A 211,710-nucleotide genomic window follows, 5' to 3' on the forward strand; every position below is an offset into this window, starting at 1 on the left:
ACTCACTGGTTCCTAAGATCCTAATCGTAAACCCAATCTAGACATTAATTTATGAAAAAGTAGATGACTGTGAAAAACAAACAACTTGTGCCTCTTGGAAGCAACCTTCACCTGACTGGAATTGTAGTCAGTGGAAATGATTGGATAGTTTGTTTCCATTTTTTAATTATACCATTATTATTCTAGAACAGTGCTGTTCAACTTCAGGTTACCATATCATTGAGTTGCCATTTCCAAGACAACACACGACGCCATGACTATCTACCAGGCCATGTGTTATGTACATTTTTAACTTATGAATATTATAATAGTAACCCAAACTTTCACAATAAGCACAACAGTTTAATTTTCGGTGAGATCACTCCCCCATTTTGCAAAAACTACACTATTTTTATCACACTTTTTATTTAAAAACAAACAAATTAGCATCATGTAACAACAATTAGAGTTTTATTCCAGAATGCAAAGCATTATACAATGGTAATGTACCTAGTTAGAATGTAAGTATCACACACACCCAAGAAACCATTATTGTATAATCAGATAAATACATTGGATTTAATACAAGGTAAAACACACAAATACAGTAAACTACACTTGAGTACTGTGTTGTAACTATTCAGCTGGAGTCTGTGGGAATGAGGCTTTCCATAGTGCATATAATGTCCAGCCAACCCCAAAGACGGTGCCACCCATTGTAAGACGATAAAGGAGTACATCCATACTGCCCCCTCGCAGATGAACTGGTATGTCTTTATTTGCCTACAAGTGTACACAAACATTAAAATATATTACTATCACATATAATGACCAATTTCTAAAGTCTGGTAAGGTATACTGTATGCTGAAAACACAAACACACTGGGTAATTGAAGCAGTTTAACACTACTGACCAGTGACAGTATGCCACCTGTTCTTGGCAATAGGTTATCAGGGATCTCGCCAGCCCAATGGGAGTGCCGGGCGCTCATGAATATTTATGATCTATGTCATATATGAATATTAATTAATATTCAACATTAATTAAGTCAACACATTATGTTTCACAATTTAGAAACGCAAATGCTGCAGACTAAAAACAGAAACAAACAAATTATTGTTGCAATATTAATGTCTATTGTAAAAGGTTAAAATGAGATGCTTTTGAAACGTTTCGGCCAGGAATATGTTCATCAATTTCATGATCTTATTAATTGACCATATAATAATTTGGCGTATTGCTGTAATTTATTATTTGTACCATCAACCGTTAAGTTGCTGTGACATTTTAGATAAATAAATTTGAATTTAATTACAGACTGTAATATGTAAATACAGTGTTCTCCCCAGAATGTAAACAGCGTGGCGGTCCCGCCACAGTGCTTCGATTTGCCGCCACACCGGTCTGACACCGCCACGGTGATTAGCAAGACCGCCACAGTGCTTTTTTCATTGGGGATCTCGTCACGCTGGTCGGCCCGACCGGCACTCAAAATTAGCGACCACCACGGAAACGCATCCGACTATTGTAATATTGTTATTATACTTGCGTACCGACCGACAAGCATCCTGCCAGTCGTGGATAATAATTTGTAAACAATAGACATAGTCGTGCGATGTGGTATCGGCTTTAAACAATACAAGTCAACTTTGTAAAATTAGCACCTTTTTGTTTGTAAGTAAATATTTTCTGACGATAGATGCAGTCTTTAGATTGATAGCTAAAATTCATTCAAAATCAATTCCACCCCGATGTAACATGGGCAAAGCGGAGTTCACGATCAGTTTACGCTACTCAAGAAAAAACAATGTGTTTATTGCGTGATTGGGTAAAATACATTTGAACTGTTATCATCGTGAATTATGTAAAAATTCTTCTTTCAAGACTTCTTTTATCTTTCAAAAATTGCTAATCACCTCTTTCAAAAACCATCATGCAGTTTTCATCTGAAATCCATACCAACACATCGTGCTACGACATCGCTTTACTTCCGCAATGTAATTTTTATGATCACGATCATTCAGAAAACTTCGGGTTCTACCGGCATTACCATGCGGCATTCTGATTGGTTAATGGCGTTTTTGACCCACATGGTCAAAGGACACATGCGGTCAACTAACGCGTCACAACTATCATGGCAGGTCTGTGTTTTTCACGAAGTGATCGAGTGATCAAAAATAATTTCTCCCGATAAAACTAGTTCAAATTTTACGTTTTTTTCATATAAAAAAAAGAAGTATTTAATTTTTGCATGGCATCATGACTGAGTAAGAGAAATTATTGGTATAACCGGTGTATAACATCGCGAAGTAAGTTATGTCACGTCGTAATTTTGATGATTGTTTGGAAGTGTTATTTGTTCGTTCATTTACTGTAAATGTAAACGTTGTAGAAACTGATGGTCGGAATAATAACCAGCAATCCGCCAAATAATTACGTGGTCGATTTTTTGGAGGAGAATTTTGTAGTAAATAAGATCATGAAAGTCTTGAACATAATCCTGGCTGGAACGTTTCAGATGAGTTTCATTTAACCTTTTTACAATTTATTTGTTTCTTTTTAGTCTGCTGCATTTGCATTTCGAGAATGTTTCATTTTTAAATTCAAACTCTTCTATGTTGTAAAACGTAATTTTTTGACTCCAAAAAAAAATATTTGCACTGTGACGGAGCTCATTAATCTTACAAAAGTGCCCAAAATAAAAGTGTTTATAACACTGTGTAAAGCAAACAAATATCTGCCACTTTGTTTTTGAAAATATATGTTGTTTATTGTGTGGGTGTAAATGTGCGTTGGTCAATTTCTATTATTATGTAAATTATATGCAAATGATATGCAAATTAGGCCGCCACAGTGGTTTAAATTCCTGGGGAGAACACTGAAATATATATTTGATGATTTTGATTTATTTTAAGTGATTTCTGACATTGAATTTACTCTTATCTGGTGGCAATTGTTGATTAGGGAAGAGTAGGAAATCAAACGGGCGGTGCACCGCGGTCATTACCGCGGTGGTGGTGGGTGCTCGCCGGTCGACCGCATTTTATGCAAATTTATGCATAGATTCCATGTCGCCGGCTGACCGCGGTCTTCCGCGGTGGGCTCGCACAGCAATTCACACTTATTGTCAAGACCATTAATGAACACAAAGAACTGGGAAATTAAAAGGATCACAAAGTTCCAATGAAAAATTAAACCAATTTGGCTGAGCCAAAAGCTAGGAAACTAGTCTATAATAGTTCACATTATTTTTTATATTTGCCTGAGCTTTGGAATAAAATCACAAAACGATCCAGAAAGACGTAGAGATCAACATAATATAAAATAAGATCGCATTATTTTGTGAATATATATCATGCATGGTCTCAGAAAATGTTTAAAAAGATTAATGTTTCGCGTAGACCAAATATAATCACGCATAAGTATAAATTCAAAGTGTTTTAATACATTGGTGAGAGGTCGCATTTACGTGAACAAGAACATGCACTAAGAAGAAAAAGCAAGCCAAAGTCGAAACGGGGTGTATCATGGACTTGGTACAACATGCGTTGCGACAATTGAGTGATCGTCGACATCATTTTGGGGCACAATTGAACTTCAAGTACGTTGCGAAACTTGCTACGCGGCGATGCTGAGATCAAGTGTGTGTTGACCGAAGTTTGACCCCCAAGTCACGCGCTGAACTGGCGCGTTACCTTAGCAACCCTTTTCTTTCTTGGTCCGCGCTTCGATCTCGTAAATTTGTTATCATATCCAGCGGTACTGTAATAACACAACTTGTATCCAACTCTGTATTGGCTTTGAATATTTCAACATCGTTTACTTAGTGTGCTGCTTTTCTAATAACGCAAATATGTTTACAGTATTGGACGGGCTCTAAATATTTCAACTTTGCAATGTATTACTTTTATAATAATTACGCAAACTAAGTTATTTTTATTATTGTTGGGACACTAACCCGGGCTATTGGGTCTGTGAATATTTCAATATTACCGACTTGATAATGCGTTGCATTCGTAATTATTACGCAAATATAAACATGGGCGCATTTACTAGTAAATCATTGAAATAGATAGTCAGGTCCCGGAGTCAGGTGTCTAACGAAAGTCGAGAAAATATTTTAAATACTTGCGACTCATCGGTGAATTATTTTATTCGAAATAGAGTGAATATGTAATATTAACCATACAATAACATACAATATCATGCGTAATGTTAATTTTTTCTATAATAAACTCGCAGCGCACTTCGATCGCATTATTCACGTACATTTCGACTGAACTCTAATAACCACGTGTTTGAATTACGTGCGGCAATGGGCAATGACCTCAATGAGTTCACGCACTGACATTTAAATTCGGGCCACCCAGTTTGACGCAAACGATATAGTTACTTAACATTTGTTCAAAAAATCGGTAAACTCTCGCGAAGAGTTAACTGAAAGCCTCAAAGGCAACGTCGTTTTTGACCAAAAAACAAAAACACGTCAATACAAGATTATGTGTGCAAGGTTAGATTTATAGAACGTACATGACCGCTTAACTCTGTTTTTTTTTTAATAATCATGTCGCACGTGAAACGCTAGAGACATTTTAGTTCGTCCATTTCTTGTTTACCGATCTTGAACTTTTTGTCTGGAATGCGATACAGGCAAAGAATAAACATTAATGATAACCCACTTCGTAAATAACATTCTTTTCATGTGGTAGACTTTATTCAAGTGTAACCACAGGGAGCCCAGGAACGATAATCAACTGTAATACGCAGTCTCTATGAGCGGGGGGGGGGGGGGGGGTTGTGATTGGTTGTTGACAAATGCTGAACAGGCCACGCCTCCAACGGTGTCGTGCGTTCGGACTAACCGTTAGGAATTCCTAAATGGAGTCAATTTGTGTAGTTTTCTTGATTTATTCTGCAGATATCGGCAAAATGTAGGTAAGGCTTTGGCGAAATTCGAAGGAGCAACTAATATTCTTCAATCTGGTATTTTTTTTAGATTTTATTTTTTATTTTTTTCGTCTGTTTTTTCGAGTTTAAAAAATGTGAGCTGGCTGGAGCCTTCATCCCTTGTCTATTTCTTACACTAGATACCAGCTGATACCCCCCCCCCCCCCCCACCGCTCATAGAGACTGCGTATTACAGTTGATTATAGTTCCTGGGCTCCCTGTGGTGTAACAAACGTAAGTGAAATGTATGGACGAGTCATAATACTCGTACCTTCGAAAGTTACGACTTTTACTCTTGGAATTGGTGATAAATACATGCATAAAATACAACATTGTTTCACGCAACAACAATTCGTATACAGCATTGGACTTATGGATTTTTATATTAATAAAATACGTGGGCCGATAATATTACTATATGCTTAGTATTTCCATGCCAGCGATGCTCGTAACCTGCTCGATTTAAAAACAGCTATTTGAAACAAAGACTCATGGAATCACAAAGGAAACTGTTAAGTACGTATTTCACACCTTTCCTACGACCGCGGTTGCAACCGGTATCGGTGGCCACCGCGGTAGAGACCCCTAATTATAAGCAGTCCGCGGCTCTCCCCGGTGTACCGCGGAGAGCCGCGGTGATTACCGCGGTGAACCGCCCGTTTGATTTCCTACTCTTCCCTTAATTTGTATTACAAGCCCCGCATTTGAGTTCCTGTAATGATATAAGGTGCCAATACATTCCTGCTACATAGCGTGACACTACTGTGATCGTTTAACACTGGGCAATATCCCTGTGTTTGTTTTTATTTGAAACTTGCACTTCACTTGTCATTACCAACAAAATTGAAGCCAATGGACATTGCATTACATTTTTGTTATGTTTTGTTTGTTGGGACTGTAAAATGTTAGTGGCATGTATAGAATCAAATCAAGGGCTTTCACCCTAGCTTACGCCTAAAATGAGAATGACACCTACAATGCTCCAAGATTTATCAATGACAGAAAAAGGACCAGGTTATAATTTATGCACATTTTGAAATCAGTGCGTTATGCAGAGATGTGGTTAAAAATGGTAATTCTAAATTATACACCGTATAGTAAATATCTTACCTGGAAATGTTTCTGTTGGTTATAAACACGATTTGTAGCCTTAGTCCTCACTGATGTGGAGAACCGTCTAGTCAAGCTGCAAATAACCTATGTTGTAAAAGAAAATATTGGAGTTACATTTGAAAGAATAACTATTACAATGTCCGGTGAAGAACAAAATAAATGATCACAGGTGTTAATTAAAGCTGCAAGCAGCATCACAGGGGCTATCAGACAAAATCCGTATTTAAAGTGGTCACTGGATTGCCATTAAGGTACTTTGAATAATTTGTACAATGAGGTTGACGTGCCGCTGGTTCCTTCTATTTATCTGGTTTGGTTATCAAGATATAGTTTTTAAAATATATAAGGAGCTATGTGCTTATGCATATTAATAATGTTACAATGTCATATATGGAATTCTTTTATGTCAGTTACATCTTTCGTTTGATGCCTTCATTATGACACTGGTCGCATGTAACGTTCTGCAACAGTGTTTCCGATATGACCAGTTATGCATATTAATAAGTTCATGTGACCATATATGGTCATCTGTTATTTTAGTGTGAGCTCTTGTTTAGCGTCATCTTAATAATGTAGGTTTTATCTTCCTAATTGCAACAGTGTTTGAGATGTAAAGGTTATGCATACATGTATTAATGGGGTGAGAGAAACCCCCACCCTATGGGCACCCAGTCACATGACCTAGCCATGTGTCTTTCTGGTGAAATAATGTATCTCAGGAGTATCAAAGCACATACAAATTTTCACCCCAATCAGACCAATACCACACATGTAACTGCCCATTTACTGTTCTCACAAAATCCAAGATGGCGGCCAATTCACATGACTGATCGAAAATATATTTTGGTAATTTTTGGTAATACCTAATACAAAATGGCGGCCAAATCATGCGAGTGAACGATTTTATTGTATTTTTCTTGTATTGAGCTATAGTTAAGCATGTTATATGCAAAATATGAAGGTAATTAGTTGCAGCATTCAAGAGAAACAAATGCCAATACGTTTGGTCAATTTTGCCTAAAATCCAAGATGGCGGCCAAACCATGTGACTTATCGAAAATATATTATTTTTCTCATGTCCAGACATGTTATATTCAAAATCATCAGTTAATTGGTTAAATCACCTCTGAGAAGCAAATGCCCAAACTTTTGGCCAATTTTGTCTAAAATCCAAGATGGCGGCCAAACCATGTGACTGATCTGTAATCTTTTTTTGGGTTTGGCATGAGTAAAAAACTACTTCGTGTTTAGAACAAATCTAAAATGGTGGCCAAACCATGTGACCAATCATAATAAATTTTTCAAACTTAAATCTGCTTCATATGTCGAAGCTAAGTACTAAATATAAGAGCATTTTACTCGGCGGTTCTGAAGAAGAAGATTTTTAAGTGTTTTTTGCCGCTTTTAGAAAAAACAAAATGGCGGGGAAAAGTACGTGACTGCTAAAGTTTTTATTGCTGATATCTATTACACACATGAGTTGTTTAAACGCCTGGACCTTCAGAAAGTGGTCAAACAGTCACTTCCAGTTTTATTTCAATCTAATATGGCTACCAAACTAATTGACCAATCAAAATTCTGGAAGCATGTTGCACCAGATCACATTAGGACTATCAGTATAGAGCATTTTCAGATTATCCGGTTCAGCAGTTTTCTCAAATGGCTTGACGAAAAAAGTTACGGAAGAATGATAGAAAGAACAAGCAGCCTATCGGCTGAGATAGCTCCGCTGTTAGCAATGCACATTTCAATTAAAGAACTGAAGACATCATTAGAAAATGAACAATATGAATAGTATCAAAGCAATCGGACTTACAGTTTTTAACAAGAAGTCGAAAATATCACTTTTTACCAAAAATTACAAAAATATTCACCAAAATAAATTAATTAGAGAATTGAAGATATCACAAAATGAACAAATCTGAGAGAGGTCCACATGTAGTACCTATATATGTAATATCAAAGCAATCGGACTTACAGTTTTCAACAAGAAGTCGAAAATATCACTTTTTACCAAAAATGGCAAAAATATTCACCAAAATTAGAGAACTGAAGATATCATCACAAAATGAACAAATCTGAGAAAGGTCTACATGTCGTATCTATATATGTAATATCAAAGCAATTGAACTATTGATTTTTAACAAGAAGTCGAAAATATCACTTTTTACCAATAATTACAAAAATTTTCATCAAAATTAGAGAATTGAAGATATCATTACAAAATGAACAAATCTGAGAGAGGTCCACATGTAGTACCTATATATGTAATATCAAAGTAATTGCACTTGCGGTTTTTAACAAGAAGTCGAAAACATCACTTTTTACCAAAAATGACAAAAATATTCACCAAAATTAGAGAATTGAAGATATCAACATGAAATGAACAAACCTAAGAGAGGTCTACCCAAGGTACATATACACCAAGTATCAAAACATTCAGGCTTGTTGTTTTCAAGAAGAAGTCGAAAAAGTAAAACATTGACACGGACGACGACGGACAATCACTCATATGATAAGCTCCGCTCGTCAAAGTCGACAGCGGAGCTAAAAAAACGGACGATAAGAATATGGGCCTCGCCCTTCGGGCTTGGGCCCTTAAAAAACCGAACGGTAATAATAGGGGCCTAGCCCTACGGGCTTGGGCCCCTAATTAAAGCTGCAAGCGATATCAGCAGAGGCTAAGCTGACAGGATTCTGTTTCATAATTAATGAGGTCACATGATAAACAATCAGGTCGTTTGAATGATCAGTAACATGAGGCTGAAATTCAGTTGGTTCCATGTATTTTCCTGGTCTAGTTATCAAGACATAGTTTTCAAAATATATAATGTGCCATGTGCATCCAATATGGTTGCCGAACCAATTGACCAATCACATTGTGAAAGTCAGGTGCACCAGTTCACATTAGGAACTATTAGTATAGAGGATTTTAGACCATTCCATTCAGCTGTTTTCTCAAACAGCTCGACGAAAAAGTTACGGAAGAAAGAAGAAAGAAAGAAATTAAAGCCGCAAGCGGCGTCACCGGGGCCCAAGCTGACAAGATTCTGTTTTATAATTAATGAGGTCACATGTTAGACAATCAGGTAGCTTCAATTATCAGTAACATGAGGTCAAAATGAAGTTGGTACCATGTATTTACCTGGTTTGGTTATCGAAATATGGTTTACAGGATATATAATGAGCCATGTTCTTATGCATAATAATGAGATTACATAATCATATATAGTCATTTCTAATGTTAGTTACATCTTTCATTTAATGTCTTCATAATGACACCAGTTACATGTTCTGCTCTGCGACAATGTTTTAGATATGACTGCTATGCATATTAATGAGTTCACATGACCATATATGGTCATCTGTTATTTTAATCAAAGCTCTTGTTCACTGTTGTCATAATAACACAGGATTCATCTTCCTAACTGCAACAGTGTTTGAGATATAATGGTTATGCATATTAATGAGTTCACATGACTATATATGGTAATCTGTTATTTTAATGAAACAAGACATGAAATGTCAGTCCCCGTTTTTTGATTATAAAGTTGTACAAGGAACATCTGCAAACAGGTGAATAAATGTGTACTCTTTGTGGTTACAACTCATCATAAAGTGATTTCCGATGATCTAGTTTTGTACTGACAACTAAAAACTTCCACTGACCCATGTTCAGAATCTCAGAGTACACAAGTGCAACAAAACTATTTGTCATACATGTATACTTGCTCAAGAAACTGCATTCATAAATCTGAGTGAACCTTGATGTACATGACTTCTTTGTTAATCAGGTCTTAGTATATTACCAAGACCTGGGTTTGTTTCAACATCACCACTGGGCATCAGAATCATTCTCATGTTGTCAAATACAATTTGTTATTAACACAGTAAGGTTTATTATTTAAAATGTATTCATTGTACATAGAACAACATCTGTTAATTTAAACAATTGTAAAAGCTATGTTTTCAGAGTAAGTACATGTAATAATTAAGAAAGCCAGTTGTGATAAAGGTTGGTCTGCTCATTCCCTTCAATGGAGAAGTAACAATAATTGTTTGAAGTCTTCTTAGTGCAGTGATATTATTGCATTTCAATCATTATTAATGGGTATAAAATACTGTAAACCATTTAATTTTCACTTCTAGATATATTTGTGTACAACATTTCAATAAAGTCCGACACTCCATGTTGTAGGAACCCAGAAAAAATTACCTTGCGAAATTGAAGCAATTCACAGCACCACTGTAAAAAAAAAAAAAAAAAAAAAAAAAAAAATAGGTTAAAATAAGTATAGTCAAAGACATACACATGTGGGTTCATAAGACATATGTCCCAATCTGAGTGGTTCTAGGGATTAGTATCACCAGATTTTACTCTCCGTGATTCAATATCAGTCCTATGTATAACGCTGTGTTGATCAGGCGAACTAATTGACAATGGCCCTACATGTATCGCTATGACATCACAGTAGTTTTGTATTCTTCTAGCATTTCGACTATGGAAAAACATTTGTTTTTGAAAGTGGACGAATTATTAGAAGAAAAACAGAAACTATTTTTTTAGTATGAATTCTAGTAACTGAAATGCAGGATTGAAAAAGAACAAGACAATACGCAGGATTGATAAACCTTCAGCGAGCACTCCTGAAATTTCAGATCATTGGTACCATGTTTTTGGATACATTCAATGACCTAATACATAAAATCACATTTGTTATTGCTCAATCACTTGACCCTGTATGGCACAAGATTGCAAGCTTCTATCATAAAATTGGGTTATTTATTTGATGCAATGAAACATGCATTCACAGCAGACAGAAATTCGTTTGAGATATTACTGGATTTTTGTATTCAGTTTTCCATTTCAACCACAATCATCACTTAGTAAGCTGTGATCGCGCATTGGGATACTGACTGTGCATAAATGCGCAGTGTAGTGTCATCATCAGTTTGAGAATATTTTGCACCATTACACCATTTCAAATATTATATTAATTCACAGACAACAAAATAAAGATTTTCAATAACATACAAGTTTTCCCACAGTTGATGATTGTATGGCAATTACAAGGCTTCGCCAGTTTTACTTTGGAAGAAGTTGAAAACAGGTAACAGAAAGGGGCTACATGACTACATCTTTTTTTTTTGAATTTTAATCAAGCATGATTTTTGTAATTTTTTTTTTTTTTTACAAATGTCTATTTCAGGGCAACAGAAACAAAAACAATAAATGTGTAGGTAGGCATTTTAACAATTGCACAATTAATATTGGATGAAAACGTCATTAGCGATATCAATCATAATCATAATTAAAAATCAAAGAAAGCTTAGAAAGAACTCCCATGTGCTGAGAGTATTGGAGACACATTAAAAATTAATTCAAAATTACTTGAACTTGAGATGTTGATGGAAACGCAGAAAACTAATTATGCAAATTAGGTAACTAATATGAACAGATTTAAGTGTAAAACTAACAAGGTCTGCACAATGTACCAAGTTTCATTGAAATGTGATTAGAACCAAAATATTAATTATTATGCTAATTAGAGAATTAATATGAACAGATTTTAACCCAAAATTAATCAGGCTGTCTATTGTCCTAGAGCACTTATGTACCAAGTTTTATTCAAATGTGATGATCAATACTTGAGATATCAGTATTAATTAATTATATTAATTAAGTGATTAAGAAGCATAAATATTTACCAAAAACTAATGTGGTGTATAGTCCTAGGTTCATTGAAATGTGATGGGTACTCTTTAAAAGTTTCATTGAAATCCAATGAGTGGCTTTTAGACATCAGTGCAACAGCCATAGAACAGCAAAAAATTAACTAATTATGCAAATTAGGTAATTAATAGGCACAATTATTTATCCCAAAATTAATCAGGTCTCTGCACAGTCCTAGAATATCTATGTCGCAAGTATCATTGAAATGTGATGATTAGTACTTGAGATATCAGGTGAAAAGCAGAAAAATAACTAATTATGCTAATAAGGTGATTAATATGCACAAATATTTACCCAAAAACTAATTAGGTCTCTGCACAGTCCTCAAGTAACTATGTACCAAGTTTCATTGAAACATGATCATTACTACTTGAAATATCAAAAGCTGAAAATTAATTAATTATGCAAATTGGGTAATTAATATGTACTGATATTACCCTAAAAACTATCAGGTCTGTGCAGTGTCATATGACATATATGTACCAAGTTTTATTGACATGTTATGATTAGTACTTGAGATATCAGTGGAAAAGCCGAAAATTGATTAATCATTATGTAAATTAGGTAATTAATAATATTAACAGATTTTTACCCAAAAATAATCAAATCTGCGCATTAGTTCAGAGCATCCATGTGCCAAGTTTCATTGAAATCCAATGAGTGGTTCTTCAAAAATCAGTGAAACAGTCATAGAACAGCTTAAAATCAGTTAATTATCATGCAAATTAGGTAATTAATATTCATAGATTTTTACCCAAAACTAATCAAATCTGCATATTGGTTCAGAGCATCCATGTGCCAAGTTTCATCAAAATCCAATGAGTGGTTCTTCAAAGATCAGTGGAACAGTCATGGAACAGCTTGAAATCAGTTAATTATCATTCAAATTAGGTAATTAATATTCATAGATTTTTACCCAAAACTAATCAAATCTACGCACTAGTTCAGAGCATCCATGTGCCAAGTTTCATCAAAATCCAATGAGTGGTTCTTCAGATATCAGTGGAACAGTCTTGGAACAGCTAAAAAATCAGCTAATTATCATGCAAATTAGGTAATTAATATTCATAGATTTTTACCAAAACCTAATCAACTCTGCGCATCATCCCAGAGCATCTATGTACCAAGTTTCACCAAAATTTGATTAGTGGTTCTTGAGATAACGGTGGAACAAAAAAAGTGACATACATACATACATACATACAGACAGACATACAGACAGGGCAACTGCAAAGACTATCTTTTGTGCTTTGCACACGGGAGTCAATAAGATCATATTTAATTTAGTTAGTTTTCATAATGAAATGCATAATAACATGTACTTATAAATTTGAATAAGGTTTAACAGCCTTTTCATTTAGTGCCAGTTTATACACCATAAAACCTCTGGTTTAGGTGTCACACTCAGAGAAGAGTGAAAGGCCTTTGGTTCATAGGCATCGCAAAATGTTGGAATTGAATCCCCCCAAAAAATTCACATACTGTAACATCCATTATTTTTTTATAATCTTGTTGATAACGAAAAGTAAAGTATGTTCTAAAAGAAGTTTCGAATAAATACAAACACGAATACATTGCTTAGTGGTTAGTACCGGTAGCGAATTATCACGGTAGCACAATCTGGTCATTCTGTGTTTCGCAAGTGAATAACTTATTTGTTTTCGAAGTATTGCAATTGTTGATTATTATTCAGTAATGATTATAATAACGCACAAAAATTTAATTCGTTGAATTTTTATAAATTGAAAGTAATAATCAACTTAGTTTCATCGTAAACGAATGATTTCGGTCGAATGTAAATGCGCGAACCGATACGACATCCGCCATGTTCTCATGCATTTACACGTGGCTCATTTAAATACGTTAATGACGGTTCAGTGACCTCGTGGTGAACGCAACGCGGTAGTAGACTTACCGATGTTCTGGCAAGATCTTTATGCTTTGATTTTGACAGGGAAAATGGCATGATTTTTTTTTAATCAAAAATTTAGTTGTTTTCAAAATATAAACTGAGCATTCAAAGAATAATTTAACATTGTTCGCAGAAATAACAGCTCATTGTCGAAACAAAGCTTACCCATTCGAGCTGTTCACAATAGGTGTCAATGACTACGGTAAAATATAAAGTAGACTCTTTTAGGAGCCAGGAGTGAATGAAATATCTAAAATATTTTTAAAAAAACTAAAAAAAAATGCCGAAAAAACGCCGGGCGATTTCATGGTCCGTTGCAGACTACTCGGCCGAACGTCCATACACGTGTTGTCACTGCACATCGGCCATGTTGAATCGTACGAGATCGGCAAAATCTTCATTACAACTAACAGTTTAATGCTCACAACATAAAAATACAAATATCATATGCAACCTACTATTATATAATGAATAAGTTGATCGACACAGGGACATCCCCCCCCCCCGAGTTGTGAATATTTCGGAAATCGCGACACAAGCAAAAGACCGGATAACGATTTACTAACTTGAAACTATGTCCCCATGAATTAATCGTCCGTGTACAATAATTTGACAGGGTATACAATTTACAAACTAGTTTCGTAGATTGGAGACAATTGTTTGCTTTTTTGGCTTTTCACAAGAATATCAAGCTGGCAATCATCATAATATTCACGTCCGTACGTACGTCACAGAATGTACACCAATCGTACCCCAAAATACATTCAATTTTGTAGAAACTGGAGAACTTACCTTTGCAAACACGTCTCTTATGCCGCCTTCTTGAAGTTCTTGAAATCAAATAAGGTTACTAGTTCTTCTAGTAACTAGTGAATGAGACCACTGAGCCGAACAGAATACATGTATAAACAGTACTATAATAAATTGCCCGCAATGGAGAAATCACGTGCTGTAGCGTTACTCACAGATCTAATCTACTGTAAAATATTTTATTTCAGCTGGAATTATCATTCGCTGAAAAGACTTTTTCTGGCTGTTTTTTGTATTGAATTCATTTTCATTGATTTTTGACAAGTTTGACTGTAAAATATAGGAAAAAGGGAATATTCGCTGGATTTTATTTTAACTGAAACATTCCTTCCGGGAAAATAGCAAAAAAATGTTGCAAGCAAAAATAAAGTATTTTACAGTAATTAATTTATTCTGAGCATGCGCAGACATTCTGTCAATGTTGCCGGGAGAGGTAATTTTTGATAAAAATCGTGAAAAAGACCCACTTGGGATTTTCAGATCTGGAAAAAAAATTACGTGCATACTCGGAAGACACTTGTTCATCAACCTGCCAAGTTTCACTGATACCTGCTGTAGAATTTCTGAGAAAATGTTGGAGACGGAAAAAGGACAAAACCTGAATTATAAAGTCTCCTTTTCAGGCTGCGCCTGAACGGGGACTAATCAATTGTTTAATGTTGTCATAATAACACAGGTTTCATCTTCCTAACTCCAACAGTGCTTGAGATTTTTCAGTTATGCATATTAATGAGGTTAGAAGCCCCCACCCCTTAGGCGCCCAGTGACAAAACCCAGCCACGTGCTATTCGGTTGAAAGAATGCATCTCAAGAGTAGAATGCACATATACAATTTTAGCCAAATCGGACCAATACAACACATGTAAATGCACAAGATTTGTTTTCATAAAATCCAAGATGGCGGTCAAACCATGTGACTGATCAAAATAATATTTTTCTCATATGGAGCTAAGGCCAGGCATGGCAAATATAAAAACATCTAGTAGATTGGTTGAATCACCTCTGAGAAACAAATGCCCAAACTTTTGGTCAATTTTGCTTAAAATCCAAGATGGCGGCCAAACCATGTGACTGATCTGAAATCTTTTTTAGGTTTCTGAAAGAGATTGATATAGAGATGCCATACAGTAATATTGAAAATAATCCCTCAAGTGTAGCATGAGTAAAAAAACTACTTCCTGTTTAGAAGAAATCCAAAATGGCGGCCAAACCACGTGGCCAATCACAATAAATTTTTCAAACATAAATGGGATTCATATATAGAAGCTAAATACTGCATATGAGAGCATTCTGCGTGGTGGTTCTGAGGAAGAAGGTTTTTAAGTGTTTTTTGCCGTTTTTAGGAAAAACAAAATGGCGGGAAAAGTCACATGAAGTCACATAAAGTTTTTATTGCTGATATTTATTACACATGAGTTGTACTATATACCATAAAAAAATCTACAGCTTATTTTTTGGCAACTTAGAAAAGAAGTATGCATGGAAAACATAACTCGGAGCTGCCCGGAAAATTTGAAATCTCTGTGCATGATTGATCCATTTTATGCCAAAATAACCAATAAATCAAAGAAAGCTTAGAAAGAACTCCCATGTGCTGAGAGAATTGGAGACACATTAAATATAATTCGAAATTACTTAGCTGAAAACTAATTATGCAAATCAGAAAATTAATATGACCAGATTTGAGTGTAAAACTAATGAGGTCTGCGCAATTGTAACAGAAAATCTATGTCTCCAAGTTTAATTGAAATGTGATTAGAACCAAAAAATTATGAAATTATTATGCTTATTAGGGAATTAATATGAACAGATTTTTACCCCAAACTAATTAGGTTTGTACATTGTCCTAGAGCATCTTTGTACTAAGTTTCATTGAAATGGAATAATTAGTACCATGAAAACTCCAAAATTTCGACCCCTCTAAAAATTCGTCCGCCTGTTTATTTGCCCGGTTTCGGTGTTTTATTTACCTCCAAATTTTCGACTCCACTAAAACTTGCCGATTCATTCTTATTCGAAAATTGCGACCAGTTTTAGTTTTCCCCCAAACGAAAAAAAACCCGATGTGAGCGTTCAAATGGGACCTTCCTCGAAGGCATGAATCCGGGTTTCTGATTGACTGAGAGATTTTTATTTTATTAGTAACGAAAATATATTCTAAATAAACGAAGTTTCAAATAAAAACGAACACAAAAATCTCGGCATGCTGCGTTTCTGAATTGTTGATTATTACTGTACTCAGTAGTGATTATAATAATGTACACAAAATAAATTTGTTGAATGGTTATGAAATACAAATAAAAGTCAACTTAGTTTCATTGTAAGCGAATGATTCCGGTCTCGTATAAACGTTTGATGCTGTAGGATATCCGCCAAGTTCTTTTAGGTCAAATAGGTCAAATCGCTAATTACAATCGTTTTCACTAAACATTGGACAATCAGATTGTGGTAAATGTTGATACATCAGAGCAAGTACCTAATGAAATTGCCACTGAATTTATTCCTACTAATCAAAACATCATAACTGTAGCATAAACATGTCTGATACAATGTATAACTGTCTGTACTCAACTCATTACATAAAATGTTACGTTTGTGTGTGTCCCAGTAGTGTGTCCAGACACCCAGAGCATATAACGCGGGAAAGTCGGGAGTACATGTAATTTGTTGACAAAATGCAGTCTCATAATTCGACACACAATTTAGTGTACGACAGAAAATTGTTGAACTTTACTTAAATTGGCTGTCGTGTAGTCAATTTGCACAACAAACTAGGGTGTCAAAAAGTACTGCGAATAATATATGCACTAAACTTATTACTAGCGGTGATGTTTCAGCTGGGAAGCACGGACGAAAACATGGTAACAGAACATGCTTGACTGGCAATATTTTACAGCATATTGAATTTTATAAACGGCGACAGCCTAGTATTTATCGGCGTGAAATTCAGTCAAAGTTACGCCAAGATAATGTGTGCCACGATGTCCCCAGTTCATCCACGGTTTACTCGTTCACCACCTAAACATGACGAGGAAAAAGTTAAAACCTATAATTCAAGGCCGTGGGAACCGTACTGGCCATACCGGCTATGGCCGGACCACTTCTGCACGCCCCCTAGCAGACGTGGTCCTTAGGCCCACGTCAACATACGCCTCGGACCTACGGCCTTCGATGGATGGCCGGACCAAATACTAGTATTTTTTGCTTCCTACGACCTTGTAATTGCTGCAAAGTCAACGACTGACATTAACGGACAACGAATGCTTGAATTTATTGATAACATTTCTGATTTTAGACCAGAAAAGCTGCACTGGTTTGACGAGGCGTCTGTCATTCGTACTTAGTCTACTGGAAACCGGCGTTACGGGCATACAGAAATTGGTACACCGGCGACAGAAATACAGCGGTTTGCGTCTAATATTAATTACACAATAAACCTGCTCACAAGTATATTTGGTGTCGAACAATCTGATTTAGGCGAGGGTTCTTCGAACCCGCCTATTCACATAGTTCATACCCACCATAGACAAATGACTATTTTGAACTGTAGGCATTAATCAGCGATTCTGCCGGTGACGGAGAGATAGAATCCAGGTCAGGGGAAGCCCCATGACCTCAAGATTCTTTTACCCCTTACGTCACGAACCCACGTGACCGAGGCCACCTGGCAACGCCACAGGTAGCCGTCCATCACTCTGGTTCCTTTCTCTCCGCCTCGAGGACTTAGACCAACGCGACGGAAAGAGTGGGGAGGTTGGGGGGGACCCGGAGTCTATGGTGGGTATGAACTATGTGAATAGGCGGGTTCGAAGAACCCTCGCCTAAATTCACTACGTTCAATTACCCACCATAGACTCCGGTCAGTCAAAATGACTATTTTGAACTGTAGGCAGAGTCAGACACCGATAGGTGGCGGGTTTTTCCGAGCAAACAGAAAAAAAGGAGAATGATGAAAGACTTTCCCCCAGTCCGGGATGAAAAACAAACCCAAAGACCTAAGTTAAGACCCAAGAAGGGTGGTGTCTTACCTTGCCTGTGCTGTCCCAGAAGCAAGAATCCAATGCTGCTGTGGTGACAGGGTTCGGTGTGCCCGAGAAAGCTAGACCCAAGCCGAACTCGGGGGTGATAAGCTTGAAGTAGGACCGAAACAGTTCGCATGAGGGCGTACGACGGGGCCTAACCTGAAGAGACCCTGCTCAATAGATTGGGTGTCTCCTAGGTAGTAGTTGATGAAGACGTTCTGCGTTCTCCAGAAGCCTGCCCTCAGAATGTGTCTGAGGGGGGCACCTGACGCTAGCGCTAGTGAGTTAGCAATCGCACAGACCTCATGTACTTGGTGTCTCTGCAAGGTCTGTGTTGAGGAGGATAGTGTATTATAGACCTTCAGTACAGTCGCAGTAATCCACCTGGGGATGGAAGTCGGGGAAACCGGCTTATCCCGCTTGTCAGGGCCGTAACACAAAAACATGTGTTTGGTTCCCTGTCTAGAAAACCTGGTACGGTTCTCGTAGCAACTCAGCGCTCAGACCGGGCAGAGAAGCAACTCCTCCTGATCTTCCGGACTGACAATATTTGCCAGCCGGGGGAGAACCCGATTCGTGTCTTAGTACAACTTGATCGCCCATAAAAGCGGCACAACCGTCCGCAAAGGATAGTGCGCGCCTAGCTTTGACCGGCGCCTACCTGAGGCGAGGGCCAGTAGGAAGACTATTTTCCACCTCAAAAAATTGAGTGGTGCTGATTGGAGAGGCTCAAAAGGCGGTCTGCTTAGAGCGGACAACACAGCCGACAAGTCCCAGTTGGGCAGTTCCCTTGCATGGGGTTTCGGCGTCTGGAAAGCAGTAAATAGTCTCCTAATAGTAGGACAATCGGTTAGTCTTGTTCCCATACGTTTGAATGGTGGGGCACAAGGCCGACCTGTAGCCAACGATCGCTGCGTAGGACAAACCCACTTCATCAAACAGGTGGACGAAGGAGCCTGCTACCTGGCCAATAGAGGGATGGTATCGATCAATCTCCCTTCCGCTACACTAACCAGTGTATGCTCGCAGCCTAGAAATGTAGGCTACATTGGTGGAATCCCAGTTTGCCCTGGCTAGGACGTTGGCAGCCCGCGCAGATAAAGCTTTCGTATGGGCGGGTCTAATGAGAGCCTCTATGCGGGTAAGTGATACCCGCTGGGCTCGTGGTAGTGCGCCGTCTGGTGGGGACGGCATGTCCGGTAAGTCCGGAAGCACTGCTGGTGTTTCGACTATCGTTTCCGACAGAAGTGGAAACTAGGCCCTGTTCGGCCAATTGGGTGCAACCAATGATAATATGCAGGTGTGCACCTGTCGAAGTCTTCTCCGGTGCCCGGTGGACTAGCGGGAAGGGAGGAAAAGCGTACACAACTAAGTGGATCCGGGGGGTAGCAAAGCGACCCTGGCCCAGGCTCCTGGAGTCAGCAGGAGTGTTACGTACACCGGGAGCTTGGTGTTCCGGGGTGCGGCAAACGGTCTAACCTTGGACCGTCCACAGCCGAAACAGCCTGGAGGCTACTCACTGGGGTATCAGCCACTCTGTGTTCTGGAGACGGAGTCGCCCTAAAAGGGCGTCGCCAGACTGTTCCTCACCCCTGGAAGGTGGTGTGCGGTTAGCTCCCCATTGTATTCCAGGCACCAAAGGAGGATTTTGCTCCGCTAGGACTGACAACGATAGGGAATGCGTCCCCCCTCCTTCTTGAAGGAGACCACCGCTGCGTTGTCTGTGCGGAGCAGGACTCTGTGGTCTCGAACTACGGGTAGAAAGCGTGGTAGTGCTAATTGTACACTGCTCACAGTTCGAGCCGGTTGATATGGTGGTCCCAAAACTATGCGGGAGCCATATCTTTGGGCTTGTTCGTCCAATAGATGCGCTCCCCAACCCTGGGGGGGGCATTTGTTACCAGAGTCATGCCTGCGGCGAGCGGGTCCAAGGGGGACGACCACCAGGGCAGGGCTTCCTTCATTTGGTCCGAGATCGAAACCCGCCTATCTAGTTCCCATAGAAGAGCTCGGCGATATAACAAGTGTTATACCGGGCGGCTGCGTAGTGCGGCCTGGGGAACGACCCTTCGAACCGAGGTCATCATTCCGATGATCCGCATTAGTTCACGGAGGGACACCGAGGGAACGCTGACTAGGCATTCGGCTAGGCTGCTTAGCGCTAAGCAATATGCTTGAAATAGCTAAGCCAAGCTTACCTCTGTGTCAAAACTCCATGCCCAGGGACACCAACTGCGCGTTGGCTCGAGGTGGGACTTGTCGATTTACTAACGAGCCCAGCTGGTGAAGTAAATCCTGTGTTAGCCTGATGCGTTTGGCTATTACCCCTTGCCCGGGTTGTTGGTAACCAGTAGTCTGGGTACGGATTGAGGTGTACCGACATCTGGTGAAGCAGCAGCACTACCTGTTTCATCCCTCTGGTGAACACGTAGGGCACTGTGCCTAACCCGAACGGAGGGGGGGCACCGAAGTTCGAATACTTGGCCCAGCTGGGAGATTCGAAGGAGATGGCAACTCGCTAGGTGCATCGGTACGTGTAGGTAGGCCCCGCTTAAATCTAGCGGGGCTAGCCAGTCAAAACGGTGGATGGAGAGAAGAACCCTGAATGGTGTCTCCATGTGGAACCGATCGAGGGGCACGTACTGATTCAGTCTGTCTAGGTCCAAAACTGGACGCCTGCCACTTGTAAATTTGGTACTACGAACACATTTGGGTAGAAGCCTGGACTTAGTTCCGGCTGATGTACCCTGTGTATGGCGTCTTTCCCCAGCAAACTGCTACTTCCTGTCTGATTGCTTCCGCCTTGCGGGAGTCCCCTGGCAGTGCCCAACAGGGGAGACACTGACGGGGGGGGGGGGGGGTGGGGGGAAGTGGAGATTTCAGCGGTATGCCGTAAATGGATGTCACCACCTGGGAAGGTCCAGGGGTCGTTCACCCGCCGTCTCCAAACCGGACTACACCGGCGCAATCTGTGTACGACAGGGATGTGTGGCCATGTGTTCAGCAGTTGCAAGGGGGGAGGGTGCTCCCTTCCCCCATGAGGCGAGTTCCCCAAGGCCTGAAGTAGTCACTAAGTTGTGACCTGGCCACTCACCGAACACGTGCCTGTCTACCCCGGTTGCAGAGGTGAGCGTCAAACATGCTTCCCCTGCTGCCAGGTAGACATCCGCCCAGAGAGGGTGAGGAGCCACCACCTGGCTCTTACCTCCCTGGGGGCACGCCACTACCCTTCCCTCCCATGGAAGGGTATAAGCGCTTGCCTCCTGGCTGACTCTGGCTAGCAGGCAACGCCCTAGAGCCTTGTGTTTTCTGTGCTTGGGGTGCCCTCCGCTTGCCCATGGCAGGACCAACTGGCTAGCGGATTCAATCTGAACCCTCTGATTCATTGCACTCCGAAGCTCCGAGACTGTACCCACCATTCCCTGAACAAAGAGGGTGGAGGGTATCCAGTCTGCGTCACTGAGGTGGGGACGTACCCCGGCTCAGCTTGTCGGCGAAAACACATGCGTCTAAGGCCGCGTCTCGTAGCACAGTAGTGGCCCTGGCCAAGCGAGCCAGGCAACACTAGGGGGTGTCGCACGTAGATGCACGGTGGCCCACCAGTAAAAATGTCGCCTGGTCGAGGAGGCTGGTGCGTTCTGCCTCCAAGGTCACCAGAGTGCTGGGCACACATAATAATGCGCTCAAGCAACTCTGCCCTCAGGGCTAGATGGGTCGTCCTCAATTGGCAAAGACACCCATGGAACGCGGCTATCCCTCTTTGCCCGGTTTGCCAAATTCATGGTACCGGGGTCTGGGGAAGGAGCCTTGGAATCCGGTTGGGGGTGTTTTGGTCTCATCCCACGCTATGGGGTCTGATCCCGAAATACACCGACCGGGTAGCGTTTGGTCCAGTGGGAAATGTTGCCTAACGTTATCCTCACCCGGGGGCCTTAAGCATTACATCCTCCGCGGCTGACCAACGCTGCCCATCAACACCGTTTGCGTGCTCTGCGCCCCACTCCGCACTCAGACGGACAGGGGAGAGATGTGCCGACGGGGTTGCTTTGGATCCCGACGCCTGTGATCCCATAAGCGTTGAAGCAACCTTAGGTGGTCGCTTTAGGATCAAGGGTGGGGTATATACATCGTATCAATGGGATCGATGATACTCCGCCTCACCCCAAAAGCGTGGCTCACCGAGTCATATAGATGGAAGACTCTGAGGGACCGCCCGGAGTACCGGCTGTATCCAACGCGAGTGAACTGCGTCTCCTCTAACTTAAAATATGTGAGAGGGAGCGTGTTCGACTGTGCGTCTCATGACAGGGTCGGTTCCCTCTGGGGACGCCCGTGGGCCGGTAAGAAAGGAGTCAAAACCCACAGCGGGGACCGGACACAAGGATAAATTCGTTACCGTTGTACCGTTACCGCGTGACGAACCCTAGCTGGCTGAAAGTGGGGGGGGTCAACGCGTGCCCTGCCCTGAAAGCCCTGCCCCGAGATCGGAGACTTGGCTGCCAGCACCCCGTTGGCATTCAGTGCTCGCGGATCCAGAGAAGGACCGGGGCAATTAGCCTGAGCCTCGGCCACCCCCCAAAATAGTGGGAGAGCCGTGACTGGGAACGGGGGTTCCCCGGAAGAGACGTGTTTGAATGCAAACATGCTTTCGTGTCTCTTCCTGCTTGCCCACTGAGGGGACGCAGTGGAGACAGCTCGCTCCGACTGCGTCTGATCTACCCGGCCTGCCAGGGACGCAATTGCCCCGACAGTCCTTCGACCAAAGCCCTCAACTCGGAGGCAAACCCGGTGCCGTGCGAGGAAGGGTCCACAAAGAGACCCGCAACGGGCCCCATAGGAGGAAAGCCTCCAGGGGCACAGCCTCACTGCAGCCGGTAAAATCGGGTAAACTACCGCCTGAAAAAAACAGACTGTTAGGATGCCCTCCGATCAGCGGAGGAGACCGTGAAAAATATCGGTACCTCCACCGTCGGGCCTCTTATTCGACGTCCCGGTACATGAAGTACCGGTAGCCGAGCGTGAGGACTTTCCACTCATGCAAAACACGCAACTCACTTTAACCGATTTGTTTACTGGACGCGCGACCTTGCTGTGACGCGGTCATGCAGTCTCAGCGATCTTGATGGCTCTGAAAGAAAATCTCAGGCCTCAGAACTCCAGTGAAAAAAACACGCTTTCACGCAAAAACCCCGAAACCCGCACGTAGCTACGACAAAGTATCTCGGATGCGGTTTCTATGCTGGTAAATTCTGAATATAACCACTGCACGGTCGACTCGAAACACGAGGGGACTGGAAAGAAAAAACGGCAGCGAGCCCTGGTGCTGTCATTACACCTATATATTGCTAAATACATTAAAAAAAAAGACGACATGCATGAGGGAAACGAATTACAGTTGTAAAAGGTGCCGCCATGAAATCAACATGTGACTACGTCGTGGCGCCGGATTTTGATTTCTTTGCTGTGAAAAATACTACACACAAAGGGGAAAACGACACAAGGGTAAAAAAAGACAAGGAAAACTTATCCTACCAGCTACCATGTCGGATGCCGAGCAGCGGCAACAACCCAAGCTATAAATCCGGACAGGAGAAAAAAAGCAGGCGATCCAGCAGAGCTCGCTAGATTTCATCTCCACTCGAGACGAAGAGAAATTAAGAGTGATGGACGGCTACCTGTGGCGTTGCCAGGTGGCCTCGGTCACGTGGGTTCGTGACGTAAGGGGTAAAAGAATCTTGAGGTCATGGGGCTTCCCCTGACCTGGATTCTATCTCTCCGTCACCGGCAGAATCGCTGATTAATGCCTACAGTTCAAAATAGTCATTTTGCCTGACCGGAGTCTATGGTGGGTAATTGAACGTAGTGAATATCATTATTGGACCTTCCAATGCTATAGAAATGATGAATTTTTTCTTTGAAGCAGTCAATGTAGAAGACCACGTTGGAAATCGTTGTTTGGCACCAGGAGATTGTGTAATCAAGGATAATTGTGGTTTTCATCACGCCAGGATTGTCGAACCTAATTTGAAACATTTATTACAACAGCAAGGAGTGCACCTAATTTTTCAACCGTCATACAGTCCCCAGTATAATCTGTGAACAATGTTTTCGGTCTATAAAATCGTATTTGGGGGGAAACCAGGAATTTTCCTATAGATTTACTGAGTTTGCTACAGCAGACGCCATTGGTCACATCACGCCCGGGGCATGTCAAATTTTTGATAGAGAAAGTGTGATTTGCTTTCCGCCAAAAATAGGTCAATACGAACTGAAATGGAAGGCAACCTGTACTAGTATTAAAACAATATATGTTCACTTGTATTTCCTTGATGATTTGCAGACGAATAGCCTGCATTCGCCTTAAAAAAGCAATCTGTTCGCATAGATAGTCAACAAAATTTTGATATGACATGCACATAAACTCGTCTTCTTTAACATAGATGGGAACAATTGTGTCCTCCGTGTAATAAGTAAAATGTAGCTTGAAAACATATTCAGCCATTGTCCAAAGAGCATTGTAAATCAGCAATGCTGGTCAGAATTCACACTGTTCACGCTAAAAAAACGAAATGTCTTGCGCAAACAATAAAAGAGAAAATGGCGCCTTGGACTCAGACAGGTATACATTGTATCAAAAATGTTTATGCTACAGTTATGTTTTGATTAGTAGGAATAAATTCAGTGGCAATTTTATTAGGTACTTGCTCTGATGTATCAACATTTACCACAATCTGATTGTCCAATGTTTAGTGAAAACGATTGTAACCAATCAAAAAGCTGGATGATGCCAACGTGTTCAAATTACCATAGCTTATTTAAATATGTTAATGTTATTGAACGCAATGCGGAAGAGATTGATGTTGTAGTACGATATTTTGGCTTGGATTTTGATGCGAAAACGGCATCATTTTTTTTAAATAAAAAAAATAGTTGTTTTTAAAAAATAAACTGGTCATCTGAAGAATAATTTAACATTGTTCACAGTGATAACAGCTCATTCTCGAAAGGAAGCTTACCCGCTCACGCTAGTCACGATAAAAATCATACACGTGTACTCTTGAATAGACAGACGTCAATGACTACGGTAAAACTTAGACTCTATTTTAGCCGGCAGGATTGATTGAAATGTCCGAAAAATGACGCCAAAATACACCTTAAAAGTCCCATTTTATTTTCTTAAATCCCATTTTATTTTTTAATCCAAGGGCGAATTTACGGCAGAATTTGGTCCCTCAAATAAGGGACACGTGAGCTTTGATTCTAACCGGATACATTGCACTGGGTCGGGGAGATAGTTTGCTAAACTTCCATGTATCTTTTGTCCAATGGGTACCTGTACTTCGAACATTCGCAAGTTTTCCTAGGTAGTGCGAGACAGCTTTGTCTTTTGACCTATTAGTTTTGTGCTGACCTCTCCTCCGCGTCTTGATGTTTTGTTTTGCTTGTCATAATACTCACTGATTGATGACTTTGTTTAGATTTTGAGTTACAACTCGGCCACGACCTTTGCTTTTACCGTGAAACATGAGGAAGTTTACATCAATTGACAGACATTGCATTTTTTAAAAACTAATGAAGCACACTGTCTATCATCCCCATTTTTTCATTTGCTGATTTCTATTCTGAAAAATTTGACCGTCCGAAAATGCACCTTAATTTTGACTCTAAAAACATGTCACATTTCTAACACCCACAATTATTCAGGTCTGTCTATTGTCCTACAGCATCCATGTACATTCATTGATATGTGATGTATAGTACCTGAGATATCAGTGTGAAAGTTGGTTAATTATGCAAATTAGGTGATTAATATGCACAAATATTTACCGGAAACTAATTGGGTCTGCATAATTCTAGATTCATTGAAATGTGATGATTAGTACTTTAGATATCAGTAGAAAAGCTGAAAATTAATTATGCAAATTAGGTAATTAATATGCACAATTATTTACCCTAAAACTAATCAGGTCTCTGCATAGTCCTAAAGGATCTATGTACCAAGTTTCATTGAAATGCGATGATTAGTACTTGAGATACCCGTGGAAAAGCTGAAAATTAACTAATTATGCAAACTAGGTGATTAATATGCACAAATATTTATCGAAAACAATCAATCTCTGCATAGTCCTTGAGTATGTAAGTACCAAGTTTCATTGAAATGTAATGCTAACTACTTATATCAAATGCTGAAAATTAATTAATTATGCAAATTAGGTAATTATTATGTACTGATATTACCATAATCAAAGAAAGCTTAGAAAGAACTCCCATGTGCTGAGAGTATTGGAGACACATTAAATATAATTCGAAATTACTTAGCTGAAAACTAATTATGCAAATCAGAAAATTAATATGACCAGATTTGAGTGTAAAACTAATGAGGTCTGCGCAATGTAACAGAAAATCTATGTCTCCAAGTTTAATTGAAATGTGATTAGAACCAAAAAATTATGAATTATTATGCTTATTAGGGAATTAATATGAACAGATTTTTACCCCAAACTAATCAGGTTTGTACATTGTCCTAGAGCATCTTTGTGCTAAGTTTCATTGAAATGGAATAATTAGTACCGTGAAAACTCCAAAATTTCGACACCTCTAAAAATTCGACCGCCTATTTATTTGCCAGGTTTCGGTGTTTTATTTACCTCCAAATTTTCGACTCCACTAAAAATTGCCGACTCATTCTTATTCGAAAATTGCGACCAGTTTTAGTTTTCCCCCAAACGAAAAAAAAACCGATGTGAGCGTTCAAACGGGACCTTCCTCAAAGGCATGAATCCGGGTTTCTGATTGACTGAGAGATTTTTATTTTATTGGTAACGAAAATATATTCTAAATAAACGAAGTTTCAAATAAAAACGAACACAAAAATCTCGGCATGCTGCGTTTCTGAATTGTTGATTATTACTGTACTCAGTAGTGATTATAATAATGTACACAAAATAAATTTGTTGAATGGTTATGAAATACAAATAAAAGTCAACTTAGTTTCATCGTAAGCGAATGATTCCGGTCTCGCATAAACGTTTGATGCTGTAGGATATCCGCCATGTTCTCTTAGGTCAAATAGGTCAAATCGCTAATTAACCAATCAAAAAGCTGGATGATGCCAACGTGTTCAAATTACCATAGCTTATTTAAATATGTTAATGTTATTGAACGCAATGCGGAAGAGATTGATGTTGTAGTACGATATTTTGGCTTGGATTTTGATGCGAAAACGGCATCATTTTTTTTAAATAAAAAAATTTGTTGTTTTTAAAAAATAAACTGGTCATCTGAAGAATAATTTAACATTGTTCACAGTGATAACAGCTCATTCTCGAAAGGAAGCTTACCCGCTCACGCTAGTCACGATAAAAATCATACACGTGTACTCTTGAATAGACAGACGTCAATGACTACGGTAAAACTTAGACTCTATTTTAGCCGGCAGGATTGATTGAAATGTCCGAAAAATGACGCCAAAATACACCTTAAAAGTCCCATTTTATTTTCTTAAATCCCATTTTATTTTTTAATCCAAGGGCGAATTTACGGCAGAATTTGGTCCCTCAAATAAGGGACACGTGAGCTTTGATTCTAACCGGATACATTGCACTGGGTCGGGGAGATCGTTTGCTATTAAAACTTCCATGTATCTTTTGTCCAATGGGTACCTGTACTTCGAACATTCGCAAGTTTTCCTAGGTAGTGCGAGACAGCTTTGTCTTTTGACCTGTTAGTTTTGTGCTGACCTCTTCTCCGCGTCTTGATGTTTTGTTTTGCTTGTCATAATACTCACTGATTGATGACTTTGTTTAGATTATGAGTTACAACTCGGCCACGACCTTTGCTTTTACCGTGAAACATGAGGAAGTTTACGTCAATTGACGGACATTGCATTTTTTAAAAACTAATGAAGCACACTGTCTATCATCCCCATTTTTTTTTGCTGATTTCTATTCTGAAAAATTCGACCGTCCGAAAATGCACCTTAATTTTGACTCTAAAAACACGTCACATTTCTAATACCAATTATTTAAAACCGGTCGAAATTTTGGAGTTTTTACGGTACTTTAGATATCAGTGTGAAAGCTTAAAATTGGTTAATTATGCAAATTAGGTAATTAATATGTACAGATTTTAACCCACAATTATTCAGGTCTGTCTATTGTCCTACAGCATCCATGTACATTCATTGATATGTGATGTATAGTACCTGAGATATCAGTGTGAAAGTTGGTTAATTATGCAAATTAGGTGATTAATATGCACAAATATTTACCGGAAACTAATTGGGTCTGCATAATTCTAGATTCATTGAAATGTGATGATTAGTACTTTAGATATCAGTAGAAAAGCTGAAAATTAATTATGCAAATTAGGTAATTAATATGCACAATTATTTACCCTAAAACTAATCAGGTCTCTGCATAGTCCTAAAGGATCTATGTACCAAGTTTCATTGAAATGCGATGATTAGTACTTGAGATACCCGTGGAAAAGCTGAAAATTAACTAATTATGCAAATTAGGTGATTAATATGCACAAATATTTATCGAAAACAATCAATCTCTGCATAGTCCTTGAGTATGTAAGTACCAAGTTTCATTGAAATGTAATGCTAACTACTTATATCAAATGCTGAAAATTAATTAATTATGCAAATTAGGTAATTAATATGTACTGATATTACCATAAAAACTATCAGGTCTGTGCAGTGTCGTATGACATCTATGTACCAAGTTTCATTGAAATGTGATGATTAGTACTTGAGATATCAGTGGAAAAACCCGAAAATTGACTAATCATTATGCAAATTAGGTAATTAGTATCCACGGATTATTACCAAAAACTAATCAAAACCTAGCATTAGTTCAGAGCATCTATGTACCAAGTTTCATCAAAATCCAATGAGTGGTTGTTTAGATATCAGTGGAACAGTCATGGAACCACTAAAAAATAGCTAATTATCATGCAAATTAGGTAATTAATATGCACGGATTTTTACCAAAAATTAATCAAATCTGCGCATATGTTCAGAGCATCTATGTACCAAGTTTCATTAAAATCCAATGAGTGGTTCTTTAGATATCAGTGGAACAGTCATAGAACAGCTAAAAATTAGCTAATTATCATGCAAATTAGGTAATTAACGAGCATGGATTTTTACCAAAACCTAATCAAATCTGCGCATTGGCCCAGAGCATCTATGCACCAAGTTTCATCAAAAACCGATGTATGGTTCTTGAGATAGCAGTGGAACAGTCGGACACACATACACACATACATACACACATACACACATACAGACACACTAACTGCAAAGACTCCCATTTTGTGCTTCGCACATGGGAGTCAAACATGTACAATTCGTTTTACTTTGCATTCACGCTTTTTCGACATGCTAAAAACAAAATAAACGTATCTTGCCGTATATGAAAGTGAATGAGTGAAAAATTCTCTTCGTACATGAAAATGGCGTCCATGTAAACAAAGTACCGGGATGGAGCTGAGGCTACGGAGGTACCACTTTTAGAATGGGCTTGTTGCACTCTCGAAATTGATGTCACACTCACAAAACCTAGATTTTTGTCTATTAAAATATATATTTTTTTCAAATTATGAGCGATAGATATGCCAGAAAGATGTAAGCCATTAAACTTTTGTTTTCATTGCCATTTCGCAAATTTTCGGCCGATTATCACCTCTCATTCTATAGCTGTCATCCCCTACTTGATTTCTGTGGCATTTTCAAAATTGTACGGTCTATTCTAACGTGGGAAAAACCCAGCAACCTTCTCTAGATTTAGAACACTGGGTCAAATTTCGACTTGGGGTCAAACACACCAGCATCGCCACGCAGCAAGTTTCGCAAAGTACTTGAAGTTCAATTGCACCCCAAAATGATGTCGTCGATTACTCAATTGCCACAGCGCATGTTGTACCAAGTCCATGATGCACCCCCTTTCGACTCCAGCTTGGTTTTCCTTCTTAGTGTATGTTCTTGTTCATGTAAAATGCAACCTCTCACTAATGTTTTTGAATTTATATTTATGCAGGATTATATTTGATCATTTTAGCATGGCCCTGAAGAATTTTACCCTGGCAACGCGATATTTAGCCTGGCGGCGTATGATTTTACCATGGCAGCCCGCCCTACCAAATCAACACGTGGAAAACACTGATATATGGTAGTGATGAACTCTCAACCTTTCAACAACATAACACCAAAATCATTCAAGCTGTCAGAGCAATGCTTTCAATTTTTATCTGCGTTGACTGAGCAAATGTTCCAATTTATACACATTTCTTTGAAGCTGGAAGATTGTTAATGACACGCTATGGCCATATGCCACATGCGGAGGTGACAACACTTTTTTTGCAACATGATTTTAGTTATGAGTCAATAGTATAAAAAAATCGCTTAACAAGAAGTATGAATTATAGAATATGTTTACAGACAGTAATATTTTTTTTTACTTGAATAGGTGCTCAAATTAGTAGAGTTTGCAAATTAATAGTTTTTAGAGTGTCAACGCCAGGCTTGGACATGATTGTTATATACCCTATATATAAAATATGTTTTTGAAATGCAGTCCCTCATCCCCTTGGCTATTTTCGCCGATTTGTCGTCGCCGGAGCGATTCACGTCCCAAATTTTCATTCTCTTGGCGTCTCTAATAAATACCTTATCTAACCGCTGGACTCAATTAGTTAAATTATGAAAAATTCATAGAAGATTGGGGGAAAATCGGTCGTTTTTGGCCTCAACATTTTTTTGCTCCAAAACGCAAGGGCGATAATACTTGATTTTCAAGAACGCAGGTCACTCGGATAAGACGGTTTCTATTGTTTTAAGTCTGTTCTGTGTCTAGAAACATAACTTTGTTTTTTGGTAAATATAGAACATGCTCTGTTCCAATATATGATTTTGATATGCAAATTGAACAATTCTAATAGTTCCTTATTGTAACGTCTCCTATATAAATAGTCCTATACTCCCCAGAATTTGACAATGGTACTAGCCCAGAATGAACTTTCTGTTCAGCATGTCTTTGATTGTAGCAATGTTTACACCACTGTACGAAAATACACACACTAGCGAATTTGACAACATTCACTTGAGCGTTTTAGGATAGTGGGAATAGAAGTAAATATATGGAAATGCCAGTTACATCACTCATGAAGATTGATGATTCGATTGCTGGCCGGGATAGATGTATTTAGTGTTCATTTTTATGCATTATGTCTACATCTGCGATTCTCAATTTCGATGTGTAAAATCATATCGCTGCTGTGGACGGCGACAACTGACAGATTGCTTTGGTTCTGCGGCTCTTTTGGCATAGGCAACTGATTTTTAGGTTTCTGTTTTATCAATATTCTGACGTTTACTTGGTCGTATTTTGTGTATACCACTCAGACACTGACAACAAGTAAGTAAACGGGCCGGGACATAGTCAACATGGGACACTGAACGCCTGGAGAAAGCGTCATCGTACAACATTGATGAACAAAATTTACATTACAATCTCATGCTTCCAAACAGTACGATATTTATGCTGGATAACAAAGTATACAAGTACTGTCTACGATATACTGCAAAATGGAAATAACATACCTATTTAACTGTTGCAGTTTTTTGTACAAAATTCCAAGAACACAAAACAAACAACTGACAACAATCGACAAAACAAAAACACTACACAGTCACTATGGTCACACCAGTAAGAAAAAGATACTGTGGAACTAATTGCAAATGTAAATACAAAATAAATGTCAGTGAATACAATATTTATTAAAGCCTCCGTAGACAAATTCACAGCCTCTAATATTGTTGTGAACTGAACTTTAGTTACTTGTGAACTGAACTTTAAATCTCATCAGGATTTCCACATGAAGTGACACAGATAGAAAAAAAATGCAATATTAAAACAAGGAAATTATGCTTTTTTGTCAAGACCATATGCTAATTTCTCTTATTTTGGTGGTATTTTTGTGAGTGTACATGTATGCATTAAAATTATCAAAACTATAAATGTAATTATTATATTACAAATGTAAACAAAGTTATTGAATGATTGACTCCCGTGTGCAAAGCACACAATGGGAGTCTTTGCAGTTAGTTTGTCTGTCTGTGTGTGTGTGTGTGTGTGTGTGTGTATATATGTGTGTATGTGTGTCCATCTGTTCCACTAATATCTCAAGAACCATACATTGATTTTTGATGAAACTTGGTGCATAAATGCTCTGGGCCAATGCGCAAATTTGATTAGGTTTGGGTAAAAAGCCATGCATATTAATTACCTAATTTGCATGATAATTAGCTGATTTTTAGCTGTTCCATGACTGTTCCACCGATATCTAAAGAACCACTCATTAGATTTTGATGAAACTTGGTACATAGATGCTCCAAACTAATGCGCAGATTTGATTAGTTTTGGGTAAAAATCTGTGCAATATTAATTACCTAATTTGCATAATGATTAATCAATTTTCGGCTTTTCCGCTGATATCTCAAGTACTAATCATCACATTTCAATAAAACTTTGTACATACATGTAGATGTCATAGGACACTGCACAAACCTGATAGTTTTTTGGTTAATATCAGTACATATTACCTAATTTGCATAATTAATTAATTTTCAGCTTTTGATATTTCAAGTAGTAATCATCACATTTCAATGAAACTTGGTACATAGATGTCATAGGACACTGCACAGACCTGATAGTTTTCAGGGTAATATCAGTAGATATTAATTACCTAATTTGCATAATTAACTAATTTTCAGCTTTTGATATTTCAAGTAGTAATCATCACATTTCACTGACACATGGTACATAGTTACTAAAGGACTGATTAGTTTTTGGGTAAATATTTGTGCATATTAATCACCTTATTAGCATAATTAGTTAATTTTCAGCTTTTTGCCTGATATCTCAAGTACTAATCATATTTCAATGAGACTTGCTACATAGATCTTCTAATACTATGCAGAGACCTGATTAGTTTTAGGGTAAATAATTGTGGATATTAATTATCTAATTTGCATAATTAGTTAATTTGTTCCATGAATGTTCCACTGATGTATAAAGAACCACGAATTGGATTTTAATGACACTTTTAAAGAGTACTCATCCTCACATTTCAATGAATCTAGAACTATGCAGAGACCCAATTAGTTTTTGGTAAATATTTATGCTTATTAATCACCTAATTAACATAATTAATTAACACTGATATCTCAATTACTGATCATCACATTTGAATAAAATTTGGTACATTTATGTCAGGCCTGTCTATTGTCCTAGACCATGTATGGTCTAGGACAATAGACAGGCCTGATTAATTTTGGGTTAAAATTTGTCCATATTAATTCTCCAGTTAGCATAACAATTCATAATTTTTTTGTTCTGTTCTGTTCATATTAGTTACCTGCTTTACATAATTAGTTTTCAGCTTTTCCATCAATATCTCATGTACAAGTAATTTTTAATTATTTTTTAATGTGTCTTCAATACTCTCAGCACACAGGAGTTCTTTCTAAGCTTTTTTTAATTTTGGATTTGTTGAGAAAGTAGCCGAAATGATGTGACATTGTCTAATTGGTGATGGGAATTGCAAAGCCAGTTTATAAAATAGCAAACAAAAACTTTTCGTAAATATTACTGACCGCCAAAGACGTCCATCGCGAAGTGTCTTGTTAATGTATAAAAACATCAGCCAAGGCCAAGGTGATCTTACAGATACAATGTAAATACAATAGTAGAATAGAATAGGCAATAAATGCATTAGAGGAACTATTGGGGAGGGGGATAGGAGGTGGATGTTAATATGTTAGAGGAAGAAAAAGATCGTAAAAATAATGAAAGTAAACTGGGCTATTGCATACCCTAATCTTATAAATCCTCGCCAAAACCTATTTATGACTCTCTTGTCTTTCAAGGTCCTGGCTCATATATTGTACACTCAATTTTCCTAGTAATTTATAACTCTGCATGTTTTTTTCCTAGCAATTTTCGCTGTATTTTTTTTTCTATTCACTAAATTAACCCAACCCCCCCTCTCCAAGTTACTATTGGTCAATCTTTTAGTAGTATAGTATATTTTATTTGGCACGAAATAATGCATTGAATTACATTATCAATTGTCAATAAACATACAACAAGTAACAAACATCAATAACAAATAAAACAATAAGTAAGCAAAGAAATATAAAATATTAGTAGTACATGTAATAAGAAACAAAAGTAAAGTTTAGATATTGTTAGACATTATAATTTGATGGACAAATTTTCCGAGACTGTTAACAATGAAACTATCATTTGAGGTAAATAATTTTTTAAGTAAGTTATCCTTGAATAATTCTTCAATTTTTTCATCATAAACCGAAACCATATTTAAAAATTCTAAACGACTATTCTTAATTTCAATATTTTCACAGTCCATGAATGCATGAGTTTCACTGCCAACAGCCCCTAGATCACATAGTGTACAAATTCTTTCTTCTGGAAGTATTCCTTGATATCTCAACTTTTCAATTGGAAGTGAATGAGCTGAAATTCTAAATCTAGTTAAACTGGTTCGATGTTTTATATTATTCATAAGATCCAGGTATGGCTCAAATTTGAATGGGGGGGGGGGGGGGGGGGGTTACTTGCAAAAAATATTGACAGGGGTGTGTAGCTGGTTGTTTAAAACCCCTACCCCTTATCAGACAGAAATAAACTCAAATTGCCTACCCATTATCAGACAAACTGAATATTTTACACCCCTTTCTAGACAGTAAGCATAAATGGTACCAAGGGAAAGTTGTAATTGATACCATCTGTTTCAATTGAGTAAGTGATCAGATGCTAGGCAGACTCCAATGAACTAACATTCTGTAACAGCACTAACGTTTTTTTGGGAAAGTCCAGGATTATTGAAGGAACCCGTTTTTGACTGAGCTGCTTTCGTGTTTTGACGCCTGATTGACACCTGCATCACATATTCATTCTATTTTTTTTTCCAAGTTTCATTTTTTAAATTTTGTTCCATTTTGATGTTAGTCATTTGTGAACTAAACGGTTTGCTATTAGCATTCAACAATTTTTAAAATAACTTTTCATCAGTGTTGTGAAGTAGAGCTTTGAGTGCCGATCACTATGTCAAAAAATAACAGTTCAGTTTAAACATACTTGGACACAGTTTTTAATGGGACAAGCTGGAACTGGCAAGACTAAAACTCTAACTGAACCTAGTCTGAGATTGAACTAATCAGGAATTTGCATGGCTGCAAGCATGGAGCATTTAGCTCCATGCTGCAAGTCAGTATATTGTTATTATCCAAGAAACATATCGGACGATTTCTTTTGTTTCCCATTCGTTGTACGCCTAGAAACATCATGGCAACGTTGTTTTTGGTGAATATATAACATGTTCTGTTCCAATAAAGGATTTTGATATGCATAAACATTTCTTACTGAAACATTTCCTGTACTCTCTAAAAATTGATAATGCCACTTGTTGTTGAATGTTTGCGTCACTGTACATAAAAACACACTCTCGAACTTGACAATTTTAAAGTTCAGACCATTGAGCAAATAGATGGAAATACCAGTTGCATAAATCATGAAGATTGATGATTTGATTGCTGATCGGGATAGCTGCATTTAGTGTTCTTTTCTATGCAATATAAAATCATATCGATGCTGTGGACGGCGAAGGCTGACAAATTGTTTTAGTTCAACGGCTCTCAAGGCACGGGCAACCGATTCAGTCAATTCGTCCCAAAAGCCAATTCGTCCCACGAGTCGATTCGTCCCAATTCACATTCATCCCATTTCACATTAACTTGTGGGACGAATCGACTTGTGGGACGAAACGACCTGGGACGAATGTGATTTGGGACGAATCGACCGTCCCCCAGGGCAACTGACATTTACTGACTTTTTTTTTTACTATTCTGACGTGTTCTGGGCTGTATATAACAGTCAGACACTGACAAGTAAGTAAGTACTAGTACCGGTAAATTCTTTCTTCTGGAAGTATTCCTTGATATCTCAACTTTTCAATTGGAAGTGAATGAGCTGAAATTCTAAATCTAGTTAAACTGGTTCGATGTTTTATATTATTCATAAGATCCAGGTATGGCTCAAATTTGAATGCTAATTTTATTTTGTTGTATGTTCGTAATTTGTTATTTTCTGTTTTTTGTAGACTTTGCAACCACATTTGCAATCTTTTAGTATGCGAAAGAGTCGTAGTTTTGAATACATTTTACGACAGTTTTTTTATGTTTTATTAGTCTAAGTAATCAAATTAGCTATTGCAGCTACGACTCACAGAAACATATAACATCCAAATCGTCTTTGTCTTGTAATCTCTTCTTTTAACGAATACGTAATCACGTTTTGCAGTGACCGCCACGAACAAACCAGAACCATAGTTGAGGGACTGTGCCAGAACCAACGACATAACTATCACCTTCATTCTAATGAACTGTTTTGAATATCTAGTTGTTAACACATTTATAAGTATGCTAAGAAAAGACTTACCAGAGCCCTGTTCATGATTATATCAAAATTGTGAGGAATAATTCAAATACTCCTGTTTAGTTTACTGCCAAGTATCGTGCGAGTTCTAATAATCAAAATGGCGACACAGGTACTAAAGTTCATTGCACAATGAAAACAAAAGAGGGCGCTATGTAAAAGACGAAATATACTACATTGTATTAGGGGATGGACCATTAGAAACTCTAAGTGGGGTGGTGGCAGAAAAAATGCTCAAAATATTTTTTCCTTTAGTTTCGTGCTATATTTTACATACAAAATTTGTTCCTGTGCAAATTTTTGTTTTCATATTTTGCCACCCCGGAGTTACTAGTTACTATTGGTTAAATGGTTATTGAAATTTATTTTTCTATTTTAAAAGAAAAACATAGTTAAGGGTTATTCTTGTTCTGCAAAATTGTCTAAATGGGGTATCCATTTTCGCAGTCTGGGACTCAGAAAAGGTTTGGTTTGGTATTTTGTTGACATCATATGCTTTTCATGTGAACAAAGGTAATCCCTCATGAGTGAACTGCCCCATGGGACAATGAACAGTGCCGTATTTATAGATCTAACAATATTAATAATAATAATATAATCATTAATATTTTTTACGTTATTACATGTAACTGTATTGTAGTAGATTTTAGATATCTAACTTGTTATGTTTATTTTAACACCTTTATTACATTTATAAACCAAAATAGATATGTAATTCATTCTATAAGGTTGTAATAAAGAATTATCTTATCTTATCTCATTAATTATAGGAGTGGATGCCGGGGGGGGTTACTTGCAAAAAATATTGACAGGGGTGTGTAGCTGGTTGTTTAAAACCCCTACCCCTTATCAGACAGAAATAAACTCAAATTGCCTACCCATTATCAGACAAACTGAATATTTTACACCCCTTTCTAGACAGTAAGCATAAATGGTACCAAGGGAAAGTTGTAATTGATACCATCTGTTTCAATTGAGTAAGTGATCAGATGCTAGGCAGACTCCAATGAACTAACATTCTGTAACAGCACTAACGTTTTTTTGGGAAAGTCCAGGATTATTGAAGGAACCCGTTTTTGACTGAGCTGCTTTCGTGTTTTGACGCCTGATTGACACCTGCATCACATATTCATTCTATTTTTTTTTCCAAGTTTCATTTTTTAAATTTTGTTCCATTTTGATGTTAGTCATTTGTGAACTAAACGGTTTGCTATTAGCATTCAACAATTTTTAAAATAACTTTTCATCAGTGTTGTGAAGTAGAGCTTAGAGTGCCGATCACTATGTCAAAAAATAACAGTTCAGTTTAAACATACTTGGACACAGTTTTTAATGGGACAAGCTGGAACTGGCAAGACTAAAACTCTAATTGAACCTAGTCTGAGATTGAACTAATCAGGAATTTGCATGGCTGCAAGCATGGAGCATTTAGCTCCATGCTGCAAGTCAGTATTTTGTTATTATCCAAGAAACATATCGGACGATTTCTTTTGTTTCCCATTCGTTGTACGCCTAGAAACATCATGGCAACGTTGTTTTTGGTGAATATATAACATGTTCTGTTCCAATAAAGGATTTTGATATGCATAAAAATTCCTTACTGAAACATTTCCTGTACTCTCTAAAAATTGATAATGCCACTTGTTGTTGAATGTTTGCGTCACTGTACATAAAAACACACTCTCGAACTTGACAATTTTAAAGTTCAGACCATTGAGCAAATAGATGGAAATACCAGTTGCATAAATCACGAAGATTGATAATTTGATTGCTGATCGGGATAGCTGCATTTAGTGTTCTTTTCTATGCAATATAAAATCATATCGATGCTGTGGGCGGCGAAGGCTGACAAATTGTTTTAGTTCAACGGCTCTCAAGGCACGGGCAACCGATTCAGTCAATTCGTCCCAAAAGTCGATTCGTCCCACGAGTCGATTCGTCCCAATTCACATTCGTCCCATTTCACATTAACTTGTGGGACGAATCGACTTGTGGGACGAATGTGATTTGGGACGAATCGACCGTCCCCCATGGCAACTGACATTTACTGACATTTTTTGTACTATTCTGACGTGTTCTGGGCTGTATATAACAGTCAGACACTGACAAGTAAGTAAGTACTAGTACCGGTAAACCATTCAGTCTTTAGAAGTCACTTAGTTTATTACTAGGACGTATTCTGCTGTTACATTTATTATTTCCAACCGTTTTGCGATAGTATTTTCTAGAATGAAGGCAGCATTTACAGTTCATTCAAAGTTCGAAGTTGAGTTTGGATTACGTTGATATAACAACGTCGTGTAACAACGTCGGCGTCGGTGATCTCTTACCAGTGCGCAACGTAGCCAAAATAAAAAGCATGATCATCTAAACACTGCCATTACAAAACTGGTAGGAGGTAATACATTTGGGGCGAAAGTATTCAAAAATCATCTGTTTTTGGCTGTTGCAATGGCAGTGGTACGTAGGCCAGGATTTTTATGTATGAACAAAATCAGCCAAGCTAAAAAAATCACAGAGGAGTTAAAAGCCGTTGCTGGTGAAAAGTTACTCCAACTTTGGGGTCAAATTTCTTGGTAATGAAAAAAGATATCAAAAATTCAAATAGTAACTTTGTGCCCACACTCAAGCCCAGTAGAATGAGCTATGTCTGAGGTGTTTTATCCCAAATTTGTAGGAGGAGATACATTTGGCGCGAAGCTATCTAAAGCTGTTGCTATGGCAATGGTGGGCCGATTTTTTTCAGATTTTTCCTAGTAACTAGGGTGAAGGTGTGACCTACTTGCCAAGTTTGGGCAAAATTGACCAAGCCAAAAAAATCACAGAAGAAATAATACGTAAAATCACAGGAAATCACACATACACACACAAACACACACACACACACAAACAGACACACACACATACAGGTGTCCCATGAATTGTGGAGCCACCATTGAATTAACTTTTAATATAGTTGCGATATGAACTCGATTAAAACACGTTCCTATATAGGGTTGCGTTTTAATTGGAGTTTAATTAAACTCAATTACAATGCAATACAATGGAGAATTGCACTTTAATTAAGTTTAGTTAAACTAGAGTTGAATATCCCATGACTGAACATAGAAATGTTTGCGAAGCTTAGGTTTAGTATCGGGGTAAGGTATGGTATAATTATATTAATATTAATATAACGTGAACCATACCTTCCCCGATACTAAACCTAAGCTTTGCAAACCTGACTTAAATTCGATTAAATATTAATATAAATTATGAAACATTGTGGAGCCACCAATTTCGGGCTCCACTTGTACAAAGGGCTCCACTTTGTTTGTGCATGTCTGGTCTACTGGCTCTACTTCTACGTCTACACTTTGTTTTAAACAGCAATGTGGAGCTCGAGTGCAAGGCTCCACTTTCAGGAGGGGCTTCACATCGTTGGTGTGTAAACAGGCCAATGGCTCCACATTTCATGGTTTACCAACGCACACAGACACACCCCCCCCCCACACACACAGACACACAGACACACAGACAGACAGACAGACAGCCCCACCTCCATCTTCATTATTATTAAAATATGTACACATTATATCTAATTGCGATGGAAATTGCCAAGCCAATTCTTAAAATTATAAACAAATATTTTCGTAAATAATACTGACCTTGAAATACGCCCTTGCGAAGTGTTACTGACGGAATATTTTATATTGCAATTTCTTTCAATTTCTTTAGTTGTATTGCAATGCATTAGTAATAATGTAAATATATATATATACATTTCTTTATTTCATTGTTGACACTGAGTTATATATTTCTTGCGTACTATAATTTATCTACATTTGAAAAAGGGTATGGGGATTATTAATTTTAATAAACAATATTCAACTATCCTTTGCAACACCAATAAGATCATAATGATAATGTTTCTTGGATTTTGAAACTATGGGCATTATCAGAGGATGGGTCTTATTTCGGAACTCCTGCCAGAGCAACTGCACAAATCATAAGGGCAAATTAATAGCTTCTAATTATGGTATTCCCAGAATAGTGCAAGTTGGTGAAGAAACATAAAACTTTAATTCTCAACAACGATGAATGGACCAGTTACTGCGACAAAGCCCTACTCCCCGCGAGACCCACCCATAAATTTTCAGCTACACACGTTTTTATTCATAGAATAACACACCTGTCACTTGATTCTTGTCAGTTGTAATAATTAGACACTAATATATTTTTTCATATTTTAATCCTTTAGTATAGTGATAACAAATGTATATTATTATTTTCTACACTCAATCACCGTCACAAGGTCCATTTACGTACCATATATACATGAATAACATGTATAGTTTTTGTTTCACTGCAAGTCTAGATATTCGACATCTCTGAAAAACTGTAGACAGTGTGCTGCTTTTATCTCACGAACAGCACGAAAAATGGAAAACTCTAAATTGTCACGCGCAATGCACCTAGAGCACATAGGTGTTAACTTCTAACTAACAGCGGTCACATCTGCACCAGTGAATGCAACTCATAACCAGACGCCCATCGGTACACCAAGTCACTAGTATACTCCATACTCGGGACTTCCTGCTAACCAGACATGGAGTAACATTCAGTCTTACAATCCATATTATTGAATGTATTCACCTTATGCCCATGTATCGCAGCCATACTGCAATCCATGGAGGATTACTCCACAGCTTGCAAAGCAACGTCCATACCACCACAGAAACCAACAGCCGTATCCATGGCAGGGTCTACCATCGCCAACGTCTCGCCCTCCCATAGAATAATTGTATTAGTTTTACGCTAGACACTGTACGTTACTGACTACATGTATGGTTGTTTAACACTACTTTATCATTTCACAAACAGTATTTGCTTCAATGTTTTTCTCCATAGTTCATTTGTTGCGAAACTGCTAAGATGTATACTGACCATGCTCAGGTCGAATAAAACGTGTTTTGTTTTGTATAATTGGATGTGTTCATTACAGTCACTGCCCGGTGTTGATAAACATGTGCTACAGGTTTTACAACAGATACTTGGTGCTACAATCTTATCGGCACCACCTTTGATATGATTCCATTCATTGATTCAGTAAAGCAACAAAATAAACAAGAAGTTGAGCACGCCTCGTGTCAAACTGTCGAGCTGGGTCGATTTTCGCTGTATGGCATATATTTAGTAATCAATTTTAATTTTTGGCTAAGAAGCATAATATGCATAATATCCAGTGAATTTAAAACAAGTCTCACATTTGACTAAATGCAACAAAATACAAACTCAAATCAAATTGTATTTATTAAATTTTCATATAAGACATTTTCATATAAGACTTCTTGTCAATAGCAAACATATGAACAGTTCAAGTAGCGGTCTCAGCTGTAAGGAATAACATGTGGAAAGCTTGCAGCATTCTACAACAGGTTTTAGTTCTTTAATCATTTGATTTGGGAAATGATGCTTTGGCAAGTTCATAGATTGTCCAAAAAGTTCCAAACACACAGCCTATCAAGGTAATTCTATATAATATAACATCAACATTTCCACCTCTCAGATGAACAGGAATCTCCTTATTTCTCTGAAATATAAAAATAAACATAATTAACACATTTTCCACCATCATATATGCATATGCTCTAAACTAGTGAACTGACTATTCAAATGTCATCACACAGATAGATGTTATTATTAAGGTAATCTGTTTTAGTGATACAAAGATACACATTGACAAATATGATATTGCACAATTAATTAAGATAATTGGCGTTTTAATGTCCATCGTTCTTTAAAATGATTTCCAGTTATTTAATAAAGCTAAGAACATACATTGGGTAAAATACCTGAAACTGTTTTTGCCTTTCATAAACTTGATTTTTGACACCTTCAGCATCCTGACTAGTTGTTGGTTTCTGTGCCCATACAATTGGTGCCCGAATCACAGGGCTTGCCTTCAATCCCTGGAAGTAAATAAATAAATCATAAGTCATTTTAAACACTGAGCCTTTCAATTTAGTTGGATAGCCGAGTAAAAAGATATACACACTACTTTCTATCTAAGTGTTTTCTTTGAAAGCAACTAGTGAGTACGGTAACTGGCAGCGGTTTGAAAAAAAAACATAATTGAAAAGAAGTCTCTTATGAATGAGTAGGTTATCTCAAAAAAACTGGACTAGATTTAACATATTTTTCATGACAAACATTCAACACTGATGGCCTTACTCACAGTCAGCTGACATACAAGTGATAACAAAATAATGTGATTAATATTAATATTTACTACATAGAGCAGCCAGTCTGAATACAGCTTGAAACAAAATAAAGTGAAATTAAAGCTATAAGCAGCGTCACAAGCATATATTCCATAAATAATGAGGTCAAATGATACACATGATACACAATTGGTTAGTTTGAATGATTGGTACCATGAAGTCGAAATGCAGTTGGTTCCATATTTATTTGAGATATAAAGGTTATGAATATTAATGAGTTCACATGACCATATATGGTCATCTGTTATTTTAATCAAATCTCTTGTCCAACGTTGTCATAATAACACAGGATTCATCTTCCTAACTGCAACAGTGCTTGAGTTATGACAGTTATGCATATTAATGAGCTCACATGACCATATATGGTCATCTGTTATTTTAATCAAATGTCCTGTTCAATGTTGTCATAATAACACAGGATTCATCTTCCTAACTGCAGCAGTGTTTAAGATATGACAGTTATGCATATTAATGAGCTCACATGACCATATATGGTCATCTGTTATTTTAATCAAATCTCTTGTTCAATGTTGTCATAATAACACAGGATTCATCTTCCTAACTGCAACAGTGTTTAAGATATGACAGTTATGCATATTAATGAGCTCACATGACCATATATGGTCATCTGTTATTTTAATCAAATCTCTTGTTCAATGTTGTCATAATAACAAAGGATTCATCTTCCTAACTGCAACAGTGTTTGAGATATGACAGTTATGCATAATAATGAGCTCACATGACCATATATGGTCATTTGTAATTTTAATCAAATCTCTTGTTCAACGTTGTCATCACAGGATTCATCATTCTAACTACAACAGTGCTTGAGTTATAACAGTTATGCATATTAATGAGGTTAGAAGCCCCCACCCCATGGGTGCCCAGCCACGTGGCCTAGCAGTGTGCTAATGGGGCAAAATAATGCATCTGATGACACAAATGCACATACAAAATTTGAAAGAAATCAGACTAATACAAAATATGTAGTAACATAATTTCTATTTTCACAAACTTCAAGATGGCGGCCAAACCATGTGACTGATCAAAATAATATTATTTTTCTCATATGGAGCTAAAGCCAGGCAAGGTAAATATAAAAACATCTAGTAGATTGGTTGAATCACCTCTGAGAAACAAATGCCCAAAGTTTTGGTCTATTTTGCTTAAAATCCAAGATGGCGGCAAAACCATGTGACTGATCTAAAATCTTTTTTAGGTTTCTGAAAGAGATTGATATAGAGATGCCATACAGTAATATTGAAGATAATCCCTCAAGTGTGGCATGAGTAAAAACTACTTTCTGTTTAGAGGAAACCCAAAATGGCGGCCAAACCACGTGACCAATCATAATGAATTTCTCAAATCTAAATCTGCTCTATATGTCGAAGTTAAGTACTGAATACGAGTACATTTTACTTGGCGGTTCTGAAGAAGAAGATTTTTAAGTGTTTTTTGCCGTTTTTAGGAAAAACAAAATGGCGGGAAAAGATATGTGCCCGCTAAAGTTTTTATTCCTGATATTTATTACACATGAGTTGTACTATATACCATAAAAAAATCTAGAAGTCTAGACCCTCAGAAAGTGGTCAAACAGCCACTTCCGGTTTTATTTTAATCCAATATGGCTGCCAAACTAATTGGCCAATCAAAATTCTGAAAGCATGTTGCACCAGTTCACATTAGGGACTATCAGTATAGAGCATGATCAGACCATTCTGTTCAGTGGTTTTCTCAAACGGCTTGACGAAAAAAGAAGAAATTAAAGCCGCAAGCGGCGTCACCGGGGCCCAAGCTGACAAGATTATGTTTCATAATTAATAAGGTCACATGCTAGACAATCAGGTAGCTTGAATTATCAGTAACATGAGGTTGAAATGAAGTTGGTACCATGTATTCACCTGGTCTGGTTATTGAGATATGGTTTTCAAAATATATAATGAGCCATGTGTTTATGGATAATAATGAGGTTACATGATCATATATGGCCAATTCTTATGTCAGTTACATCTTTCGTTTGATGCCTTCATTATGGTACAAGTTACATATCCCGTTCTGTAACAGTGTTACAGATATGACTGCTATGTATATTAATGAGTTCACATGACCATATATGATCATCTGTTATTTTAATCAAATCTCTTGTTCACTGTTGTCATAACACAAGATTCATCTTCCTAACTGCAACAGTGTTTAAGATATAATGGTTATGCATATTAATGAGTTCACATGACCATATATGGTCATCTTTTATTTTAATCACATCACTTATTCACTGTTGTCATGATAACACAGGAATCATCTTCCTAACTACAACAGTGCTTGAGATATAGCAGTTATGCATATTAATGAGGTTAGAAGCCCCCCCACCCCATGGGTGCGTAGCCACATGACCTAGCCATATGCCATTCAGGGGAAAGAATGTATCTAAAGAGTAGAATACACGTACAAAATTTTATTCCAATCGGACCAATACAACAAATGTAATTGAACAATTTCTGTTTGCACAATATCCAAGATGGCGGCCAAATCATGTGACTGATCAAAATTATATTATTTTTCTCATATGGAGCTATGGCCAGACATTATTAATGAAAACATCTAGTAGATCGGTTGAAGCAGCTTTAAGAAACAAATGCCCAAACTTTTGGTCATTTTTATTTGAAATCCAAGATGGCGGCCAAACCATGTGACTGATCAAAATTATATCATTTGTTTCAAATGGAGCAATGGCCAAACATGATATATACAACATATCTAGTTGATAGATTGAAGCACCTTTGAAAAACAAATGGCCAAACTTTTGGTCATTTTTATCTAAAATCCAAGATGGCGGCCAAACCACGTGACTGATCGAAAATATATTATTTTTTTAAAATGGAGCTATGGCCATACATCTGATATACAACGTATCTAGTTGATCGGTTGAAGCACCTCTGAGAAACAAATGTCCAAAATTTTGGTCAATTTTGCCTAAAATCCAAGATGGCGGCCAAACCATGTGAATTATCTGAATTTTTTCTTTGATATCTGAAAGAGGTCACTATAAAGCTGCAATTTAGCTGATTAGAAAATGATCACATAATTGTGGCTTGATAAAAAAAACTACTTCCTGTCTAGAAGAAATCCAAAATGGCGACCAAACAATGTGACCAATCATAACAATTTTTTCAAACTTAAATGTGCTTCGTATATTGAAGCTAAATTTCATATATGGAAGCATTTTGTTTGGTGGTTCTGAAGAAGAAGATTTTCAAGCGTTTTTCCCCGTTTTTGGGAGAAAAAACATAGCGCAAAAAGTTGAGGTTTACGTTTAGAATTTTTTTTCAAATATCTGTTACACATGAGTTGTACTATATGCCATAAAAAAACCTGATCTCTTAGACCCTCAGAAAGTGGTTAAATAGCCACTTCCTGTTTAACTTCAATCCAATATGGCTGCCGAACTAATTGACCAATCAAAATCTTATCAAAGTCTTATGCACAATAGGGACTACAAAGTATTCTTAGTTTCAGACCATTTCGTTCAGCGGTTTTCTCAAACAACTTGACGAAAGAAAATTACGGAAGAAAAAAAGAAGAAAGGAAAAACTGAACAATAACAATAGGGGTTTAGCCCTTCGGGCTTGGGCCCCTAAAAAACGAAAAATAAGAATAGGGGCCACGCCCTACAGGCTTGGGCCCCTAAAAATAAGAAACAGGTTATTCAGATTTGAAACCAAAATAACTGATCAACTGTAAGAATGTCACTGATTGGCTCCTTACGTTGAACGATATTTTTGGTTTTAAATACTAGTACCCAGAGAAAGTGTTTAGGTTCTACGTGTAATGAGGTGTTCATTTATTTTCACTGACATTTAATTTTACTAATTTGAAGTTTTAAGCAATGTGTTTTAATTTCACAAATTTGTCAAGGAAACAACAAGTTTTATTGATATTTTACATATTCATGTATTAAAGATTTTACTTATCCACAAAAATAGCGAAATAATAATACCCAGTGAACAATTAATACATTTACAGTATTACAGTATGACTGCCCCATATAGTATTAGTAAATACCAATTTATTTTATTATCATGTCATGACTGTTGCCTTACTAAATTGCATTGAATTCAAGTTATCCCATTATGCTCTTTTCTCCACTTCATGCTTTGATGTTTGGAAAAAAAGTAGAAAGAGAAAAGAACAAATAATCAGAGAACCAGCATCAGAAATCATATTGTGTGGAGTGAGTCTAGAGCATTTGAAATCATGTGACAAAGGGTATTTTACTGGAAGCTCAGACAACTAATAAACAGACTGACAACGCTATTGTTTAGAGGTGTCAATCAGCCTAATCCACGACGAATGTGCGTCTCGGCAACACTGGTAGCTAACGCTTTGCCGAAACATGTTCTCATTCCATTCAAGTACTATAGGCCAAAATGTTCACCATGTGCGAGTATGTGCTTTCGAGCAAACAGAAAAATGATGAAAGTAGTTTCCCAGTCCGGGATGAAACACTCTACAGTAATCACTCAACACCTTAGTTAAGACCCGAAAAGGGTGGTGTCTTACCTTGCCTGGGGGCTGACGCTAGCACTAGTGAGTTATAAATCTCGCAGAACTCATGCGCTCATACTTGGGTGTCTCTGCAAGCTCTGTGTCGAGGCAGTTAAAGTATTATAGACCTCTAATACAGTCGTAGTAGTGAGTGGTGCTCATCGGAGATGCTCAAAGGGCGGTTTGCTTAGAGTGGACAACACAACCGACAAGTCCCAGTTGGGCGGTTCTGGAAAGCAGTAAATAGTCTCTTAATAATAGGACAATCGGCTAGTCTTGTTCCCGTATGTTCTCAATGGTGGGGGACAAGGCCGACCTGTAGCCAACGATCGCTGCGTAGGACAAACCCACTTTGTCAAACAGGTCGACGAAGGAGCCTGCTACCTGGCCAATAGAGGGATGGTATCATATTGCAATTGGCGAGACCGTACTAGCCAGACGTAAAGGATACATTCCGAAATAAGTTTCGCCATACGCTACAAAACCATATAAAGTCTCCGCCAAGGCAGCATGATTACTGCAACTAGAAGTGACCATAAGATAACGAGAAATTCATCATTCTTCAAGACCCTCAAATGCCAACCTCCAACACAAATTGATGAGCAAGAAAATGATATTCCAGCTGATTTCGGGACACTACTAATGATCCAGAGACCACACCTAGCCCTCCTGCACCACGTTATCCGACTCGTGAACGCAAGCCGCCATCCTACCTGCAAGAGTACATCACTTAGCAGAGGGTGAATGTGCTAGAAACGTCTCCCCTTAAGTTAGGTTTGAACTTTTAATAGTTTAATGTGTTTTGATAATGTAGTGTATAATTTATATTTCATTGTATTTACTCAAGCTTACAAATTCATGATTTCACTCGTAATTTACTTGAACTTACAAATCCATGATTTTACTTGTAATTTACTTGAACTTACAAATTCATGATTTTGAATTGCTGTCCAGTTAAGTAATTGAAATACTGAGAACTCGCTCATTGATGACATTTGACAACATCTAATGCCTGATTTACCAATATACTCGTTTTATTCAAGGTGCAAAGAGATGTAATGTTTACTCAGCATAATGTCATGATGACATAGCACCCTCTATAGTTCAAATGTACTTTAATTTGAATATCATGTATCAGGGTCAGAGGTGAAATAAAGTAGTTCTACACGGGTAATCAGTGTCGTCTGGTTGCATTTCTTTCGTACTCAAATCCTACAGACGCGCGACCTTGCTGTGAAAATACGAGCGACGCAGTCAGACTCAGCGATTTTGATGGCTCTGAAAAAAAATCTCAGGCCTCAGAACTCCAGCAACAAACACACGCCTTCAAGGCAAGGACCCAGAACCTCGCACACAGCCACGGCAAAAAGAATATCGAATGCAGGTTCTATGCTGGCAAATTCTGAATATAACCACTGTACAGTCAACTCGAAAACGAGGAGACAAAAAAAAAACGGCAGCGAGTCATGGAGCTGTCATTACATCTATTCATTTCTAAATACGTAGATCATGGAGGTAAAAAGAGACTATTTACCTCCATGCGTAGATCAAGCATAAAATAAAGACGACATGCATGAGGGAAGCGAATTACAGTAGTAAAAGGTGACATAACGCAATCAACAAGTGATTAAGCTACGATGCCCAGGTTTTTTCTTGGGGTCATGGGGCTTCCCCTGACCTAGATTCTATCTCTCTGTCATTGGCAGAATCGCTGATTATTGCCTACAGTTCAAAATAGTCATTTTGACTGACCGGAGTCTATGGTGGATAATTGAACCACAGTCAGCTGGCATCGATGTCGCTGGTAGCATATGATATAGGGAAATTGTGCAACCAAATTTGGCGAGTTCGCAGTTTTTCGTTGATAAAAAAATAACCAAGGCAAAAACTCGCGGTTTTTCAGCATTTTTGTTTTGTTGTGGAGGGACTGTGAGTGAATGTAGTGAATTGACATAGTGACCATGGGAACTGGAATCAAAAGTTGTGATACAACCGTACCGTAGGGTAAACAATCACGCCAATCCCACAACCACGAATCAGAAGTTGTGATAGGGTAACTGCTCGAGTGACTGTGTTGGGAATTACGCATTATTTGTCAAAAGTTGCAACATTTTACTGCATAAAACTAGAAGATACCTGACTTTGGCAACAGAATCGCGAAACTCTCTCCAACGCCCAGGGCTCGATCAGAAAAGATAGCCGCTGTAATTTGCAACTCTGTTTTTTTTATAAACTAATTTTATACATTTTATTCTTATTGGTGATAATAGTGGGTCCAAACGTTTGTGACAGTTCTACTGTGAAGGGGTCGAAACGTCGAGGGGTCGCCGTAATTCGCGATTCTATCGCTAAATTTAGGTATCTTCTCGTTTTACCCAATAAAATAATGCTAGGATCAAATGTTGAGGATTGTGGCGTCGAGGGATCACGCAGTTTTCGTCGTGAAAACGACCAATTTCGGACAATCGCCCTCAAAATAATTGATGAAATAGTTTCGGGACCCATCGACAGTAGAAAAGTAGAAACTTGAGGCGAAAATAATGAAAAAAAAACGGCTGTTACGGCCCGACCTGATTTCAGGTCGGTAAAATATGGTAACTCGCATAGGATGGAACTGTAGCTCCCTGGTTTCGCGTTAACACCACGACGAACAAAATAACCGACAGCGAAACCAAGCGAGCGAGCTACAGAACTGCAGCTAGGGGTCCAAACGACCTGTAAGATACACATATCATCATACTAATACGTCCATGATCTGACCGACTCACCGGCTTCGTTTAGGTCAAGTCGTCGCTCAGACTGACAATTGCTCTTTGTCATTCAAATCATATACTATTACGCTCACCTGGGGAATGTAAGCCGCAAAGGCGCTTGACTTGGTTAACCTTCCTGCTAAGGAATTAAACTTATAAGACATTGCTTTTTCTTAGATATGGTGAGCGATTCATACATTTACTCCGGCAACGGAAGTAGTTGTAAAGAACTATGGGAAAAAGCTTAGCGCCCTCTATACATTATTTGCATATGAAAAGGTTTTAAATAATTATGATAATTAGGATGAAAACGAGACCGTGTGTTGTTTTATTTTGCTGTGTTTATTTCGCGTTGCCCAGGCCGACCACGCGATATACACATTGTACTTCACTACAGTCTCACTCCCGTTTGAAACTCCAATACACCATAACCTAAGCCAAACATTGGTCCGTTTTTACGTTTTATGAGATCGCAAATATAGTCATGTCTTCGTATTTTAGAGACGGTCACCTTGATGGTTTACCAAGACTGCCTCCTCGCCATGGTTTGGTTGATTCACATTACCGAGGGAGTAAGCTAACCCGATTTGACGAATCGTCCTTCCACGATAGTAGCGCGGATAGATGGATTCATAATCGGTCGGCACCTTCGTCTTTGCACCTACGATCAGCAAGCCCTGTACTTGGGGGACCTCACACACCAGCTCCCCCACCGACAGCACATCGAATGGTACAAGAGGTATGTATTTCACGAAGATCGGCGTTGTTTGACAAACAAAATGAACAATGGGTTTCTCGACCAGTAGTTTAAATCAAGTTAATCGTCGTATTTCTACGTTTTTTTTTTTGTTTTTTTTTTTTTTTTGTAGCTTCACGACCAAGTTTCGTTTCTAAGGTCTGAGTTGGAGAAGAAAGACCGTCTAGTTTCTGAATTAACAAGGTAATGCTTTAGTTTCTCTTCTAACATTATTAACATGATAATGGAACAATATCCAAACACAACGCATCACTTTGGAATGGTCGCTTTGCATCATTACTACCAGTATGCTGACAGTTACATAGTATTATTAGTCAGATATGACAAAAACAGCGATTTTGATAATAATAATTCGTGCAGCTAAAATTTTAGATGCCATAATATTATAATTAATAATAAATTATTAGAATATTGTTTGTAATTGTATCATTTAAATTAAATGTTAGAATGTTGTTTATAATTAATTTTAGAGCTCCGGAATCCCCCAGATTACGACGACGCAGTGTAGATGATTCTAATGTAAGTACCACATGCAATTAATCTAAACATTACACAAATTAATCTCATACTTGGGTCGTTTTTCTGGTTAAATATATGGCCTCAGTCTGCAGGTCATTTATATATAACTGTTGTCTGTCCTCACAATACATTCCTATTCATGTCCACTGGAAACCATTGTCATGAGATAAATAGCGTTGCTATTTACATGGAACCACTATTACTTGTGTTAGGGTGTGCCTTCGGCATCAAACTCTACTTTTACCAAATATATCATTGATTTAACATATGTTTTATTTCTAGATTGAAGCCTTGTATTCTGCTGAACTGTCTCGCAGTAGATCACCTTCACAGCAAAGATTTGTGGCTGAATCTACAAGATCTGAATTTACGGCATTGCAGGTGAAGCATGACAGACTTATGTCAGAGGTAACGTCACTTACTTCTATTTGTATAATTACTGAAAGGTAGTTACAGAATTCACTGGTTACTTAGCTACTGTATGTATATGCAAGTTGCTTGCAAAGGCCAAATAGGTCATATATCATTTGTTCTTACATCACTGATTGTTTTATTTTACTGGTAATTATTATTTCAATAAATAATAAATTTCTTGCACTGACCTATTGGATAGAAGTCATTTGCATAATTTTTGCATAATACCACATGGATTTGCTTGGCTTCAGCAGACTCTTCACCAATGGCAAATTTTATTCTGATTTGCCTTCAATAATTTGAGTAATTTTCAAACTATGAATTATTCTGCAAAAACTTGTCATTATTTAAAAGTGTGTTCTTACCCACAGAAATATAAATTAAACATCAGGAAAACATGTTCTTTGACAGTAGCACATTGAATTTTCAATTTTCTTGTTTTTTCATTTCTTCCATTTTTGTAAAGTGATGGATCAATTGAAAATGACACTATTGGGCTTGTTTTTATGTCCAAAACCAGAGTAAGGCTTAGTATATAATAACTTATCCCAACTTTTGCATTGTGCATACCTATTTCAATTCAAGTCAAACAATTTTCTGTTTCTTTCACAGATTCGAGATGTTGAATCAAAACTCACAGCCAAAGAACTGCAGCTGCAAGATATGCGGTTAGAAATTGGAACATATAAAGAGAATGAGAGTCGTCAGGCTGCTCTCATTGAGTCTTTGAGAGAGCGATTACGTATTATTGAAAATGAAACTGGTTCCTTGGAAACAACTCATACCAGAGGAGAGATCACTATTGCTGCTCTTCAGAGAGAAAATAGACAACATCAAGATCGTATTTTGGAAATGGAAAGCAGAATTCGTAGCATGACAATAGAGAAAGAAGAGTCTGTACAGAAAGCACTTGATGCTGAAAGGAGGTTCTCTGAGCTGAGTTTGGAAATGAGTCGTGCTTTGGCTATTGATGGGAGTAGTCAACTCACTGGTGGTTTTGAAAGGATCTCTAGTCGGGTAAATAAAAATATTGAATATATGTAAATATGGAGGGAAATAAACTGTTTAGATGATACCCATTTGATATTATGGGGGTGGCTGGAAGATTTATTTGAAAACAAAATTTGCAGGCTTGGCACCAGGAGAAAAAAATTGCATGCAAGGGAAAAAAATGTTGGCATATGCATGAAAAATAAAAATGTATAAATAAGCCACTGCAAACAATATTGCTCAGGTCTGGTCACACTCTTCTAGCCACCCCTTAATTACCAGTCAAGCAAGCCTTGATAGTTAGGTGTTTTCCATGACAAATATGTTTGCAGTGTTGGAAAACATGTTTTCATAACAGATAATCATCTTGTGATATTACTGTATGCATTTCATAATGAAATGAGACAGTCATGTTAAAACACATGTTTATATAATGTGTCTTTTATTTGTCAACTAAAAGGTAAATGAACTGGTTCAAGAAAACTTACTTCTGAGAGGCAGACTGAATACTTTGACAGAGCATCTGAATAGTGCTGAATTAGAATCCAAGGCCAGCAGAGAAACCATTATGAGACTTGTTTCTGAAATATCACGTGAACAGAAGAGTGTATCCAGTACCGTATCTACAGTAGAGAATATGAGAGTTGTAAGTACAATGTTTTATTGTTATGAAGTGAATTAATTGAAGTGAATTAAAATCACTGTATTACTTTGCAATGTGCTATTATCCTTTCTTGTGTGTGTGTTATTAAATGTTGAATCGTAATTATGGTAACTATTACAGGAAAGAGATTCAGCTATGATGAGGAAAAATGAATTAGAACGTGAAGTAAAATTACTGAAAGAACGCATGGAAGCTAACAGAAGAGCCTGGGAATCCACTCGTATGGAACTAGAACATCGAGATACACGAGTCTCTGCATTGGATCACGATTTGAAGACACATCAGTATAATGCTCAGGTTGCTGAAGCTTCTTTGAGATCCTTGAAAGAGTCGCTTGCAGCTCTGTTAGGTGATTCGTTTATGTCATACGATGAAGAATCTATTAAAGAGAAAGTAAGACAACTCCACCTCTCGGTTCGGGAAAAAGATGCAGTAAGTATCAATGTTTTGTATTTAACCCATCCTGTAACATACTCTAGTAAACATGGTATACCCATTCACTGATGCATTTGTGAGAGAAATATATTATTTAATTTACAGTTGACTACAGATGGTGCTGTGTCTATTTCACATATTTCCTTTTACTATTGAATGCAAGCAATTATGTGACCATGTCATATGACCCAACAAGTTTAATATAAGTGCTTTTTTAAAATTTAAATTGTGTTTTTTTATTAATTGTAGCGTGTAGAGTTATTGGAAAACAAACTGAAGACTTTGACTGATCAGCTGGAAAGCCAAGTTAATTTACATCAATGTGCAATTCGTCGTGCAAAAGAAGCAGAGTTTGAACTTGATTCACACAGAGGAAGAATGCATAGTCTTGAAGGAGAACTTGCCACTAGAGAAGTCCTCAGAGATGGTCTTCTTTCAGATAAAGAAAAGGTTAGTTAACATTGTTTACTGTAAAGATAATAAATATTCACTTAACAATTTGATGTTGCTTATTACACTAACCAACATCAAGACACTGTAAACCACTTTTTGCTGCTTTGAAATTTCAATTATTTCAGGATTTTACGTAATTCATGAAGACAACATTTTGATAAAGTCACTGACACTTAAAAGTTTAGCACTATAAAATTTTGCTTTGCAAAATTGATGAAATTTTTTCTCGCAAGAAATTAAAGCGATTTACAGTTGTAACAATTGCATTGTGGGTATTATACTAGCACAGTTATGTGCATATCACATATTGATATACATCTACTTCTAAAAACAAAATGGCCATCAGTAAAACCCTGTATTTGACGTTTGACCTTTATTTTTTACAGCATCTAAAACTCTACATGTCTAATAATCCATAAGAATAATAATTTGTTGAGAAACTCAGATTTGAGATGTATAATATTATGCAGTGTCTGTACTGTTGTGTACAATTATGATCATCATGCCTTATGAATATTTTGTTTGTTATATTCTCACAAGCACCTTTGCATGTACAGTTATAGATAATAAATGATCCTTCCCTTTTATATATAAGTCAATTTGTGTATAAAGAAAATGGATGTTAATAGAATAAATGGCATGAACAATTAATTAAAAAGTTTGTTTTGTCACATAATATTTTTGTAAATATTCAACGCTTGCACTACATGTATTCTTGTAGTCACTACTGTTACTATCACACTCCTCTTCCTACTAGAGGTTATCTGTGCTGTTTTTTCTTTGCTTTGAACAGTATATGACATTTTTGCAGAAGATGGCATCCATCTTGAAGGTTGATCAAATGGCTTCAGATGTTGGTTTTGATATGTATGAAGATGCTCTGATGTCCCGCACAAGTCAGTTGGTACGAATGGAGAGTGATGCTGTAGCTAACAAGACGACTGCTGTATATACTCTGCAACGTAAAGTGAAGAATCTGAGAGAACAGTTAGACAGCAAAGACTTACATCTTGACCTGCTCAGGAAGAAGATCAGCAACTTAGAAGAAGGTTTGCATGGCCGATCAGGATTGCAAAAAGACCGAGATGATTTGGAATTCAGTTACAAAAAGTTGAGAAAAGAGAATGAGAGATTGAGAGGATTACTGGGAACTGCCAGAGAAACCATAAAAGATCTCAAAGTCGAGCTCTTAAATTCCAGCAATCTGAAGGTAACCATATACATGCACCTATAATTGACACTCATTCAAGTAATTATATAATATTCTATTGATTAGGTGATTACTATGATGCAGTTTGAAAACTTGGATCTCATCATCTTTAATTGCTGTAGATTCCTAAACGCAACATATTGGTCAAAAGATTTATTGAATAATAATTGTATGAAATATATGTGTGACTGCATCACTGCAATATCACTTTGTTGAATTCACAATGGTGTACATTGATAAACTCTAATATACATGTACACATCTAAATTCACTTTCAGATACAGACTTTGGATCAACAAGAAAAAATTGAACAACTTTTGAGCAGTATTGATCATCTGGAGAGAACCAAAGAAAAACAGTCACGTAAACTTACCGGCATCAAACAAGAATTGGAATTTACTGAACATGAAGTTACTGAAGAGAGAACACGTGTCGAAACAGCTCTGGTCCAAGTAGAGAACGAGCTGAGAGCAACGAAACGGCTACTTGAAGAAACGGCAAGACGTGAACGCCAACTTGTTGATTTCCGTCAAGTGATGGCACGTATGCTTGGTTTAGATGTTGGTACCTTGGCGGTTCCCGACTACGAAATCATTGCACGTCTTGAGAAGCTGATTCAAGCTCACCATTCTCATTCCTTCACTACGCACACCCTGGAGCACAGTCTCACAGATATGGAGCGTGGTTTGAAAGATGGTTTCTCGGATGCGCGAGGAATTCTTGGAACTAGTCCACGTCGATCAAGAGCAAGGTCTTTATCTCCAAGTAGAAGACGCCATATCCACACGACAAAATATTAAAATACATAAGAAATGTCTGCGACATATTTTGCTCAGGATATCATTAAAATCTTTCAGTATCTTTTAAATACACAACACAAAATCTTATTTTTAATGAGAATTTTTAAGAAAATTAAAACTTTTAATTTTTAAGTGCAAGGATAAAAATGTATTGTGGTCTACTTGTTGTCAACTGACTCTGAATTATAGCATAGTTTTCAATAATTAGGTGTTCAGAATACCAAATAAAATTGTTACTAGGCATTAGTTTAGTTTGAGGGTGCTCTAACAGTAAAATAGTCATGTAGGTCTAGTGGGCATTAATTACTAGAATGTTCATTTGTAAAAAAAATATTTAATTTTATATAATCATGACAAACATTTGAAATGTTTCATGCCAAATACTAGTTAATAAATCAGATACAGAACTCCACGATTGAAAGATCATAGTCAAAATTGTTAAATAATCAGACACTTAGAACTTGAGTAATAATAATAGGAATAAAAGATTACGTCCTGAAAAGAAATAATAATATGATGAATAATTAAATGTAATCGGGTGAAACTTTGACATTTGTTTCTTTTCTGTAAATAATGTAATGTATTTATCAGTTTGGAATTGCCCACCTGACAATAAACACATTTTTAGATAATAATAAGTCAATATCTAAAGTAATAAAATGTAGTATTTATCACAATCACCATACTTTTATAAAAAAAAAAAAAAAACATTTTGATATTATATACATATTCTTATAGATATCAATTAAATTTTTATTACACACAACTACTGTAGTGTTTTGTGCAGAATACTGTCTCAATCTCTGTGTGCCCTGCATAGCATGTATTGCTGTCAAATTAGATTGCAAGTTGATTTCATGAATGCCTGCCTCCCATTGTGGTCTGTCATTTGAGTGATATTTGTCTTGTTAACTGTACGCTATAGACAAGTGCAATCATACTATAAATCTATGATGTAATGCTTGAAATGGAGGTAATTTATGGAAGTGCACATTGTGTAACTTTCATTACAAGCATGTAAAAAATACCTTCTTGATTGTTATGATCCAAGCTGGCTGCCAACTATTTTTATTTGTCAGGTGATATGCAAATTAGGCCAGGGGGTCAAAGTTTCATAACAGTGCATGTGATCAATCAATACAGATAGCTTTCAATATAGTCCTATTCTATCCAAACAATAATTTACGGTGTGATAATATTCTAATATTGTCGCAATATTTGTGCGTCCTCTATGACGAAATTGGACATATAAGTAGATTATGATGATGTTTTGGGATTATTTCTGTCTAGAGCGATTGCAAAGCTTTGTGATGTTAGCTCAATTGTTAGTTTCATCACGGTTACTAAAAGAGACTGTTAGGAAACGCTATTGTTAAAAGGTGTGAATCTGCCTAATCCCTCAAGGATGCGTGTCGCGCTGTGGGGCTCATACCACTAATTGAATTTCCATAGACGACAATGTTAACATATGACGAGATTGCTATATGAAAATGACGAAGAAAGTTGAAAATATGGCTCAAAAATGGGAAATCAACATGCCAGTAATCAACCATATGAAAAAAACTAACATGTTGGCCAGCTCAAACTCTTGCAAATCTCAGGTAAACAAGACACACCTACTGTATTTGGATTGCACCAAGAGAAATCACTGGAAAAACACCAAGATTAGAACATCCATTAACACACAGAATAAACCCACAGGTACACAGCCGCTAAGTAGTAAACAAAAGACCACATGTTGGTCTCACCTCTGACCCAGGTGATTACGCCCTCAAACATGGAGCACCTGAGAAAAATAATATTTAAAAAATTTCATTGGTTCTTGCTGGGCATTTAAATTGGTTAATTAGTGGCATGAGACCTTCAGAGAAATAAGAAGGTTTAATAAAGTTCTTGTTGATCTTATATATGATGGAATATCATTAGACGAGTAATTTCCCATGCAAAAAAAATCCCCAAAATTTAAACCCTGGGAGTTATTTATCAAAATCTACCACTTGGTGGCGCCCTATACCCAGACAATTAGTTGTAGAAAGTGGCAACATACACACTCAGCATAACACCAAAATAGATGGTAGGCAATGAATATAAGCCTGATTATTAGATGCAGTACTGTAAAATATAATGTTCTCATTCACCACAAACAAGTACAGACCAACGTTTGGCATGATTAGTAATTTTAATTAATTTCTAGAAATAATACATAGAATAATGACAATTAAAAGTAGTTTATCACTATAATTTAAAAAAAAAAAAAAATTCTACTGAATCAAAAGTCTCAATTCATCAGCTCATTATTTCTCCAATTAATTAAAAACAAAAAAACAATTCCACGGTATCTGCATTTAGGCCGGAGACCTGTGACGGGCAACCTTGGATATACCAAAACACAACAGTGGTTTGATTTACCATGGCCACACATAGAATTTGCTCAACATAAAATACTTAATCAAATCTTATGTGAAAAAAAGTAGTTCAACGAAACAATTTTATGATTTAAAAAGAAATAAAAATATACAAACAAGAAAAGGATCTAAATATAAAATACTTGTATTACACATCCCTGATCAAATTAAATTCAAATCAACAGGATTTCTGATTAATTGGGGGGGGGTACATGCACTGTTCAATAATAAACTCAAGATGGGATTAATTAGCTAACTATTCACAAAAATTCTGAGAAAAGAGCAATAATTGTGAAATTGAAAGAGTTGTACTACTTGGCTAATATACTGACAGTATGCAAATCTCTTGTCAGTGACAAGATACACAACACAATTTTGAGAATTTATTTAAATATTTGGGATTTTGACCTCATTAAACTTTGAATACGGTACATTAGAAATGACCGCACTACAAATTGTTAAGTTTGTCTGCCATAATGTGAAAATAAGACAAAAAACCCATAAAATGGGGTTAAGCATTTTTCTCAGAATTCCTAGAGCCATTGAAATTAGTGGTGACATGAATAATTCATTGATGAATGAATAAAATTTTTGGACCAGTTTAATAAAAACATTTATATTTACAGACCACAGCCCAACCACAGCCAATTAATAAGATTAGGGCAAAAAATATACCGAATTACAAATTTTCAAAATCTTCAACCAAGATATAAGAGATTGACAGAAATGGGTGAAACGCATAGCAAAATATAACATTTCTGGATAAAAAATTACTCCATTGTGTCTAAATAGTTGAATACAAAGCAAGAAAAGTGGTAAAATAAAAATAAAAAAGATTCCCAGTTACTTTGCACTATACCTGCCAAATCAATGGAGCTGATCTCATGAAATGTGTGCTTGAACACACAACCTCATAATTATCAGATCTATGCAAGGTCAGGAGAGGTCAAAAATTATAATAATTAGATCAAAGTAAACTTTGGTTATGTAAGATGAGATCTGCCAAAAATGACTAAATTCCAGTGAATAGAGCCATAATTATGGTTAAAACAACAACCTCAGGTGGTCCTAGGCAAACTGTTACTTCAGGGCTCATACCACTAATTGAATTTCCATAGACGACAATGTTAACATATGACGAGATTGCTATATGAAAATGACGAAGAAAGTTGAAAATATGGCTCAAAAATGGGAAATCAACATGCCAGTAATCAACCATATGAAAAAAACTAACATGTTGGCCAGCTCAAACTCTTGCAAATCTCAGGTAAACAAGACACACCTACTGTATTTGTGCATGCCCTCTATTGCTTGAGATTTCAAGGCCCACCATTTTGTTTCATTTTTGTGTCGATCACTTGATGTTTAGCGAATTTGAAATTTTAAGCTCGTTTTCGATAGAATATCCACGTTTAGTGAACAAGCTCTACGAAGAACCACACGTACATTTCGGATGAGTACTCTTTGTGACTGTGAAAACATTCAGAATCGAGAATCGTCATTTATCGTTTTCACTGTTGTCATGAGAGTAAGCTTGGGTCCCGGTAGAAAAAGTGACAAAAATTCTAACCCCTAAGTCACTATTTTAAAATACATTATATTATAAAAAATACTACCAAATGAATTTTTAGTATACTACTGTGCGTACTTATGAAGGTTGTGTGCGATTTGGGGGCTTATTAGAGTAAATTTTATCGTTTTTCTTTCGCGTCACTGTATCAGCCATTTTGTTTAAAGTCGTAACACTTTTTTTGTAGACGCCGTAGAAATTGTTGAAAATGTATTCAACATTTTCCGCCAGTTTCATAAAATGCCTGTTTAATTGTTCTTGTCTGTCCTTGTTTCAGTTTTTTGGAAAATTTTTCATGTTGCAATATTCAGCGTGCCGTTAAATGTGGTTTTAGTCAACGCTACAATTTTTTAACACATTAAACTGTCGGTACAACTTTCTAACAGTCTCTTCGCCAAATCAATTTTTCGAACCCTTTTTAACCGTTCTTAATTTCATTGGAACTGCCTGTTGTTGCATATTTGGTCTGCTTACATGCATTTTGTAGAGCATGGGCGGGTCATTTCAGTTATCTTATCGCATATTTTGTTTATTTCCAACAAAATGTACGTGGTATCATGGCTCCTCATTAAAACTTTCGCCTGGCTGAAATATAAACACTTGTATGGTTTCTTTGACGTCTTTTTTTCTGATCATGTTTTGTTGTTTTTTTTATTTCAGTTTTCTGCCGATCTTGTTATTTAGAAACGAAAATGCCACACAAGACAGGCAAATTTGTATTGAGTTTAAACCGAGCGACAGGTTTCTTCAGGATTCACTGTAACAACTTACACTTTAGTATTACTGAAAGTATCGACAGAGACACAATAAAATGGCGTGCAGTTGTTGATTGTAATGAACTCTGGGGAAAATGACGTCATAATTGCGTGATTTCCTGTCTACATTTTATGTTAATGATTTATCACAGATTAGTACGTCTTTTGTTTCAAATGTTTACCCGCGACACGCATCCAATGAAAAGAACATGGTTCGTTTCCTAATCGTCTCTTTTAGTAACCGTGGTTTCATGGCTCTGCAGTGGTATCAAATTTGAGCTTGAATTGTGTTAAGAAGTGTGAACAAATAATGTCATAAAGTATGTGTTATAGATTAGTCTACACGTGTATACAGCTGACTACATTCTGCTTGATTCTGAAACGTTTCATTTTTGCAGTCAGTGACTGTGGTCATTTGCTGGTCAAACACGATAGACCATGGTCGACAATAAGATACCTTCATATTATGTCCATCATAAAAGCATGGTAGTATCATTAATTTATTTTCATCCATTGTAATACAATATACACCATAAGGATTATGGGTATTGTGCCGTAATATATTCAATTACATGACTTGAGGTTAGACCGGGGAAATGACATCTGTGTGAACTTGTCCTGCGACCATCAAACCATTAGCAAAAACAACACGTGAGTCATTTATCATTACGCTGACTTTGGTATAGAAGCGGGCATGCATGGTTTGTTTAGAGATGAATTCTGCTATGCGAGTAAACAATTGTGTGCACATTGTCACTCAAAGATTGCCTACAGTGATTAATAGCAATGTTGACTTTGATAAATTGAAACATTCTCAACTTTGTAATAAGTGCTGGTATTAGTTTAAACATGGACCTCCATGGTTTAAAGTATAGAGACGCAAGAGTAATATGATTGGCGTAATCAATACCCAGAATTCCTTGCGTATCTAAATGTTACTTAGTGTATCGTCAATCTGAAATAAAAAAAAAAAGTCACAGTGGAATTTGAGAGTGGCGCTTGTGTGAGAGACCGTGGGGCGACTCTACCTGGCAGAGAGTGGAACTTATAACTGAATCTTTCCGGTGCGTGTTATTGTGTGAAAGGACGAACGATCCCGATTATTCATGAAATAATAATGTTCATGATGTGTGGATAGCGAACAACACGATTTCTTGTATCCGTACAATGTAGCGACCATCATAGTTGCACTACTTGACATACTGCGTTTTTTTTTTAATTTCTTCAATTCATGTTCAGCAATTTATATATTTAAACAGCTTGAAATAAAGTCTGAAGTTGTTGTTACCACTATACACACACGATTGATTGTTTAGTCACGGTCAGGAACAGTTCCGGGTATAATGGTAGTTTTGAAATAATCAGAAATATGAGAGAACAAGTTAAGTGTCACAAATATGAGTACTAACACTGTCACTTACCTGACAAGATGTTATTTCCTATATGATTATTATTATTATTATTATTATTATTATTATTATTATTATTATTATTATTATTATTATTATTATTATTATTATTATTATTACTATTATGTGTTTATTTCAGATCATAAAAAATCCATAGCAAAAAAAAAAAAAAAATCCTCTTCTCCCATAATTTCCATATTAAACTCTGGGAATGAATTGAAATGTACAATGTTGTTGTTACAATGGGGTTAGATGAAAGGTGCAGTCTACCCATAAAGCTAAATGTCTTTTTCCGAAGAATTTCATCAAAAGATCTAATATAAAGATTAACAAACAATGCCCTATTACTCTGTACAACAGAATGTGAATACTCAGATAATTTACGAAACACAAGTGAGTGTGCTCTCCTAATAGAGTTAAAACTACAAAGTGTAAAATTAGACCACACAAATGCACAATATGGAATATCACAAAATACAGAAAATAAATGACATTGAATGTCAACATTGTCATTAAAGGGGCACCTTCCAGTTAAGATTAATTTTACAACAAATTTACTTTCTGGATTAAAATAACAATGGATAACAAAAGATAGATTAACATTGTAAACAACATAAACAATAGTGTCCCATAATTCTTTGGTGCAATCCATGGGATTGAGCGGTTCCCCTTTAAGGCCACTCGTGATCAAGTGTCCCAGATATTTATATACAGTGACGCAATCAAGTAGTCTACCACTTAAATAAATTGACACATTCCTTAACCTTCGAAAACGAGGCTGAATTAACATACATACGGTTTTTTTCTCATTAAAAAAGATACCATACCGTCCGCAAGTATCAACTAGTAATTGTTGACCATACGCTCCTGTACTGAATACTACAATATCGTCAGCGTAAAATTAATGATTAATTCTCTGACTCCCTATTAAACAACCAAATGGAAGGGAGGATAGTTCATTACTGAGGTTATCAACTTGATAAACTGTAAAAAAAATATAGGTGAAGAGATCCCACCCTGTTTCACACCGTTTGTCGAATGAAAAACATTTATTCCATCTAACAACAAATGTTTGATGCTTGTACCAAAAAAATTAAAATTTTCATTAAATAAGTCTGAACACCCCTAAGTAATAACTTTTCAAAAAGAATATCATGACGAACATAATCGAATGCTTTTGAGGCATCCATAAACGTAACAAAAACAGGTGTATTCAATCTCTTATAATATGACAAAAGTTCTTTTAAAACGAAAATAGACATGTCAGTACTATGATCTGGCTTAAACCCAAACTGATAATTACTAGTAGAAAGGCAATCAATACATCTATTGAGCCAAACTTTCTCTAACAGTTTTGATGACACAGTTGCAACAGCAACCGGACGATAATTAGACTGGTCACAGATATCGCCCCCGGGATCTTTTAGAATGGGGACTAAAACAGTACACATAAGCTGATTAGGTACAAAGCCATGGATCAAAATTGCAGAAAAACAAATGGATAGCAAAACATAAACTCTAGGGGGTGCATATTTAAAAAACTCGGTACTAATACCATCAATACCTGGAAAAGCTCCTGATTTTAACTCTTTTATCATATTCGAAATTTCTTCCGGGGAAACTAACATATCTGTAGTAAAATCAGAAGTGGGAATTTCAATATTAAAATCCGCACCTGTCTTAGTAAGTATAGACTTGTAATGACGTTGCCACATATCTGACACAGCATCGTCACCAGTACAACCACCGACAGTAGTAGGTGGTGTCAATTTTGTTTTTCGTAAGGAAATTCTTTTCCAATAATCGACAGGGTCATTTTTAAGACTCTCCGCCAAAGCATTGGCTCTAAGCTCATTTTCCGTTTTTTTTACATCTGACAAGTTGCCTTTTAAATTGGGCTCTAGACTTACGCATATTTTCAAAAAATAGGCCCGACTTAGGGAATCCTTGCTCCTTCCAAATTAGAAAATCAGAACGTGCTTTCGCATGGTAATCTTTCACAATGGTATTCCAGCCTGGGACGGCCGGCTTGTTGAGTTTCTTTGTGTGCGGATTACTCTTATTGGCAGCAGCCCGTAAAGCAGAAGTTATATTACAATAAAAGTTATCTATGCTGTCTTTATGAATAGAACAACTAGGATTCTTGCAAACGAGGGCTCCAGTTGGAAATTATGCAGATCGTATGCATACGGATCCGCCCCGCTCAAAAGACAACATGTTTTCGACCGTTGCCATGGTGGAACATGAACGTGAAGCTAACGTCGGTTTATAACTAGAACCGTATACTAAGTTAGCAAAGTCTTCATAAGCCATTTCTCTTTATTACTAGTATTTTGCTGTTATAATTATTATTTCCGACCCTTTTGTGATTGTATTTCCTAGATTCCTTTGATTGAACACAGCATTCAAAGTTCAAACTTACATTGGGACTTATGCCGTCGATGCGCAACTCAGCCAAAATAAAAAGCATGATCATTTGAACACTGCTATTACAAGATTGGTAGGAGGTAATACATTTGGGCGAAAGTATTCAAAAATCAGTTTTTTTTGGCGGTTGCCAATAGAGTGATTGTATGACCTGCCTGCCGTTACTGGTAAAAAGTTACCCAAACTTTGAGGTCAATTTTCTCGGTAATGAATAAAGTTATCAATAAAATTGTACCCAATAGTAAAATGAGCTGTCTCCAAGATTTTTAGTTCTAGAATTGTAGTGTCAGCGAAGGATTGAGACTGTAAACGGGGAATGGTGTGAACCGGAGATCTTTATTCGGAGTCGTGACATCAGAATAGTTCAAAAGTTGTATCTGGGCGTTGGCCCAACGGCCAAGCCCAGAGAGCAAACAAGAGGACCAGGTCCGGTGTGTCTCCCTGCTGAGTCTATATCTGTGTCTCCCTAAGTCTCAAGTAACATGTCTTTTTATAAGCTAAATCACGTGATCCAAATTGAACACCTTTTATGATAGGAAAGTGATTCAATACACCCGCATTAGTTTCCGAAATACATTGAATAAAATACATTGAATACAAATTACAAAAGTGATTTTAGCACCTTCACATCGTGGGTAAATTTGTCGCAGGTAATAATGTTTTATGAATTATATTGTTACAAGTGGTGTCATATACTGTCAGCTGCCCATATAACACATACTTGCTAAAATCGACACGGATATTGTTTTATAAACCACGCTTGTAGATAGCAATGTGAAGATACGCTTGATATTGTTTCAATACAAGCGTCATCCGTGGGAATCCTGACAAAGTCCATGACGGGTGTCCGTACGAGCGATATGACAGTAGGATGAGATGCATTCAGTTTGGCGCAAAGCTATTCAAAACATTTGTTTGGCTGTTGCCATGACAACGGTGGGCCAGGATTTTTTTCTTCAGATTTTACCACCTATCTACAGTGAAGGTTTGACCTGCCTGCCAAGTTTGAGCGAAACCGCCCCAGCCCAAAATGATGGGGATCCTAGAGAAGCGGACCGCCAACTGAATAACGCGAAAAGCGTTCAAGCAACACACACAGATTAGCTTTGGAAAATACAGGCCATAAATGGGAACAATACCGTACATTGTTGTACAAAATGTTTTAAATTGAGTCAACTTAACCGAACCAGTGCACTTACATTACGTACCAAATACTTGGCCTTTGTATAAACAAATTTCATTTGACGCGTTATGTCACAACTATCATTGGTTAATGTGTTCACAGTAACTCCTAGATATAAATAATTACTAACGAAATCCAGCTTTGAATCATTTAGATACACGCAGTGGAAACGTATAATACTACTACGCGGAGGCAGTATATACATACACTTCGTTTTATCGGTATTCAATTTGATATTATGATCGTCACTTAGCAAAATAATTACACGTAGTCAGTAAACGATTCAAGTAGTTCACAGACGTACATATTAAAACTATGTAGTTAAATGTCCAGATAAATCACTGAGTTCATCTATGTAAACAGTAAACAGGTGTGCTGATAGAATACCGCCTTGCCTAACACCATTATACTGTTGATTACGATACATTATAATTCTCACAATAAAAAATGGAACACATCTATGCAAAAACTTCGAAACAAGCAGCGGTAGTTAACACGGTCGAAAGCTTTTGAAGCATCTAAAACACATAAAAATACAGGGCTATTACTACGTTTATAAAAATCGATCATTTCTTTGAGTAAAAATACATACATATCGGTGGAATGTTCTTTTTCGAAACCAAATTGATGGTCACTCGTACGAAGATACTGAGCACAGCGCAACAAATTCAGATTATCATACAGCTTTGAGATAGCAATAGCCAGCAATCATGATGAGACGATAATTTCCAGAGCTAGTAAAATCACCATTTTTATTTTTCACAATCGGCACCAACGTAGTTTCTAACACATGCAGCGGTAAATAGCCGTGAAAATGCGCCGCAGTAAATAAGAATGAGAACAAAATGAGAACACGGTCATCATTGCAGAAATGCCATCAGGGCCAGCCGATTTTCCAACAGCAAGTTCTTGAATGCTCCATTTAATCTCCGCTCCAATCATGTTCTGCGATGAGTTGACATTCAGAAGTTTGCTTCTTACACATTGTTCGTCCTTGTTGTCCGAAACACAGGATAGAAGATTTGCGTAATGATTTCCCCACATATTACATCCATCAATTGATAATGAATGCTGTGATGACTTCTTGGGCTTGCCAATGTTTTTCCAATTTGAAAACATGTTATTTTTTTTATCAAGGTGACTACTAGCAAGAGCACCTCTTCTCGTATTACTGTGTACCACGAATTCAAAAAAAAAAACTTAATAAAACACATTCTGTCTCTTATTGCGCCCTCTATAGTCTATATAGTAATGGAATTTGTGGAGTCTGCAATCAGGGCAAAGAAGACATTTACCACTTTCTTTATCTTCGTACGTCATCTAATCACATTAGGAAGGAATTATATTTAGCATTAGAAACCTCACTGAGAAACAATGTTGTATCTTCATCACTAATGAATAGTTTTCTTTCAGGGGGGTTGAATTATAGGTTCAATTTCCTTTTTGGTGATACACTATGGAACATAAATGAAAATGTGGGAAATACCTCATCAGCTTTAATTAGGAAATATGTAACTGATTTATGGCAATATAGAAAAGAAATGATGAATGTAATTTAAAGATTTGTATTACTGTTTTCATGCTGTTGAATAAACATTATTATTATTATTATTGTTATTATTATTATTATTATTATTATTATTATTATTATTATTATTATTATTATTATTATTATTATTATTATTATTATTATTATTATTATTATTATTATTATTATCATTATTATTATTATTATTATTATTAGTCAATAAATTATTATTTTTTATTTTATTTATTAAACATATTCACGTATTTTCCCTTGCTTGATAGTTACCAAAAATTTGAAGACCTATAAATTAATTTCTGATTTTAGTTTACTTACGTATGTCAAAACGAATTAATGTACCTCTGTTTATATTCATTTCTGCAATGTTTATGTGTTTTGATTTTTACTAAATAAAGTCGCCCAAACTTATTCTTGCAGACACATATTGTTGAACTTTCATCCTTAAAATTTACTGTAGATTCATTTTGAGACTACTCTCTCTCTCTCTCTATCAAATCAAAGGGAAATCTCCGTATTCTTTTACGCATGCGCTATGACCTCAGACGCCGGGTCAGTAAAATAAATTGTTGTTCTTGAAGATTGCTGGCACTATGTAACAATGGGTAAAACAGCTATTTTTGTGTTGGTTGTGGCCATTTTAAGCTTCCCTGCAGGTTTGTCACTTTGCAATTATTCACTATATAACTTCATCTAAACAGGTGTCCGTCGCATGTACCCCATATTATGTGAAAACGTTTTCCCCGGAAGTGAACTTTACGGCGCCTCTTGTAGACGCGTCATTGGCAACGGCAAAAAGATGGCAATAATCATTTAACGGCTGTTTTTTTTTTTTTTTGGTGTTGGTGATTTTTATTTGTATATACTCTTCTTCCTGTCACTCACTGCAACGTTGTAGATTTGTAAAGGAATGTAAGACGACGCGTGGACCACAATCGTTAACAATTAACATTAACGATGGTTCATGGTTGGGGAATTTTGGAAATGATTTCAACCACCGTCCCTCAACGGGACGGTGTTTCAACCCTCTTGGAATCTCCGTCCCCAAATTTTTCAGTGGAAATTGTCTTTGATGACTTGACACTGATCTATGTTTGAAGCTAATCGGCAGATGATGTAATAATATCGGTTCCACAACACACATATTTCGCCTCCATTTTGAAAGCAAATTGGCTGTTAATTCGGATTCTGACAACGCCTAGCAACTATTAGCAAGCATGGAAAATGGTTGTATTCTCCCTAAATAGTTATGTAAAGTTGTTTATCACACCCTGACTAAATATGGAAGAAGTAAAAAGAGTGAGGAAAGAGCTACGCGATCCAATGTTCGTATAGGACAGTTACGCTATTGAAGACAAGACAGAACAAAGAACTTCAAGAAAGACAAAGAACGGTAAAAATAGTAAGTTTTATGTTGTAAAGAAAGGAAGATCGACTGGTATCTTTACGTCTTGAGAAGAATGCCATGCAAGCGCTGATAAATACCCAAGTCATCTCTTCAAAAGATTTGATAATTTGTCAGACGCAGAAGCTTTCTTTGGTAACTCCAACCACGACGGTAAATCCCTGTACTCTGACGCTAGACTCAGTGACGAACACCGTTCACCAGCGGACGTTATAAATACTTGCACTTGTGACGAAGACTATATCGACGATGTAACAGAAACAAAGTTACACGAGCTGTACACACCTCCAGGCAAAAAAGAATCCAAGGGTCACGTGCCTGAAAAAGATACTTTTGGCCAGTCCCTACTGACAGCTTTGAACTCTACTCCCACACGTCAAAACCCAGCTACCTCAATAATCATGGACCATATAAAGCATGCAAATGAAAATACACAGAAACTTGAAACAAGTATCACACTACTAGAAGATAAATATACCGAGATTGTAGATGTTAACAACTAAGAAAAACGCACTTTTGCCAATAAATTACATGAGTTGGAATCAACAGTAATCAGCAAACACTTCAGCGGAAATCGACAAGCTGAAAGACGCTAACAAAGAAATACACAACGTAATCTGTTCAAAATCAATGTCCACCCAAGCGGCAGTCCACACTGAGTTAGATAACAGTCTAGCAAAAATTGAAATCTTTGTGCAAAACCAAATTGATGAAGTCAGAAAAGAAATGCATGAACAGTACCGCGAAAAGTTATTAATCATCGAAGCCGACTTCCACTCAACAATAACGAAAATGCAAATTAGCCACAACCCACAAATTAAAGCTAGTTTACTAGCTATGCAACAACCAACCACTCCCATAATGAAGCACACAGTAGACCAGCAAACAGAGACAACCTTCATAGATACATTGTATATCAAGTAATTCTCGAAGTCCAGTCAAGAATGGTTCAATCTCAATCCCGGAAATTGATTTTCGTAAATCAGAAGCTACTGAAAATAAACAACACAAACACAAAGACACTGTCGTCTATCACGTCGGTACAAACAACCTGAAGGATAATATATCCCCACCAGAATGTGTCAACAACTTTTCTCGCCTCATTGATATCACAACTGCCAACATGCAGAATTCACACATCTTTATTTTCGAAGTGCTCGAACGTCATAACAATGATACAATCACAAATAAAAAGACTTTAACACACTGTTATCAGACAAGACAGAAAAGTACAAGAATGTAACCATCGTTAAACATGACAAGTAGCGACTTGTTTGAAAGTGACGGTATACATATCAACTATAAAGGCGTGGCTCGGCTAGTACAAGACGTAAAGCAGGAAACTCAAAAACATTGTAATGTCATTACTTCTACACCAGGCAATACCTCTGAAAACCAGCATCGTGAGCATAATTACCACTATAAGGAGAGGAATGGAAGAAATAATAGCTGGCGACTACCTCATCGCTCCAAACAAATTCACTACGTTCAATTACCCACCATAGACTCCGGTCAGTCAAAATGACTATTTTGAACTGTAGGCATTAATCAGCAATTCTGCCGGTGACGGAGAGATAGAATCCAGGTCAGGGGAAGCCCCATGACCTCAAGATTCTTTTACCCCTTACGTCACGAACCCACGTGACCGAGGCCACCTGGCAGCGCCACAGGTAGCCGTCCTTCACTCTTAATTTCTCTTCGCCTCGAGTGGAGATGAAATCTAGCGAGCTCTGCTGGATCGCCTGCTTTTTTTCCTGTCCGGATTTATAGCTTGGGTTGTTGCCGCTGCTCGGCATCTGACATGGTAGCTGGTAGGATAAGTTTTCCTTGTCTTTTTTTACCCTCGTGTCGTTTTCCCCTTTGCGTGTAGTAATTTTCACAGCAAAGAAATCAAAATCCGGCGCCACTACGTAATCACATGTTGATTTCATGGCGGCACCTTTTACAACTGTAATTCGTCTCCCTCATGCATGTCGTCTTTTATTTTTAATGTATTTAGCAATATATCGATGCAATGACAGCTCCAAGGCTCGCTGCCTTTTTCTTCCGGTCTCCTCGTCTTTCGAGCCGAAAGGTTTATTCAGAATCTACCAGCATAGAACCCGCATCCGAGATGCTGTCGTGGCTACGTGTGGGTTCCGGGTTTTTTTTGCGTGAAAGCGTGTTTTTTTCACTGGAGTTCTGAGGCCTGAGATTTTCTTTCAGAGCCATCAAAATCGCTGACACTGACCGCGTCACAGCAAGGTCGCGCGTCCAGTAAACAAATCGGTTAAAGTGAGTTGCGTGTTTTGCATGAGTGGAAAGTCCTCACGCTCGGCTACCGGTACTTCATGTACCGGGACGTCGAGTAAGAGGCCCGACGGCGGAGGTATCGATATTTTCTCGGTCTCCCCCGCTGATCGGAGGGCATCCTCACAGTCTGTTTTTTCAGGCGGTGTTTTTTACCCAATTTTACCGGCTGCAGCGAGGCTGTGCCCCTGGAGGCTTTCCTCCTATGGGGCCCATTGCAGGTCTCTTCGTGGACCCTTCCTCGCACGGCGCCGAGTTTGCCTCCGAGTTGAGGGCTTTGGTCGAAGGACTGTCGGGGCAATTGCGTCCCTGGCAGGCCGGCTAGATCAGACGCAGTCGGAGCGAGCTGTCTCCACTGTGTCCCCTCGGTGGGCAAGCAGGAAGAGACACGAAAGCATGTTTGCATTCAAACACGTCTCTTCCGGGGAACCCCCGTTCCCAGTCACGGCTCTCCCACTATTTTGGGGGGTGGTCGAGGCTCAGGCTAATTGCACCGGTCCTTCTCTGGATCCGCTGGCACTGAATGCCAACGGGGTGCTGGCAGCCAAGTCTCCGATCTCGGGGCAGGGCTTTCAGGGCAGGGCACGCGTTGACCCCCCCACTTTCAGCCAGCTAGGGTTCGTCACGCGGTAACGGTACAACGGTAACGAATTTATCCTTGTGTCCGGTCCCCGCTGTGGGTTTTGACTACTTTCTTACCGACTCATGGGCGTCCCCAGAGGGAACCGACCCTGTCATGAGACGCACAGTCGAACACGCTCCCTCTCACATATTTTAAGTTAAAGGAGACGCAGTTCGCTCGCGTTGGATAAAGCCGGTACTCCGGGCGGTCCCTCAGAGTCTTCCATCTGTATGACTCGGTGAGCCACGCTTTTGGGGTGAGGCGGAGTATCATCGATCCCAGTGATACGATGTATATACCCCCACCCTTGATCCTAAAGTGACCACCTAAGGTGGCTTCAACACTTATGGGATCACAGGCGTCGGGATCCAAAGCAACCCCGTCGACACATCTCTCCCCTGTCCGTCTGAGTGCGGAGTGGGGCGCAGGGCACGCAAACGGTGTTGATGGGCGGCATTGGTCAGCCGCGGAGGATGTAATGCTTAAGGCCCCCGGGTGGGGATAACGTTAGGCAACACTTCCCACTGGACCAAACGCTACCTGGTCGGTGTGTCTCGGGATCAGACCCCATAGCATGGGATGAGACCAAAACGCCCCCAACCGGATTCCAAGGCTCCTTCCCCAGACCCCGGTACCACGAATTTGGCAAACCGGGCAAAGGGGGATAGCCGCGTTCCATGGGTGTCTGCCAATTGAGGACGACCCATCTAGCCCTGAGGGCAGAGTTGCTTGAGCGCATTATTATGCGTGCCCAGCACTCTGGTGACCTTGGAGGCAGAACGCACCAGCCTCCTAGACCAGGCGACATTTTTACTGGTGGGCCACCGCACATCTACGTGCGACACCCCCTAGTGTTGCCTGGCTCGCTTGGCCAGGGCCACTACTGTGCTACGAGACGCGGCCTTAGACGCACGTGTTTTCGCCGACAAGCTGAGCTGGGGTATGTCCCCCACCTCAGTAACGCAGACTGGAAACTCTCCACCCTCTTTGTTCAGGGAATGGTGGGTACAGTCTCGAAGCTTTGGAGTGCAATGAATCAGAGGGTTCAGATCGAATCCGCTAGCCAGTTGGTCCTGCCATGGGCAAACGGAGGGCACCCCAAGCACAGAAAACAAAATGCCCTAGGGCGTTGTCCGCTAGCCAGAGTCAGCCAGGAGGCAAGCGCTTATACCCTTCCATGGGAGGGAAGGGTAGTGGCGCGCCCCCAGGGAGGTAAGAGCCAGGTGGTGGCTCCTCACCCTCTGGGCAGACGTCTACCCGGCAGCAGGGGAAGCATGTTTGACGCTCACCTCTGCAACCGGGGCACGTGTTCGGTGAGTGGCCAGATCACAACTTAGTGACTACTTCAGGCCTTGGGGAACTCTCCTCATGGGTGAAGGGAGCACCCCCCCTTGCAACTGCCGAACACATGGCCACACATCCCTGTCGTACACAGATTGCGCCGGTGTAGTCCGGTTTGGAGACGGTGGGTGACCGATACCTGAACCTTTCCAGGTGGTGACATCCGTTTACGGCATACCGCTGAAATCTCCATTTCCCCCCGTCAGTGTCTCCCCTGTTGTGCACTGCCAGGGGACTCCCACAAGGCGGAAGCAATCAGACAGGAGTAGCAGTTTTCTGGGGAAAGACGCCATACACAGGGTACATCAGCCGGAACTAAGTCCAGGCTTCTACCCAAATGTGTTCGTAGTACCAAATCTACAAGTGGCAGGCGTCCAGTTTTGGACCTAGACAGACTGAATCAGTACGTGCCCCTCGATCGGTTCCACAAGGAGACACCATTCAGGGTTCTTCTCTCCATCCACCGTTTTGCCTGGCTAGCCCCGCTAGACTTAAGCGGGGCCTACCTGCACGTACCGATGCACCTAGCGAGTTGCCATCTCCTTCGAATCGCCCAGCTGGGCCAAATATTCGAACTTTGGTGCCCCCCCGTTCGGGTTAGGCACAACGCCCTACGTGTTCACCAGAGGGATGAAACAGGGTAGTGCTGCTGCTTCACCAGATGTCGGTACACCTCCACCCGTACCCAGACTACTGGTTACCAACAACCCGGGCAAGGGGTAATAGCCAAACGCATCAGGCTAACACAGGATTTACTTCACTAGTTGGGCTCGTTAGTAAATCGACAAGTCCCACCTCGAGCCAACGCGCAGTTGGTGTCCCTGGGCATGGAGTTTTGACACAGAGGTAAGCTTGGCTTAGCTATTTCAAGCATATTGCTTAGCGCTAAGCAGCCTAGCCGAATGCCTAGTCAGCGTTCCCTCGGTGTCCCTCCGTGAACTAATGCGGATCATCGGAATGATGACCTCGGTTCGAAGGGTCGTTCCCCAGGCCGCACTATGCAGCCGCCCGGTATAACGCTTGTTATAACGCCGAGCTCCCCTATGGGAACTAGATAGGCGGGTTTCGATCTCGGACCAAGTGAAGGAAGCCCTGCCCTGGTGGTCGTCACTGACCAACCTCGGGCAGAGGGGCCCCCTTGGACCCGCTCGCCGCAGGTATGACTCTGGTAACAGATGCCTCCCCCCAGGGTTGGGGAGCGCATCTATTGGACGAACAAGCCCAAGGATATGGCTCCCGCATAGTTTCGGGACCACCATATCAACCGGCTCGAACTGTGAGCAGTGTACTTAGCACTACCACGCTTTCTACCCGTAGTTCGAGACCACAGAGTCCTGCTCCGCACAGACAACGCAGCGGTGGTCTCCTTCAAGAAGGAGGGGGGACGCATTCCCCATCGTTGTCAGTCCTAGCGGAGCAAAATCCTCCTTTGGTGCCTGGAATACAATGTGGAGCTAACCGCACACCACCTTCCAGGGGTGAGGAACAGTCTGGTGACGCCCTTTCAGGGCGACTCCGTCTCCAGAACACGGAGTGGCTGATACCCCGGTGGGTTTCGGCTGTGGACGGTCCAAGGTTAGACCGTTTGCCGCACCCCGGAACACCAAGCTCCCGACGTACGTAACACTCCTGCTGACTCCAGGAGCCTGGGCCAGGGTCGCTTTGCTACCCCGCAGACCCACTTAGTTGTGTACGCTTTTCCTCCCTTCCCGCTAGTCCACCGGGCACCGGAGAAGACTTCGACAGGTGCACACCTGCATATTATCATTGGTCGCACCCAATTGGCCAAACAGGGCCTAGTTTCCACTTCTGTCGGAAACGATAGTCGAAACACCAGCAGTGCTTCCGGACTTACCGGACATGCCGTCCCAACCAGACGGCGCACTACCACGAGCCCAGCGGGTATCACTTACCCGCATAGAGGCTCTCATTAGACCCGCACATACGAAAGCTTTATCTGAGCGGGCTGCCAACGTCCTAGCCAGGGCGAACAGGGATTCCACCAATGCAGCCTACATTTCTAGGCTGCGAGCATACACTGGTTAGTGTAGCGGAAGGGAGATTGATCGATACCATCCCTCTATTGGCCAGGTAGCAGGCTCCTTCGTCCACCTGTTTGACGAAGTGGGTTTGTCCTACGCAGCGATCGTTGGCTACAGGTCGGCCTTGTGCCCCACCATTCAAACGTACGGGAACAAGACTAACCGATTGTCCTACTATTAGGAGACTATTTACTGCTTTCCAGACGCTGAGACCCCATGCAAGGGAACTGCCCAACTGGGACTTGTCGGCTGTGTTGTCCGCTCTAAGCAGACCGCCTTTTGAGCCTCTCTGATCAAGCACCACTCAAATTTTTGACGTGGAAAATAGTCTTCCTACTGGTCCTCGCCTCAGGTAGGTGTCGGCCAGAGCTGGGGGGCATTGTCCTTCTCGGATGATGTACCGCCGTTATGGACAATCAAGTTGTGCTAAAGACACAAATCAGGTTTCTCGCCTAGAACCAAATCCCAGGACACGATCCTCAACCGATCGTCACCCCCCGGCTGGCAAATATTGTCAGTCCGGAAGACCAGGAGGAATTGCTTCTCTGCCCGGTCCGAGCGCTGAGTTGCTACGAGAACCGTACCAGGTTTTCTAGACAGGGAACCAAACACATGTTTTTGTGTTACGGCCCTGACAAGCGGGATAAGCCGGTTTGCCCGACTTCCATCCCCAGGTGGATTACTGCGACTGTACTGGAGGTCTATAATACACTATCCTCCTCAACACAGACCTTGCAGAGACACCAAGTACAAGAACATGAGGTCCGTGCGATTGCTAACTCACTAGCGCTAGCGTCAGGTGCCCCCCTCAAACACATTCTTAGGGCAGGCTTCTGGAGAACGCAGAACGTCTTCATCAACTACTACCTAGGAGACACCCAATCTATTGAGCAGGGTCTCTTCAGGTTAGGCCCCGTCGTAGCGGGTCAGGCCTTGTTTGCTGACCCAGCCCGAACGACTGCAGGGGCCTCTGCGCATAGGCGATAAGTCAGTCTCTGCATTTTTGCGGGCAGATTGTCTGTTCCACTAGCACTTCCTGGAAGCTCCCAGGTTTCGCTTCTGTCGACCTACGCCCTCATGCGAACTGTTTCGGTCCTACTTCAAGCTTATCACCCCCGAGTTCGGCTTGGGTCTAGCTTTCTCGGGCACACCGAACCCTGTCACCACAGCAGCATTGGCTTCTTGCTTCGGGGACAGCACAGGCAAGGTAAGACACCACCCTTCTTAGATCTTAACTTAGGTTTTTGGGTGTGTTTTCATCCCGGACTGGGGAAAAGTCTTTCATCATTCTCCTTTTTTTCTGTTTGCTCGGAAAAACCCGCCACCTATCGGTGTCTGACTCTGCCTACAGTTCAAAATAGTCATTTTGACTGACCGGAGTCTATGGTGGGTAATTGAACGTAGTGAATTTAGGCGAGGGTTCTCCGAACCCGCCTATTCACATAGTTCATACCCACCATAGACTCCGGGTCCCCCCCAACCTCCCCACTTTTTTCGTCGCGTTGGTCTAAGTCCTCGAGGCGGAGAGAAAGGAACCAGAGTGAAGGACGGCTACCTGTGGCGCTGCCAGGTGGCCTCGGTCACGTGGGTTCGTGACGTAAGGGGTAAAAGAATCTTGAGGTCATGGGGCTTCCCCTGACCTGGATTCTATCTCTCCGTCACCCGCAGAATCGCTGATTAATGCCTACAGTTCAAAATAGTCATTTTGACTGACCGGAGTCTATGGTGGGTATGAACTATGTGAATAGGTGGGTTCGGAGAACCCTCGCCTAATTCCGTCCAACGACAGAGCGCCCTCACCATCCGAATTATCAAAGATTTCAAAACATCGCTCCAGTAAGTCAAGATAGTGACAAGGTGTTTTCAAAATTCATGAAATTTATAGACTTTGTGAACTCATTCTAAGTCAAAAGCCAATGTATAAGTAAATGACTCTATCATACTTATTTTAGATATACATATGGACAAGTTTTTCTTCATTGCCCAAAGTTACTAACTAAATATTCACTATAGTACTTACCTATCGTAATTTTTTTAAATCTTAATTTTTTACCATCGTTTTTGTATCAGCTGCATTTCCAGTTTATTCTTCATTTTTTTTCTTTTTATTATTATAAGCAACTTACCTTTTTTCCTTTTCCAACTGTTATATACAAAATGTCTAACATTAGGCTGGTCTGAGCAACAAATCACAAGATATTGATTTCAGAAAGCACATCACTTCACTTGACATCGTGTGTGTTCAAGAAACATGGCTCAGCAGTTAGAGTAGTTTTAGTTTAGATGATTTTGACATGATTTGCCATGACAGAAATGATTGTGTTAAAAACCCTAAAAAACAGAGGGAAGGGGTTTCTGTTTTATTTAGAAATAGATATAAAAAACACCTAACTGAAATCAAAGGCTGTACAAATAACTTTATTTGGTGCAAAATCAACAAAGCAATACTCAATTCAGACAAACATCTATTTGTTGGTTGTATTTACATTCCCCCTGAAAATTCTTTTACCGGTATTTATAAATACAAAGATCTTGAAAAAGACATCATAAAATTCTCATCTGAAGGTAACATCATTCTATTTGGCAACTTAGATGATGACTTAGACTTACCAACTCATTATATCAATGACAATTTTCAGAACGAAATAACATGGACGTCCACTCATCATAAGCGTAAACAAATTCGGCAGAAAACTGATTCAGTTATGCATTGACTGCAATCTAATTATTTTAAACAGTAGAAGTATGGGTGAATCAATGGGTAAATACACATGCCACACACCAAGAGGTAGCAGTACCATTGACTTTGCTATTACATCTAAACTATTTTTGATAAAATGAATTACTTAAAAGTACATGGTCTCTCACTAATCTCAGATCATTGTTTAATAACATTGTTCATACAAGTGATAACAGATTATCTTCTCAAAATAAATAAAACATCAAAAAAACATATATTAGACCCCTTGCCATCTAAATATATATGGGATTCCCAGGCAAAACAGAATTTTGAAACATCACATATAATAACATAACAGTAATATTGAATATTATCTAAACAGATCTTATAGTGACAATGATACAGATAAAGCAATTATCGATTTTGAAAATTTAATCACCTCCATTGCCGACAGAAGTCTAAAAAAAATCAACCCCAAAATAAAGCAAAAAAAATACCAAAAAAAAGAAAAATTGGTTTGATCAAGATTGTTGGTCCACCAGAAAAGAGCTAAGAAGCCTGTCAAATTTGCTGGAAAAATTTCCCCAAAATCCAAATATACGTGGCCGCTTCTTCCAAACAAGAAAACTGTTCAAAAAAACCATCAAAGAGAAGAAAAAACAAAAAAATGCTTTACTAATAAACCAACTTGAAACTTCAAAAGAAAACCCTTCCGAAAACATTGCGTGAAATGAATAATGAAGAACCACACAACGAGTGTAACAACAATATAAAACCAGTTGAATGGCTTTCATACTTTAAAAAGTTATTTAATGCAAATTCCACATCCCACAGTGATGATTTAACTTTTGAATTAAAGAACGAAGAAGAAAACATGGCTCTTAATTCTGACCTGAACTGCCTAATTCTAAAAGGCGAAATATTAAAAGGGATTAACCTGTTGAAAAATAATAAAGCTTCGAGTCAAAATAAAATATGCAATGAAATGCTAAAACACAGCCAAGCCAATTTACTGAAAGCCATACATAAGCTTTTTAATATACTTATTAATTCAAATCACTTTCCAGATTCTTGAAACCTTAGTTATTTAATAATATTGGTAATCCACAAATCTGGCTCCAAATCCAACCCATCATAGAGGCATTGCCATTTCAAGTTGCCTTGGCAAATTATTTACAAGCATTCTCAACATTAGATTAACCACATTCTTAGAGAAAAAAAACCTACTTTCAAACAAGCAATTCGAATCCTGAAAAGATCGACGCACAACAGATAATATCTTCATTCTTAAGACAATAATTAATAAATATCTTTATCATAGTAGCACTTTCAATAACAAAGAAAAAAATAAAATACAAAAAAATAATAGTAAAAATACAAATCAAATATATGCACGCTTTGTTGACTTAAAAAAGGCCTTTGACAGTGTCTGGCATCAGGGATTGTATATTAAATTGTTAAAGCTTGGAATATCGGGCAAAATCTATAAAATTATCAAAAATATGTATAGTAAGGTAAAATATAAAGTTAAGAGCAAAGAAGAGTTAACTGAACACTACACTTCAAAGGTGGGAGTAAAACAGGGCTGTAACTTAAGCCCAACCCTATTCAATATTTTCATAAATGATCTACCTGATGTTCTTAATAAACCTAGATGTGACCCACCCAAACTATAAAATACACCTATTAACTGTATAATGTATGCTGACGATCTTGTAATACTTTCCGAAACAAAATCAAGATTGCAAACATGCCTTGATAATTTATCAATATTCACTAAAAAATGGCATCTAACTGTTAACCCGAAAAAACACAAAAATTATGATCTTTAACAGATCAAACAGACTTCTAGAGAATGATATTTTCTTCTTTGAAGGTTGTGAATTAAATACTGTAAAATCAACTAATTACCTATGATTAATAGTAAGTGCTAATGGAAAATTCAAGGAAGGCCTAAAAAGCATAAAAAGAAAAGCTTTAAAGGCCTTATTTTCTTTAAAGGGAAAAACTGGTAAAAACCTAAGTATACCACTGTCACTCTCTCTGTTTGATAAACTAATCAGACCAATTCTCACATATGGTAGTGATGTATGGGGAAATGAAATTACACTAAAATCTCCATTTGAAGATGTACCGTAAAATCTGTATTAGAAGCTGCATCCCTAATAGAAGTCGCACCCATTCTTTTTGAACAATTGAGAACCAAAAATTTATCATTACTCATATGTGTAGATGCTCTAATAGAAGCCGCATCTTCTTTGTTGCTTTGTACCATTTTAACAGTAGCCGCGGCTTCAAATACAGATTTTACAGTACATATAAATTATCTTTGTTTTCTCTTGGGGACATCTAAAAACACCACAACAATAGGTTTATACGATGAACTTGGACGTTACCCATTAGAGACTTTTATCAAAAAACAAATGATAAAATATTTTAATCGTGTAAAAACCTTGTCAAATCCATTATTAAAACTAGCTTTCCAAGAAAATAAAAAAATTAATAGTAAATGGTACACTAATATAGATTCCCTTTTGAATAACATCAACCAGTCTAACCTGGTCGACAGCAATGAAATTCTAACAGCAAGGCAATTAAGACAAATTAACAAAAATATACAAACATCATTCATATCAACTTGCTAAACAACAGTGGTCTAACACTCCCTGTAGCAAGGTACCTAAAGAAGTGTTTTGAAATAAGACAGCAACCCCAGTGACAGTCTTCTTTCACAGTTTAAGTTTTGCATTTTGTTTTCATCTTTTGTAGTATTATAATTTAATCTTAATATTTTTTTTTCTCTGTAATATATTAGCTTATGTTTGTTTTATTTTATCTATTTAATTTTTTTAACCTTTGCCAATCCCTCTTGGGAATGTGTAAGTGTTAATAAAATTATTATTATTATTATTATTATTATTATTATTATTATTATTATTATTATTATTATTATTATTATTAACAAGAACCAGTTTAAAGATTTGCAAGTTTCAAACATACAATTTATTTGTAAACAAAGCATGATTTCGAAAATAGTTGTAACATACAACTCTGATATTCTGTTCTTTGAATATTTGTTCACATCAAGCACACAGTTTTCATGGTATTGTGTGAGTACATTCAATCGTTGATACTCAAATACCAACATGAATTCTGCTATTGCAAAATGTGGTATAATAACCAGGAACTTTATTTTATTTATCTGTAAAGATCACAGTTAAACTTCTAATTTGGTTGCAATTCAGTTGATTTCTTGTGGATGGGGAATCAAAAATGTGGAGTAGGATTCTTCGGATGATGACAAGATACAAAAACGACACCAGCTATTGACAGTTGAACAGATTTATTGAAATACTCTTGAGACACTACAAAGACAACACTTATATACATTTCTTAATTTTGGCGGGAAGGGTATCTATTACACTGTTATTATTGGTCAGTAAGGATGCGCTATGACTGGCTGTTTTTACATCCGGCCATATGGGATTGGTCACATAGGGGAGACATATGATTGGGTAAGAGGTTAAAGGTCGCTGAAGGTCGAATCCTAAACTGTCACCAAGCTAGGTGATTTTGATTTGCAACATTCTCCCAGGCCTCAAAATAAACGGAAAATCGAGGTAGAAACAATCAAATAAATCAAAATTTGCATTACTACACTTTGATACACACATGTATTGTGTGCTTTCCATATTATGGATCAAACCCATTTTTAGCTCCGCTGTCGACTTTGTCGAGCGGAGCTTATCATATGAGTGATTGTCCGTCGTCGTCCGTGTCAATGTTTTACTTTTTCGACTTCTTCTTGAAAACTACAAGCCTGAATGCTTTGATACTTGGTGTGTATGTACCTGGGGTAGACCTCTCTTAGATTTGTTCATTTCATCATGATATCTTCAATTCTCTAATTTTGGTGAATATTTTTGTAATTTTTGGTAAAAAGTGATATTTTTGACTTCTTGTTGAAAACCGCAAGTCCAATTGCTTTGATATTACATATATATATACTACATGTGGTCCTCACTCAGACTTGTTCATTTCATGTTGATATCTTCAATTCTCTAATTTTGGTGAATATTTTTGTAATTTTTGGTAAAAAGTGATATTTTTGACTTCTTGTTAAAAACCACAAGTCCAATTGCTTTGATATTACATATATAGATACTACATGTGGACCTTTCCCAGATTTGTTCATTTCGTGATGATATCTTAAATTCTCTAATTTTAGTGAATATTTTTGTCATTTTTGGTAAAAAGTGATATTTTCAACTTCTTGTTAAAAACTGCAAGTCCAATTGCTTTGTTAATACATATATAGGTACTACATGTGAACCTTTCTCAGATTTGTTCATTTTGTGATGATATCCTCAATTCTCTAATTTTGGTGAATATTTTTGTCATTTTTGATAAATAGTGATATTTTTTACTTCTTGTTGAAAACCGCAAGTCCATGCTATTATATTACATATATAGGTACTACATGTAGACCTCTCTCAGATTTGTTCATTTTGTAATGATATCTTTAATTCTCTAATTTTGGTGAATATTTTTGTAATTTTTGGTAAAAAGTGATATTTTCGACTTCTTGTTGAAAACCGCAAGTCCAATTGCTTTGATTTTACATATATATATACTACATGTGGTCCTCACTCAGACTTGTTCATTTCATGTTGATATATTCAATTCTCTTATTTTAGTGAATATTTTTGTAATTTTTGGTAAAAAGTGATATTTTTGACTTCTTGTTGAAAACCGCAAGTCCAATTGCTTTTATAATACATATATAAGTACTACATGTGGATCTCTTTCAGATTTGTTAATTTCGTTGTGATATCTTCAATTATCTAATTTTGATAATTATTTTTGTCATTTTTGGTGAAAAGTGATATTTTCGACTTCTTGCAGATTTGTCCCGTTGCTTTATATATATATATATATATATATTGTTCATTTTCTAATGATATCTTCAGTTAATTGTAATGTGCATTGCTAACAGCGGAGCTATCTCAGCCGACAGGCTGCTTGTTACTACAACAGGATTCATAATGGTGTTTGAGTGATTAGCCTACAACTCAATGTAAATAACCCCTTACAATAATTTTTTACCATGGACACTACCATTTACTTGCAATTTTTATGGACAAATTAAATCATCACACCTAATGAATAGAGGACAGTATACATGTTTAGAATGGCTCAAATGATGTCACCAAGCAGATCTGACACCAGAATAGGTTCAAAGCCATCCAACAATGAAAGTTGACAAAATTATTTCAACATTTCACTGATTTTCAATGGTTTTAGCTGTGAATACCATTTTAATTATTATGGCTTGAATGTGTATCATCTTCCACTTATACTAGTACTGAATGGATAATGATCAACATAAGTATTTGGGTATATTTATTGGCATCAGTCACTTTATTTGGGTATATATCATGGTGTCTGCCACTTTATTTGGGTATATTTCCTGGTGTCTGCCTCTTTATTTGGGTATATTTCCTGGTGTCTGCCTCTTTATTTGGGTATATTTCCTGGTGTCTGCCACTTTATTTGGGTATATTTCCTGGTGTCTGCCTCTTTATTTGGGTATATTTTCTGGTGTCTGCCACTTTATTTGGGTATATTTTCTGGTGTCTGCCACTTTATTTGGGTATATTTTCTGGTGTCTGCCTCTTTATTTGGGTATATTTCCTGGTGTCTGCCACTTTATTTGGGTATATACATGTATCATGGTATTTGCCACTTTATTTGGGTATATTTCCTGGTGTTTGCCACTTTATCTGGGTATATTTCCTGGTGTCTACCACTTTATCTGGGTATATTTCCAGGGGTCTATTACTTTATCTGGGTATATTTCCAGGGGTCTATTACTTTATTTGGGTATATTTCCTGGTTTTTGTTACTTTATCTGGGTATATTTCCTGGTGTCTACCACTTTATCTGGGTACATTTCCAGGGGTCTTACTTTATCTGGGTATATTTCCAGGGGTCTGTCACTTTATTTGGGTATATTTCCTGGTTTTTGTTACTTTATCTGGGTATATTTCCTGGTGTCTACCACTTTATCTGGGTACATTTCCAGGGGTCTTACTTTATCTGGGTATATTTCCAGGGGTCTGTCACTTTATCTGGGTATATTTCTAGGGGTCTGTCACTTTATCAGGGTATATTTCCAGGGGTCTGCCACATTATCTGGGTATATTTCCAGGGGTCTGTCACTTTACCCGGGTATACTTCCAGGGGTCTGTCACTTTATCTGGGTATATTTCCAGGGGTCTGTCACTTTATCAGGGTATATTTCCAGGGGTCTGTCACTTTATCTTGGTATATTTCCAGGGGATTGTCATTTTATCTGGGTATATTTCCAGGCGTATGTCACTGGCTTTGAGATTATTTCCAAAGGTCTGGAAACCTTGTTTACAAAAAAATAGCATATATATATTATATATATGCTATTTTTTTTTTAATTCAAAAAAGCTCCCATTACATTTTTGTCAAAATCCTTTCCACAAACATGGTTTTATTATAAATATCCTAAATATTACTAAGTTGACTACAACTTGATTGTTTAACTGATGAGTTTATGATTATTTTCTTCACAGTATCAGCTCTCCAGTGCTACACATGTGAATATGAAGACACCAATGAAAATTGTAAAGGAACCAATACTATCAAGACTTGCTCACAAACACAAGATAGATGTTTAACTCAAACCATATGGTCATGTGAGTATTGTATACATGTAGTTATTCCCCAAAATTAACCTTTTCACCACCAGACTTTCTAGCCCAAATATTTCTGCACTTTTTGACTCCCGTGTGCAATGCACACAATGGGAGTCTTTGCGGTTAGTCTGTCTGTATGTGTGGGTGTGTGTGTACTTGGATTGCTATATGTTGCGAGGACAAAATACAGATATATACCAACTTCCGAGGACCTTTTTCATAGTCCTTGGAAAACATAATTTATATTAATAGTTAATTTGATTATTAATACGTTTTGTGCAGCTTAGGTATAGTAAAGTGGGAAAGTATGGTTCAGTTTATATTAATATTAATATAATTGTACCATACCTTCCCCCTTTAGTAAACCTAAGCTTCGCAAACATTACTATGTTCAGTCTCAGAATATTCAACTTTTACTTGATTAAACTTAATTAAAGAGCAACCCTATTTAGGAATGCATTTTAGTTCATATAACAACTATATTAAAAGTTAAATCAACTATATTAAAAGTTAATATACTCCTCGGAACATATTCCACTGATATCTCAAGAACTGTAAGTTGGTTTTCAATGAAACTTGGTACATAGATGCCCTGGGCTTAATGTACAGATTTGATTACGTTTTGGTTAAAATCTATGAATATTAATGACCTTATTTGATAATTAGCTAATTTTGAGCTGTTCAATGACTGTTCCAGTCCACTGATATCTAAAGAGCCATTCCTTCGATTTTGATGAAATTTGATACATAGATGCTCTGGCCTAATGCACAGATTTGATTAGTTTTGGGTAAAAATCTATGCATATAATTAACCTAATTTGCATAATGGTTAGTCAATTTTTGGCTTTTCCACTGATATCTCAAGTACTAATCATCACATTTCAATGAAACTTACATAGATACATAGGACAATTCACAGACAGACATGTGAAATATTAATTACTAATTTGCATAATTAATCAATTTTCAGCTTTTGTTATTTCAAGTACTATTACTTCATTACTTTTCAATGAAACTTGGTACATAGATGCTCTAGAACAATGTAGAGACCAGATTAATTTTGGGTAAATATGTGTGCATATTAATCAACTAATTTGCATAGTAAATTTTTGGCTTTCACACTGGTATTGCAAGTACTAATTATCCAAATACAATGAATCTTGGTACAAGGATGTTCTAGGACAATGCACAGACCTAATTAGTTTTGGGTTAAAATCAGTGCATATTAATTACCTAATTTGCATAATCAGCCAAATTTACTACGTTCAATTACCCACCATAGACTCAGGTCAGTCAAAATGACTATTTTGAACTGTAGGCATTAATCTAGGTCAGGGGAAGCCCCATGACCTCAAGATTTTCCTTCACGCCACGAACCACGTGACCGAGTGGGTGGCTCAATGAAAATGTGGGTTTCAGTCATCCAGATTTTTTTCCTGTCCGGGTTTTTGGTCTGGCTTGCTGTCACCTGAATGGCAGCCAACGCTGTGGCTGGTAGGATAAGTTTTTCTTATTTTTTTCTTGTGTGCATTGCTTACAAGAAAGAAAAAAACTTGAGTGACGCAAATTTGGCCACGTTGTTGGATCTCTTTTTGTCAGCTTTTAACTGTAATTAATTCGTTCTGGTCAGGCCTCCGATATCGGAGGGGACCAAGCAGGACAGGACATGGGGTTTTGTAACCCCTCCTGCACTCTGCCAGCCAGGGATCGTCTGTTGGACCCAGTGACAAGGGGTTAGTCCTGCCTCCACTATGGGTAACTCCTCCTTTGAGTGGGGCAATTTCATGCTTAACCCTTTCCGCTGGACTAAGTGCTACCCAATCGATGCGGTGTTTGAGACTGGAGCCAGCAGAGTCCGGAGCCAAATCTCACGCCCGACCGGATCCTTCGGTTCCTTCACCCGACCCTGGTACCACGAATTTTTTAGTTTGGTGAGATGGGCAAAGGGGGATGGCCGCGTTCATGGAATATTTCGGCAGTTCAGTCGAAAACAATCCACGCCCTGAGAGCAGAGTGGCGACCCTCAGCTTTTGAGTTGGGGCCAGACCACTGGAACGCATTGTTTTGCATCTCCAGCCTCTTCGACCAGCAGACACAGCCATTGGTGGGACACCACACAGCTACGCGGGATATCCTGCAGTGTCACTGGCTCTCGTGGCAGGGGCTGCCTCTGTACAGCGGGATGCGGTTTTGGCTGTTTTCACTGGGTGCTTTACCAATTGGGACTTGTCGGTTGTTTTGTCCGCTATAAGCAGATTGCCCTTTGAGCCTCTCTGATCAGCGCCACTCAAATATTTGACGTAGAAAACAGTCTTCCTACTAGCCCTCACCTCAAGTAGGCGTTGGTCTGAACTAGGGAGCCCTGTCCTTCTCGGATGGGTGTGTTGCCGCCTATTCACATAGTTCATACCAACCATAGACTCCAGGTCGCTCCTGACCGTAGCACTGGCTTAGTCCTCGGTGCGATAGGAGAGGCATAATGGCATCGCCACATTACCTAGGTCACGTCGTTCGTGACATGAAGGAAAATCTTGAGGTCATGGGGCTTTCCCTGACCTAGATTTCTTTATCCGCTGAATCGTCATATTGACTGACCTGGAGTACCTGATTACCAGTAATATAATTCTGACCATAGAGACACCTCTATCATTTGCATGAATAAATCCTCCACTAATAGAACAAATATGGTGGGGATTGGCCAGATTTAGTTATCCGCAGCCATAACTAATAGGGCCAATACAGCAATCAGATGTAGTTACCATCAGCCATAATTAATAGAGCCAATACAGTAATCAGATGTAGTTACCAGCAGCCATAATTAATAGAGCCAATACAGTGATCAGATGTAGTTACCAGCAGCCATAATTAATAGAGCCCAATACAGTGATCAGATGTAGTTACCAGCAGCCATAATTAATAGAGCCAATACAGTGATCAGATGTAGTTACCAGCAGCCATAATTAATAGAGCTAATACAGTGATCAGATGTAGTTACCAGCAGCCATAATTAATAGAGCCAATACAGTGATCAGATGTAGTTACCATCAGCCATAATTAATAGAGCCAATACAGTGATCAGATGTAGTTACCAGCAGCCATAATTAATAGAGTCAATACAGTAATCAGATGTAGTTACCAGCAGCCATAATTAATAGAACCAATACAGTGATCAGATGTAGTTACCTGCAGCCATAATTATTAGAGCCAATACAGTAATCAGATGTAGTTACCATCAGCCATAATTAATAGAGCCAAAACAGTAATCAGATGTAGTTACCAGCAGCCATAATTAATAGAGCCAGCCAATACAGTGATCAGATGTTGTTACCAGCAGCCATAACTAATAGAGCCAATACAGTGATCAGATGTAGTTACCAGCAGCCATAATTAATAGAGCCAATACAGTGATCAGATGTAGTTACCAGCAGCCATAATTAATAGAGCCAATACAGTGATCAGATGTAGTTACCATCAGCCATAATTAATAGAGCCAATACAGTGATCAGATGTAGTTACCAGCAGCCATAATTAATAGAGTCAATACAGTAATCAGATGTAGTTACCAGCAGCCATAATTAATAGAGCCAATACAGTGATCAGATGTAGTTACCTGCAGCCATAATTATTAGAGCCAATACAGTAATCAGATGTAGTTACCATCAGCCATAATTAATAGAGCCAAAACAGTAATCAGATGTAGTTACCAGCAGCCATAATTAATAGAGCCAGCCAATACAGTGATCAGATGTTGTTACCAGCAGCCATAACTAATAGAGCCAATACAGTGATCAGATGTAGTTACCAGCAGCCATAATTAATAGAGCCAATACAGTGATCAGATGTAGTTACCAGCAGCCATAATTAATAGAGCCAATACATTAATCAGGTGTAGTTACCAGCAGCCATAATTAATAGAGCCACTACAGTGATCAGATGTAGTTACCAGCAGCCATAACTAATAGAGCCAATACAGTATTCAGATGTAGTTACCAGCAGCCATAATTAATACAGCCAATACAGTGATCAGATGTAGTTACAAGCAGCCATAATTAATAGAGCCACTACAGTGATCAGATGTAGTTACCAGCAGCCATAATTAATAGAGCCAATACAGTGATCAGATGTAGTTACCAGCAGCCATAATTAATAGAGCCAATACAGTGATCAGATGTAGTTACCAGCAGCCATCATTAATAGAGTCAATACAGTAATCAGATGTAGTTACCAGCAGCCAGAATTAAAAGAGGCAATACAGTGATCAGATGTAGTTACAAGCAGCCAGAATTAATAGAGCCAATACAGTAATCAGGTGTAGTTACCAGCAGCCAGAATTAATAGAGCCACTACAGTGATCAGATGTAGTTACCAGCAGCCATCATTAATAAAGTCAATACAGTAATCAGATGTAGTTACCAGCAGCCAGAATTAAAAGAGGCAATACAGTGATCAGATGTAGTTACAAGCAGCCATAATTAATAGAGCCACTACAGTGATCAGATGTAGTTACCAGCAGCCATAACTAATAGAGCCAATACAGTATTCAGATGTAGTTACCAGCAGCCATTTTTAATAGAGCCAATACAGTAATCAGGTGTAGTTACCAGCAGCCATAATTAATGGAGCCACTACAGTGATCAGATATATTTACCAGCAGCCATAATTAATAGAGCCAATACAGGGATCAGATGTAGTTACCAACAGCCATAATTAATAGAGCCAATACAGTGATCAGATGTAGTTACCAGCAGCCATAATTAATAGAGACAATACATACTCAGATGTAGTTACCAGCAGCCATAATTAATAGAGCCAATACAGTAATCAGGTGTAGTTACCAGCAGCCATAATTAATAGAGCCAATACAGTAATCAGATGTAGTTACCAACAGCCATAACTAATAGAACCAATACAGTAATCAGATGTAATTACCAGCAGCCATAATTAATAGAGGCAATACAGTAATCAGATGTAGTTACCAGCAGCCATAACTAATAGAGCCAATACAGTAATAAGATGTAGTTACCAGCAGCCATAACTAATAGAGCCAATACAGTAATCAGATGTAGTTACCAGCAGCCATAATTAATAAAGCCAGCCAATACAGTGATCAGATGTAGTTACCAGCAGCCATAACTAATAGAGCCAATACAGTATTCAGATGTAGTTACCAGCAGCCATAATTAATAGAGCCAATACAGTAATCAGATGTAGTTACCAGCAGCCATAATTAATAGAGCCCAATACAGTGATCAGATGTAGTTACCAGCAGCCATAACTAATAGAGCCAATACAGTGATCAGATGTAGTTACAAGCAGACATAATTAATAGAGGCAATACAGTAATAAGATGTAGTTACCAGCAGCCATAACTAATAGAGCCAATACAGTAATCAGATGTAGTTACCAGCAGCCATTTTTAATAGAGCCAATACAGTCATCAGATGTAGTTACCAGCAGCCATATTTAATAGAGTCAATACAGTAATCAGATGTAGTTACCAGCAGCCATAATTAATAGAGCCAATACAGTGATCAGATGTAGTTACCTGCAGCCATAATTATTAGAGCCAATACAGTAATCAGATGTAGTTACCATCAGCCATAATTAATAGAGCCAAAACAGTAATCAGATGTAGTTACCAGCAGCCATAATTAATAGAGCCAGCCAATACAGTGATCAGATGTTGTTACCAGCAGCCATAACTAATAGAGCCAATACAGTGATCAGATGTAGTTACCAGCAGCCATAATTAATAGAGCCAATACAGTGATCAGATGTAGTTACCAGCAGCCATAATTAATAGAGCCAATACAGTGATCAGATGTAGTTACCATCAGCCATAATTAATAGAGCCAATACAGTGATCAGATGTAGTTACCAGCAGCCATAATTAATAGAGTCAATACAGTAATCAGATGTAGTTACCAGCAGCCATAATTAATAGAGCCAATACAGTGATTAGATGTAGTTACCTGCAGCCATAATTATTAGAGCCAATACAGTAATCAGATGTAGTTACCATCAGCCATAATTAATAGAGCCAAAACAGTAATCAGATGTAGTTACCAGCAGCCATAATTAATAGAGCCAGCCAATACAGTGATCAGATGTTGTTACCAGCAGCCATAACTAATAGAGCCAATACAGTGATCAGATGTAGTTACCAGCAGCCATAATTAATAGAGCCAATACAGTGATCAGATGTAGTTACCAGCAGCCATAATTAATAGAGCCAATACATTAATCAGGTGTAGTTACCAGCAGCCATAATTAATAGAGCCACTACAGTGATCAGATGTAGTTACCAGCAGCCATAACTAATAGAGCCAATACAGTATTCAGATGTAGTTACCAGCAGCCATAATTAATACAGCCAATACAGTGATCAGATGTAGTTACAAGCAGCCATAATTAATAGAGCCACTACAGTGATCAGATGTAGTTACCAGCAGCCATAATTAATAGAGCCAATACAGTGATCAGATGTAGTTACCAGCAGCCATAATTAATAGAGCCAATACAGTGATCAGATGTAGTTACCAGCAGCCATCATTAATAGAGTCAATACAGTAATCAGATGTAGTTACCAGCAGCCAGAATTAAAAGAGGCAATACAGTGATCAGATGTAGTTACAAGCAGCCAGAATTAATAGAGCCAATACAGTGATCAGGTGTAGTTACCAGCAGCCAGAATTAATAGAGCCACTACAGTGATCAGATGTAGTTACCAGCAGCCATCATTAATAGAGTCAATACAGTAATCAGATGTAGTTACCAGCAGCCAGAATTAAAAGAGGCAATACAGTGATCAGATGTAGTTACAAGCAGCCATAATTAATAGAGCCACTACAGTGATCAGATGTAGTTACCAGCAGCCATAACTAATAGAGCCAATACAGTATTCAGATGTAGTTACCAGCAGCCATAATTAATAGAGCCAATACAGTAATCAGGTGTAGTTACCAGCAGCCATAATTAATGGAGCCACTACAGTGATCAGATATATTTACCAGCAGCCATAATTAATAGAGCCAATACAGGGATCAGATGTAGTTACCAACAGCCATAATTAATAGAGCCAATACAGTGATCAGATGTAGTTACCAGCAGCCATAATTAATAGAGACAATACATACTCAGATGTAGTTACCAGCAGCCATAATTAATAGAGCCAATACAGTAATCAGGTGTAGTTACCAGCAGCCATAATTAATAGAGTTAATACAGTAATCAGATGTAGTTACCAACAGCCATAACTAATAGAACCAATACAGTAATCAGATGTTATTACCAGCAGCCATAATTAATAGAGGCAATACAGTAATCAGATGTAGTTACCAGCAGCCATAACTAATAGAGCCAATACAGTAATAAGATGTAGTTACCAGCAGCCATAACTAATATAGCCAATACAGTAATCAGATGTAGTTACCAGCAGCCATAATTAATAAAGCCAGCCAATACAGTGATCAGATGTAGTTACCAGCAGCCATAACTAATAGAGCCAATACAGTATTCAGATGTAGTTACCAGCAGCCATAATTAATAGAGCCAATACAGTAATCAGATGTAGTTACCAGCAGCCATAATTAATAGAGCCCAATACAGTGATCAGATGTAGTTACCAGCAGCCATAACTAATAGAGCCAATACAGTGATCAGATGTAGTTACCAGCAGACATAATTAATAGAGGCAATACAGTAATAAGATGTAGTTACCAGCAGCCATAACTAATAGAGCCAATACAGTAATCAGATGTAGTTACCAGCAGCCATAATTAATAAAGCCAGCCAATACAGTGATCAGATGTAGTTACCAGCAGCCATAACTAATAGAGCCAATACAGTGATCAGATGTAGTTACCAGCAGCCATAATTAATAGAGGCAATACAGTAATCAGATGTAGTTACCAGCAGCCATAATTAATAGAGCCACTACAGTGATCAGATGTAGTTACCAGCAGCCATAATTAATAGAGCCAATACAGTGATCAGATGTAGTTTCCAGCAGCCATAATTAATAGAGCCAATACAGTAATCAGATGTAGTTACCAGCAGCCATAATTAATAGAGCCACTACAGTGATCAGATGTAGTTACCAGCAGCCATAATTAATAGAGCCAATACAGTGATCAGATGTAGTTTCCAGCAGCCATAATTAATAGAGCCAATACAGTAATCAGATGTAGTTACCAGCAGCCATAATTAATAGAGCCAATACAGTAATCAGATATAGTTACCAGCAGCCATAATTAATAGAGCCAATACAGTAATCAGATGTAGTTACCAGCAGCCATAATTAATAGAGCCAATACAGTAATCAGATATAGTTACCAGCAGCCATAATTAATAGAGCCAATACAGTGATCAGATGTAGTTACCAGCAGCCATAATTAATAGAGCCAATACAATGATCAGATGTTGTTACCAGCAGCCATAATTAATAGAGCCAATACAGTGATCAGATGTAGTTATTGGCAGCCATAATTAATAGAGCCAATACAGTAATCAGGTGTAGTTACCAGCAGCCATAATTAATAAAGCCTATACAGTAATCAGATGTAGTTACCAGCAGCCATAATTAATACAGCCAATACAATGATCAGATGTTGTTACCAGCAGCCATAATTAATAGAGCCAATACAGTGATCAGGTGTAGTTATTGGCAGCCATAATTAATAGAGCCAATACAGTAATCAGGTGTAGTTACCAGCAGCCATAATTAATAGAGCCACTACAGTGATCAGATGTAGTTAGCAGCAGCCATAATTAATAGAGCCAATACAGTGATCAGATATATTTACCAGCAGCCATAATTAATAGAGCCAATACATTGATCAGATGTAGTTACTAGCAGCCATAATTAATATAGTCAATACAGTAATCAGATGTAGTTACCAGCAGCCATAATTAATAGAGCCAATACAATAATCAGATGTAGTTACCAGCAGCCATAATTAATAAAGCCAGCCAATACAGTGATCAGATGTAGTTACCAGCAGCCATAACTAATAGAGCCAATACAGTGATCAGATGTAGTTACCAGCAGCCATAATTAATAGAGCCACTACAGTGATCAGATGTAGTTACCAGCAGCCATAATTAATAGAGCCAATACAGTAATCAGATGTAGTTACCAGCAGCCATAATTAATAAAGCCAACCAATACAGTGATCAGATGTAGTTACCAGCAGCCATAACTAATAGAGCCAATACAGTATTCAGATGTAGTTACCAGCAGCCATAATTAATAGAGCCAATACAGTAATCAGGTGTAGTTACCAGCAGCCATAATTAATAGAGCCACTACAGTGATCAGATGTAGTTACCAGCAGCCATAATTAATAGAGCCAATACAGTGATCAGATGTAGTTTCCAGCAGCCATAATTAATAGAGCCAATACAGTAATCAGATGTAGTTTCCAGCAGCCATAATTAATAGAGCCAATACAGTAATCAGATGTAGTTACCAGCAGCCATAATTAATAGAGCCAATACAGTGATCAGATGTAGTTTCCAGCAGCCATAATTAATAGAGCCAATACAGTAATCAGATGTAGTTACCAGCAGCCATAATTAATAGAGCCAATATAGTTACCAGCAGCCATAATTAATAGAGCCAATACAGTAATCAGATGTAGTTACCAGCAGCCATAATTAATAGAGCCAATACAGTAATCAGATATAGTTACCAGCAGCCATAATTAATAGAGCCAATACAGTGATCAGATGTAGTTACCAGCAGCCATAACTAATAGAGCCAATACAGTGATCAGAGGTAGTTATTGGCAGCCATAATTAATAGAGCCAATACAGTAATCAGGTGTAGTTACCAGCAGCCATAATTAAGAGAGTCACTACAGTGATCAGATGTAGTTACCAGCAGCCATAATTAATAAAACCTATACAGTAATGAGATGTAGTTACTAGCAGCCATAATTAATAGAGCCAATACAATGATCAGATGTAGTTACCAGCAGCCATAATTAATAGAGCCAATACAGTGATCAGAGGTAGTTATTGGCAGCCATAATTAATAGAGCCAATACAGTAATCAGGTGCAGTTACCAGCAGCCATAATTAATAGAGTCACTACAGTGATCAGATGTAGTTACCAGCAGCCATAATTAATAGAGCCAATACAGTGATCAGATATATTTACCAGCAGCCATAATTAATAGAGCCAATACAGTGATCAGATGTAGTTACCAGCAGCCATAATTATTAGAGCCAATACAGTGATCAGATGTAGTTACCAGCAGCCATAATTAATATAGGCAATACAGTAATCAGATGTAGTTACCAGCATCCATAACTAATAGAGCCAATACAGTAATAAGATGTAGTTACCAGCAGCCATAACTAATAGAGCCAATACAGTAATCAGATGTAGTTACCAGCAGCCATAATTAATAAAGCCAGCCAATACAGTGATCAGATGTAGTTACCAGCAGCCATAACTAATAGAGCCAATACAGTATTCAGATGTAGTTACCAGCAGCCATAATTAATAGAGCCAATACAGCAATCAGGTGTAGTTACCAGCAGCCATAATTAATAGAGCCACTACAGTGATCAGATGTAGTTACCAGCAGCCATAATTAATAGAGCCAATACAGTGATCAGATGTAGTTTCCAGCAGCCATAATTAATAGAGCCAATACAGTAATCAGATGTAGTTACCAGCAGCCATAATTAATAGAGCCGATATAGTTACCAGCAGCCATAATTAATAGAGCCAATACAGTAATCAGATGTAGTTACCAGCAGCCATAATTAATAGAGCCAATACAGTAATCAGATATAGTTACCAGCAGCCATAATTAATAGAGCCAATACAGTAATCAGATATAGTTACCAGCAGCCATAATTAATAGAGCCAATACAGTGATCAGATGTAGTTACCAGCAGCCATAATTAATAGAGCCAATACAGTGATCAGATGTAGTTACCAGCAGCCATAGTTAATAGAGCCAATACAGTGATCAGATATATTTACCAGCAGCCATAATTAATAGAGCCAATACAGTGATCAGATGTAGTTACCAGCAGCCATAATTAATAGAGCCAATACAGTGATCAGATGTAGTTACCAGCAGCCATATTTAATAGAGCCAATACAGCAATCAGATGTAGTTACCAGCAGCCATAATTAATAGAGCCAATACAGTGATCAGATGTAGTTACTAGCAGCCATAATTAATAGAGCCAATACAGTGATCAGATGTAGTTACCAGCAGCCATAATTAATAGAGCCAATACAGTGATCAGATGTAGTTACCAGCAGCCATAATTAATAGAGCCAATACAGTGATCAGATGTAGTTACCAGCAGCCATAGTTAATAGAGCCAATACAGTGATCAGATGTAGTTATTGGCAGCCATAATTAATAGAGCCAATACAGTAATCAGGTGTAGTTACCAGCAGCCATAATTAATAGAGTCACTACAGTGATCAGATGTAGTTACCAGCAGCCATAATTAATAGAGCCAATACAGTGATCAGATGTAGTTATTGGCAGCCATAATTAATAGAGCCAATACAGTAATCAGGTGTAGTTACCAGCAGCCATAATTAATAGAGCCAATACAGTGATCAGATGTAGTTATTGGCAGCCATAATTAATAGAGCGAATACAGTAATCAGGTGTAGTTACCAGCAGCCATAATTAATAGAGTCACTACAGTGATCAGATGTAGTTACCAGCAGCCATAATTAATAGAGCCAATACAGTGATCAGATGTAGTTATTGGCAGCCATAATTAATAGAGACAATACAGTAATCAGGTGTAGTTACCAGCAGCCATAATTAATAGAGCCAATACAGTGATCAGATGTAGTTATTGGCAGCCATAATTAATAGAGCCAATACAGTAATCAGGTGTAGTTACCAGCAGCCATAATTAATAGAGTCACTACAGTGATCAGATGTAGTTACCAGCAGCCATAATTAATAGAGCCAATACAGTGATCAGATATATTTACCAGCAGCCATAATTAATAGAGCCAATACAGTGATCAGATGTAGTTACCAGCAGCCATAATTAATACAGCCAATACAATGATCAGATGTAGTTATTGGCAGCCATAATAGAGCCAATACAGTAATCAGATGTAGTTACCAGCAGCCATAATTAATAGAGCCAATACAGTGATCAGATGTAGTTACCAGCAGCCATAATTAATAGAGCCAATACAGTGATCAGATGTAGTTACCAGCAGCCATAATTAATAGAGCCAATACAGTGATCAGATGTAGTTACCAGCAGCCATAATTAATAAAGCCTATACAGTAATCAGATGTAGTTACCAGCAGCCATAATTAATACAGCCAATACAATGATCAGATGTAGTTATTGGCAGCCATAATTAATAGAGCCAATACAGTAATCAGGTGTAGTTACCAGCAGCCATAATTAATAGAGCCAATACAGTAATCAGATGTAGTTACAAGCAGCCATAATTAATAGAGGCAATACAGTAATCAGATGTAGTTACCAGCAGCCATAATTAATTGAGCCAATACAGTGATCAGATGTAGTTACCATCAGCCATAATTTATAGAGCCACTACAGTGATCAGATGTAGTTACCAGCAGCCATAATTAATAGAGCCAATACAGTGATCAGATGTAGTTTCCAGCAGCCATAATTAATAGAGCCAATACAGTAATCAGATGTAGTTACCAGCAGCCATAATTAATAGAGCCGATATAGTTACCAGCAGCCATAATTAATAGAGCCAATACAGTAATCAGATGTAGTTACCAGCAGCCATAATTAATAGAGCCAATACAGTAATCAGATATAGTTACCAGCAGCCATAATTAATAGAGCCAATACAGTAATCAGATATAGTTACCAGCAGCCATAATTAATAGAGCCAATACAGTGATCAGATGTAGTTACCAGCAGCCATAATTAATAGAGCCAATACAGTGATCAGGTGTAGTTACCAGCAGCCATAATTAATAGAGCCAATACAATGATCAGATGTAGTTACCAGCAGCCATAATTAATAGAGCCAATACAGTAATCAGATATAGTTACCAGCAGCCATAATTAATAGAGCCAATACAGTAATCAGATATAGTTACCAGCAGCCATAATTAATAGAGCCAATACAGTGATCAGATGTAGTTACTAGCAGCCATAATTAATAGAGCCAATACAGTGATCAGATATAGTTACCAGCAGCCATAATTAATAGAGCCAATACAGTGATCAGATGTAGTTACCAGCAGCCATAATTAATCGAGCCAATACAGTGATCAGATGTAGTTACCAGCAGCCATAGTTAATAGAGCCAATACAGTGATCAGATATATTTACCAGCAGCCATAATTAATAGAGCCAATACAGTGATCAGATGTAGTTACCAGCAGCCATAATTAATAGAGCCAATACAGTGATCAGATGTAGTTACCAGCAGCCATATTTAATAGAGCCAATACAGCAATCAGATGTAGTTACCAGCAGCCATAATTAATAGAGCCAATACAGTGATCAGATGTAGTTACTAGCAGCCATAATTAATAGAGCCAATACAGTGATCAGATGTAGTTACCAGCAGCCATAATTAATAGAGCCAATACAGTGATCAGATGTAGTTACCAGCAGCCATAATTAATAGAGCCAATACAGTGATCAGATGTAGTTACCAGCAGCCATAGTTAATAGAGCCAATACAGTGATCAGATGTAGTTATTGGCAGCCATAATTAATAGAGCCAATACAGTAATCAGGTGTAGTTACCAGCAGCCATAATTAATAGAGTCACTACAGTGATCAGATGTAGTTACCAGCAGCCATAATTAATAGAGCCAATACAGTGATCAGATGTAGTTATTGGCAGCCATAATTAATAGAGCCAATACAGTAATCAGGTGTAGTTACCAGCAGCCATAATTAATAGAGCCAATACAGTGATCAGATGTAGTTATTGGCAGCCATAATTAATAGAGCGAATACAGTAATCAGGTGTAGTTACCAGCAGCCATAATTAATAGAGTCACTACAGTGATCAGATGTAGTTACCAGCAGCCATAATTAATAGAGCCAATACAGTGATCAGATGTAGTTATTGGCAGCCATAATTAATAGAGACAATACAGTAATCAGGTGTAGTTACCAGCAGCCATAATTAATAGAGCCAATACAGTGATCAGATGTAGTTATTGGCAGCCATAATTAATAGAGCCAATACAGTAATCAGGTGTAGTTACCAGCAGCCATAATTAATAGAGTCACTACAGTGATCAGATGTAGTTACCAGCAGCCATAATTAATAGAGCCAATACAGTGATCAGATATATTTACCAGCAGCCATAATTAATAGAGCCAATACAGTGATCAGATGTAGTTACCAGCAGCCATAATTAATACAGCCAATACAATGATCAGATGTAGTTATTGGCAGCCATAATAGAGCCAATACAGTAATCAGATGTAGTTACCAGCAGCCATAATTAATAGAGCCAATACAGTGATCAGATGTAGTTACCAGCAGCCATAATTAATAGAGCCAATACAGTGATCAGATGTAGTTACCAGCAGCCATAATTAATAGAGCCAATACAGTGATCAGATGTAGTTACCAGCAGCCATAATTAATAAAGCCTATACAGTAATCAGATGTAGTTACCAGCAGCCATAATTAATACAGCCAATACAATGATCAGATGTAGTTATTGGCAGCCATAATTAATAGAGCCAATACAGTAATCAGGTGTAGTTACCAGCAGCCATAATTAATAGAGCCAATACAGTAATCAGATGTAGTTACAAGCAGCCATAATTAATAGAGGCAATACAGTAATCAGATGTAGTTACCAGCAGCCATAATTAATTGAGCCAATACAGTGATCAGATGTAGTTACCATCAGCCATAATTTATAGAGCCAAAACAGTGATCAGATGTAGTTACCAGCAGCCGTAATTAATAGAGCTAATACAGTGATCAGATGTAGTTACCAGCAGCCATAATTAATAGAGCTAATACAGTGATCAGATGTAGTTACCAGCAGCCATAATTAATAGAGCCAATACAGTGATCAGATGTAGTTACCAGCAGCCATAATTAATAAAACCTATACAGTAATGAGATGTAGTTACTAGCAGCCATAATTAATAGAGCCAATACAATGATCAGATGTAGTTACCAGCAGCCATAATTAATAGAGCCAATACAGTGATCAGATGTAGTTATTGGCAGCCATAATTAATAGAGCCAATACAGTAATCAGGTGTAGTTACCAGCAGCCATAATTAATAGAGTCACTACAGTGATCAGATGTAGTTACCAGCAGCCATAATTAATAGAGCCAATACAGTGATCAGATATATTTACCAGCAGCCATAATTAATAGAGCCAATACAGTGATCAGATGTAGTTACCAGCAGCCATAATTAATAGAGCCAATACAGTGATCAGATGTAGTTACCAGCAGCCATAATTAATAGAGCCAATACAGTGATCAGATATATTTACCAGCAGCCATAATTAATAGAGCCAATACAGTGATCAGATGTAGTTACCAGCAGCCATAATTAATAGAGCCAATACAGTGATCAGATGTAGTTACCAGCAGCCATAATTAATAAAGCCTATACAGTAATCAGATGTAGTTACCAGCAGCCATAATTAATAGAGCCCAATACAGTAATCAGATGTAGTTACCAGCAGCCATAATTAATAGAGCCAATACAGTAATCAGATGTAGTTACAAGCAGCCATAATTAATAGAGGCAATACAGTAATCAGATGTAGTTACCAGCAGCCATAATTAATTGAGCCAATACAGTAATCGGTGTAGTTACCAGCAGCCATAATTAATAGAGCCAATACAGTAATCAGATGTAGTTACAAGCAGATATAATTAATAGAGGCAATACAGTAATCAGATGTAGTTACCAGCAGCCATAATTAATTGAGCCAATACAGTGATCAGATGTAGTTACCATCAGCCATAATTTATAGAGCCAAAACAGTGATCAGATGTAGTTACCAGCAGCCGTAATTAATAGAGCCTATACAGTAATCAGATGTAGTTACCAGCAGCCATAATTAATAGAGCCAATACAGTAATCAGATGTAGTTACCAGCAGCCATAATTAATAGAGCCACTACAGTGATCAGGTATATTTACCAGCAGCCATAATTAATAGAGACAATACATACTCAGATGTAGTTACCAGCAGCCATAATTAATATAGCTAATACAGTGATCAGATGTAGTTACCAGCAGCCATAATTAATAGTGCCAATACAGTAATCAGATGTAGTTACCAGCAGCCATAATTAATAGAGCCAATACAGTAATCAGATGTAGTTACCAGCAGCCATAATTAATAGAGGCAATACAGTAATCAGATGTAGTTACCAGCAGCCATAATTAATAGAGCCAATACAGTACTCAGATGTAGTTACCAGCAGCCATAATTAATAGAGCCAATACAGTGATCAGATGTAGTTTCCAGCAGCCATAATTAATAGAGCCATTACAGTAATCAGATGTAGTTACCAGCAGCCATAATTAATAGAGCCAATACAGTAATCAGATGTAGTTACCAGCAGTCATGATTAATAGAGCCAATACAGTAATCAGATGTAGTTACCAGCAGCCATGATTAAAAGAGCCAATACAGTAATCAGATGTAGTTACCAGCAGCCATAATCAATAGAGCCAATACAGTAATCAGATGTAGGTACCAGCAGCCATAATTAATAGACCCAATACAGTAATCAGATGTAGTTACCAGCAGCCATAATTAATAGAGGCAATACAGTACTCAGATGTAGTTACCAGCAGCCATAATTAATAGAGCCAATACAGTAATCAGATGTAGTTACCAGCAGCTATGATTAACAGAGCCAATACAGTAATCAGATGTAGTTACCAGCAGCCATAATTAATAGAGCCCAATACAGTAATCAGATGTAGTTACCAGCAGCCATAATTAATAGAGCCACTACAGTGATATGATGTAGTTACCAGCAGCCATAATTAATAGAGCCCAATACAGTAATCAGATGTAGTTACCAGCAGCCATAATTAATAGAGCCAATACAGTGATCAGATGTAGTTACCAGAAGCCGTAATTAATAGAGCCAATACAGTGATCAGATGTAGTTACCATCAGCCACAATTAGTAGAGCCAAAACAGTGATCAGATGTAGTTACCAGCAGCCATAATTAATAGAGCCAATACAGTAATCAGATGTAGTTACCAGCAGCTATGATTAACAGAGCCAATACAGTAATCAGATGTAGTTACAAGCAGCCATAATTAATAGAGCCAATACAGTAATCAGATGTAGTTACCAGCAGCCATAATTAATAGAGCCAATACAGTAATCAGATGTAGTTACCAGCAGCCATAATTAATAGAGCCAATACAGTGATCAGATGTAGTTACCAGCAGCCATAATTAATAGAGCCAATACAGTGATCAGATGTAGTTACCAGCAGCCATATTTAATAGAGCCAATACAGTAATCAGATGTAGTTACAAGCAGCCATAATTAATAGAGGCAATACAGTACTCAGATGTAGTTACCAGCAGCCATATTTAATAGAGCCAATACAGTAATCAGATGTAGTTACCAGCAGCCATAATTAATTGAGCCAATACAGTGATCAGATGTAGTTACCATCAGCCATAATTTATAGAGCCAAAACAGTGATCAGATGTAGTTACCAGCAGCCGTAATTAATAGAGCCTATACAGTAATCAGATGTAGTTACAAGCAGCCATAATTAATAGAGCCAATACAGTAATCAGATGTAGTTACAAGCAGCCATAATTAATAGAGCCAATACAGTAATCAGATGTAGTTCCAAGCAGCCATAATTAATAGAGGCAATACAGTACTCAGATGTAGTTACCAGCAGCCATATTTAATAGAGCCAATACAGTAATCAGATGTAGTTACCAGCAGCCATAATTAATTGAGCCAATACAGTGATCAGATGTAGTTACCATCAGCCATAATTTATAGAGCCAAAACAGTGATCAGATGTAGTTACCAGCAGCCGTAATTAATAGAGCGTATACAGTAATCAGATGTAGTTACCAGCAGCCATAATTAATTGAGCCAATACAGTAATCAGATGTAGTTACCAGCAGCCATAATTAATAGAGCCAATACAGTGATCATATGTAGTTACCAGCAGCCATAATTAATAGAGCCCAATACAGTGATCAGATGTAGTTACTAGCAGCCATAATTAATAGAGCCCAATACAGTGATCAGATGTAGTTACCAGCAGCCATAATTAATAGAGGCAATACAGTGATCAGATGTAGTTACCAGCAGCCATAATTAATAGAGCCCAATACAGTGATCAGATGTAGTTACTAGCAGCCATAATTAATAGAGCCCAATACAGTGATCAGATGTAGTTACCAGCAGCCATAATTAATAGAGCCACTACAGTGATCAGATGTAGTTACCAGCAGCCATAATTAATAGAGCCCAATACAGTAATCAGATGTAGTTACCAGCAGCCATAATTAATAGAGCCACTACAGTGATCAGATGTAGTTACCAGCAGCCATAATTAATAGAGCCCAATACAGTAATCAGATGTAGTTACCAGCAGCCATAATTAATAGAGCCAATACAGTGATCAGATGTAGTTACCATCAGCCATAATTTATAGAGCCAAAACAGTGATCAGATGTAGTTACCAGCAGCCGTAATTAATAGAGCCTATACAGTAATCAGATGTAGTTACAAGCAGCCATAATTAATAGAGCCAATACAGTAATCAGATGTAGTTACAAGCAGCCATAATTAATAGAGCCAATACAGTAATCAGATGTAGTTCCAAGCAGCCATAATTAATAGAGGCAATACAGTACTCAGATGTAGTTACCAGCAGCCATATTTAATAGAGCCAATACAGTAATCAGATGTAGTTACCAGCAGCCATAATTAATTGAGCCAATACAGTGATCAGATGTAGTTACCATCAGCCATAATTTATAGAGCCAAAACAGTGATCAGATGTAGTTACCAGCAGCCGTAATTAATAGAGCGTATACAGTAATCAGATGTAGTTACCAGCAGCCATAATTAATTGAGCCAATACAGTAATCAGATGTAGTTACCAGCAGCCATAATTAATAGAGCCAATACAGTGATCATATGTAGTTACCAGCAGCCATAATTAATAGAGCCCAATACAGTGATCAGATGTAGTTACTAGCAGCCATAATTAATAGAGCCCAATACAGTGATCAGATGTAGTTACCAGCAGCCATAATTAATAGAGGCAATACAGTGATCAGATGTAGTTACCAGCAGCCATAATTAATAGAGCCCAATACAGTGATCAGATGTAGTTACTAGCAGCCATAATTAATAGAGCCCAATACAGTGATCAGATGTAGTTACCAGCAGCCATAATTAATAGAGCCACTACAGTGATCAGATGTAGTTACCAGCAGCCATAATTAATAGAGCCCAATACAGTAATCAGATGTAGTTACCAGCAGCCATAATTAATAGAGCCACTACAGTGATCAGATGTAGTTACCAGCAGCCATAATTAATAGAGCCCAATACAGTAATCAGATGTAGTTACCAGCAGCCATAATTAATAGAGCCAATACAGTGATCAGATGTAGTTACCAGAAGCCATAATTAATAGAGCCAATACAGTGATCAGATGTAGTTACCATCAGCCACAATTAATAGAGCCAAAACAGTGAACAGATGTAGATACCAGCAGCCATAATTAATAGAGTCTATACAGTAATCAGATGTAGTTACCAGCAGCCATAATTAATTGAGCCAATACAGTAATCAGATGTAGTTACCAGCAGCCATAATTTATAGAGCCAATACTGTGATCAGATGTAGTTACCAGCAGCCATAATTAATAGAGCTTTTACAGTAATCAGATGTAGTTACCAGCAGCCATAATTAATTGAGCCAATACAGTAATCAGATGTAGTTACCAGCAGCCATAATTTATAGAGCCACTACAGTGATCAGATGTAGTTACCAGCAGCCATAATTAATAGAGCCCAATACAGTAATCAGATGTAGTTACCAGCAGCCATAATTAATAGAGCCAATACAGTGATCAGATGTAGTTAACAGAAGCCATAATTAATAGAGCCAATACAGTGATCAGATGTAGTTACCATCAGCCACAATTAATAGAGCCAAAACAGTGAACAGATGTAGATACCAGCAGCCATAATTAATAGAGTCTATACAGTAATCAGATGTAGTTACCAGCAGCCATAATTAATAGAGCCACTACAGTAATCAGATGTACTTACCAGCAGCCATTTTTAATAGAGCCAATACAGTGATCAGATGTAGTTACCAGCAGCCATATTTAATAGAGCCAATACAGTAATCAGATGTAGTTACAAGCAGCCATAATTAATAGAGCCAATACAGTAATCAGATGTAGTTACAAGCAGCCATAATTAATAGAGCCAATACAGTAATCAGATGTAGTTCCAAGCAGCCATAATTAATAGAGGCAATACAGTACTCAGATGTAGTTACCAGCAGCCATATTTAATAGAGCCAATACAGTAATCAGATGTAGTTACCAGCAGCCATAATTAATTGAGCCAATACAGTGATCAGATGTAGTTACCATCAGCCATAATTTATAGAGCCAAAACAGTGATCAGATGTAGTTACCAGCAGCCATAATTAATAGAGCGTATACAGTAATCAGATGTAGTTACCAGCAGCCATAATTAATTGAGTCAATACAGTAATCAGATGTAGTTACCAGCAGCCATAATTAATAGAGCCAATACAGTGATCAGATGTAGTTACCAGCAGCCATAATTAATAGAGCCCAATACAGTGATCAGATGTAGTTACTAGCAGCCATAATTAATAGAGCCCAATACAGTGATCAGATGTAGTTACCAGCAGCCATAATTAATAGAGGCAATACAGTGATCAGATGTAGTTACCAGCAGCCATAATTAATAGAGCCCAATACAGTGATCAGATGTAGTTACTAGCAGCCATAATTAATAGAGCCCAATACAGTGATCAGATGTAGTTACCAGCAGCCATAATTAATAGAGCCACTACTGTGATCAGATGTAGTTACCAGCAGCCATAATTAATAGAGCCCAATACCGTAATCAGATGTAGTTACCAGCAGCCATAATTAATAGAGCCACTACAGTGATCAGATGTAGTTACCAGCAGCCATAATTAATAGAGCCAATACAGTACTCAGATGTAGTTACCAGCAGCCATAATTAATAGAGCCCAATACAGTAATCAGATGTAGTTACCAGCAGCCATAATTAATAGAGCCAATACAGTGATCAGATGTAGTTACCAGAAGCCATAATTAATAGAGCCAATACAGTGATCAGATGTAGTTACCATCAGCCACAATTAATAGAGCCAAAACAGTGATCAGATGTAGTTACCAGCAGCCATAATTAATAGAGGCAATACAGTACTCAGATGTAGTTACCAGCAGCCATAATTAATAGAGCCAATACAGTAATCAGATGTAGTTACCAGCAGCTATGATTAACAGAGCCAATACAGTAATCAGATGTAGTTACCAGCAGCCATAATTAATAGAGCCAATACAGTAATCAGATGTAGTTACCAGCAGCCATAATTAATAGAGCCAATACAGTAATCAGATGTAGTTACCAGCAGCCATAATTAATAGAGCCAATACAGTGATCAGATGTAGTTACCAGCAGCCATAATTAATAGAGCCAATACAGTGATCAGATGTAGTTACCAGCAGCCATATTTAATAGAGCCAATACAGTAATCAGATGTAGTTACAAGCAGCCATAATTAATAGAGGCAATACAGTACTCAGATGTAGTTACCAGCAGCCATATTTAATAGAGCCAATACAGTAATCAGATGTAGTTACCAGCAGCCATAATTAATTGAGCCAATACAGTGATCAGATGTAGTTACCATCAGCCATAATTTATAGAGCCAAAACAGTGATCAGATGTAGTTACCAGCAGCCGTAATTAATAGAGCCTATACAGTAATCAGATGTAGTTACAAGCAGCCATAATTAATAGAGCCAATACAGTAATCAGATGTAGTTACAAGCAGCCATAATTAATAGAGCCAATACAGTAATCAGATGTAGTTCCAAGCAGCCATAATTAATAGAGGCAATACAGTACTCAGATGTAGTTACCAGCAGCCATATTTAATAGAGCCAATACAGTAATCAGATGTAGTTACCAGCAGCCATAATTAATTGAGCCAATACAGTGATCAGATGTAGTTACCATCAGCCATAATTTATAGAGCCAAAACAGTGATCAGATGTAGTTACCAGCAGCCGTAATTAATAGAGCGTATACAGTAATCAGATGTAGTTACCAGCAGCCATAATTAATTGAGCCAATATAGTAATCAGATGTAGTTACCAGCAGCCATAATTAATAGAGCCAATACAGTGATCAGATGTAGTTACCAGCAGCCATAATTAATAGAGCCCAATACAGTGATCAGATGTAGTTACCAGCAGCCATAATTAATAGAGGCAATACAGTGATCAGATGTAGTTACCAGCAGCCATAATTAATAGAGCCCGATACAGTGATCAGATGTAGTTACTAGCAGCCATAATTAATAGAGCCCAATACAGTGATCAGATGTAGTTACCAGCAGCCATAATTAATAGAGCCACTACAGTGATCAGATGTAGTTACCAGCAGCCATAATTAATAGAGCCCAATACAGTAATCAGATGTAGTTACCAGCAGCCATAATTAATAGAGCCACTACAGTGATCAGATGTAGTTACCAGCAGCCATAATTAATAGAGCCCAATACAGTAATCAGATGTAGTTACCAGCAGCCATAATTAATAGAGCCAATACAGTGATCAGATGTAGTTACCAGAAGCCATAAATAATAGAGCCAATACAGTGATCAGATGTAGTTACCATCAGCCACAATTAATAGAGCCAAAACAGTGAACAGATGTAGTTACCAGCAGCCATAATTAATAGAGTCTATACAGTAATCAGATGTAGTTACCAGCAGCCATAATTAATTGAGCCAATACAGTAATCAGATGTAGTTACCAGCAGCCATAATTTATAGAGCCAATACTGTGATCAGATGTAGTTACCAGCAGCCATAATTAATAGAGCTATTACAGTAATCAGATGTAGTTACCAGCAGCCATAATTAATAGAGCCACTACAGTAATCAGATGTACTTACCAGCAGCCATTTTTAATAGAGCCAATACAGTGATCAGATGTAGTTACCAGCAGCCATATTTAATAGAGCCAATACAGTAATCAGATGTAGTTACAAGCAGCCATAATTAATAGAGCCAATACAGTGATCAGATATATTTACCAGCAGCCATAATTAATAGAGCCAATACAGTGATCAGATGTAGTTACCAGCAGCCATAATTAATAAAGCCAATACAGTGATCAGATGTAGTTACCAGCAGCCATAATTAATAAAGCCTATACAGTAATCAGGTGTAGTTACCAGCAGCCATAATTAATACAGCCAATACAATGATCAGATGTAGTTATTGGCAGCCATAATTAATAGAGCCAATACAGTAATCAGGTGTAGTTACCAGCAGCCATAATTAATAGAGCCACTACAGTGATCAGATGTAGTTACCAGCAGCCATAATTAATAGAGCCAATACAATGATCAGATGTAGTTTCCAGCAGCCATAATTAATAGAGCCAATACAGTGATCAGATGTAGTTTCCAGCAGCCATAATTAATAGATCCAATACAGTGATCAGATGTAGTTTCCAGCAGCCATAATTAATAGAGCCAATACAGTGATCAGATGTAGTTTCCAGCAGCCATAATTAATAGAGCCAATACAGTGATCAGATGTAGTTTCCAGCAGCCATAATTAATAGAGCCAATACAGTGATCAGATGTAGTTTCCAGCAGCCATAATTAATAGAGCCAATACAGTAATCAGATGTAGTTACCAGCAGCCATAATTAATATAGCCAATACAGTGATCAGATGTAGTTACCAGCAGCCATAATTAATAGTGCCAATACAGTGATCAGATATATTTACCAGCAGCCATAATTAATAGAGCTAATACAGTGATCAGATATATTTACCAGCAGCCATAATTAATAGAGCCAATACAGTGATCAGATGTAGTAACCAGCAGCCATAATTAATAGAGCCAATACAGTGATCAGATGTAGTAACCAGCAGCCATAATTAATAGAGCCAATACAGTGATCAGATGTAGTTACCAGCAGCCATAATTAATAGAGCTATTACAGTAATCAGATGTAGTTACCAGCAGCCATAATTAATAGAGCCACTACAGTAATCAGATGTAGTTACCAGCAGCCATTTTTAATAGAGCCAATACAGTCATCAGATGTAGTTACAAACAGCCATAATTAATAGAGCCAATACAGTAATCAGATGTAGTTACAAGCAGCCATAATTAATAGAGGCAATACAGTACTCAGATGTAGTTACCAGCAGCCATATTTAATAGAGCCAATACAGTAATCAGATGTAGTTACCAGCAGCCATAATTAATTGAACCATTACAGTGATCAGATGTAGTTACCATCAGCCATAATTTATAGAGCCAAAACAGTGATCAGATGTAGTTACCAGCAGCCCTAATTAATAGAGCCTATACAGTAATCAGATGTAGTTACCAGCAGCCATAATTAATTGAGCCAATACAGTAATCAGGTGTAGTTACCAGCAGCCATAATTAATAGAGCCATTACAGTGATCAGATGTAGTTACCAGCAGCCATAATTAATAGAGCCAGCCAATACAGTGATCAGATGTAGTTACCAGCAGCCATAACTAATAGAGCCAATACAGTGATCAGATGTAGTTACCATCAGCCATAATTAATAGAGCCAAAACAGTAATCAGATGTAGTTACCAGCAGCCATAATTAATAGAGCCAGCCAATACAGTGATCAGATGTTGTTACCAGCAGCCATAACTAATAGAGCCAATACAGTGATCAGATGTAGTTACCAGCAGCCATAATTAATAGAGCCAATACAGTGATCAGATGTAGTTACCAGCAGCCATAATTAATAGAGCCAATACATTAATCAGGTGTAGTTACCAGCAGCCATAATTAATAGAGCCACTACAGTGATCAGATGTAGTTACCAGCAGCCATAACTAATAGATCCAATACAGTGATCAGATGTAGTTTCCAGCAGCCATAATTAATAGAGCCAATACAGTGATCAGATGTAGTTTCCAGCAGCCATAATTAATAGAGCCAATACAGTGATCAGATGTAGTTTCCAGCAGCCATAATTAATAGAGCCAATACAGTGATCAGATGTAGTTTCCAGCAGCCATAATTAATAGAGCCAATACAGTAATCAGATGTAGTTACCAGCAGCCATAATTAATATAGCCAATACAGTGATCAGATGTAGTTACCAGCAGCCATAATTAATAGTGCCAATACAGTGATCAGATGTAGTTACCAGCAGCCATAATTAATAGAGCCCAATACAGTGATCAGATGTAGTTACCAGCAGCCATAATTAATAGAGAAAATACAGTGATCAGATGTAGTTACCAGCAGCCATAATTAATAGAGCCCAATACAGTAATCAGATGTAGTTACCAGAAGCCATAATTAATAGAGCCAATACAGTGATCAGATGTAGTTACCATCAGCCACAATTAATAGAGCCAAAACAGTGAACAGATGTAGTTACCAGCAGCCATAATCAATAGAGCCAATACAGTAATCAGATGTAGTTACCAGCAGCCATAATTAATAGAGCCATTGCAGTAATCAGATGTAGTTACCAGCAGCCATAATTAATAGATCCAATACAGTGATCAGATGTAGTTTCCAGCAGCCATAATTAATAGAGCCAATACAGTGATCAGATGTAGTTTCCAGTAGCCATAATTAATAGAGCCAATACAGTGATCAGATGTAGTTTCCAGCAGCCATAATTAATAGAGCCAATACAGTGATCAGATGTAGTTTCCAGCAGCCATAATTAATAGAGCCAATACAGTAATCAGATGTAGTTACCAGCAGCCATAATTAATATAGCCAATACAGTGATCAGATGTAGTTACCAGCAGCCATAATTAATAGTGCCAATACAGTGATCAGATATATTTACCAGCAGCCATAATTAATAGAGCTAATACAGTGATCAGATATATTTACCAGCAGCCATAATTAATAGAGCCAATACAGTGATCAGATGTAGTAACCAGCAGCCATAATTAATAGAGCCAATACAGTGATCAGATGTAGTAACCAGCAGCCATAATTAATAGAGCCAATACAGTGATCAGATGTAGTTACCAGCAGCCATAATTAATAGAGCTATTACAGTAATCAGATGTAGTTACCAGCAGCCATAATTAATAGAGCCACTACAGTAATCAGATGTAGTTACCAGCAGCCATTTTTAATAGAGCCAATACAGTCATCAGATGTAGTTACAAACAGCCATAATTAATAGAGCCAATACAGTAATCAGATGTAGTTACAAGCAGCCATAATTAATAGAGGCAATACAGTACTCAGATGTAGTTACCAGCAGCCATATTTAATAGAGCCAATACAGTAATCAGATGTAGTTACCAGCAGCCATAATTAATTGAACCATTACAGTGATCAGATGTAGTTACCATCAGCCATAATTCATAGAGCCAAAACAGTGATCAGATGTAGTTACCAGCAGCCCTAATTAATAGAGCCTATACAGTAATCAGATGTAGTTACCAGCAGCCATAATTAATTGAGCCAATACAGTAATCAGGTGTAGTTACCAGCAGCCATAATTAATAGAGCCATTACAGTGATCAGATGTAGTTACCAGCAGCCATAATTAATAGAGCCAGCCAATACAGTGATCAGATGTAGTTACCAGCAGCCATAACTAATAGAGCCAATACAGTGATCAGATGTAGTTACCATCAGCCATAATTAATAGAGCCAAAACAGTAATCAGATGTAGTTACCAGCAGCCATAATTAATAGAGCCAGCCAATATAGTGATCAGATGTTGTTACCAGCAGCCATAACTAATAGAGCCAATACAGTGATCAGATGTAGTTACCAGCAGCCATAATTAATAGAGCCAATACAGTGATCAGATGTAGTTACCAGCAGCCATAATTAATAGAGCCAATACATTAATCAGGTGTAGTTACCAGCAGCCATAATTAATAGAGCCACTACAGTGATCAGATGTAGTTACCAGCAGCCATAACTAATAGATCCAATACAGTGATCAGATGTAGTTTCCAGCAGCCATAATTAATAGAGCCAATACAGTGATCAGATGTAGTTTCCAGCAGCCATAATTAATAGAGCCAATACAGTGATCAGATGTAGTTTCCAGCAGCCATAATTAATAGAGCCAATACAGTGATCAGATGTAGTTTCCAGCAGCCATAATTAATAGAGCCAATACAGTAATCAGATGTAGTTACCAGCAGCCATAATTAATATAGCCAATACAGTGATCAGATGTAGTTACCAGCAGCCATAATTAATAGTGCCAATACAGTGATCAGATGTAGTTACCAGCAGCCATAATTAATAGAGCCCAATACAGTGATCAGATGTAGTTACCAGCAGCCATAATTAATAGAGAAAATACAGTGATCAGATGTAGTTACCAGCAGCCATAATTAATAGAGCCCAATACAGTAATCAGATGTAGTTACCAGAAGCCATAATTAATAGAGCCAATACAGTGATCAGATGTAGTTACCATCAGCCACAATTAATAGAGCCAAAACAGTGAACAGATGTAGTTACCAGCAGCCATAATCAATAGAGCCAATACAGTAATCAGATGTAGTTACCAGCAGCCATAATTAATAGAGCCATTGCAGTAATCAGATGTAGTTACCAGCAGCCATAATTAATAGAGCCAATACAGTAATCAGATGTAGTTACCAGCAGCCATGATTAATAGAGCCAATACAGTAATCAGATGTAGTTACCAGCAGCCATGATTAAAAGAGCCAATACAGTAATCAGATGTAGTTACCAGCAGCCATAATTAATAGAGCCAATACATTAATCAGGTGTAGTTACCAGCAGCCATAATTAATAGAGCCACTACAGTGATCAGATGTAGTTACCAGCAGCCATAACTAATAGATCCAATACAGTGATCAGATGTAGTTTCCAGCAGCCATAATTAATAGAGCCAATACAGTGATCAGATGTAGTTTCCAGCAGCCATAATTAATAGAGCCAATACAGTGATCAGATGTAGTTTCCAGCAGCCATAATTAATAGAGCCAATACAGTGATCAGATGTAGTTTCCAGCAGCCATAATTAATAGAGCCAATACAGTAATCAGATGTAGTTACCAGCAGCCATAATTAATATAGCCAATACAGTGATCAGATGTAGTTACCAGCAGCCATAATTAATAGTGCCAATACAGTGATCAGATATATTTACCAGCAGCCATAATTAATAGAGCTAATACAGTGATCAGATATATTTACCAGCAGCCATAATTAATAGAGCCAATACAGTGATCAGATGTAGTAACCAGCAGCCATAATTAATAGAGCCAATACAGTGATCAGATGTAGTTACCAGCAGCCATAATTAATAGAGCTATTACAGTAATCAGATGTAGTTACCAGCAGCCATAATTAATAGAGCCACTACAGTAATCAGATGTAGTTACCAGCAGCCATTTTTAATAGAGCCAATACAGTCATCAGATGTAGTTACCAGCAGCCATATTTAATAGAGCCAATACAGTAATCAGATGTAGTTACAAACAGCCATAATTAATAGAGCCAATACAGTAATCAGATGTAGTTACAAGCAGCCATAATTAATAGAGGCAATACAGTACTCAGATGTAGTTACCAGCAGCCATATTTAATAGAGCCAATACAGTAATCAGATGTAGTTACCAGCAGCCATAATTAATTGAGCCAATACAGTGATCAGATGTAGTTACCATCAGCCATAATTTATAGAGCCAAAACAGTGATCAGATGTAGTTACCAGCAGCCATAATTAATAGAGCCATTACAGTGATCAGATGTAGTTACCAGCAGCCATAATTAATAGAGCCAGCCAATACAGTGATCAGATGTAGTTACCAGCAGCCATAATTAATAGAGCCAATACAGTGATCAGAGGTAGTTATTGTCAGCCATAATTAATAGAGCCTATACAGTAATCAGATGTAGTTACCAGTAGCCGTAATTAATAGAGCGTATACAGTAATCAGATGTAGTTACCAGCAGCCATAATTAATTGAGCCAATATAGTAATCAGATGTAGTTACCAGCAGCCATAATTAATAGAGCCAATACAGTGATCAGATGTAGTTACCAGCAGCCATAATTAATAGAGCCCAATACAGTGATCAGATGTAGTTACTAGCAGCCATAATTAATAGAGCCCAATACAGTGATCAGATGTAGTTACCAGCAGCCATAATTAATAGAGGCAATACAGTGATCAGATGTAGTTACCAGCAGCCATAATTAATAGAGCCCAATACAGTGATCAGATGTAGTTACTAGCAGCCATAATTAATAGAGCCCAATACAGTGATCAGATGTAGTTACCAGCAGCCATAATTAATAGAGCCACTACAGTGATCAGATGTAGTTACCAGCAGCCATAATTAATAGAGCCCAATACAGTAATCAGATGTAGTTACCAGCAGCCATAATTAATAGAGCCACTACAGTGATCAGATGTAGTTACCAGCAGCCATAATTAATAGAGCCCAATACAGTAATCAGATGTAGTTACCAGCAGCCATAATTAATAGAGCCAATACAGTGATCAGATGTAGTTACCAGAAGCCATAATTAATAGAGCCAATACAGTGATCAGATGTAGTTACCATCAGCCACAATTATTAGAGCCAAAACAGTGAACAGATGTAGTTACCAGCAGCCATAATTAATAGAGTCTATACAGTAATCAGATGTAGTTACCAGCAGCCATAATTAATTGAGCCAATACAGTAATCAGATGTAGTTACCAGCAGCCATAATTTATAGAGCCAATACTGTGATCAGATGTAGTTACCAGCAGCCATAATTAATAGAGCTATTACAGTAATCAGATGTAGTTACCAGCAGCCATAATTAATAGAGGCACTACAGTAATCAGATGTACTTACTAGCAGCCATTTTTAATAGAGCCAATACAGTGATCAGATGTAGTTACCAGCAGCCATATTTAATAGAGCCAATACAGTAATCAGATGTAGTTACAAGCAGCCATAATTAATAGAGCCAATACAGTGATCAGATATATTTACCAGCAGCCATAATTAATAGAGCCAATACAGTGATCAGATGTAGTTACCAGCAGCCATAATTAATAGAGCCAAAACAGTGATCAGATGTAGTTACCATCAGCCATAATTAATAAAGCCTATACAGTAATCAGATGTAGTTACCAGAAGCCATAATTAATACAGCCAATACAATGATCAGATGTAGTTATTGGCAGCCATAATTAATAGAGCCAATACAGTAATCAGATGTAGTTACCAGCAGCCATAATTAATAGAGCCACTACAGTGATCAGATGTAGTTACCAGCAGCCATAATTAATAGAGCCAATACAGTGATCAGATGTAGTTTCCAGCAGCCATAATTAATAGATCCAATACAGTGATCAGATGTAGTTTCCAGCAGCCATAATTAATAGAGCCAATACAGTGATCAGATGTAGTTTCCAGCAGCCATAATTAATAGAGCCAATACAGTGATCAAATGTAGTTTCCAGCAGCCATAATTAATAGAGCCAATACAGTGATCAGATGTAGTTTCCAGCAGCCATAATTAATAGAGCCAATACAGTAATCAGATGTAGTTACCAGCAGCCATAATTAATATAGCCAATACAGTGATCAGATGTAGTTACCAGCAGCCATAATTAATAGTGCCAATACAGTGATCAGATATATTTACCAGCAGCCATAATTAATAGAGCTAATACAGTGATCAGATATATTTACCAGCAGCCATTTTTAATAGAGCCAATACAGTCATCAGATGTAGTTACCAGCAGCCATATTTAATAGAGCCAATACAGTAATCAGATGTAGTTACAAACAGCCATAATTAATAGAGCCAATACAGTAATCAGATGTAGTTACAAGCAGCCATAATTAATAGAGGCAATACAGTACTCAGATGTAGTTACCAGCAGCCATATTTAATAGAGCCAATACAGTAATCAGATGTAGTTACCAGCAGCCATAATTAATTGAGCCAATACAGTGATCAGATGTAGTTACCATCAGCCATAATTTATAGAGCCAAAACAGTGATCAGATGTAGTTACCAGCAGCCCTAATTAATAGAGCCTATACAGTAATCAGATGTAGTTACCAGCAGCCATAATTAATAGAGCCTATACAGTAATCAGATGTAGTTACCAGTAGCCATAATTAATTGAGCCAATACAGTAATCAGATGTAGTTACCAGCAGCCATAATTAATAGAGCCATTACAGTGATCAGATGTAGTTACCAGCAGCCATAATTAATAGAGCCAGCCAATACAGTGATCAGATGTAGTTACCAGCAGCCATAATTAATAGAGCCAATACAGTGATCAGAGGTAGTTATTGGCAGCCATAATTAATAGAGCCTATACAGTAATCAGATGTAGTTACCAGCAGTCATAATTAATTGAGCCAATACAGTAATCAGATGTAGTTACCAGCAGCCATAATTAATAGAGCCATTACAGTGATCAGATGTAGTTACCAGCAGCCATAATTAATAGAGCCAGCCAATACAGTGATCAGATGTTGTTACCAGCAGCCATAATTAATAGAGCCAATACAGTGATCAGAGGTAGTTATTGGCAGCCATAATTAATAGAGCCAATACAGTAATCAGGTGTAGTTACCAGCAGCCATAATTAATAGAGCCAATACAGTGATCAGATGTAGTTACCAGCAGCCATAATTAATAAAGCCTATACAGTAATCAGATGTAGTTACCAGCAGCCATAATTAATACAGCCAATACAATGATCAGATGTAGTTATTGGCAGCCATAATTAATAGAGCCAATACAGTAATCAGGTGTAGTTACCAGCAGCCATAATTAATAGAGCCAATACAGTAGTCAGATGTAGTTACAAGCAGCCATAATTAATAGAGGCAATACAGTAATCAGATGTAGTTACCAGCAGCCATAATTAATTGAGCCAATACAGTGATCAGATGTAGTTACCATCAGCCATAATTTATAGAGCCAAAACAGTGATCAGATGTAGTTACCAGCAGCCGTAATTAATAGAGCCTATACAGTAATCAGATGTAGTTACCAGCAGCCATAATTAATAGAGCCAATACAGTAATCAGATGTAGTTACCAGCAGCCATAATTAATAGAGCCACTACAGTAATCAGATGTAGTTACCAGCAGCCATAATTAATAGAGCCAATACAGTACTCAGATGTAGTTACCAGCAGCCATAATTAATAGAGCCAATACAGTGATCAGATGTAGTTTCCAGCAGCCATAATTAATAGAGCCATTGCAGTAATCAGATGTAGTTACCAGCAGCCATAATTAATAGAGCCAATACAGTAATCAGATGTAGTTACCAGCAGCCATGATTAATAGAGCCAATACAGTAATCAGATGTAGTTACCAGCAGCCATGATTAAAAGAGCCAATACAGTAATCAGATGTAGTTACCAGCAGCCATAATCAATAGAGCCAATACAGTAATCAGATGTAGGTACCAGCAGCCATAATTAATAGACCCAATACAGTAATCAGATGTAGTTACCAGCAGCCATAATTAATAGAGGCAATACAGTACTCAGATGTAGTTACCAGCAGCCATAATTAATAGAGCCAATACAGTAATCAGATGTAGTTACCAGCAGCTATGATTAACAGAGCCAATACAGTAATCAGATGTAGTTACCAGCAGCCATAATTAATAGAGCCAATACAGTAATCAGATGTAGTTACCAGCAGCCATAATTAATAGAGCCAATACAGTAATCAGATGTAGTTACCAGCAGCCATAATTAATAGAGCCAATACAGTGATCAGATGTAGTTACCAGCAGCCATAATTAATAGAGCCAATACAGTGATCAGATGTAGTTACCAGCAGCCATATTTAATAGAGCCAATACAGTAATCAGATGTAGTTACAAGCTGCCATAATTAATAGAGGCAATACAGTACTCAGATGTAGTTACCAGCAGCCATATTTAATAGAGCCAATACAGTAATCAGATGTAGTTACCAGCAGCCATAATTAATTGAGCCAATACAGTGATCAGATGTAGTTACCATCAGCCATAATTTATAGAGCCAAAACAGTGATCAGATGTAGTTACCAGCAGCCGTAATTAATAGAGCATATACAGTAATCAGATGTAGTTACCAGCAGCCATAATTAATTGAGCCAATACAGTAATCAGATGTAGTTACCAGCAGCCATAATTAATAGAGCCAATACAGTGATCAGATGTAGTTACCAGCAGCCATAATTAATAGAGCCCAATACAGTGATCAGATGTAGTTACTAGCAGCCATAATTAATAGAGCCCAATACAGTGATCAGATGTAGTTACCAGCAGCCATAATTAATAGAGCCAATACAGTGATCAGATGTAGTTACCAGCAGCCATAATTAATAGAGAAAATACAGTGATCAGATGTAGTTACCAGCAGCCATAATTAATAGAGCCCAATACAGTAATCAGATGTAGTTACCAGAAGCCATAATTAATAGAGCCAATACAGTGATCAGATGTAGTTACCATCAGCCACAATTAATAGAGCCAAAACAGTGAACAGATGTAGTTACCAGCAGCCATAATTAATAGAGTCTATACAGTAATCAGATGTAGTTACCAGCAGCCATAATTAATTGAGCCAATACAGTAATCAGATGTAGTTACCAGCAGCCATAATTTATAGAGCCAATACTGTGATCAGATGTAGTTACCAGCAGCCATAATTAATAGAGCTATTACAGTAATCAGATGTAGTTACCAGCAGCCATAATTAATAGAGCCACTACAGTAATCAGATGTACTTACCAGCAGCCATTTTTAATAGAGCCAATACAGTGACCAGATGTAGTTACCAGCAGCCATATTTAATAGAGCCAATACAGTAATCAGATGTAGTTACAAGCAGCCATAATTAATAGAGCCAATACAGTAATCAGATGTAGTTAAAGCAGCCATAATTAATATAGGCAATACAGTACTCAGATGTAGTTACCAGCAGCCATAATTAATTGAGCCAATACAGTGATCAGATGTAGTTACCAGCAGCCATAATTAATTGAGCCAATACAGTGATCAGATGTAGTTACCATCAGCCATAATTTATAGAGCCAAAAGAGTGATCAGATGTAGTTACCAGCAGCCGTAATTAATAGAGCCTATACAGTAATCAGATGTAGTTACCAGCAGCCATAATTAATTGAGCCAATACAGTAATCAGATGTAGTTACCAGCAGCCATAGTTAATTGAGCCAATATAGTAATCAGATGTAGTTACCAGCAGCCATAATTAATAGAGCCAATACAGTGATCAGATGTAGTTACCAGCAGCCATAATTAATAGAGCCCAATACAGTGATCAGATGTAGTTACCAGCAGCCATAATTAGTAGAGGCAATACAGTGATCAGATGTAGTTACCAGCAGCCATAATTAATAGAGCCCAATACAGTGATCAGATGTAGTTACTAGCAGCCATAATTAATAGAGCCCAATACAGTGATCAGATGTAGTTCCCAGCAGCCATAATTAATAGAGCCACTACAGTGATCAGATGTAGTTACCAGCAGCCATAATTAATAGAGCCCAATACAGTAATCAGATGTAGTTACTAGCAGCCATAATTAATAGAGCCACTACAGTGATCAGATGTAGTTACCAGCAGCCATAATTAATAGAGCCCAATACAGTAATCAGATGTAGTTACCAGCAGCCATAATTAATAGAGCCAATACAGTGATCAGATGTAGTTACCAGAAGCCATAATTAATAGAGCCAATACAGTGATCAGATGTAGTTACCATCAGCCACAATTAATAGAGCCAAAACAGTGAACAGATGTAGTTACCAGCAGCCATAATTAATAGAGTCTATACAGTAATCAGATGTAGTTACCAGCAGCCATAATTAATTGAGCCAATACAGTAATCAGATGTAGTTACCAGCAGCCATAATTTATAGAGCCAATACTGTGATCAGATGTAGTTACCAGCAGCCATTTTTAATAGAGCCAATACAGTGATCAGATGTAGTTACCAGCAGCCATATTTAATAGAGCCAATACAGTAATCAGATGTAGTTACAAGCAGCCATAATTAATAGAGCCAATACAGTGATCAGATATATTTACCAGCAGCCATAATTAATAGAGCCAATACAGTGATCAGATGTAGTTACCAGCAGCCATAATTAATAAAGCCTATACAGTAATCAGGTGTAGTTACCAGCAGCCATAATTAATACAGCCAATACAATGATCAGATGTAGTTATTGGCAGCCATAATTAATAGAGCCAATACAGTAATCAGGTGTAGTTACCAGCAGCCATAATTAATAGAGCCACTACAGTGATCAGATGTAGTTACCAGCAGCCATAATTAATAGAGCCAATACAGTGATCAGATGTAGTTTCCAGCAGCCATAATTAATAGAGCCAATACAGTGATCAGATGTAGTTTCCAGCAGCCAAAATTAATAGATCCAATACAGTGATCAGATGTAGTTTCCAGCAGCCATAATTAATAGAGCCAATACAGTGATCAGATGTAGTTTCCAGCAGCCATAATTAATAGAGCCAATACAGTGATCAGATGTAGTTTCCAGCAGCCATAATTAATAGAGCCAATACAGTGATCAGATGTAGTTTCCAGCAGCCATAATTAATAGAGCCAATACAGTAATCAGATGTAGTTACCAGCAGCCATAATTAATATAGCCAATACAGTGATCAGATGTAGTTACCAGCAGCCATAATTAATAGTGCCAATACAGTGATCAGATATATTTACCAGCAGCCATAATTAATAGAGCTAATACAGTGATCAGATATATTTACCAGCAGCCATAATTAATAGAGCCAATACAGTGATCAGATGTAGTAACCAGCAGCCATAATTAATAGAGCCAATACAGTGATCAGATGTAGTTACCATCAGCCATAATTTATAGAGCCAAAACAGTGATCAGATGTAGTTACCAGCAGCCGTAATTAATAGAGCATATACAGTAATCAGATGTAGTTACCAGCAGCCATAATTAATTGAGCCAATACAGTAATCAGATGTAGTTACCAGCAGCCATAATTAATAGAGCCAATACAGTGATCAGATGTAGTTACCAGCAGCCATAATTAATAGAGCCCAATACAGTGATCAGATGTAGTTACTAGCAGCCATAATTAATAGAGCCCAATACAGTGATCAGATGTAGTTACCAGCAGCCATAATTAATAGAGCCAATACAGTGATCAGATGTAGTTACCAGCAGCCATAATTAATAGAGAAAATACAGTGATCAGATGTAGTTACCAGCAGCCATAATTAATAGAGCCCAATACAGTAATCAGATGTAGTTACCAGAAGCCATAATTAATAGAGCCAATACAGTGATCAGATGTAGTTACCATCAGCCACAATTAATAGAGCCAAAACAGTGAACAGATGTAGTTACCAGCAGCCATAATTAATAGAGTCTATACAGTAATCAGATGTAGTTACCAGCAGCCATAATTAATTGAGCCAATACAGTAATCAGATGTAGTTACCAGCAGCCATAATTTATAGAGCCAATACTGTGATCAGATGTAGTTACCAGCAGCCATAATTAATAGAGCTATTACAGTAATCAGATGTAGTTACCAGCAGCCATAATTAATAGAGCCACTACAGTAATCAGATGTACTTACCAGCAGCCATTTTTAATAGAGCCAATACAGTGACCAGATGTAGTTACCAGCAGCCATATTTAAGAGAGCCAATACAGTAATCAGATGTAGTTACAAGCAGCCATAATTAAAAGAGCCAATACAGTAATCAGATGTAGTTAAAGCAGCCATAATTAATATAGGCAATACAGTACTCAGATGTAGTTACCAGCAGCCATAATTAATTGAGCCAATACAGTGATCAGATGTAGTTACCAGCAGCCATAATTAATTGAGCCAATACAGTGATCAGATGTAGTTACCATCAGCCATAATTTATAGAGCCAAAAGAGTGATCAGATGTAGTTACCAGCAGCCGTAATTAATAGAGCCTATACAGTAATCAGATGTAGTTACCAGCAGCCATAATTAATTGAGCCAATACAGTAATCAGATGTAGTTACCAGCAGCCATAGTTAATTGAGCCAATATAGTAATCAGATGTAGTTACCAGCAGCCATAATTAATAGAGCCAATACAGTGATCAGATGTAGTTACCAGCAGCCATAATTAATAGAGCCCAATACAGTGATCAGATGTAGTTACCAGCAGCCATAATTAGTAGAGGCAATACAGTGATCAGATGTAGTTACCAGCAGCCATAATTAATAGAGCCCAATACAGTGATCAGATGTAGTTACTAGCAGCCATAATTAATAGAGCCCAATACAGTGATCAGATGTAGTTCCCAGCAGCCATAATTAATAGAGCCACTACAGTGATCAGATGTAGTTACCAGCAGCCATAATTAATAGAGCCCAATACAGTAATCAGATGTAGTTACTAGCAGCCATAATTAATAGAGCCACTACAGTGATCAGATGTAGTTACCAGCAGCCATAATTAATAGAGCCCAATACAGTAATCAGATGTAGTTACCAGCAGCCATAATTAATAGAGCCAATACAGTGATCAGATGTAGTTACCAGAAGCCATAATTAATAGAGCCAATACAGTGATCAGATGTAGTTACCATCAGCCACAATTAATAGAGCCAAAACAGTGAACAGATGTAGTTACCAGCAGCCATAATTAATAGAGTCTATACAGTAATCAGATGTAGTTACCAGCAGCCATAATTAATTGAGCCAATACAGTAATCAGATGTAGTTACCAGCAGCCATAATTTATAGAGCCAATACTGTGATCAGATGTAGTTACCAGCAGCCATTTTTAATAGAGCCAATACAGTGATCAGATGTAGTTACCAGCAGCCATATTTAATAGAGCCAATACAGTAATCAGATGTAGTTACAAGCAGCCATAATTAATAGAGCCAATACAGTGATCAGATATATTTACCAGCAGCCATAATTAATAGAGCCAATACAGTGATCAGATGTAGTTACCAGCAGCCATAATTAATAAAGCCTATACAGTAATCAGGTGTAGTTACCAGCAGCCATAATTAATACAGCCAATACAATGATCAGATGTAGTTATTGGCAGCCATAATTAATAGAGCCAATACAGTAATCAGGTGTAGTTACCAGCAGCCATAATTAATAGAGCCACTACAGTGATCAGATGTAGTTACCAGCAGCCATAATTAATAGAGCCAATACAGTGATCAGATGTAGTTTCCAGCAGCCATAATTAATAGAGCCAATACAGTGATCAGATGTAGTTTCCAGCAGCCAAAATTAATAGATCCAATACAGTGATCAGATGTAGTTTCCAGCAGCCATAATTAATAGAGCCAATACAGTGATCAGATGTAGTTTCCAGCAGCCATAATTAATAGAGCCAATACAGTGATCAGATGTAGTTTCCAGCAGCCATAATTAATAGAGCCAATACAGTGATCAGATGTAGTTTCCAGCAGCCATAATTAATAGAGCCAATACAGTAATCAGATGTAGTTACCAGCAGCCATAATTAATATAGCCAATACAGTGATCAGATGTAGTTACCAGCAGCCATAATTAATAGTGCCAATACAGTGATCAGATATATTTACCAGCAGCCATAATTAATAGAGCTAATACAGTGATCAGATATATTTACCAGCAGCCATAATTAATAGAGCCAATACAGTGATCAGATGTAGTAACCAGCAGCCATAATTAATAGAGCCAATACAGTGATCAGATGTAGTTACCAGCAGCCATAATTAATAGAGCTATTACAGTAATCAGATGTAGTTACCAGCAGCCATAATTAATAGAGCCACTACAGTAATCAGATGTAGTTACCAGCAGCCATTTTTAATAGAGCCAATACAGTCATCAGATGTAGTTACCATCAGCCATAATTTATAGAGCCAAAAGAGTGATCAGATGTAGTTACCAGCAGCCGTAATTAATAGAGCCTATACAGTAATCAGATGTAGTTACCAGCAGCCATAATTAATTGAGCCAATACAGTAATCAGATGTAGTTACCAGCAGCCATAGTTAATTGAGCCAATATAGTAATCAGATGTAGTTACCAGCAGCCATAATTAATAGAGCCAATACAGTGATCAGATGTAGTTACCAGCAGCCATAATTAATAGAGCCCAATACAGTGATCAGATGTAGTTACCAGCAGCCATAATTAGTAGAGGCAATACAGTGATCAGATGTAGTTACCAGCAGCCATAATTAATAGAGCCCAATACAGTGATCAGATGTAGTTACTAGCAGCCATAATTAATAGAGCCCAATACAGTGATCAGATGTAGTTCCCAGCAGCCATAATTAATAGAGCCACTACAGTGATCAGATGTAGTTACCAGCAGCCATAATTAATAGAGCCCAATACAGTAATCAGATGTAGTTACTAGCAGCCATAATTAATAGAGCCACTACAGTGATCAGATGTAGTTACCAGCAGCCATAATTAATAGAGCCCAATACAGTAATCAGATGTAGTTACCAGCAGCCATAATTAATAGAGCCAATACAGTGATCAGATGTAGTTACCAGAAGCCATAATTAATAGAGCCAATACAGTGATCAGATGTAGTTACCATCAGCCACAATTAATAGAGCCAAAACAGTGAACAGATGTAGTTACCAGCAGCCATAATTAATAGAGTCTATACAGTAATCAGATGTAGTTACCAGCAGCCATAATTAATTGAGCCAATACAGTAATCAGATGTAGTTACCAGCAGCCATAATTTATAGAGCCAATACTGTGATCAGATGTAGTTACCAGCAGCCATATTTAATAGAGCCAATACAGTAATCAGATGTAGTTACAAGCAGCCATAATTAATAGAGCCAATACAGTGATCAGATATATTTACCAGCAGCCATAATTAATAGAGCCAATACAGTGATCAGATGTAGTTACCAGCAGCCATAATTAATAAAGCCTATACAGTAATCAGGTGTAGTTACCAGCAGCCATAATTAATACAGCCAATACAATGATCAGATGTAGTTATTGGCAGCCATAATTAATAGAGCCAATACAGTAATCAGGTGTAGTTACCAGCAGCCATAATTAATAGAGCCACTACAGTGATCAGATGTAGTTACCAGCAGCCATAATTAATAGAGCCAATACAGTGATCAGATGTAGTTTCCAGCAGCCATAATTAATAGAGCCAATACAGTGATCAGATGTAGTTTCCAGCAGCCAAAATTAATAGATCCAATACAGTGATCAGATGTAGTTTCCAGCAGCCATAATTAATAGAGCCAATACAGTGATCAGATGTAGTTTCCAGCAGCCATAATTAATAGAGCCAATACAGTGATCAGATGTAGTTTCCAGCAGCCATAATTAATAGAGCCAATACAGTGATCAGATGTAGTTTCCAGCAGCCATAATTAATAGAGCCAATACAGTAATCAGATGTAGTTACCAGCAGCCATAATTAATATAGCCAATACAGTGATCAGATGTAGTTACCAGCAGCCATAATTAATAGTGCCAATACAGTGATCAGATATATTTACCAGCAGCCATAATTAATAGAGCTAATACAGTGATCAGATATATTTACCAGCAGCCATAATTAATAGAGCCAATACAGTGATCAGATGTAGTAACCAGCAGCCATAATTAATAGAGCCAATACAGTGATCAGATGTAGTTACCAGCAGCCATAATTAATAGAGCTATTACAGTAATCAGATGTAGTTACCAGCAGCCATAATTAATAGAGCCACTACAGTAATCAGATGTAGTTACCAGCAGCCATTTTTAATAGAGCCAATACAGTCATCAGATGTAGTTACCAGCAGCCATATTTAATAGAGCCAATACAGTAATCAGATGTAGTTACAAACAGCCATAATTAATAGAGCCAATACAGTAATCAGATGTAGTTACAAGCAGCCATAATTAATAGAGGCAATACAGTACTCAGATGTAGTTACCAGCAGCCATATTTAATAGAGCCAATACAGTAATCAGATGTAGTTACCAGCAGCCATAATTAATTGAGCCAATACAGTGATCAGATGTAGTTACCATCAGCCATAATTTATAGAGCCAAAACAGTGATCAGATGTAGTTACCAGCAGCCCTAATTAATAGAGCCTATACAGTAATCTGATGTAGTTACCAGCAGCCATAATTAATTGAGCCAATACAGTAATCAGATGTAGTTACCAGCAGCCATAATTAATAGAGCCATTACAGTGATCAGATGTAGTTACCAGCAGCCATAATTAATAGAGCCAGCCAATACAGTGATCAGATGTAGTTACCAGCAGCCATAATTAATAGAGCCAATACAGTGATCAGAGGTAGTTATTGGCAGCCATAATTAATAGAGCCTATACAGTAATCAGATGTAGTTACCAGCAGCCGTAATTAATAGAGCGTATACAGTAATCAGATGTAGTTACCAGCAGCCATAATTAATTGAGCCAATATAGTAATCAGATGTAGTTACCAGCAGCCATAATTAATAGAGCCAATACAGTGATCAGATGTAGTTACCAGCAGCCATAATTAATAGAGCCCAATACAGTGATCAGATGTAGTTACTAGCAGCCATAATTAATAGAGCCCAATACAGTGATCAGATGTAGTTACCAGCAGCCATAATTAATAGAGGCAATACAGTGATCAGATGTAGTTACCAGCAGCCATAATTAATAGAGCCCAATACAGTGATCAGATGTAGTTACTAGCAGCCATAATTAATAGAGCCCAATACAGTGATCAGATGTAGTTACCAGCAGCCATAATTAATAGAGCCACTACAGTGATCAGATGTAGTTACCAGCAGCCATAATTAATAGAGCCCAATACAGTAATCAGATGTAGTTACCAGCAGCCATAATTAATAGAGCCACTACAGTGATCAGATGTAGTTACCAGCAGCCATAATTAATAGAGCCCAATACAGTAATCAGATGTAGTTACCAGCAGCCATAATTAATAGAGCCAATACAGTGATCAGATGTAGTTACCAGAAGCCATAATTAATAGAGCCAATACAGTGATCAGATGTAGTTACCATCAGCCACAATTAATAGAGCCAAAACAGTGAACAGATGTAGTTACCAGCAGCCATAATTAATAGAGTCTATACAGTAATCAGATGTAGTTACCAGCAGCCATAATTAATTGAGCCAATACAGTAATCAGATGTAGTTACCAGCAGCCATAATTTATAGAGCCAATACTGTGATCAGATGTAGTTACCAGCAGCCATAATTAATAGAGCTATTACAGTAATCAGATGTAGTTACCAGCAGCCATAATTAATAGAGCCACTACAGTAATCAGATGTACTTACCAGCAGCCATTTTTAATAGAGCCAATACAGTGATCAGATGTAGTTACCAGCAGCCATATTTAATAGAGCCAATACAGTAATCAGATGTAGTTACAAGCAGCCATAATTAATAGAGCCAATACAGTGATCAGATATATTTACCAGCAGCCATAATTAATAGAGCCAATACAGTGATCAGATGTAGTTACCAGCAGCCATAATTAATAGAGCCAATACAGTGATCAGATGTAGTTACCAGCAGCCATAATTAATAAAGCCTATACAGTAATCAGATGTAGTTACCAGCAGCCATAATTAATACAGCCAATACAATGATCAGATGTAGTTATTGGCAGCCATAATTAATAGAGCCAATACAGTAATCAGATGTAGTTACCAGCAGCCATAATTAATAGAGCCACTACAGTAATCAGATGTAGTTACCAGCAGCCATAATTAATAGAGCCAATACAGTGATCAGATGTAGTTTCCAGCAGCCATAATTAATAGAGCCAATACAGTGATCAGATGTAGTTTCCAGCAGCCATAATTAATAGATCCAATACAGTGATCAGATGTAGTTTCCAGCAGCCATAATTAATAGAGCCAATACAGTGATCAGATGTAGTTTCCAGCAGCCATAATTAATAGAGCCAATACAGTGATCAAATGTAGTTTCCAGCAGCCATAATTAATAGAGCCAATACAGTGATCAGATGTAGTTTCCAGCAGCCATAATTAATAGAGCCAATACAGTAATCAGATGTAGTTACCAGCAGCCATAATTAATATAGCCAATACAGTGATCAGATGTAGTTACCAGCAGCCATAATTAATAGTGCCAATACAGTGATCAGATATATTTACCAGCAGCCATAATTAATAGAGCTAATACAGTGATCAGATATATTTACCAGCAGCCATAATTAATAGAGCCAATACAGTGATCAGATGTAGTAACCAGCAGCCATAATTAATAGAGCCAATACAGTGATCAGATGTAGTTACCAGCAGCCATAATTAATAGAGCTATTACAGTAATCAGATGTAGTTACCAGCAGCCATAATTAATAGAGCCACTACAGTAATCAGATGTAGTTACCAGCAGCCATTTTTAATAGAGCCAATACAGTCATCAGATGTAGTTACCAGCAGCCATATTTAATAGAGCCAATACAGTAATCAGATGTAGTTACAAACAGCCATAATTAATAGAGCCAATACAGTAATCAGATGTAGTTACAAGCAGCCATAATTAATAGAGGCAATACAGTACTCAGATGTAGTTACCAGCAGCCATATTTAATAGAGCCAATACAGTAATCAGATGTAGTTACCAGCAGCCATAATTAATTGAGCCAATACAGTGATCAGATGTAGTTACCATCAGCCATAATTTATAGAGCCAAAACAGTGATCAGATGTAGTTACCAGCAGCCCTAATTAATAGAGCCTATACAGTAATCAGATGTAGTTACCAGTAGCCATAATTAATTGAGCCAATACAGTAATCAGATGTAGTTACCAGCAGCCATAATTAATAGAGCCATTACAGTGATCATATGTAGTTACCAGCAGCCATAATTAATAGAGCCAGCCAATACAGTGATCAGATGTAGTTACCAGCAGCCATAATTAATAGAGCCAATACAGTGATCAGAGGTAGTTATTGGCAGCCATAATTAATAGAGCCTATACAGTAATCAGATGTAGTTACCAGCAGCCATAATTAATTGAGCCAATACAGTAATCAGATGTAGTTACCAGCAGCCATAATTAATAGAGCCATTACAGTGATCAGATGTAGTTACCAGCAGCCATAATTAATAGAGCCAGCCAATACAGTGATCAGATGTTGTTACCAGCAGCCATAATTAATAGAGCCAATACAATGATCAGAGGTAGTTATTGGCAGCCATAATTAATAGAGCCAATACAGTAATCAGGTGTAGTTACCAGCAGCCATAATTAATAGAGCCAATACAGTGATCAGATGTAGTTACCAGCAGCCATAATTAATAAAGCCTATACAGTAATCAGATGTAGTTACCAGCAGCCATAATTAATACAGCCAATACAATGATCAGATGTAGTTATTGGCAGCCATAATTAATAGAGCCAATACAGTAATCAGGTGTAGTTACCAGCAGCCATAATTAATAGAGCCAATACAGTAATCAGATGTAGTTACAAGCAGCCATAATTAATAGAGGCAATACAGTAATCAGATGTAGTTACCAGCAGCCATAATTAATTGAGCCAATACAGTGATCAGATGTAGTTACCATCAGCCATAATTTATAGAGCCAAAACAGTGATCAGATGTAGTTACCAGCAGCCGTAATTAATAGAGCCTATACAGTAATCAGATGTAGTTACCAGCAGCCATAATTAATAGAGCCAATACAGTAATCAGATGTAGTTACCAGCAGCCATAATTAATAGAGCCACTACAGTAATCAGATGTAGTTACCAGCAGCCATAATTAATAGAGCCAATACAGTACTCAGATGTAGTTACCAGCAGCCATAATTAATAGAGCCAATACAGTGATCAGATGTAGTTTCCAGCAGCCATAATTAATAGAGCCATTGCAGTAATCAGATGTAGTTACCAGCAGCCATAATTAATAGAGCCAATACAGTAATCAGATGTAGTTACCAGCAGCCATGATTAATAGAGCCAATACAGTAATCAGATGTAGTTACCAGCAGCCATGATTAAAAGAGCCAATACAGTAATCAGATGTAGTTACCAGCAGCCATAATCAATAGAGCCAATACAGTAATCAGATGTAGTTACCAGCAGCCATAATTAATAGAGCCAATACAGTGATCAGATGTAGTTACCAGCAGCCATAATTAATAGAGCCCAATACAGTGATCAGATGTAGTTACCAGCAGCCATAATTAATAGAGAAAATACAGTGATCAGATGTAGTTACCAGCAGCCATAATTAATAGAGCCCAATACAGTAATCAGATGTAGTTACCAGAAGCCATAATTAATAGAGCCAATACAGTGATCAGATGTAGTTACCATCAGCCACAATTAATAGAGCCAAAACAGTGAACAGATGTAGTTACCAGCAGCCATAATTAATAGAGTCTATACAGTAATCAGATGTAGTTACCAGCAGCCATAATTAATTGAGCCAATACAGTAATCAGATGTAGTTACCAGCAGCCATAATTTATAGAGCCAATACTGTGATCAGATGTAGTTACCAGCAGCCATAATTAATAGAGCTATTACAGTAATCAGATGTAGTTACCAGCAGCCATAATTAATAGAGCCACTACAGTAATCAGATGTACTTACCAGCAGCCATTTTTAATAGAGCCAATACAGTGACCAGATGTAGTTACCAGCAGCCATATTTAATAGAGCCAATACAGTAATCAGATGTAGTTACAAGCAGCCATAATTAATAGAGCCAATACAGTAATCAGATGTAGTTAAAGCAGCCATAATTAATATAGGCAATACAGTACTCAGATGTAGTTACCAGCAGCCATATTTAATAGAGCCAATACAGTAATCAGATGTAGTTACCAGCAGCCATAATTAATTGAGCCAATACAGTGGATCAGATGTAGTTACCATCAGCCATAATTTATAGAGCCAAAAGAGTGATCAGATGTAGTTACCAGCAGCCGTAATTAATAGAGCCTATACAGTAATCAGATGTAGTTACCAGCAGCCATAATTAATTGAGCCAATACAGTAATCAGATGTAGTTACCAGCAGCCATAGTTAATAGAGCCAATACAGTGATCAGATGTAGTTACCAGCAGCCATAATTAATAGAGCCATTACAGTAATCAGATGTAGTTACCAGCAGCCATAATTAATAGATCCTCTACAGTGATCAGATGTAGTTACCAGCAGCCATAATTAATAGAGCCCAATACAGTGATCAGATGTAGTTACCAGCAGCCATAATTAATAAAGCCTATACAGTAATCAGATGTATTTACCAGCAGCCATAATTAATAGAGCCCAATACAGTGATCAGATGTAGTTACCAGCAGCCATAATTAATAGAGCCACTACAGTGATCAGATGTAGTTACCAGCAGCCATAATTAATAGAGCCCAATACAGTAATCAGATGTAGTTACCGGCAGCCATAATTAATAGAGCCACTACAGTAATCAGATGTAGTTACCAGCAGCCATAATTAATAGAGCCAATACAGTGATCAGATGTAGTAACCAGAAGCCATAATTAATAGAGCCAATACAGTGATCAGATGTAGTTACCATCAGCCACAATTAATAGAGCCAAAACAGTGATCAGATGTAGTTACCAGCAGCCATAATTAATAAAGCCAATACAGTAATCAGATGTAGTTACCAGCAGCCATAATTAATAGAGCCAGCCAATACAGTGATCAGATGTAGTTACCAGCAGCCATAACTAATAGAGCCAATACAGTATTCAGATGTAGTTACCAGCAGCCATAATTAATAGAGCCAATACAGTAATCAGGTGTAGTTACCAGCAGCCATAATTAATAGAGCCACTACAGTGATCAGATGTAGTTTCCAGCAGCCATAATTAATAGAGCCAATACAGTGATCAGATGTAGTTTCCAGCAGCCATAATTAATAGAGCCAATACAGTGATCAGATGTAGTTTCCAGCAGCCATAATTAATAGAGCCAATACAGTAATCAGATGTAGTTACCAGCAGCCATAATTAATATAGCCAATACAGTGATCAGATGTAGTTACCAGCAGCCATAATTAATAGTGCCAATACAGTGATCAGATATATTTACCAGCAGCCATAATTAATAGAGCTAATACAGTGATCAGATATATTTACCAGCAGCCATAATTAATAGAGCCAATACAGTGATCAGATGTAGTAACCAGCAGCCATAATTAATAGAGCCAATACAGTGATCAGATGTAGTTACCAGCAGCCATAATTAATAGAGCTATTACAGTAATCAGATGTAGTTACCAGCAGCCATAATTAATAGAGCCACTATAGTAATCAGATGTAGTTACCAGCAGCCATTTTTAATAGAGCCAATACAGTCATCAGATGTAGTTACCAGCAGCCATATTTAATAGAGCCAATACAGTAATCAGATGTAGTTACAAACAGCCATAATTAATAGAGCCAATACAGTAATCAGATGTAGTTACAAGCAGCCATAATTAATAGAGGCAATACAGTACTCAGATGTAGTTACCAGCAGCCATATTTAATAGAGCCAATACAGTAATCAGATGTAGTTACCAGCAGCCATAATTAATTGAGCCAATACAGTGATCAGATGTAGTTACCATCAGCCATAATTTATAGAGCCAAAACAGTGATCAGATGTAGTTACCAGCAGCCATAATTAATAGAGTCTATACAGTAATCAGATGTAGTTACCAGCAACCATAATTAATTGAGCCAATACAGTAATCAGATGTAGTTACCAGCAGCCATAATTTATAGAGCCACTACAGTAATTAGATGTAGTTACCAGCAGTCGTTTTTAATAGAGCCAATACAGTGATCAGATGTAGTTACCAGCAGCCATAATTAATAGAGCCAATACAGTGATCAGATATATTTACCAGCAGCCATAATTAATAGAGCCAATACAGTGATCAGATGTAGTTACCAGCAGCCATAATTAATAGAGCCAATACAGTGATCAGATGTAGTTACCAGCAGGCATAACTAATAGAGCCAATACAGTAATCAGATGTAGTTACCAGCAGCCATAATTAATAAAGCCAATACAGTAATCAGATGTAGTTACCAGCAGCCATAATTAATAGAGCCAGCCAATACAGTGATCAGATGTAGTTACCAGCAGCCATAACTAATAGAGCCAATACAGTATTCAGATGTAGTTACCAGCAGCCATAATTAATAGAGCCAATACAGTAATCAGGTGTAGTTACCAGCAGCCATAATTAATAGAGCCACTACAGTGATCAGATGTAGTTTCCAGCAGCCATAATTAATAGAGCCAATACAGTGATCAGATGTAGTTTCCAGCAGCCATAATTAATAGAGCCAATACAGTGATCAGATGTAGTTTCCAGCAGCCATAATTAATAGAGCCAATACAGTAATCAGATGTAGTTACCAGCAGCCATAATTAATATAGCCAATACAGTGATCAGATGTAGTTACCAGCAGCCATAATTAATAGTGCCAATACAGTGATCAGATATATTTACCAGCAGCCATAATTAATAGAGCTAATACAGTGATCAGATATATTTACCAGCAGCCATAATTAATAGAGCCAATACAGTGATCAGATGTAGTAACCAGCAGCCATAATTAATAGAGCCAATACAGTGATCAGATGTAGTTACCAGCAGCCATAATTAATAGAGCTATTACAGTAATCAGATGTAGTTACCAGCAGCCATAATTAATAGAGCCACTATAGTAATCAGATGTAGTTACCAGCAGCCATTTTTAAGAGAGCCAATACAGTCATCAGATGTAGTTACCAGCAGCCATATTTAATAGAGCCAATACAGTAATCAGATGTAGTTACAAACAGCCATAATTAATAGAGCCAATACAGTAATCAGATGTAGTTACAAGCAGCCATAATTAATAGAGGCAATACAGTACTCAGATGTAGTTACCAGCAGCCATATTTAATAGAGCCAATACAGTAATCAGATGTAGTTACCAGCAGCCATAATTAATTGAGCCAATACAGTGATCAGATGTAGTTACCATCAGCCATAATTTATAGAGCCAAAACAGTGATCAGATGTAGTTACCAGCAGTCCTAATTAATAGAGCCTATACAGTAATCAGATGTAGTTACCAGCTACCATAATTAATAGAGCCAATACAGTACTCAGATGTAGTTACCAGCAGCCATAATTAATAAAGCCTATACAGTAATCAGATGTAGTTACCAGCAGCCATAATTAATAGAGCCAATACAGTAATCAGATGTAGTTACCAGCAGCCATAATTAATAGAGCCACTACAGTGATCAGATGTAGTTACCAGCAGCCATAATTAATAGAGCCCAATACAGTAATCAGATGTAGTTACCAGCAGCCATAATTAATAGAGCCACTACAGTGATCAGATGTAGTTACCAGCAGCCATAATTAATAGAGCCCAATACAGTAATCAGATGTAGTTACCAGCAGCCATAATTAATAGAGCCAATACAGTGATCAGATGTAGTTACCAGAAGCCATAATTAATAGAGCCAATACAGTGATCAGATGTAGTTACCAGCAGCCATAATTAATAGAGCTGTTACAGTAATCAGATGTAGTTACCAGCAGCCATAATTAATAGAGCCACTACAGTAATCAGATGTAGTTATCAGCAGCCATTTTTAATAGAGCCAATACAGTGATCAGATGTACTTACCAGCAGCCATAATTAATAGAGCCAATACAGTGATCAGATATATTTTCCAGCAGCCATAATTAATAGAGCCAATACAGTGATCAGATGTAGTTACCAGCAGCCATAATTAATAGAGCCAATACAGTAATCAGATGTAGTTACCAGCAGCCATGATTAATAGAGCCAATACAGTAATCAGATGTAGTTACCAGCAGCCATGATTAAAAGAGCCAATACAGTAATCAGATGTAGTTACCAGCAGCCATAATCAATAGAGCCAATACAGTAATCAGATGTAGGTACCAGCAGCCATAATTAATAGACCCAATACAGTAATCAGATGTAGTTACCAGCAGCCATAATTAATAGAGGCAATACAGTACTCAGATGTAGTTACCAGCAGCCATAATTAATAGAGCCAATACAGTAATCAGATGTAGTTACCAGCAGCTATGATTAACAGAGCCAATACAGTAATCAGATGTAGTTACCAGCAGCCATAATTAATAGAGCCAATACAGTAATCAGATGTAGTTACCAGCAGCCATAATTAATAGAGCCAATACAGTAATCAGATGTAGTTACCAGCAGCCATAATTAATACAGCCAATACAGTGATCAGATGTAGTTACCAGCAGCCATAATTAATAGAGCCAATACAGTGATCAGATGTAGTTACCAGCAGCCATATTTAATAGAGCCAATACAGTAATCAGATGTAGTTACAAGCTGCCATAATTAATAGAGGCAATACAGTACTCAGATGTAGTTACCAGCAGCCATATTTAATAGAGCCAATACAGTAATCAGATGTAGTTACCAGCAGCCATAATTAATTGAGCCAATACAGTGATCAGATGTAGTTACCATCAGCCATAATTTATAGAGCCAAAACAGTGATCAGATGTAGTTACCAGCAGCCGTAATTAATAGAGCCTATACAGTAATCAGATGTAGTTACCAGCAGCCATAATTAATTGAGCCAATACAGTAATCAGATGTAGTTACCAGCAGCCATAATTAATAGAGCCAATACAGTGATCAGATGTAGTTACCAGCAGCCATAATTAATAGAGCCCAATACAGTGATCAGATGTAGTTACTAGCAGCCATAATTAATAGAGCCCAATACAGTGATCAGATGTAGTTACCAGCAGCCATAATTAATAGAGCCAATACAGTGATCAGATGTAGTTACCAGCAGCCATAATTAATAGAGAAAATACAGTGATCAGATGTAGTTACCAGCAGCCATAATTAATAGAGCCAATACAGTGATCAGATGTAGTTACCAGCAGCCATAATTAATAGAGCCAATACAGTGATCAGATGTAGTTACCATCAGCCACAATTAATAGAGCCAAAACAGTGAACAGATGTAGTTACCAGCAGCCATAATTAATAGAGTCTATACAGTAATCAGATGTAGTTACCAGCAGCCATAATTAATTGAACCAATACAGTAATCAGATGTAGTTACCAGCAGCCATAATTTATAGAGCCAATACTGTGATCAGATGTAGTTACCAGCAGCCATAATTAATAGAGCTATTACAGTAATCAGATGTAGTTACCAGCAGCCATAATTAATAGAGCCACTACAGTAATCAGATGTACTTACCAGCAGCCATTTTTAATAGAGCCAATACAGTGACCAGATGTAGTTATCAGCAGCCATATTTAATTGAGCCAATACAGTAATCAGATGTAGTTACAAGCAGCCATAATTAATAGAGCCAATACAGTAATCAGATGTAGTTAAAGCAGCCATAATTAATATAGGCAATACAGTACTCAGATGTAGTTACCAGCAGCCATATTTAATAGAGCCAATACAGTAATCAGATGTAGTTACCAGCAGCCATAATTAATTGAGCCAATACAGTGATCAGATGTAGTTACCATCAGCCATAATTTATAGAGCCAAAAGAGTGATCAGATGTAGTTACCAGCTGCCGTAATTAATAGAGCCTATACAGTAATCAGATGTAGTTACCAGCAGCCATAATTAATTGAGCCAATACAGTAATCAGATGTAGTTACCAGCAGCCATAGTTAATAGAGCCAATACAGTGATCAGATGTAGTTACCAGCAGCCATAATTAATAGAGCCATTACAGTAATCAGATGTAGTTACCAGCAGCCATAATTAATAGATCCTCTACAGTGATCAGATGTAGTTACCAGCAGCCATAATTAATAGAGCCCAATACAGTGATCAGATGTAGTTACCAGCAGCCATAATTAATAAAGCCTATACAGTAATCAGATGTATTTACCAGCAGCCTTAATTAATAGAGCCCAGTACAGTGATCAGATGTAGTTACCAGCAGCCATAATTAATAGAGCCACTACAGTGATCAGATGTAGTTACCAGCAGCCATAATTAATAGAGCCCAATACAGTAATCAGATGTAGTTACCGGCAGCCATAATTAATAGAGCCACTACAGTAATCAGATGTAGTTACCAGCAGCCATAATTAATAGAGCCAATACAGTGATCAGATGTAGTAACCAGAAGCCATAATTAATAGAGCCAATACAGTGATCAGATGTAGTTACCATCAGCCACAATTAATAGAGCCAATACAGTGATCAGATGTAGTTACCAGCAGCCATAATTAATAGAGCCAATACAGTGATCAGATGTAGTTACCAGCAGCCATATTTAATAGAGCCAATACAGTAATCAGATGTAGTTACAAGCTGCCATAATTAATAGAGGCAATACAGTACTCAGATGTAGTTACCAGCAGCCATATTTAATAGAGCCAATACAGTAATCAGATGTAGTTACCAGCAGCCATAATTAATTGAGCCAATACAGTGATCAGATGTAGTTACCATCAGCCATAATTTATAGAGCCAAAACAGTGATCAGATGTAGTTACCAGCAGCCGTAATTAATAGAGCCTATACAGTAATCAGATGTAGTTACCAGCAGCCATAATTAATTGAGCCAATACAGTAATCAGATGTAGTTACCAGCAGCCATAATTAATAGAGCCGATACAGTGATCAGATGTAGTTACCAGCAGCCATAATTAATAGAGCCCAATACAGTGATCAGATGTAGTTACTAGCAGCCATAATTAATAGAGCCCAATACAGTGATCAGATGTAGTTACCAGCAGCCATAATTAATAGAGCCAATACAGTGATCAGATGTAGTTACCAGCAGCCATAATTAATAGAGAAAATACAGTGATCAGATGTAGTTACCAGCAGCCATAATTAATAGAGCCAATACAGTGATCAGATGTAGTTACCAGCAGCCATAATTAATAGAGCCAATACAGTGATCAGATGTAGTTACCATCAGCCACAATTAATAGAGCCAAAACAGTGAACAGATGTAGTTACCAGCAGCCATAATTAATAGAGTCTATACAGTAATCAGATGTAGTTACCAGCAGCCATAATTAATTGAGCCAATACAGTAATCAGATGTAGTTACCAGCAGCCATAATTTATAGAGCCAATACTGTGATCAGATGTAGTTACCAGCAGCCATAATTAATAGAGCTATTACAGTAATAAGATGTACTTACCAGCAGCCATTTTTAATAGAGCCAATACAGTGACCAGATGTAGTTACCAGCAGCCATATTTAATTGAGCCAATACAGTAATCAGATGTAGTTACAAGCAGCCATAATTAATAGAGCCAATACAGTAATCAGATGTAGTTAAAGCAGCCATAATTAATATAGGCAATACAGTACTCAGATGTAGTTACCATCAGCCGTAATTAATAGAGCCAATACAGTGATCAGATATATTTTCCAGCAGCCATAATTAATAGAGCCAATACAGTGATCAGATGTAGTTACCAGCAGCCATAATTAATAGAGCCAATACAGTAATCAGATGTAGTTACCAGCAGCCATGATTAATAGAGCCAATACAGTAATCAGATGTAGTTACCAGCAGCCATGATTAAAAGAGCCAATACAGTAATCAGATGTAGTTACCAGCAGCCATAATCAATAGAGCCAATACAGTAATCAGATGTAGGTACCAGCAGCCATAATTAATAGACCCAATACAGTAATCAGATGTAGTTACCAGCAGCCATAATTAATAGAGGCAATACAGTACTCAGATGTAGTTACCAGCAGCCATAATTAATAGAGCCAATACAGTAATCAGATGTAGTTACCAGCAGCTATGATTAACAGAGCCAATACAGTAATCAGATGTAGTTACCAGCAGCCATAATTAATAGAGCCAATACAGTAATCAGATGTAGTTACCAGCAGCCATAATTAATAGAGCCAATACAGTAATCAGATGTAGTTACCAGCAGCCATAATTAATAGAGCCAATACAGTGATCAGATGTAGTTACCAGCAGCCATAATTAATAGAGCCAATACAGTGATCAGATGTAGTTACCAGCAGCCATATTTAATAGAGCCAATACAGTAATCAGATGTAGTTACAAGCTGCCATAATTAATAGAGGCAATACAGTACTCAGATGTAGTTACCAGCAGCCATATTTAATAGAGCCAATACAGTAATCAGATGTAGTTACCAGCAGCCATAATTAATTGAGCCAATACAGTGATCAGATGTAGTTACCATCAGCCATAATTTATAGAGCCAAAACAGTGATCAGATGTAGTTACCAGCAGCCGTAATTAATAGAGCCTATACAGTAATCAGATGTAGTTACCAGCAGCCATAATTAATTGAGCCAATACAGTAATCAGATGTAGTTACCAGCAGCCATAATTAATAGAGCCAATACAGTGATCAGATGTAGTTACCAGCAGCCATAATTAATAGAGCCCAATACAGTGATCAGATGTAGTTACTAGCAGCCATAATTAATAGAGCCCAATACAGTGATCAGATGTAGTTACCAGCAGCCATAATTAATAGAGCCAATACAGTGATCAGATGTAGTTACCAGCAGCCATAATTAATAGAGAAAATACAGTGATCAGATGTAGTTACCAGCAGCCATAATTAATAGAGCCAATACAGTGATCAGATGTAGTTACCAGCAGCCATAATTAATAGAGCCAATACAGTGATCAGATGTAGTTACCATCAGCCACAATTAATAGAGCCAAAACAGTGAACAGATGTAGTTACCAGCAGCCATAATTAATAGAGTCTATACAGTAATCAGATGTAGTTACCAGCAGCCATAATTAATTGAACCAATACAGTAATCAGATGTAGTTACCAGCAGCCATAATTTATAGAGCCAATACTGTGATCAGATGTAGTTACCAGCAGCCATAATTAATAGAGCTATTACAGTAATCAGATGTAGTTACCAGCAGCCATAATTAATAGAGCCACTACAGTAATCAGATGTACTTACCAGCAGCCATTTTTAATAGAGCCAATACAGTGACCAGATGTAGTTACCAGCAGCCATATTTAATTGAGCCAATACAGTAATCAGATGTAGTTACAAGCAGCCATAATTAATAGAGCCAATACAGTAATCAGATGTAGTTAAAGCAGCCATAATTAATATAGGCAATACAGTACTCAGATGTAGTTACCAGCAGCCATATTTAATAGAGCCAATACAGTAATCAGATGTAGTTACCAGCAGCCATAATTAATTGAGCCAATACAGTGATCAGATGTAGTTACCATCAGCCATAATTTATAGAGCCAAAAGAGTGATCAGATGTAGTTACCAGCTGCCGTAATTAATAGAGCCTATACAGTAATCAGATGTAGTTACCAGCAGCCATAATTAATTGAGCCAATACAGTAATCAGATGTAGTTACCAGCAGCCATAGTTAATAGAGCCAATACAGTGATCAGATGTAGTTACCAGCAGCCATAATTAATAGAGCCATTACAGTAATCAGATGTAGTTACCAGCAGCCATAATTAATAGATCCTCTACAGTGATCAGATGTAGTTACCAGCAGCCATAATTAATAGAGCCCAATACAGTGATCAGATGTAGTTACCAGCAGCCATAATTAATAAAGCCTATACAGTAATCAGATGTATTTACCAGCAGCCTTAATTAATAGAGCCCAATACAGTGATCAGATGTAGTTACCAGCAGCCATAATTAATAGAGCCACTACAGTGATCAGATGTAGTTACCAGCAGCCATAATTAATAGAGCCCAATACAGTAATCAGATGTAGTTACCGGCAGCCATAATTAATAGAGCCACTACAGTAATCAGATGTAGTTACCAGCAGCCATAATTAATAGAGCCAATACAGTGATCAGATGTAGTAACCAGAAGCCATAATTAATAGAGCCAATACAGTGATCAGATGTAGTTACCATCAGCCACAATTAATAGAGCCAATACAGTGATCAGATGTAGTTACCAGCAGCCATAATTAATAGAGCCAATACAGTGATCAGATGTAGTTACCAGCAGCCATATTTAATAGAGCCAATACAGTAATCAGATGTAGTTACAAGCTGCCATAATTAATAGAGGCAATACAGTACTCAGATGTAGTTACCAGCAGCCATATTTAATAGAGCCAATACAGTAATCAGATGTAGTTACCAGCAGCCATAATTAATTGAGCCAATACAGTGATCAGATGTAGTTACCATCAGCCATAATTTATAGAGCCAAAACAGTGATCAGATGTAGTTACCAGCAGCCGTAATTAATAGAGCCTATACAGTAATCAGATGTAGTTACCAGCAGCCATAATTAATTGAGCCAATACAGTAATCAGATGTAGTTACCAGCAGCCATAATTAATAGAGAAAATACAGTGATCAGATGTAGTTACCAGCAGCCATAATTAATAGAGCCAATACAGTGATCAGATGTAGTTACCAGCAGCCATAATTAATAGAGCCAATACAGTGATCAGATGTAGTTACCATCAGCCACAATTAATAGAGCCAAAACAGTGAACAGATGTAGTTACCAGCAGCCATAATTAATAGAGTCTATACAGTAATCAGATGTAGTTACCAGCAGCCATAATTAATTGAGCCAATACAGTAATCAGATGTAGTTACCAGCAGCCATAATTTATAGAGCCAATACTGTGATCAGATGTAGTTACCAGCAGCCATAATTAATAGAGCTATTACAGTAATAAGATGTACTTACCAGCAGCCATTTTTAATAGAGCCAATACAGTGACCAGATGTAGTTACCAGCAGCCATATTTAATTGAGCCAATACAGTAATCAGATGTAGTTACAAGCAGCCATAATTAATAGAGCCAATACAGTAATCAGATGTAGTTAAAGCAGCCATAATTAATATAGGCAATACAGTACTCAGATGTAGTTACCAGCAGCCATATTTAATAGAGCCAATACAGTAATCAGATGTAGTTACCAGCAGCCATAATTAATTGAGCCAATACAGTGATCAGATGTAGTTACCATCAGCCATATTTTATAGAGCCAAAAGAGTGATCAGATGTAGTTACCAGCTGCCGTAATTAATAGAGCCTATACAGTAATCAGATGTAGTTACCAGCAGCCATAATTAATTGAGCCAATACAGTAATCAGATGTAGTTACCAGCAGCCATAGTTAATAGAGCCAATACAGTGATCAGATGTAGTTACCAGCAGCCATAATTAATAGAGCCATTACAGTAATCAGATGTAGTTACCAGCAGCCATAATTAATAGATCCTCTACAGTGATCAGATGTAGTTACCAGCAGCCATAATTAATAGAGCCCAATACAGTGATCAGATGTAGTTACCAGCAGCCATAATTAATAAAGCCTATACAGTAATCAGATGTATTTACCAGCAGCCTTAATTAATAGAGCCCAATACAGTGATCAGATGTAGTTACCAGCAGCCATAATTAATAGAGCCACTACAGTGATCAGATGTAGTTACCAGCAGCCATAATTAATAGAGCCCAATACAGTAATCAGATGTAGTTACCGGCAGCCATAATTAATAGAGCCACTACAGTAATCAGATGTAGTTACCAGCAGCCATAATTAATAGAGCCAATACAGTGATCAGATGTAGTAACCAGAAGCCATAATTAATAGAGCCAATACAGTGATCAGATGTAGTTACCATCAGCCACAATTAATAGAGCCAATACAGTGATCAGATGTAGTTACCAGCAGCCATAATTAATTGAGCCAATACAGTGATCAGATGTAGTTACCAGCAGCCATATTTAATAGAGCCAATACAGTAATCAGATGTAGTTACAAGCTGCCATAATTAATAGAGGCAATACAGTACTCAGATGTAGTTACCAGCAGCCATATTTAATAGAGCCAATACAGTAATCAGATGTAGTTACCAGCAGCCATAATTAATTGAGCCAATACAGTGATCAGATGTAGTTACCATCAGCCATAATTTATAGAGCCAAAACAGTGATCAGATGTAGTTACCAGCAGCCGTAATTAATAGAGCCTATACAGTAATCAGATGTAGTTACCAGCAGCCATAATTAATTGAGCCAATACAGTAATCAGATGTAGTTACCAGCAGCCATAATTAATAGAGCCGATACAGTGATCAGATGTAGTTACCAGCAGCCATAATTAATAGAGCCCAATACAGTGATCAGATGTAGTTACTAGCAGCCATAATTAATAGAGCCCAATACAGTGATCAGATGTAGTTACCAGCAGCCATAATTAATAGAGCCAATACAGTGATCAGATGTAGTTACCAGCAGCCATAATTAATAGAGAAAATACAGTGATCAGATGTAGTTACCAGCAGCCATAATTAATAGAGCCAATACAGTGATCAGATGTAGTTACCAGCAGCCATAATTAATAGAGCCAATACAGTGATCAGATGTAGTTACCATCAGCCACAATTAATAGAGCCAAAACAGTGAACAGATGTAGTTACCAGCAGCCATAATTAATAGTCTATACAGTAATCAGATGTAGTTACCAGCAGCCATAATTAATTGAGCCAATACAGTAATCAGATGTAGTTACCAGCAGCCATAATTTATAGAGCCAATACTGTGATCAGATGTAGTTACCAGCAGCCATAATTAATAGAGCTATTACAGTAATAAGATGTAGTTACCAGCAGCCATAATTAATAGAGCCACTACAGTAATCAGATGTACTTACCAGCAGCCATTTTTAATAGAGCCAATACAGTGACCAGATGTAGTTACCAGCAGCCATATTTAATTGAGCCAATACAGTAATCAGATGTAGTTACAAGCAGCCATAATTAATAGAGCCAATACAGTAATCAGATGTAGTTAAAGCAGCCATAATTAATATAGGCAATACAGTACTCAGATGTAGTTACCAGCAGCCATATTTAATAGAGCCAATACAGTAATCAGATGTAGTTACCAGCAGCCATAATTAATTGAGCCAATACAGTGATCAGATGTAGTTACCATCAGCCATAATTTATAGAGCCAAAAGAGTGATCAGATGTAGTTACCAGCAGCCGTAATTAATAGAGCCTATACAGTAATCAGATGTAGTTACCAGCAGCCATAATTAATTGAGCCAATACAGTAATCAGATGTAGTTACCAGCAGCCATAGTTAATAGAGCCAATACAGTGATCAGATGTAGTTACCAGCAGCCATAATTAATAGAGCCATTACAGTAATCAGATGTAGTTACCAGCAGCCATAATTAATAGATCCTCTACAGTGATCAGATGTAGTTACCAGCAGCCATAATTAATAGAGCCCAATACAGTGATCAGATGTAGTTACCAGCAGCCATAATTAATAAAGCCTATACAGTAATCAGATGTATTTACCAGCAGCCATAATTAATAGAGCCCAATACAGTGATCAGATGTAGTTACCAGCAGCCATAATTAATAGAGCCACTACAGTGATCAGATGTAGTTACCAGCAGCCATAATTAATAGAGCCCAATACAGTAATCAGATGTAGTTACCGGCAGCCATAATTAATAGAGCCACTACAGTAATCAGATGTAGTTACCAGCAGCCATAATTAATAGAGCCAATACAGTGATCAGATGTAGTAACCAGAAGCCATAATTAATAGAGCCAATACAGTGATCAGATGTAGTTACCATCAGCCACAATTAATAGAGCCAAAACAGTGATCAGATGTAGTTACCAGCAGCCATAATTAATAGAGTCTATACAGTAATCAGATGTAGTTACCAGCAGCCATAATTAATTGAGCCAATACAGTAATCAGATGTAGTTACCAGCAGCCATAATTTATAGAGCCACTACAGTAATTAGATGTAGTTACCAGCAGTCGTTTTTAATAGAGCCAATACAGTGATCAGATGTAGTTACCAGCAGCCATAATTAATAGAGCCAATACAGTGATCAGATATATTTACCAGCAGCCATAATTAATAGAGCCAATACAGTGATCAGATGTAGTTACCAGCAGCCATAATTAATAGAGCCAATACAGTGATCAGATGTAGTTACCAGCAGGCATAACTAATAGAGCCAATACAGTAATCAGATGTAGTTACCAGCAGCCATAATTAATAAAGCCAATACAGTAATCAGATGTAGTTACCAGCAGCCATAATTAATAGAGCCAGCCAATACAGTGATCAGATTTAGTTACCAGCAGCCATAACTAATAGAGCCAATACAGTATTCAGATGTAGTTACCAGCAGCCATAATTAATAGAGCCAATACAGTAATCAGGTGTAGTTACCAGCAGCCATAATTAATAGAGCCACTACAGTGATCAGATGTAGTTTCCAGCAGCCATAATTAATAGAGCCAATACAGTGATCAGATGTAGTTTCCAGCAGCCATAATTAATAGAGCCAATACAGTGATCAGATGTAGTTTCCAGTAGCCATAATTAATAGAGCCAATACAGAGATCAGATGTAGTTACCAGCAGCCATAATTAATATAGCCAATACAGTGATCAGATGTAGTTACCAGCAGCCATAATTAATAGTGCCAATACAGTGATCAGATATATTTACCAGCAGCCATAATTAATAGAGCTAATACAGTGATCAGATATATTTACCAGCAGCCATAATTAATAGAGCCAATACAGTGATCAGATGTAGTAACCAGCAGCCATAATTAATAGAGCCAATACAGTGATCAGATGTAGTTACCAGCAGCCATAATTAATAGAGCTATTACAGTAATCAGATGTAGTTACCAGCAGCCATAATTAATAGAGCCACTATAGTAATCAGATGTAGTTACCAGCAGCCATTTTTAATAGAGCCAATACAGTCATCAGATGTAGTTACCAGCAGCCATATTTAATAGAGCCAATACAGTAATCAGATGTAGTTACAAACAGCCATAATTAATAGAGCCAATACAGTAATCAGATGTAGTTACAAGCAGCCATAATTAATAGAGGCAATACAGTACTCAGATGTAGTTACCAGCAGCCATATTTAATAGAGCCAATACAGTAATCAGATGTAGTTACCAGCAGCCATAATTAATTGAGCCAATACAGTGATCAGATGTAGTTACCATCAGCCATAATTTATAGAGCCAAAACAGTGATCAGATGTAGTTACCAGCAGTCCTAATTAATAGAGCCTATACAGTAATCAGATGTAGTTACCAGCTACCATAATTAATAGAGCCAATACAGTACTCAGATGTAGTTACCAGCAGCCATAATTAATAAAGCCTATACAGTAATCAGATGTAGTTACCAGCAGCCATAATTAATAGAGCCAATACAGTAATCAGATGTAGTTACCAGCAGCCATAATTAATAGAGCCACTACAGTGATCAGATGTAGTTACCAGCAGCCATAATTAATAGAGCCCAATACAGTAATCAGATGTAGTTACCAGCAGCCATAATTAATAGAGCCACTACAGTGATCAGATGTAGTTACCAGCAGCCATAATTAATAGAGCCCAATACAGTAATCAGATGTAGTTACCAGCAGCCATAATTAATAGAGCCAATACAGTGATCAGATGTAGTTACCAGAAGCCATAATTAATAGAGCAAATACAGTGATCAGATGTAGTTACCAGCAGCCATAATTAATAGAGCTGTTACAGTAATCAGATGTAGTTACCAGCAGCCATAATTAATAGAGCCACTACAGTAATCAGATGTAGTTATCAGCAGCCATTTTTAATAGAGCCAATACAGTGATCAGATGTACTTACCAGCAGCCGTAATTAATAGAGCCAATACAGTGATCAGATATATTTTCCAGCAGCCATAATTAATAGAGCCAATACAGTGATCAGATGTAGTTACCAGCAGCCATAATTAATAGAGCCAATACAGTGATCAGATGTAGTTACCAGCAGCCGTAATTAATAGAGCTAATACAGTGATCAGATGTAGTTACCAGCAGCCATAATTAATAGAGCCACTACAGTGATCAGATGTAGTTACCAGCAGCCATAATTAATAGAGCCAATATAGTAATCAGATGTAGTTTCCAGCAGCCATAATTAATAGAGCCAATACAGTGATCAGATGTAGTTTCCAGCAGCCATAATTAATAGAGCCAATACAGTAATCAGATGTAGTTACCAGCAGCCATAATTAATATAGCCAATACAGTGATCAGATGTAGTTACCAGCAGCCATAATTAATAGTGCCAATACAGTGATCAGATATATTTACCAGCAGCCATAATTAATAGAGCTAATACAGTGATCAGATATATTTACCAGCAGCCATAATTAATAGAGCCAATACAGTGATCAGATGTAGTAACCAGCAGCCATAATTAATAGAGCCAATACAGTGATCAGATGTAGTTACCAGCAGCCATAATTAATAGAGCTATTACAGTAATCAGATGTAGTTACCAGCAGCCATAATTAATAGAGCCACTACAGTAATCAGATGTAGTTACCAGCAGCCATTTTAATAGAGCCAATACAGTCATCAGATGTAGTTACCAGCAGCCATATTTAATAGAGCCAATACAGTAATCAGATGTAGTTACAAACAGCCATAATTAATAGAGCCAATACAGTAATCAGATGTAGTTACAAGCAGCCATAATTAATAGAGGCAATACAGTACTCAGATGTAGTTACCAGCAGCCATATTTAATAGAGCCAATACAGTAATCAGATGTAGTTACCAGCAGCCATAATTAATTGAGCCAATACAGTGATCAGATGTAGTTACCATCAGCCATAATTTATAGAGCCAAAACAGTGATCAGATGTAGTTACCAGCAGTCCTAATTAATAGAGCCTATACAGTAATCAGATGTAGTTACCAGCAGCCATAATTAATAGAGCCAATACAGTAATCAGATGTAGTTACCAGCAGCCATAATTAATAGAGCCAATACAGTACTCAGATGTAGTTACCAGCAGCCATAATTAATAAAGCCTATACAGTAATCAGATGTAGTTACCAGCAGCCATAATTAATAGAGCCAATACAGTAATCAGATGTAGTTACCAGCAGCCATAATTAATAGAGCCACTACAGTGATCAGATGTAGTTACCAGCAGCCATAATTAATAGAGCCCAATACAGTAATCAGATGTAGTTACCAGCAGCCATAATTAATAGAGCCACTACAGTGATCAGATGTAGTTACCAGCAGCCATAATTAATAGAGCCCAATACAGTAATCAGATGTAGTTACCAGCAGCCATAATTAATAGAGCCAATACAGTGATCAGATGTAGTTACCAGAAGCCATAATTAATAGAGCCAATACAGTGATGAGATGTAGTTACCAGCAGCCATAATTAATAGAGCTGTTACAGTAATCAGATGTAGTTACCAGCAGCCATAATTAATAGAGCCACTACAGTAATCAGATATATTTACCAGCAGCCATAATTAATAGAGCCAATACAGTGATCAGATGTAGTTACCAGCAGCCATAATTAATAGAGCCAATACAGTGATCAGATATATTTACCAGCAGCCATAATTAATAGAGCCAATACAGTGATCAGATGTAGTTACCAGCAGCCATAATTAATAGAGCCAATACAGTGATCAGATGTAGTTACCAGCAGCCGTAATTAATAGAGCTAATACAGTGATCAGATGTAGTTACCAGCAGCCATAATTAATAGAGCCACTACAGTGATCAGATGTAGTTACCAGCAGCCATAATTAATAGAGCCAATATAGTAATCAGATGTAGTTACCAGCAGGCATAATTAATAGAGCAAATACAGTGATCAGATGTAGTTACCAGCAGCCATAATTAATAGAGCCACTACAGTGATCAGATGTAGTTACCAGCAGCCATAATTAATAGAGCCGATACAGTAATCAGATGTAGTTACCAGCAGCCATATTTAATAGAGCCAATACAGTGATCAGGTGTAGTTACCAGCAGCCATAATTAATAGAACCAATACTGTAATCAGATGTAGTTACCAGCAGCCATAATTAATAGAGCCACTACAGTGATCAGGTATTGTTACCAGCAGCCATAATTAATAGAGACAATACATACTCAGATGTAGTTACCAGCAGCCATAATTAATAGAGCCAATACAGTAATCAGATGTAATTACCAGCAGCCATAATTAATAGAGCCAATACAGTAATCAGATGTAGTTACCAGCAGCCATAATTAATAGAGCCAATACAGTGATCAGATGTAGTTACCAGAAGCCATAATTAATAGAGCCAATACAGTGATCAGATGTAGTTACCAGCAGCCATAATTAATAGAGCTGTTACAGTAATCAGATGTAGTTACCAGCAGCCATAATTAATAGAGCCACTACAGTAATCAGATGTAGTTGCCAGCAGCCATTTTTAATAGAGCCAATACAGTGATCAGATGTAGTTACCAGCAGCCGTAATTAATAGAGCCAATACAGTGATCAGATATATTTACCAGCAGCCATAATTAATAGAGCCAATACAGTGATCAGATGTAGTTACCAGCAGCCATAATTAATAGAGCCAATACAGTGATCAGATGTAGTTACCAGCAGCCGTAATTAATAGAGCCAATACAGTGATCAGATGTAGTTACCAGCAGCCATAATTAATAGAGCCACTACAGTGATCAGATCTAGTTACCAGCAGCCATAATTAATAGAGCCAATATAGTAATCAGATGTAGTTACCAGCAGGCATAATTAATAGAGCAAATACAGTGATCAGATGTAGTTACCAGCAGCCATAATTAATAGAGCCACTACAGTGATCAGATGTAGTTACCAGCAGCCATAATTAATAGAGCCGATACAGTAATCAGATGTAGTTACCAGCAGCCATATTTAATAGAGCCAATACAGTGATCAGATGTAGTTACCAGCAGCCATAATTAATAGAACCAATACTGTAATCAGATGTAGTTACCAGCAGCCATAATTAATAGAGCCAACACAGTAATCAGATGTAGTTACCAGCAGCCATAATTAATAGAGCCACTACAGTGATCAGATGTAGTTACCAGCAGCCATAATTAATAGAGCCCAATACAGTGATCAGATGTAGTTACCAGAAGCCATAATTATTAGAGCCAATACAGTGATCAGATGTAGTTACCATCAGCCACAATTAATAGAGCCAAAACAGTGATCAGATGTAGTTACCAGCAGCCATAATTAATAGAGTCTATACAGTAATCAGATGTAGTTACCAGCAGCCATAATTAATTGAGCCAATACAGTAATCAGATGTAGTTACCAGCAGCCATAATTTATAGAGCCACTACAGTAATTAGATGTAGTTACCAGCAGTCGTTTTTAATAGAGCCAATACAGTGATCAGATGTTGTTACCAGCAGCCATAATTAATAGAGCCAATACAGTGATCAGATATATTTACCAGCAGCCATAATTAATAGAGCCAATACAGTGATCAGATGTAGTTACCAGCAGCCATAATTAATAGAGCCAATACAGTGATCAGATGTAGTTACCAGCAGGCATAACTAATAGAGCCAATACAGTAATCAGATGTAGTTACCAGCAGCCATAATTAATAAAGCCAATACAGTAATCAGATGTAGTTACCAGCAGCCATAATTAATAGAGCCAGCCAATACAGTGATCAGATGTAGTTACCAGCAGCCATAACTAATAGAGCCAATACAGTATTCAGATGTAGTTACCAGCAGCCATAATTAATAGAGCCAATACAGTAATCAGGTGTAGTTACCAGCAGCCATAATTAATAGAGCCACTACAGTGATCAGATGTAGTTTCCAGCAGCCATAATTAATAGAGCCAATACAGTGATCAGATGTAGTTTCCAGCAGCCATAATTAATAGAGCCAATACAGTGATCAGATGTAGTTTCCAGCAGCCATAATTAATAGAGCCAATACAGTAATCAGATGTAGTTACCAGCAGCCATAATTAATATAGCCAATACAGTGATCAGATGTAGTTACCAGCAGCCATAATTAATAGTGCCAATACAGTGATCAGATATATTTACCAGCAGCCATAATTAATAGAGCTAATACAGTGATCAGATATATTTACCAGCAGCCATAATTAATAGAGCCAATACAGTGATCAGATGTAGTAACCAGCAGCCATAATTAATAGAGCCAATACAGTGATCAGATGTAGTTACCAGCAGCCATAATTAATAGAGCTATTACAGTAATCAGATGTAGTTACCAGCAGCCATAATTAATAGAGCCACTATAGTAATCAGATGTAGTTACCAGCAGCCATTTTTAATAGAGCCAATACAGTCATCAGATGTAGTTACCAGCAGCCATATTTAATAGAGCCAATACAGTAATCAGATGTAGTTACAAACAGCCATAATTAATAGAGCCAATACAGTAATCAGATGTAGTTACCAGCAGCCATAATTAATTGAGCCAATACAGTGATCAGATGTAGTTACCATCAGCCATAATTTATAGAGCCAAAACAGTGATCAGATGTAGTTACCAGCAGTCCTAATTAATAGAGCCTATACAGTAATCAGATGTAGTTACCAGCAGCCATAATTAATAGAGCCAATACAGTAATCAGATGTAGTTACCAGCAGCCATAATTAATAGAGCCAATACAGTAATCAGATGTAGTTACCAGCAGCCATAATTAATAGAGCCAATACAGTAATCAGATGTAGTTACCAGCAGCCATAATTAATAGAGCCACTACAGTGATCAGATGTAGTTACCAGCAGCCATAATTAATAGAGCCCAATACAGTAATCAGATGTAGTTACCAGCAGCCATAATTAATAGAGCCAATACAGTGATCAGATGTAGTTACCAGAAGCCATAATTAATAGAGCCAATACAGTGATCAGATGTAGTTACCAGCAGCCATAATTAATAGAGCTGTTACAGTAATCAGATGTAGTTACCAGCAGCCATAATTAATAGAGCCACTACAGTAATCAGATGTAGTTACCAGCAGCCATTTTTAATAGAGCCAATACAGTGATCAGATGTACTTACCAGCAGCCGTAATTAATAGAGCCAATACAGTGATCAGATATATTTACCAGCAGCCATAATTAATAGAGCCAATACAGTGATCAGATGTAGTTACCAGCAGCCATAATTAATAGAGCCAATACAGTGATCAGATGTAGTTACCAGCAGCCGTAATTAATAGAGCTAATACAGTGATCAGATGTAGTTACCAGCAGCCATAATTAATAGAGCCACTACAGTGATCAGATGTAGTTACCAGCAGCCATAATTAATAGAGCCAATATAGTAATCAGATGTAGTTTCCAGCAGCCATAATTAATAGAGCCAATACAGTGATCAGATGTAGTTTCCAGCAGCCATAATTAATAGAGCCAATACAGTAATCAGATGTAGTTACCAGCAGCCATAATTAATATAGCCAATACAGTGATCAGATGTAGTTACCAGCAGCCATAATTAATAGTGCCAATACAGTGATCAGATATAGTTACCAGCAGCCATAATTAATAGAGCTAATACAGTGATCAGATATATTTACCAGCAGCCATAATTAATAGAGCCAATACAGTGATCAGATGTAGTAACCAGCAGCCATAATTAATAGAGCCAATACAGTGATCAGATGTAGTTACCAGCAGCCATAATTAATAGAGCTATTACAGTAATCAGATGTAGTTACCAGCAGCCATAATTAATAGAGCCACTACAGTAATCAGATGTAGTTACCAGCAGCCATTTTTAATAGAGCCAATACAGTCATCAGATGTAGTTACCAGCAGCCATATTTAATAGAGCCAATACAGTAATCAGATGTAGTTACAAACAGCCATAATTAATAGAGCCAATACAGTAATCAGATGTAGTTACAAGCAGCCATAATTAATAGAGGCAATACAGTACTCAGATGTAGTTACCAGCAGCCATATTTAATAGAGCCAATACAGTAATCAGATGTAGTTACCAGCAGCCATAATTAATAGAGCCAATACAGTACTCAGATGTAGTTACCAGCAGCCATAATTAATAGAGCCAATACAGTGATCAGATGTAGTTTCCAGCAGCCATAATTAATAGAGCCATTGCAGTAATCAGATGTAGTTACCAGCAGCCATAATTATTAGAGCCAATACAGTAATCAGATGTAGTTACCAGCAGCCATGATTAATAGAGCCAATACAGTAATCAGATGTAGTTACCAGCAGCCATGATTAAAAGAGCCAATACAGTAATCAGATGTAGTTACCAGCAACCATAATCAATAGAGCCAATACAGTAATCAGATGTAGGTACCAGCAGCCATAATTAATAGACCCAATACAGTAATCAGATGTAGTTACCAGCAGCCATAATTAATAGAGGCAATACAGTACTCAGATGTAGTTACCAGCAGCCATAATTAATAGAGCCAATACAGTAATCAGATGTAGTTACCAGCAGCTATGATTAACAGAGCCAATACAGTAATCAGATGTAGTTACCAGAAGCCATAATTAATAGAGCCAATACAGTAATCAGATGTAGTTACCAGCAGCCATAATTAATAGAGCCAATACAGTAATCAGATGTAGTTACCAGCAGCCATAATTAATAGAGCCAATACAGTGATCAGATGTAGTTACCAGCAGCCATAATTAATAGAGCCAATACAGTGATCAGATGTAGTTACCAGCAGCCATATTTAATAGAGCCAATACAGTAATCAGATGTAGTTACAAGCTGCCATAATTAATAGAGGCAATACAGTACTCAGATGTAGTTACCAGCAGCCATATTTAATAGAGCCAATACAGTAATCAGATGTAGTTACCAGCAGCCATAATTAATTGAGCCAATACAGTGATCAGATGTAGTTACCATCAGCCATAATTTATAGAGCCAAAACAGTGATCAGATGTAGTTACCAGCAGCCGTAATTAATAGAGCCTATACAGTAATCAGATGTAGTTACCAGCAGCCATAATTAATTGAGCCAATACAGTAATCAGATGTAGTTACCAGCAGCCATAATTAATAGAGCCAATACAGTGATCAGATGTAGTTACCAGCAGCCATAATTAATAGAGCCCAATACAGTGATCAGATGTAGTTACTAGCAGCCATAATTAATAGAGCCCAATACAGTGATCCGATGTAGTTACCAGCAGCCATAATTAATAGAGCCAATACAGTGATCAAATGTAGTTACCAGCAGCCATAATTAATAGAGAAAATACAGTGATCAGATGTAGTTACCAGCAGCCATAATTAATAGAGCCCAATACAGTAATCAGATGTAGTTACCAGAAGCCATAATTAATAGAGCCAATACAGTGATCAGATGTAGTTACCAGCAGCCATATTTAATAGAGCCAATACAGTAATCAGATGTAGTTACAAGCTGCCATAATTAATAGAGGCAATACAGTACTCAGATGTAGTTACCAGCAGCCATATTTAACAGAGCCAATACAGTAATCAGATGTAGTTACCAGCAGCCATAATTAATTGAGCCAATACAGTGATCAGATGTAGTTACCATCAGCCATAATTTATAGAGCCAAAACAGTGATCAGATGTAGTTACCAGCAGCCGTAATTAATAGAGCCTATACAGTAATCAGATGTAGTTACCAGCAGCCATAATTAATTGAGCCAATACAGTAATCAGATGTAGTTACCAGCAGCCATAATTAATAGAGCCAATACAGTGATCAGATGTAGTTACCAGCAGCCATAATTAATAGAGCCCAATACAGTGATCAGATGTAGTTACTAGCAGCCATAATTAATAGAGCCCAATACAGTGATCAGATGTAGTTACCAGCAGCCATAATTAATAGAGCCAATACAGTGATCAGATGTAGTTACCAGCAGCCATAATTAATAGAGAAAATACAGTGATCAGATGTAGTTACCAGCAGCCATAATTAATAGAGCCCAATACAGTAATCAGATGTAGTTACCAGAAGCCATAATTAATAGAGCCAATACAGTGATCAGATGTAGTTACCATCAGCCACAATTAATAGAGCCAAAACAGTGAACAGATGTAGTTACCAGCAGCCATAATTAATAGAGTCTATACAGTAATGATGTAGTTACCAGCAGCCATAATTAATTGAGCCAATACAGTAATCAGATGTAGTTACCAGCAGCCATAATTTATAGAGCCAATACTGTGATCAGATGTAGTTACCAGCAGCCATAATTAATAGAGCTATTACAGTAATCAGATGTAGTTACCAGCAGCCATAATTAATAGAGCCACTACAGTAATCAGATGTACTTACCAGCAGCCATTTTTAATAGAGCCAATACAGTGACCAGATGTAGTTACCAGCAGCCATATTTAATAGAGCCAATACAGTAATCAGATGTAGTTACAAGCAGCCATAATTAATAGAGCCAATACAGTAATCAGATGTAGTTAAAGCAGCCATAATTAATATAGGCAATACAGTACTCAGATGTAGTTACCAGCAGCCATATTTAATAGAGCCAATACAGTAATCAGATGTAGTTACCAGCAGCCATAATTAATTGAGCCAATACAGTGATCAGATGTAGTTACCATCAGCCATAATTTATAGAGCCAAAAGAGTGATCAGATGTAGTTACCAGCAGCCGTAATTAATAGAGCCTATACAGTAATCAGATGTAGTTACCAGCAGCCATAATTAATTGAGCCAATACAGTAATCAGATGTAGTTACAAACAGCCATAATTAATAGAGCCAATACAGTAATCAGATGTAGTTACCAGCAGCCATAATTAATTGAGCCAATACAGTGATCAGATGTAGTTACCATCAGCCATAATTTATAGAGCCAAAACAGTGATCAGATGTAGTTACCAGCAGTCCTAATTAATAGAGCCTATACAGTAATCAGATGTAGTTACCAGCAGCCATAATTAATAGAGCCAATACAGTAATCAGATGTAGTTACCAGCAGCCATAATTAATAGAGCCAATACAGTAATCAGATGTAGTTACCAGCAGCCATAATTAATAGAGCCAATACAGTAATCAGATGTAGTTACCAGCAGCCATAATTAATAGAGCCACTACAGTGATCAGATGTAGTTACCAGCAGCCATAATTAATAGAGCCCAATACAGTAATCAGATGTAGTTACCAGCAGCCATAATTAATAGAGCCAATACAGTGATCAGATGTAGTTACCAGAAGCCATAATTAATAGAGCCAATACAGTGATCAGATGTAGTTACCAGCAGCCATAATTAATAGAGCTGTTACAGTAATCAGATGTAGTTACCAGCAGCCATAATTAATAGAGCCACTACAGTAATCAGATGTAGTTACCAGCAGCCATTTTTAATAGAGCCAATACAGTGATCAGATGTACTTACCAGCAGCCGTAATTAATAGAGCCAATACAGTGATCAGATATATTTACCAGCAGCCATAATTTATAGAGCCAATACAGTGATCAGATGTAGTTACCAGCAGCCATAATTAATAGAGCCAATACAGTGATCAGATGTAGTTACCAGCAGCCGTAATTAATAGAGCTAATACAGTGATCAGATGTAGTTACCAGCAGCCATAATTAATAGAGCCACTACAGTGATCAGATGTAGTTACCAGCAGCCATAATTAATAGAGCCAATATAGTAATCAGATGTAGTTTCCAGCAGCCATAATTAATAGAGCCAATACAGTGATCAGATGTAGTTTCCAGCAGCCATAATTAATAGAGCCAATACAGTAATCAGATGTAGTTACCAGCAGCCATAATTAATATAGCCAATACAGTGATCAGATGTAGTTACCAGCAGCCATAATTAATAGTGCCAATACAGTGATCAGATATAGTTACCAGCAGCCATAATTAATAGAGCTAATACAGTGATCAGATATATTTACCAGCAGCCATAATTAATAGAGCCAATACAGTGATCAGATGTAGTAACCAGCAGCCATAATTAATAGAGCCAATACAGTGATCAGATGTAGTTACCAGCAGCCATAATTAATAGAGCTATTACAGTAATCAGATGTAGTTACCAGCAGCCATAATTAATAGAGCCACTACAGTAATCAGATGTAGTTACCAGCAGCCATTTTTAATAGAGCCAATACAGTCATCAGATGTAGTTACCAGCAGCCATATTTAATAGAGCCAATACAGTAATCAGATGTAGTTACAAACAGCCATAATTAATAGAGCCAATACAGTAATCAGATGTAGTTACAAGCAGCCATAATTAATAGAGGCAATACAGTACTCAGATGTAGTTACCAGCAGCCATATTTAATAGAGCCAATACAGTAATCAGATGTAGTTACCAGCAGCCATAATTAATAGAGCCAATACAGTACTCAGATGTAGTTACCAGCAGCCATAATTAATAGAGCCAATACAGTGATCAGATGTAGTTTCCAGCAGCCATAATTAATAGAGCCATTGTAGTAATCAGATGTAGTTACCAGCAGCCATAATTATTAGAGCCAATACAGTAATCAGATGTAGTTACCAGCAGCCATGATTAATAGAGCCAATACAGTAATCAGATGTAGTTACCAGCAGCCATGATTAAAAGAGCCAATACAGTAATCAGATGTAGTTACCAGCAACCATAATCAATAGAGCCAATACAGTAATCAGATGTAGGTACCAGCAGCCATAATTAATAGACCCAATACAGTAATCAGATGTAGTTACCAGCAGCCATAATTAATAGAGGCAATACAGTACTCAGATGTAGTTACCAGCAGCCATAATTAATAGAGCCAATACAGTAATCAGATGTAGTTACCAGCAGCTATGATTAACAGAGCCAATACAGTAATCAGATGTAGTTACCAGAAGCCATAATTAATAGAGCCAATACAGTAATCAGATGTAGTTACCAGCAGCCATAATTAATAGAGCCAATACAGTAATCAGATGTAGTTACCAGCAGCCATAATTAATAGAGCCAATACAGTGATCAGATGTAGTTACCAGCAGCCATAATTAATAGAGCCAATACAGTGATCAGATGTAGTTACCAGCAGCCATATTTAATAGAGCCAATACAGTAATCAGATGTAGTTACAAGCTGCCATAATTAATAGAGGCAATACAGTACTCAGATGTAGTTACCAGCAGCCATATTTAATAGAGCCAATACAGTAATCAGATGTAGTTACCAGCAGCCATAATTAATTGAGCCAATACAGTGATCAGATGTAGTTACCATCAGCCATAATTTATAGAGCCAAAACAGTGATCAGATGTAGTTACCAGCAGCCGTAATTAATAGAGCCTATACAGTAATCAGATGTAGTTACCAGCAGCCATAATTAATTGAGCCAATACAGTAATCAGATGTAGTTACCAGCAGCCATAATTAATAGAGCCAATACAGTGATCAGATGTAGTTACCAGCAGCCATAATTAATAGAGCCCAATACAGTGATCAGATGTAGTTACTAGCAGCCATAATTAATAGAGCCCAATACAGTGATCCGATGTAGTTACCAGCAGCCATAATTAATAGAGCCAATACAGTGATCAAATGTAGTTACCAGCAGCCATAATTAATAGAGAAAATACAGTGATCAGATGTAGTTACCAGCAGCCATAATTAATAGAGCCCAATACAGTAATCAGATGTAGTTACCAGAAGCCATAATTAATAGAGCCAATACAGTGATCAGATGTAGTTACCAGCAGCCATATTTAATAGAGCCAATACAGTAATCAGATGTAGTTACAAGCTGCCATAATTAATAGAGGCAATACAGTACTCAGATGTAGTTACCAGCAGCCATATTTAACAGAGCCAATACAGTAATCAGATGTAGTTACCAGCAGCCATAATTAATTGAGCCAATACAGTGATCAGATGTAGTTACCATCAGCCATAATTTATAGAGCCAAAACAGTGATCAGATGTAGTTACCAGCAGCCGTAATTAATAGAGCCTATACAGTAATCAGATGTAGTTACCAGCAGCCATAATTAATTGAGCCAATACAGTAATCAGATGTAGTTACCAGCAGCCATAATTAATAGAGCCAATACAGTGATCAGATGTAGTTACCAGCAGCCATAATTAATAGAGCCCAATACAGTGATCAGATGTAGTTACTAGCAGCCATAATTAATAGAGCCCAATACAGTGATCAGATGTAGTTACCAGCAGCCATAATTAATAGAGCCAATACAGTGATCAGATGTAGTTACCAGCAGCCATAATTAATAGAGAAAATACAGTGATCAGATGTAGTTACCAGCAGCCATAATTAATAGAGCCCAATACAGTAATCAGATGTAGTTACCAGAAGCCATAATTAATAGAGCCAATACAGTGATCAGATGTAGTTACCATCAGCCACAATTAATAGAGCCAAAACAGTGAACAGATGTAGTTACCAGCAGCCATAATTAATAGAGTCTATACAGTAATCAGATGTAGTTACCAGCAGCCATAATTAATTGAGCCAATACAGTAATCAGATGTAGTTACCAGCAGCCATAATTTATAGAGCCAATACTGTGATCAGATGTAGTTACCAGCAGCCATAATTAATAGAGCCATTACAGTAATCAGATGTAGTTACCAGCAGCCATAATTAATAGATCCTCTACAGTGATCAGATGTAGTTACCAGCAGCCATAATTAATAGAGCCCAATACAGTGATCAGATGTAGTTACCAGCAGCCATAATTAATAAAGCCTATACAGTAATCAGATGTATTTACCAGCAGCCATAATTAATAGAGCCCAATACAGTGATCAGATGTAGTTACCAGCAGCCATAATTAATAGAGCCACTACAGTGATCAGATGTAGTTACCAGCAGCCATAATTTATAGAGCCAATACTGTGATCAGATGTAGTTACCAGCAGCCATAATTAATAGAGCTATTACAGTAATCAGATGTAGTTACCAGCATCCATAATTAATAGAGCCACTACAGTAATCAGATGTACTTACCAGCAGCCATTTTTAATAGAGCCAATACAGTGACCAGATGTAGTTACCAGCAGCCATATTTAATAGAGCCAATACAGTAATCAGATGTAGTTACAAGCAGCCATAATTAATAGAGCCAATACAGTAATCAGATGTAGTTAAAGCAGCCATAATTAATATAGGCAATACAGTACTCAGATGTAGTTACCAGCAGCCATATTTAATAGAGCCAATACAGTAATCAGATGTAGTTACCAGCAGCCATAATTAATTGAGCCAATACAGTGATCAGATGTAGTTACCATCAGCCATAATTTATAGAGCCAAAAGAGTGATCAGATGTAGTTACCAGCAGCCGTAATTAATAGAGCCTATACAGTAATCAGATGTAGTTACCAGCAGCCATAATTAATTGAGCCAATACAGTAATCAGATGTAGTTACCAGCAGCCATAGTTAATAGAGCCAATACAGTGATCAGATGTAGTTACCAGCAGCCATAATTAATAGAGCCATTACAGTAATCAGATGTAGTTACCAGCAGCCATAATTAATAGATCCTCTACAGTGATCAGATGTAGTTACCAGCAGCCATAATTAATAGAGCCCAATACAGTGATCCGATGTAGTTACCAGCAGCCATAATTAATAGAGCCAATACAGTGATCAAATGTAGTTACCAGCAGCCATAATTAATAGAGAAAATACAGTGATCAGATGTAGTTACCAGCAGCCATAATTAATAGAGCCCAATACAGTAATCAGATGTAGTTACCAGAAGCCATAATTAATAGAGCCAATACAGTGATCAGATGTAGTTACCAGCAGCCATATTTAATAGAGCCAATACAGTAATCAGATGTAGTTACAAGCTGCCATAATTAATAGAGGCAATACAGTACTCAGATGTAGTTACCAGCAGCCATATTTAACAGAGCCAATACAGTAATCAGATGTAGTTACCAGCAGCCATAATTAATTGAGCCAATACAGTGATCAGATGTAGTTACCATCAGCCATAATTTATAGAGCCAAAACAGTGATCAGATGTAGTTACCAGCAGCCGTAATTAATAGAGCCTATACAGTAATCAGATGTAGTTACCAGCAGCCATAATTAATTGAGCCAATACAGTAATCAGATGTAGTTACCAGCAGCCATAATTAATAGAGCCAATACAGTGATCAGATGTAGTTACCAGCAGCCATAATTAATAGAGCCCAATACAGTGATCAGATGTAGTTACTAGCAGCCATAATTAATAGAGCCCAATACAGTGATCAGATGTAGTTACCAGCAGCCATAATTAATAGAGCCAATACAGTGATCAGATGTAGTTACCAGCAGCCATAATTAATAGAGAAAATACAGTGATCAGATGTAGTTACCAGCAGCCATAATTAATAGAGCCCAATACAGTAATCAGATGTAGTTACCAGAAGCCATAATTAATAGAGCCAATACAGTGATCAGATGTAGTTACCATCAGCCACAATTAATAGAGCCAAAACAGTGAACAGATGTAGTTACCAGCAGCCATAATTAATAGAGTCTATACAGTAATGATGTAGTTACCAGCAGCCATAATTAATTGAGCCAATACAGTAATCAGATGTAGTTACCAGCAGCCATAATTTATAGAGCCAATACTGTGATCAGATGTAGTTACCAGCAGCCATAATTAATAGAGCTATTACAGTAATCAGATGTAGTTACCAGCAGCCATAATTAATAGAGCCACTACAGTAATCAGATGTACTTACCAGCAGCCATTTTTAATAGAGCCAATACAGTGACCAGATGTAGTTACCAGCAGCCATATTTAATAGAGCCAATACAGTAATCAGATGTAGTTACAAGCAGCCATAATTAATAGAGCCAATACAGTAATCAGATGTAGTTAAAGCAGCCATAATTAATATAGGCAATACAGTACTCAGATGTAGTTACCAGCAGCCATATTTAATAGAGCCAATACAGTAATCAGATGTAGTTACCAGCAGCCATAATTAATTGAGCCAATACAGTGATCAGATGTAGTTACCATCAGCCATAATTTATAGAGCCAAAAGAGTGATCAGATGTAGTTACCAGCAGCCGTAATTAATAGAGCCTATACAGTAATCAGATGTAGTTACCAGCAGCCATGATTAATTGAGCCAATACAGTAATCAGATGTAGTTACAAACAGCCATAATTAATAGAGCCAATACAGTAATCAGATGTAGTTACCAGCAGCCATAATTAATTGAGCCAATACAGTGATCAGATGTAGTTACCATCAGCCATAATTTATAGAGCCAAAACAGTGATCAGATGTAGTTACCAGCAGTCCTAATTAATAGAGCCTATACAGTAATCAGATGTAGTTACCAGCAGCCATAATTAATAGAGCCAATACAGTAATCAGATGTAGTTACCAGCAGCCATAATTAATAGAGCCAATACAGTAATCAGATGTAGTTACCAGCAGCCATAATTAATAGAGCCAATACAGTAATCAGATGTAGTTACCAGCAGCCATAATTAATAGAGCCACTACAGTGATCAGATGTAGTTACCAGCAGCCATAATTAATAGAGCCCAATACAGTAATCAGATGTAGTTACCAGCAGCCATAATTAATAGAGCCAATACAGTGATCAGATGTAGTTACCAGAAGCCATAATTAATAGAGCCAATACAGTGATCAGATGTAGTTACCAGCAGCCATAATTAATAGAGCTGTTACAGTAATCAGATGTAGTTACCAGCAGCCATAATTAATAGAGCCACTACAGTAATCAGATGTAGTTACCAGCAGCCATTTTTAATAGAGCCAATACAGTGATCAGATGTACTTACCAGCAGCCGTAATTAATAGAGCCAATACAGTGATCAGATATATTTACCAGCAGCCATAATTAATAGAGCCAATACAGTGATCAGATGTAGTTACCAGCAGCCATAATTAATAGAGCCAATACAGTGATCAGATGTAGTTACCAGCAGCCGTAATTAATAGAGCTAATACAGTGATCAGATGTAGTTACCAGCAGCCATAATTAATAGAGCCACTACAGTGATCAGATGTAGTTACCAGCAGCCATAATTAATAGAGCCAATATAGTAATCAGATGTAGTTTCCAGCAGCCATAATTAATAGAGCCAATACAGTGATCAGATGTAGTTTCCAGCAGCCATAATTAATAGAGCCAATACAGTAATCAGATGTAGTTACCAGCAGCCATAATTAATATAGCCAATACAGTGATCAGATGTAGTTACCAGCAGCCATAATTAATAGTGCCAATACAGTGATCAGATATAGTTACCAGCAGCCATAATTAATAGAGCTAATACAGTGATCAGATATATTTACCAGCAGCCATAATTAATGGAGCCAATACAGTGATCAGATGTAGTAACCAGCAGCCATAATTAATAGAGCCAATACAGTGATCAGATGTAGTTACCAGCAGCCATAATTAATAGAGCTATTACAGTAATCAGATGTAGTTACCAGCAGCCATAATTAATAGAGCCACTACAGTAATCAGATGTAGTTACCAGCAGCCATTTTTAATAGAGCCAATACAGTCATCAGATGTAGTTACCAGCAGCCATATTTAATAGAGCCAATACAGTAATCAGATGTAGTTACAAACAGCCATAATTAATAGAGCCAATACAGTAATCAGATGTAGTTACAAGCAGCCATAATTAATAGAGGCAATACAGTACTCAGATGTAGTTACCAGCAGCCATATTTAATAGAGCCAATACAGTAATCAGATGTAGTTACCAGCAGCCATAATTAATAGAGCCAATACAGTACTCAGATGTAGTTACCAGCAGCCATAATTAATAGAACCAATACAGTGATCAGATGTAGTTTCCAGCAGCCATAATTAATAGAGCCATTGTAGTAATCAGATGTAGTTACCAGCAGCCATAATTATTAGAGCCAATACAGTAATCAGATGTAGTTACCAGCAGCCATGATTAATAGAGCCAATACAGTAATCAGATGTAGTTACCAGCAGCCATGATTAAAAGAGCCAATACAGTAATCAGATGTAGTTACCAGCAACCATAATCAATAGAGCCAATACAGTAATCAGATGTAGGTACCAGCAGCCATAATTAATAGACCCAATACAGTAATCAGATGTAGTTACCAGCAGCCATAATTAATAGAGGCAATACAGTACTCAGATGTAGTTACCAGCAGCCATAATTAATAGAGCCAATACAGTAATCAGATGTAGTTACCAGCAGCTATGATTAACAGAGCCAATACAGTAATCAGATGTAGTTACCAGAAGCCATAATTAATAGAGCCAATACAGTAATCAGATGTAGTTACCAGCAGCCATAATTAATAGAGCCAATACAGTAATCAGATGTAGTTACCAGCAGCCATAATTAATAGAGCCAATACAGTGATCAGATGTAGTTACCAGCAGCCATAATTAATAGAGCCAATACAGTGATCAGATGTAGTTACCAGCAGCCATATTTAATAGAGCCAATACAGTAATCAGATGTAGTTACAAGCTGCCATAATTAATAGAGGCAATACAGTACTCAGATGTAGTTACCAGCAGCCATATTTAATAGAGCCAATACAGTAATCAGATGTAGTTACCAGCAGCCATAATTAATTGAGCCAATACAGTGATCAGATGTAGTTACCATCAGCCATAATTTATAGAGCCAAAACAGTGATCAGATGTAGTTACCAGCAGCCGTAATTAATAGAGCCTATACAGTAATCAGATGTAGTTACCAGCAGCCATAATTAATTGAGCCAATACAGTAATCAGATGTAGTTACCAGCAGCCATAATTAATAGAGCCAATACAGTGATCAGATGTAGTTACCAGCAGCCATAATTAATAGAGCCCAATACAGTGATCAGATGTAGTTACTAGCAGCCATAATTAATAGAGCCCAATACAGTGATCCGATGTAGTTACCAGCAGCCATAATTAATAGAGCCAATACAGTGATCAAATGTAGTTACCAGCAGCCATAATTAATAGAGAAAATACAGTGATCAGATGTAGTTACCAGCAGCCATAATTAATAGAGCCCAATACAGTAATCAGATGTAGTTACCAGAAGCCATAATTAATAGAGCCAATACAGTGATCAGATGTAGTTACCAGCAGCCATATTTAATAGAGCCAATACAGTAATCAGATGTAGTTACAAGCTGCCATAATTAATAGAGGCAATACAGTACTCAGATGTAGTTACCAGCAGCCATATTTAACAGAGCCAATACAGTAATCAGATGTAGTTACCAGCAGCCATAATTAATTGAGCCAATACAGTGATCAGATGTAGTTACCATCAGCCATAATTTATAGAGCCAAAACAGTGATCAGATGTAGTTACCAGCAGCCGTAATTAATAGAGCCTATACAGTAATCAGATGTAGTTACCAGCAGCCATAATTAATTGAGCCAATACAGTAATCAGATGTAGTTACCAGCAGCCATAATTAATAGAGCCAATACAGTGATCAGATGTAGTTACCAGCAGCCATAATTAATAGAGCCCAATACAGTGATCAGATGTAGTTACTAGCAGCCATAATTAATAGAGCCCAATACAGTGATCAGATGTAGTTACCAGCAGCCATAATTAATAGAGCCAATACAGTGATCAGATGTAGTTACCAGCAGCCATAATTAATAGAGAAAATACAGTGATCAGATGTAGTTACCAGCAGCCATAATTAATAGAGCCCAATACAGTAATCAGATGTAGTTACCAGAAGCCATAATTAATAGAGCCAATACAGTGATCAGATGTAGTTACCATCAGCCACAATTAATAGAGCCAAAACAGTGAACAGATGTAGTTACCAGCAGCCATAATTAATAGAGTCTATACAGTAATCAGATGTAGTTACCAGCAGCCATAATTAATTGAGCCAATACAGTAATCAGATGTAGTTACCAGCAGCCATAATTTATAGAGCCAATACTGTGATCAGATGTAGTTACCAGCAGCCATAATTAATAGAGCTATTACAGTAATCAGATGTAGTTACCAGCATCCATAATTAATAGAGCCACTACAGTAATCAGATGTACTTACCAGCAGCCATTTTTAATAGAGCCAATACAGTGACCAGATGTAGTTACCAGCAGCCATATTTAATAGAGCCAATACAGTAATCAGATGTAGTTACAAGCAGCCATAATTAATAGAGCCAATACAGTAATCAGATGTAGTTAAAGCAGCCATAATTAATATAGGCAATACAGTACTCAGATGTAGTTACCAGCAGCCATATTTAATAGAGCCAATACAGTAATCAGATGTAGTTACCAGCAGCCATAATTAATTGAGCCAATACAGTGATCAGATGTAGTTACCATCAGCCATAATTTATAGAGCCAAAAGAGTGATCAGATGTAGTTACCAGCAGCCGTAATTAATAGAGCCTATACAGTAATCAGATGTAGTTACCAGCAGCCATAATTAATTGAGCCAATACAGTAATCAGATGTAGTTACCAGCAGCCATAGTTAATAGAGCCAATACAGTGATCAGATGTAGTTACCAGCAGCCATAATTAATAGAGCCATTACAGTAATCAGATGTAGTTACCAGCAGCCATAATTAATAGATCCTCTACAGTGATCAGATGTAGTTACCAGCAGCCATAATTAATAGAGCCCAATACAGTGATCAGATGTAGTTACCAGCAGCCATAATTAATAAAGCCTATACAGTAATCAGATGTATTTACCAGCAGCCATAATTAATAGAGCCCAATACAGTGATCAGATGTAGTTACCAGCAGCCATAATTAATAGAGCCACTACAGTGATCAGATGTAGTTACCAGCAGCCATAATTAATAGAGCCCAATACAGTAATCAGATGTAGTTACCGGCAGCCATAATTAATAGAGCCACTACAGTAATCAGATGTAGTTACCAGCAGCCATAATTAATAGAGCCAATACAGTGATCAGATGTAGTTACCAGAAGCCATAATTAATAGAGCCAATACAGTGATCAGATATATTTACCAGCAGCCATAATTAATAGAGCCAATACAGTGATCAGATGTAGTTACCAGCAGCCATAATTAATAGAGCCAATACAGTGATCAGATGTAGTTACCAGCAGGCATAACTAATAGAGCCAATACAGTAATCAGATGTAGTTACCAGCAGCCATAATTAATAAAGCCAATACAGTAATCAGATGTAGTTACCAGCAGCCATAATTAATAGAGCCAGCCAATACAGTGATCAGATGTAGTTACCAGCAGCCATAACTAATAGAGCCAATACAGTATTCAGATGTAGTTACCAGCAGCCATAATTAATAGAGCCAATACAGTAATCAGGTGTAGTTACCAGCAGCCATAATTAATAGAGCCACTACAGTGATCAGATGTAGTTTCCAGCAGCCATAATTAATAGAGCCAATACAGTGATCAGATGTAGTTTCCAGCAGCCATAATTAATAGAGCCAATACAGTGATCAGATGTAGTTTCCAGCAGCCATAATTAATAGAGCCAATACAGTAATCAGATGTAGTTACCAGCAGCCATAATTAATATAGCCAATACAGTGATCAGATGTAGTTACCAGCAGCCATAATTAATAGTGCCAATACAGTGATCAGATATATTTACCAGCAGCCATAATTAATAGAGCTAATACAGTGATCAGATATATTTACCAGCAGCCATAATTAATAGAGCCAATACAGTGATCAGATGTAGTAACCAGCAGCCATAATTAATAGAGCCAATACAGTGATCAGATGTAGTTACCAGCAGCCATAATTAATAGAGCTATTACAGTAATCAGATGTAGTTACCAGCAGCCATAATTAATAGAGCCACTATAGTAATCAGATGTAGTTACCAGCAGCCATTTTTAATAGAGCCAATACAGTCATCAGATGTAGTTACCAGCAGCCATATTTAATAGAGCCAATACAGTAATCAGATGTAGTTACAAACAGCCATAATTAATAGAGCCAATACAGTAATCAGATGTAGTTACAAGCAGCCATAATTAATAGAGGCAATACAGTACTCAGATGTAGTTACCAGCAGCCATATTTAATAGAGCCAATACAGTAATCAGATGTAGTTACCAGCAGCCATAATTAATTGAGCCAATACAGTGATCAGATGTAGTTACCATCAGCCATAATTTATAGAGCCAAAACAGTGATCAGATGTAGTTACCAGCAGTCCTAATTAATAGAGCCTATACAGTAATCAGATGTAGTTACCAGCAGCCATAATTAATAGAGCCAATACAGTAATCAGATTTAGTTACCAGCAGCCATAATTAATAGAGTCTATACAGTAATCAGATGTAGTTACCAGCAGCCATAATTAATTGAGCCAATACTGTAATCAGATGTAGTTACCAGCAGCCATAATTTATAGAGCCAATACTGTGATCAGATGTAGTTACCAGCAGCCATAATTAATAGAGCTATTACAGTAATCAGATGTAGTTACCAGCAGCCATAATTAATAGAGCCACTACAGTAATCAGATGTACTTACCAGCAGCCATTTTTAATAGAGCCAATACAGTGACCAGATGTAGTTACCAGCAGCCATATTTAATAGAGCCAATACAGTAATCAGATGTAGTTACAAGCAGCCATAATTAATAGAGCCAATACAGTAATCAGATGTAGTTAAAGCAGCCATAATTAATATAGGCAATACAGTACTCAGATGTAGTTACCAGCAGCCATATTTAATAGAGCCAATACAGTAATCAGATGTAGTTACCAGCAGCCATAATTAATTGAGCCAATACAGTGATCAGATGTAGTTACCATCAGCCATAATTTATAGAGCCAAAAGAGTGATCAGATGTAGTTACCAGCAGCCGTAATTAATAGAGCCTATACAGTAATCAGATGTAGTTACCAGCAGCCATAATTAATTGAGCCAATACAGTAATCAGATGTAGTTACCAGCAGCCATAGTTAATAGAGCCAATACAGTGATCAGATGTAGTTACCAGCAGCCATAATTAATAGAGCCATTACAGTAATCAGATGTAGTTACCAGCAGCCATAATTAATAGATCCTCTACAGTGATCAGATGTAGTTACCAGCAGCCATAATTAATAGAGCCCAATACAGTGATCAGATGTAGTTACCAGCAGCCATAATTAATAAAGCCTATACAGTAATCAGATGTATTTACCAGCAGCCATAATTAATAGAGCCCAATACAGTGATCAGATGTAGTTACCAGCAGCCATAATTAATAGAGCCACTACAGTGATCAGATGTAGTTACCAGCAGCCATAATTAATAGAGCCCAATACAGTAATCAGATGTAGTTACCGGCAGCCATAATTAATAGAGCCACTACAGTAATCAGATGTAGTTACCAGCAGCCATAATTAATAGAGCCAATACAGTGATCAGATGTAGTTACCAGAAGCCATAATTAATAGAGCCAATACAGTGATCAGATATATTTACCAGCAGCCATAATTAATAGAGCCAATACAGTGATCAGATGTAGTTACCAGCAGCCATAATTAATAGAGCCAATACAGTGATCAGATGTAGTTACCAGCAGGCATAACTAATAGAGCCAATACAGTAATCAGATGTAGTTACCAGCAGCCATAATTAATAAAGCCAATACAGTAATCAGATGTAGTTACCAGCAGCCATAATTAATAGAGCCAGCCAATACAGTGATCAGATGTAGTTACCAGCAGCCATAACTAATAGAGCCAATACAGTATTCAGATGTAGTTACCAGCAGCCATAATTAATAGAGCCAATACAGTAATCAGGTGTAGTTACCAGCAGCCATAATTAATAGAGCCACTACAGTGATCAGATGTAGTTTCCAGCAGCCATAATTAATAGAGCCAATACAGTGATCAGATGTAGTTTCCAGCAGCCATAATTAATAGAGCCAATACAGTGATCAGATGTAGTTTCCAGCAGCCATAATTAATAGAGCCAATACAGTAATCAGATGTAGTTACCAGCAGCCATAATTAATATAGCCAATACAGTGATCAGATGTAGTTACCAGCAGCCATAATTAATAGTGCCAATACTGTGATCAGATATATTTACCAGCAGCCATAATTAATAGAGCTAATACAGTGATCAGATATATTTACCAGCAGCCATAATTAATAGAGCCAATACAGTGATCAGATGTAGTAACCAGCAGCCATAATTAATAGAGCCAATACAGTGATCAGATGTAGTTACCAGCAGCCATAATTAATAGAGCTATTACAGTAATCAGATGTAGTTACCAGCAGCCATAATTAATAGAGCCACTATAGTAATCAGATGTAGTTACCAGCAGCCATTTTTAATAGAGCCAATACAGTCATCAGATGTAGTTACCAGCAGCCATATTTAATAGAGCCAATACAGTAATCAGATGTAGTTACAAACAGCCATAATTAATAGAGCCAATACAGTAATCAGATGTAGTTACAAGCAGCCATAATTAATAGAGGCAATACAGTACTCAGATGTAGTTACCAGCAGCCATATTTAATAGAGCCAATACAGTAATCAGATGTAGTTACCAGCAGCCATAATTAATAGAGCCAATACAGTGATCAGATGTAGTTACCAGCAGCCATAATTAATAGAGCCAATACAGTAATCAGATTTAGTTACCAGCAGCCATAATTAATAGAGCCAATACAGTACTCAGATGTAGTTACCAGCAGCCATAATTAATAAAGCCTATACAGTAATCAGATGTAGTTACCAGCAGCCATAATTAATAGAGCCAATACAGTAATCAGATGTAGTTACCAGCAGCCATAATTAATAGAGCCACTACAGTGATCAGATGTAGTTACCAGCAGCCATAATTAATAGAGCCCAATACAGTAATCAGATGTAGTTACCAGCAGCCATAATTAATAGAGCCACTACAGTGATCAGATGTAGTTACCAGCAGCCATAATTAATAGAGCCCAATACAGTAATCAGATGTAGTTACCAGCAGCCATAATTAATAGAGCCAATACAGTGATCAGATGTAGTTACCAGAAGCCATAATTAATAGAGCCAATACAGTGATCAGATGTAGTTACCAGCAGCCATAATTAATAGAGCTGTTACAGTAATCAGATGTACTTACCAGCAGCCGTAATTAATAGAGCCACTACAGTAATCAGATATATTTACCAGCAGCCATAATTAATAGAGCCAATACAGTGATCAGATGTAGTTACCAGCAGCCATAATTAATAGAGCCAATACAGTGATCAGATGTAGTTACCAGCAGCCGTAATTAATAGAGCTAATACAGTGATCAGATGTAGTTACCAGCAGCCATAATTAATAGAGCCACTACAGTGATCAGATGTAGTTACCAGCAGCCATAATTAATAGAGCCAATATAGTAATCAGATGTAGTTTCCAGCAGCCATAATTAATAGAGCCAATACAGTGATCAGATGTAGTTTCCAGCAGCCATAATTAATAGAGCCAATACAGTAATCAGATGTAGTTACCAGCAGCCATAATTAATATAGCCAATACAGTGATCAGATGTAGTTACCAGCAGCCATAATTAATAGAGCCACTACAGTAATCAGATGTAGTTACCAGCAGCCATAATTAATAGAGCCAATACAGTGATCAGATGTAGTTACCAGAAGCCATAATTAATAGAGCCAATACAGTGATCAGATATATTTACCAGCAGCCATAATTAATAGAGCCAATACAGTGATCAGATGTAGTTACCAGCAGCCATAATTAATAGAGCCAATACAGTGATCAGATGTAGTTACCAGCAGGCATAACTAATAGAGCCAATACAGTAATCAGATGTAGTTACCAGCAGCCATAATTAATAAAGCCAATACAGTAATCAGATGTAGTTACCAGCAGCCATAATTAATAGAGCCAGCCAATACAGTGATCAGATGTAGTTACCAGCAGCCATAACTAATAGAGCCAATACAGTATTCAGATGTAGTTACCAGCAGCCATAATTAATAGAGCCAATACAGTAATCAGGTGTAGTTACCAGCAGCCATAATTAATAGAGCCACTACAGTGATCAGATGTAGTTTCCAGCAGCCATAATTAATAGAGCCAATACAGTGATCAGATGTAGTTTCCAGCAGCCATAATTAATAGAGCCAATACAGTGATCAGATGTAGTTTCCAGCAGCCATAATTAATAGAGCCAATACAGTAATCAGATGTAGTTACCAGCAGCCATAATTAATATAGCCAATACAGTGATCAGATGTAGTTACCAGCAGCCATAATTAATAGTGCCAATACAGTGATCAGATATATTTACCAGCAGCCATAATTAATAGAGCTAATACAGTGATCAGATATATTTACCAGCAGCCATAATTAATAGAGCCAATACAGTGATCAGATGTAGTAACCAGCAGCCATAATTAATAGAGCCAATACAGTGATCAGATGTAGTTACCAGCAGCCATAATTAATAGAGCTATTACAGTAATCAGATGTAGTTACCAGCAGCCATAATTAATAGAGCCACTATAGTAATCAGATGTAGTTACCAGCAGCCATTTTTAATAGAGCCAATACAGTCATCAGATGTAGTTACCAGCAGCCATATTTAATAGAGCCAATACAGTAATCAGATGTAGTTACAAACAGCCATAATTAATAGAGCCAATACAGTAATCAGATGTAGTTACAAGCAGCCATAATTAATAGAGGCAATACAGTACTCAGATGTAGTTACCAGCAGCCATATTTAATAGAGCCAATACAGTAATCAGATGTAGTTACCAGCAGCCATAATTTATAGAGCCAATACAGTGATCAGATGTAGTTACCAGCAGCCATAATTAATAGAGCCAATACAGTAATCAGATTTAGTTACCAGCAGCCATAATTAATAGAGCCAATACAGTACTCAGATGTAGTTACCAGCAGCCATAATTAATAAAGCCTATACAGTAATCAGATGTAGTTACCAGCAGCCATAATTAATAGAGCCAATACAGTAATCAGATGTAGTTACCAGCAGCCATAATTAATAGAGCCACTACAGTGATCAGATGTAGTTACCAGCAGCCATAATTAATAGAGCCCAATACAGTAATCAGATGTAGTTACCAGCAGCCATAATTAATAGAGCCACTACAGTGATCAGATGTAGTTACCAGCAGCCATAATTAATAGAGCCCAATACAGTAATCAGATGTAGTTACCAGCAGCCATAATTAATAGAGCCAATACAGTGATCAGATGTAGTTACCAGAAGCCATAATTAATAGAGCCAATACAGTGATCAGATGTAGTTACCAGCAGCCATAATTAATAGAGCTGTTACAGTAATCAGATGTACTTACCAGCAGCCGTAATTAATAGAGCCACTACAGTAATCAGATATATTTACCAGCAGCCATAATTAATAGAGCCAATACAGTGATCAGATGTAGTTACCAGCAGCCATAATTAATAGAGCCAATACAGTGATCAGATGTAGTTACCAGCAGCCGTAATTAATAGAGCTAATACAGTGATCAGATGTAGTTACCAGCAGCCATAATTAATAGAGCCACTACAGTGATCAGATGTAGTTACCAGCAGCCATAATTAATAGAGCCAATATAGTAATCAGATGTAGTTTCCAGCAGCCATAATTAATAGAGCCAATACAGTGATCAGATGTAGTTTCCAGCAGCCATAATTAATAGAGCCAATACAGTAATCAGATGTAGTTACCAGCAGCCATAATTAATATAGCCAATACAGTGATCAGATGTAGTTACCAGCAGCCATAATTAATAGTGCCAATACAGTGATCAGATATATTTACCAGCAGCCATAATTAATAGAGCTAATACACTGATCAGATATATTTACCAGCAGCCATAATTAATAGAGCCAATACAGTGATCAGATGTAGTAACCAGCAGCCATAATTAATAGAGCCAATACAGTGATCAGATGTAGTTACCAGCAGCCATAATTAATAGAGCTATTACAGTAATCAGATGTAGTTACCAGCATCCATAATTAATGGAGCCACTACAGTAATCAGATGTAGTTACCAGCAGCCATTTTTAATAGAGCCAATACAGTCATCAGATGTAGTTACCAGCAGCCATATTTAATAGAGCCAATACAGTAATCAGATGTAGTTACAAACAGCCATAATTAATAGAGCCAATACAGTAATCAGATGTAGTTACAAGCAGCCATAATTAATAGAGGCAATACAGTACTCAGATGTAGTTACCAGCAGCCATATTTAATAGAGCCAATACAGTAATCAGATGTAGTTACCAGCAGCCATAATTAATTGAGCCAATACAGTGATCAGATGTAGTTACCATCAGCCATAATTTATAGAGCCTAAACAGTGATCAGATGTAGTTACCAGCAGTCCTAATTAATAGAGCCTATACAGTAATCAGATGTAGTTACCAGCAGCCATAATTAATAGAGCCAATACAGTAATCAGATGTAGTTACCAGCAGCCATAATTAATAGAGCCAATACAGTACTCAGATGTAGTTACCAGCAGCCATAATTAATAAAGCCTATACAGTAATCAGATGTAGTTACCAGCAGCCATAATTAATAGAGCCAATACAGTAATCAGATGTAGTTACCAGCAGCCATAATTAATAGAGCCACTACAGTGATCAGATGTAGTTACCAGCAGCCATAATTAATAGAGCCCAATACAGTAATCAGATGTAGTTACCAGCAGCCATAATTAATAGAGCCACTACAGTGATCAGATGTAGTTACCAGCAGCCATAATTAATAGAGCCCAATACAGTAATCAGATGTAGTTACCAGCAGCCATAATTAATAGAGCCAATACAGTGATCAGATGTAGTTACCAGAAGCCATAATTAATAGAGCCAATACAGTGATCAGATGTAGTTACCAGCAGCCATAATTAATAGAGCTGTTACAGTAATCAGATGTACTTACCAGCAGCCGTAATTAATAGAGCCACTACAGTAATCAGATATATTTACCAGCAGCCATAATTAATAGAGCCAATACAGTGATCAGATGTAGTTACCAGCAGCCATAATTAATAGAGCCAATACAGTGATCAGATGTAGTTACCAGCAGCCGTAATTAATAGAGCTAATACAGTGATCAGATGTAGTTACCAGCAGCCATAATTAATAGAGCCACTACAGTGATCAGATGTAGTTACCAGCAGCCATAATTAATAGAGCCAATATAGTAATCAGATGTAGTTTCCAGCAGCCATAATTAATAGAGCCAATACAGTGATCAGATGTAGTTTCCAGCAGCCATAATTAATAGAGCCAATACAGTAATCAGATGTAGTTACCAGCAGCCATAATTAATATAGCCAATACAGTGATCAGATGTAGTTACCAGCAGCCATAATTAATAGTGCCAATACAGTGATCAGATATATTTACCAGCAGCCATAATTAATAGAGCTAATACACTGATCAGATATATTTACCAGCAGCCATAATTAATAGAGCCAATACAGTGATCAGATGTAGTAACCAGCAGCCATAATTAATAGAGCCAATACAGTGATCAGATGTAGTTACCAGCAGCCATAATTAATAGAGCTATTACAGTAATCAGATGTAGTTACCAGCATCCATAATTAATGGAGCCACTACAGTAATCAGATGTAGTTACCAGCAGCCATTTTTAATAGAGCCAATACAGTCATCAGATGTAGTTACCAGCAGCCATATTTAATAGAGCCAATACAGTAATCAGATGTAGTTACAAACAGCCATAATTAATAGAGCCAATACAGTAATCAGATGTAGTTACAAGCAGCCATAATTAATAGAGGCAATACAGTACTCAGATGTAGTTACCAACAGCCATATTTAATAGAGCCAATACAGTAATCAGATGTAGTTACCAGCAGCCATAATTAATTGAGCCAATACAGTGATCAGATGTAGTTACCATCAGCCATAATTTATAGAGCCTAAACAGTGATCAGATGTAGTTACCAGCAGTCCTAATTAATAGAGCCTATACAGTAATCAGATGTAGTTACCAGCAGCCATAATTAATAGAGCCAATACAGTAATCAGATGTAGTTACCAGCAGCCATAATTAATAGAGCCAATACAGTACTCAGATGTAGTTACCAGCAGCCATAATTAATAAAGCCTATACAGTAATCAGATGTAGTTACCAGCAGCCATAATTAATAGAGCCAATACAGTAATCAGATGTAGTTACCAGCAGCCATAATTAATAGAGCCACTACAGTGATCAGATGTAGTTACCAGCAGCCATAATTAATAGAGCCCAATACAGTAATCAGATGTAGTTACCAGCAGCCATAATTAATAGAGCCACTACAGTGATCAGATGTAGTTACCAGCAGCCATAATTAATAGAGCCCAATACAGTAATCAGATGTAGTTACCAGCAGCCATAATTAATAGAGGCAATACAGTGATCAGATGTAGTTACCAGCAGCCATAATTAATAGAGCCCAATACAGTAATCAGATGTAGTTACCAGCAGCCATAATTAATAGAGGCAATACAGTGATCAGATGTAGTTACCAGAAGCCATAATTAATAGAGCCAATACAGTGATGAGATGTAGTTACCAGCAGCCATAATTAATAGAGCTGTTACAGTAATCAGATGTAGTTACCAGCAGCCATAATTAATAGAGCCAATACAGTGATCAGATATATTTACCAGCAGCCATAATTAATAGAGCCAATACAGTGATCAGATGTAGTTACCAGCAGCCATAATTAATAGAGCCAATACAGTGATCAGATGTAGTTACCAGCAGGCATAACTAATAGAGCCAATACAGTAATCAGATATAGTTACCAGCAGCCATAATTAATAAAGCCAATACAGTAATCAGATGTAGTTACCAGCAGCCATAATTAATAGAGCCGATACAGTGATCAGATGTAGTTACCAGCAGCCATAATTAATAGAGCCAATACAGTGATCAGATGTAGTTACCAGCAGCCATAATTAATAGAGCCAATACAGTATTCAGATGTAGTTACCAGCAGCCATAATTAATAGAGCCAATACAGTGATCAGATGTAGTTACCAGCAGCCATAATTAATAGAGCCAATACAGTGATCAGATGTAGTTACCAGCAGCCATAATTAATAGAGCCAATACAGTGATCAGATGTAGTTACCAGCAGGCATAACTAATAGAGCCAATACAGTAATCAGATATAGTTACCAGCAGCCATAATTAATAAAGCCAATACAGTAATCAGATGTTGTTACCAGCAGCCATAATTAATAGAGCCGATACAGTGATCAGATGTAGTTACCAGCAGCCATAATTAATAGAGCCAATACAGTGATCAGATGTAGTTACCAGCAGCCATAATTAATAGAGCCAATACAGTGATCAGATGTAGTTACCAGCAGCCATAATTAATAGAGCCAGCCAATACAGTGATCAGATGTAGTTTCCAGCAGCCATAATTAATAGAGCCAATACAGTAATCAGATGTAGTTACCAGCAGCCATAATTAATATAGCCAATACAGTGATCAGATGTAGTTACCAGCAGCCATAATTAATAGTGCCAATACAGTGATCAGATATATTTACCAGCAGCCATAATTAATAGAGCTAATACAGTGATCAGATATATTTACCAGCAGCCATAATTAATAGAGCCAATACAGTGATCAGATGTAGTAACCAGCAGCCATAATTAATAGAGCCAATACAGTGATCAGATGTAGTTACCAGCAGCCATAATTAATAGAGCTATTACAGTAATCAGATGTAGTTACCAGCAGCCATAATTAATAGAGCCACTATAGTAATCAGATGTAGTTACCAGCAGCCATTTTTAATAGAGCCAATACAGTCATCAGATGTAGTTACCAGCAGCCATATTTAATAGAGCCAATACAGTAATCAGATGTAGTTACAAACAGCCATAATTAATAGAGCCAATACAGTAATCAGATGTAGTTACAAGCAGCCATAATTAATAGAGGCAATACAGTACTCAGATGTAGTTACCAGCAGCCATATTTAATAGAGCCAATACAGTAATCAGATGTAGTTACCAGCAGCCATAATTAATTGAGCCAATACAGTGATCAGATGTAGTTACCATCAGCCATAATTTATAGAGCCAAAACAGTGATCAGATGTAGTTACCAGCAGTCCTAATTAATAGAGCCTATACAGTAATCAGATGTAGTTACCAGCAGCCATAATTAATAGAGCCAATACAGTAATCAGATGTAGTTACCAGCAGCCATAATTAATAGAGCCACTACAGTGATCAGATGTAGTTACCAGCAGCCATAATTAATAGTGCCAATACAGTGATCAGATATATTTACCAGCAGCCATAATTAATAGAGCTAATACAGTGATCAGATATATTTACCAGCAGCCATAATTAATAGAGCCAATACAGTGATCAGATGTAGTAACCAGCAGCCATAATTAATAGAGCCAATACAGTGATCAGATGTAGTTACCAGCAGCCATAATTAATAGAGCTATTACAGTAATCAGATGTAGTTACCAGCAGCCATAATTAATGGAGCCACTACAGTAATCAGATGTAGTTACCAGCAGCCATTTTTAATAGAGCCAATACAGTCATCAGATGTAGTTACCAGCAGCCATATTTAATAGAGCCAATACAGTAATCAGATGTAGTTACAAACAGCCATAATTAATAGAGCCAATACAGTAATCAGATGTAGTTACAAGCAGCCATAATTAATAGAGGCAATACAGTACTCAGATGTAGTTACCAGCAGCCATATTTAATAGAGCCAATACAGTAATCAGATGTAGTTACCAGCAGCCATAATTAATTGAGCCAATACATTGATCAGATGTAGTTACCATCAGCCATAATTTATAGAGCCAAAACAGTGATCAGATGTAGTTACCAGCAGTCCTAATTAATAGAGCCTATACAGTAATCAGATGTAGTTACCAGCAGCCATAATTAATAGAGCCAATACAGTACTCAGATGTAGTTACCAGCAGCCATAATTAATAAAGCCTATACAGTAATCAGATGTAGTTACCAGCAGCCATAATTAATAGAGCCAATACAGTAATTAGATGTAGTTACCAGCAGCCATAATTAATAGAGCCACTACAGTGATCAGATGTAGTTACCAGCAGCCATAATTAATAGAGCCCAATACAGTAATCAGATGTAGTTACCAGCAGCCATAATTAATAGAGCCACTACAGTGATCAGATGTAGTTACCAGCAGCCATAATTAATAGAGCCCAATACAGTAATCAGATGTAGTTACCAGCAGCCATAATTAATAGAGCCAATACAGTGATCAGATGTAGTTACCAGAAGCCATAATTAATAGAGCCAATACAGTGATCAGATGTAGTTACCAGCAGGCATAACTAATAGAGCCAATACAGTAATCAGATGTAGTTACCAGCAGCCATAATTAATAAAGCCAATACAGTAATCAGATGTAGTTACCAGCAGCCATAATTAATAGAGCCAGCCAATACAGTGATCAGATGTAGTTACCAGCAGCCATAACTAATAGAGCCAATACAGTATTCAGATGTAGTTACCAGCAGCCATAATTAATAGAGCCAATACAGTAATCAGGTGTAGTTACCAGCAGCCACAATTAATAGAGCCACTACAGTGATCAGATGTAGTTTCCAGCAGCCATAATTAATAGAGCCAATACAGTGATCAGATGTAGTTTCCAGCAGCCATAATTAATAGAGCCAATACAGTGATCAGATGTAGTTTCCAGCAGCCATAATTAATAGAGCCAATACAGTAATCAGATGTAGTTACCAGCAGCCATAATTAATATAGCCAATACAGTGATCAGATGTAGTTACCAGCAGCCATAATTAATAGTGCCAATACAGTGATCAGATATATTTACCAGCAGCCATAATTAATAGAGCTAATACAGTGATCAGATATATTTACCAGCAGCCATAATTAATAGAGCCAATACAGTGATCAGATGTAGTAACCAGCAGCCATAATTAATAGAGCCAATACAGTGATCAGATGTAGTTACCAGCAGCCATAATTAATAGAGCTATTACAGTAATCAGATGTAGTTACCAGCAGCCATAATTAATAGAGCCACTATAGTAATCAGATGTAGTTACCAGCAGCCATTTTTAATAGAGCCAATACAGTCATCAGATGTAGTTACCAGCAGCCATATTTAATAGAGCCAATACAGTAATCAGATGTAGTTACAAACAGCCATAATTAATAGAGCCAATACAGTAATCAGATGTAGTTACAAGCAGCCATAATTAATAGAGGCAATACAGTACTCAGATGTAGTTACCAGCAGCCATATTTAATAGAGCCAATACAGTAATCAGATGTAGTTACCAGCAGCCATAATTAATTGAGCCAAAACAGTGATCAGATGTAGTTACCAGCAGTCCTAATTAATAGAGCCTATACAGTAATCAGATGTAGTTACCAGCAGCCATAATTAATAGAGCCAATACAGTAATCAGATGTAGTTACCAGCAGCCATAATTAATAGAGCCAATACAGTACTCAGATGTAGTTACCAGCAGCCATAATTAATAAAGCCTATACAGTAATCAGATGTAGTTACCAGCAGCCATAATTAATAGAGCCAATACAGTAATCAGATGTAGTTACCAGCAGCCATAATTAATAGAGCCACTACAGTGATCAGATGTAGTTACCAGCAGCCATAATTAATAGAGCCCAATACAGTAATCAGATGTAGTTACCAGCAGCCATAATTAATAGAGCCACTACAGTGATCAGATGTAGTTACCAGCAGCCATAATTAATAGAGCCCAATACAGTAATCAGATGTAGTTACCAGCAGCCATAATTAATAGAGCCAATACAGTGATCAGATGTAGTTACCAGAAGCCATAATTAATAGAGCCAATACAGTGATCAGATGTAGTTACCAGCAGCCATAATTAATAGAGCTGTTACAGTAATCAGATGTAGTTACCAGCAGCCATAATTAATAGAGCCACTACAGTAATCAGATGTAGTTACCAGCAGCCATTTTTAATAGAGCCAATACAGTGATCAGATGTACTTACCAGCAGCCGTAATTAATAGAGCCAATACAGTGATCAGATATATTTACCAGCAGCCATAATTAATAGAGCCAATACAGTGATCAGATGTAGTTACCAGCAGCCATAATTAATAGAGCCAATACAGTGATCAGATGTAGTTACTAGCAGCCGTAATTAATAGAGCTAATACAGTGATCAGATGTAGTTACCAGCAGCCATAATTAATAGAGCCACTACAGTGATCAGATGTAGTTACCAGCAGCCATAATTAATAGAGCCCAATACAGTGATCAGATGTAGTTACCAGAAGCCATAATTAATAGAGCCAATACAGTGATCAGATGTAGTTACCAGCAGCCATAATTAATAGAGCCAATACAGTGATCAGATGTAGTTACCAGCTGGCATAACTAATAGAGCCAATACAGTAATCAGATGTAGTTACCAGCAGCCATAATTAATAAAGCCTATACAGTAATCAGATGTAGTTACCAGCAGCCATAATTAATAGAGCCAGCCAATACAGTGATCAGATGTAGTTACCAGCAGCCATAACTAATAGAGCCAATACAGTATTCAGATGTAGTTACCAGCAGCCATAATTAATAGAGCCAATACAGTAATCAGGTGTAGTTACCAGCAGCCATAATTAATAGAGCCACTACAGTGATCAGATGTAGTTTCCAGCAGCCATAATTAATAGAGCCAATACAGTGATCAGATGTAGTTTCCAGCAGCCATAATTAATAGAGCCAATACAGTGATCAGATGTAGTTTCCAGCAGCCATAATTAATAGAGCCAATACAGTAATCAGATGTAGTTACCAGCAGCCATAATTAATATAGCCAATACAGTGATCAGATGTAGTTACCAGCAGCCATAATTAATAGTGCCAATACAGTGATCAGATATATTTACCAGCAGCCATAATTAATAGAGCTAATACAGTGATCAGATATATTTACCAGCAGCCATAATTAATAGAGCCAATACAGTGATCAGATGTAGTAACCAGCAGCCATAATTAATAGAGCCAATACAGTGATCAGATGTAGTTACCAGCAGCCATAATTAATAGAGCTATTACAGTAATCAGATGTAGTTACCAGCAGCCATAATTAATAGAGCCACTATAGTAATCAGATGTAGTTACCAGCAGCCATTTTTAATAGAGCCAATACAGTCATCAGATGTAGTTACCAGCAGCCATATTTAATAGAGCCAATACAGTAATCAGATGTAGTTACAAACAGCCATAATTAATAGAGCCAATACAGTAATCAGATGTAGTTACAAGCAGCCATAATTAATAGAGGCAATACAGTACTCAGATGTAGTTACCAGCAGCCATATTTAATAGAGCCAATACAGTAATCAGATGTAGTTACCAGCAGCCATAATTAATTGAGCCAATACAGTGATCAGATGTAGTTACCATCAGCCATAATTTATAGAGCCAAAACAGTGCTCAGATGTAGTTACCAGCAGTCCTAATTAATAGAGCCTATACAGTAATCAGATGTAGTTACCAGCAGCCATAATTAATAGAGCCAATACAGTAATCAGATGTAGTTACCAGCAGCCATAATTAATAGAGCCAATACAGTACTCAGATGTAGTTACCAGCAGCCATAATTAATAAAGCCTATACAGTAATCAGATGTAGTTACCAGCAGCCATAATTAATAGAGCCAATACAGTAATCAGATGTAGTTACCAGCAGCCATAATTAATAGAGCCACTACAGTGATCAGATGTAGTTACCAGCAGCCATAATTAATAGAGCCCAATACAGTAATCAGATGTAGTTACCAGCAGCCATAATTAATAGAGCCACTACAGTGATCAGATGTAGTTACCAGCAGCCATAATTAATAGAGCCCAATACAGTAATCAGATGTAGTTACCAGCAGCCATAATTAATAGAGCCAATACAGTGATCAGATGTAGTTACCAGAAGCCATAATTAATAGAGCCAATACAGTTATCAGATGTAGTTACCAGCAGCCATAATTAATAGAGCTGTTACAGTAATCAGATGTAGTTACCAGCAGCCATAATTAATAGAGCCAATACAGTGATCAGATGTAGTTACCAGCAGCCATAATTAATAGAGCCACTACAGTAATCAGATGTAGTTACCAGCAGCCGTTTTTAATAGAGCCAATACAGTGATCAGATATATTTACCAGCAGCCATAATTAATAGAGCCAATACAGTGATCAGATGTAGTTACCAGCAGCCATAATTAATAGAGCCAATACAGTGATCAGATGTAGTTACCAGCAGCCGTAATTAATAGAGCTAATACAGTGATCAGATGTAGTTACCAGCAGCCATAATTAATAGAGCCACTACAGTGATCAGATGTAGTTACCAGCAGCCATAATTAATAGAGCCAATATAGTAATCAGATGTAGTTTCCAGCAGCCATAATTAATAGAGCCAATACAGTGATCAGATGTAGTTTCCAGCAGCCATAATTAATAGAGCCAATACAGTAATCAGATGTAGTTACCAGCAGCCATAATTAATATAGCCAATACAGTGATCAGATGTAGTTACCAGCAGCCATAATTAATAGTGCCAATACAGTGATCAGATGTAGTTACCAGCAGCAATAATTAATAGAGCCAATACAGTAATCAGATGTAGCTACCAGCAGCCATAATTAATTGAGCCAATACAGTAATCAGATGTAGTTACCAGCAGGCATAATTAATAGAGCCAATACAGTGATCAGATGTAGTTACCAGCAGGCATAATTAATAGAGCCAATACAGTAATCAGATGTAGTTACCAGCAGCCATAATTAATAGAGCCAACACAGTAATCAGATGTATATCATTTGATTTTAAGCAGATTGTAGTGACCATGTGAAATTGATGTGACCTGTTGATTAAATTTATATCAGTTTTTGTATGTCAATGCCAGAAAACACATATCCTGCAAACAAAATTATTTGTGCATGACTAGATTCATGTATTGGTTGGCCTACCTTACCAAATAATATCAATCCTTGTTCATGTTTACTCAAATTCATAATGTTGTTTGTTTTTTAGCGGAGAGAGAGAAGTTGAGAATTGATAAATCGTGTGCATCTGTAGATAGCTGTCAATTAGCAGTGGAACAGTTATCTAAGTCTTACTGGTGTGATGAATCAGTGTCAGCCTGGGGATGTGTGTCATGTTGTGAAACAGATCTTTGTAATCTTAGTTTGGCATCAGGAACTCATGCATCCTGCCTGGTCACCATGGTAATACTTGTAATATATACATTTGTGATGTATTAGTTTTGCTTCACTGTGACCACCAGATCCATATAGTCTACGAACACATTCCACAATAGACAGTACTGCAATTGTATTAGCCAGTTTTTACATGACTTATTGTACATCTTCAAACTGTTTTATTTTTAAAAATTATCCAGGTCCTTTTCTTGTGAACAGGATCATTAAAAGGTATTTAGATTGTCTGTAACATGTGATCATTATCAAGTACACATCTAATTTCAGTGACTTTGTACCCAAATAAAGACAATTGAAGATATAGCTGCATATAAACTTCATACTTAATTGTTTTTTTGTGTTATATACAAGATATGTTTTAAAAAGTAATTGATTTTGAAATAATATATTTTTGTGAAATGAATTCTTTTACTTTTTATTGCTGATACCGGTTGTTATTATTGTACATACAGTATACTGAGTTGATGAGAGTAATAATGTGTTGTTGTCTAAATATTATATTTATCTATGTTAGGGGTGTTCAAATGACTTTCGCAAGAGGATAATTGGTTAAAGCGCGGTAGTCGTCGCATGTGCCACATTTGTGTTGATAAACATTGATTTTTCCACAGTACAATGCGTTCTTCAAATGAAATTCACAAGAATGAGGTTTGACCTGAGCGCGACTTGCACTGATTATCGCCCGTGACTCCTTCAATACCTTCTAATAACATGAAAATTACTTAATTAAAGCTTGGAAACGTCTCAGTTCGTACTCGTTGATCTGTCCAACAGTCAAAGTCGCCATCTTTGTTTATATGAGACGATCGCGCTTTAATAAACAAAAATGTTACATGTCACCCAATTTACATTAATACACTTACCTTAAAACTCTGTTTCCCTAAATTTTCTTCAATCTGAAACAAAGTCTAACAAAAAAAATAATGTTTCTGGGCAGTGTGCACACAACTGAAAAAGTGGCACGAGTCAATCTTTTCATTTCATTGTTTACTGCACAGCGCCCTCAGTTGACAAATGGCTTAAACCTTTAAAATTTGTGCACCTTCAAATATTTTAGCAAAAAACAATATTAAACACCACCCAGTTTCTGAATATCAATTTAACCAGAAGCATTTTTTTCAAGACCTTAACCAAAGATAACCAGAAATAACCAATCCTCTGTATGTTGTAATCAATAGTTGAGAATTTTCTGTAATGTTTTATAATACTGTAAAACCATTTATTTTCACTGATATTTAATTTCACTATTTTGATGTTTTGCCTGGGTTTTTTAATTTCATAAATACGCCATGAGAACAATGAGTTATATCGTTATTTTACATATTTACATAGATTTAGTTTAGTGGATTATACTTATTGTACATGTATCAGCAGAAAAAAAAATATACAATTAATTGATACTTATATGCCTCAATTTATTTTTCTGACAGAACTTTGTGTGTGGTTATTTGAACGTATAAATTAGTTTGAATGGTATTGAGTAAATCATATGGAACTGTTTTGAATTTCAACAGTTATCAAGTCAGTTGTGTTAAATGTTTATTGATCATTTAGTGTCAATATATTCATTAGTTTAGTGTGTGATAATTGTTAGCCACATTAATTAATTACTGAGATTAGATTATCTAAAAACATTATTCATAGCTAATTTATCACTGGCAGGCTATCTAAAATGGTTAGAAAGATCATCTGTTAGATTAGCCAGCTATCTGAAAGGCTGCATTCATATTTTGTCTTCTTATATTATTTTAAAATCTTAAGTAAAACTCAGGCATATACCGGTAAACAGCATATTGGTTTCTCTCTTATACAAAGTTGTAAGTTCACATGTAACACATTAGTACATGTATCAAGTTATAGGTCCACATGTAACACATTAGTACATGTATCAAGCTGTAGGTCCACATGTAACACATTAGTACATGTATCAAGTTGTAGGTCCACACGTAACACATTAGTACATGTATCAAGTTGTAGGTCCACACGTAACACATTAGTACATGTATCAAGCTGTAGGTCCACATGTAACACATTAGTACATGTATCAAGTTGTAGGTCCACATGTAACACATTAGTACATGTATCAAGCTGTAGGTCCACATGTAACACATTAGTACATGTATCAAGTTGTAGGTCCACATGTAACACATTAGTGCATGCATCAAGTTGTAGGTCCACATGCAACACATTAGTACATGTATCAAGCTGTAGGTCCACATGTAACACATTAGTACATGTATCAAGTTGTAGGTCCACATGCAACACATTAGTACATGTATCAAGCTGTAGGTCTACATGTAACACATTAGTACATGTATCAAGCTGTAGGTCCACATGCAACACATTAGTACATGTATCAAGTTGTAGGTCCACATGCAACACATTAGTACATGTATCAAGCTGTAGGTCCACATGTAACACATTAGTACATGTATCAAGTTGTAGGTCCACATGCAACACATTAGTACATGTATCAAGTTGTAGGTTCACATGTAACACATTAGTACATGTATCAAGCTGTAAGTCCACATGCAACACATTAGTACATGTATCAAGCTGTAGGTCCACATGTAACACATTAGTACATGTATCAAGTTGTAGGTCCACATGTAACACATTAGTACATGTATCAAGTTGTAGGTCCACATGTAACACATTAGTACATGTATCAAGCTGTAGGTCCACATGCAACACATTAGTACATGTATCAAGTTGTAGGTCCACACGTAACACATTAGTACATGTATCAAGCTGTAGGTCCACATGCAACACATTAGTACATGTATCAAGCTGTAGGTCCACATGTAACACATTATTACATGTATCAAGCTGTAGGTCTACATGTAACACATTAGTACATGTATCAAGCTGTAGGTCCACATGTAACACATTAGTACATGTATCAAGCTGTAGGTCCACATGCAACACATTAGTACATGTATCAAGCTGTAGGTCTACATGTAACACATTAGTACATGTATCAAGTTGTAGGTCCACATGTAACACATTAGTACATGTATCAAGCTGTAGGTCCACATGTAACACATTATTACATGTATCAAGCTGTAGGTCCACATGCAACACATTAGTACATGTATCAAGCTGTAGGTCCACATGTAACACATTAGTACATGTATCAAGCTGTAGGTCCACATGCAACACATTAGTACATGTATCAAGCTGTAGGTCTACATGTAACACATTAGTACATGTATCAAGTTGTAGGTCCACATGTAACACATTAGTACATGTATCAAGCTGTAGGTCCACATGTAACACATTATTACATGTATCAAGCTGTAGGTCCACATGCAACACATTAGTACATGTATCAAGCTGTAGGTCTACATGTAACACATTAGTACATGTATCAAGCTGTAGGTCCACACGCAACACATTAGTACATGTATCAAGCTGTAGGTCCACATGTAACACATTATTACATGTATCAAGCTGTAGGTCCACATGCAACACATTAGTACATGTATCAAGCTGTAGGTCAACATGTAACACATTAGTACATGTATCAAGCTGTAGGTCTACATGTAACACATTAGTACATGTATCAAGTTGTAGGTCCACATGTAACACATTAGTACATGTATCAAGTTGTAGGTCCACACATAACACATTAGTGCATGCATCAAGCTGTAGGTCCACATGCAACACATTAGTACACGTATCAAGTTGTAGGTCCACATGTAACACATTAGTACATGTATCAAGCTGTAGGTCCACACGTAACACATTAGAAATCTACTTATGTAGCATTTCTTTATTTCTCAAAAGCATTTGATAGAGTTTGGAGGGATGGTTTGCGAGTATCCTTGTGGAAAGCAGGATTACAAGGACAATTATGGAATATTATAGATGACATGTATGAGAATGTTTTTAATAAGGTCAATTTTAATGATATTGAGACTGAATACTTTGAAACCAGTGAAGGTGTAAATCAAGGATGCGTTTTAAGCCCCCTACTCTTCTCAATTTATATAAATGAATTTGCAAAAATGTTATTTGAATCAAAACTAGGGGTGAGGATAGGAACACTAATAATTCCAGGACTTTTTTGGGCAGATGATGTAGCTTTAATAGCAAATGATGCAAGTGAACTTCAAAGTATGCTTGATATAGCAGCTCAGTTCGCTAGTAAATGGAAACTCAGTTATAACCAATCCAAGTCACAGATAATGTATTTTGGCAAGAAACTCCACAAAAAGGACACAATTTGGAAACTAGGAAACTTGACATTAAAAGAAAGTAAAACGTACAAATATTTAGGCATAACCATATCAAAAACATTGAATGATCATACACAATTTACTGAAGTTTATAAAAAAGGAATGACAATCTTAGCATATGGCAAATCAATAATTAACCAACACAACAGTTTTAATCGATTTGAGTACGGTGATGTGTTATGGCATAGCATAATTTTAATATTTCTTATATTATTAATATTTGTCTGTAGTATTCTTGTCGTTCACTAATGTTGAATTGTTCACTAATGTTGAATTCTTTTTAAATCAATTTTTATATTTCATGTACTTTTATTATTTACTTTATTAATCTGAAAACCTAAAAGGAAATGTTAACTCTTTCTTTACGGTATTAATAAAGCATTATTCTATTCTATTCTATTCATGCCATCAATGAATTATGGGTGTGGAATATGGTTTCAGGATAGCAGAGAGTTTAAAAAGAAATTCCAAAGTATTCAGTACCAATTTGGGAAATTTTTATTCAAAGTAAACAGAAATGTGGCAGGACCTGCAGTGTTGGGGGACTTAGGATGGGAAGACTTGAATTACATCCAAGATAAAGTGCGGATTCAATACCTGGATAGACTTCAGAAAATGAAAAACAATAGATGGACTAAAATAGTTTTTAAAGAAATGAATACTCAGTATAAAAGCAAAGTTAAACTGGCTTGGAATTGGCCTAAATATGTAGAAAACATTCTAGTGACTAATGGCATGGATCATATCTATGGAAATGAAATACCCCCAAATCCAAAATGGATAAGAAGTTTTATCAAAATCAGTAAAGAAAATGAAATAAACATGTTTACACAAAATTTAGAAAAGATGAAATCGTTAAAACACTACTGTTGGATTAAAAGAAACATTAAAAAAGAAAATTACATAATGGATCCTTATGATCATCATGGTATCTCCCTTGTCTTTAAAACTAGGTCAAACTCTTTAGATCTTGAAGGTAACAAAATGGGATGGAAAAATTACAGGGGTAATGGAATTTGTGGAGTCTGCAATCAGGGCAAAGAAGACATTTACCACTTTCTTTATCTTTGTACGTCATCTAATCACATTAGAAAGGAATTTTATTTACCATTAGAAACCTCACTGAAAAACAATGTTGAATCATTCATCACTAATGAATAGTTTTTTGTCAGGGGGGTTGAATTATAGGTTCAATTTCCTTTTTGGTGATACACTATAGAACATAAATGAAAATGTGGGAAATACCTCATCAGCTTTAATTAGGAAATATGTAACTGATTTATGGCAATATAGAAAAGAAATGATGAATGTAATTTAAATATATGTATTACTGTTTTCATGCTGCCGATACAAAGGTTGAATAAACATTATTATTATTATTATTAGTGCATGCATCAAGCTGTAGGTCCACATGTAACACATTAGTACATGTATCAAGTTGTAGGTCCACATGTAACACATTAGTACATGTGTCAAGTTGTAGGTGTGCACGTAACACATTAGTACATGTATCAAGTTGTAAGTCCACATGTAACACATTAGTACATGTATCAAGCTGTAGGTCCACACGTAACACATTAGTACATGCATCAAGCTGTAGGTCCACATGCAACACATTAGTACATGTATCAAGCTGTAGGTCCACATGTAACACATTAGTACATGTATCAAGTTGTAAGTCCACACGTAACACATTAGTACATGCATCAAGCTGTAGGTCCACATGCAACACATTAGTACATGTATCAAGCTGTAGGTCCACATGTAACACATTAGTACATGTATCAAGTTGTAAGTCCACACGTAACACATTAGTACATGCATCAAGCTGTAGGTCCACATGTCACACATTAGTACATGTATCAAGCTGTAGGTCCACATGTAACACATTAGTACATGTATCAAGCTGTAGGTCCACACGTAACACATTAGTACATGTATCAAGTTGTAGGTCCACATGTAACACATTAGTACATGTATCAAGTTGTAGGTCCACATGTAACACATTAGTACATGTATCAAGCTGTAGGTCTACATGTAACACATTAGTACATGTATCAAGTTGTAGGTCCACATGTAACACATTAGTACATGTATCAAGCTGTAGATCTACATGTAACACATTAGTACATGTATCAAGTTGTAGGTCCACATGTAACACATTAGTACATGTATCAAGCTGTAGATCTACATGTAACACATTAGTACATGTATCAAGCTGTAGATCTACATGTAACACATTAGTACATGTATCAAGCTGTAGGTCTACATGTAACACATTAGTACATGTATCAAGCTGTAGGTCCACATGTAACACATTAGTACATGTATCAAGCTGTAGGTCTACATGTAACACATTAGTACATGTATCAAGCTGTAGGTCCACATGCAACACATTAGTACATGTATCAAGCTGTAGGTCCACATGTAACACATTAGTACATGTATCAAGTTGTAAGTCCACATGTAACACATTAGTACATGTATCAAGTTGTAGGTCCACAAGTAACACATTAGTACATGTATCAAGTTGTAAGTCCACATGTAACACATTAGTACATGTATCAAGTTGTAAGTCCACACGTAACACATTAGTGCATGCATCAAGTTGTAGGTCCACAAGTAACACATTAGTACATGTATCAAGTTGTAAGTCCACATGTAACACATTAGTACATGTATCAAGCTGTAGGTCCACATGCAACACATTAGTACATGTATCAAGCTGTAGGTCCACATGTAACACATTAGTACATGTATCAAGTTGTAAGTCCACATGTAACACATTAGTACATGTATCAAGCTGTAGGTCCACATGCAACACATTAGTACATGTATCAAGTTGTAGGTCCACACGCAACACATTAGTACATGTATCAAGCTGTAGGTCCACATGCAACACATTAGTACATGTATCAAGCTGTAGGTCCACACGTAACACATTAGTGCATGCATCAAGTTGTAGGTCCACAAGTAACACATTAGTACATGTATCAAGTTGTAGGTCCACAAGTAACACATTAGTACATGTATCAAGTTGTAAGTCCACACGTAACACATTAGTACATGTATCAAGCTGTAGGTCCACACGTAACACATTAGTACATGTATCAAGCTGTAGGTCCACACGTAACACATTAGTACATGTATCAAGTTGTAGGTCCACATGTAACACATTAGTACATGTATCAAGTTGTAAGTCCACACGTAACACATTAGTACATGTATCAAGCTGTAGGTCCACACGTAACACATTAGTACATGTATCAAGCTGTAGGTCCACACGTAACACATTAGTACATGTATCAAGCTGTAGGTCCACACGTAACACATTAGCACATGTATCAAGTTGTAGGTCCACATGTAACACATTAGTACATGTATCAAGCTGTAGGTCCACACGTAACACATTAGTACATGTATCAAGCTGTAGGTCCACACGTAACACATTAGTACATGTATCAAGTTGTAGGTCCACAAGTAACACATTAGTACATGTATCAAGTTGTAAGTCCACACGTAACACATTAGTACATGTATCAAGCTGTAGGTCCACACGTAACACATTAGTACATGTATCAAGCTGTAGGTCCACACGTAACACATTAGTACATGTATCAAGTTGTAGGTCCACATGTAACACATTAGTACATGTATCAAGTTGTAAGTTCACACGTAACACATTAGTACATGTATCAAGCTGTAGGTCCACACGTAACACATTAGTACATGTATCAAGCTGTAGGTCCACACGTAACACATTAGTACATGTATCAAGCTGTAGGTCCACACGTAACACATTAGTACATGTATCAAGTTGTAGGTCCACAAGTAACACATTAGTACATGTATCAAGTTGTAAGTCCACACGTAACACATTAGTACATGTATCAAGCTGTAGGTCCACACGTAACACATTAGTACATGTATCAAGTTGTAGGTCCACACGTAACACATTAGTACATGTATCAAGTTGTAGGTCCACATGTAACACATTAGTACATGTATCAAGCTGTAGGTCCACACGTAACACATTAGTACATGTATCAAGCTGTAGGTCCACACGTAACACATTAGTACATGTATCAAGCTGTAGGTCCACATGTAACACATTAGTACATGTATCAAGCTGTAGGTCTACACATAACACATTATTATTACATGTATTAAGTTATAAGTCCACACGTAACACATTAGTACATGTATCAAGTTCTAGGTCCACACGTAACACATTAGTACATGTATCAAGCTGTAGGTCTACACATAACACATTATTATTACATGTATTAAGTTATAAGTCCACACGTAACACATTAGTACATGTATCAAGTTGTAGGTCCACACGTAACACATTAGTGATATTTGTTTTTATTCTCAGTTAAAATAATATACAATTTCTATTTACATTATAAAAAAAAAGGAATATGACTCAAGTCAGCAATTCGGAAAAATTCATCAGTTCGTTATATTCAAAAAAGTTATCATTAAGTATTATGACGTTATATAATGTTATATTCACAAAATGAAATAATAAAATATTTTGATGTCTTTAATGATTATCGTTCCGGTTAATTGCATGTTCCTCAGTGTATAGTTCCAGGTTAATCCAGAAGTGGCTCCATGTCGGCTTAGGTAATGTAGTCTGGGAAGACAAGTTCTTGCTGTTCACCAAGCGTTGCCAAGGCGTCATTTACGCACCATTGGGATTCGAATATATTCAATGACCGGGTAAGTACACTGTATTTATACTCGGATGTTACTCGCGATTTGATTCGAGCCTTGTAGCATTCTAGGACATCAGTTTGTGATATGTCTTTAATTTTATTGTAACGAGTTACATGTATAGCAGATTTTAGAAGTGTGAGCACATAACAGTATAATCGGTGAATTATAGAGGGTTTTTTGTTTAGCGTTGGTCCTAGAATATGATGTATCAGTGAGGTAGTATCCTGAGATAAAAGTTTGTTTGCAAATATTTTGAAAAGTGAAAAGGCAGGCCCAAGTCTTGGACAATCCAAGAAAATGTGTACTAGGTCATTGCAAAATACGCATTTATTCGACTGTTGAAAACCAGAGTTATATAAGAAGCCGCCTGTAGGATACGCTCCATGGAGTAGCCGCCACTGGAGATCACCATCTTTTTTTGTAGTTGGTGTAAGATAGCAATGAAGAAAATTGGGCTTTTCAGTTGGATGTAGAGCCAATATGTCTTTCCACACAGTTTCATGGCGTGTTACATATTTTATATAGTAATTTTTCCTTGTGAGGAATTTATAAATATCACCTTTTTCTTGTTTGTATAGAGCACAATTTAAAAGGATGTCATTGTCCTCGTCTCGATAAACAAGCTCTAGAGAGTAGTTGCGATATTGAATACATATGTCGTCAGAAGGAGGAGATTGATTAATAATGGTTATCCACGTTTGGGGTATAGCTTTTCTTATCAAATCTAGAGCTATAGCAAGAACTCGTTTAGAGTAGATAGGAACAATTTCGTGGAGTTCGTCAATTTCTAACCAGTTGTTTCCACCATATCCTAGCAGGTCGCCGATTTTTGTAATTCCAGACTGGCGGAAGTGAAGCAGGTCAAGCGGCCTGTTTTAAACTGGATGTAAAACAAGAGAATTAAAGAAAAGTGGTTCCTGGGAAATATCCTGGTATGTGTCTGGTTCGTCTTTTCTAATTGTGTTAATTGATGACCATGCGTTTATGAGACTAGAGTAAAAATCAGGAATAACAGTGTTGAAAACAGGAATATCAATAATAAACAGTTGTTTATTATAATTCAATCCATGAATAGTTTTAAGAAAATAATCTGTGAAGGTAAAACATGGATGTTTTGACCCAGCATAAAGGTATCTTTGGATATATTGGAGACGAAAAGCTAGTATGCGAGTAGGCAAGTGTATTAATCCATGACCGCCCTCACTCGGTATCATATACACAGAAACTGTGTATCATATACACAGATAATATCATATACACAGATATATACAGTATCATACAGATATATACAGTATCATATACACAGATAATAATATATGCTGTAATAATAATACAATATGCTGTAATAATAATACTATGTACTGTAACAATAATCATAATACAATGTGCTGTAATAATAATACAATATGCTGTAATAATAATACTATGTACTGCAATAATAATACAATGCTGTAATAATCATAATACAAGGTGCTGTAATAATAATACAATATGCTGTAATAATAATACTATGTACTGTAATAATATTAATACAATGTGCTGTAATAATAATACTATGTACTGTAACAATAATAATAAAATATGCTGTAATAATAATAATAATATGTACTGTAATAATAATAATAATAATAATACAATGTACTGCAATAATCATACAATGTGCTGTAATAATAATACTATGTACTGTAACAATAATAATACAATATGTTGTAATAATAATACTATGTACTGTAATAATAATAATACAATATGCTGTAATAATAATAATACTATATGCTGTAATAATAATACAATATGCTGTAATAATAATACAATGTGCTGTAATAATCATAGTACAATGTGCTGTAATAATAATAATAGTATGTACTGTAATAATAATACAATATGCTGTAATAATCATAGTACAATGTGCTGTAATAATAATAATAGTATGTACTGTAACAATAATAATACAATATGCTGTAATAATCATAGTACAATGTGCTGTAATAATAATAATAGTATGTACTGTAATAATAATACAATATGCTGTAATAATAATACTATGTACTGTAACAATAATAATACAATATGCTGTAATAATAATACAATGTGCTGTAATAATCATAGTACAATGTGCTGTAATAATAATAATAGTATGTACTGTAATAATAATACAATATGCTGTAATAATCATAGTACAATGTGCTGTAATAATAATAATACAATGTGCTGTAATAATAATACAATATGCTGTAATAATCATAGTACAATGTGCTGTAATAATAATAATACTATATACTGTAACAATAATAATACAATATGCTGTTGTAATAATGATAATACTATATGCTGTAATAATAATACAATATGCTGTAATAATAATACAATATGCTGTAATAATCATAGTACAATGTGCTGTAATAATAATACAATATGCTGTAATAATAATACTATGTACTGTTATAATAATACAATATGCTGTAATAATAATACAATATGGTGTAATAATAATACTATGTACTGCAATAATAATACAATGTGCTGTAATAATACAATGTACTGCAATAATCATAATACAATGTACTGTAATAATAATACAATATGCTGTAATAATAATAATACTATGTACTGTAACAATAATAATACAATATGCTGTAATAATGATAATACTATATGCTGTAACAATAATACAATATGCTGTAATAATAATACAATATGCTGTAATAATACTATGTACTGTAATAACAATAATACAATATGCTGTAATAATCATAGTACAATGTGCTGTAATAATAATACAATATGCTGTAATAATAATACTATGTACTGTAACAATAATAATACAATATGCTGTAATAATAATAATATATGTGCTGTAATAATAATACAATGTACTGCAATAATCATAATACAATGTGCTGTAATAATCATAATACAAGGTGCTGTAATAATAATACAATATGCTGTAATAATAATACTATGTACTGTAATAATATTAATACAATGTGCTGTAATAATAATAATACTATGTACTGTAACAATAATAATAAAATATGCTGTAATAATAATATGTACTGTAATAATAATAATACAATGTGCTGTAATAATAATACTATGTACTGTAACAATAATACAATATGCTGTAATAATAATACAATATGCTGTAATAATAATACAATATGCTGTAACAATTATACAATATGCTGTAATAATAATACAATATGCTGTAATAATAATACTATGTACTGTAACAATAATTATTTGGTTACAAATATGCATATATTTTGTAACCAGTGTTAATGCACACTGGACACAGTATTTAATCCCAACACCTATTGTTTTGCATAATGAGACTTTAGGCTGAACTTTGGCATTTCATTCAACCACACACAGTCTTAACCCATCGCGTCGCTTGGGGATTAACACTGACCTTTGGCATTTTATCATTTGGCTTAAATAGCCACCTAAAACCTTAGCTATCAGTTCACTCTCGATTCTACACGAGTCCACATCGGTCCATTCCAGAAATCAGCAAAGCACCCACACACCCTGCTGTTGGTCATTAACATGTGTAATTATGTAACCTTTCAAGTCATACTATACCATTTAGCACTCTTTGTGCTCAATTGTTTCTTTTATGAATAAAGTAAGGGGGTTGCCACCACAGGGCATGCAGGCTGACCCAGGTACCACGATGTCATTCCTTATGGCCTTGCGAGTCAAATCTGAGACTCCGGTCATGAGATAACCATCTATGACGCCTGCGCGTACAGTCACTGCTGGTGGCAGGCTACGCCCAGGTACCACGCTTCAGGCCTGATGATGTCAGTCACATGCGACTTGCATCATGAGGCAGAAACGCCAAGACACCTGCCGGCGCGAGCTCATCCCTCCTTAATTTTTCGGCAACTCTTGTGTCTGTGTCTTTTATTGGGCATTAATAATACAATATGCTGTAATAATGATAATACTATATGCTGTAATAATAATACAATATGCTGTAACAATAATACAATATGCTGTAATAATCATAGTACAATGTGCTGTAATAATAATACAATATGCTGTAATAATAATACTATGTACTGTTATAATAATACAATATGCTGTAATAATAATACAATATGCTGTAATAATAATACTATGTACTGTAACAATAATACAATATGCTGTAATAATAATACAATATGCTGTAATAATAATACAATGTGCTGTAATATAATACTACTATGTACTGTAACAATAATAATACAATATGCTGTAATAATAATAATATGTACTGTAACAATAATATTACAATGTGCTGTAATAATAATAATACAATATGCTGTAATAATAGTACAATATGCTGTAATAATAATACTATGTACTATAATTATAATAATACAATATGCTTTAATAATAATACTATGTACTGTAACAATAATAATTCAATGTGCTGTAATAATAATACAATATGCTGTAATAATAGTACAATATGCTGTAACAATAATACTATGTACTATAATTATAATAATAGAATATGCTTTAATAATAATACTATGTACTGTAACAATAATAATTCAATATGCTGTAATAATAATACAATGTACTATAATTATAATAATACAATATGCTGTGATAATAATACTATGTACTGTAACAATAATACAATATGCTGTAATAATAATACTATGTACTGTAACAATAATAATTCAATGTGTTGTAATAATAATACAATATGCTGTAATAATAATACTATGTACTGTAACAATAATAATACTATGTACTGTAATAATAATACAATATGCTGTAATAATAATACTATGTACTGTAACAATAATACTATGTACTGTATCAATAATAATTCAATATGCTGTAATAATAATACTATGTACTATAATTATAATAATACAATATGCTTTAATAATAATACTATGTACTGTAACAATAATACAATATGCTGTAATAATACTACTATGTACTGTAATAATAATACAATATGCTGTAATAATAATACTATGTACTGTAACAATAATAATTCAATGTGCTGTAATAATAATACAATATGCTGTAATAATAATAATACAATATGCTGTAATAATAATACTATGTACTGTAATAATAATACAATATGCTGTGATAATAATACTATGTACTGTAATAATAATACTATGTACTGTAACAATAATACAATATGCTGTAATAATACTATGTACTGTAATAATAATACAATATGCTGTGATAATAATACTATGTACTGTAATAATACAATATGCTGTGATAATAATACTACGTGCTGTAATTATAATACAATATGCTGTGATAATAATACTATGTACTGTAATAATAATACAATATGCTGTGATAATAATACTATGTGCTGTAATTATAACTCAAAGTTCACTTCCACTTAAGGACATGTCTTTTTTTTTAATTTTAACTTAACCATTTCGTTATTAATGGGGAATGGCATAATTCAAGACAATCTTCGACCGTTTTCCATAATTAATGTCTGCAAAGAAATGTAATATTAATTTCTGACTTTTTCGTCTCTGTCTTGGAAGTTGAGAGTCACTTTAATTTTAATTTTAATTGTTGTTGACGAAAGCAAGGATGTGATATATGCAAAAGTTTGGAGCAACCACCATCTGCATTCATGAAAATTATATCGTCTATAAAATGTGGTGTTCCACGGGGGCTCATTACTAGCACCTTTATTATTTACACATACTCACTAGGGAGTATCATCGAATCGAATGGCCTTTCGTAATCCTATTTATGTTATATGTTTCTTCCGGGCGATGGTTTCTGCTTAAATTACATTGGTCAATTGAAACGCTGGATGATCAGCGATGAACTACAACTTAATCCTAGACAAACTGAAATCATGCTTTTTGGAAACTTCGGCAAGTTGAAGTTAATAACAATGTAATTTGTTGCGATTCAAAGTGCCTGTGCAATGCCCACCCTCACGTTTCCCATTTTAGATCTGTGTCCCACTGAAATGGGCAGTTATTGATTTTTTTGCTGAAAATGATTACTCGTATCCAAGTAAATTCGGGATATTTCTCGTGTTGTAGCCACGCCCACCTATCGTGAAACGGTCGACTGTTTCCGGATTTCCGACTCTCGCCGAAAATGCGCCACCAAATGACAAAATGTGAGAGGAAGTCATACCCTGAGCCGTAATAACACTGGTTGTTCAGTATACTTTTAAACGATGTACATTTTTCGGTCGGCGTTTTTTCTTTTTTTTTGTCTATTGAGAGAGAGTTCGCGCCTTCGGATCCATTCGAAACGTGTGAATACATACACTATGGCTATACGTTTCACTGCAACTGCCCACAACACAACATCTAAAAACTCTCTCTCAATAGACAAAAAAAAAAGAAAAAACGCCGACCGAAAAATGTACATCGTTTAAAAGTATACTGATTTCAGAAGAGAGAGAGAGACGTCCGGCAAGTGTTTCAAATCAGATGACTTTTTTTGCGATCCTGATTATCGTTTTATAGATACCATTTAGTCCATTTTGTAAAAGGTGGCAATAATTTTGACAGTGACACGAAGCGTCGGACAAACAGGAAATTACACAGCCCTTACACACTGCTGACTGTTTTCATTTTCGAAGGCTAAAAGTTTCTGAATTGATTGGTGATTGGTGTTGAATGTCGAATTCACACCTCTGTTCTTTTTTTACTTCCATGCTTGCAGCTTGATCTGCGTAATAATTTATGAAATACGAATCCGGGCTTGGTCAATGTGTTTCCACCAAATAAAGTTTTAATACGATGTTATAATTATGACAATCACGCCATGGATCAAGCTAACTCGAATACACTCTGAATTTATCTGTATGTGTGTCGATTTTAACGCACTTGCCCTCGCCGTGACCCGACGCGTTCACCTATTTCAACAAAATGTCAATTTATTTCCACGCGGCTGTCATTTATTTAGTAACTGTGATTTGTTATTTTTTTTATTATTTTATAGTGATCACTATAGTCTAATGTTTAGAATGTCAAAATATGTTCTCTTTTATTTTAATTTTGAAAGTTTTACTCAGACGATCGATGAAATAAAACAGTGTAGTGACGTGCCTAGTAACCTGCTAAATAACGAGATAATTCCGACGTCAAATTCTATTTTGTCCAGCAACAGTGTACAAACGTGCGCCGGTGTCGGTGACGATCATGATGACCAGCTGCACCAGAACGGACATAATTCGCATCTAACTCAACCCCATGCAACAAAAATTTATACTATGTGTTCATTATGATCCATTCTTCCTCGACAAACAAGTACATAAGTGACAATATAGTCAAAGACGAGAAAACTGCAGAAGAAATTTGCCTTATTTACACGTATCGGCAATGCAAGCTGCCTTGCGACTTTCCCTTCTGACGTCACAAGGGGAATTTCATGTATGCAAATGAGAAGCTAATGAGGAGCCTCGTTTTAAAATACACAAAAATAAAGTTGCCGTAGACTGAGTTAAAACACTAATTCATGCTTAGAAACATAAAAAATAATAATATTTATGTATCAATTGATAATTTTAGGCGTGAAAATAGCAGCCATTTCACAGGCACTAAAAAATATACATACAGAAAATAACAAATATACATACATGTATGTTAAACCTTCAAAGAGTACAGTATTGTGCAGTTGTCACTGTGGGGTGCAGGTCGTAAGACCACAATACGCCATATTTACAACATTTGCTACTCACAGAAATAGAAGTTGTTGTTTGTTTTCAAGGAACCGGAATATATAGCGTATATGCTATACGTTAAGTCATCTTCTTGTTGTTCATAGTTCGAGATTACCAACCAGTGCCGACAGGGCAATAGCTGTTAGTATGCCTCGTTTATGGAATACGCTGTCAAATTTTGTTAGACACAGTTCTAACGTTATTATTATTATTGCTACACACTATATAGAAGTAGTTCACACAGGTAATATGAGCATAGTCCGAGTACAAGTATGATCTTTGTTCTGTTAAATTGCTGGTATATTTATAATTTGTACATGTACCTCTAGTGATAATCGGTAAACCTGACCCCCCCCCCATATCGAGTTATGTCGTGTTTCACGTTCAAGAAACGAATTCACAATATCATGCTAGGGAGCGCACTTATACAATGTCGTCATCATTTCATTGCATTGTGTGATATATGCACATGAATAACAACTATTTTAGGGGGCCCACCCCTGAGCCTTCTAACTTGGCCACAGTACGTAGTGTGTTTATATAAGCATGCTAAATGGTTCACTGACCCTAGGTTGCCGTCACCAATGTATTGTGTTGTTTTTAATATTTCACATATTTATTCAAGGTACAGGTGCCACCGACTTTTAAATACAGATAAAGTTAAACAACTAATAAATGTAACTGATTGCTCGACAAATCGATATTAGACAGGCCGGGACTTGGTTCATATGATCATGATTTCTGTGATTTGGGATTATTATATCTGAAACGTGCCAATTAATATCGATCTAAAATATGATAATTATCGAAGTTTTAGACTGTTATTAGCATGGACAGCATGACACTTCATTCGGTAATTATCTGCATATATCAAATGCAATATTCCACCTTCATGCGAATTATGTCAATAATGTAACTGCCAGCGATTGATGTAAGCTATTAATTTTCGTATCAATGAAAGATATTAATTGTGTAATAAGTGGTTCGCTCACTGACTGGCCCACCTCTGCAAATTAACGTTGCTGGACTTCACACTTTGCCGACTGTTACAAGCTGATTGCTGATTGTGCTTGGAACCTGGATTTGATTCCACGTCATCACATCTGAGTAAACATACAATGATAGTCATGCGTACTATCAAGAAACTAAATATGGCGACTATCATTCTTGCACACTGATGAGAAAGCCTAAGTAAAACTTCCACTTTTTGACGCTATTATTATACTAAAAGTCTCATATTGTTTTCATCAAGTGCACATAAAACCTCTCTACACAACACTGATTAACTTTTAACAACAACAACAACAACAATTAGAAGTAATATTTATCTCTAGATCCGACAAGTTTAATTCTAGTAGTTTATACGTTATAACGGCATATGCGTGTACAATCACAAAAATCGGTTGTTATATACTATACACGTAATTGAGGGCTAGTATGACCCCATCAATTCAAGAGGGACAAGTACGTATTTGAGTAAAATAAGCATGTATGGTGTACCGTGACCCATTCTAAAATGTAGACATACTTGCAATGAAAAAAACGGCAAACCACAATAACCATGGCAAGTTTAAACAAATTGAATGTCGATGGGGTAAAATTAACCGCTGTATTCGTCAAATTGTCTACGACAAAAATATACCAGACAATGATACGATGTGCTATGGATTCAGTACTGGTGAAATGGAAATGAGGAAATGTCCTTCTGTCAAGACACAAAGGACTCGTGGAACATGTTCGGCAGAACGGTAATGTGTATTCACGTATTCGCAACTAACTGTTCTGAGACTCACATCTAGTGACTGGCTTGTACTAATGGCAGGCTAATATGACTGTGTGTCAGTTCAACAATGTTATCACCTCCGAAGATTGCACGGGTTATTTGTCCGTTATATTTAGTGTCATTATATTGGTAATGTACGTAATATATATCCGCCAATATCGACAAGTCAGTTTTAGTCGATGGTATATTTCAATGAATTACCCCATCAATGTACGCGGTGTGCGTATTCGCTCAGTAGCGACACTATGGTATTCAGTTGAACTGCAACCCCTATGGTACACATGTTGGGTTTAATGATAAACTAACATTTCAATATAAACCTCTGGTGTTCAGTAGCGAATTACAACACCATGGTACACTCATGGTGTGTATTCATTTCTTTATCTCATTCTTGCCAAAATATCACAACCTAAATAGTTTTAGTGTCCATCAATCAGATGCAGACATGATATTGAGGGCGGTTTTCACTAAAACCCGGAGTGGCCGCAATTAACTCGAAACTCATGAATTCATTTTTCATGTGGGCGCATTTACAGATAGCCGATAGTGATAATAATTCACATCGTTTTGAATTCTGTGCTGAATATACAGCCGCTGATGGCGATGCAACACAAAAGTGGGTTACAACCAATGCCTGCAACCAATGCGAGATACTGAATACAAATCTAGGCGACATCATCATACCGGGTCGAATATACCCCCTCCGATATAACATTTTATGTAAGTTACCCATTCCCAGGGTAATGGTTGGCCCCGTTATTGCCACAATCGTCAGCAAACCCTACATCACGTGACATGGATATATATTCACTGTTATACTGCCATCAACGTTAAAACCGATAAGCGAAAGGGCGTTTATATTATCAGAGGGGGGGGTTCAGTCTGAAAGAAAAATAATTACCCTTCTTGAAAACTAGTCTAACAATAGATGACCATGCCCAATATCAAGCTATGACCCTCTTCTCAGTGTCAGTTAATCCCAGTTCCGATACCTGAGACTACTAATTTCGGCTTTGTCCGATCACAATCAAACTTATGACAAAGATCATGTACGATAATTACATATGTACATCAGTATTCAATTTGATCAAATATAACTTACCAGCTGCCATTTTTGTTCTCAAATTTGTTTAGAAAAGATGGCAAGAGCGATATCATCCAAACGTTGCATCATGCTTATTAGCTCACATGTGCACGTCATATATTTCTTTTGAGATTTATATGAACATAACCAGCCATTTTTTGTATTCATATTGCATATTTAAAGAGCGGTAGTCGTCGCACTGCGCATGTGCGACGTTTGTGTTGATAAAGTTGATTTTCCCACAATCCAATGCGCTCTCCAAATGAAAATCACAAGTATGAAGTTGGGCACGACTTGCACTGAATACCGTCGGTGACTCCTTCGACACCTTCCAATCACCTAAAAATTACCTAATTCAAGCTTTAAAACGTCCAAGTTTGCACTCGTTGATCTGCGCAACGGTCAAAGTTGCCATCTTTGTTTATATGAGACCCATATATCTCGCGCATGCGTGGCGCGACGACTACCGCGCTTTAAATATTGCGCTTTAGCATATTGCCTGATTCAGTTGAAAGTTTGCACACAAAAACTATACTTACAGATAATATCATGGTTTGTGTTTTTTGTGATTTAATCTAATTTTGTCTGTAAACGTGTTCACAACTGTTTGTTGTAGATGAACAGAGTGATTTTATTCAAACTGTGTACCAGTATTATGCATATTCGGATGTTGGCGAAATTCAAACAAAAATAATAGACTGGCGGCCATTTTTTTATTCTTGTCAGTCTTTAATATATCACCTTATTCAGTTGAAAGTTTATACTATACGTCTTGTTATGATATAATCTGGTCAGATTTGTCTTAAATCCTAATATCACACTCTGTAAATGTGTCCGTGCTATGTCTGATTATAATATACTGCATTGAAATTTACATATACGTAGATCTGTTTGGTAGATATGTGTGGCGTTAATGAATATTAAGATCCACCACCAATGGAAACACACGTTGAATTTACATTAACTGTCAATGCTTGTAAATGTTTAGAAAAAATGACAGACATGTTTTTTGAAGAAAAAAACAACAACAACAACAATTTATATAGGTCATTCAGGCATATCTCTTGGTCAATAATAGGGCTATCTTCATTACCACCCTCTCCACAACCATCCCTCCCCTTCTCGTCATCATTATCATCATCATCATCATCATCATCATCATCATCAGTTTCTTTGATGACCACATCTACTTTTTCAGTGTCTTCTTCTTTCTATTACAGCTGATAATAGTAGCAGTACTACTGCTGGTGGGAATGGTGGTTGTCAAGGATAGTGGTAGTATTGTTGATCAATTGTGGTAGTCATAGTTATGAATGTGGTAGTATTGCTGGTAAGAGTAGTGGTAATTATGGTAGTTATGATTGTAAAAGTATTGTTGGTATGATTGTCATCATAAGAATCATGGTAGTCAATGTTAGTTATGACAATAGTGTTGGTGAGATTCACTGGCAGATCCAGCAATTCGGTAAGGGGCACTTCTATTGACATGGGCTGGGTTCGTCAATTGATTTGTAATTTTTTTTTCAGGGCTGAAGGGGGGGGGGCTGGCGCGCCTCCCCCTAAACCCGCGCGTGAGATTGGTGGTGAAGGTCATTGTGAGAGTGGAGGTAGTCGTGATCATGAAGGTGTTTTTATAGTGTTAGTATACACTAGGCGCTATTAGTGATACTGTTGAAGATAGGCGACACAAAACAATACAATATTCTCAAGCAAAAATTGTTTCTTGGGGAGTGGTCTAAACAAGTATGAACCTTTCTGAAGACTGGCATAAAAAATCCGAACCCTCTAAAACTTAGGGATGAAAAGAAACAAAACCCCCCTTCCCCACAATTTCCCCGGCCTATTTCCCTTGGTAATAGACATCCGTTTTAAAATGTTCGGAAAGTAATATCGGGCAGACGGACGGAATCCAAAATATAATTCCTCGTTTCGGACTGTGTCAAGATCAAAATCGTCAAAAAATGTCATACGCATACATTAAAAGTATGGCTAAAACTTTTAGAAAATATTGCTAAAACGTTTAGAAAATATGGCTTAAACTTTCAGAAAATATGGCTAAAACTTTTAGAACATATGTACAGTATGTTTGATAATTCCATAGCTAGGCATACTTGGGCTACATAAATTAAACATATTTTGTTTTCTTATGGTTTTGGTTATGCTTGGCTGGTTCAGGAATTTGGCAACAAAGATGCATGTATCTCTAATTTATGCCATGGTTTAGAAGTACACAACAAAGAATATGAAGTATTTAATGCAAACACCTTATGTTGGGTTTAAGAGCACACTTGAACCAGAATAGTATTTATTTCTGACTTGTGATTATACGTTAGTTAGAACCTACTAGTACCATGTTTTCAGTAACGCCTCTCCACATTGAGAAAGGACGCCATCAAGATACTGATCTACTACCGTAACAGAGAGTTTGTGAGAGTTGGAAGTCGATAATAAATGTTACTTTTTGTGCTGTTCTAGATATAACGTGTTACATAAAAATAACCATTTTTCGTTTAGTATTCAACCCAACATTTGTAAATTTCATCGACTGTTAAAATTCACTGACTTGATACTGACGAATGTTGCTTCCTTTATACATGGGACTAACACATAGGAGAGCCAATTTAATAATAATTGTAACGTGAAAATCAAGCCATATTTCCATTTGGTCCAGACAGTTTTGTCCAGAGGCCTTAAGACGCAATAAATAAACCGGTTACTTATTTGCTGTGTCAGATAAGAGGTTAGGAACACATACAAATAAAACCAGCATGGCTGCAACTTGAAGCTTTGACACTTTGAAGCAAATCATGTAAAATCCTAATATTGTTATGGTTGATAACATATTGACATGAAATACAAAATGGCAACTAGTCGGATCATCACCATAATGTAAAACAAGGTGACGTGTCATCAGTCAAGGTACGTCCAATGAAAAACAATAGAAAATTAGCATAGACATGCTTGAGAAACGGTTGATGACATGTTAACATTTTATATTGAAAGCAGAGCAAAAACAAAATCAACGTGCATAATATGTAGACCACAGTGACTATGACTTGTCTTTGTACCAACTTTGAACGAATTTAAATGAATCAGTCAAGGCATGTCCAAGATATGATACACATGCGCACGAGCAGATGGAACCCAAAACATTAGTGCTCATTTCGGACTACGTCCTTCAGGGACTAGTCTTCATCATATATAACAATTGTGTTATACAAGGACGTCTTTTCAGAAACCCTTTTGCCCTCTGATGAATAGAACATTCATATATGGTTAATGAGATGGTTATCGATGACATGGTGTACAATGGCTTCCAATAATTTACAAGTGAACCTTTTTGTACATAGTGCAACTAAACGTGCTTACAGGACTATTTGTTGTTCCTCGCATCCGTTGGGACATTGCAATTAAAAGTTCACTCAGAGATCATTTCTAGAGCTTCAATGCTGTCTTGGGAATATTACATGAAATATTTCGTGTTCGAAAATGCGCAAATCGCGGGAAATAATTGATGATTTGCCTGGATTAGCCTTTGTCCCGAATTACTGTTTTTTTTTATAGAATTACTGCACCACCTTGAAAATTATTGTGTCACCTTCAGAAAAGAAAATATCGCTAAATGTGCCCCTCACGAGTGAAAATTTAGAAAGAAGTAACAGAGTTGCCATTAATGGTGACGTTGCTGAGTACTTCTTGACTACTAGTAATACATATCTTGGTTACAACCACAAGTTTCGTAGGTGTGTGATTATATGGTTAACATGACAACACAAATCAATTCTTCATCAGTATTCTTTGAACCAAATTTTGTAGCCGTTCATGTTGTTAAGCTACACATTGGGACTTGAAATAGCACAACCCGAGGTTTAGCATCAACATATGGCCTAAAACAAAGTATTGCTATACACATGTGTCTGTATGTCTATAACGTGAAAGTTGCATTGTAATATATAGAGGAAAAAATCAAGTGTTCGGAATGCCATGTGTATGTAGTCTATGCATAATACTATGTCGCCGCATTCAGTCCAAAATAGCTATGGACACGTGACCGTTTTGGCATACGTGCAGAAAACAGCGATCAATCAATTAGCATCCCATAATTTACAAACGAAAGTGATATAAATTATTCTAAACCGGTCACCCTTGACGACCTACATACGGGTCTGTTCTTTCTTCCGATATTTGGCGTCTTCAACAGTGTTTGTGGTGAGTGGTTTATTCGTAGGTAGTCAGTATTAACTACAATATTAAATCATAGCTAAACAAATTTGGGTCAGTGCATAAGGAGACGTGATAACATACTAATGGTATTAATATGAGCTCACTGGTGAATGAGCAACCTTGCTTTAATAAGACTAACAATATTAGTATTGACAAATATATGCAGGGATATTTGGTGCAATTGGGAAGTTAAGGGTTGACGTTTAGCAATTTGGGGGAATTATTGGGGAGTATGTGCAAAATTAAATTAAATTAGAACATCACACAATGACGGAAAATATACTAAAATTAAATAAAAACAATATATATGAGAAACATCAGTTTAGCAGCTGTGAGAAAAGCAAAATAAAATTATTACACTAATCTTGGAAATACTATTTTTTTTCTCAAAATCAAGTGAAGAAAACAAACTATTTGCACAGCCAAAGTTTGTAATGGTCAACTAATTGCTGGTGGGTAATGCAACACAGCATTTATCTATTTATGTGTATAACTAATTACACGCGTACGGAATACAGTTTTAAAACTCCAATTCAAGCTTGAACTTCCAGGTTTCTTAAATCAATATTTGAGACATTCTCATTAAAAACGGACTGATGTGCCAAATTAACGAAATGTATAAATTTACTATCAAATAAATTGATTTGCACATGTGAGATATGCAGGCTGATGTCCGTAACATGTTCGGGTTCGTCTAAAGTACACGACGTGGCCTTTGCTTTAATGACCTTTGACCCTGTTGGCTGTACGCCAAATAAACGAACTGACTGCACAACATCACCTGATACAATCTATCATTTGTCGCCACCATAGGCTCATTTAAGTGTTATATATAAGTCATATCTTATAAAACCTAAACCTGGAAAATCTATTGTTAAAACTTGCTTCTAATGGGAATTCAACACATGACTTGTATTTGGTTCTGTAGCAAACAAGATATCTATGATGTATATTGAGAATAACATATTAAACATGAGCGGATTTTTAACAACCAACAGGGCTTCGTGCCATCGGCGCTCGCGAACTTGGACTTTGGCCAACTTATTGGCCCCCTATTGCAGAATCTTAGATCCGCCCCTGTTAAAGAGAAAGATGTCAGTGCCTGGGAATGTATCGTAGAATCATAGGAAATCTTAGTAACATTTTATGTGATTTAGACCGATAGTAAAATATTTCAAAATAAAGGATAAACCATTTAAATATTGAATTCTGTGATTTCTTATATGTTTTCGTTTGTCATGCCTTATTTGATGTAACCATGATGATAGTATACGCAAATACATGTTGATTATATCAGTACAGCGTTCAAAACATCAATAGGATTTTAGGGTTCGAACAATTACTTTGGCCTGGGGTGGGTCGGTGGATCAGTAAAGGGATTACCCTGTTTTTGATTTTTCGAATAGGGGGGATCACCCTGTTTTTGATATCATGAATGGGGGGGGGTCATTGTGTTTTCCAGAATTCACACATGCGCTTATGCATATATTTTTACAAATTTATTTCAGAAGAAAAGATAAAAAAATTAATCGTACAAATGTGTTCTTATTAATAACTATTACCTATATTGCCTATAAATTTGTTGATGCAAGACATGTTATAGGCTAAATATTTTGAGGTTAAAGTTGTCAAATAACTAACAGATTATGCAATGCGGCTTGAACCCCAATTATACAGTTAAGTTTTAAACACATCCCTAGTATGCATATTTTGCTCTGTAAAATACCAAAATCCAACACAAATTTAAGCAAAAATCAAAGTTTTCTTTGTTTTCATAAGCACAGACCGTACTTTGGGTGTAAAGCATTACTGGTCTATAAAGATATGAAAGATATTTTAAATCCAAATTAGTTTTCAAAGAGTTCAAACCGCCTAGATTCAAATCTGAAAAAAATAAATAAATAGTTTTTTTCCGTTTATGAAGTGAGTACTCCACAGCTTTGCTTTTATTTACTATATATAGCAGCATAGATTTCCATCCTTCCTGCAGCTTTTTCTGTAGTCGTTTTTTGGCTTTATGCTCCCCCTCCCCTCCTAAGGTCTATTAAATGCAAACACTAAAAATTATGTCAAAATTATGGCAAACCATGATATTTTTACTGCACATATAATACATTTTGTAATCATGTCAGAGCCAAAACTGTTTCTTTGTTTTTTTCAGGAGTGGGAGGGGGTCAGCATGTTTTAAAATATAATGATGGGATGGGTCATCCCCCTTTTTTTTTATTTGATAGGGGGTGAGTCGACTGAGATTTACAGCTTGCAAAATGCAATCTAAAAGGTAAAAGTATCCATATCACAGTGCATTGTTATAAATATCGCGATATCACAACGCAATATTGTAAATATTTGCATATCACACTGCATTATGGCAAATACCTTGATATAACTGTGCATTATATGATAAATACCTTGATATAACTGTGCATTATATGATAAATACCTTGATATAACAGTGCATTATATGATAAATACCTTGATATAACAGTGCATTATATGATAAATACTTTGATATAACAGTGCATTATATGATAAATACCTTGATATAACAGTGCATTATATGATAAATACCTCGATATAACAGTGTATTGAGGTAAATATTTGGAACGCTGGATGTATTAGCACCACCCAACCGTGAACTGTTCGACCTTGCAGTCAGTGTATCCACAGTTTACGCCCTGTTAGTTTGTTTTCACCATTGGAGCTGTTAACTTGAATGATTGTTTTGAAGAGCAGTTCTCAAAAGAAATATTTTTGTAACTTTTTGCATAAATTAAAAGAACAATATTCTGGAATTCATATTTTTAAAAGCGTTGTATTCTTGCTATAGTGATTCAGGTGTTATACAGCTTGTAATGTAGTATGGGTGAACTTAACGACTGGCTGTAAACTGTTAACACAGTGTGAACTATGAAGTCGTAATTACACGTGATAAACGTAAATAAATAGTTAGTATAGTGCCTGCAGCTACGTCGTAAATGTTGTGAGAATTACACACATGCTGTACATAGCCAGTATACCGTCTTGAGAAAATAACCAGTATCGCTGTTACAATTACAGTTCCGTCGTTACAATTTGAGTGCCCCCGTGACATGGCCAGTACCTTTAACCGCCGTGACAAAATGACATTGTACAGTTATTTACATTTTACATAAGATAAAATATAACATTTTCTTCTTCTTTCCTAGTTGCTTAAATTCCATCTGTTAATTATATTTAGTATAAGCAGCGCTCGTTTTTTTTGTACGCCGTGCGA

At 37.1% G+C, this 211,710-nt stretch overlaps 4 protein-coding genes across 5 annotated transcripts; 2 read left to right on the plus strand and 2 right to left on the minus strand.

Annotated features, from left to right (window-relative positions):
- Nucleotides 1-428: 428 nt before the first annotated feature.
- On the minus strand, nt 429-37,165 carry LOC102803640 (cytochrome c oxidase subunit 7A1, mitochondrial-like). The gene is made up of 3 exons (XM_085495811.1): nt 37,049-37,165; nt 6,038-6,124; nt 429-762 (listed from the first exon to the last, which is right to left on the minus strand). The coding sequence occupies exons 1-3, from the start codon at nt 37,061-37,063 to the stop codon at nt 616-618; spliced, it is 249 nt and encodes an 82-aa protein (XP_085351937.1). The 5' UTR covers nt 37,064-37,165; the 3' UTR covers nt 429-615.
- A 5,154-nt stretch (nt 37,166-42,319) lies between these two features.
- Nucleotides 42,320-50,837, minus strand: LOC100371530 (cytochrome c oxidase subunit 7A2, mitochondrial-like). Its single transcript, XM_002738084.4, has 3 exons — nt 50,699-50,837; nt 42,880-42,996; nt 42,320-42,617 (listed from the first exon to the last, which is right to left on the minus strand). Exons 1-3 carry the CDS (start codon nt 50,768-50,770, stop codon nt 42,474-42,476), a joined length of 333 nt encoding a protein of 110 aa, XP_002738130.1. The 5' UTR covers nt 50,771-50,837; the 3' UTR covers nt 42,320-42,473.
- A 79-nt stretch (nt 50,838-50,916) lies between these two features.
- Nucleotides 50,917-56,995, plus strand: LOC100371683 (coiled-coil domain-containing protein 170-like). Of its 2 annotated transcripts, none has more exons than XM_006820571.3 (10): nt 50,917-51,345; nt 51,476-51,546; nt 51,834-51,882; nt 52,165-52,290; nt 52,909-53,313; nt 53,747-53,932; nt 54,071-54,382; nt 54,635-54,835; nt 55,632-56,048; nt 56,327-56,995. In XM_006820571.3, the coding sequence occupies exons 1-10, from the start codon at nt 51,091-51,093 to the stop codon at nt 56,846-56,848; spliced, it is 2,544 nt and encodes an 847-aa protein (XP_006820634.2). In that variant the 5' UTR covers nt 50,917-51,090; the 3' UTR covers nt 56,849-56,995. The 2 variants fall into 2 exon arrangements, with proteins under 2 accessions (XP_006820634.2, XP_002738131.2); XM_002738085.4 differs by having other exon boundaries at nt 55,650-56,048.
- An 11,694-nt stretch (nt 56,996-68,689) lies between these two features.
- Nucleotides 68,690-185,039, plus strand: LOC146749032 (UPAR/Ly6 domain-containing protein cold-like). Its single transcript, XM_085495835.1, has 3 exons — nt 68,690-68,796; nt 85,125-85,247; nt 184,535-185,039. Exons 1-3 carry the CDS (start codon nt 68,742-68,744, stop codon nt 184,762-184,764), a joined length of 408 nt encoding a protein of 135 aa, XP_085351961.1. The 5' UTR covers nt 68,690-68,741; the 3' UTR covers nt 184,765-185,039.
- The last annotated feature ends 26,671 nt before the right edge of the window (nt 185,040-211,710 follow it).

This window comes from Saccoglossus kowalevskii, chromosome 2, assembly GCF_978046115.1.
Source record: "Saccoglossus kowalevskii chromosome 2, keSacKowa6.1, whole genome shotgun sequence".
Classification (NCBI taxonomy): domain Eukaryota; kingdom Metazoa; phylum Hemichordata; class Enteropneusta; family Harrimaniidae; genus Saccoglossus; species Saccoglossus kowalevskii.

What these genes read in the sequence shown, in the direction of transcription:
- LOC102803640 (XM_085495811.1), bottom strand. An exon ending in ACCAACAGAAACATTTCCAG is followed by an intron (nt 763 to 6,037) that starts GTAAGATATTTA and finishes GTACACTTGTAG; the next exon opens with GCAAATAAAGACATACCAGT.
- LOC100371530 (XM_002738084.4), bottom strand. Translation starts at nt 50,770, where the DNA reads ATGTCTTATAAGTTTAATTCCTTAGCAGGAAGGTTAACCAAGTCAAGC. An exon ending in TTGCGGCTTACATTCCCCAG is followed by an intron (nt 42,997 to 50,698) that starts GTGAGCGTAATA and finishes ATTTACTTCCAG; the next exon opens with GGATTGAAGGCAAGCCCTGT. An exon ending in AAAGGCAAAAACAGTTTCAG is followed by an intron (nt 42,618 to 42,879) that starts GTATTTTACCCA and finishes TTTATATTTCAG; the next exon opens with AGAAATAAGGAGATTCCTGT.
- LOC100371683 (XM_006820571.3), top strand. Translation starts at nt 51,091, where the DNA reads ATGTCTTCGTATTTTAGAGACGGTCACCTTGATGGTTTACCAAGACTG. An exon ending in GCAGTGTAGATGATTCTAAT is followed by an intron (nt 51,883 to 52,164) that starts GTAAGTACCACA and finishes TTTTATTTCTAG; the next exon opens with ATTGAAGCCTTGTATTCTGC. An exon ending in TTGAAAGGATCTCTAGTCGG is followed by an intron (nt 53,314 to 53,746) that starts GTAAATAAAAAT and finishes GTCAACTAAAAG; the next exon opens with GTAAATGAACTGGTTCAAGA.
- LOC146749032 (XM_085495835.1), top strand. Translation starts at nt 68,742, where the DNA reads ATGGGTAAAACAGCTATTTTTGTGTTGGTTGTGGCCATTTTAAGCTTC. An exon ending in CATTTTAAGCTTCCCTGCAG is followed by an intron (nt 68,797 to 85,124) that starts GTTTGTCACTTT and finishes TTTTCTTCACAG; the next exon opens with TATCAGCTCTCCAGTGCTAC. An exon ending in AACTCAAACCATATGGTCAT is followed by an intron (nt 85,248 to 184,534) that starts GTGAGTATTGTA and finishes TTTGTTTTTTAG; the next exon opens with CGGAGAGAGAGAAGTTGAGA.